Genomic DNA, 243793 nt, shown 5'->3' with positions numbered 1-243793 from the left:
ATGCAAATGTCTCTCTCCTAGAAACCGGCTGCCTCTTTTATGTCTCCCGAGCTGTGTGCACAGAACGCTCAGGGGTCAGACTCTTGAAGTCAGCCCTCACGCAGCTGCCACAAACCCCAGAGTTAAAGGTCTCAATCATACTGTGGTCATTTGGTGCAGATTTAAAACTCGCTGTTTGAACAGAGCCCCTTGCTCTTGACTCCCGTGGACTGCCTGCCACAGATTCCACAAACATCCACGAAGGGAGGAAATTATTTAAAAGCCTTTAACTGATACAGGATACGCAATAATAATATGGTGCAGAGACCTTTTTTAAACTTTTAAATGTTTCAACTGTTACACATTGTAGGTCAACAGGCTAACCTTGTTTAAGAGATAAGGGACTGAGGAAATAGGCAAAAGGCTGGTCCAGTGTCCCTGCCACAGCACGTGTGTAGCGGTCAGCAAAGGTCTCCCCCTGTCTTGCAACATCAGATCCTATGATGGTAAAGATAATGGATCAAACAATGCTAAGAAAAAAAAAAAACCACGATAGAAGCATATTAAATTAGTCTTCAGATATGAAATTAAAGGCCAGGTCTTCATGGAAAAAGACTGAAAGGTGTTTTGTTTTTGTCTGTTTGGCATCCCTGTGTAGCCCAGACAGGCCAAGAAGACCCAGCAAGAGTCCCTGTGTAGCCCAGACATGCTAAGAAGACCCAGCAAGTGTCCCAGCAGCGCCCTTTCTGGCCACCTTGCTCCTGTTTCTCTCCAATTTGCTTCTGTTGAGTGTTGAATCTAGGGATTTTTAGCTCTCCTTTATTGTCAAATGTCTGGAAACTATGAGAAAGCTTCTTTTTGCCTTTGAAAATGTCCCTGTCATGTATACCAAAGCTTGACAGATCCTCAGAGTCGTCCACCACCTTGGCTCAAGAGCTGACTGGTTTCTGTGGTCATCTCCACTTTCTTGTCCTGTCTGGAGAGCATTTCCTACTTGCTTAAAAAACAAAGGCCATGTCTTCCAAGCTGTTTCCTATGTTGTAACCTTGGGTCTGATCATCTCACTAAACTTAGTTTGCTTGGAACTGGAGAGATGGCTTAGTGGTCAAAAGTCTTCACTGGCCTTGGGGACCCAAGTTCGGTTCCCAGCACGTACTTAACTCTCACAGTCCTGTGTGATACCAGCTCTCAGTCTTTGTGGACTCTGCACACACACAGTCTCACACGGGCACACATACATTAAATGAATAAATGTTTGAAAATAAATTGACCGGGTTACCGTGGGGTCTCATGAGATAGAGGTGATGTTTGCTTTGAAGTAAGACACGGAGGCATATGGCTTTTTTGTGTTGTTACTGGGAGCCAGCAACTAACAATATGAACATCAAATGGAGAAACATCAAAATCAGTTCCAGATGTTCTGTTTTTATTTGAGGTTGGAGTCTGGATTTTCCTCATCACTGCTGAAAGCCTCTTTGACTATCAGTTCTGAGTAATTTTTAATTGGTACTTTACTGTGAGGCTCTGCGAGAGGATTGCCTTCGGAGTCATACCCAAACCATCTCGGAGGGTTGCCGGAGCTGTATTCCTGATGCTGGACCGCAGCGGCCATTCTGTGAGCTGCTGCCCTGCAAGAGCAGTGCTGAGTGTTAGTGCGCGCAGAAAAGGAATTCCTACGGTTTTCAAACTTGACCGAATTTGGAACTGGAAACACACTCTCACTAGTCACATTCAAGGCAGAGCTCCGCTTTTGGGAGAGAAAGTTGGGAATTGTGTAAAAAGATTGGGCACCCCAGGGGAAAGTATCTGTAGTTCAGTCAATTCAGGGCTGACCAGGCAGTGAGGATGTCCTTATCTGGGCCAAGAAGCAGGAACACGAAGTCACTTACAGCGCTTTTGAGTTCAGGCTCAGCCTGATGCAGCTCCGGTTTCTTTGATGGAGGAACAACCTGACCTCCCCTCCCTGTAAAGGCTGACAATGTCAGAAAGGACCTCGTCATCAGAGCTCACAGACCCCTGTGGATGCAGGGTGGATTCTAGGAAGGAAGGCCCATGAACTTGCTAAAAGTCCATGTAGTTTTGTCTCCAGGATATATCTTTCTTGGAAGGTTGTGACTCAAAGAGGTTCATAGCCAAAGAATTAAAACATATTGTTATACTTTCTTAGGAAGAAATAAGAAAACAAAGAACACACGTGTGCATGTGCACACACAGACACACACTTTTCATCTTTGATGAACAGAAATGTAAAAGTTCATAGTCAAATGCAGCAACACATTAAGAAGATCGCCTAGTATAATCAAGATGATTTCATTGCAGTGATGTAAAGATGTAACATGCAAACCAATAAACATAATACAGAGCATGAAGAGACTCAGAAGTCACAGACAGTTCAGTAGATGCAGAAATGGCCTTTGACAACATTAGATATCCATTTATGATAAAGACTCAAAAGCGAAAACTACTAAGGATAGAAGGAACTTACCTCAACATAACAAGACTACGACAACCTATAACAAGCATACTAATTGGGGGGAAGCATTTCCTCTAAAATCAAAAATGTGACAAGTGTTCACTCCCTTCACCCTTCTTCAATATCATGTTTATATTCTTAACCAAAGCAATAAGGCAAGAAAAGGAAATGAAAAGAATACAAGGGGAAAAGAGAATTCAAGTTATCTATAGACAATAAGATCGTGCACTAAAAGACACCAGTGACTTCTCAAAAGCTCTTTGATCTGATAAATAGTTTCAATAAAGTATCCAGTTACAAAAAAGTCAACATCCAAAGCCCAGTAGCTTTTTATATATACCAATAACATACTAAAAGAAATTAGGGATGATCTCATTCATGAGAACTGAAAAGAAACAAATGTACATGTGTGCAGGCGTGTGTGTGTGTGCACACACACACAGAGCCTAGGAATAAACTTCACTAGGTAAGTAGACAATGTCTACAATGAGAACTAAAATACTGAACAAAGCTGACAAGCCTGCTGGCACTGTCTTTGATGCAAGGACATGACATTCAGAGACAGCAATGGCCTTGACTTTTGGGGAGAGTTTGTTTAGGGAGCAAAGGACTTGAAAGTTGATCCAATTATCTGTCGCCTGTGGTTTCCAAAAGCACTGGTTTTAAAGAGTTGATAATGAGGCTAAGAACACACTGCTAAGTTTGGGGATGAATAAATAGTGGATTGTGCAATACAATTCTTCAGTAAGATAGAAGCTACTGTAAATTCAGTGCTCTTTAATGGGTTTGTTAAGTCTTAGAGTCTATGAAAGTTATGATGAGTGTATTGTACAATGTATTGGTTATCCATCTTGTGACAAGAGGTTCTGGAAAAATTATGATATTAAAAATAAAACTTAACAAATAGTAGGGGACTGAGAAAAATCATAAGCAGGAAGTTGCTGCTGACTCAGCACAAAGAAGACAAGTGGCCGGGTTGGTCACTGTTTGTGGCATGCAGTAAGCCAGGCATTTATCCACGGCCACAGAAAGTGCACAGGGGAGCATGCATTTCTGTGTGTGCTCAATTTGAGGGGGGGGAGGCTTCTAGTCCTCCTCACCCCAGCTCTTCCACCACTCCACCCACAGGCCACCTCAACTAAGTGGGTCCGTGGCCCAGATAGCAAGCAGCGAGGCTTCGGAAGGAGTCCCACTTCCCCTAGTCCCAAGATGGTCCAGTCTGGGGTGAAAGAGTCGCTTTACTCGGGGAGGGGAACCGAGTGGACTGCATTTCAGCAGCAGAGTTAGAACTAAGTGGCAAGGGGCAGAAGTAACTTTGGTCGCCTGCTTGACCAGCAGGAAGGTGCTGAAAGTAAAAATCTTCTGTGAAAGGAATATAAAAACGCAAGGTGAATTTTAGAAGGGCATCCCTGGTTCAACTCAGAATGTTAGTTCCAGTTGGTCAAAATGTACATGGTTGTATCTTACAAATGGTACCACCACACACCATGCTATCCCGGCATTTCAAGTGGTACTGCCACACGCCATGCTATCCCGGCATTTCAAGTGGTACCGCCACATACATGCTCTCCCGGCATTTCCAATGGTACCGCCACATACATGCTCTCCCGGCATTTCCAATGGTACCGCCACACGCCATGCTCTCCCGGGCATTTCTAAGCCCTGCTGTACCCATCTCTTACTTACACGGAGATGGACCTGCAGAATCGCATCTTGAGGATCCGGAGTTGTTTGCAGCCTATCCGAAGGTCCTGAAGGATCTGGTCTGTAAGTAGGATGCAGCCAGAGATGTCCAGGATATGCAGATAATGGCACTTTGCAGATAACGCCTCCAAGCCTCCATCAGTAATCTGCACACAGCCAGAGTAGGAGGAAGTTACTCAGCAACCCTGGCCCGCGGGAGAGCAGTATTTTAACTTAGGGTACTGTCATAAAATATGATAGATTAGGTGGCTCAGACGTGAAGCACTTACTTCTTATCATGCAGAGACCTGGGAGATCCAAGACTACGAACAATGGCTGCCCCTACGGTGTGTGGTGAGGTGCAGGGTTGCAGACGGCTGCCTCATACCATGCTCTAGTGGCATAGAGAACTCCAGCCAGCATCCCCTTCATGACCTCTTCTAAACCTATTTACTCCCCCCTCCAAGTCCCCACTGTGTGGCGTTATGTGGCCTGTTAAAGTTGGACACTGGTGGCCCGTGGTAGGGGAGGGGACAAACACTTGGCCATAGCAAACAAACCAAGACCTTGGCAGGCTGGCTTTCCCTGAGTTTATTCCATGATAAGCCAAGCCTGAGGTTTAACTATTTTTAAATAAGAGTAGAAGAGTGGATTGCCTCAAGCGACACCAAGGGTTTTGGTGATCTTGTTCTTTTTCACTTAAGCGTCCTCTGGTCTGGATGAGAAAGGCTGTCAGTTTTTCTTTAGTAGTGAACACTTGTGCAATGGGGCCGTCCATGCTTGAAATCCTCGGTGAAGCTTTACCAGTGTGGAAACATATGCTTAATAGCATTGTATTGCAGAACTACAAACATATATCCCCTGAAGTTCTTCTCCATACGGGATCGAGTTTCCATGAGAAAGGTCTGAACATCCCATAGTTCAGAACGCAAGAATGAGTGGCCGGTTCCGGAAAGGCGGCAGTGGGTGTGGGGCAAGACGGAGATGGACAGACGCCACAGACAGCGCAAGGCCCGCTCAGACAGATCTTGGCCATGTTCCGTGATCCTACAAGTCTGTCCAGCTGCTCTGCAGAGCTAATTCACCTCCGTTGCTAGTTTCCTTCACTGACTTGGGGTCCAGCTCTTGATTTATAGATGAACTGAAAGTTGCAGAGTAAATTAAATTACTCTCCCCGAAGGAATTCTTCCAACTGGATTTAATCTCCTACTTTATTTATGATCATTAAAATAAAACATACATGATAAGGCTTAGCTCATTGCTTCTTTAACATAAAGTTAAGAAAATGATGCAGAAAAACCCTTTGGTTTGAAATGTATACTTTTTAAATATGGGAAAATAGATGCTGTCATTGTCTAAGCATTCCCTGTTTCCACAACATACTTGGACCCAAGGCTCCGAATTGTAACTGGTTCTCACAAAATTCCGCAGACATCCCTGCCGTGCTGTCTGGGTCTCTGCTGATCCAGTGTTGCTGAAAAGAGCCTCCTTCAGCATTATAGGGCAATGAGGTGGTGGGACTTGGAGCGGGAGGGTTTGACAAGGCCCTGAAAAGGAGCCCTCATCCGTAGTTTGGAAGTTCCGTGTGCCCAAGAGGGAGGTGATGTCTGGGGGGTTATGACTCAAGGCCTGGAAACTGGGGGCAGAGAGGAGTTGGCTAACATTCCCAACTTTCCTGGGAATACAAGATCCTGACCTTGGCTCACTGGACAGATTGTTATTCCCAACATGGCTCCCTTGAGTCTCTGGAAAACTCTTTTGGTTTCTTTAAATTTATTTCCTATTTTGGAAGAAATATAAGCACAGTACCTTAAAAATTAGCAAAGGAGAAACAATCACGAATATGTCACCTTAAAACATAACTACTTTTGAACATTCAACAACATGTCTTAAGTTCTGGGAAATCTGAGAAAGGTATCAACACGCTAACAACACTATCATCTTCTGCTTGACCTCTTGTTTCCTGTGACGCGTTGCTGGCTAGAAGCAGCTCACGGAGCCTGTAGGAGGGCAACACCACGTCCAATCCAAGAACTCCTCAGGTGAGGACTCACGTACAGACAGCGCTGAGTGGACGCAGCAGGTGGCTGCAGCCACATGAACAACCCCGGCACAGTCACGTGTAGGAGAACCACCCAACAGACACCGGCCCAGATTGCTGGCCGCATTGGCTTGGGAGCAAATAAAATGGGAGAGGTCTGAGCTGCCGAGACGTCTCTGGGGTTGAGAGTGTGTATGCCCTTGCAGAGGACCTATGTTTGCTTCCCAGTTCCCATAACAGGCTGCTTACAACTGCCTGGAAGTCTAGCTCCAGTGGGAACGGCCTCTGGGCACTGCAGCCAGGTGCACACACCTCCACACTGACACACGTACACACACACATAATTAAAACTAAAATATTTTCTAAAGTTTAAAAAGATAGGCTTTGCCCAAGCCATCAATTTCAGGGGGTGATTGGTTGCATAGCAATAGATTATGTACATTATCCAATATCACATGTCAGGCATCCCATGCTGATATATGATTTTAAAAAAATCCATTGATCATTTTGCATAACCACTATTAAGCCTCTGTCTTATGACCATGTTGAAATCTCTAAACTGGAAGAATTTCCAAGATTCCATTTCCTAACAGTTTTGTAATTTTCTGAAACAGTGCCACCAGCTAGGGACCACGTGTGCAAACGCATAAGGGCTCCAGGGGTGGTCCCCACTTAAACCACAGCTTCTTAAGTGTATTCGTGAGCCTGGCAGTCTCCCAGTGGGTGCTGGATCCGTCCAGGTCGCTCCTCTTTCTTGGTCGTTAGCTCTAGAGAATGCCTAGACTGCAGGAGTGCAGCATCCTGAGCTGGGGACTGGTTGGACACCCTGGGCTCTGCTCCAGTCACCCTGGAAACAGGATGTCCCTCAGTGGCTCTTCTTAGCGATCATTTTCCCCTTCGGGATAAAACCCATGGGTGAGGCTAAGCTTCTTGGCTACAGTATGAGGGGAATAAATGTCTGGAGGCTTCCTCCGCTGTGGCAGTTGCTCTGAGTTTTGTGGGTGTCTGGCGGAGACGTCCTCCTCTATGGCGGCTGCTCTGGGCTTTGTGGGTGTCTGGTGGAGACTTCCCCCTCTATGGCGGCTGCTCTGGGCTTTGTGGGTGTCTGGTGGAGACTTCCCCTTCTATGGCGGCTGCTCTGGGCTTTGTGGGTGTCTGGTGGAGACGTCCTCCTCTATGGCAGCTGCTCTGGCTTTGTGGGTGTCGGGTGGAGACTTCCCCCTCTATGGCGGCTGCTCTGGGCTTTGTGGGTGTCTGGTGGAGACTTCCCCCTCTATGGTGGTGGTTCTGGGCTTTGTGGGTGTCGGGTGGAGACTTCCTCCTCTATGGTGGCTGTTCTGGCTTTGTGGGTGTCTGGTGGAGACTTCCCCCTCTATGGTGGTGGTTCTGGGCTTTGTGGAGAACTGACCCTGTTTGGCCTTCCATCTATCTGCAAATCATGCTTCATGGCACCTGCTGTATATGAGCATATTCTATCTCAGACAGGTCATAAACAGTCTACAGAGATTCTGCATTCTGATGCCTACACCCCCAACACAAATGTGCTTAACAGTTACCCCTTGTCTACTTGAGATTTTTTTCCCTCAGAGATGAATTGTATAAATATTTCATTATTGTCATTGATTTCTTTCTTTCCCCCTTATTCTTCCTTTGTAACTATTAGCAACTCCTACCTTCTACCAATGCCATGACCCTCAAAGGTGACAGCAGAATCACACTGCTAAGGCCTTTGCCCTGGTCTCATGGCAACCAACTCTCTTCCTGGTCTTGGGCCTTTTCTTTCCTTGGCATCTCAGTGCCATGGAGATGAGGGCCCAGCTCTGCTGACTGACCGGGAGGTGAGGGGGCTCCTGGGAAAAGCCAGCCTTCCCAGACACAGGTAGAGCAGATATTGAAATTCACCTGTGGGCAGCTGGAATGATGAGCCAGGCTCTCAACATTCTCTAAGGCCCCTCAAAGACAATGTGAGTAGAAGCAATTAGGCAACGTGAAGCAAGTAAGCGGCCAGATTGGCCCAAATCAATTTCCCTTCCGCTTTTGAATCAGACACACACTTGACTTAACTAGCACAGCCTGGGTGGGAAAGCCAAGCCCAGTTCTTACTGTTCTGAGGAAATCTACTCCGCCTCCCCTTCCCCTGCATGTTAAGTGTCTAGTCCAGAGACAGTCTAGTCTATTGATAAGTTCAAGGCTAGTCTGGCCGAAGTGTGAGACCCTGTCTCAAAAAAAAAAAAAAAAAAGAAGATGTTTCTCCTGTAAATTTTCTGACTTCAGTTTGCCCCTGCTTGCCACATCTTCTCCCCTCCTCTTCTTTGTCTGATGCATTAGTGTGGAGACTTAGGAGGTTGCAGATCTTCAGTCCACTCAAGCCGACAGAATGTGCAGCCCATCAAGAGTGCACAGCCCCCGAGAACCAGGCGATGCTGCTCAAATAGAAGCCAGCGGGTGTGCATAGCAGAACAACAGAATCAGCTTTCAACGGCTTGCAGTTCCCAGGCATTTTCAAGGTCTATATGCTCTCTCTTCAGCCTGTTTTACCACCTCCAGGTTCTCCCTGACAACGTGTCTGGATTTTTGCTCTTCTGTTTAGAGACTTCCTTGCTGGTCTGAGAATGCTCGACAGGCCATTTGTGATGAGCAGTGCAAGGCTATCCCCTGAGTGGAGGCTGTGTGTCCAGCATGGATCTCTCCTACAGACCGAGTGCGGAGGCTGGGTTAAGAGTTTTCCGTCTTTCACTGGGGGCTGGCAGAGTCTGGGAAGAAGAAGCGTCTAATCTGCATGAAGGGAAATTCTGGCAGCCACTTTCTGGATGCTGAGTGAGAAGGAAACTTGCCTATGTGTTTGCTGTCTGTGCTCAAGGGGCCTCGTTTCCCCTTTCATTCTTGTGCCCAAACTCACAGTTAAACGTGGCGTTTGGCGTTTCCCTGCAGAGAAACAGTCCACTGCTTTACTGTCTCTAGACAATGGCAATTTTGCTCTCCTGGAGACATTTGGCAGTATCTGGAGACATTCTTGGTTTTCAAGATGGAAACCCAAGGTCCAGATGCTAGGGGCCCAGTACCTAGAGGGCAGGGGTGTTAGCTATCCAGTGGTGACAGGACCACACCCCTCCTTGCAAAAACTGCCTCGTCTGGAACTTCCGGACTGTTGGGGTTCAGAAAGCTGGACGGAGAAAGTGGTGCCCATGTTTCTGGTTTGGTTGGGGAGGTGCACCCTGAGGTGTGGGGCAGAGGAGACCCGGGCCTCTGCTCCTCCAGAATGCTAACCAGGACTTGACTGTAGTCTCCTCCCAAGGCACTCCCTGAAGTCTACAGGACTTCTAAGCTTAAAACCCATCAGGTGTTCCCAGCTTTCTCTGCTGTGGCGTGGGGTTCAGAGCTGTCTTAGGTCACCTCAATTTGTTCAACTGTTTTCGAGTTCCCCCAATCTTGTTGCTTGTTTCCTTTCCTAATGTTCTTTTCCAGATGGGCCCTGCTGTTCAGCTGCAATTGTGATAGGGCTTCAAGAGAAATTGTATGTGTATATTTGATCTGCCGTGTTAACCCAGACTCGGGTTTCTATATTGTACTTTGAAAGTAATAGTCCATCTTTTAAAACAAACAAAACACAGGACTTCTGTGACCATTTCTGACCTCTTTGTACATGGAAAAAATCTGAAAAAAATAAGTAATTTTAAGTGCCAATCATCTGCATTTTCTGGTGGCTGGCAGTGGGTGGTTCATGCCCCTTAAGCATCTGTGCAGTCAGTATTTATAGTAAGCATTATTTCTTTTATAAATAGGTGCCAGAAAAGTGGTCAGATGCTCGAATTAGGCCTGAAGATGACTCCATGCCCTTCTGTTGGGATGCAGGGACATGTCTGTCTAACACCCCACTGAGGAAATGCCTAGAGACTTAACCCTTTACTTCACGAGCTGTTTGTCACGTGCGGCCCAAAGTCAGTGAAGTTATGTGTTAACACTTAGGTTTTTGTTGTTGTTGTTGTTCATGAGACAGGTGAATTATTTCTGTCTGGTAGAAACCCTAACCTGAGGTTCTGCCCTGTAGGATATTAACCAGTTTTAAATCTATCCTGAGACCTGTAATTCAACCTTCTTTCTTCAGTTCCTACCCAGTGTTTTCTAATGCTCTGTGCCCTGACTTTATTTCTCTCGTTAATGAATCTCCAGGACATAATTAAGTTTGCATGAGAATAATGTTTTGGATGTTCTTAAGTTCTACTTTGGCACAAATAAAACGCTCGAGCTATTTCCAGTTCGGCAACAGGAAGAAGCATCCAGTGGTCCCACCCGCCATGACAGAAACAAGAGAGTTCTAGGTCAGGTCCGGCCCGACTGCGGCCCTGCCTGGCTCCGCTCTCAGTGCTGCCCTCTGACCGCCTAAGCTCCGGCTGCTGCACGTACCTTTGGACATCCTGCGATGTTGAGAGACGTGATTCGCGTGCAGAAGATGGCGACGGATTTTATAATGTCGTCCGTCAGTTGGGCACAGTAGGAGACATCCAGGTGTTCCAGGTGCAGCGAGGTCTTACAGTATGACTGGAAGAGAGTCCCAAGGCTGCAGGGTTAGTTTTGTGTCCCCCTTTAAACTTTCCCCCCGTACTTTCCTTTAGTCTCTGTGGATCCAATACCGTGTGTGTGTGAAGCTAACTCACCTGCAGTGGTTTATTTAGTATTTATTTGGGATAATATATATCCCAAATATATAGATTTTTGCCGTGACAAAACAAATAACAAAATATTGCATCCAAACTCAGGTCAGCAAAAGATACATGTCAAATTATCAGTTTATCAATACTCAGATTCCTGCTAGCAAAATGCAGTTTTTCTGAAGTCACTCATGATGAAATGTGATTGGCGTCTCAGTAATTAATAGGGTTATACTTGTTCAGATGAGTGGAGAAAGGGGCAGAGGATGTGCGAGCAGATGGCAGATACGGCAGGGGTGACAGTGGGAAGAGCACATTACCTTTTCCCCATCGTGTATGACCTATGAAAACTTAACAAACACTTCAGTCTTTCTGGAGTCCCCATTTCTCTTCCAATTAGTGTGAGTAATACCTAGAGCGTAGCATTATTCTGAATTGCCAGCACGGCCATCTGTCACAGAGCGGCTCGCCGCTTCCCTACGGCAATACCGAGCCGACGGACGCAGCCTGGGCGGCCATCGGTGGTAAACAGATAATGAACGCATGGCACACAAAGGCACTGGGATTTGTTGGGCCACATTGAAAACTGACATCAGGAAATTTTCAGGGAAGCGGTTGTAGCTGGGAGGTATTGAATTGAGCAAGGTAACCGAGACTTAAAAAGACAAAACCCACATAGCTTAGATAAGACCCACATGGATCTTAGTGTATGATGTCCATCTGTGTTTAAACAAGTGGAGGTAACACGGAGCAGAAAGGAGGCCATGGGGTGGGGTAGGCGGGAAGAATGATACCAGGAGGGGGAGGGCACAGGGAAGAGAATCAGCAAAAACAGAATTTGCTTAAAAGTCCCTTACTGAAACCTAATACTGTCTGTGCTAATGTGCTAATTTAGAAAGACTCTGCAGGTATTATATAAGGACAAAATGAGGAGCTGGAGGAATGGCTCAACAGTTAGTGCAGAGGACCAGAGTGTAGTTCCCAGTTCCTAAGACCAAGGCCTGAAACAGTTCTGGGGATCCGATGCCCTCTTTTGTCCTCTATGGGCACACACGTGGACACACACACACACACACACACACACACATATGATGGAGGGAATAAAAATAAAATAATAAAGTCCTTAAAATGATATTCAAAGAACAAAATGATCCACAGAAATAAAGCTAAACATGTGATGGTAAAAATAGAATAAATCAAGACAAGTGGAGATCAGATGCCATGACTAATTCCAAGTGATACAAGAAAAGTCCCGCCCCACCACTGTAACCATGGCAACCCTCAGCCACTCCCCCTCCTCACCACTGTAACCATGGCAACCCTCAGCCACTCCCCGAGTTCTGCAGCACTGTGAAGAGGCTCAGAGGTTAGAGTTCTCTGTACTTAACCCTTCACCATTAATTTTACTCTGAGTATTGGGTTTGGGAATTCTACCAGGTTCCTAGATAACAGCTCTTATTTCCGTGAATCTGGATGCCCACTGGGCTATGTGCCAGCCTTGCCAGTCTTGCTTTCGGGACTGAGGAAGGACTCAAGTGTCAGGAAACTCATGGCTGTCGGACTGACACTAACATGAGTGCCTCTCTCTCTCTCTCTCTCTCTCTCTCTCTCTCTCTCTCTCTCGGCTTCTGCCATTTGTTTTTGTTTTAGAGCTAAGGATGAGACGAAGCTAGTGTACAGCTACAGGGAAGCAGGGATTTAGAGGAAATACAGTGAAGCAAGGCACCCAGCTCTGACGCTGTTTGAATCTTGGGGTGCGGGGGATAGGACCCATCCTAAAGGACGGTTACAGATTATATGTGTATATGTGTTTGTATATATGATACAGCTCCTATCAAATCAATTACTGTTAAAGTTCCACACTGTATAGAGTATGATCAGAGGTACTGTACAGAACTGCTAGTGTGTAGCACATGGTGAGCGCCTCAGAAAGTTTAGTGCTTGCATCAGCTACATATGCACTAAAGTTGGAAGCACCCAGACGAGAGTCACTTGGTCCACTGTCAAGGACGGCATGCATGTTGGAGAGAAAAAGTCAATGGATGATTGCTACAGTTGATGGTGATGTCACTGAGGGAAAAGGTCAACGGATGGTTACTATAGTTGATGGTGAGGTCATTGAGGGAAAAGGTCAACGGATGGTTACTACAGTTGATGGTGATGTCACTGAGGGAAAAGGTCAACAGATGATTGCTACAGTTGATGGTGATGTCACTGAGGGAAAAGGTCAACGGATGGTTACTACAGTTGACGATGATGTCATTGTGTTAGTTTGTTTTTATCGTCGTGATAAAACACTGACCATAAACAGCCTGAAGGATGAAAGGGTTATTTCATCTTACAGCTTCAGGTTGCACAGTCCATCCGTACAGCAACATTGACCACTCACTCACCCTCCACAGTTCCCTCAGCCAGGACCACCAGCTCAGGGGTGGCACAGCCCAGGGGTGGCACTGCCCGGGGTGGGATGAGCCTTCCCACTCCAAACTAATCAAGAAAACCCCACAGGCTTGGCCCATAGGCCAATCTAATGGAGACATTTCCTTAGTTGAGGTTCCCTCTCCTGAAATGACCCATGCCACTGAGAAGCGAAAGCCTAAGCAACACAGTCCAAGTGGATCTGAAAACTTCTCACCACAGAATAGTAAGCATACGAGAGAACGAAGGCTGATGAGCCTGAGGTGGCCACTCCGCAGTGTTAGCTGCTGGTAGCTTTTGTGTGACTCCACTGTTAATAAATGTGTACTTGCGGAGAGAAGGCCGTCTTGGCGATTATCCTTCCCTGACCGCAGCAGCCAATGGTGATGACTGGGCCCATGTAGAACTGGGATTTTCCACGGGGCTCAGCACTTTCTGGGCCTGACTCACCCTGGGTTGTGACTAACTTCACATGAAAATCTGTAATGCCTAGAACCAAGTGATCCAGGAATTGGAAGGGGCCACTGTTCGGGGATAGAAGGGTAGGGGTCGCAGTAGGTAAACAAGCTCGGGGAACACCCGGGTGGTCCAGAGGGAATCCACCTTTGACTGGAATCGGTGGCTTTGTCTCCCAGCTCACTTGCCATTGGGTATGCAGTGAGTCCCGTGGGGTCCTCTCTGGGACGGTGCTAGTTTCATGGGCTTTCACAAGCATCCCATTAGAACATAGAACATTCTCAGTAAGTATGGGATGTGGATTGGTCCACAAGTGTCTTCCAGAAAATTTAAGTCTGTCTTAATAACACGAGAATTTTGATATTGCAAGGTGGGGGGTAATATTGTTTTCTCTTAGAGACAAGTCATAGCGTCAACGGTGTTTGCTCTGTGAGGGACCAATGGGACTGGCTGACTTTAAAGGGAGACACAAGGCACCCAAGTACCAGTGTCTTCAGCCCCGAGTGCCAGTGCCTGAGGCGGAGCCCATTCCTACTGTGCGGTTAGGAAGACTCTACTAGACTCTGAAACTGAAATATTTGGAGGTTTTTAAATTCAGTAACTTAAAAAAGCCTCTGATACATTCCCAGTTGCACTGGAAAACCCGAGACAAAAGATTGGTGCAGGGTTTATGCTAAATTGGTGGTGAGTCTGCAAGCTCGGGTCCAGTAAGTCACCCCGACGTCCCACGTCTGCAGACGTGACTCAGTGCGGTCTCCTCCGGAGACAACTGCCATGTGCTCCGCTGGCTCCAAAGCTGCCCGGTCACTCACGTCAGTCAATCTTCTTCTCCCTTTACACTTCTTCCGAGTCAGTCCCTTAGAGTGAAGACGGAAAGAGGGTGGAATGCGACAAGTTTGACTGCCTTCCAGTTTACCAGCCGATCTTGCCGTGCGGAACACTTTTACGGAGAATGGCCACGTCATCCCGAGTCTCCTGCACTCCTAAACTGGACTCGTCATCCCGAGTCTCCGGCACGTTCCTAAACTGGGTACCTCGTCGGGATCAAATTTCACTCCAGATCCTGGTTTAATCCACCACAGCAGGTGCAGCTCTTGGTCCCAAACTCCTCCCTCCGTCGTCCATTCTCATGACACTGCCCCTTGATCATGAGTCTAATAGGCCCCATTAGTTGTCCTACAGGGTTGGAGTTTTTTGTTTTGTTTTGTTTTTCTCTCTGTTGCTAATTCTGGAAAAACCATTGTGCTCTCAAGATCTAACGTCTTTAATAAAGATGAACTGGACTGGCACAAAGCCAAAACACAATTTCCCCAATTAGAAGTGATACACTTGGGCCTCATACAGTCCTGACACGTGAGGCCCATTTCCTCAACGACAGCCTCCTTCCTACCAGACATCGGAGCACGTGGGGCCAGTCCTAGCTTTGGGCATGTGCTCTGTAGAGCCTGGAGCCCCATCCTGGTGAGAATGGTTTTGCTTCCCCCTCTGCTGGGAAGCCAGGCCTCCAAAGACATCTCTGCTCTTCAACAGGAAAAGAACAGTATGGGAAGAGAGGGGACAAAGCCAAGGCCTAAGGCAAGCATCTGCTAAGGAGCTTCCATATTTCACATTGTCTAAAACTTACATGGCAATCTGGGAAAGAAATGTTGGCTTCAGCCTGCTCAGCTGTGGTCTACAAAGCCCAATCATTCTTCCAGGCAGCAGGAATGACTCCAAACACTTTCTCCTCTCCCTTCACTTTTTGTTCTCCTTGGATCTCCTTGTATGAAGCTGTTTGTGTAGCTACCCTATTGTCTGCATTGTCTGTCGCTTTAGAAGCCATGTCCAGATATCCTTACGGCCCTGGTCTTTGGCCCATAGATGAAGGCCAGCTCACTGAGGAAGACTCCACAAAGAATGGAGACTCTTCTTAATGCAAGGGAGGAGAATGCGCTCCTGCAGATGGCAGGTGGCCAGGACTATTTCCTTCCTGCACACGCTAGGGACCTTTTGGCTGAGTTCAGCATCACTGGATAAATTACTCAACTCCCCGAGGTCTCGATGCTGTCCTCTGCAGCACGGGAAAATGTGGCACCTAAATCCCGGCACTTCATGATTTATTTGTTGGGAGCTTCAGTGGGTTAATATGCCCAAAGCGATCGCATAGTGCCTGGTCCACAACTGACATTTGGCCAACAGTATCTGGTACCATTATTGTCACCAGACTCTCTCTTGCCCTGCCAGATTTTTTAAATTGTGGAAAATTATAGTAAAATATTTTAATTAGATACTCTCAATAAATACATATTAATGTACTTTGTAAATTATGTAGATATATAATTGATTAAACATGTTCTAAGTATATATAAGCAAATACTATCAATAAAAATCTAAATAATAGTCTTAGATATTCTAATATTTCCTTCTGACCCCAAAATAGATTGCCTTGTTCATCTTCCGGGTAAATGTTTTCTCAACAGCACACCTCTGGATGTCAGTAAATCTGGATGGTCCCTGACATCACAGGTCCTGTTTTAAGTCTGGACTGAAAGAGGGGAATCTTTTCCGAAGTATACAGTGCGGTAGGTGCATGGAAGGAAGGCAGGAGGTGGAGAAGTGGGGGACAGGAAGATGAACAATAAGCAGCGACGGAGAACGCACCCTGGAAAAACAGAGAGAAGACCAGGAAAAGAACAACGCATCTTCTAGTGGGAAACTACGTTTTGGTAAGCAGAATTGGTTGGAAAAAATCCAGAATCGTTTTTGGCTTCAGATCTTATCTACAAACTAGAACTGGGCCAGGCAGGACAAAGGACAACAAGGACACCATTTCTCCAATGGAGTAGTCCAACAGACAAGAAGGGCGGGCGGGAGTGGGGTAGGGGGAGGAGGGAAGGATAATTACATTGTAATTCTCGGGCAGGAAGGGCTGCTGGTTTCTGTCCAGTCACCTTCGCTACTTTTTGTCCTTTTTCTTACATTGTCTCAAGAAAATAGCAACCCAGACCTATGGTCATCTAAGCCTCGTGCCTTTCAGTGTCTCTAAGAGACTAAGTCTCAGGACTGGCACTACTACTTGGCCTTCATCTTAGGACATAGTAGAACCAAAGATGTATGTGGTCCAGGCTGGCCTCAAACTCCAGATCCTCCTGCCTCTGCCTCCTTCAGCAAATCCTACCAGCCTGAGCCACCAGGCTCCATAGTTAAGTGCACTGCCTGCTCTTCCGTAGGTCCTGAGTTCAATTCCCAGCAACCACATGGTAGCTCACAACCATCTGTAATGAGATCTGGTGCCCTCTTGGGGAAGAGACCTGGTCAGTTGTCCTTATAAGCTTAGATCATGAGACCCAATATGGACAAGTTCAACAGAACCGCCATATACAGGCTGCCCATACCTGCTTCAGCATTGCCAGGGCATAAATTTCATCTTTCGGAACCAAGGATGAATCTAGTCAAGGAGGTTTCTAGCCTTGTAAAAAAGCTCCGACCTGGAACCTGTGGGCTTGTGTGACTCTAACACAACTTAGAGTTAACTTAAGTTAGGTTAACTTAACCTTAACTTTTCTCATCTGGAACAGTGAAATAAAAATATCTCTACCTATCTCACAGGCTTTGGGAAGTTAGCAAGAGCATGCTTCCTGTTGGCACAAACAACAGCCATCCCAAGAGCTGTTTTGTCTGTCATCGGCGTTGACTCGGGAGTCATGGACCAGCATGGACCAGTGCTGCCTGCCTGGGATCCCACCTGCTGTCAGGAGGGTTTCAGAAAGGAAATAAAGCAAGGAGAATCTACATGGGCTTCGCAGAAATAATAACCAGGGAACAGCAGCTCTCCAGAGCCATGCTGCGGGCATCCTGATCACGTCAGGCATGACACAGTGGACAAATCCTGCGTTTGTCACAGAGGGATCAAAACCGGCACAAATTCTACTCTCACGAGAGTGTGGGGTCCGACGACGCTTTCTTTCTTTGCCTTGTTACTTGGCCTGCAGGCAATCTGACAGGTTTTAACTTTAAGCAAGTTTCATCTTACGCGTGATAAACTAATATTCCGGGGGTAGCCTAGGGGCAGAAAAGGCCTCCTAAGGATTATCTTGCTTTTAACACGCTCTTCCCTGTGGACACTTGATCTGAGAATAACAGATGTTTGAGTCGGTTGGGAAGTGCAGCGAAACTTCAGCTCTCTACCAGTTCTCACGATGGGAGTGGTCAGGAAGCCGGCGCTGGGGTGGGGGTTACTGGGCTTCACCTGATGCTTTGCCAGGAAAACATGGTACCCAGCACTCCAGAATCTCTTGGAACCTTCTGAGCTAGGGGACTCTGAGAAGCTGTCGAATCCCACAGCCTTTGAAGTCTGGCAAGTTTCAAATCCTTTTGGACTGCTTAAAATTGGAAACAGATTAGCATCAAGGAGCAGCAGAGTGCCGAGCTCTTGCTTTCGCTCCCAGCCGTTGAAGAAACAATGATACCCGGATATCTGTGCCTCCCCCACCCCCACCCCCGTTGATTCCTCATCTCCTGACTCTCCTGGCATCTGCTGTTTAATTGTAAAGCTCAGGACACTGTTCTCAGCATGGATTATCAGTGCAGCAGGGATTTCTTCATTGTGGCTGTTGCTTTTTCAACGATCACCCCTTTAAATCGACCAAGAAATTACTTAGTTCCTCTTCTCAAACATTGAGTCCTCTGGGAGCTGCTTCGTAGAGCTTCTGGTCAATGCTCCCCGACACCAGGCTGGAGTGAAGACAGCAGCAGAGGCTTTTCTGGGCACCAGAGCCAGGCGCTGAACAAGCCCAAGCCTGCTGTTCGACGGCCCCAACCCCGGGACAGCTCGGAGTCGGCTGTACCACAGGCTATTGATTAAGGCCAGCTGACTAGGGTTCTTAATTGTTTCCCTTTCAACCCACGAGCACAGCTTTATCCCTGGAGACTAGGTGTAGTTATCAAAATCCCCTACTTTGGTAATTTTTGCATGACTTAATCCTGGAAACTGAATAGAAATCGGTGTTGATTTTTTTTAAAATAGTTGCTAAGGGGAGCTGACTCATCTAGCCCATCTTGGACATTGGAAGCCAGGATGTATCAAAGGCGACAGAAATCAATTTTGCTTTAGCGCCGGAGGGAGGAGCTATCAGTGAATAAAAATTCGTGATGAAAATCTTGCATAAACAATGTTTTGGGGCTAATTAAAAGTGGTGAGTCAAAGCAAAAGACTTTAGATGAGGAAAGAGTCACAGGAGGGCGTGATGCACCCCTGTTCTCAGAGTCCATGATAAATCTTCTGAAACTCCAGACAGACGTGTCTGCAGCAGGCTGGCCAGAGACAGTTGAACAAGGTGGACACTTGGACTATTGAAAAGTCAACACACACATGCACGTGCACACACACACACACACACACCCCAAAAACAAAAGGGAGGAGGGAGAAAATGGAGAGAGGATGAGAAAGAAATTTTTTCCTGAGTAGAACATCTGATCTTGTGCAACTGGAAATGAAATATTTCTGCATCTTGTGTTTCTTTAAAAAGGTGTCTTTAGATTGCAGAGAATAGAGAGCAATTCTGAAAGTTTAAACTTTTGAAAAAGAAAGACAAGCATTTCCCTGCGTGATTGTATAATTAACGCACGAGCACACACTTTCGCCTAGACTTAAACTTGGGCACCAGAGAGGAGTGGGGGAGACGCCTGGAGCCATAGGATTAAACGTAGATGGCAGAAAGTGGGGCTCTCCTGATTCCTGGCTTCAGGAAAAGCCGTGTCCCAAAAAGCCTGTTTTCGGGGATGGATATTTAGAGGCTGACATTACAGGGGTTAGTTATCGGCCAGATACGACTGCCTCCTCTCTAAAGGGTGGAATTCAGTATTAGAAATGTTAATATTTTAAACTTTTATTTGGGGCCTTCATTCATCCAGGAAACACCTATTTACTGTCTACGATTACCTACACCTGAAGGACTCCTGCTACTAGCTACTAGTTCGGAGAAAGTCTTTTCTCCCAGACGAGCCAGAGTCATGTCACAGAGTCTGGTTTCTCCTGTCCTTCCGGTCAAATTGAGCTATGTTTGGGCTCCCCCATTCACCTCACGATTCCAGACTTACTCCCGGCCCATGGATAAATGGATAAATGAGCAATTAGTGGGTGTTTAAGTAGATGGCTCACACTGTGTACAAACATCAAAATAGGGCGCTGTGTCTCAAATACACATAAAAATTGTTAACAGACGTGTCCGTGTGTGCATGCATATACATATGTGCGTGCGTGCGTGTGTGTGTGTGTGTGTGTGTGTGTGTGCTGATTTAGGACCAAGACTTGTCAAGAACAATATAAGATATTCATAATGCTAAAATGTCACGTGAATTCTGAGGCATCTTAATGGCACACTTATTTGTGATGATGCTTAACTGTTTCGCTTTTTAAATCTCTGATCTGTCACCTTTTCGATTTTTTTTTTTTGAAAACCTGACTGTATCATGCTAATGGATACGGCTTTGTGTAAATGTGTGATTAACCCACATTTAAACCACAATTTACACAAATCTTTTGGCTTCTTTTCATAGCAGATCATGTGCACCCCAGCATCTGTAATTCCTTTATCAGAGACTTATAATCTTGTCCCATATGAAGGTTTTCACTTTCTGGCCCTTCGTCTTGAAGCAGTACTGTGTCTTCTGAAAACTCTCTGCACTGGGCAGAGCTGGTGCGGGGGCCTAAACTTAGAACAGCTTTAAAGATCCCTAACAGTGTGACACTTTCCTCTTGTGTGACAACACTGTCCAGACACAATGAGATGAAGCAAAGCAAAGCTAAACGACATGGTGGGGACCGACCATGTTGCCAATCCGTCATTCAGAAGAGTAATTTCCCGTTTCTACCCTCCATTTTCATAAACGGAGCTTAAGCTGGTCCTGAGAAGGTATGAAACCTTGACCAGTTGTAACCTCTCAACCCTTGCTTCTTATCTGTAAAATCGGAAAATTGTTTTACATGTTGTTAAGCTTCCTACAGCTCCAAGCATCTGAAAGTCTATGCTATGATCTAAGCATGGGTTGACCTGGAGGCCCCCTGCAGCTCTCGGGTTTGCATATTCCTCCAGTACTGCTCAGTGCATCATTTCAGACTTCCGAAATCATCTTTGAATATGCCACACCCCAAACCTCCCTACTTCCTGTGGGCTTGTTGGCTATGGCTTGCATTACCCACATGCCTGTGGGATTAACTCTTTCATCCTTGTGAGAAAGTGTCCCTCCTTCCTTCCCTTGGTTGTTTTCCTCTCTTCGCGCTTAGTCCGATGTTTTCCTATACAGTGGAGGTTTTTAACTCCTGGCTTGCTTTTATGTGATGCTTCCAATGACTTAGTAGTTTCTACATGTTTATTTTTCATTTCTTTCTCATTCAATGCATGGCCAAAATGCAATTTTGAGTGGTTCTCTCTCTCTCTCTCTCTCTCTCTCTCTCTCTCTCTCTCTCTCTCACTGAGACGCTTAAGGTGCTAAAAATAATTCCATTGTGGCTTACATGTAGTGTGCACTTTACAGTTTCCTGCATGGTACTCGGGCCATGCCTATGGACCCTTTACCTTTCTCGAGAATTCCTCCAGTGTCAGCTGAGCACATGATAATTCATCTCGCTCACTCACTCATGCTGTGAATTCTGTTGAAGGACACTGACAACTGTTTGGAAAACTCCGAAGAGTTAGAAATCTGGTGTAGTCTCTAAACTCCCCCAATTTTCACGGTTAGATTATCTAATATTTTAGTTTTCTACTTTGTTAACTATTTTCTCTATGTGTGAAAGCTTTGGGCCACAGAGAAGTTTATCACTCTCCAGGTAGATGCCCCTATTGATCCTGCAAGCCTGGCACAAAGGGATGGAAAGAAATGAGGACACAAAGCTTCTCTGGTGCCTCGGACCCTAGAGACCTGTCCTGTCAGTATATGAGTAACCTTTGTGTTAGAGTGGCCAAAAACACCTGACAAAGGCGGTTTAAGGGACGAAGTGGGTGCTGACTCATGCCTTTAGAGAAAACTCGGTCCACAGGGACAGGGAAGTACGGCAGTGTTCACCGTGGCCACAGTGTGTGGCAGGAACTCCCTTCTTTATGTGGAGTGGACAGGCCAGACCCAGGGGCTGGTCTATCCTTGGAGAACTGAGGAAGTGGTCTACTCTGGAGCCAGGCTGCACCTCCTAAAGGCTTCGTGCCTTCCAAATAGCACTGTAAGCTAAAGACTGGGTGTTCAGACAGGAGCCTGGGAGCAGCATTTAGCTTTACGCCTGGCGTGGACTCTGTGGCTGAGTTCCCAGTCCCACGTGTATTGGGAGTTGGCTCCTGCCCGTCCTTTCTATTGTGACTTACAAAGTTTATTCAACTTGAGCTTCGTTTTCAATCTTAGCTCTGGCAGGAACCCTAATCATCTTACCCGAATTCCAAGGTCGGTGATGTTGGTACACTCAGACAGAGAAAGTTCCCTCAGTCTCCTGTGTCTGGAAAGTGTGCTCAAGCCCTGAAAATATAAAGGTAATTTCATTATTCAGTTTAGTATGGGATGTATCCACGAGATAGCTGTACAAGCTGATGACTTAAAAAAGAAATCCTTTATGAAACCCAAATAAAAGTACCTACCTTCCGGTCATACTTTATGTCTAACACAGCATGGGCTTATGTAGACAAGAAAATTATTAGTATTAATCACTATTAAACGATTAAATAAAAAATTCAGATATCTCTAATACTTAAAAAAAAAAGCTACAGAGTCTGGAGCTAGAGAACCCCTTAAGGTCGGAACCAACGTGACCTGCTCTGAGGGCCTGAAGACACTTGGTGCGGTTAATGAGTTAATCAGGTTCTTATTCATTCCTAGCCTAAGAAACTCAAAATCTTTACATCATCTCGAGTCTAGTTTCTGAAAGAGAAAGGGAAACAATCTTTGTAAAGATCTAGGAACCTAAGCAGTCACCAGTAGCCCACGTCTTTCAGGTTTAAAGACAAGAGAGCAGATTGCTCTCCTGGCCTCCCCTTGTGTAGACATGGTTGTGCTAGGTCACTTCTCAGCCGTTTCCCCAAGAGCTGACTCGACAGCTCCCTGTGTGCGTTGATGACATGATGTCTCCACGTGTACTGATGACGTGATGTCTCCACATACACTGATGACGTGATGTCTCCACATGTACTGATGACATGATGTCTCCACATGCACTGATCACGTGATTGCCTCCTATGTGATGGATGATGTGATGTCTCCACGTGACTGATGATGTGATGTCTCCATGTGCGCTGATGATGTGATGTCTTCACGTGACAGATGATGTGATGTCTCCACATGACAAATGACGTTATGTCTCCTATGTGCACTGATGATGTGATGTCTCCACGTAATTGATGACGTGATGTCTCCACGTGACTGATGACGTGATGTCTCCATGTGATGGATGACGTGATGTCTCCACCTGATGGATGACGTGATGTCTCCACATGCAATGACCACGTGGATGTCTCCTATGTGACTGATGACGTGATGTCTCCACATGCACTAATGACGTGATGTCTCCATGTGATGGATGACGTGATGTCTCCACGTGCACTGATCACATGGATGTCTCCTACGTGACTGATGACGTGATGTCTCCATGTGCACTGATGGCATGATGTCTCCACGTGACTGATGACATGATGTCTCCACGTGCACTGACCACATGGATGTCTCCTATGTGACTGATGACGTGATATCTCCATGTGCACTGATGGCATAATGTCTCCATGTGCACTGATGGCATGATGTCTCCACGTGACTGATGACGTGATGTCTCCATGTGCACTGATCACATGGACGTCTCCTACGTGACTGATGACGTGATGTCTCCTATGTGCACAGTGACTTGGTGAACTGGCTGACAAACAGTTGGTCATGTGTGCTTGTTTGTTGGTGCTAAGGATGAGCCCGGGGCCTTGGCATGCTGGGTAAGTACTCTCCTGAGACACAGCCTCAGCCTCTCTGTCTTGTTTTGCAGAGCTGCAGGCTGTGTGGGAATTCAAGGCTCCAGGTTCCCAGCAGGCACTTTGCTTCTCCATGACCCAGAGAACTGAAGAATCCAAGATGCTCAGGAATCCACACTGGGAAAGTGGCTTATACGTCAGTAGCAGGTTCACCGAGGGGTGTGGTCTAAGGACACAGGATTCTAAAGAAAGCGGGCACCAAGTCATCCGGACAAATCTGTACGTCACACAGAGTGACAGAGGTAAATAGAGCTTTCCTGGTGTGGGGAACACACTGTCACACCGAGACCAAAATGCAGGAAAAATGGGACTTGTGTTCTAAGAGACGTGTGAGGACCACTCAGGAGGGGTGACCGCCTCCAACTGGAAGGCAGAGGTGGTGGTTAGCAGAATTTTCAAAGATAAAGAGAACTGTGGGTTAACCCTAGAGATTGTGATTTTTTTGCCAAGCAGTAAACATAATGGAACAGCCTTTCAGGTGAGGAAATGGTATGAGCAGAGACTTCGTTTGCAAAGTGAGTTGCTTGGAAATATTTCAGTTTGGGGTCACTGGGACCAGGGGGAAGGAAGACAGAACACTGCCGGGGACAGATCCATGCACACATTTGAGAGCTGAAGATTGCTTGAACATCTCTCCAGGCTTTACATCTGGATTTGTTTAGCTAGTGTAGACCAACATTGGCAATGAATTGCTTACTGAGCGTTGGGATGGGGAGCCTGCTCTGGCCGAGTCATCCTGTCTCTGGCTTGGAACAGCACCAACGCAAATATCAAACATCTTCTTCCAAGTCTATATTGAAAACATACACAGCTCCAGAAAGGTTCAAAGAACATTAGAAGGAATACCTTTCTGCCCCTTACCTAGATTCTTCGGTTCTGCGTGTGCATATGTAGGCCACAGAACAGCTTCAGGTGCCGCCTGCCTTAGGTGCCATGCACTTTGGTGGTGGTGGTGGTTGTCACTGTATGCTGTTGGGGTAGGGGTAGCTCTTTGATTAGACCGTGGCCTGTGTGAGCCTCAGGGATTTGCCTAGCTCTACTTCCCAGAGCACACCACTGCACCTGGCTTTCCGTATGGAGTTCTGAGGCTTGCACCCAGGTCCTCACGGCTTGCAGACTGACGTCTCTCCCCAGCCCAGGGCACCTTCTGAAGCGCACGTGGCGATTCTCGCGTGTAATGTCTCGTACTCTGTGTTTGCCGGCTGACGCGTTGGCTTAGATTTTGAGCATCACCTGAGTGCTGCCACATCTCCCTGGGAGTCTGTGTGTCAGGCTGCTCCACCAGCAGGGGGCCACGGGGCCACTTGGTGAAAGACTAATAACTACTACACCACTTCATTAGAAACACGGTTTCCTTCATTCACCACGTCTGTGGTGTGGTTCTCTCAGGGTGTTAGAACACAGTTCGGCAATGACCACTGAGCTATGGTTTTAGTATTTCTTGGTGATCCTTGTCTAAACAAGTTATTAAATGCAGCTTTTTAAATTCTGTCCTTCGTTTTAGATTTCTTAGCTGAATTTTATTTAAAACTTTGTTTTCTTACTGAACTTTCCCTTTAATTCTGCTAAAAGTTTTGGAGGGGTGCTTTGAATAAGTTAAAGCTCTTAGGCCTGGGTCTTGTCCCAAGTCATGTGTGGTATTACTTAGTAACTGTTTTATATACTGGGGATTGAACACCGGGCCTCATGAATTCTGGGTAAGCTTACCACTGAGTTACGCACTCAGCCACCTATAAATACAAGTTTAGCAACTGGCCTAAATTTTTGTTAAGTGTATTTATGATGTAAAATCACTGTCTTTAATGGTGGAATGGTGTTTCTTGTTGGTAAAAGATAATATTGAGGGAAACTTTCATGTTCTGCTGATCTCTCAGAATGAGCAGCTGACTGTGATTTCTTAAACAATCTACCTCCTACATGTGAAAATTAAGCGGGGGAAAACAACCTCAACAGGTTAGCAGTATGGTGATGAGGTTTATCTTTTCATAACTCACATTCATGGCCTTTCTTCTGAGATACTTTTTGTAAAAAGACTGGAACATCGCCTAGGCACCATGGAATGTGAGCACTGAAGCAAATGTAACGTAGCTTATCTGGCAGCCACAGTGCTAGATGTGACTCACCCTTGTGAATGGTTCGCTTCATCTCAGCACTCACTTTGATTCTTAGATTTTATTTATTTACTCATTGTTTATCTTGAGACACGTTCTCGCTGTATAACCCAGGGAACCCTGTGGTCCACACCCTCCTGCTGCAGCCTCCTGAGTGCCGGGGTACCAAGTGCAGGACAGCATGCCTGTCTGAGTGGTACATGTGAATACAGGTGTACCGGAACAGTGAGCATGGAGAACTCGACGTCATAACCTGCCCCGGGTCTTCATGCCTTTGCAGCAGACGGTTTACCAGGGGGGCCGTCTTGGCAGCCCTGGTCTGTTGTTCCAGACTGTGCTGACTTGCTGGCACGCTGCAGATTTGTGGCTGGAATACACTTTCTTTTGGAATTGTTTGAACTGATAAGGATTTGTTCTTCCTGTTGCTACTCACAGTCTGTTAGCAACAGCGAGTCAAGCATCCTGGGGAATATGCAGCATCTCGGTTAGCGTCTTTATGAAGTCGCCGATAAGACTACAGTCCTCTCGAAAATGTATCTTAGGCTCCCAAACTAATTAGACCTTTGATGGTCTAATTAGCAATTCTGATTTTATAAAGAGATTTCCCTCAATTATCTTTGTTCTCTTTTCCTCACTTTATTGTTAGTGTGAATCCCTTGATCACATTCACTTTTAGTTTTCTTCTTCTTCTTCTTTTTAATTATTTCTTTCTGAGCCTGCCTTACACTGTAACTCAAACTTTCCTGGAACTCACTATGTAGCACAGGCTGGTCTCAGATTCATGGCAATTCTCCTGCCTCAGCCTCCTAAAGTACTGAAACTAAAGCTTGAGCCACTCCAGATAGCTCTGTGGTAACTTCTGACCACCATTCAGGCCCGAAGGCACCTAGCCTCTGCCCAGCGCATAGAGAGGTAGACTGTATCCGGGAGCCCAGACTCTGCCCAGCACATACGAAGGTAGACTGTATCCGGGAGCCCAGCATCCCTGGTAGCTGGGCGTGGGGCAGCTCCATGAGACCGCTGCCCCCAACAGGGCGGAAGGAGGGAGGGCAACGACAGACATTCACCCTTGCTTCTCTTTAGTTTCCGTGGGCACTTGGCTGGACACAGGAGACAGGCACAGTGACGTCTGTGAGAGAAGCCAAGGAGGTCATGGGATCTGCAGATTCACATCCTATCTTGGCTAGAGACAAGGAATGGAGGCCCATGTCCCTGTGGAGAACCACAGCTGGCTTCTTGTTCTTATTTTTGAAAATTCAAAGCCAATTCATTCGTCTTCCTTTTAATTCTCATCTTTTCCTATAGCCTGGATCCCAAGTGAATCCCGGGTTTCCTGGTTGAAGGCTGCGCGTCCTGGACCTGGAGCTTTATCCGTGTGTGTTCCGTGCACATGGGTGGTCTCCAGCAGGCGGGTCAGCGGATTAAGACATGCAGCTGTGAGTGCTCCCGCTCCAGCTCAGAGCAGAGCTGAGAGAAGGCGGAATTTAAAGAAGCCTTAAGTGTGTGGTGGGGAGACAGGAAATGGTGCCGGGTCTCTTCGTTCACCGGCTCTCGGGTACAAGCATCCTGAGCTTCCTGTGAACTGAGAGGGGATGCCCAGCCTCTACCCTCACAGAGCCCGGAATGCACAGGAAGCGGACTGAGCAAATAAGAATAATGGGCCAAGTGTTTTTTAACATAATTTCGTTTTTGAATCTTTGGGAATTTCACATCACGCACCCTAATTCCACTCAGCTCCCGGGCCTCCCGTATCTTCCCGGCACCCATGCAGTGCCTCCACCAAAGAAAATTTTTAAAAATTCAAATCAAAACAAAACAAAAATCCTGTCTGCTCCCCCATCTTTCCCACCTCTTCCTTCGTACTGGTGGCATTGGGGGTTACGGCGTGTCACGCAGGAGACCCTTTCATCCAATCCGGACTGACTTGTGGTGTTTATTGCAGTGATCACTGGTCTGGTTCAAGGCTTCCAGTTGCTCATACGCTCATCTCTGGGTCCTCACGGGAACTCCTGAGCTATCCTGCAGCTGACTTGAGTCGTAGAGATCCTGCAGGGATTGTTCCACAGGACCGGCCCCCTCATGAGCTCCAGCAGGTCACGGATGGCCTGGCTGTGGGCCTGGGTGGTAGCCGAGCTGGTCACTGTAGGTCACTGGGGCCGCCTGCCTCAGGTGAGAGGGCAGAGCTATCTCCCCTACACCCATGCCGTTAGGGTCAGCTCCCCCTCTACCACGGTGAGAGGCAGGGCCATCTCTCCTGAGCGTGGGGGCCAACAACTCTCCTACTGCGGTGTCCAGCAAGAGGCAGGGCCAGCACAAGGTGGGACCGGCTCAGCGTGGCCCTCTGATTTCATCTCTGCACAACAGGACAGCAGGGCCAGCAGCAGATTGCTTCATCATAGTTTTGTTGTTGCTTGCTTGTCTTTGTTTTCATTAAAAATAATCTTAAACTAGCCTTGTGACTTACAATTCAAATTAACATGGGAACTGAATTTAATTAGATTTGGATTTCTTGCAATTCCATTTGAAAATGACTGGTGTGCTTTCAAAACTTTTAAGAAGGTCTCTAAGTAGGCAACAAGTACAAGGGCGCTATACTGTAAAAAGGGGCGGCAATAATTACAGGACATTAGACATGAACAATGCTCAGCTAATATCCATGCAGAGAATTATGTCGCCACATGGTTTGTTTTCTGAAAGAAAGGATATATTGTCAGGCCTGGTGGTGTGGGCCTATAAGGCAGCTCTCAGGAGTCTGAAGCATGACCTTCAAATGTCAAGGCCTGTGTGGGCTGCAAGGCGAGCCCAAGGCCAGCCTGGGAGATTTTGTGAGACCCTATCTCAAAACAGAGGTGTGAAGAAGGGTGGGGTGTAACCTGATGGAGTCAGAACTTGCTCAAGCCTGAACCAAGCCCTCAGTTTACCCCCAGCATGGAAAAACAGCAAGCAGGGAAGGAAGGAAAGGAGAGAGGGAGGATGGGAGGAGAGAGGGGAAGAAGGAAGAAAACATAAAAACCGATTTGATGTTGTCTAGAAATGTCTAGACAGAGAAGTGATTTCCTGATCATTATGGACAGTATGACCAATGCCTAATATAGAAAACTTATCCCAGAATATTAGCAGGCAATCTAGCTCTTTCAAGATCCCCTAATTACCTACACAGGAACACGCAGAATGGAAGGAGGAGTATCCAGGCACATGTTTAAAGACCCTGCATCCCAGGCACACATGTACAGATCCCTCATCCCAGGCACACGTGTACAGACCCCGCAGCCCAGGCACACGTGTACAGACCTTGCATCCCAGGCACACGTGTACAGACCCCGCATCCCAGGCACACGTGTACAGACCCCGCATCCCAGGCACACGTGTACAGACCCCGCATCCCAGATACACGTGTATAGACCCTGCATCCCAGGCACACGTGTACAGACCCCGCATCCCAGGCACACGTGTACAGACCCCGCATCCCAGGCACACGTGTACAGATCCCTCATCCCAGGCACACGTGTACAGACCCCGCATCCCAGGCACACGTGTACAGACCCCGCATCCCAGATACACGTGTACAGACCCCGCATCCCAGGCACATGTGTACAGACCCCGCATCCCAGGCACATGTGTACAGACCCCGCATCCCAGGCACATGTGTACAGACCCCGCATCCCAGGCACATGTGTACAGACCCCGCATCCCAGACACATGTGTACAGACCCTGCATCCCAGGCACATGTGTACAGACCCCGCATCCCAGGCACACGTGTACACACCCTGCATCCCAGGCACACATGTACAGACCCCGCATCCCAGGCACATGGTGGACTGTGGCTGCTCCAAGAGCTACTTTGCCACTGTTCAACTCCATGCTTCTCAGCGCAGCTCTAAGCTTCCTTCGGCGTCTCTTTCAGAGTACACTGCAGCGAGACCAACTGCACGGAGTCCCTTGCACAAGCATGAATTTCTCTTTACCTGTGCCTGTCTGCCAGACTACACTAAAATAACCCACGCTTTCTCTTTCAACCGGAGCCGCCGAGAGCAGGTCTTATTCTTGTTAGAAACCACATTGCCAACCACCTGTCCTTCGTTCCGTGTGTGTATCAGGATCTACTGTTCCCGAGGGTCTGGGAAACAGCGACAGATTTCAGTCCTCAGAGATCTCTGTCTGGTGTGGGGACTCCAGCAGATTTCCTACCTACCTAGCACTCACTTCTGGGACTCATCATGAAAATTCTTTTAAATCTGTGCAAATTAAAGAGTCCTCATAAACCACTGTCTACGGATCTGTCGGGAACGCTGCTCTGACTCATTTTTCCTTAAGCAGCAAATGTGTCTGTGGCCAAAGCAGCCGGAACGATGGCTTGAGCCGCCCTAATTACGGAGCCTCTGGTCTTCAGCAAATTATAGCTCTTTTACTAGTAGAAAACCTCTTTATATACATGGAGATAAAGTCACATCCAAGTGATCTGAGTGAAATTCAGGACATAATTTGGTTAGATGTTTACGAAGTTATGGAAGATTAAAGATGTCTAGAGATACCTGGCCCTGCCTGCCCCCTACACAGCATCCCTCAATCCTCTTCTCAGAATCAAGCCATAGGTGCATGAACGGTTGTCCTGATGCCGCAGCAACCCAAATCTCAACGGCCTTGAACTGACTGTTTCACTGGCCCTTTCTCCTCGGCTTAGAAGTTAAGGCGGCCATAGGAGGCCTCTCTTCCCTTGTCTCCCACACCCTTTCAGCCTGACAACATGGCCCCACAGAATGTAAGAACGAGAGGAAGGGTCAGGGCCGCCTTGTTCATTCTGGTGTTCCCCACACCAGATACAGAAGTCCTAACAAATTCACGCCAACCGAGTAGTAGTGAAATTCTAACTGAATTTAATTTAACATAGGCGCATAGCTAGAAAACAGGCTGTGCCCTAGGCACAGCCGGCCACATTCCCTCTCCGATAAATATCTGTAACTTCCCGGAGTTGAAGTTCAGAGTGCTAAGTCTGCAGTCCTATTTGCACCTCATCAGCCCTGACAGCGTTCAGCTGCTCTGACTCACGGGGACCGGCTGAGGTCAGCTCTCACAGCTGCTGTACCCACTGTCCTTGTCAATCGCTTGCCCCCTAGATGAGAGTCTGACACAGAGGAAGGGAAGAAAAAACTTCAGAAGATTTTCAACTGTTTAGTGTTATTTTTAGTTTGGCGCGTGGATGTCCCTACAGCTCTCAAGTGCCAGGCTTTCTTCAGGGGAAAATAAAAATAAAGAGACCAGAGCTCAAGACCACTCTTAGGGTTCTCACTTGCTCTCAGTAAGCAAATTTTAAAATTTTCACATGTGGTCTCTGGAAATGAAAACTGAGTTCCCCTAAATGCTCAAAGCCCACTTAGCAGAGATTCCTGGGCATGTGGGCACGTGGTCGGCGCCGCGGCGGAAGCAAGTGGTCGCTGGCTGTTTCCTTATGTGCCTGGTCCTGCGACAACAGCAGGGTACTCTACTCATGTGCCAAGGAGAGACTTCATACAGAAGAACAAGGGGTGGAGTGGGGTGGGGGTCCTGGGACTTTTAAGGTTTAAAAGCCTGGGTTCTAAAAGATTTAGGGGATAACGTTTGTTAAATCCATGGACCCCCTTTTTCCCCATCCCTAGATTAGAGAACTATTCCAGGCCAAGAAGAAAAATGAGAAGAACTAAAATGAGAAGAAAGGAGAGGAAGAGAAGGAAGAAAGACGAATGGAGAGGAAGAGAGGGGAAGGGAGGGGAGGGGAGGGGAAGGGAAGGGAGGGGAAGGGAAGGGAGGGGAAGGGAGGCAGGAGCCAGAAGGGAGCAAAAGTCCGTGGTGCTGGGGGCTTTGAACTACAGTGGGGTCTATCCAGACCATCTCAGACTGGGTCGCTGCCCAGGAAGACAGGACCTCCAGACATGCCAGGGAACCTAACCATTCCACTTTCCTTGTAGAACTGGTAAAAGGAAAAAGACACCAGAGTTTTTCTGTGTTTGCTATTTTATCTGTTAGAATCCAAAGGAAACAAACAAACAACCATCAAGAGTGCTCTTTTGGAGGATCCACGCTCAGTTCCCAATGTGGCAGTGCACGAACAGCCCTGGGGATCCAAGGTGCTCCCGGCTTCCGTGGGCACCAGACATCCAACATGGTACAAGGACAGATATGCAGACAAAACATCCATAGACAAAAAATAAAACTTTGGAAAGCAAAATTTTAAAAACTCGAGAAACGTTGATATTAACAGAGAACAGAACGCATAGAAGGTACAGAAACTGAGAAGATACGAGGTGGACGTTGAAATCAGATACCAAGAACAGTAGAAGCCGTGGCTCACTGCCCTATGCTGGGACAGTAGGAGGAAGTAGTATTGTTGGAGCTCAGAGGTCAAGCTGATGCAGGGAGCTGAAGCCATAGCAGGGATGTCCCGAAGGAATTAGAGCATACAAGAAGTACAGCTGATGGCCATGCTATGGAGGAGGAGCAAACCCTGCCAACCGCTCCCAAGTGCCTCACCGTGAGCACCAAGCTCAACTGGTCTCTAGCTTACCTGAGGTCAGCCACTCTGCAGAAAATCAAGAGGCCAAGGCACGGGTCTGTGGGCAAGCAAATGCATGAGGGAAAGCAGAATATCCGTGGGGTTACCTGAGACCGTGACCCTGAGACAGCCGCGCAGGCTCACCAGACTCGAGTGGGACCCGGAGGAGCCCTGAGAAGTGACCTCGGAGCTGGGATAAAACAGACCTCGGAGCTGGGATAAAACAGACCTTGGAGCTCTACCTAGACCTGGAACTCAGCATCAGGTGGGCCTGGAGACATCAGATCCTGAATGCACGGAAGACCAAACACAGACTGCAATGAACTGACTACACAAAGCTGCTCCACACCCCCGCTTGCCTATGACACTCCAAAGAAAGCGGAGAGGAGATCATCTTACAGAATGCAGGCGGGATCTAGGTGTAGTGGTCTGCCCTGTCACCTGGGTATCCTGTCCCTTTAAGAGACAAGCCCCGCGCACACACACACACACACACACACACACACACACACACACACCCCTTCTGCTGGAGCAGGTCTTCCTCTGTTTGGATCTGCTTGGTTCTCTCTCTCTCTCTCTCTCTCTCTCTCTCTCTCTCTCTCTCTGTCTCTTCTTCTCCCTCCCTCCCTCCCTCCCTCCACCATCCCTCTTCTGAGGGGGTGGCTGCCTCTTCTCCCCCCACCTTCCTTCCATTACCCACTAAGTACACTCGATACTCAAACTCTCTCTACGTGGCCATGGCGTGTCTACCGTCTCTCACCCGCCTAGGACCCGCGGTTCCTGGTGGGACCAGCTGCCCCTTGTGGCCCACAGCTGCCCCTGGGGGATCCGCCGCCCCGCTCTTTTAAAACCATAATACTAGGCGCACCCACACCAGGGACGGGCACATCCTTCCTCCAAAGCGACTGACTGGAGGCTGCGGAAGGCTGTCTGGTGCAAGGAGAAGCAGATTGCATTAATGGTGCTGAAGATGTGTGTAGAACTCCTGGGCTTTCTTCCAAACACAGGGCTTCTCCGAGGTCTCAGACAGGCGACATTTGACTTTGGTGTTTAAACAGGGATTTAGCAAGTTGCTGTGGGTGGAGCCTTCCCTCTGTTGTCTTTCTCCCCTATGGTACGGAGTTCTTGCTCACCGTACACCGCTAAAGCCTGCCCATCTCTCAGCACCTTCCTCCAAGGGTGAGGACTTGATTCAGTGCTAGGAGGCAGGACGGACTTGGTCCTGGAAGAGCAGCGCCGACTGCCTCTGAGAAATCAAAGGCTTGTCAGGGACCTTCCTAGACCTCAGCTTCAACCCCAAAGCACACACACAGTTTACAGAGTGTGAGGTTCACAGGAAAAACATATTCTGCCGCCTAAAGTATACCATTGCTACACAGACCAAACATCAATGATAAAGCAAATTTCAGACTGTTACGTATTATTTTGGTCTGTCATGCCTTTCCTCAAAATACTGGATTTTGCTAATTTTTTTAAACAAAGAAACATGAAAGTTTACAACTTCATTTATCACTATTCTAGAGACAATATTCCTAAATTTTCCATTTGTCATCTAATAACTTAAGAAAGAAAAACATTGTTCTCTCCATTTTCTTGCAAACCAGAAAATTATATTACAAAAATAAGACTGTTTAAAATATGTGTGTATATATAAATAAATATATATATATTATATTTACCTCATTTGTGATGAGTGTTCCAGAAAGATCTATTGATATCAAGGATAGCATGTTTGTAAGAAATTCAATTGCCATGTCAGTCAAATGTTCACAGTTTCGTAAGCTCAAATAGTGCAAATTAAAGCAGCTGAAAGAAAATGCCGTGAAGGGTTAACCTGAGGTCCCAAACACATCAACGAAAAACCCTGGGAATACCAAATGGTGTGGAAGAAAGTATTGGCCTTTTCCTAACCTACATGTAGGTTCCAATGCAGAAAATAGTTTAGCTGTTTTGTTTTGTTGAGACAGGATCTCATTGTATGTGTTGTGTTGGCCTGGAACTCAAACTGTGTAGTTCCGGGCTGGCCTCGAACTCATGGCACGCCTCTTGCCTCAGCCTCTGAGGTGCTGGGATTTTAAGTGCGACCCACCACGTCTGACTAACATTCTGACAGGATAAAGTAAGAGGGAAGGAAGGTGGACTCATGCGAGGCTGTTTGGGATTGAGTTTCACACTGCGATTTCTAACAATGCGAGGAGGGGAAGATTGAATCAATCAATCAGATCAGCCCTCGGGAAGCCTGGAGTAAGGTTTACACCGGGGCGGGTTCCTTGGACAGCTCAGGGAAGTCACTCTCCCCACATGGTCATCTCTGCTCAGAGAGATGTCACTCAACCTAGGGACAATAAAGGAAGCAGCTCAGATGGGATTAGGGAGTTCAGGCTAAGGACTGCAATGCTTAAGGGCTACTCCAGAGTCCCTAATGTGCTGGAGAGGGCTTGGGCTCGGTGCTCCCATCACAGCTAAGACGCCAATGCAGGGTGTGGCTTTGTCCTACCGCTCTGACAGTCTCAGGATGGAGGTGTCGCCCAGGAGGGAGCAGTTAGTCAAGTTGAGCTCTCTGAGCCTCGCACTCGCGGGGCCATCAAGAAATTGCCTCAGGCCGGCGTCGCTAATCCTGTAGAAAAGGGAGAGAGGACCATCAGGAACAATCTCATACAGCAAGAAGGCTTGCGGTAACACCAGTTTTCACATCAAATATAGTCCGAAGAAGGAAATATCTGCATACTGGTACTTTGTCAAGTTAAAAAAAAAATGATTGCATAGCTCTTAATCTAATAGAAAATGGATAGATGATAGTAATAGGAGGGATATCCACGAAATAATTTTGTTTAATTAGATGGCGTGATCATTAATTGCACGGATGATCTCTTTCTTACAGTTTAAAATGAACAAAGGTTAAGAAATACCTGACAGGATCTGCAAAGAGCTACGGCCAGATTTTAGACCGGGGAAAAGTAAGACTCGAGATTCTGGATGGGTTTCTGCTGCACTCAAGGGCGCCTGGGCTGGACTGGAAACACACGAGGTGACAGATGGACCTCCAGACCACAGAAAATCTGCATCTGGAAGACGACCTCAATCTCAGCCTCCTGAACCCGACCTTGCCTGTCCTCATCAGAAGCATCTCCAGGGGCCAGCACCATCTCCTGAAGTCACTCCTGCATCAACTTCCGGAAGCTCTGGGTTCATCACCCTCTGTCTTCCAGTTGGGCTTTTATTTCTAATTCCATCTGAAGACCACCAGGTTCATTGTTAGAAAGTCTTTCAGCCAGAGGAACAGGACAGGGGATTGTACCAGGTCAAACCAAAGACGAGCATTCACACACAGCCAGCCTGCAGGGCAGCAGACAGGAGGAGCCCTGAGGGCAATCCAGGCTAGCTGCGCGCTTTCCCTTGGTGTCCGCCGTTTGGTCAGATGTGCCGAGAGCAGAGCAGAAAAGGCGAAAGGCCATTGCCTATTTGAGGTCTTTCCTGCTGCTGTGACAAAAGGCCCTGGGCCAAGCAGCTTCTGAGAAGGAAGGGTATTGACCTGCAGTTTCAGGTCACAGCCCCTCATTGGGGAAGGTCAAAGCTGGAACTCAGAGCAGATAGTCACCTCACATCCGGTCAAGAGCAGAGACAGTTGGAGGTGCCCAACGTACCCAAGCTGCCCGCTGGGCATCTTGCTCTCAGCTGCCTTTTCCCTCTTACACTACTCAAGGCCCGTCTTTGTCTCTGCTCTTATGATAAAACACTGACCAAAATCAATGTGGGGAGGAAAGGGTTTATCACATCTTAGAGCTTAGAGCCCATCACTAAAGGAAGTCAGGACAAGAACCTAAAGGCAAGGTGTTAACAGCAACCTTGGAGATCCTGGCTCCCCGGCTCATTCTCAGATATAGTTTTTAGACAGCCCAGGCCCACCTAATCAGAGACAGCATCTCCCATTGTGGGCTAGGCCCTCCTACACCTATAAGCAACCAAGATATAGTCATACCCACAGTCAACCTGATAGAAGCAATCGCTCAGTTGAAGTACCCTATTTCAGGTTGTGTTAAATTAACAAGCAAGATTAGCCATCACAGGACCCCAAACCAGGGCATAATGCTTCCCACATTCGGGGTGGGTCTACGCATGCCAATTAACAAGGACCCCCCCACCTCCCCATATACGCACATACACAGAATGCCCACAGGCCAACCTGACATAGACAATTCCTCACTGAAACTCCTTTCAGGTGATTGACCAGGTTGTGACAAAGCTGACATTCAAAACTATCATAACATCGTAGTCCAGCAAATGGACTATTTTAGTGAATCCCATAATGCACCTCACTAGCCACCTACCCGGGCTGTAGTACCAGCAGCTCGGAAGGCAATCCAGAGGCTTCTGGGGTGGGAAATGAGGCATGACAAAGCAGAGGTCCAAACACAATCAGCTGATGTATTAGCAAAACCAGACTGGAGTAATCAGTGAGTAATGTCTTCGTTAATGAGAAAATAAAATCTAGCACCCAACGTGGAAGACTGAGAAATGAATCTCCGGATAAGATTTGCAAAAGCAGGAAAGCAGCCCCATGGGCAAGGACCCGGCGGTGGAAGTCCACAGAGAAAGCACTGCAGCAGGGGCGGTTTAGGGACCCCAGACTTTCCTCAGGTGGGCTTTCCATGAACATACTGCGTGCACACATCTCCCTGCATGCAATCTACACAATCTATATAGCAACCCTGGACACCACCTGGGCCCCACCCACATTGCGTGACTTGTTCTCTTCCCTCTGCGAAACAGTATGAGTGGCCCTTCCCCTGACAACAGCCAAGCCTGGGACAGTTCCCATTCAAACAGATTTCCAGAATGAGAAATAGTTTAAGCCAGCTCAACTTATTTTGGGATCCTGTGCAATACGGCAAAATTGTTTTCCAATGAGCTTTCAGGGAAAATCCTCTGTTTACTATCTCGGGCCTGTGCCCAACTGGGCAGGCGTATGAGTAAGGTCAGATGCATTATGGGAAACGCCATGTGCAGTGGGGAAATGATTACATGATTAATTCATCAGTCAAGATAGAAAACCTACCGACACAGTAAGACTTGGACCCTGCCTTTTCTGCTCCCCTTACTAACACTGTCGAAAGAGCCTGGGTCAGCCTTGATAATCCACGTTGCTTGCACACCTCGTTGACACACTCTGCAGGCTTTTACCTTATGCACTTGGTCAAGTTCAGCACAGTCAACTGCTTCAAAACAGAAAGCGACTTGAGGCTGCTGTCCGTTAGCGCCTTGCAGTCCACCATGTAAATGTGATTGATACCTGGGTAGTTCTTGTCTATATATTTGAAGCACGCGTCAGTAATCCTTTTGTTTCCTGTTGAGAAAGAAGAAAATACAAGTACTACCTTTAAATGCCCAGGGGGAAGAAATTAAATCAGGTTAAGTCACATGTTGAGTATCACAGACCTTCAAATCGAATTTTTTTGAGGTTGCAGGCAGAAAGGGCTTTGAAGGCGCAGTCAGAGATGTGCGGTGAGCCAATGAAAACCACCGTGGAGATGCGGGGACACTTCTCAACCAAGACCTTCAGGAGAGGAAGAAACGGAGACAGGATGACTGATGTGGAGCACCAACAAGGAGGGGATACTGCATTCCCTCAAGACCTTCAGAGCAGACAGGCTGACTGGTACATTTTCCTAATTTTGAAGCAAATAGGGCCGTTTTCATATTTTATGAATATGTTCATTTTCAGTAATGTAGAGAAATGGAAATTAAATGTTACATGAGGAAAGGAAATGTTGGAAAAGCCAGTTGGCAATTGACAAGGGAGATCAGATTAAAGTCAAGCAGAGCTGAGCCTGGGTCATACTTGGGAGAATTACAATTGTGCTCTGGCTCTAACACCAAAAGTATTTAAGCATTCAGATGTTTTGTCTGTTGTTTGCTTATAGGCATTGATGCTTTGCCTGTATGTGTGTCTGCGTGAGGGTGTCAGGTGCTCTGGAACTGGAGTTACAGACAGCTGCGAGCTGCCGTGTGGGTGCTGGGGACTGAACTCAGGGCCTCTGGAAGAGTAATGAGTGCTCTTAACCACTGAGCCATCTCTCCAGCCCCTCAAATGCTTTTTAAGGTACGTGCATGCGTATGTGCGACTATTTAAGTGATTTCCTAGCTATGAATCAATTCGAGTAGAAGGCCAGTTCATGTTTCTCAGTAGCTCAGGCCAGCAGCGTGTGTGCGCGTACAAACGGAGGGAATGGCTCGTTCTTGCCACCTACTTTTACACAGTTGTCTGTCAGGGTTGGCATGTCGTTGATGGTCAGGTGCATGATGCCTGTGCAGCTGCTTGCGATGTTCCTGAAGCCTTGCACTGAGATCTGAATCGCAGAGGAGAAGACAATGGGGAGATTAATTAGAGAGGCCACTCGCGAGAGGCAAGGAGTTGATCGCCAGAGGGGGCCATGAAGTTTTCGCATGCTTTAAAACGAAAACCACATGCTGCTGAGAGATAGCTCGGGGAGAGCCCTTGCTGCCAGCCGGACAACCTGAGTTCCATACCCAGATCTCACATGCTAGAAGGCAGAACTGACCCAGCAGGTTAGAGTCTGACCTCTGCAAGCTCCATGTGGGTCACACACCAAAGCATATTCATACACACACACACACACACACACACACACACACACACACACACCCCAATAAGTAAACAGAGAAATGCAATTTTCAAATAAATAAAATAAAATTGAAAGCATAAAATAGGACTGACAAGCCAGGTGGTGATGGCGCACACCTTTAATCCCACTACTTGGGAGGCAGAGGCAGGCGGATCTCTGTGAGTTTGAGGCCAGCCTGGTCCACAGGAGCTAGCTTCCAGGACAGGTGCCAAAGCCTCAGAGAAACCCTGTCTCGAAAAATAAACATGAACCATTTAAATAACTATTCAGTGTTTTATACATCACCACCGGCATCTAATTTCAAAATATGACAAATGAGCAACCAGGCTCCTGCTGGCCACACACCCTGCCTCTTGGTCCCTGGCATCGCTAACCTGGTTTCTGACTCTTTGGACCAACTTGTGTGGAATATTTAATACAAATGCAACTACACAGTGTGAAACCTTTTGTATCTAGCCGTTTTGCTAAGCATTTTGTTTATCCTCTGAATTTGTCAGGTTTTCTGGAGGAACGGAACTATAGAACATATGTATATTACATGTGTCAGGTGTTCTGGAGGAACGGAACTATAGAACATATGTATATTACATGTGTCAGGTGTTCTGGAGAAACGGAACTATAGAACATATGTATATTACATGTGGATCTATTACAGGGATTGACAGGCTGGGGCCAGCTAGTCCAATGACGGCTGTCTACTAAGAGAAAGTCCAGGAATTCAGTAGCCACTCGATCCGCAAGGGTTCTTCAATATACGCTGGAATCCTGACAGGCTCTAATGCCAGTGAAGGGATGGACTTGCCAGGGAGAGCAGGCAGAGAGAGCGCAAGCTTCCTACTTCCACGTCCTTCATAGGTGTGCCCAGAGTCTTAGGTCTTAGCTAATTCCAGATATAATACGTAGATGGACTTGTATGCCCCACCAGCCAGTTCCTAAATAACCACACTGAGACTTATTATTAATTATAAACAGTTGGGTGACAGGGTTGTCTCCAGCCAGCTCTTAGAACTGAAACTAACCTGTTCCTATTCATCTATGCGCTGCCTCGGGGCTCGGTTACTTCACAGATGATCTTCCCATGTTGCTTCCTCCACATCTGGCTCGTGACTCCTCCGACTCCGCCCTCCTCCTCCCCAGCATTCTCTGCCTGGAAAATCCTGCCTAGCCATTGGCTGATCAGTTTAGTTTATTAACAACCAGACCAACCCATCTTCACAGTGTGCAGGAGGATTCTCCCACAGCAGTAGTGAAGCCGACAACTAGGAACAGCTGTCACACACACACACACACCCCCCGTCTGTGGTAGGCATCGGTATGTCATTGAGCTCCATGGCTTTGCTCCATCACGTATGTCCTGTCTTCTGGATACGCAACATTTCATTTACACGTTTGTTTGCTGATGTCTTGTTTCACCCCGCCCCACAGTGTGTTTGGTCGTGGTTGTTTCCACACATTTTACGTTCTCACCAGTACTCTATGTTCTACAGTTCTAGTTGGAAGGTTCCAGTTCTTCTACATCTTTGTCAACACTCACTTCCTGTCTCCCCACGTTTCCAAGTACGGGATGGAGAGATGGGTCAGTGGTTGAAATCTCTGCTGTGACAGGGGCCCGGGTTCCATTCTCAGCATCCCATGGGGGCTCACAGCCATCTATAACCCCAGATCCAGGGGATCCAAAGACCCATTCTGACCGCCAAAGACTCCAGGCCCACATGTGCTGCAAGGACTTACATGGGGGCAAAACTCTCATGCATAAAGACAAATGAAAATGAACACATTGTAGAGAAACCTGAGTAGGCCTGAAGGGACATACCTTTTTGGTTCCGATCGCACATCCTCAGAGATCTGCAGCACTTTGTACCATTTCCTTTACTAAGAAGTCATGTCTGTCTTCTCTGGGGACGTAAATATTTATGTCTTGCCTACTTTTAAAGTGGGCTGTCTTTTTCTGTTGTTTTTGAATTACAAAAAAAGTAAATATATTTTGGATCCTAGACTCTTAAAACATAAATGAAGTTTTTTTTTTTCCTCCCATGCTGTTGGTTGTCTTTATATTTAAAAAAGTAACATCCTTTCAGGCACAAAAGATTTTAATTTTGATGAAGTTCATCAAAACTACCTATTTTTTACCTTTATTATTCAGGTTTTGGTATCCTAAGAATTCATCATCAAATCCAAAATCAAGAAGATTTTCCTGAACATCCTTCTATGCTGTACTGTTTTAGTGCCCACATTCAGCTCACTGGTGCACACTGAGTTAACCTGGTATGAGGTAGCAGCCCTACATTCTGTGCAGACACAGCTCCTGCGGCACCGGGGGCTGAAAGGAGCATCCTTTTCTTCGGCAAATGTTCCTGGAACTCCTATCAACTCAGCTAACCAGGGTCCAGAGAAATGGCTCAGCAGGTAAGAGCCCTTGGGCTCTTCAGGGGGATGAGCTCAGTTCCCAGTAGCTATGCTGGGCTGCTCACAACCCCCCGTAACTCCAACTTCGGGGAATTTGCTGGCCCGCCCTCAACTTGTGGGTACCCGAACACACACAGCATGTTCTCATCCAGGCATGCATGTGCACACGCGAACCGACACACACACGCACATACACACATATACATGTACACACACGCGCACACACACGTAGACACACACATATACACATACACACACAGGAACACACACAGACATGCAGGTATGCATACACACACAGAAATTTAAAACAAAACAAACAAGAACTTGGCTAGCTGCTCCTTTTTCTTCTCACGTCTTTCCAGCTTCCTGGTGGTCTCAGCACCCAGTTCCTCTGCCTAAGCCACTGCTCCCTTCATGACAACCAGACTCTTCCACGGACCCCTCAGTCTCATAGAACAGTAGCAGCTCCTCAGCTTGTTCTTCTTGGAGCTTCTTCCCAACACACTTGTGGGCACCCCAGAGAAGCAAACAGCTCTTGAGGCAATACTGTGCTGTGGGAGCTCCTTTGGCCAATAGTCTGTAAGATACCAGCTCACTTGGGCATAGCCTCTTATACTATAAATGCAGTTGTAAAGTGTGCACTTGTGTTCTTGCTTCCAGCTCTTACTTCCGGCTGCTCGACTCTGTTCCTGTTCCCTGTTCGTGCAGAAGACTGTGATCTAGGACAGTGATCTGTGGGTCTTCCCTAAATAAACAACTCTTCATTATATGTAATTCTGAACTAGTGTGGGATTATTGTGTATCTTCCATCATCATCTGCGCCCAAACGTGCAGACCAGTACACACCTTTTGGGATTGGTCCGCCAGCTGTGTGGAGCACTGGGCACTGACTCTCCTGCCCGTGGCTCTAGCTGCCCCCCAGATGCAGCAGGCTGCTGCTCAATGCTCCCCAGCTCACGATCCACAGGCTGCCTCTCTGTGCATTACACGCTACATGCTGCTGCCTGTGATCCCTGCAGTACACACAACCTGCAACTTGCACCGATGGAAAACATTGGGTTTTCTCTTTATCCTGGGCTCCAACTCTCAGAATCATTTGATCGCCTTAATAACTGTTCTTAATTTGTTAAACAAAGCATATTGTTCAGTACCTAAGTAAGCAACCCTTGCTGTTCACTGCTGCCAGCATCTCTCGGCCACATGGCTGCAACTGCAACACCTGCTGGCCGATAGCAATTATTACATCTACACCAATTCGTTGTGATAGCCTTATGACAGGTAAGATCTGGAAGACTACAAAAAATTACTGATAACATCCAGGAGTTCAATAATTATTTTCCTTATACCACGGAAGGTATTCTGCAAGGCTTATGCAATTTTCCTTTTACATCCCTTTATTTGATTCTAAAAATTAACTTTGTTTTCAATCTTATCTCATTAAAAACTGGTTCAATACTACAGAGAGGGATAGCATCAATTTGACAAAATTATCTAAAAGAATTTGTGCTGTTGAATTTCACTATCAGAATCTGTTGAAAAGTTATGATATGTCCAAGGATGAGACATTATCTTTACTGGACAAGCTTCATACCTTGGAATCCTCAGTGAGGACATTAGAACAGAAAACTGGACAGGAGATTCAGACTTTACAAAATGCAATAGTAAAAAATTTGAAAAGATTGAGGAATTTATTGAAATTGATGAACAGGACAGAGGTACAAGACAGGATGTAGCCTCATCAGTACATGACAGACCCCAGGATTACTTACACAGAGTTTCAACTGCATATCCAGTAATTTCCTTGGAAAGACCATCTGGCACAAAATACCCTAAAGTAGTCAAAGAATAAGCATGGGAATCAATATGCATGAGGAATCTAAAAGAAATAAAACAAGCAATAGTTTCTTATGGGCTATATTTACCATTCGTCAGGGAAATGGTGAAAAATGTGGACTTCAAGCACTAAGGCTTCTCCACAAGATTGGCTTCAATTAATCTCAGCAGTTCAAGAAAATGAACCTCAGCTGCTTTGGAAGTGTTATTGGAGAGAGGCAAAAATTTTAGTACAACAGGGGAAAGCAGAAGGATTTCAGATTTCCCAAGATCAAATTATTGGCAAGGGTCATTACTCTAATCCTCAGGAACAGGCTCACTATGATGATTGCACCTTCTCCCTATGTAGCATAGCAGCTTTAAATGCTTGGGACAGGATTCAGCAACCAGGAAAGAGAATCGAGTCATATATTAGGGTTAAACAAGGCCAGAGAGAACCCTTTACTGATTTCTTCCAAAGATTAACTAAGGCAGGACAGTTAGGAGTGACAGACTCTGAAACTAGAAGTGTACTTATTGAATCTTTGGCTCTTTAAAATGCCAGATGAGAATGTAAGAAGATCCTTGGACTTTTAAAGGTCAGATCAGCACCCATAGATAAGTGGATATTGTATACAATAAATGTTGAAGCATTTGACTATAGTACTGAAGCGTGGGTAGGAGAAGTGATTTCCAATGGTATGAGGAGACACCAAAATGCCAAATGTTTTAATTGTGGAAAAATAGGACATCTAAGAAAAGACTGTAGGAAAAGACAAGGAATTCCTAGGAATAATGTCTCCTCTAGGAATGGCAAAAATAGGAGGACTCAGCTTTCTAGTATATGTAGGAGGTGTGGCAAAGGCCAACATTGGACAATGAATGTAGGTCAACAAGAAACAGACAAGGCAACCCAATACTACTGGGAAACTCCTTGGGGGGTCCTCTCACAGACCCCAATGTCAAACAAGGTCCAGTCATTCCCAGTCACTGTGGAGAACACGTCTCACCAGGAAAATTTAAAAATTCAGTGTCTACTGAAAAAAAATACACTGTTCTGGATGACGGAATAGACATGGAGGATGAGTCAAAAGCTCCAGTAAGAAATAGGAAACGTATATATTGGCAGACTTCTATAAATGATCAAAGACCAAAGCTAAGAGTGCGTATAAATGACATGGTAATTGAGGGATTACTAGACATAGGTGAGGATGTGACTATCATCACTCCAGAATCTTGGCATCCAGATTGGCCTCTTCAAGAGGCAGATGTTCAATTCTTAGGAATTGGAACCCTATCTCAAGTAAAACAAAGCATGAGGTGGGTTGAATGCATAGGGCCAGAAGGACAGAGAGGAAAGCTGAGGCCATATGTAGCTAATACTGAAGTGAATTTATGGGGTCATGACCAATTGCAGCAATGGAATACCCAGATTAACATTCCTGCAGTCCCAAAAACTCATGTTTCTGTGAAGGATATTGTAAGATATTATAAACAAAGGTCACCAGCCATTCAGGTTGTACAGGAAGACAAAGCAACTAGCAAGCCTTCAGAGGTACTAACAGCATTGCCTTTAAAGTGGTTAACTGAGAAACCCATATGGGTAAAACAATGGCCTTTAACAGAAGACAAATTGTAGGCTTTAGAATAGCTGGTACAGGAGCAACTAGATCCTCACCATATTGAAGAATCAACTAGCCCTTGGAATTCTCCTATATTTGTTGTTAAAACGAAATTTGGAAAATGGAGAATGGTGACAGATTTAAGAGCTGTCAACAAGGTTATTCAAGCTATGGGCCCTCTACAATCTGGAATTCCTCTGCTTTCTCTAATACCAAAAGGATGGCCTCTTATAGTTATTGATTTAAATGACTGTTTCTTCACTATGCCTTTACAGGAGAATTACAGAGAAAAATTTGCCTTCACAGTGCCTACTTATAATAATTCTCAGCCTACTAGGAGATACCAGTGGACTATCCTTCCACAGGGAATGCTCAATAGTCCCATTCTGTGCCATTACTTTGTGAAACAGTCATTGGAGATAATATGTAAGCAATTTCCTAAGTCTATAATTTACCCTTACAAGGACAATATTTTATTATCTGACTCAAATGAATATACCTTAGAAAGAGTGTTTGAAGAAGTAAAGAAAATTTTGCCTAAATGGGGATTACAAGTTGCTCCTGAAAAAAAAAAATACAAAGAGGAGATTCTGTCAATTACCTAGGTTACAAAATAGGTTTACAGAAAATTAGGACACCGAAAAGACAAACTAGAAGAGACTGATTGTGATCTCTTAATGACTTTCAAAGATTGTTAGGAGACATTTCCAGTCTACGAGCAGCTGTTGGGATAACGCCTGATCTGATAGTTTATTTAAACAAAACCTTAGATGGTGATAAGGACTTAAATACTCTAGGGACTTAACAACTGAAGTGGAAAAAGAATTGATGATTGTTGAAGAGAAATTATAGGAGCTACATATGGATAGGGTGAGTCCAAATCTTAATTGTATTCTAGTCATATTGCCTTCTAGAACTTCCCCTACAGGAATTTTAATGCAAAGAGAAGATATTATCTTAGAATGGACTTTTTATCACATAAACCAAGTAAAAAATTAAAAACTTATGTGGGAAAAGTCTCCGAATTAATTATAAAAGGAAAATTGAGACTTTGTCAACTAGCAGATATTGACCCAGCAGAGATTATAGTGCCTTTTACTGCTGACGAAATTTAAAAAATATGGGAAGACAATGAACCATGGCAAAGTACTTGTGCTAATTTTTAGGAGAAATTAATAGCAGTTATCCCAAAAGTGATAAACTTAACCTTATAGAGAACTACTTGGATTCTTCCTCAAATTATACATGATACACCAATAACTGGAGCCTGTACATTTTATACTGATGCAAATATATCAGGAAAGGCAGGCTATAAATCAGAAGAATTAAGTAAGGGGGAACAGAGTCCTTATAATTCTGTCCAAAAGGCAGAATTCTATGCTAGCCTCATGGTACTAAGCAATTTTAAAGAAGCTCTGAATATAGTTACTGATTTACAATGTGCAGGAAGAGTTGTTTTGCGTACTGAAAATGCTGAATTTATACCAAATGATACAGAATTGACTTCATTATTCCTTCAGGTGCAAGACATAATCAGGAATAGGCTTTGTCTCATATATATAACACACATCCAATCCCATATGGGTCTGCCAGGTCTTCTAGCACAAGGTAATGTAGATCAATTATTGATTGAAAGAGTACTGAAGGCCTCAGAATTTCATAAGAAACATCATGTCAATAGCAAAGGTTTAAAGAAAGAGTTTTCTATTACATGGCAACAAGCTAAGGAGATTATAAAGAGATGTCCTACTTGTTCTTTCTATAACCAAACACCACTACCTGAAAGGACTAACCCAAAGGGTACTCAAAGAAATGAGATCTGGCAGATGCATGTGTTCCACTTAACTGAATTTGGAAAATTAAAATATGTACACCACACCACAGACCCCTATTCAGGTTTTCAATGGGCAACTGCCTTGAGTTCAGAAAAGGCTGATTGAGTAATCATGCATTTATTAGAAGTTATGGCCATCATGGGTATTCCTACACAAATAAAACTGACAATATGGTGCAGCATATTTGTCTAAGAAAATGAAGCAGTTTTTAATTATTATAATATAAAGCATATTATAGGTATACCAAACAATCCTATAGGTCAGGCAATTATAGAAAGATCAAATCAAACTATAAAGGATATGCTATACAATAATATACAAAAAGCAATATTGAATTGGAAGCAATTCCAGCAGATAAAGTTCTCTCTCTCGACAAAGTTTGCCCTTATGGCTCGGGACACCATCTAGGGTTTGATTATTACTGGCATAAGGTTGGGGGTTAGGTGGAAATTATGTAGGCTCAGAGATTAAAAAACAAGAGAGGGAAAATTTAATGGGATAATAGGTAGAATAGTGTGAACTTACTCATACTAATAATAATAATAGTGAATAACAGAGTGAATACTTGTGAGCTATTATTTATGGACAATTTACACTGGTACAGTTTCTTTATATTGATACAAGTTCAAACTGTATTTGTTATTTCTGTTTACAATATTTGTACACCTATGCAAAGTTATTTTGTATAGTATTTGTATAATATCATATTGTATGCATGTTTCTACCTCTGTTCAAGACATTTTGTACATTGATACAATTTTAGGATATATTTGTCATATTGCATTATAGAGTTCTACCTCTGATCAAGATATTTATACATTATTGACATTTTGAGGTCATTGTCCTCCTTTACTGCACAGTTGTTTAAAGATTGTTTAATATTCTGATATGAAGCCTTAATCTTTAAGTTATACAGGTATTAAGTATTATCGGTCAATAGTCATTCATGTTTGTTATACTTTTAGTCAGACTAATTAGGTTCTTAAGATACATAGAGATTGTATTCTGCATAGATAGGTAACCTTCAACCACTTCAAAGATCTGTAGAACATGACATTTAAATAACTTAGGATTCTGTTGATGTGAGACACAATTGCTTCTGGCAGCACCGATCAATTCCCGAGAAAGTGTTGAACACCAAAGACACTCCATTTGGAGTTTATTTTCTTCTTGGCAAAACTGGTCTTTGGGCAAGGAACTGCCCATGCCTCAACTACTGACAAAGTGCATGGTGTCCAGACTGGACAAGCAGGATACAAGAAAACAAACTGCCAAACCTTGCCAAGACAGAGTAAGATGATTCTGAAAATGGTCTGTCAGTTACTCTAGGCCTTAGCCAAAGTTGGTTGCTTCAACATTGCAAATGAGACTTTAGGTGATTGCTCAGGTAGCCAGTTGTCTGTCATCTATTACACAGTGTGGAAGCTGCTTGATTCCTACCTACTTAAGTAATATCATCAATACTGCTTTGACAGGGATAAAGTCTCTGTTCAGCTGCTCAGCCAATCAGGGTAAAATGGAAATGAGTTTGTGTTTTATGTGTTGCCCTTGTCTTCAATGGCTCTGGAGACTTGGTCCCTTTGCTGGATCCTGGGACTCACCCAGACACTGGTGACTGGCCATCACCCCCATAACATCATTCCCATAGAAAATAGGGAACTCAACACACACACACACACACACACGCAACACACACACACACAGACACACACACACACAGACACACAGACACACACACACACATGCAACACACACACACATACACACACACACACACATACACACACACAGACACACACACATACACACACACACAGACACACACAGACACACACATGCACGCACACACAATTTTTAAATAAAAAATGCATCTTTAAAAATCAATTGGACATAAACATATGGACTTTGGGGTCCTTGGTTTTATTGGCAAATGTCTGTCTATTTCTATGCCAACACCACACTCTTTTACCCCTGAAGCTTTGTATCCTGAAGAACTCCTGTCTTTTATGAGGTCTCCTGACGACCAAAGCGTGGGCTGTATTCAACACAGATTATATAACAGTGAAGGACTGATACCAAAGTAAAATATCAGTAATTAAAATGGATTAACTAAAATGGTAACCCATTAACCCCCCCCCTCAAAATAAAAATAATATCTTACAGAAATAACCGATATGATGAAATAGCTCAAAAGGTTGGCGACATAAAGCTTTCCTATTGAGAATCTGGTCCACAGGGAGCAGGCTCAGTGCCTCCTGGGACCATGTTGGCAGTACAGATCCACCTAGAACCTGTAGCTGAACAAATTCCAACTCTTCTGGTCATTCCCAAGTGCCTTATTGTCAGAGAAAGGAGTAGAGTTAGCTCTTCCGAGAAACTAGGGTGATGTCTTTCTACCCAAATCTAGCTGTAAAAAGAAAGATTGATTTTAACAAATCAGATCATGCCTGGTGCACTGATGTGTAGTTGGTTGTTTTTACTCTTTACTCTTTGAAGGGGCCTGTCACGCGACTCCCAAATAAATACACACAGAGAGGCTTCTTACTTATGAACACCTGGCCTTAGCTTGACTTCTTTCTAGCCAGGTTTTCTTAGTTTAAAATTATCCCAACTACCTTTTTATTTCTTCTCTGTGGCTTGCTGTATAGCTGCCCCTGGAGTCCCCCCCCCCTTCACTCTTCCTTGATCTTTCCTCCCAGATTTCACCAACTATTTTTTCTCTCTGCTGGCAGACCACCTATCCCTTTCTCCTGCCTCACTATTGGCCGTTCAGCTCCTTATTAGACCAATCAGGTATTTTAGACAGGCAAACTAACACAGCTTCACAGAGTTAAACAAATGCAACATAAAGGAATGCAACACATCTTTGCATCATTGAACAAATGTTCCACCGCATGAACAAATGTAACACACCTTAAAATAATATTCTACAACAGTAGCCCATGCCTTTAATCCCAGCATCCAGGAGGCAGAGGCAGGCAGATCTCTGTGGGCTCAAGGCCAGCCTGGTGTAGTGACATACAGGAAGGCCAGGGCTGTGCATATAGGGATCCAGTCTTTCCAAAAAAGAAATTGGGTCATATCACTCCAAGGGCTGGATAGCCTGAAATCTATAAACCAAAGCCAGGATGCTGAAATCCAGGAGGAGAGGGTAGTGTAATACTGAATTAGAAATCAAGAGAGGTCTCTGTATTGTCGTCTTCAGGCAAAATTCCATTTGCTGGGGCACACTTCACAGTCTGAGGTTCACCCACACCAAGATAGCGCATGTGCGAAGCAATGCAGGCTGGATGCTGCCAGGGAGGGGTTCTGTCTGTTTCCTTTAAGCAGGGCAGAAAGAGGTGTGAATGCTGGCCCAGGCTCCGGTAGCAAGAAGCTTAGGAGATAGACAGAGAGGAAATGTCATAAAGCCAAAAGGAGGCATTTTGTATTCTTGCCATGGATTTCTGAGTGAGTTTTTCATGACTTCTTCCAGGGGGTGGGGGAAAATAGTCCAGGGGAGATAAACGAACTGTAAACACTCAGAGGTCACAGGCGGGAGGAAGGATTCTGGGCTCACAGTCAGCAAAGCTGGGCTCTCTGGCCCCGCCCCTTTCTCAAACAGCGGTGCCCATAGAAGAGCTTGGCTCACCCCGTGCCCAGCCACATCCCGTCAGATGGGGTCTTGTTGGTCTTCTGGATACAAGGGATCCCCATAGAAAACAGAGGACTTAAGAACCAGAGGGAGAGGGGCCCTGAAACTCCCCACAGCACACTCCTCACAGGGCAAATACAAAATAAGGCGTGGTGTGTCAGAGACGGGCTCCTTATCCACTCCTCGCAGGAGCTGACTCCAACACCGAGCGGTGCCGGCACGGACTGGGCAAGCCGGAGGAGTAAAGCGAAGGAAGGTTCTTCAGCAGTGGGCCCGTGAGCCTGGCCCAAGGCGGCTCTTCCCTATAACCCCGCAGGCGATTCTGTTGTTTTTGACAGTTCTGAATTCACTTTTTTAATCTCAACTTGCAGCACTGTTATCTGGCTTCTAAGCAGCAGATAAACAACCTTTTCCCTTGGAAACACATTCCTGACAAGATTTTCCAAACGGGGAAGGAAGTGATGGAGCAGAGTGCCCAGAGCCAGAAGCTTGGTGCTGTCGCCCCCAGGGCTAGTCTCTGGAGAAGGCGGTGGGGAGGAACCTCTGAGGAGGAGGAGGCTTTAGCTTTGCCCTGGCAGCAGGCACTTGGAGTCTCCACGAAGTTTATATTACGATATCCAAAAAGATGTTTGGCTAATATTTTATGGCTCAAATACTTCTGCCAGAATCTTTAAGGCAAAGCAATCATGGTTACTTTCTCTTCCCTAAAAGAATGGGGGTGTAAATCTGAAGCTGGGATTTTCTCTTTAAAATAAGGAGAAAGTAGAAATACCAAGTTCAAATCCGCGGCTTCCACACAGCTGATAACTTTTGTCGTCGAAGGAGTGGCGGCTCCCCTTTGCCTCCATGCCCCTTGGCCTTACCCAGGGTGCTCCAAGCTCCTGTCCCAGCAGACACGGTGGCTTCCCAGCTGCTAACGGAGTGGACCGGCTACATGCCAGTCTCACTTACACAGGTAGAGGGCTGTGAGTGGAGACAGAGTGGCCATTAGCCGTGTGAATGAGGCAGGGCACCATGGACTGGGTAGAGGTCAGGTGGATCACACTATGATAATCTCTCACTAAGCTTCCATTGTCTCTAGTTGTGTCTGCATCAGTCTGCTCAGCAACACGCAGACGATGTGCGTATGTGCAGGGCCAGACCCGCTGCGACAGACGTACCCAGCGTAAGCAGATGTGGTCCAAACCATGTTCCTGTAGCACGGGCAGCTGTTTCAGTGTTCCATCAGCACTGTGGCCAATACTAATAAGTAAAGCGATGGCTTCGGTCAGACCCTAAGATCCTTCACAGCCGCTAGTGACCCCAAGGAGCATGGCTTGGCTGGAAGAATTTATCGGAGAAGAAAAGAGGTTCCCCAGATATCAGGGAACCCACTCCCCTGCGTCCAGCTGCAGCCCGCAGCTCTCACCCTGTCTTCTACGGAACCTGACCACGTGTGTTTATTAATCCCTCTGAGAAACACGGACAGGGTCCTAGCCATCACCGGCTCCTACACAATACAGCACAAGCTTGATATAGAGTATGGCCCAATGAAAGATTTTTAATAGACCAAGTGATTGCTGAATAAATTGTTTACACAATGTAAATCATAATGGGGGAGTGTTAATATGGCCAGTTAAAGATTGCCATATTTATCAAAACATTTGGATAACCACACATTTTTTTAAAAAAATAGCTTTATTTTTCTAATGTGGGTGAAGAATGAGAACAAGCAGAGAGAAGCGTGCAGATGCCAGGAGAGCAGGCATGCTCGCCAATGCTGCACTGGCCGGGCGATGACTCAGAGCTCCGATCAGCCAGGAACAGGCTGGCCCATCTTGACCCTGGTCATTGTTGTTGAGCACAGTTTATTGTTCTTTCCCTCATCCAGTGGCCGAGTTGATCATAGCTATTACAATGGAGTTACAATGTGTTACAATGTGTTACAACGGAGCAGTCTTCCCTTAATGACCTACAGCAAAGCAATGCTCTAAGCTGGATAGTGGCTCTGGGCTAGAGCATAGCCTTGGGTTTCATTCTAACCCAGAGATCAAAAGAGAGTTTCTGAAGAGCTTGTGAACTCTGTGTGATGAGAGAGGAGAAATATCAGTTAAGTGTGGTTTCCAAAATGAGTGGAATTTGTTTCCATTTAATTTCAGCAATGGGAAGTGTGATGGACTCTCAGCTGACAGAGAATTGCCGCTAGATGTTTCATTTTCACTACATAATTTAATCTAAGGTCCTTTACACATTTTGCCTGCGAGAATCTTCTATGAATCACTAGGTGTCAGAGTGCAGGTTGCTTATTGTTCACTTCCTTCTCACTACGGCCGAGACAATTCTATGAAATAAATAATTACATGAGCACCATTTGAATGTTACAAGCCCGATTTAGAAGATAAATGAAAAGACTTTTTATAACCCACATTTTTTTCAATACAATTGAGCTGCAGTTCTGGAAGAATTAGATTGAATTATTTCTCCTAAGAGCTGAGCTATGACCAGCAATAGCTTACATTTTGACTGGTTTTTCTGACTGAGGATTCTTCTAGAAGCCAGTACTCCCTATCAAATGTCACTTAAGACCATATCAGTTTTTTAAATCCAAAAGGCAACTTAAAAATTATAACCCAAGCCTCACTTCAGATTTTACAAATGACAGAATAGTGTTTTCGAGTCTGATCTTCAGTATCACATGGACCAAGCGTCTTGTCTGTCTAGACATGTTCTGTGTGATCTTAGCATGAGTTTTAGTGTGGTGTGAAGCTGGCTTATACCACTTAAAAATCATGTAAATTTGATTGTTTTTATAAAATGATTGGTCAGACTTTCATTCTCAGGAATTCTACAAGCTGACTGTTAAACACAGACATTTAAAGAATTAAATCATGTAAATTTAAAGTATATTAAATACAAAGGTAGTATGTAGTCAAACTTGTCACTCCATGTCACTTTTGTCATACATTACCCTTATCTGTGCTTATGGGAATATTCATGTCTGTTGTCTTTCACAATGACATTATCATATCATGGGGGGGGCTAATAAATCCCTCTTCCCAGATCCCCAGATCCCTTCCCAGAACTCTCCCATTGCAACTGAAAAGAGGCCACTGTGAGAATATTTACACCACAGAATTCAGCAAACATGAACAAGCATCATGTTCCCCATCTGTGATGACTGGAAGGAGAAGGGTCCCATGGGTTCATATGTTTGAATACGTGGTCCTCAGCCAATGGAACTGCTTGGAAAGGGCTGGGCAATGTGACTTGGTATAGGTACCAAGGTCTTTTTCCCTTCTTCCTGGCAATTCGCAGGGCCATGTGACCTCCGGCTCCCTGGAGATTCTGCACTAGCACTGGCTTGAGGGGATAGCTTAGGAAGAATTTGGCTCTCTTTGTTATGGTGATTCCACCTGTAATCAAGGTTCTAGCAGTGGGCTCCACGCGCCTGGCCCCTCCCAGCTGATTCTGCCTGAGGCGCCAGAGCCTGTAATCTCCTTCTCCTGCTCCTGATGGGAGGAGGCTTTGCCCTTTTGATCCCCCTTGCCCACTGGTATAAATACCCGACTTGAGTTTAATAAAGTGGCCATTTACTCTTTGGTAAGTGAGCAAGGTCTCTTTTGTGTGTGTCTGTTCAAACCCTCAGGACAATCGTCCATTCTCATGGGCCCGAGTTCGGGGAAAGCGCGCACCTGGATCGGGTGTGGGTATCCACAGAAGAGGCGGGGCCCTACAACTTGGTCCTTAGCTGATGGAACTGCTTGGGAAGGACTGGGCAGTGTGACTTGGTCCTCAGCTGATGGAACTGCTTGGGAAGGACTGGGCAGTGCATCTAAATTAACTCGTGCATCTAAATTAACCCATATTTCTTATCTATGCTTTGACAAGCAGGCAACTGAATGTGGAGGTATTGTCCATGTGGCTCTGCCTTTAGAATCAGGAAGGATATTCAAGCAAAGGGGCTGTGAACTTGGTTAAGGAAAGCCTCTAATGCCAGGCATGTGGCACGGGAATCCCTGCACAGAATCCCTGAGCACTGTGTGGAGCTGAGAAAGGGAAGCCTGGGTTGCATTGGCGACCTCAAGGTGTTAGTGGTAACAAAGCTGTGGATATCTGCTGAGGAGAACTTCGGACGGGGTGTGGAACACAGAGAAAAGTAGGCAGCAAAGATGGGACAGCAGAGCCCTCTAGCCCTGTGACATCAGACATGGGTGTGTCATGCTGGGTTTTGGTCTTGCTTTGGTCCAGTATCTCCTCACCATACCTCCTTCCTCCATTTTGGGATGGTAATGTGTCTGTGCCATTGTGTGTTGGAAGTACACTTCACTTCCTTACTTTACAGGAGTTTCCAGCTAAGAGATGGCCCCGAGTCTCCAAAGAGACTTGGGCTCTGGGGTTTTAAACACTGTTGAGACTGAAAGACTATGGGGGCTTTCAAAGTTGGACTAAATACATTTTGTATTATGATATGGCAACAAGCCGCAGGGAGTAAAATGTGGAGATTTGAATGAGGATGGTCCCCATATGCTTATATGTTTGAATACTTGGTGCCCAATTAGTGGAATTATTTGGAAAGGATTAGGAGATGTGGCCATGTTGTGTTGGAGACAGTGTGTCACAGGGGTGGTGGGCTTTGAGGTTTCAAGACTCCTTGGCACCCCCTACCTCCTCCTTGCAGATCAAGATATGAGCTCTCAGCTTTCCCGGCCACCACGACTTCACTCTGCCATCATGGAGTCTAATCCCCTGAAACCGTAAGCCCAATTAAATGCTTTCTTTTATAAGTTGCCTTGGTCATGGTATTTTAACACAGCTATAGAAAAGTAACTAACACACCATCATTTATTATTCCAAGGAATATAAGATGGTAGACTCAATCAAATGGATTATAAACCCGAACTCTTAACCAATATCTTGTGAGACACAATCTGCTCATTTACTCCAGTTGAACTGCCCACAAAACTCATACCCTAATTAATTCTTACTGTGAAACTCAAACCTATCCCCCTATTCTAAGCTTTATTCCAAAATCAGTGTTGCTTTTCAAGTGATTCTTGTCATTTATAACCAGATATATCATAAGCATTCCTAACTCAGTCTTTCTGAAAACAGAGTCCATTATTGCCACCCCTCCCATCTTGCTCTTTTGCTGGTTACCTTGGTTACTCACCATCTTAGAAACATACAATTCCCAAGTTGGGAAGGGCCTCAGAGGTGATCTAACCCAGCCCAGCTAGGGATGAGGAAACAGAGGCAGAAACAAACACAAGATGAGTATGGCCAAGACCCCATGGTTGGCGGTGTGGTGAGGTCTCCAGGCCCCAGTGAGAACTGAGCCACCATCTCACTGCTTCCTGGAACACAGAATGGAGAAGACAGAGAGAAAAAGTAGGGAGATGACAGAGAGAAAACAGGCGAGAGAGAAAGAGATAGAGAAGGGGAGGGAAGGAGACAGAGACAAAGGGAAATCCATCCCCATTCCTGCTTTGCTTAGGTGACACCCATTGCACTTAGTCAGTGTACTGGCTGGCGTGTGTCAACTTGACGTGAGCTGGAGTCATCAGAGGAAGGAGCCGCACTTGAGGGAATGCCTCCTTGAGATCCATCTCTAAGTTTGTTTCCTCTATTAGTGATCAATGGGGGAGGACCCAGCCCATGGTGAGTGGTCCCATCCCTGGGCTGGTGGTCCTGGATTCTATCTGAGAAAGCCATGGGAAGCAAGTCAGTGAGCAGCTCCCCTCCATGGCCTCTGCATCAGCTCCTGTCTCCAGGATCCTGTCCTGTTTGAGTTCCTGTCCTGACTTCCTTCAGTGATGGACAGCAATGCTGAAGTGTAAGCCGAATAAACCCTTTTCTCTCCATCTTGGTTTCTGGCCATGGTGTGTTTGATTGCAACAGTGGAAACTATAACAAAGACGTAAACATCTGTCCCTGGGCGTGCCTAGGAGGCTTCTTCTCGCCTCTACCGCCAACCGCAGGAGCAAGGAGAACCTTCCATGATTTTTCTCTCTCTGAAAGACCGGAGTTGCGAAGAACTGAACTGGCCAGGGAGCCTTCCAGGTTGCCGTGTGTTTCTTTAGCTTTCACGGGCCTCACAGAGAGTTAACCGGGCAGAACTATTGGTAAGCCGTTACTGAGCCTCATTTGAACACTTCTGGGATGTTGTCTCTGTTTTGCTGATATGTGTCATATAACTGACATATGATTTTAGGAATGCTTTCATTTTAGTATTTCATCATTTCCAACGCCCTTCTCTGACTGCACTGTAAACATGTCAGACTTAGCCCTCACCAAGAGACCCTCTTCAAGAAGACTGAAGAGATCTTTAGGTTAGATCATTGATTCCTCAGATACCAATTTAAAAACTTACTTCATGTCATGAACTGTATCACATACTTAGAATATGGGCATGCATCTAAGTATGGTAAAACCCCTACCATCAGAGACCGCTGAGGAGATCAGGAGAACAAGCAGAACGTTGAATACAGAGAATGCACAAGGCTACTGAATACAAAGGCGTGCATAATGGAGACACAATAATAGAGGCATGTGTGGTGAGGCCTAGACAGTGTGGGGATGGGACGAAGGAGAGTTAGCCAGCCTCTCTATAGTCTGATAACAGTTCTGGAGGGTAAGTTAGGACTCATTGTGGGTGGAGGGCGGTACAAGCATGTTTGGGCGGATCCTGGAAGAGGAAGCCAGCACAACAGCTAAAGCTGGAAACAAAGAATGGGGAAGCCCAGGACACACATCCCAGCAAGCTCTCCTTTGACCAGTTTACTGATCCAGCTGATGCTACGGCTACGGCTACGGCTACGGCTACGGCTACGGCTACGGCTACGGATACGGATACGGATACGGATACGGATACAGATACTCTGTGTCAACTGGAATCCCAGTGCAAACTCCCCCATCCCCGCGTGACCCCTCGTCACACGTTTGGAGCAGCTGGGTTTCAGCGGAGCTTGGCAGCCCCAGCCCTCCTCCCCAGCATGCCTGTGATCGTTCTGTGCCTGGCTTCCTACCCAGTACCACAACCTCTGTGATGTACAGGTGGAGACGAGGAACCTGTAGGGGAAGTGGCCACTGCAGAACAATGTGGACAGGGAACACTTGCAGAAATACTGTTCAGATAAAGGAAAAGAAAAGCTAGGAATCCTGGCCTCCCAACCGCACTTTCCCAAGCCCAGAAGGACTCCTTTGTCCTCTGAAATTCTTAATCTACACATATTTTCCATTTTGAAATTTGGACAGAACTGAGACCATATCTGGGAGAGCGCTGAAATGGACCGGGAACATCTTTGAAGCGTGTTACCCAGTGCTTTAAAAGTCATTTTATTCACCTATTAGTCATTTATGGGGATATTTGAGAAAGACTTAGAGGAAGTTAACTATGTGGCTATCTGCAGAAACAGCATTCTAGGCAGGGAAAACAGCCAGTGCGAAACCCCGAGGGCCGGAGCTCATTTGTAAAGAGGAGCGAGGAGGCCAGTGTTGTTGGGGCATTGGCAAGACAGTCAGAAAAATGATGTCAGAGAGGCAACTGGAGGACACAGCGCCCGCGCAGGCCTTCAGAGCCTCCCGGGGCGGAGGAAGGACACGGGCTTGGGTTATAAAAGGTGACTCTGGACACTGTGTTGAGAACGGCCACGAAGAAGGCAGGGTGAAAGCAAGGAGACCAGCTCGGAGGAAACAACACTGAGATCCATGGAAGAAATAGGGCAGGCCTTTGCAAAACGGTGCAGGGAGCCGAAGGCCAGACAGATTCCATGTGGTTAGTGGACCGGACTTCACGCTATCACAGGGAACAGGGTCAAGGGTATCATCTCCGTCTGGCAAGACCACAGTTCTAGAGGCCGAGGTTTGAACCGACAGTCCCCAGGCTGAGTCCTAAATCCATCAAGGAGGATCCACTCCAGATCTTTCTCTGTCCTGCTGGGAGCTCCCCTCACCTTACCAGACTCTTCCTGTCTGTGTGTCCATACCCAATTTTTTATTTCTTATAAGGCTATCAGTCATGCTAGATCAGGGCCCACCCCATGACTTCATCCTAATTCTATGTGTACTGATATTATTCCCAGATAAGGCCTTGTAGGGTGTTTGGGGTTGGGACTTCAATATATGAATTTGCAGGTCACCTAATTCAGTCTGTAACAGATGACACCAACGTCCTCGGCCTGAACAACTAGACAGAGCTGCAATTGGCTGAGATAAAGGAGGCTAAGGTGCGGTGAGGTATTACTTCTAGAGCAGGAATATTTTCCCTAAGATATAAGAATTCAAGGCAGAAGCATTAGCTCATGCCTATAGTACTAACACTCGAAAGGCTGAGGCAGAAGAATTACCATGGGTTTAAGGACAACCTGAGCTACAGAGTAAGACTCTGTCTTAAAAACATAAGTAAGTAAGTAAGTAAGTAAATAAATAAATAAATAGAGCCAGGTGTGGTGGTGCACACCTTTAATCCCAGCACCCAGGAAGCAAAGACAGGCAGATCTCTGTGAGTTCGAGGCCAGCCTGGTGTACAAGAGCTAGTTCCAGTATAGGCTCCAAAGCTACAGAGAAAACCTGTCTTGACTCCCCCCCCCCAAAAAAAAATCTGTGAGTACAAAATGAGACAGGAAACTGGCTCTGAGACATATTTCATATATAGAATATACATAGAGCTTCACAGATACAAAACCATTAGCACTCCTATATACATTACATGCATGTGTGTACAGAGTATGTGTGTGGAATACTTGTATGTATATATGCTTGTGTAATATAAAATTAGGAAATGAGGTCACCAAGGCCACAGGTGAGGCCTGAGAAGAAACGGGGAGCCAGAACTAAACCCTGAGACACTGACTCATGTCCGACAGAACTGAACTCTGAGACTCTCAGAGACTGATGTCTGAGAGAACTGGACCCTGAGACACTGAGTGACTCATGTCCGAGAGAACTGGACCCTGAGACACTGAGTGACTCATGTCCGAGAGAACTGGACCCCGAGACTCTCAGAGACGGATGCCCGAGAGAACTGGACCCTGAGACTCTCAGAGACGGATGCCCGAGAGAACTGGACCCTGAGACTCTCAGAGACGGATGCCCAAGAGAACTGGACCCTGAGACTCTCAGAGACGGATGCCCGAGAGACCTGACTTAAGCTGCACAGAGGTGGCATAAGTCTTTAATCCCAGCACTCAGGAGACAGGAGGCAGGAAGATCTTTGAGTCTGAGGCCAGCCTGGTTTACAGAGTTGGTTCTAGGATAGTCAGGGCTACACAGAGAAATTCTGTCTCCAAAAAAAAAAAAAAAAGAAAAGAAAGAAAAGAAAGTGACTTAGGAAACAAACTCAACAGCATATTATCATTTCTGAGTATTAAAATAAACATGTGTGGGGCCGCGCTGTAAAATACACAAGCACACAGAGATTTAACGTTGGGAGGTGGCTTTGGGGGAGGATGGCAGTGGAGTAAAGACATGAGTCAGATGTGAGCGCCGTGCACGGCCAGATGAGGGGAGTCGCCAGGAGCTGGGGAATGGGGTTAAATCAGCTCTTGCTATCTGAGTTCCAAAATAAACAAAACAAAGAAAAATAGATCTATTATGAAATAAAAATAGAAATCCTAGCTTATGTTTCTTCCCATGGGTGTTTTTTTTTCTTCACTGCACAAAGCTACAGGGGAAACATTGAAACTTGTCTTCTTAGTTCCTTTTAAAGAGAGTAGCCACAAATAAAAACTCCTTAGCTATTTCTGACAGTTTGATGAATCCCCCAAAAGACAAGGACTCAGGAAACCTTCTTATCATGGGGACATGAAAGAGTGGACTATTTCCTGTCAAGTCCTAAGAATGAAGGACCACTTAAAAATTCCACTCCCCTCCACCCCCACAGACACTGAAGGATAGTGTTATTCTGGAAATAAATGATACGGGTGAGCACAGAGAGGAACTAGGAGACTCACAGCCTTAGAGTCGCTCTAGAAACCACATCTTTGGCTTTTCTAGGGGAAAAAAGGCACTGGGATTGGCTCTACCAATTCAGAACATTAACAATACCAACTAAAGCTATGTACACCCGATGAGCCAGCCTTTGACTCTTATTGCTGTATGAATGCATTCACACACACATGTACACACACGCATGCACACACATGCATACACGTGAACACACGCACGCACACACATACATACGTGAGCACATGCACACACGCACACACTCACACATACACACATGCACACATACACACACATGCACACACACACGCACACACACACGCATACACACGTGAGCATGCACACATACATGCACGCGTACACACACACACACACACACACACTTGCACACACCCACATACACGTGAGCACACACAGCTGTCAGAGAAGGTCCTCTGTCTAACCCAATCCAGGCCTCAGTGCCATGTGATGCTCTTGTTTTTCGCTTTTTACCCTTTGGGCTTTTGGGGGGGCCCAGCCCCCAGCTCCCAGATAAATCACACGAAGCCTTATACTTTCTTATAAATGCCTGGCCTTAGCTTGGCTAATTTCTTGCCAGCTTTTCTTAACTTAAATAAATGGCCCCAACTACCTTTAGCCTCTGGGCCTTCCCTTTCCTTACTGCTGTGTCTTACTTCACTCTTCCGCTGTGGCTGGCTGGGGGGCTGGGTTTCCGGGTGGCTGCCCCCCATGTCCTCCCCCCCCAGTTCCTCATTGCTCCTCCTCTTCCTCCGTTCTGTTTATCCTTTCTGCCTGCCAGCCCCACCTGTCCTTGTTCCAGCCTCGCCATTGACTGTTCAACTCTTTATTAGACCATCAGGTGCTTTAGGCAGGCAAAGAATCACAGCTTCACAGAGTTAAACAAAGGCAGCATAAACAAAAGTCACACAGCTTAAAATGATATCCCCCAACATCTCAGCACCAGCATGGTGCGAGAGAATTGTCTGTATTCTGTCAATCATGTATGTTAATAAAACGCTGATTGGCCAGGCAGGAAGTATAGATGGGTCAATCAGAGAGGAAGTAGAGGCAGGCAATGAGAATAGGAAAAGTCTAGGGAGGAGGAAGCTCCCTCTGCCACTCCTGCGCAGACCACTGAAGAGGCAGCATGTAACTTGCCCAGCTGAGAAAGGTACGGAGCCATGTGGTTAATGTAGATAAGGATAACGGGGTAACATAAGTTATAAGAGTTAACAAGAAGCCTGACCTAATGGGCCAATCAGTTTATATATAACCTTATGGAGTCCTGTGTGTGATTTCTCTTTGGGCTTGCCGGCTGTGGGGTACTGAGCGGGAACAGATACCCCAACAAGCCAGCCCTTCATGTTACACCAGCAAAGCAGGAAGTTGCTTCGGTTCAGCTTCTGCAGTCTAGGGACCACTGGTGGGCGTCACTCAGTACCTCCTCTTCTTGCTATCTGTGATCAAATGTCTAACGAGAAGCAACCGAGCAGACAAAAGGTTGGCTGGGCTGACAGTCTGAGGACATCCAGGCCATCCTGGTGGGCAGGCGGGGTGGCCGACCGCTCAGGGGCACCAGAGTCTGTGCTGGCTGCATGCTCACATCTGAACGGGCACAGAGGATATTAGCAACTGGGCTGTATCTCAAGGCCCACCCCACCTCGCCCTCGGAGACCCACTTCTTCCAGTGAGGTCCTATCTCCCAAAGGTTCCACAACCTTCCAAAACAGGGGCCACCAGCTGGGAACTAGGAATTCAAACACACGAGCCCATGGGGGACGTTTTCTATCCAAACAGCAGCAGCCACAGTCCGTTCAAGCAGATTTAGGTAGGGGTGGAAGATGAGCTTGTGCAGAGCCATGTTACGTTACAGCTTTTCCCTTCAGCCTTGGCAACCTTGTCGTTAAATTGAGATCTTTTTTATTTTACCAAAAGAAAACCCTGCAATCAGGCTCAAAAAAGAAAAAAAATGGTCACTGCTTTGATAACTGCACCTTAAAGAAGAGTCAGTGTCATTCAACAAATACTAGGGGCCGATGATGGCGCTGTATAGTATCTGTGAATGGGGAGTCACGGCAGAGGCTGGGTCCACAAAGGCTAACGGACTAGAACTTGAGTGATACGAGCAGCTCGGGATGCTGCAGAACCCAATTACAGGCTCTCTCGGGCTTTCTTTAGCCTCCTACAGAGCCATCCCTTACCCAGTTCTGTCAGACCTAACACCTTAACAAACAGATAATAACTTTACAGATGCATTAACCCAAGAAAACCCTCTTCTCCTTCATCAGCAGCCGAGACTGGCATCAGACAGCACCTGAGAGCTCTCCACGGCGCTGCAGATGCTAATTCATCCCCACCAGTGCATTGGAGAAGACTGTATTTCTGGGCCATAATCACTAACATTTGATAGCACAATAATATACAATATAAATCTGTGCATACAGTATATACTCTCTGTGCATTTTCTATTTGTATGTGGCTTATCACATTTTTATTATTCTATTTCTTCTTTAAGGACTTTATTTTAAAACTAAGACTGTCTATATTCTATTCTTCTCTCTCTCAAGCCCACGTACATGTTTTAATACACTGTGACCCATTTAGAGGCCTTTTTCATCAAAATCTGTCCTTACTACACATCTGTAACCTTTTCTTTCTAACTTAGATCACTGTGCTATGTAACTGGCTCCTCCCCCTCATTTTGCAAACAACTCAGAGCCATCTCTTAAAAGAGGCGTGTCTATTTGCTGCCTGTAAACAGGGGCCAACTGAGAAAATGCACCTACCAGGAAGCCATGTCTGACTCCGTTTTTGTGTGTCTAGAACCTTTTAAAAAGCTTTCTCAAGCTTTATGTGGCTGCCCATGCCCCCATAGTGAAGTAAGTGCAGTTTTCCCGTCCTGACCGCCTGGTTCCAAATAAGCATGCAGAGGCTTATATATGAATATAAACGGTCAGACAATAGCTCGGGTTTATTACTCAGTAGCTCTTACCTTTAAATTAACCCATTTTTATTAATCTGCATATTGTCATGTGACTAATGACTTTATCTGTCCTCTACCATCTTGTTTCCCCACTGTCTCTCTGACTGTATCCTTCTTCCCCCCAGCATTTTCAACTTGACTTTCCCACCTAGCTTCATTCTGCCTTGCTTTTCTATTAACCAATGAGAGTAATACATATTCACAGTGTGCAGAAGGATTACCTCACAGCAGATGTGGCCATAGGGAATTTCACAACAGGCAGGTGATGAGTAGTAATTAAATAAATGAAAACTAGAACAGAACACTAGGCGGTTGCTGAAGTTACCGCTAAATATCTAATACAGAAGAAAGCTGTATACCTTATAGGATATTAAATGAAAGGTGTGTACTCTATACCATCCATTTTAATTTAAAGAAATGGAGACATGTATACAGAGAATAACAGAAAGCTATGCCATGAGATACTGATAGAATTTGTTATTTGAGTGGTGAAGTTTCAAGTAGCTTAAAAATATTTTTTTCTTTATATATTTTCAAATTTTTATATATTCAATAAAAAAAAACCTTCCTTGAGTGAGCTGGCTCATCAGGTAAAGGTGCATAGTGTGCAAGCCTGGCAACCTGGGTTCAAATGCTGGGACCCACATGGTAGAAAGAGAAAAGTGACTTCACCAAGTTATCCTCTGACACACACACACACACACACACACACACACACACACACTGTGGCAAGTGTACACCCACCTCCTACATCTCATAACACATACACACAATTTTAATAATATTGAGAAGTCAAAAAATCTTAGAATTAAAACTGATAATTTCAATGGCCAGGCAAGCCTATACATTTTCCCGAGCCAATCGAAAAGAGCAGAGGGCTGCCCTTGACTTGGTGCTGGTTGTGCAGGGAGGCTTTTGAGAGAAGACGCTGAGCGGGGACAGAAGGGGACGGCATGGACAATCCTGTATCCACTGGAAGGGCAATCACATCGCCTCACGTACCCAGACTGCTTATCCAATCCACAGAGAGCGAGGAGCGTTCCTGAAATATACGGAACTGATTTCCCTCTGCACCATGGCTCTCCATTACATACTTATTTTCTCTGACATGCATGACTAAAATTCTTTCCCAGCACATTTCTGGGTGGCAGTCACCACATTTAAGCTTCATCCCTGGCATACTTTGCGTCAACCCTAAGTTTTTTCTTTCCTGGAAGAAAAGCGTGCTGTTCTGCCCTTGCTACGCCTGCCACGCAGCGGACACTTGGCAATCGCCAGTGAAAACTATCCAGGTGTCTTTTTGTTTGATTAGGATATCTCCTCTTGGTGTATATTCACATAAAACATCTTATGGAAACATTCTAAACATGAAAAAATATATATTCTAATTTCCAGGAATGGCCTGCTTAGTACTTTTATTAACTTGGCACAAGCTTATTTGAGAAAAGAGAACCACAATTGAGCAAATGCCTCCATAAGATGGGGCTGAAGACCAGCATGAGGGGCATTTTCTTAATTAGTGATTGATGGAGGAGGGCCCAGCCCATGGTGAGTGGTGTTATCCCTAGGCTGACGGTCCTGGTATAAGAAAGCAGGCTGATACATGAGAAGCAAGCCAGTAAGCAGTGCCCCTGCAGGGCCTCTGCATCAGCTCCTGACCCCAGTGATGGACTGCACTGTGCACCTGTAGGCTAAGGCAAATCCTGCTCTCCCCACACTGCTTTTGGTCATGGTGTCTTATCACAGCACTAGAAACCCTAAGCCAAAGACAGAACCTCTTTCTTTCTCCCTCCCTTCCTTCATTCCTTCATTTCTTTTTTTCTTTCTATTATAAATGCTTGGTCTATAACCGAGGCTTATTACTGGCTAGCTCTTACAACTAAAACTAACCCATTTTTATTAATCTCTGCATTGCCACATGGCTTGTGACTGAAGCTGCCCTCCAGCATATCTGGTGACCCACTGACTCTGCTCTCCCCCTTCCCAGGACTCTCAGTTTACTTCTTCCACCTACCCCTATTCTGTCAGCTATGGGCCGTCAGCTTATTCATTAACCAATCACAGCAACAAATCTTTGCAGTGTAAAAAGCGGTCATTCCACAGCATTTCTCCCTTTTTCTGTCTAAAAAGGAAGGCTTCAACTTTAACACAGTAAGATTACATACAACAAAGACAGTTACTACGCAGGAATTGCAGTTACAATATCCAGTCCATTTGTTTTGGCGAAATTAGAGATAATATTCTATTATCTATCTTTATCTTGGTGAGTCTAAAGTTTTACATCTAATTTGCCTTTTTAATCTAATTAATGAAAACTATGATTATAACTATCTAGTCTTCAACTCCATCAAAGACCCCAGAAGGGTGAAATTTTCCTAATGATAGGGACATAAGGCTACCTAGAGAGTCACCCAGAGTTCCCCTGTAACATTGGGGCATCCAACTCTGGCCTACAGGCCTAGCATCTCTGATAGACTTTCCTGTGAAACATGGAACTTTGAAGGACTGCCCTACCTTGTCTAGGCAAAGTTCAGTATGCCTTTATTGTGTCCAACTGGTCCAGTTTGGACAGCAGTTATCAGTAACTGAGGCAAAGGCAGTTTCTTTGGTTAGTTTTTGTCATAAAGAAAGCAAACTCCATATGGAGTTTCTTTGATGTCCGTCATCTTCTCTGAAGTAAATTGGTACTGCCAGGAACAGATGTGTCTCACTGTCATGAAAAGCCTTACATTATTAAAAATATTAAAAACCATATTCTGTAGGTCTTTGAAGTGTTTGAAGACCATCTATCTAAATTTATCTGGGCATGACCTTGAAAACATAGCCAATACGACTATAGGTGTAACTGTTGTAGATGATTATTAATCTGTGTTTATACATTACATTTTAAGTGAGCTGCATAAACACAATACCCCAAACAGGAGTAGAAATGTAGATACAGTAGGTTCTAACAAAAATAACCTTAAATTTGTATCAATATACAAATATAACTTAAATAAGAGTAGAAATATACATACATTACAACAAAAATAATATTAAATTTGTATCAATAAACCAAAATCCATACCAATGTGAAATATTAAAGATTAGTAGTTGCTTTTTAAGTTTAAAAGTAGATTCAATAATCTTCCCTTTTATCATATTATTTCTTTATCTCCTATTTTTCTTTTCGGAAAAAGATACTTGAATAATTTAATATCCTTGGTTCAGTTTTTTCTGACTATTACCAATAACAACTTGTAGCCAACCCCCTTCTTATGTGATAATAAATATCCATAGCCCATTTTTGGGGACGATGAGCACGGTTCTCTAAACCACTGCCTGTTGTTATCTTGGGGAAATGTGGAGCAGACTGGGACTCTTTGGCTAGCTTGTATACAACACGTAGTCTATATGTGCAATAATACAGATATGTCTGTATACAACATGTAGTCTATTCTTGTATTACTACAGATATGTCTGTTACCTTTAAAAGTTTGTCTTTTCAGAGCAAGGGGACTGGACACCAATAAAAACAGATGCCCAGATGATCCAGAACAGTTTCAAGACTGCTGAACCAGCCTCACAGGATACTCCAGCCAAGACCTAGCAGGACCTCTCTCTAATGGGGAAATTAAGACAGTGGATTCCCAGGTTCCTTATTTGAAACTCAGTGGAGGAGGCAGATAGGCCAACCTGCCCCTGAGAAGTGGGACAGCTTCTCAGAAGCACGAACAGGAAGCTTGCAGGGTCCTTTGCAAAGCTACATTGCTACTCCCCGATGCGATCCATACTTAGCGAGTGGCCCCTTTCTTACTGCAGGTGGTCCAATGGGATTCGGGTTGAAATGACTCAATTCCTAGTGGCCCTGACATCAAGAATTAAATCTCTTTTGGATTCACAAACAAACAGAAATGAAGAAAGGATGAACAGAAGAGACAAACACTTGTGGTTTGAGATTTACAAAATAATGATAATTTGGAAGAGAGTTTCAGTCCTGTGTATAGGTATATAAATATGTGCATTTGTGTTCATGTGTGCACATGTGTATGAGTGTGTACATGTATTAGTGTTCATGCCATGTATCTGTGTATGAGTGTGTACATTTGCATTCATATATGCATGTTCACATATGTGTGTGCAAGTGCACAAGTGTGTGGATGTGGAGGCAAGAGGTCAACCTTGAGTACAATTCTTCAACAACCATCTTTTTTTTTTTTTAACTTACTGGCCTGATGCTCCCCTTGTGTGTTGGTGAATTGGTGACTAGGTTAGCCAGGCAGGCTGCCCAGCAAGGGCTGAGACTGAAGATGAGAACATGCATGCATGAGTGTGTGTGCATGAACGTGTGTATGGTTATGTGTGTGCACAAGTGTGCATGTGTTATTGTATATTGTGGCTACAATAAACACCCACATGGAACCTAAAGAAATGAGGGGGTAAGGCCCACAGGTGGGTCTGAAGATCTGAACTGAGTGGCTAGAAAAGCACCAGAGGGGTTACAGTTAGGGGAGTTGGCCAATGGAATGTGTCGAGCACAAGAAGTGATCTCTGTATTTGCAAACACTTTTCCCTGAGAGAGCAGTGTCTGTGCTTCCTAACTGGTCCTTGTCTAAGTTAGGGTTCTACCCTCCTCAGAAGCCGAGAGATGAGACACTATCTTCTTTGATCCTTTGATGTGATTATGTCAAAGGGACAGCTCCCAGATCCTGGAGGAAGACAGTCCCAGGCTGTAAAACCTTCACAAAGATATGTTCAAAGCTTTCGTCTCAAAGGAGGAAGAGAAAGGATGTACAGTTCCAACAGCTCCAGGTCTTCTGAATGAGCGCTCGGGGGGGGGGGGGGGGGGGGGGGGGGGGGGGGGGGGGAGACACCAGAGGGCCAGGGTCAAGAAGCTATCTGAGGTGTAGCCAGACTGAGGAAGAAAAGGTGCCTCGATGTGCAGGCCCGTTTCCAGAAAGTTCTACACATTTCAACCTTAGCCGAGGCCTCGCTCCTTCCCTCTGCCACCTAGAACAGTAGGAAACTGCGCTCAGGCGACAATGCGTCTACGTGAGAATCCTGTCCACCCGCTGCCCCACAGCTCCCGCCTCTAGGTGCTCATCACCTGGCCTGTGCCATAGGCTTCTGTCAGATGCACTGGCCAATTTATCTGGCCACCCAGAACTGTGGGAAGTGGGCAGGCACAAAACCCACACCAGAAAGCCGCTGCGTGTGGGGTAAGTCTCATCTTAAACAAGACAAGCCAATCAATGGTAACTACAGTGAGCTGTGGCTAGACATTTCAGCTGGTTCTCACCAGGTTGTGTTACAAAGAACACAGTAAGACATCAATATCTAAACATGCACAGAGACATGGAAGGAAATCAGAAGTATAGCTTGAATCCATGGAAATTATGGATAGCAGGAGAAACTATGGATGAGGCGGTTAATGCTTCTGCTGGCCATGCCCAGTGGTCCGCAGCTTTACCTGGCTTCCTGCCCAACTTCCCTAATCCCAGTTCCTTTATCTTAAAGCATTTCCCATGCAGACCTTGGATCCTCACTATATTTGGTGCATGAACGCAATGCAGCTCTAACATCTGCAACCATTGTTGTCTTTCTCGCATTTCTTGCTTGTAGTATTTTACCCCTAGCCGAGCCCACGGGGACCTGACTTATCAGGAATCCTATGGTCCCCACCCCACTTGCTCTTAGCTCTGTGGAGCTCTGGCTCTTTCTGTGCTCGGAAGTGGGAAGTGGTCTATGTCATCATCCCACGGGCTCTGCCTATTTGCTGATGTGACGCGCCTGTGGACAGAAGCCAGGCGCCTATAGTAGCAACCCGGGAGAAAATGCAAGCAGCTGTGGTCATGTAATTTAAAACCTCAGCAGAGCGTGCTGGGCTCTGTGCACGGCGTTCGTTCGTGCAGCATGAGGGCTGGATGCAGCTGGCTCTCGGGAGGACGTCCTCGCCCGCGGCAAGACGGAGGAGCCTGAGAGACGGGGAGGCAAACCTGGGTGCAGCCGGAAAGGTCCAGATAGATGAGCTTGTGGCATCCGTTCCCCAAGTTCAGGTACTGTAAGCCTTTGTCCGTGAACTTCCGGCAGTAAGCCAGGCTGAGGTTCTGTAAGTTGTGGAAGTACCTGGAGTGTGGGGCAGAGAAGGGAGGAAGGAAAAGCGAAGACTTCAGCTTTTCTCCCATCTTTCCCGAGCCACTGTGACAAAGAGACCTAGAGCAGCGGCTCCTCCTGCCCCCTCCTCGCAAACCGTCAGCACCGTGACAGTCGCTGCCTCTGCCTAGGAAGTGAAGGAGAATTTAGGACTAGAGCAGACCGCGCAGAGTTGCATTTCAAAGGAAAAGAAAGAATATCTAGGTAGGTTTTTAAGAAAGTGAACGGGATAAGACTTTGTCTGGGGGTAGGAGGAGCCTTGCATGCACATTGTTTGAGAGTTAGTTTGTTGCTGAAACCCAAGTTAGAGTTTACCTTCTTGTTTTTCTCTCTTACTTCTGCCAAACTAATCTGCAAAACGTTGAGAAAGATAAACTTCTGATAAACATATGATGGAAATTAACTGTTCCATCGTGCTGAGGGTTTGGGATGGAAAGAAGGCCCCTAAAATGAGTCTGATAAGAAAATGATTTAAAAACCAGAGATTTCGACATGCACAATTTTGTGAGTAATGGTTTCCTTGTGATAATTAAAGACAATCAAGACCGCTACACATCCAGGGCTTAAGCGTGGGTTAAGAACGTGAGCGGCTAAGTGGGTAACACTTGAGAAGAACACAAACTACACAGGAGGCTGCCAATCTCACTGGAGTTGAAACAGAGGAAATATGTCATTGCCACCACGACCAAAATGAGAGCTTCCAGAAGGAAAGGAGAGAGTGAGGACGAGTCTGTTCTGCCATGTACGGACCAGTGTTTTGAGGGCATGCGGTGGACGGGCCTCTAAGCCCTCCAAAGCATGGCATTCTTTAACAACATGAGGACTCTCATTGCCTGCTCTCACAATTACCAATATGCTCTCAGTTCGGAATCTGCAGCTGCTTAGCGGCAATGAGGATGCTGGGTGTGGGGAGGAAATGCCCCCCGCCTCCTATAAAGCCGGCAGATCAAGTGTGTCTTCACATAAGTGGGAGATAAGACAGGAAGCACTGCCTGTAAGTTAGATTTAGTCCAAAACTTGAACACCAAGCCCATGATTCAACGCTTCTATTCCATGGTGAATTACTGATTGAGAACATACGTTCCCCTCTGGGAACGGCTGTGTGCATGAGATTCCACAGAAGAGCCAAGGAAGCCTTTGGACCACAGTGACAGTGGGCTGGACTTGGAAAGAGAGAGTTCTCTAGCATCCAAAGACACGCCCCCCTCCCCGTCCCACTGTGGACTGAGAAATGCTTTCTTTCTCTCCTCGAGCAGAGCTGGAGGTTTCAGTCCTAAGGACCCTCAGTTTTCTTGTCTGTCATGGGGACTTGATCCCATCTGCTGTTGCCGTTGAGAAGTGTGAAAAGCAAAAGAGTATTCAGATCAGATAGTGCTGTCAAGGGGGTTATTTCTGACCACTGCAAACAGCAGGAGCACAACAGACGTTGAGAATTTGGGCCTTGTTACTGCTACTACTACCTCCAAAAACAACAACATACTGCTCTTTTAATTGACTGTATGTATGTGTGCACTCATGCATGTCTGTGTGTGTTTATGAAAGCATGCATGCCTGTGTGTGCATGTCAGTATTTATGTGTATTTGCGTGCCTGTGTATGTCAGTATTTGTGAGTGTGTATGTGTGTGTGCATGCCTGTGTGTATGTCAGTATTTGTGTATGTGTGTGTACATGCCTGTGTGTATATATCAGTATTTGTGTGTGTGTGTGTGTGTGCATGCCTGTGTGTATGTCAGTATTTGTATGTGGGGGTGCATGTATATGTATATGTGTATGTACTCACTTACACACATGCCTGCACCCACACATACCAAAGGACAACCTCCACTGTTATTCCTAAGGTGATGTCCACCTTGTATTTTGAGACAGGGTCTCCTATTGCCAAGCATGCTAGCCTACTGGGCAGCACTCTCAGGGACTCTGTTGCTCTCCGACTCCTTAGTGCTGGGATCACAAACTCAAGGACTTTTTTATCTTGGCATAGTTTCTAGCGGATCAAACTCAGGTCTCAGGCTTGCAGAGCAAGCACTTTATCAACTAAGCCAGCATCCCAGGCCAACATCTTCACGTTTCTATGGAGATTGTACCATCACTTTTTCATTTAAGGGAGTGGACGCTCTGTAGCGAGTCTCTCTCGGTTCCCAAATCACGATACAGAGGCTTAGTAATTATGAAAGATTGGTTGAAAGCTTAGGCTTGTTTTTAGCTTTTTATTAAAACAATCCGAGCGACATATCTTCACAGTATACACCAAGATTATTTCACAACAATGCTCATCTAACAAGAGTTTGGAGGATGTCATGAGGCCTGGATCTTACCTGAACAAATATATATATTTATGACTTTAAGAAAGTATGCCTTAAATTCTTTCATATAACATATATGTATATCCATATATAGTACCTATCATTCTACCTCCTTAAACCCATATGATCAGTTAGTAAATTAAGTAAGAGACTTACTTGACTATTTTTACACAATTTTGGTAATCTATAAGGTCTATAGTTCCGTTTAGCATTAAAGAATTTACTCATGTGTGTGTGTGTGTGTGTGAGAGAGAGAGAGAGAGAGAGAGAGAGAGGGAGGGAGGGAGGGAGGGAGAGAGAGAGAGAGAGAGAGAGAGAGAGAGAGAGAGAGAGAGAGAGAGAGAACCCAAGTGGAGGTCAGAGGACAGCTTTGGGAGCTGGTTCTTTCTTCTTACCACATTGATCCCCGGCACTGAACTCAGGTGGCTTGGAGGGCAGTGTCTTCACTCCCTGAGCCATCTCTTGTGTTCCCTGGATTTCAGCTAAAGCGTAGTGAAAGCAGCGAGATTTTCACACCATCAAAACCAGAAGCAAGAGCTGGAGAGACAGTTCAGTGGCTATGAACACTGCTGTTCCTCCAGCCAACTGGAGGTCAGTTCCCAGCACCATGTCAGGTGACTCACAAGCGTCTGTAACTCCAGTTCAGTACATCAGTCACCGCTAGCCTCTGAGGGCACTGCATGCACACATTTACACCCATGTGTGCATGTGCACACACACACACAGACTAGACATACACAACCTCGGAGACACCTGACTGCCTTCCCTTTGAGGCAGGGGTCACTGGCTGAAAGTTAAGAGCCTCTGCTGAGGACAAGGAAGTTGTTGGACTAAATGGCTCCGTGGCTCCCAGGCTGAAGGTCTCTAGCCAGCTTCCCTTCAAAGTGACAGCTCAGGGACTTCTCCTGAGTGCAAAGGGCACCCTAGCGGCCCTGTGCCCTTCTTAGGGATCTCAGAGCTGCAAACAGACAGCTGTGAGAGTGTGGAGATGTGCTGGCTACAAGGAAAGTGTGGCGGATTGCTTCATCACTGATACTTCATTTGGAGTTGGGTAAAGAAATGTTTCTCTTTCGGAGAAAGGCCAGGCTCACACCCTCTCAGCATAGGGCCCTGATAATTCCATTTCTGATTTGAGAAGGACTATTTATGGTATGTTTACTCTTTTCCTAATTATTTGATAACTGTTATTTTATTGAGGGTATGGATTTCCTTTTTATTTTTCTGCTACTAGTGTAATCTTTATGAAAACACAAAAATAGTTTTTGTTCTTTCTTTTGACTTCATTTCCACTGAAGAACTGAAGGGTTTTATGTTCCATTTTCAACACCAGAGGGAGTCTGTTAGAAAGAGTAAAATACCATATATTCAAATGGAAATTTCTATCAATATATTTCTATCAAAACCACCAAGACAAGGCCTAGTCTAGGAAGAAGGGAATTTGCAGGTAGATTCTTTTGAGTTTGTGGCTCTTTGACTTCAAGAAGCAGAATTCTCTAGAATATCTAAATGGAAAACGTGGCCTCATAATGAGAGTGAGCTTGAGGTGTCCGGAGAGCACAGCGACTTGCCGAGGCCGCTCCTCGTTGAGGGACATTGGCAAGACTACATAACAGATAACCCTGGGATATAAGGAAAACCAAAGTCAAAAGGGACAATTAATCTAAATAAAAAGAACACACACCATTCACGGCAACACAGAAGGACCCACTAATGGAAAAAGTCCACACCATACACAATAATGTGGCCCTGCAGTGCCTGCTGTCTGGTAGACTGAGGCAGAAGAAGTTCAAAATCAGCCTGAGCAATCATAACAACACACACACGCCTTCTAAAATAATAATAATAATAATAATAATAATAATAATAATAATAATAGTAGTAGTAGTAGTAGTAGTAGTTTTGTTCCAGTTGTGTGTCCAGAAGGTTTTGTGCATTGTAGTTATCACCACGGGGTAAATAAGTGTGTGTGGCCACTGGGGATCAGGGAAAGGAGAACCCAGTGGTCTTCTGGGATTGCCACGCCTTAAAGAGGCCAAGAATTAGGCAGGAAAGAAAGGGCTTCCCCACTGCAAGGAAGACAAGCAGGAAGAAGGAGAAGGCCAGGGCTCAGGGCTTCGCTTGGACAACCCATACAGGTGTGATCAACTAGATGATGTCAGGGACAGTATGTGACATCAGGGACGGTAGATGATGATGTCAGGGACGGTAGATGATGACATCAGGGACGGTAGATGATGACGTCAGGGACGGTAGATGATGACGTCAGGGACAGTAGATGATGACATCAGGGATAGTAGATGATGTCAGGGGCAGTAGATGATGATGTCAGAAACAGTAGATGATGTCAGGGACAGTGGATGATGATGTCATGGAAGGAGATGACGATGTCAGGGGCAGCAGGGAAGAGTCTGGACCAGACGGGACTGTTGTAGGATGACTCTTCCTGCGACCTGAGTCTGAGCAGACTGGAGAAAGGGAGACCAGAGGCAGACCAGGCAAGATGTAGTGCAGGGGACTACACTCGGCAGAGGACTCCCGAGACCGTGGTGACAGAGACAGCTGGGAAGGATTCAGTTCAGGAAAGGGTGTGAGGCAAAGATGCTCCTGGAGTAAGGGCTGGGTCTGCGGGTCGGATCAACAAGGTGATTTCTGTGGGCAAAGCCTGATGACCCGAGCTCTCACCTGACGAGTCACTCGGTGGAAACTGAGTCCCTCAAGCTGCCCTAACCCTCCCCACACATGTGGCAACTCCCACCCCCAATGAAACCCACAAATGATAATGAGAAAGAGCTGTGGGCAGCCCTCAGTTTAACTCTAGAAAACTAAATCCCAAAGAAGGGAGAAAAAATACTCAAATAAATCTGGCAAATCAATGCTGCCATTGAGGGCAACCATCATTTTTTTTTTCTCTTTTTTTCTGGCAACTGATTTCTTTGGAAAGAACTGAGGAGGAGGGAGGGGCAGCAGCAGCCAGCACTTCTCTGGTTATTTACAGTGTAAAGAAGAACTTTGCACACCCCAGCATGTTCAGAACAATGGAAAACAGAAAAAACAGACAGTCATTACGAAATGTATTTTTAAAATAGATAAGTTACTGCATGTTTTTTTGTAAGACAAAAGTCATAAGCATCAGGTAAACGTCAGTCTGAACGCTCACTGAATGGAAAGAACTTAACTTTCTATCTTTCCCACTAAGTTATACACTCATCTGTAAACTAAATATTCCCAAACAGCTTTCAACTCACAGCCAAGCTAATCTACTAACTCACCCAGTGGGGAAGGAGCAGCTCAACATATTGCCAGCAAGAATGTTTAAAACTGAAAAGCAAAGGAGGGAGTCAGTTATGGGGCTTGCATTTGTAATTCCTGCATGTGGAAGACTGAGACAGGAGGATGACCACAGGTTCAAGTCAGCCTGAGCTACATAGTGAGTTCTGAGCCTCCATGGGCTTTATAGTAAGACGTGTCTAAAAACGAGAGGAAGGAGAGGGAGGAAAAGGAAGTAAACTAGGTAGTGGCTGGACAGTGGCTCACATCTTTAGTCCCAGCACCAGGGAGGCAGATGTAGGCGGATCTGAGCTCAAGACCAGTCCAGTCTACAGTGCTGGCTGCAGGACAGCCAGGGCTACACAAAGAAACCTTGTCTTGAAAAACCAAAAATGAAATAGACGCTAGCTACCTGCTACACATAAAACACAACCAACACCCAGCAGCACATAGGCTTAAGGGACAGGGTTCCTAAAGTTATTCCACAGAAAGCAGAAATACAGGGAAGCAAAGGGAAGGATGCCAGCAGCAGATTTTAAAAGATTCAACTCAGTATGGTAGTGTGAGCCTATAATCACAACACTCAGAAGGCTGAGGCAGGAGGATTGTAAGTTTGAGGACAGCCTAGGCCAAGCAGGGAAAGCTTGTGTCAAAGAATAACACAAATCACGAAGAAACATTAACCAGGAAGAATATTATTTTATGTGGAAAAATGCTATAATCCATGATAAAGCATGATACTTATCTTCATACGTAAAATAAACTGTGAGCTTGATTAATCAGTGACGTATCACTATTATATTATGACATGTCAAGAAGGTCTATGCATACACATACATTTACACACAGAAGCCTGTTCTCTTCAACAAATGCTTCACTTTAAACAGTCGTGGCTATGCTGAAAATAATTACAAACTAGTCCTTGAAGAAATCTGAATTCCAAAGAGCAGAAATAATCCAATCCATATTTCTTCTACAATTAAAGACAGAAGTTTAAAACTGAAGCATCAACCACTTTAAAGAATGAATTCTTCTCCAAGTATTGGGTCAAAAAGGAAAAAAATAAAATAAAACAAAAAGACTACTTGTTTGAAACTGGAAATAATATTTAACAAGTCTGATATACTTTTCACAAATTCTTATTTAGAAATAATTATCTAGCTCTGTTTGTGTCATTTCTAAAAGAAAAGTTTAAAAAGATACTTGCATCTCATGTTCCAACCCGAAAAGGACCATTTAGTATATAAAGTGTACGGAAAACAGAGTCCAAAGGCTGCTACTAATGATGGTGACGAAAAAGATATCTATGAATAACTTAAAACGTTTTCCTGACCAAAACAAAATTTTACTAAGAGATTCATGAACTTTGAAAAATGTAAAAACACTCTGTTCCTAAGAGGATGATTACATATAAGTCATTCTTTTATCTTTAATTATGAATATAGTGATAAATATCTAACTATTTCTCCAAAATCACATGTAAATGTGTATACTGTAAAAGTTTTATTTTAGTACTTTATAGCTACAAAGTTAGGTGCCATATGGTTTATAAATACGAATAAACCATACAATATAGCTATAGTCAATTCCATGTAGCCAGCTGGTTCTTACACAGTACTTACTAAACTTTTGCTAAATGTTTAGAGGTTGCCCACCAACTGAGCACTGTTGTTGAGATATGAGTATATTTCCACAAGTTACATTATATTCATTTTTCTCAAACATTACATCCATTACATAGAAGAGGCAGGCAAGCTGAGACGTGGTCAGAGTGCACACACCTGTCAATAGCACGAGTGTTTTTGTTGCCTCAATTTCTGTGCTAGTTACAATTTATGTGCTGACTGCAGGCAAGACAAACTTTTAAGTTTGATCTGCTTCATAAATTGCCTTTTCCATCAGTGTGAGTCTAAACAATTGTCAGAACAATAATTCCAGTCTTAGTTGTCGTGTTTGCCATTCTTCATGGCAAACACGTCAGCCCCTTCTAAGCTCCTGGGAATGAGTCGCGAAGCAGCAGCTGGGTGGGGTGCAGCAGCTATGAAAACCCCAGAGATGTGGGCAAAGCTGTGCGTAGAGATACTAAGAACGAGTGTAGTTTAAGTGCTTATTGCCTGTTGGAGGATAAGCTATTGCTGAGAGAATGTAAAACTGTGGCTAGTGGGCCACACACACACTTTATTGACCTCCAGTTTGACTGATTGCCTCTTTCATCACTAAAATCAATTCTAAATTGATTATATGCCTGAGTTTTTAAAAATATAGGAATAAGAAGCGAAAGATGGCTAAGAGCCTGTCTGAGCGAGGAGCCCCTGTAGGTCAGTGTCTGGAGGAGTTCCGAAAGGAAGGGCCTGGCTGAGCGAGGAGCCCCTGTAGGTCAGTGTCTGGAGGAGTTCCGAAAGGAAGGGTTTGTTAACTGACGAAAACGGAAGTGCTGTGCCAACGGCTGAGGCTTGCCCATTCGTGGAAGACAGAGGAAGAAGGAAAGAAAATTGTCACCAAGAATTTTTTTCTGTTGAAGCTTTCCAAATGCCTTACTGTTCGTTTTCAAAGGATTTCAAAAAGATATAGTTTCAAGAAAACATTCAGACTTTCACAACAGTTTGCGGAGCGCTCTTCCAACGTCACATTTGAACATCTCCCTAGCACCAGATACAGTACCTGGTTAGTCTTCCTACAGAAAACACGGAGAACAAGCGGATAAGAAAAATGTGTGTAAACTGAAGACCCTGCCAGAGATGCGCTGGCTGAGGAAGAGCAGCCGCCACACTCCATCAAAACTCAGCAGAGCAAGCTCGCTGAAGCCGCGGCCTCTCAAGGGGATGCAGGGTGCCTGGAACCGGGACTGGGGAGCAGGCAGGTTCCAGGTCTGTTACAGAGAGGTCTCAGACACTAGAAAGGAAGTTGGGGGTCAGGCTCCAGAGCCCAGGAAGGGAAGGAGAAAGTCAGGAAGGTCTATCTCAAGCTACTGGGTACGCTGCTACAAAAGTGACAAAGTCACTGGCTGAAACAGAAGGCCAGGGGCCAGCCGTGCCTGCTCAGGAAGGACGGCACCGACACAAGCTCGGGGACCGGAAAGCAGCTGTGCTTTCCCTTATCACACCACCATGGTTGGGTGCTGATGATGGGGAATTAGCTCGGAAGTCAATTAGAACAAGCCAAAGTCTAGGAGAGCTCAATATTTCAGTGTGACACAAATAATACACGCAGTGCCAGTCAGAGGACAGAGAAGCACGCGTTCAAGGCCAGCCTGAGTCACACGTGAGACCGCACTTCGGTCTAACAGCACAGCATTACCTGGGCAGGAGGCGCATGGTCCTGTTGGTGATCGCTGTGTTCGACAGATTGAGATACAGGACGCCAGGGCAGCCCTCGGAAATGTGTCTCATTGATTCATCCTGCAGAACGGAAGAAAAAAGAAAATTGTATCAAACTCTCAGAGGCTTCTCAGTGACTCCATTATCTTCCCGGCCCAGAAAAACATTCACGCACAACTTGGTCCTTCATATTCTTTGATACTACTTCAAATAGAAAGTAGAAACTAGTCATTTTGTTTGATTGAGGGAGTCACTGCTCCCTCCTTTCCTCTTTCTTTAGAAATAAACTTCATTACATCACATGGCATTTTATTAAAAGGTGAACTCTTGCAAACGCCAGTGTGTGACACAAATACCGCAGAGTGACTTCTGGCTGCCCAGATATAAAAGTGTGGTCGCCAACTGGCGTGTTTTAAAGTTATTCTGAAAGACTGGAATAGGGAACTCTCTCAACAGCTGGATTTCATTAAATGCAAGGCCATGTTGAGCCAAGGCATGTCATCTGTCTGTGTGACTAAATCACTATGGTTCTGATAATGATACATTTAAAAAGCTAAATAACTCTGAGATGAACTCAATATCGATATTTGAAAAGCAAAATGTGGTGTTTTGAAAGAAAATAACCCCCTATAGAGAGGAGCACTATTAGGAGGTGTGGCTTTATTGGGGTAGGTGTGGCCTTGTTGGAGGAAGTGTGTCACTGTAGAGATAGGCTTTGAAGTCTCCTATGCTCAAGCTACACCCATTAACACAGTTCACTTCCTGTTGGCTGAGGATCAAGAGGTAGAACTCTCAGCTCCTTCTCCAGCACCATGTCTGTCTGCTGACGCCATGCCCCACCATGATGACAATGGACTACACCTCTGAAACTCTAAGCCAACCCAATCAATGTTTCCCTTTATAAGAGTTGCTGTGGTCATGGTGTCTCTTCACAGCAAAAGACACTCTGACTGAACTATAAACTACAGACAACATACAAGGGGTATTGAAGGTATTGAAGGGATTGGAGTTGGAGAGAGAGAAGAGAAGCTGAAGTGAGTGAGGCCTATGGCTGGCATGAGACTGAGAGCAATGGTGTCAAACAATGGTCTTGAACTGAAGCTGAAAGAGACCAGGTGAGTGTCAAGTGTTGATGGCAATGAGCTACCTTGCATATAAAAAAATAAAGAAAATACAGTAACTGTCGATATAATGGTGCATGCCTATAATCCCAGCACTGGGAAGGCAGACGCAGGAGTCATTTAACCTCAAGTTCAATGACAACCTGGACTACATGATGAGTTTTGGCCCAGCTTGAGCTACAGACTGAGACCCTGTAAAAACAAAATGGAAGAGAGAAGAAGGGAACAGAAACAGAGTTAACAATAGGTTTTTATCTATTCAGTGAATCTCCCTAGAATACCACCAGGTATCAGCTAGGTTTAAATACCCGTATGTGGAGCACATAAAGGACACTCCGTCCAGAAAGGAACAGCCCCTGCTGTCTGGAGGAGGTGAATTATCACCAGCTCCCAAATGTGGTTTCGAGAATCCAGACGGGCAGGACAGCTGAGACACCACTCAGGGTAGCAATAATTGACCTTCAGTGACGTCAGGGTCAGTCTGACACTCTGTTCTTCACTGTTTCCAGAATGTATGTATATTTATCCTAACAAAACCCCGGGGCACGGTAGCCGGTGGTTGGTCACCCAGTGAGTGACTCCCTCGGCAGCCAGTCCTATCTTAAACAGGACACGGGGTCTTCACTGGTAATCTTCCTGTCAGTGTCTCATGTGGGCAAGCGGGGCCTTTGGAAAGCACTGTGCTCTCAGGATTGCATTCCCGCTTTTGGTGATTCTTCCGGTCATTTGAGCACCAACTGTAGGATTCTGAGGGGTGTAGACAAATGCAATAGATACAGTACAAGCTTCCCTCAGAAAGCAAAGACGGCCATCACCACGTACAGCGCCATACTTTAGCAGGTGCAAAGCTTGTCTCTGAAAATGTTCGGTGTGCCAGTCAGGGCTCACAGACTGACCACTGTTAAAGCACTTTGCTGGGGATGGAAGGGAAGAGGGAAGGGAGGTGACAAGGCCGGTGACAGAGCTGGCTCAGCCACCCTTAAGGAGGCCACAGGAGAGTGGGGACAAGAAGAGGATAGTGGGTGCTTTGTGTGCAGTGGGCCAGCAACCCCTTCTCTGCCTTCACCCCAACAAGTTCAGACCACTCCCATCCTCAGCCCTTAAGAGAAGGCAAAGCTCAATACTGAAGAGTTTGAACATAAAACACAACACCATTTGAGCATGCTCAATGGCTCACAAATTTGTCTATGACACATAGGACTCAAATTCTTCAGTGTGATATATTTTTCAAGACAAGATTACATATTGCCAAACTCTCTGAATGAGTGTTACCCCCATCTTTAAATGTAAACCTGTCTTGCAGCCTATTTCTCGGAGTGGGAAACAACAGTAAAATGGGGCTGGATAAAATTACTAGCCCTTTATAGATCCCAAACTTGGACAGGACTTTGATGTTCACAGACTCGATGCAGATGGCTTTGTGTTGGCATTCCTAGCAGAAGGCCAAACTTAAGGAATGCAATTTTGTATTCCTATGCAGAACTAATACTCCCCAAGGCAAGAACTGAAAATTAACTCACATTGAAATTCCTTCTAACACCTAATGGGATAGCTTTAAAAATCCATAGATTTTTAAAAATATCCATAGAAAGAATAAATCCATTTCACAACAACCGCTTTTTAATGCTTGTCATACATCTGAAGAATATACTAGCAGAGACTTGCGTCTCTCCTGATGAAGAAGCCCTTTGCACTTGGCTAGGAGAGAAAAAGCCCAATCAGAGAAACTTTTTTTCTCTTATTGGTTCTACGTCCCAAGTCTGTCTGTTCCTTGCTTTCTTGGGGACGCTCCTGAACATAAATTAGCAGTTTGTTGGTTTGAGGCATGAGCCACTGAGAAGAGGGTTGACTGACCAAGCCGAGAGTGGTCTCCTGGTGGGTGGGAACCGGACCACTAAGTCAGAGGCTCCAGCTTTGCGTGAGGAGAGGAGCTGAAGTGTTCCAAGGCTCTCAGCGCTTTCGTGTTTATATTTCATTTACTCATAAAATGTCTTCCACCTTTGGGGAAAGTGAATGCTCTGCTCTGAAACTGGGAAAACATGAGAAGGGGATTTTCAAAGTGTTCCCTGTTCTAAAAAGGAGCTAGTGTGAACATGAACATAAGAGTAGAAAGTGTAAACGTTGAGGGGCTCAGACCACGGTGCTAATTTGGAGAGGCGTAAATGCATCCTGTCAGAGAGAAGTGAAATTGCAAGGTGCTAAGGAGTCGGGACAAACAGGAGGTGATTTCACGGATGGGACTTCTCTGGAGGATGAGGAAAACGTTCTAAAATAATTGGGGCCATGGTTCCAGAATTTTGCACATCTACCATGGATTATTGAAGTGTTCACTTTGAGTGAATGGTAACATCAATTTGTTTTCATTTCTACAACGCCATTTTTTTAAAAAGACACTTTTTCTAAAGTGTATGGAAAACCCAGCAGAGATGAAGCATGTTTCAGAGGAGGAACGAAAGCAGCCAGGCTACAGCTGTGGGGAGGGGTAAGCCATCATTCAGTCCGACAGAAAAATCGGTCTAAGGGCTCATGAAACGGCACTGTAGGGACTTCAAGTGACCTAATGTCAAAACATGGCGTTTAAGGAGGAGTAACCATGACGATGAGGCGTGTTGCTGTGCGCAGTGCTGGAGGGATGCCGAGGAGCCAGTTTTAGGCATCTTGCCACCTTTGCCAAGGGCCTTGGCCTCTGGCTGGTACCGGTGTGAGCTGAGGGTCACTGCACAGTCAGACTGTCCTTCTGCCCTCTGTGTCCCCAGAACCTTGTTCCCTTGCTTGGGTAGACTGTCTCCATTGGCTCCTAAGTACCTGTGTGCCTTGCCTTGCCCCTCTTCCTCATACCCCCTCAGATAGTTTTTCTGGAAACAATAGTCTATAACTCGAGTTGACTTTCTTGTGTCCAGTTCGATTCACAGCGCCCTACAACTACATCTGTGCCCCGACAACTCACTGGGATGGCTTCAGTAGAAAGCAGTGGCCCTGATTCTCGAGTCTGGACCGCCATGCTCAGCGCATTCATTACCTGCCTAGTTGGGCCACTCCTTCCCAGATGTCTTCCACCCCACGGACATTCACATCTGAACCCATCGTCTTCTCTTCCTTCTTTAAACTTCCAGCCTGCTCCTTGGGGTCCGTGAGACACAACCCTATGCCCTCCCCGTTCATTCTCTCTCACTCGATTGACCTTCATTCTTAAAGTGTCAATTACGGCACATAGGCCTAGCAACACGGGACGGGATGTCAGGTTCTATGTGCACGGCTCACTATGCATCACCCTACAGTGGCATTAGATATTAAATGTTGTGTTTTTTAAGCTAAGTCTGGCCCCTGGGTATTTCGCATCACCAGCCTTTACCCCCAGTCTGCTGCTAGTTTTGAAACAGGCTCTCAACAAGCTGCCCAGACTCACCCTGAAGTACTCACACAGTTCAGGCAGTCTTTGAACTTGCAAACATTCGGCCCAGCCTCCTGAGTAGCCAAGGTTACACCCTTGTCCCACTAGACCAGTAGGCCTGTCAAGGCTTAGAGGAAGTGACCGAGATACTGAACCTTTCCGAACTACAGACCCTGCTCGAGGGTGAGGGCAAGGGCAAGGCAAGAAACAAAATCAGGTGGGTGGCACACGCCTTTAACATACGAGGTGACGGAGGCAAAGGCTGGTGGATCTCTCTGAGCTCGAGGACAGCCTGGTCTACATGGTGAGACTCTGGCTCAAAAGAGCAAAGAGACGGTAGTGCATGCGCAAAACCACTGGAACTCACTGTGCACACAGCGGAGGAACAGGAGGAGGCTGCAAAGGGAGCTGCAAAGGGAGCTGCAAAGGGAGCTGCAAAGGGAGCCTGCAAAGGGAGCTGCAAAGGGAGCCTGCAAAGGGAGCCTGCAAAGGGAGCTGCAAAGGGTCTCCAAGGAGAACTAATGCTAACATGGTTTGATTTTTTTTTCCCCAGGAGTGTATTCATGGTGGAAGATGTAGTGGGTTGGTCAGACATGCCTGTAGAAAGGGCATTGTGTGCTTACAGTACAGGAAACAGATTGGGGGTAGAGAGAAAGACAAGGGGTCGGGGCTAGGAAGGAGGAATCTGGGTTATGTGCTCATTTCTGTCTTCTTTGGTATGGTTACTAATAGCCATAAAACCAGCAGAGTAAGCCTATAAACCTTGCTGGGACCCAGCATTTTCTGTCTGTGCATAAAATATAAACACAGTTCATTCTTATGTAACCACAAGAGAGTTTCCATTCGCCAGAGGCCCCAATATTGAGCACATACCCACAAGATCAATGACAGCATTGTGCAGAGGGGGTAAATGTTTTCACCAATGTTTAATACAGCTTACTTTTTCCACACTCAGCACAAATGCACACGAAGGATGTGCTCTGCCCACTGGCTCTCCGGTGTGAGAAGTTCGAACCTACACCAACAACGGTAGAGAAACTGTCTTACTCACTGTGAGAGACTGGCAGTCTGAGACGTTCAGCTCCTGCAGGTTTTTACAGTGGCCTAAATAAAACAAGCAGATGTCACTAAACAGCACCCTGCAAGCATGTGGTCTTTCACCATACATTCAATGCAGCATTTTCCTTAGAAGGTACATAGGAACCTGGGCAAGGAATGTGGTCTCAGGGTGTGGGCTTCTCTGCTCGGGCAAATGCTTCTTTAAAAACTCATATATGCGTGCTTATTATCTGCTTATTTGTGAGGTACAGGAAGAAGATAGAAATAAAAAACCCACGATTTTGATTATAAAAAATACTATGTACTTGGGGCTTTTAGCTTAAAAGTATTTGAGGAAAATAAATGTGATTATTTTGTTAGTTTGGGTTTTGATTTTTTTGACTTTTTGGTGCACGGTTTTTCATTTTTGTGAATGTGTGCTTCTGTGTGGTATACGGATGTATGTATCCATGCATGTGACTGTGTGCTTCTGTGTGGTATATGGATGTATGTATCCATGCACATGAATGTGTGCTTCTATGTTGTATACAGACGTGTGTATCAATTGACATACTGACTAAGTCGTCTCCCCAGACCCATCTTTAAGCTTCAGTTTTAAAACATTTTATTATATCTATTTTTATATGTATACAGAAATTGACAGGACTACAGCATGAGCACCTGCATCTCTGCCACCCGGATTATAATCTGCATTTTATACTGGCTTTATTGCATGCTCACCCATCTCTCAACTGGTCCTGTATTCTGCATTGTTTTTTGATGCATTTCAAGGCGTGTTGCAAAGACCAGCACGCTTCCTCCCCGTAATGCATAATGATTGAAATAAACTATTTGTTGTGACTTTTAAAGTTATACTGACATAGAAATTACACTAAATTACAGAAGAGTGGAGGGTAAGGAAAGTCATTACAGCGCTTAATAGCGCTTGTAATGCAGACATCGCATGGCTCAGGGAAGACAAAACAGACACTTGGACAGCTAGACAGCCCTTAGGGGAGACACATGAATGATGCTCATGAGTACTGCTTGACCCAAGCGGTGGGAAGGCATTCTAGGTGGGTGGGGCCCCATGAACAGGGGAAACTGCAGGTAAGGATGGCCCTGGTGCGCAACCTAGAATGACTGACATACCGATGATGCACAACTGGCCTCATAACCATGCCTGCCACTAATAACAGACACGTTACTCATTATAAATCGACTCTAGGTAGTTCTGTCTTTGCTAATAGCAGACTCTGTCCTGAGTGACAGATACAAGCAAGAAATATTCCCAGAATAATTTTACAAAAGGCCGAGCAGTTCTTGAAGCACAGGTCTGGGCTAGGATGTAGCTCAGCTGGAGAAGAGCTAGCCTAGCACATTCAATACATCACCTTAAGTAAGCAGGGTGGCGCAAGCCCCAGCACCCTGGAGGGGAGAGGAGGACCAAAGGTTTAGGCTCATCCTGGGCTACAGAGTGACCCTGTCTCAAAAGAAAAAAACAATGCAGATCTTAGGAATCACCAGTAGAGGCCCAGGAACAACATTAGTTTGTGTGTGGTAAATCTTTAGGATAGAATAGCTATGATATTTTAAAAAAATTGTCATGGAAACACAGTTGCAGCAGAGTGGACAAAATGGCCCTTGGGGAATCTGATTTCTAGTTAAGGAAACTGGACAGAACAGTGTACAAAACAAAATGTTTGCTTAAACAGAGGCTGATGAACATGGAGAAAAATAAAACAGGAAAGACAGAAGGAAATACTTGGGATGGGAGTAACACAGAAGCCTTCACGTCACCTTCTCAGATGGCGACATTTGAGACCAGACCTATATGAGTGCCAAACGAATGTTTATTAGCCAAGCTAGGCAAGCGCAGGGGGAGGCAGGTTCTACAACACTGTTCGTCCACTAAAACGAGAAGGCTCAGACAAAATGAAATAAAGCTGCTGTTTCTGTCACACATTGCTCAAGATGACACTTAACTGCTTGTCTTCCTTCCTTCCTTCCTTCCTTCCTTCCTTCCTTCCTTCCTTCCTTCCTTCCTTCCTTCCCTCCTCCCATCCTTCTCCTCCTTTTGTCCCACCTAGGAACGCTGCACAGCCCAGCAGAAACTTACTATTCCTGACCTGAGCTTGTCAAAGAAACCCAACCTTGGATTTCAAAGGAAGACTCTCTCGTCCACCTGCCTGGTGCCCAGGGCCGGCTAGCCGTCAGAATGCGCACGCGCACAGTGGCCCTCGTGATTCTTCTCTGCTTCTCCAGAGCCGCTGAGCCCCGCAGGACCAGCCCTGGCACTTTGAGAAGTCAGGCCAATCCCGGCCGCAGCGACAGCCGGGCAGGTGGCGGCAGGAGAGGCAGCCCTGTCAAACGCTACGCCCCAGGCCTTCCCTGTGATGTATACACGTATCTCCATGAGAAATACCTAGACTGCCAAGAAAGGAAGTTAGTTTACGTGTTACCCGACTGGCCTCAAGACTTGCTGCACATGCTGTTAGCGAGAAACAAAATCCGTGTGTTGAAGAACAACGTGTTCTCTAAGTTTAAGAGGCTGAAGAGCCTGGACTTGCAGCAGAACGAGATCTCCAAAATTGAGAGCGACGCATTCTTTGGCTTGAATAAGCTCACCACCCTCTTGCTGCAGCACAACCAGCTCAAGGTGCTGACAGAGGAGGTGTTCATTTACACCCCTCTCCTGAGCTACCTGCGTCTCTATGACAACCCCTGGCGCTGCACCTGCGAGCTAGAAACGCTCGTTGCCATGCTGCAGGTCCCACGGAACCGGAATCTGGGCAACTACGCCAAGTGCGAAAGCCCACCAGCACTGAAGAATAAAAAGCTGCTGCAGCTGAAGCCTGAAGAGTTGTGCATCGAACAGGAAAGTGAGCAGCTGGACCCCAGGCCCCAGGTATCAGGGAGACCCCCAGTCACCAGGCCCGAAGCCGACTCCACCCTGTGCCACCATTACGTGTTTCCCATACAAACCCTGGACTGCCGGCGGAAAGGTGCGTGCGTGCGTGGGTGCGTGCGTGGGCCTCTCCCTCTCTGGTTTCTGCAGGCTGTTAGAAAAAGTATCTACTCCCGCCCCCTCCCTACATCCCATGGTGCCTAGAGCAGTCAGGCAGCACTCCCCAACAACAATCAACTCTGTGGAGTCCTAGTCAAGGCAGCTGGTAACCAGGGGAGGGGGGACTGAGGGGGAGGGAGGGAGGCGGGGGGGGGGGGACGGGACAGGGACGGGACGGGGACGGGACGGGGATGGGACGGGGACGGGACGGGGACCTATGCAGCGAAGTTGGGTGCCTGGCACAGCCTGGGCTCTGTGAGACACGGCTTCAAAACACACACCCCTAAAAAAATTCACACACCCAACGAAACAAAGACTAAACAAAGGAAAACAAATTCAAGGCCATTCTCAGTTACCTGGCAGGCTGGAGACCTGCGTGGATTTCATGAGACCCTGTCTCAAAATCAATCCAACTCCCAGCACCTATACCAGGTGCTCACAAGTACCCATAACCCTGATTCCAGGGGAGTTCAATGCCTCTGGCACCCATGGGTACCCACCCACGTGTGTCATACACACACAGTAAAAAATAAGTAAATAAATTTTTATGTAACAAGAAAACAACAAGATTGGCCATGAGAACTGATTGTTCTGTTCAGGGAACGCTATGGCAATGAGGAATCCCTCTCATCTTGAATCTAATCTATCTTCTTAGTTTCAAGTGCAGAAGTCTTCTACACAGGTTGACGTACACCAATTAAGTAAAATAGCACCGCACAGACCGGGGGTGGGGTGAGGTGGGGTGGGGTGAGGTGGGGTGGAGTGGGAGGGTGGAGTGGGGTGGGAGGGTGGGAGCACTAAGGTGGAGGCCCACAGAGTGGCTACAGAGGCTTCTGTACTCCAGCCACTTCGTCCCAAGGTTTTCATGAACCCTGACAGAAGCAGGCATCTGACTTCTTCCCAGGCTATCCAGACTGAACAGAAGTAAGCCATTTACAGTCCTTAATCTCGGCTGTATGATACCACTCCCCCCACCAATGAACAAAGTTCTTATTTGGTCTTTTTTCCCACAAAACATCTCTCTTTTTCTCTTGGCAAGCATCAGCTATAAAACATATTTTATTGCTTTCCTTTTCCCACTTATTGTTGCCTAAATATAATCTTCCAAAAATACCCCACAAATTAATCTTCCTTGCTCCAAAACTGCTGTGAACCGATATAAAGTTTCATTACACATAAATTCAGCTCATATAACACTGAGTCAGAACATGAAAGGACAACCCACGCCCCTCTAATAGTTAGTGATTCTGTAAAATTCAGAGCCCATATTTTCATTGTCAAGTGTTTAATTTTTATGTAGCAGTAATTCTATGTGTTTGTGAGAGACAATGTGATATTTTAATTCATGACTATGATGGTTAGCATCCAATCAGAATGTTACCATGCATTATCGTAGATATGGATCGCTTGTGCGATCAATATTCTTGAGAACATCAATATTCTCTGCTAGCTATGTGAGATATACTTACGCTACGGTCTAGCACAGCACGGCAGTTCCTCCTACCCTTCTTTGCCCTGTATCTGTTGACCCAACACCAGGCAGAGCCTCTAATTCTAGTCTATAAAACAGAACTAATTATGTCTTTTCATAATTAAATACAAAGCCTTTCACGGTGATTTACATAAATCTAGCAATTCCACTCATCATCTAATTTTCATTTTTGTTTTATTATAAATTCACTCCTATTTTAAGTCACATTCCTATAGGATAAGTCTATTAAACTCCTTTTTAAAAGCCCAGCAATGGGCAATGGGCGAGAATATCTGAGTTGCCTGTCTTTGCTCCTTAAAGCAGTAACCTAAGCAACTTAACAGAAACACACAGCCGTTGGAAATCATGGCTAGAACCCAAATATGACAATCTTAAATCTCTTCTAATTTCATTGCTTTGTTCGATAAACAGATAACAAATCTCAAATACTAAAGTAACAAATGCTCAGTAATGTTCATTTCTAGGCTCCTGCTGGAGTGTATCCGTGCCCTTGATGACTGTACTATACGTGTTACACAAAATACAGACTCTCAAGAGACTTAAAGCATGCCACCGAGTGGGGAGCTAGCGGTGACATTGGGGAACGAGAGTCACTCTCCCACTGCCTGTGGTTAAAGACATGGTCACTCAGTCCTCACGGCCCTAAAGCAGTGTGGCCATAACGGACATGACCAATGTCACGTTGTAAATGACAAAGCTGGGTACGAAGAAGCTATCCTCAGGTCATGTGGGCAGTAGGAATTCACCGTTCCAGCCACAACCACCCTGCAGTGCCATCTCTTCCTTCAAGACGGGACGCATTCACTAGACCAAGAATTGGCTCATGCCTCCCAATGTTAAAGCCTCCTCCTGAGCTATACAAGAAAACCACATGGTGAATGAAAGCAGGGAACCTGGGTGCAGCTCCTTCCTGGGAGGAAATTCAGCCTGCCCAACAGCACAGCAGTGGTGCCGATAATCCGTGCGGGGTACTAACTCGAGCCAGTTCAACCACATAGACCTCAAAGATCCCTATTTTTGCCTTAAACATCTGACAGGGGAAAAAAATAGTTTTATTCACTGAGTGACAGGCACTTTGCCAACAAGATTCAGCCCTCCAAAGGGAATGTGCGTGGGATTAGTTGGAAGGCACATTGTGCCATATTGGTTTGACTGGATTTGCCAAGAACACCAACTGCGAGCTCTAAAACTACTCTTAGCTCTGCATTTACCAAAACAATTGCCAATTTTACTTTGAGGGCTGGGAAGGTTATATAGGTAAATTGCCTCCAGGACCTTCTGATGCTGGGGCCACACTATTGTCCCCCGATTTCAATAATAATTAAGAAATTTAATTCCTAATAAACAAACCCATGTATGTCTCTTTAACAACTACCAAGCCTTCAAATTAGTTCTGAGGTTGCTGACAACCAAAAGCCTACTAAATGGGTAAATGGTGTGGAGGAAATTTCACAATTTCCTCTTCATGGTAAGACTCGGTTGAAAGAGCTTGTAAGAGCTGACTGTAGATATAAGATCTAGTGAGGTGCTTTACCAAGGACGTGGCCCCAGCTGCACTCAGAGGAGAGCAGGAGAATCAGCTGCTCAAAGCCTTCCCGGTTCAAGTCACATTGCAAGTTCAAAGCCAGACCCTATCTTAAACCTCCTCTCCCGACTCCAAAATATTTCGATCAGTGGTAAATGTGAAACATGGGTGCCATGTGGTGCCAGATCTAGAAATGAAGATATTAGTGAAGTTTGCTTTGGCAGGAGGAAGTGTGTGTCTGTCTGTTCTCCATCGAAAGCACACACTTTGCATCAAATTTGTAAATCTCATTCACGTTCAAGGCAAAAGGAGTTGCTTTTCCTCGTCGCCACTGCCGAGGAGATTTCCCTGTTAGTTTCTAGGTCGTGGCACTTCCTGCTGCTTGGGATGCTATGTTTGTCCAGGAGTTTGCTGACAATTCCAAAGTTGATCCTATAATTCATGCTCTTTTTCTAATACCCACAAACCCACTGCTTACTCTGGGCTTCAAGGTATTTTTATGGCCATCTTTTCTCCCCGCTGATCTGTGGCTAACCCACTTTCAGCTTGTTTTAGGGGTTCTTCTGTCCTGTATCCTCAAGTCTGATCCGGAGGCAAGCTCTGGTCAATAGGCTTTCTAGAACCGAGGAAGTCCTGGCTCTGGTGACAAGGACCCAGCATGGCCCAGAGGACACTGTTACCTCTTCCTCCCCGGTATGTGTGTGTGTTACAGGAGGCGATTCTAGGCAGATGGACAGTATACCTGAGATGGAAGGCTACGGGGCAATAGTGACACGGGTTGAAATCTGACCATGACTATGGATGAATGATCTAACTTCTTTGTTCACCAATTTTCACACCTTCTCATTTAATTTTATTAACAGTACCTAGATCAGGAACACAGATAATAAGAGTCCAACAAAAAGGGGAAAGAAATTCCAGGAAGTTAGACTCAATGGGGTGCATTGTGGACTCTAGGAATGAGCGTCCAATACCATCCCAGACGGAAACATAGCTCAGTCAGAAAGCGCTTGGCACACAAGTGAGGTCCTGAGTTCAATCCTCAGCAGCCATGAAAACATTGGGTATGGTTGTACGCGCCTAGAATCCTAGCTCCAGGAAAGCAGAAACGGCAGACCCCAGGGGCTCACTGTCCCGCAGCCCAGGCTAAGCAGAGACCCCAGGTCCTAGTGAGAGACCCTGTCTCCAAACAGAAACTGTGGATACCTCCTAAGGAAGAACAGCTGAGCGTGACTTCTGACTTTCACAGGCACCTACAAAAAATGAACATACACAATACATATGCACAAAAAGCCATGTAATCTGGGCCATTAAGAGGAAAGCCAAAACTAGGTTCAAGTCACCATGACTGTAAATATACCTGGGGCTATGAAATCGTAGATCCCAGCCAGAGTAGTTAGGTTTAATTACTATTTCACTGGAACTCTTCACAATTCAACTATTCTGTACCCCAAAGGGCAGTGTGGGTAAGTGAACACCGCCTCTCATAAATGTGTTTTACAGTTTCTGGTTCTAAGAATTTCTGCTTTCTCAAAAAGCCCTTGGGCCACCCTCCTCTGTAGACATCAGTCAGTCTGGCCGGTTGCTTCTGGGTTTCCTCCATGAGAACCAGTCGCGTTCCCTGCATAGGTTACAGCTGCCCTGATTAAAACTAACCCAGGCCTCTTCAGTCTTGCTAAAGGCCAAGAGAAAGGGCAAGGCTCCCTGATAATATAACATAGGCGTGATTAACCATTTTTGACAAGCATGAAGGCGAGGTGAGCTCTGGTCTCCTATTGCTCCTCCTGATGGCTGCTGGCTCTTTATGAGCTTCTTTTCTGTTACTGCTGGAACAGGAGGCTTTGGGGGTGCTGGAGGGAGCTCCATCACAAGGACTTGGGAGTTACGTGGGCGAGAAGGGAGTCAGGTTGGCAAAGCAAGCACAAATTTCATCTCCTAAGGAAAGCAGAAGTAAGATACAGTGTCTCCCTTCTCTGTATTAGTTTTTCTTCTTTAGATTTCAGTTTACATGTGCTCAGCCAGGAACTGAAAATATTAAGCAGAAAATTCTAGAAATAAACCACTTGTAAGGCGTTAGTGATTTATTAACACAAACTTGTAATTGTTCTATTCTCCTGTGTGACAGTGTGGCTGGTCCCTCCTTGTTCCCACTTCACAAAGGAAACGTGGCCACAAGCACGTGCGCGTGGGGTTTGGTGGCACAGTCTGAGGCATCCCCTGGGAGCCTTGGGATGTCTCCCCTGAGCGATAGGGGCTGTGGCCATGGTTGGAAAGATCAGGAAGGTCAAGAGTGTGGTGTTTAGGAGAGTGGAGCTGAGATCACTTGCTGGCAGAAGACAGCTGAAATGACGGAGAGCGTGAGGCTCTGACAGAAGTGGAGACAGTGAGGGCTCCTTAGGAGAGAAAGAACAAGGAGGGGACCACAGCCTCACTGAAGGCTCCCCCAGCCCCTGACCCAAAGCAAGGAGAGCCGCTTATGTAGCTTACACCTCCAGATGGTAGTCCACTACGAAGGGAAGCCAACCTGCAGGGAGCCGCTGAAGCAGAGACCATGAAGGAACGCAGCTCACTGGCTTGCTTCCCCTGGCTTGCTCAGTTGGCTTTTTCAGCCACCCAGGACTGCCTGTCCAGAAGAGGCACCACCCACAGTTTGTTGGGCCCCTTCCACATCAATCATTAATCAAGAAAATGTTTCACAGACATGCAGATAGACCAATCTTATGGAAGCAATTACTCATCTAAGGCCCCCCTCCCAGCTGACTCTAGTGGGTATAGAGGTGGCAATAACTGGCCAGGACACTCTCTTTTCACTTCTACTTGGTCTTACTCTGTAGCTCTTTGCTATGTCCTTCACAGGCCTCAAATCTGCAGGAATCTTCCTGCCCCCACCTCCCACATGCACTACCAGGCCCAGCCTTCCCAGTGTTTCCTGACGGGCATTCTGGGCCACCAAGATGGAGTCCCTTTGCTCCCCAAATGTCTCAGCATTCTTAGCTGTGACCTGTGAGGACTTCCTCTTCTTCCTTTTCTACCTGCACAGCCAGGGAGTTTCTGGGACCCCTCCCTCCAGGGGGACACATCGCCTTCTGGTGTCTCCCCTACCTATGCCTGCCAAGCTGGGGTTCAGCTTCAGAAGTTTAATACAAAATAGAAGTCAGAAAACTAAGCTACGCACTCTTCACCTTTCCAGAGTTGAAGAAGGTTCCGAGCAGCATCCCCCCAGACATCGTCAAACTTGACATGTCATACAACAAAATCAGCCAGCTGCGGCCCAAGGAGTTTGAAGACGTTCACGAACTAAAGAAGTTAAACCTGAGCAGCAATGGCATTGAATTCATAGATCCTGGTAAGTCCTACTGCGTGGCCACCTTCAAGTGGCCAGCAGCTGAGCTCTGAGTTTTCTTCTGCGGCAACAGCTATAGTAAACACCATTTAGGGTAAGCAAACAAACAAACAAAACTGAGTTCAGAAAATACAAGTTTTAATTAACCATGATACTTCAAATGGGACTTGTTTGGCACGCAGAAGGATGTGCCAAAATATTGCTTTACAAAGCGTGTACTACAATCAGTCATCCCTGGGTGTCTAGGGTCACTGTTCGAAGACCCTTCGTAGACACCAAATCCCCTTTGTAAAATGACATGCACACTCCCCAACTATACTTTAACTAATCACTCTTATTACTACTACTTAGAACAGCAAAAGTGCTAGATAAGCTATATCGTGTAAGGAATAATCTCAAATTCTAATGAGTACGCGGCATATTCAGAACAGAGAGAATTTTTCAGCTGTTTCTAATCTGTGGCTGGTTGAATCTGCAAACATAGAATCTGACAGATGCATGGCACTGACTACATAGTACTAACATTTACTCCATCAATCCCGATAACAAAAGCATTGTAGAACAGATCTGCACACACAGTGAGGGTGGAAGGATTCTCACAATGCAGCCCAGACTGACCTTAACTTCTTGTTCTCCTGCCCTGGCCCCTCAGGTGCTCCTACTACAGGTGCACACTATCACACCTGGCTCCTCAGGTGTTCCTACACAGGTGTACACTTCCTACACAGGTGCACGCTATCACACCTGGCTCCTCAGGTGTTCCTACACTGGTGTACACTTCCTACACAGGTGCACACTATCACACCTGGCTCCTCAGGTGCTCCTATTACAGGTGCACACTATCACACCTGGCTCCTCAGGTGTTCCTACACAGGTGTACACTTCCTACACAGGTGCACACTATCACACCTGGCTCCTCAGGTGCTCCTATTACAGGTGCACACTTCCTACATAAGTGCACACTATCACACCTGGCTCCTCAGGTGTTCCTACACAGGTGTACACTTCCTACACAGGTGCACGCTATCACACCTGGCTCCTCAGGTGTTCCTACACAGGTGTACACTTCCTACACAGGTGCACACTATTACACCTGTCTCCTCAGGTGCTCCAATTACAGGTGCACACTATCACACCTGGCTCCTCAGGTGCTCCTATTACAGGTGCACACTTCCTACATAGGTGCACACTATCACACCTGTCTCCTCAGGTGTTCCTACACAGGTGTACACTTCCTACAGAGGTGCACACTATCACACCTGGCTCCTCATTGCTCCTACACAAGTGCACACTATCACACCAGGTTCCTCAGGTGCTCCTATTACAGGTGCACACTATCACACCTGGCTCCTCTGGTGCTTCTACAGAAATGCACACTATCACACCTGGCTCCTCAGGTGCTCCTACAGAGGTGCACACTATCACACCTGACTCCTCAGGTGCTCCTATGATTGCTGAGGTACTGGCTGGGTTTAACACACCTGTGACTTTGCAGTGTGCCTGCCATCTGAAAAGCCCAGCTATAAGATGATCTTTAAAAACAATATTTATTATAATAATGCAGCAAAATGCAAGAAACATTTGAATACAATTGTTTCTTCTATATAAAAAATGAACTAGACCAATTACTTTTGTGTCTGTGTGTACTTGTTCATGTGTGGGTATGCTGTGTGCACTTGTTCATGTGTGGGTATGCATGTGTGCACTTGTTCATGTGTGGGTATGCATGTGCATTTATTCATGCATGGATATGCATGTGTGTACATGTTCGTGTGTGGGTATGCATGTGTGTACAGAGTTCGATAGCATCTGTTTCAGTCACTGAATCTTGAGCTCACCAATCAGCTAAACTCTCTGGCCTGGGAGCCCCAGGGATCCTTTGGTCCCCACCCCCCCAGCACTGGAATTCTAGGCCCACAATCCCCTGTCCAGTCTTTGACAGGGGTTCTGAGGACCCAGCTCAGGTCCTCACGCCTGGCGAGGTATCCGCTCAGCCCCTCCACTAGCTTCTCTCAGTAATAACAAAGGCACTAGCAGGACACCCAATTCTAACACGATCGAAGTGAAAACCGAAGACATCCTGGGGCCAAGAAGGCATATTTCAGAATTAATATATTGCCTAAATATCACAAAATTATAACTTAAATTTTTAAAGGAACAACAATTTGTTACACTTGCCTGCACACATACTGCACTCTGAATTGCAATATTAAGAGCAATTTTCTCTTCACAGCAAATAAAAAGACATTCCTTTCTTACAGTCATGTTCACATCAGTCACTGGTGTCCAGTCTCTGTAAAGCCAGGCCACAGGTTGAAGGACCCAGGGGTGGAGACCATCTTGTGCCCTATGAGAACCGTAGATCCATAGAACAAGTCCACTGTGCCAAGGGTTCCTGAGCAAGAGTCTAATTCCTGTCCGACACTGTGATCAAAGCGCTAGTAGACAGTTGTCGGGGTGTAGCTTAGTGGTGAGCACTTGCTTAACGAGTTCAAGACCCCAGGTTCCATTCCCAGCAACACACAGACACAAATGCACGCATGAACACAATGAATGCAGATAACTCTTAGAGCTTTTGTTAAACTAAAACACCAGTTATTAGACAGCCGCGGTTAAATGTGTGAAGGCAGTGAGCAGCTGTGGCCAAACAATGGTGCCATCACAACAGAACCATGGCCATGAAGACCACTCCTTCCCTCCCTCCCTCCTTCCCATCCTCAGTTTGTTTGTTCAACACAAGGGACGCATTTTCATTAACACTTATGTATTGAACCGAGTGCCAAGGACTTTGGTTGGTAAGTCCTTTAGAACAAAAGAAAATAGACCTTAGAACTTGAATAAGACCAAATGAAATTCACCAGCTTTAAAGTAAAAGACCGGCTGCGTTCAGGACCCTTGGGAGGAAGCGCTGCCCAATGGCTTCCTTGAGAATCTCGGCTTCCGGTGAGCACATGTGTAGAAACATGGGGACACCAGACTGTAGAAGAGGGGACAGTCTAGTCGGACGCAGGGCGGAGTGGGAAAAAGGAAAGAAGCCTCCTTACCAGGGGTATCACTTCCTTCAAGAAGCAAAACCTGCTCTCCCAGGGGCCCTAGATATGTACATGTTAATACTAACTGTAGAACTTTTGAAATAGAACATAGGAATATTTGTCTGCAAATGCTTTGAATCTGGAGCTCTGACTTGTTCCAAGAGAAGGGAGTTTGTGACAGCCTGATGGTAGAATTTTAGCAGATGATCCTCAAAACGCACAGGACTGATCTGTCTCCTCGTCCACTCCTCAACCCCAGCTTTGCGCAAAGTAAGAAAGTAGCCTGTTTGGGGCTGTGTCCGAGACAAGATGATATGAAAAGAGTTAACAGCATTGGCACGAAGCACATTTCTAATTCAGAACAAGGATTCTATATTCTAGGACGGCATGTTGAGGGAGTGCTGTGAAAATGTCCAGGACAGAAACAAGGTCTTTGATGTCAGCAATGACCTGTTGGTTCTGAAACATACGCTCTGTCTTTATGTGCTCATGTCTTTGTTCTTGCAAGTTGTGTTATTTTGTTCTGTGTTATTTTCTTCTCATTACTCAGCATCCAGCTAATCAAATACATATGAATTCTGATAGTTCCCACCACTTGCCAAACTCAACCAGATGTTTTAAAAACGTTGGTAGAAATTATTTGGCTTGGTGCTGCACAAGAACAGGCACTTGCTGCCAGTGCGCTAAACGGGGGAAGATTGTTTTCCAGGCATTCTTTGAGCTCATCCATCACCCAGGAAGCCGTCCTGTGTTCCTGTGTTTTCCTGCACTAAGGCCTTAAATTTGATACACTTTCCTTGTTTATGCACCTTGTTTATGCCACATCTTCTCAGTAAGTACAAAAAAAGTACACCAGAAAAATGCATTTTTACTGGGGCATTCAGAGCACTGGGCAGAAGTCACATGGTGGTAACACCTCCTGCAAGCCTTCCCCATGCCCCAGAGAAACGAGTTTTAAAGACTATCTTAAAAGTGACGTTTTCAAATACAATATCATACATCGATCTATGCGATCCAGGAAAAGCTTTGTTTGAATAACGGTGTATTTTATATTATTGCATTTCTTCACATGTTCAATAGAGAGACACACTAAGGAAAAACCTCCCAGGGCAGAAATCCTCTGCACAGAAGTAGTAAGGAAGAAGGCCCTTTCCTAGCTGAGTACATATTACACCAGCATGTGATACAAATCCCAAGCACACAGATTGCAAAGTCAGGAAGACATTGTTTTTAATCACATAACTTTACCTGGTAGTGGGGTGACCATCTGCTGTAGCTCAGCATCTTTACACAAGCAATGCACACTGGCTTCTCCATGACAAAGTCGTGTACAGCTAGAAGCAAGGCCCCAGCGAAGTTAGTTCCCTGTTCTCACACTAGCATTGAGATGAAGGGTGCTTCCTCCCTTGAGAGGGTCTGTCCAGGTTTCAGGAGTTCCAGACAGTTCAAAGGGAGGAGAAAACACTTAGAATTGCACGGGTCCTGGAGAGAAAGCCGTGGCAGGGAAGACTGAGCCTCTTATCAAATCCGCGTTTGCCCTTACGGTACGTAAGGCACGTATGGCAAGTACTGCACGTCGTGTGCGGCTGTGCAGGTCCCTTGCTCACTGGCTACAATTCTCTGCTTCTAGCTGCCTTTTTAGGGCTCACACATCTGGAAGAGCTTGACTTATCAAACAACAGCCTACAGAACTTCGACTATGGAGTGCTGGAAGATCTGTATTTTCTGAAACTCCTGTGGCTCAGAGACAACCCTTGGAGATGTGACTACAGTATCCACTACCTGTACTACTGGCTTAAGCACCACTATAACGTCCATTATAGCGGTCTGGAGTGCAAGACGCCCGAAGAGTACAAAGGCTGGTCTGTGGGGAAATACGTTCAGAGCTACTACGAAGAATGCCCCAAAGACAAGCTGCCAGCGTACCCTGAAGCCTTTGACCAGGACACAGAAGATGACGAATGGGAAAAACTCCACCGAGAGCACACAGTCAAGAAGCACCGAGTGAGAATCACCATCGTGGGATAGTGGCACCGTGCTGGGCCGGCGTCAGAAACCATGTTTACATTTTCATCGATCGTGACTGCTTAGACAGGTTACCTAGGTACAGAGGCTCCCTCTGACTACTTCCTAACTGTTACTATGTTGTATGATTTTAGTAATCTGGGGAAATCTGCATCCTGCTTATCCACCCTCCTGTGGACAGACTCTAATCACAGGATCCCACAGTGGCCCAGGACAGGTAGTGCAGGCCTACAAGCCCAACACTCAAGCTGAGGCAGGAGGATCATGATGCCAACCTGGGCTACATAGCCCTAAACAGTCTCAAAAGAACCAAACTATCCCTCACTGGTGATATGAGGGGCTTGGGCTTAATATGTCATTAGAATTTCATAGTGTCTTGCATATGTTTTTAATGGCTTTTTGAAATAAAAGTTAAAAATGTTTCATTTTTACATGTCTTCCTGTAACTCTTTATACAATCTGAAAAATGATCAAAATGAACAGTAACAATGAATTCTCTCCCCCCCCCCCTTCTGTCAACCTCTGCTGGGTTTGTTGTTTATTTGTTTGTTTTGGGTTTTTTCTTTTGTTTTTCAAGACAGGATTTCTCTGTATTGCTTTGCAGCCTATCCCAGAACTAGTTCTTATAGAGCAGGCTGGCCTCAAACTCACAGAGTTCCTCCTGCCTCTTCCTCCCGAGTGCTGGGATTAAAGGCATGCGCCACCACCACCCAGCTGACTTCTGCTGTTATTAATGCTTAAGGCAATTTAAACTTTAAGTAGATTTGCATTTTGGATTCCTGAATGCTCTAAAGTAAGGGTCTGGCAAACCCAATTCTCAAGCCCGACTCATTGACTAAAAGTAGAAAACATTGCCACAATAAGCAAGTAGAGAATATGAGACTTATGGTGTGAGAAGCCGGTCAGAGCAGCTCTGAGCAGCCTGGGTAGAAGGTGTGAACCTGAGGACCTGTAACCACCAGCGATGCGGAAACAGGGAAGGGGAGCCCAGCACTTCCTCCCAAGGTAATAAGACAAGGACCATAAAATTAGGATTCAGGGTCAGAGTCTGGAAAGAAAAAGACACAAAACAAGACATAGTACCAGAGACAACTGCAGAGAGGACGGGCACTCAAGGTAACCCCTGCGATCTGGGGTTTGGTCAGATCACCTGGAAAGCAGCTGTGCACAGAGGAAATAAATCTGACCTCGTCAGCTCGTGTACCAATAACCAGCAAGGCTCCGCACAGCAGGCAAACTGCAAAAAGGAGCGTGTATGGTCTTGCGTGAAGTGCCGTGTCCTGGGGTTCCTCCTCACACACAACATATTTTCATTTCTCTATCAAGACACCGGGTACATAGTTTAGGAACTGGTCACCCTATTTCTTGCACAACTGCCCTGAAAGGTGATCTGTTATACATAGTACCGAGTACTGTCTAAAGTGTCTCTGGATTCTGAGCGCTGTGCTAAAGGCTTCTCGTATTCTACTTGTAACTCACAGGATCCCCCTGGGACCATAATGTTACTGATCTTACAAAGAGGAGAAACCCACGGCTCAGGGAGTCGGAGAGCCTGGACAAAGCCATACAGCTGGGAGGGGGCAGAGCCATGAAAACCTTTGCTACTGCACAGGGAAACATAGTCCTTGCCATTGGCTACCTGCATCAGAATTTCCAGAGCCAGCTCCTGCCCTGCCTTGCCTCCCGCGGCCCCCACCCCCACCCCCGCCCCAGGAACACCAATGAGAGTAGCTGGCCAGAGAGACATTTGAATCTACGCTAATATGCACAGGAAATCAAGACAGACATGGAAAAGCAGAGGAAGTGCCAGCAGTGCTGGCTTGGGGTGTCTGTGTGGACTGTGAGGATCCAGACACCGTACTGAATTTACCTGTGGTTTGGATATGGAAAATTCAAACCCCATTTTACACACTGGGGGTCATTAAAGATGGTTTGCTTTACAGTGCCATCCAAGAGATACAGTGGATTTATTCATCATTTTCCACACGCCTCCAGAGAGAGTAGGAAGGATGAGGGCGGAACGCAGTCAAGACCTGGTGTTAGAGAAGCCAGGTGTTACCTCAGTCGAGGGCAGAGGATTAGCTCTAGTCACAGAGGATCAAGTACGAGTCACAAAAGGGTCCAAACTGTTCCCTGCCTCAAGTTTTTGGAGGCTAGTTGGGGATTTTATTGGTTGACTTTTATACCCAACATCCCCTGGGATGTACTTGGAAATAGGCTCTGGAACACATTATAATTAAGGAATTAGTCTTGACTGTCCCAGAGCTAAGAGAGTTAGAAGGCTGGTCTTGCTCAGAGCCTTAACTGAAGTCGTGTTTCTGAAAGCATAAGGGTTGTTCATTCCAAGTCAGAGCTTCAAGGAAGCACAGTCAGTCCCTCCACACCACCTGCTTACTTGACAGTGACTCTGCAGACTGACACTGGACATCCCTTTATGTTCAGCAGACAGCACAGTTCAGGGTTTGTGTGTGTGTGTGTGTGTGTGTGTGTGTGTGTGTGTGTGTATGTGTACACACTAGTAAAAATATGATAATAATTCTGAGGTATACATATTTGAGAAAGTATGCTTATCACTTGAGCATTTGGATAAAATTATGTTTTAAAATTTTTTCTTCTAGACTGAAGGTTCTCTGAGCATTTTAAGTAAAATTTGCTTTGAGTTGAAGTCCCCAGGCCTAAGCCTGTCACCGCTGGTCTGATGCCCAGTTACTTGGGAAAGACGGTTAACACTATGTAGTTCCTTTATTTCATTCACCGACACTTCCATCTGGGATACTCTTCTGCTCTGACATATGATATAGCTCAATAGCGAGTCTGCTTGCCTGGACTCCATACAAGCGCTCCACTGTCTGCCTTTCAAATGTCTTAAGATCCCACCCCACAGTTCATGGGCCTCCGGCTTTCCTTTCTGCGAGACACTGCTGGGCCAGATAGCCAAGAGGCTCAAAAGTTCTGCCAATATTTATCTTTCATCTTAAAATCAGAAAACCAAACCTCTGGCCAGAAATATGTGTAATTCTATACACACCAGTACAAGACGAGAACGGAGAATGGAAACACTTTGTCTTTACTGCACTCAAGGTTACAAGAATAAAAACTGGCTTTACTAAATCAGATTGGTGACAAATTAAAAATATCTCAGCAGTTGAGACAGGTTGCTTCCTTAAAAACAATATCAAGATTCGGTCAGATTTACCTACTTAACTATTGCTATGATGAAGATATTTGGGCCAAGAATCACTATATTTTAAAAGTAAACAGAAAAACTAAAACTCTTAAATTAAGAAAATATGTTTGAACTATTTTGATCCCAAAACAAGCATCGGTTTCATATATCTGGCCATCATATATGTCATTATTTGATATACTGAACACATAGTCAATACACCCATTGCATAGGAGAGAATTTTGGCCAATGAATTTTCATTCTTTGAAGATCTCTGGACTGTACGCAATCATAATAATGTAGCTCACTTACACTGCTCAGTGAGCCTGTCCGAAACACCAGGTAGCCTTCACAAGGAAGTAAGGTTCAAAAATCAGGAGAGAATTATAGCTATGTCTATGTTTTAAAAGAAGACATATAAATAATAAGAAAGGACAGTCGTACCCTGAGATAGAGTGTCACATGACATACTGGAACATGAACCATTATCTGAAACATACAAAGTGCTCCTAAAAGTCAACAGTGAGGAAATGGGCCCCACACATTGACGGAGCTAGTGTGGTGAGTACCTGCCTGCGATCCCAGCACTCAAGAGGCAGAGGCAAGACCACCAGCCAAGGCCAGCCAGGGCCGTGATGCTGCTGATGGCAGCAGAGCCATGGATGAGAGTGTGAGCACACGGAAGGAGCCTAAGACACCACGGAAACGCGAGAACAGCAGTGGGAGCCATCGCACACCTGCGAGAAGACCCACAGGCCAGGGCAGTGTTGGCACAAGTGTGAACAGCAGGGACTCTTCTTCACTGTCAGGAATGCAAAGCCGCGCTGGCATCCTGGAAAACTGCTTAGTGGATTCTCACTGCATTAAATAGACTCTCACTATATAATTACCAATTATCCTTCTTAACACCTAACCAAAAGAGTTGAAAACTTTTAGTTTAGCTCAGTATTTCTCAAAGGCCAGTTATAAATGTCTGGTTTCCAGCCTGCGGCACCACCAGGGGTCGGCAGAACCTCCAGACTAAAACCCAGACACCATGAGGGAAAATAAGCATGCTCTTTTTAGTCTCCTTGTGAGTTTTGTCTTGGCAGCAGAAAACTAACATGACTGACGTCTACACCAACAGGTGAGCACTTCATGCATGTGTCTACAGCTGTAACATGGCATGAAGCTTGAAGACATTGTGCTAAATGAGCTAGTCACCAAACTGCAACTAATCTGTTATCCCTCTCACGCTGAGTACTGACTCAGCACGTCCACATAGAACAAAGCACAATGGTGGTCAGAGAAGCTCTGGAAGGGAGGAAGTGGGGAGTCGGGGATTAACGGGTAATGAGATCCAGCTTGCTGTGACAGAACCGTCCTAGAGACAGATGGCCATGGCGGCACAATGTGAGGACACTGAATCCCACAGAACTGACACATATGGGGGTTAAAATGGTGATTTATACGCTGTGGGAAACTTTAAAAAGAGCAAAAAAAAAAAAAGAGCCACAAAGTTGGATGCTTGACACAATTGACAAAATCAACAACATATAAACTAGTCTGACCAAGAAAAAACAAACAACAAACTAAGATTACTAAAAATTAGACCTGAAACAGAACTTATTAGAGCCAACTTTACAGAAATAAAAAGGATTATAAGATAATACTAACAGCTGTACCCCAGCTACAGGAAGTGCTATCAACAGTTATACCCAGCTACAGGAAGTGCTATCAACAGTTATACCCAGCTACAGGAAGTGCTATCAACAGTTATTCCCCAGCTACAGGAAGTGCTATCAACAGTTATACCCCAGCTACAGGAAGTGCTATCAACAGTTATTCCCCAGCTACAGGAAGTGCTATCAACAGCTGTACCCCAGCTACAGGAAGTGCTATCAACAGCTGTATCTCAGCTACAGGAAGTGCTATCAACAGTTATTCCCCAGCTACAGGAAGTGCTATCAACAGTTATTCCCTAGCTACAGGAAGTGCTATCAACAGTTATACCCCAGCTACAGGAAGTCTATCAACAGTTATTCCAGCTACAGGAAGTGCTATCAACAGTTATACCCTAGCTACAGGAAGTGCTATCAACAGTTATACCCCAGCTACAGGAAGTGCTATCAATAGTTATACCCCAGCTACAGGAAGTGCTATCAACAGTTATTCCCCAGCTACAGGAAGTGCTATCAACAGCTGTACCCCAGCTACAGGAAGTGCTATCAACAGTTATACCACAGCTACAGGAAGTGCTATCAACAGTTATTCCCCAGCTACAGGAAGTGCTAGCAACAGTTATACCCCAGCTACAGGAAGTGCTATCAACAGTTATTCCCCAGCTACAGGAAGTGCTATCAACAGTTATACCCCAGCTACAGGAAGTGCTATCAACAGTTATACCCCAGCTACAGGAAGTGCTATCAACAGTTATACCCCAGCTACAGGAAGTGCTATCAACAGTTATATCCCAGCTACAGGAAGTGCTATCAACAGTTATTCCCTAGCTACAGGAAGTGCTATCAACAGTTATACCCCAGCTACAGAAAGTCTATCAACAGTTATTCCAGCTACAGGAAGTGCTATCAACAGTTATACCCCAGCTACAGGAAGTGTTATCAACAGTTATACCCCAGCTACAGGAAGTCTATCAACAGTTATACCCCAGCTACAGGAAGTGCTATCAACAGTTATTCCCCAGCTACAGGAAGTGCTATCAACAGCTGTACCTCAGCTACAGGAAGTGCTATCAACAGCTGTACCTCAGCTACAGGAAGTGCTATCAACAGTTATTCCCCAGCTACAGGAAGTGCTATCAACAGTTATACCCCAGCTACAGGAAGTGCTATCAACAGCTGTACCTCAGCTACAGGAAGTGCTATCAACAGCTGTACCTCAGCTACAGGAAGTGCTATCAACAGTTATTCCCCAGCTACAGGAAGTGCTAGCAACAGTTATACCCCAGCTACAGGAAGTGCTATCAACAGTTATACCCCAGCTACAGGAAGTGCTATCAACAGCTATACCCCAGCTACAGGAAGTGCTATCAACAGCTGTACCCCAGCTACAGGAAGTGCTATCAACAGTTATTCCCCAGCTACAGGAAGTGCTATCAACAGCTGTACCCCAGCTACAGGAAGTGCTATCAACAGCTGTATCTCAGCTACAGGAAGTGCTATCAACAGTTATTCCCCAGCTACAGGAAGTGCTATCAACAGTTATTCCCCAGCTACAGGAAGTGCTATCAACAGTTATATCCCAGCTACAGGAAGTGCTATCAACAGTTATACCCCAGCTACAGGAAGTGCTATCAACAGTTATTCCCCAGCTACAGGAAATGCTATCAACAGCTGTATCTCAGCTACAGGAAGTGCTATCAACAGTTATTCCCCAGCTACAGGAAGTGCTATCAACAGTTATACCCCAGCTACAGGAAATGCTATCAACAGTTATATCCCAGCTACAGAATGTTGACAAATTTTCAGGCATTCAAACTATCAAAACTGACTCAAGAAATAAAATCTAACTAAACAAATAAAATCTGTAGTAAACAAAGACTAAATTGAAATAAATTCAATTTCCCATTGAAATAAACAATGGGCGCCTCTGACAAAGACGAGCCCAGAGCAGATGGCTTCATTGGCAGATTCTACCCAATATTTAAAGGATTAGTCACATAGGGTAGGAGGGACAGCTGCAGCCCCAAACCAACCAGTCCCTGAGCACCCTGACTCTGAATGCAGAGTCAGTACACACCTTGAATCTGAGACCTGGGCCAGGGAAAGGAAATCTTTATCCCTGAACTCTGGACTAACCACATGTGCCCTGACTCTGAAACCAGTGTCAAAGAAACACACTTTGTCCCTAGAATCAGAGTCAGTGAAAGAAATATGCCCTAGTCCTACGATTAGTCAAAAGCTAAAAAGGACCAGTGAAAGAAACACAGTTTGGTCGTTAAATCAGAGCCACCTCTGCTCCTGACCAACTGAACTGACCAATCCCTAAGCAGGGAAAAACTACCCAATCCCTTTTCTCCCTGGGGAAACTCTGCCGCTAAGGAGCCCCATATAAGCCTCTCTGCCCTTTCAGTTAGAAGCTGCCATTAATCCCTCCCTCTGGCACTCTCCTGGATTCCTCCTTCCCAAATAAATCTCTTTCTCAAGAGTCTTGGGTGACGACCTTCATTCGCCGGCATAGAGAAGAACCTGACTGGGATGTTCCTTATGGGACTGAGCTGAAAAACCTTGCTGAGACACTCCTAGGGAGCCTGAGCAAGGCGGAGCAGATCCGAAGAACCTTGCTAGGATGCTCCTAGGGGCTGAGCAAAGCCGGGCCAAAAAAAAAAAAAAAAAAAAATAGTAACAACTTCTCACTATTGGAAGAGTTTGCTACATTTCTGCAGGGGCTTCCCATTTAGCAGAGCGTTTGCAAAGAAGAAACATCTTTGGCCAGAGAAGAAGCGGATAGCTCTGCTAGGATGTTCTCTTAAGGGAACAGAGAAGAGCTAGGCTGTAAGGGCTCTCCAGGAAAGCAGGATCACTGTGGGGAGACCATTCACCCCAGCTTCAGGTTGTCTGGCTTCCCGCTGAGTCAGGATATCTCTGCAACACTACAACTGTTACACATTCCCCTACAAGTAACACTAACCCTTCTCATATTCTTTAAGTAGAGAGAGAGAGAGATCTGAGAGAGAGAGAGAGACAGAGAGAGAGAGAATTGCCCTGAACTCATTCTTTAATGCCAGTACATCCAACAAGGACACCAAATAGATATCACAAGAAAGAAAACAAAAGACTAATATTCCTTTTTTTAAAAAAACATGCACAGTGCTGAGGAGTTCAGTCCAGAGAGAACCTTCATCTGGCGATGGATGGAGGTAGAGACAGAGACACACATTGGCGCACTGGACTTAACTCCCTAGATCCAAATGAGAAGCAGAAGGAGGGAAAACGTGAGCAAGAAAGGCAGGACCAGAGGGAATCTTCATCCGACGATGGATGGCGATAGAGACGGAGACCCACATTGGAGCACTGGACTGAGCCCCCAAGGTCCAAATGAGGAGCAGAAGGAAGGGGAACATGAAAAAGGAAATCAGGACCGTGAGGGGTGCATTCACCCACTGATACAAGGGGACTGATCTAATGAGAGCTCACCAAGGCAAGCTGGACTGGGACTGAACGAGCATGTGATCAAACCGGATTCTCTGAATGTGGCTGATATGGGGGCTGACTGAGAAGCCATTTACAATGGCACTGGGTCTTGTCTCCATGTACTGGCTTTTTGGGATCCTAGTCTGTTTGGAGGCTCACCTTGCTAGACCTGGAGGGAGGGGGGAGGAACTTGAACTTCCCACAGGGCAGGAAACCCTGACTGCTCTTTGGACTGGAGAGGGAGGAGGAGAGGGAGTGGGAGGAATGGGAGGGTATGGGGAGGAGGGGAGGAAGTGGAAATTTTTATAAATAAACAAATAAATAAAAAAATTAATCTGGCATAAGCAAAAAAAAAACCATGCAAACACCCTTAAGAAAATGCTAGACAATAAAATACAACGGTATATTCAAAGGACAGGACATGATTGGTCATAGAGAAGCAGCTGTGGGGGGGGGGGGACTGAGCACAGATGCAGACTAACTAGGAGGTGGAAAGGGACCATCGGGCACGAGACGATGGGGTAAATATGATCAAAATACATAATGTGCTTGCATGTTTTCTTTCTTGTGATAGCTATTTGGTCTCTCTCTCCTATGTGTAATTAGCATGTGCTAATAAAAACAATAATAATTAAAATCTATAGCAGCGACATCCCCACTAATATGTTTATTAAATGCCTTGATTTATGACTTTCTTTGGCTCGAAGACTATAAAAAGTTCAGGTGACAATTCCAGGAAACGTTATTCGGGGCAGCTCGGACCTGTGCTCCTGGGTCACAGTCGTTCTGATTTGATGAAAAATAAGCCAGTTTTTATTCCTTCGGCATGTAAAAGAACGGAAATGCAGAGAAGGTTCAATACACAAACACCACTTGGTGTGATCTATGCCAATATTAACAGAGCGGGAGGTGGGAAGCCAGTGAAGAAGGTAACACATTTGATAAAGACCCAGCACACTTACAAGAAAGGAAACTGTAGTGTAGGATATCAGAGAACTCCCTCAATGTGATCCAGAACACTGGGGGCGGGCACACCACCAGATAATGTCTGTAGTGTAGGATATCAGAGAACTCCCTCAATCTGATCCAGAACACTGGGGGCGGGCACACCACCAGATAATGTCTTACTTGTTATGAAAGTCTGAAACTTTCCTCTGAGACCAGGAACAAAGCAAGACTGTGAGCCTCTAGAGCTCCGTTCTCACAATTCCTCAGAAACTCTGTCCAGTGTCCACTACTGCTGCATCAAAACCATAAGTCAAACTGGAACTTTAAATATGACTGTCTGAGTTCGTTTTCTTTATTCAAAAATTACAGATTCAGTAAACAGTATATTTTTGATGTGTATTTCTTTATTGGGGGAGGGGATTTCTCTGTGCAGCTCTGGCTGTCCTAGAACTATCTCAGTAAGACCAGGCTGGCCTTGAACTCACAGAGATCCACCTGTCTCTGCCTCTGGGATTAAAGGCGTGTGCCACCAACAACAGCTCGATGTGTATGTATGTATGTGCCAGAGACAACAAAGCATAGCCCCCTCCAACTTGTGGTTCCTGGGATGCAGGAATCAGCTCCCTCCAGGCAACCCAGTGGCAGCTAAATGAGCGTGTTGTGTTACTTGAAGACCAAGGAGGAAACACCTACATGCCCCAAGGACCGCTTCTATGGCATCTGCATATGCATTTGACAGTGTTACAGATGATTCTGATTATAGCAATTCTAGTTCACTTGTTCTGCATGTTCTTTTTCTCCTTCCACACCAGTGGCTTCTGAAAATATGGATGTGCTGTCTGATAATATGAGTCTTCCTGATCTGACAGAGTGGGCAGGCATTCAAGGTGTAAAACAGGTTTTGGAAAAAAAAAAAACTGACTGATGAAAGAATTGGGGAAATTTGGGGGAAATGCAGAAATTATTCTTTGCCTGATTACAAAACTTGGCAAAAGAATTATACTGAAACAGAAAGGAACTTGGCTATGATGAATAGTTTCTGAGGAACCTAGGGCTTTAAGGGCCGACTGCCTATGCCTTATAAATCAAAATTGGAATCATGAGGAACCACCATGGGGAAGGTACGACAATGGAGTAAAACCCACTGAACCATGCTTCTGTAAACTGCAAGTAGTCTGCCTCTGAGATAAAAGCCTCAGAAGTTGTTTTATGATTAACTCAGCTAAGAATTAAGAATGCAGAGGTTGGCATGGGGCTTAGGAACTGGGAAAATATCATGATGAATGATGTTCTGAGTTCAAAGACTCTTTGTACTTCCTGTGAACTGCTTTGCCCATGTAATAATTAACCCGTGACAAGAAAAGAAAAAGAATCATTTTCCTTGTGTAAAATTTTACAATAAAAGACTGAGGTTTGAAGCTCAGTAGAAGAAGAGGAACCTGCCCTGCAGCTGATAGCCTGTCAGCTTGCATCAGAATCCTGAGTTTGTGTACTCATTTTGCCTTCCAGACATCCCAGATTCGAGACCCACTTCTCTGCTGAGACTGGTCCCCGACATGTATGTATAGAGATATATGTGGAGGGATATAAAGAAACAGAAACAGAGTCAAAGAGAGTAAGGTTTATAGTTATTTTATCTACCTTTAAGTCTACAAAAGTCAGCCACTATGAAAATCAATATGGCGGTTTCTCAGAAAACTGAAAATCAATTTACCTCAAAACCCAACAATACCAATCTTGGGCATATATCCAAAAACTGCCTAACATACCACAAGAATACTTGCTCAGTTATGTTCATAGCAGCATCATTTGTAATATCCAGAACCTGGAAACAACCTAGATGTCTCACAACTGAAGAATGGATAAGGAAAATGTGGTACATTTACACAATGGAGTTTTACTCAGCTGTAAAATCAATGACATTATGAAATTTGCAGGCAAATGGATGGAACTAGAAAAAAAATCATCCTGAGTGAGGCCACCCAGGCCCAGAAAGACAAACACGGCATGTACTCACTTATTAGGGGACATTAGCTGTGAAGTAAAGGATAACCATGCTACCATCCACAGACACAGCGAGGGTAGGTAGCAAGGAGGGCCCATGGGGAAAATACATGGATCTCCCTGGGCAGGAAAAACAGAAGAGATCTCCAGGGTGGACTGGCAAGGGTGGGCGTGGGAACTCGGGGGACAGGGCTAGGGTGTGAAGGGGGCAAGCACTGAAGGAGATGGCCGAAAAGGGGGGCCGTTCAGGATACAAGGGAAACTCTCACGAATCTACAAAGATGACCCCAGCTAAGCAATAGTGACTACGTAGCCTGAACTGGCCATCTCCTGTGATCAGATTGGTGACTTCCCCAATTGTCAATCCAGTAACTGATAGAAACAGATGCAGAGACCCACAGGCAAACATTGAGCCAAGCTCAGGGAATCCTGCTGAAGAGAGGGAGAAGGGATTGTAGGAGTCAAAGGGGTCAAGGGCACTGCAAGAAAACCCACAGAAACAACTAACCTGGCTCATAGGAACTCACGGAGTGTGAACCAACTGCATGGGACCGACGTAAGCCCTCTACACATGTATGACAGCTGTGCAGCTTGGTCTACTGCAGGACTCCCAACCGTGGGAGCAGAGGCTGTCTATAAAGCTCTGGCCAGCTCTTGGGAACCTGTTCCTCATCCTGGATTGCCTTAGCCATGATACAGCGGGGTGCTTGGTCTTATGGCCACGTGATACACCATGCTGTGCTGATACCCATGAGAGGCCGCCCCCTTTGGAGCAGAAACAGAAGAGGAGTGGACTGGGGGGAGGGGAGGGAACGGGAGGACAGGAGGGAGGGGAAACTGTGGTTCAGATGTAAAATGAATAAATCAATTTTTAAAAACACTACAAAAAGCAATCAGTTCAAATGGTGAAACAAAGAGAAGTTAAATCTCTCTCTCTCTCTCTCTCTCTCTCTCTCTCTCTCTCTCTCTCTCTCTCTCCCCAGCTAAATTCCAAAACAATGAACTTTTTCAAAACATGTGTAATATGAGCCAGGCTTGGTGGTGTATGCTTTTAATCCCAGCAATCAGGAGTCAGAGGCACATGGATCTCTCTGAACTTGAAGCCAGTCTGGTGTTTATAATAAGCTCCAGGATTACCAGGGTTACATAGAGAGACCCTATCTCAAAAAACAAGAAACAAAATCTATAATATACCTAGAATATAAATCAGAAAGGATCTTAGTACATCAGAAATTAGTGGTTCCTTAAGAATCAGAGACTTGATGGGTAGTAGTGCACACACCTTTAATCCCAGCACTCAGGGGCAGAGGCAGGCGGATCTCTATGAGCTCAAGACCAGCCTGGTCTACAGAGTGAATTCCAAAACATCCAGGGCTACATAGAGAAACCCTGTCTCAGAAAACTAAATTAAAAATTAAAAAACAACCAGAGACTAATGTGACCAGATTGAATGAGTTGCAGATATGTAGGAATGGCTTGTGTGGAAATGAGAATAACATTATATTTTTACATGGGCATAGCCATGAAATTTAAGAGTGTGAGAACATTGACAGTTTTCTCATTAAAAGTATAAAAAAAGGGAGCTAGGTATCAGGCCAGACATCTGCATATCTGTGTCCTTTTCAACACCTCAAAGGAGGGCCTAGGCAACAGAATTAAAATGAGGAGAAGGAGACAAGACTAGGAATGAACACACAGTAATCGCATGTGTGACAATGTGGTATGCGTGACTGTCTGCCTGGGCACCGGAGAGAACGGGATGAAAAACTATGCAAACAGGAAGAGTTTAACGTCTTCCAGTCACACGGTGCAATCATTCACAAGGCGATAATTTTCTTCAGTACCAGTAGCAACTAAATGAGTCACTTTTCCACAGTGTCTTTATTTATAATATAATACAAAGACATACTCCTCATGCATTTCCTTCTTGTTTCACCAAACTTGTTCCAGTGCCCTGTTGTGTATTTGGAGTGTTCTATTCCCACGCATGTCTTTATGTTACTCTATGTATATGTCCTTAAGATTGCGGTTGTCTCAAAATAAGAATTAAGGTGTATGTATATTATTTTTCCAATTAGAATTCTTCATAAAACTTAAGCTCTATACAGGGTATAAGTGTGTGTGTGTGTGTGTGTGTGTGTGTGTGTGTGTGTGTGTGCCACTCTGTAACTTGATTTTTCTTCTTACTACTGTCATATTTTCCAAAGTAAGATGTTAAATGTGTGTATGGATTTTTTCCCATTGTCTGGAATCAGTTGGCTAAATACTTTTAATATCCATTGTTCCCTCTGGGAATACATATGGTGAGTAAAAAAGAGAATCTCAGAGAACACATGGGTCAAAGACAAACAGCAAAGCGGAAGCACAAAGTGGCCTTGGGGAACTGGAAACACCCTTAACACCCTAGACAAGAAAGCAAGAAAGTAAATTATGGCACATCTACTACACAAGGATTATTTTACAGTCAGTGAAAAGAATTTAGTAAATCTATGTACAATGACACAGAAAAATTTCCAAGATGAAGGAAAATGCAAACAGCATGATCTTCTTTATGCTGCAAGATAAACCTGTCCTTAAAACCTTCGGGGCTAACAGTGAGGAAATGGGAGCCAGAGGAATGCAAAGTCAACTTGGTTTTTAAATCTTCCCCATGTCAATGTCATCCTAGAAGAATTGACAGAGTGGGAGCCTTTCCATGAGTGAGCAAGTGGCTAGAGGAGGTGAGAAGGGGTGCTGCCAATGCCTAGTGTCAGACATTGTTAAATGAGAATATATTCTTATAGCATTAGCAGAGAGATTGGTGATGCATGCGTGGATTCCAGACAATAAGACGACAGACAAAGGACCATTTCCCAGAGCACGCAATCCAGCCACACTGAAGTGCCCCCTGAGCATTTCTCTCACTTTGACTGGATACATCGGAGCAAGGCGGGCACTGGCCTGAGACACTTACTGATGGCCTTTAGGGTTTTTGTTCGGAAGAGACACCCTCGAAAATTCAGGCGCAGCACAGTTAGACGCCACTTTTGCAAAGTAGTCACCACACATTTATCGGCAATGTTTTTCGATGTGGAAAAATCAATCTAGAAAGGATAAATAAAAAGCGTTAAGAAATAAGATCTGTTTCATACAAGACTTTTAAAGCACCAAACCCTAGAAGCCGTTCATGCCGTCGTTCCCAAACAGCCAAAGAGACTAAAGGTTGGAGCTCTCCAATACACAGATCTCACAGATAAAGACTATACTTGCAAACAGACTTCCAAAAGGGTTGGGTTTGGCCATGAAAAATAAAGCACACTCAGAGGACACTTTTGAACACGTGTTTTCAAGCTGGGGGATTGAGCACTCTGTCACTGGACCACATACTCCCTATACATACAGCATCAGCGCCTTTGTGAGTTAAGACACACAGAGCCGAAAACAGTGAGATTTCATACATCAAGAAGCTGGGAGAGCTCAGAAAATTTGTAACAGCAAGTATTCTTTAATTTCATATACTTCTGTGATTATCCGGCAATGCAGTATGTGCCCTGACCCATGAGAACCTGCAATCACATGTGTATATAAAAGAATGAGGAGCAGAATTTCAATAGCAAAGGGTGATGACCTAATGTCTTCAGTGAGACCGGCAGAATAATCGGAGAAACTGCATATGGCAGACACCGGACAGGGCGAAAGAACATGCTACAGCAAACTAGCGCCTAAACCATCACAGCCCAACTGTGCTACCCTCTAACTCAGTTCAGAGACAAAATTCCTTACCTAGGAATTTCGGGATAAACTGTTTTCATGAATATTACTTGATACCATTCTTTTGATGAGAGTTGTTTCTCAGAACTCGGGATTCCATTTTAAAACCTGGAGAGCAGGGATCCTGTGCCACCAATTAGGGGCAGGGCAGTTGGCAGGTGACCCGTTTCCCCATTAATGTTTACTAATAAGGTGCACACTGCGGTCAACCACAATTTTGAGTTCTAACCCAGGCACTTGCTAGTATGGGCTATGATTGAACTAACTCGTTTTTCTCCCCTGGAAAATGAGGAAAATGGCAGTGCCTGACTAGGGAGGTGACAGGGATAGCGTCTGGAATAGCACTGAGAGAACAGGCTGGGCTTAAACTGCAGCTGTCTGTTACTAGTTCAAACACGGTGACCAATCGTCACAAAATGTGAAGCAAAAACGCCTTCTCAAACTGCGCGAGGCGCGTAAACAAGCCTGCTTGATATTGTCAGTGCGCCTGCGCACGCAAAACGCCCGCACGCACAGCCCCGCATTTTCTAACGTGAACTTCAGGCTAACGTCTTCACACTGCCGTTGTCCTAATGCTATCTCTGCGTGCTTTACAAGGTGGAAATGACCACTTCTCGTCCCAGAGAGACTCCAAGGAGTCTCGCGGACACAATAAAAATGGAGCATGTGCTGTCCCTTGGTGACTTCTGTCTCTTGGATGGCACTGTAATCTCAACAGCCTCGAGCTTCAGGGGCCGCCAACTTCCCTACTTGCTGAAGTTAGTTCACAGCTGGCTTCATCACGGTCCCTCACGGATAATGACTGGGGGACGGATGACACCATGCACTCAGACTCAACAGCGGCCAGGCGGCCAGGCACTAGGTACGAAATCTGTTAAACTCTCTTACAGAAGCTCAGAGGAGCGAGCAAGGTGCCAGCAGCTATAGACAAGAGTCAACTCCGTGCCCATGCACCCCCCCCCCCCCGCCAGGCCACCATTCAGTCCCAAAGGGACCGCCCCGTTCTCCTGTGTGTGATACTGGCCAGGAGCTAAGACGTTAGCTATGCCTGATTGAGTTTTAGTTTAAGAAAGTGTTCCTAAAACCTGAGTCTGCAGAGGCTTGTGAAGGTAGTTGATGTTACTCTGAGTTCCCCACGCTACAAACTGAGTGAGTGGGTGGAGCCTAAGAGTTGGTATTCCCCGCCCCCCACCAGCTCTCCTGTGGGGCTGATGCTCTTGGTTTCAGGGCCACACTGGGAGACCAGATGGTTTAAAAACAAAAAACAAAAAACAAAAAACAAAAACAAAAACCCAACAGTTTCTTGTTTATGTGATAGCTGTTCTGGAAAACTAAAAGAGAAAAGTGAATACAAAAGCTCTGGAGGATTAAAAAAAAAAAAAAAAAAAAGCAGAGACACTATTAAAGCCTGACCCTGCAGAAGCCTGGCAGGAATCAGGAAAGGCCAGCACTTTTGCCCAGAGAGCGTTGGATACAGGTGTAGAAAACGCGCGCCCAAGGCAGGAAAGAACAAAGCCAGAGTCAAGCCTGTTCTCGGGTTCTACCTCCTCTTTTTTCTGCTTTCCCGTCAGTGTTCAAGCATGGCACAATTGTGAGGAGATCCGTTTATCAGTCAGTCCTAACTAGCCAGAGTCCATATAAATGCCTGTTCCCATCAGTTCTGCATGCCTAAGGAAACGCCTTCTCTGTTTTGGAACTAGCCTTACAGTTATGAGCTATGAGGTGCCCCCTGCCCCAGCGATGGAGAGATGGTTTAGCAGTTAAGAGTACTTGCTGATGGTCCAGAGGAGCCGGGTTCATTCCCAGGACCCACACAGTGGCTCACAACCTTCTGTAACTCCAACCGCAAAGGATATAATGACTTCTTCCTGCAGGCTCCAGGCACGCATGTGGTGCATAGGCACACGTGCAGGCAAAATACCCAGACACATAAAATAGTTATAAAACTAATAACGAAGAAAAAAATTTCTTTTTTTTTCCCAGACCGGGGATGGATGGGGTGTTAAGATAGGGTTTCACTATGAAGCTCTGGCTGTCCTGGAACTCAAAGAGATTTGCCAACCTGCCTCCTGAGTGCTGCCATCAAAGATGTGCACCGTCATGCCTAGCTCATTGGCGGGAATAAGAACAGAGACAATGAAACAAGGATGAACTGCACCTTATCCAACAAAATGGAGCTTTGCTTCAGTCTGAAAATAATATCCAACGTACATGTCCTGCCACTGAAATTTTAAAGCACGGATAATGTTATTGTCTATTTTTACCTCTTCCTCCAGGTTTGTGCTGACAAAAGCCACAACAAACCAAAAAAAACACAAACAATAAGCATTTCCTGCTGGTGGTCACAGAGGAGGGGGGAGCATGAATAACGCAGCATTTCTACAGGGCTTTCCATGAGCCCATTCCCGGCTGCCTTCCAGGAGAACCACGCCTTCCCGCACATCTACTTACGGCGTTCCACAGGAAGCCCCTCTGTGTCATTGCCATCCAGGAGCGGTTCACTTGGCCACACGTGATCGTGTCTCTAAAGCTGAGGTACAAGAAAATCTAAACATAAAGAAAAGAAACACATCATTTTGAATGATCTATGAATTTGGGTGTAAATCTTCCATTGTGTGTGTTAGTAATGATCTATGAATTTTGGTGTAGATCTTCCATTGTGTGTGCTGTCCATATACAAGGCATTTAAGGGCTGGAGTTGTATCCCCAGGGAGGAATTTTATCTGAAGTCCGAGAATTCATCAGTTGCTGCCTCCTATCACGTGATGTGATGCCATCCCTTTCTAAAGATGCGCTGTGTGTCACATGCTTTTTGTTCTCTGTTCTTTCTTTTTTTCTTTTAGTTTGTTTGTTTGGAGACAGTATCTCACTGTACAGCTCTGCTTAACCAGGAATTTGTTATGTAAACTAGGCTAGCCTCGAAGTCACACACACACACACACACACACACACACACGCACACCTCAAATTTTAAACACTAGATGATAATAGCCTAAGAGTGGAGAGAGGAACTAATACTCAATCACTCTAAATTCAGTCTCTGCTCAGGAAGGAAGTATACCCATTCATTCACATCAGGTCTTAGCAAAGGGTGCACATGGTGCACTCACCTTGGTTTAAACAACACAAGGAAGGGCTGCCTTTGAGTAAGATGCCGTGAAAACTCAGGAAGCATTCCAGAGTCTTCAAACGGCATTCTAAATGTTTGTATTTATTCTCATAGATAAATGCTACTCTTGGCCTTAGCCAGAGAATCTCCTCTTTCTAGTGAACATTGGTAAATGTGAGGTTCATAGCACCGAGAATAAGTGACGGCTGATGGCTGACCCCTAATCAATACTGTCATGTCCTCAGAGAACACTGCGGAAGAGGAGGCGGGAAGAGCGTGAGAGCTGGGAGAGCCGGAGGACAGGAAGGGCCGTGGAATAGCTCCGTCTGGGCACAGTCCACAGCAGCGGCAGACGCCTGTGAAGAGCGTAAGAGCCGGAGGACGGGAAGGCCCGTGGAATAGGCGTCTCAGGCAGGCTGACGTCATCCCGAGAACAGAGGACCATCAAATAAATAGGTCAACAGACCATGTCTGTGAACCAGAAGTCACAATAATAACGTAAAAGGAACTACATCAAAACACTATATAAACACTAAATACGTGCAATCTTAGAGACCTGGACAAGACAACCTCACCAAGTACCCAAGGAACAGACGTTACGAACAGTAACAATACCAAGATGCCAATTCTATCTGAAGTCTACAGATTCAATGAATTCTGTCAAATTTCCAAAGGCTCCTTTTACAGAAATGGAAGCCAGTTCTCAAATTCACATGAAATTGCAACAAGTCTCAAACAGCCAAAACAACTTTTAACTGACTTCAAACTGAAAACAAAGCTGCGACAATCAAATATGAATAACATACAGATCAATGAGTTGGGATGGGGAGTTCAGAAATGCATTTACATAAACGCTAGTTTATATTCAACAGGAAGTCAAACCGTTCAGCGGAGAAAGAATGGTTTCTCAATAGACAGTGCTGAGACAACTGGGCTCCCAGATATAAAGAATGGATACAGGACACTTCTATGCCTTGCTCCATATTAAAAAAAAAAAAAATCTTTACCCAAAATGAGCCAATGACCTAAATATAGGAACTAAAACTAAAAACTCCCTAGGAAAAAACATAAAGGTAAATCTTATGATATCAAAAGCACAAACAATACAGGAAAAGATAACTCAGATTTCATCAAAATGTAAAACTTCCACACATTAAAGAACCCTGCAAAGGGGTGAACGGTCACCTTCTGTATTGTCCCTGTGTCACTGTGTTACGGATGTAGACTTGTACACGTCTACATACATGTGTGAGAGTGTTCGTGCCCAGGAAGCCACAAGCTGGCACTAGGATGTCTTTCTCAACTGCTTCCCTACATTTATTTACTTCCTTCCCTAGTTATTTACCACAGCCTTTCAACGACCTTGGAGACCGACAGTTCGGCTACACTGGCCAGTCAGTGAGTCCCCAGGATCTGCCTTCACGCCTGTGCCCCAAGTACTTTAGACACTGAGATTCCTCCGCAGCCTCATTACCATATGATTTTCATTAGTAAACTTACCCATATTTTAGGATTAAGTCATCCTCAATGGTAAATTCTAATAGGATATTAATTACGGCAACAACAACACACCCATATCTAGACGGATCTTACCACCATGCAGACGGTCAAGTCTGTGTGACTGATTTGGACTGTCACCTACAACCTATGCTGAGGCTGTTGTTTACATAGTAAAGAAGCTATTCCAATAGAATTGCTGAATGCCTTTCCCAGTATGTGTGCCTTTGACACTTTTCCTGGTGTGTAAAGAGTTACTTGCTTATTCATTAGCTCATTTAACACTTATAGGTGCCCATTTCACAATGTCATACCTCATTACCTCCATATGAAGTTGCCCAGAGATGTTTGAAAAGGGGGGGTGCTCCATATTTCCATGTGGAATAAGCATTTCAGACCTACACTTTACCACAAACCTACTTTCTCCTAAGGAATGGGGCCATCATTACATAATATATAAGGAATTTTCAGATGTTCATAGGCAAGAACCCTTGGAAACACTAAAAATTAATTCCACATGCAACACTGACTGTTGCCAAGTTAGCTCCCGGGAAGTGGGATGGGGGTGAGGCACTAGACTTTCCAACTCACTCCACAGATAAGCACCACTTGGGTTATTATTTTGTGTAAACCCAAAACGTGACCAGGCAAGGCACAGAGACAAAGAGGCATTTCCAGAAAACTGTACACCCCTGAATTCAGTCTCAAAGCTCACTCTGTGCCTGCGGAGTGGGGGGAGGGTGGCGGCTCTCAGGAGAGACAAGAGCTTGGGGTAAAAAAGGGGAATGGACGGCCCCCCTCGAGGGAAAATTCCTGAGCCTCTAGTGGGGGGCGATCAGCCACAACAACAAAGAACCATGTGTACAGGGAAGCCGGCGCCCCAGGAGACCGAAGGGGACTGGGTGCTGCTGTATGCACCAAGGGGAGGCTACAGAGGCAGCCGCGAGAGTCATCTGAAGGTCTGAGACCCTTTGAGCCTGCATCTTCTCCTCCCCGCCCAGACTTGCGTGGAGAAGAGTGAGGCTCCCAGAAGACAACTTCAGAATGGGCAGTTTGTAGGATGCGGGCGGCATTGGAGATACCGGAAGTCGCCAAACAACTGACCTCAAGTGACACAACCAGGGTCAGAGGTCAGCTTTCTGTAGAGAGCGCCCTCTGAGTCGGGAGCGCTGAGTACTCCTGAGGCAGGGAAGAATGGGTGGTGCTCCTGAGGACTAATTCTCTTCTCCCACACTCTGGGACCAGCTTGGTGAGGTGGGTAACAGCTCGCATGGTGTACACCGAACCAACAAGAAGAGCTGTGGGAAAGCTGAGCCGGGGGGGGGGGGGGGGGGGGGGGGGGGGGGGGGGGCGGATGCGCTGACACTGTAGAAGGACGTCAGGACAAATGTCCTCCCTGGCAGTGCCAGAACCCCTCCCTAACGTGAGCAGCGTAGCACGTGAGAAGTACTGCTAGTATTGCTAGTGAACCCAACGTGAGCAGCGTAGCACGTGAGAAGTACTGCTAGTACTGCTAGTGAACCCAACGTGAGCAGCATAGCACGTGAGAAGTACTGCTAGTATTGCTAGTGAACACAATGTGAGCAGCGAACCACGTGAGAAGTACTGCTAGTACTGCTAGTGAACCCAACGTGAGCAGCGTAGCACGTGAGAAGTACTGCTAGTATTGCTAGTGAATACAATGAGAGACAAACAAATCCCACCTCAGCTGGCATTGTAGATGGTAAAACACACAGCGTAAATCTTCAAAATCAGACATAATTAATCCATCTCGGATTAAAGGACTTCTGTTGGGCACCAGCAAATGACAATAGCAATGTCTCCTTGGTGTAGTGCTGTCTGCCACAGTTTCCTTTCCCTTGCTGTCGTACCACGACCGAAGAAAATAGCCTTTGGGGGAGTTTACGTGACTTACTCATCCTGTCACAGACTATTGCTGAGGGAAGCCAAGGCAGAACCGAGACAGAGACCACGGGGGACACTGCTAACTGACCTGTACCCCCTAGTTTGCTCAGTTTCATTCCCCAGGGAGTATTTAAAGGTATGAAAGAACACGAGAGATCTCCGCAGTGTACCACACTAGAGCTGGGTATTGCCAGAACATCGATATACAAAGCATTGCTTCCCACCAAGAAACTTACTTGACAGCAAAAAGAAATGTCTCGGTGGCCCTGTGTTCACAGGAATCTGAACCACCGGATACAACCGGCTTGATACAATAGTAGAATGGGATTGTAGAGACCCTGTTTCAATGTCAGGACAGGCAACAACACCGAATGTAAGGTTCTCCAATAGACTACATGTGGTCAGTGAGGTGTTAGAAAGGAAATGGCCCCCAAAGGAAGTGGCACTCTCAGGAGATGTGGCTTTATTCGAGAAAATGTGTCACTGTGGAGGCAGGCTTTTAGGTCTCCTGTATGCTCAAGCCATGCACAGAGAGTCAGTTCACTTCCTGTTGCCTTTGGATCAAGATGTGGGGCTCTCAGCTCTAGTGCCATGTCTGCCTGCACGCTGCCTTACTTCCCGCTATGAGAGTAACAGGCTAAACCTCTGACCTGTAAGCCAGTCACCCAATTAAATGTCTTCTTTATAAGAATTCCCATGGTCATGGTGTCTCTTCACAGCAATAGAAACCCTAAGACAGCCAGGGACAAGAATAATAATGACACACTCACCCTAAGACAGCCGGGGACAGGAATGACAGTGACACACTCGCCCTAAGACAGCCAGGGACAGGAACAATAGTGACACACTCACCCTAAGACACTAGGGACAGGAACGACAGTGACACACTCACCCTATGACACTGGGGACAGGAGTGACAGTGACACACTCATCCTATGACACCAGAGACAGGAATGATAGTGACACACTCACCCTAAGACACCGGGGACAGGAATGACAGTGACACACTCACCCTCAGACAGCCAGGGATAGGAACAGTAGTGACAAATTCACCCTAAGACACCAGGGACAGGAATGATACTGACACACTCACCCTCAGACAGTCAGGGACAGGAACGACAGTGACACACTCACCCTAAGACACCAGTGACAGGAACGACAGTGACACACTCACCCTAAGACACCAGGGACAGGAACAATACTGACACACTCACCCTAAGACACCAGGGACAGGAACGACACTGACACACTCACCCTAAGACACCAGGGACAGGAACGATACTGACACACTCACCCTAAGACACCAGGGACAGGAACGATACTGACACACTCACCCTAAGACACCAGGGGCAGGAACGACAGTGACACACTCACCCTAAGACACCAGGGACAGGAACGATACTGACACACTCACCCTAAGACACCGGGGACAGGAATGACAGTGACACACTCACCCTCAGACAGTTAGGGACAGGAACAACAGTGACACACTCACCCTAAGACACCGGGGACAGGAATGATAGTGACACACTCACCCTAAGACACCAGGGACAGGAACAATAGTGACACACTCACCCTAAGACACCAGGGACAGGAACGATACTGACACACTCACCCTCAGACAGTCAGGGATAGGAACAGTAGTGACACACTCACCCTAAGACACCAGGGGCAGGAACGATACTGACACACTCACCCTAAGACACCAGGGACAGGAACAATACTGACACACTCACCCTAAGACACCAGGGACAGGAACGATACTGACACACTCACCCTAAGACACCAGGGACAGGAACGATACTGACACACTCACCCTAAGATAGTCAGGGACAGGAATGACAGTGACACACTTACCCTAAGACAACAGGGACAGGAACGACAGTGACACACTCACCCTAAGACACCAGGGACAGGAACGACACTGACACACTCACTCTAAGACACCAGGGACAGGAACGATACTGACACACTCACCCTAACACACCAGGGACAGGAACGATACTGACACACTCACCCTAAGACACCAGGGACAGAAACGATAGTGACACATTTACCCTAAGACACCAGGGACAGGAACTATACTGACACACTCACCCTCAGACAGTCAGGGACAGGAACGACAGTGACACACTCACCCTAAGACACCAGTGACAGGAACGACAGTGACACACTCACCCTAAGACACCAGGGACAGGAACAATACTGACACACTCACCCTAAGACACCAGGGACAGGAACGACACTGACACACTCACCCTAAGACACCAGGGACAGGAACGATACTGACACACTCACCCTAAGACACCAGGGACAGGAACGATACTGACACACTCACCCTAAGACACCAGGGGCAGGAACGACAGTGACACACTCACCCTAAGACACCAGGGACAGGAACGATACTGACACACTCACCCTAAGACACCGGGTACAGGAATGACAGTGACACACTCACCCTCAGACAGTTAGGGACAGGAACAACAGTGACACACTCACCCTAAGACACCGGGGACAGGAATGATAGTGACACACTCACCCTAAGACACCAGGGACAGGAACGATAGTGACACACTCACCCTAAGACACCAGGGACAGGAACGATACTGACACACTCACCCTCAGACAGTCAGGGATAGGAACAGTAGTGACACACTCACCCTAAGACACCAGGGGCAGGAACGATACTGACACACTCACCCTAAGACACCAGGGACAGGAACAATACTGACACACTCACCCTAAGACACCAGGGACAGGAACGATACTGACACACTCACCCTAAGATAGTCAGGGACAGGAATGACAGTGACACACTTACCCTAAGACAACAGGGACAGGAACGACAGTGACACACTCACCCTAAGACAGCCAGGGACAGAAACGACAGTGACACACTCACCCTAAGACAGCCAGGGACAGGAACGACAGTGACACATTTACCCTAAGACACCAGGGGCAGGAACGACAGTGACACATTCACCCTATGACACCAGGGACAGGAACGATAGTGACACACTCACCCTAAGACACCAGGGACAGGAACTATACTGACGCACTCACCCTAAGATACCAGGAACAGGAACAATACTGACACACTCACCCTAAGATAGTCAGGGACAGGAATGACAGTGACACACTCACCCTAAGACAGCCAGGGACAGAAACGACAGTGACACACTTACCCTAAGACACCAGGGGCAGGAACGACAGTGACACACTCACCCTAAGACACCAGTGACAGGAACGATAGTGACACACTCACCCTAAGACACCAGGGACAGGAACGATACTGACACACTCACCCTAAGACACCAGGGACAGGAACGACACTGACACACTCACCCTAACACACCAGGGACAGGAACGATACTGACACACTCACCCTAACACACCAGGGACAGGAACGATACTGACACACTCACCCTAAGACACCAGGGACAGAAACGATAGTGACACACTCACCCTTAGACAGCCAGGGACAGGAACGACAGTGACACACTTACCCTAAGACACCAGGGGCAGGAACGACAGTGACACACTCACCCTATGACACCAGGGACAGGAATGATAGTGACACACTCACCCTAAGACACCGGGGACAGGAACGATACTGACACACTCACCCTCAGACAGTCAGGGATAGAAACAGTAGTGACACACTCACCCTAAGACACCAGGGGCAGGAACGATAGTGACACACTCACCCTAAGAAACCAGGGACAGAAACGACAGTGACACACTTACCCTAAGACACCAGGGGCAGGAACGATACTGACACTCACCCTAAGACACCAGGGACAGGAACTATACTGACGCACTCACCCTAAGATACCAGGAACAGGAACAATACTGACACACTCACCCTAAGACAGTCAGGGACAGGAATGACAGTGACACACTCACCCTAAGACACCAGGGACAGGAACGATAGTGACACACTCACCCTAAGACACCAGGGACAGGAACTATACTGACGCACTCACCCTAAGATACCAGGAACAGGAACAATACTAACACACTCACCCTAAGACAGTCAGGGACAGGAATGACAGTGACACACTCACCCTAAGACACCGGGGACAGGAACGACAGTGACACACTCACCCTAAGACAGCCAGGAACAGGAACAATAGTGACACACTCACCCTAAGACAGCCAGGGACAGGAACGACAGTGACACATTTACCCTAAGACACCAGGGGCAGGAACGACAGTGACACACTCACCCTATGACACCAGGGACAGGAACGATAGTGACACACTCACCCTAAGACACCAGGGACAGGAACTATACTGACGCACTCACCCTAAGATACCAGGAACAGGAACAATACTGACACACTCACCCTAAGATAGTCAGGGACAGGAATGACAGTGACACACTCACCCTAAGACAGCCAGGGACAGAAACGACAGTGACACACTTACCCTAGGACACCAGGGGCAGGAACGACAGTGACACACTCACCCTAAGACACCAGTGACAGGAACGATAGTGACACACTCACCCTAAGACACCAGGGACAGGAACGATACTGACACACTCACCCTAAGACACCAGGGACAGGAACGACACTGACACACTCACTCTAAGACACCAGGGACAGGAACGATACTGACACACTCACCCTAACACACCAGGGACAGGAACGATACTGACACACTCACCCTAAGACACCAGGGACAGAAACGATAGTGACACACTCACCCTTAGACAGCCAGGGACAGGAACGACAGTGACACACTCACCCTAAGACACCAGGGGCAGGAACGACAGTGACACACTCACCCTATGACACCAGGGACAGGAATGATAGTGACACACTCACCCTAAGACACCAGGGACAGGAATGACAGTGACACACTCACCCTAAGACACCGGGGACAGGAACGATACTGACACACTCACCCTCAGACAGTCAGGGATAGAAACAGTAGTGACACACTCACCCTAAGACACCAGGGGCAGGAACGATAGTGACACACTCACCCTAAGAAACCAGGAACAGAAACGACAGTGACACACTCACCCTAAGACACCAGGGGCAGGAACGATACTGACACACTCACCCTAAGACACCAGGGACAGGAACTATACTGACGCACTCACCCTAAGATACCAGGAACAGGAACAATACTGACACACTCACCCTAAGACAGTCAGGGACAGGAATGACAGTGACACACTCACCCTAAGACACCAGGGACAGGAACGATAGTGACACACTTACCCTAAGACACCGGGGACAGGAACGATAGTGACACACTCACCTTAAGACACCAGGGACAGGAACGATAGTGACACACTCACCCTAAGACACCAGGGATAGGAATGATAATGACACACTCACCCTAAGACAGTCAGGAACAGGAATGACAGTGACACACTCACCCTAAGACACCGGGGACAGGAACGACAGTGACACACTCACCCTAAGACAGCCAGGAACAGGAACAATAGTGACACACTCACCCTAAGACACCAGGGACAGGATTGATAGTGACACACTCACCCTAAGACAACATGGACAGGAATGATAGTGACACACTCACCCTAAGACACCAGGGACAGTAACAATAGTGACACACTCACTACTTCCCCTAAACCCACCAGCAAACACTCTGCTTCCTATTCCCACGGTCTGATGCAGCTGACTTGAGGAACAGTTCTAAAATTATTACCTGCAGGTCTCAGCCCAAAACCGGAAACACTTCCACAAAGGGACAAAACAATGACTTTACTGAGCCAACTACCACTCCGCCCTGGGCTACTCTGGTCTCCTCACATCTCTCAATCAGCAGGCAGAGCCGGGTTACTGGTCTGTGGTGGCTATCAAAGGGAAAGCAGCCTGCCTTCTCATGATGGGTGTTAGGAAGAGTATGTCAGGAATATAAGACACCCTGTGCCGTCTCAGGAATATAAGACACCCTGTGTCATCTCAGGAATATAAGACACCCTGTGTCGTCTCAGGAATATAAGACACCCTGTGGCATCTCCACTGATACCATGCCCTGCAAGGGTAACACAATGAGAAACTACAAGGACCCAATCTAAGCACCCCAAATGACCCGGGCCCTGCAGGAAGGACAAAGGTTTGGTTGCTGCACCAGACTAGAAAGCAAAACCACCTGAGGTGCTTACTGAAGACAGAGTGAAGTCAGTGGCGGGGAGATGTGGGGTACCAGCTCTAACTTCATGGTCTGCTACTCCCCCTTGATATGTCTGTCAGCCAGACCATCATGGAGACAAACACCTGAGAAATGCCACTTCTAGGGGACAAGACTAAACTGCTCATGATTTTAGTCTGTGACCAGCTTACTCTGTTGATGTGGTTTGGGACGCGGCACCAGACTAGGAAGAACAATCAGCACAGTGTGGGACAAGGGTCTCACCAAGGTGCCCGGAAGGCAGAGACAGGGAGTCCAGGACAGGATGTAGCCTACTTATGAAACTGTCTATCTTTCCTAATAATGATACCAAATTACAAACCTACCAGCGAATTAACACACAGAGTATGTCAGCCCTCAAGATGCAGTCATGAATGGATCAATGGCTGGTCAGGTTTTTGATCAAGTCTTGTCTCTTTGGCAGGAGACAGAGGAATACACCACATCTAAACCTTAACATTATGAGTATACATTAAATTATCTACATCTATATAATCTGTGTATACCTCCAATATTTTTCTTTCTCTCTTTCGTATATGTAATATCAGATATACTTTATTACTACTTATTAGTATTTTTAATTTTACATATAAAAAAGAAAGGCAAACATATCCAATATTTTATCTACTGTTCTGGGAGATAAAAGAGGGTCTTTTAAAAAAGTCCTTGACATAAAGCAAAGAAAAATTAGCCTACAATTCACAATCGTAGAGAACCTAGACAACAATGAGAACCTTAAAAGAGACATATATGGATCCAATCTACATGGGAAGTAGAAAAAGACAAGATCTCCTTAGTAAATTTGGAGCATGGGGATCATGGGAGAGGGCAAAAAGGGAGTGGGAAGGAAGGGAGGGAAGTGAAGAAAAATGTATAGCTCAATAAAAAACAATTAAAAACAAAAAAAAACAAAAAATGCTTGTAATTTTGAAAATGGTAATAGTATTTATTAAATAGAATTAATGTATATTAATTAATATTGATTACTGTCCTTGATCTTGGACCTGTGAGAACTAAGTTTCTGTTGTCCGTCAGCTCTCCGGTGTCTGAACCTGTAGATCTAGAGCGGCCCAAGCGGACTAAGCTTAGGCAACCGCCTTCTAGGCACTGCATTTCTCTGAGAACAAACTTACATTAGGGAGAGGGAAAAGAGACTGGAAAGTGAGGCGTGAATCCATTCACCAGTTCTTCTCTTTGACACCACCAACATGAGAAGAAGTGCGCGTTAGTTACTGCCACAGCTGGAGCCACTGCAGCTGCAGTGAACACCATGACCAAGCATCTTGGGAAGGAAAGGATTTGCTGAGTTCACACTTCCACATCATCAAAGGGAGTCAGGACAGGAACTCAAGCAGGGCAGCATCCCGGAGGCAGGAGCTGATGCAGGGAACAGGGAGAGACACTGCTCACTGACTTGCTCAGGTGCTTTCTTTCTTTTTTTTTTTTTTTTTTTTTTTTTTTTGGCAGGCAAGGCAGTTTCTTTATTAACCAATGAAAGTAACACATAGACAGAAGACCCACCTACATCATAATGGCGCCTGTGTTACCATTTACTCTGGGAAGAAAGTTATTAAAACCTTGAAGACTAGAATCTTGAAGTGTTACTGTGGTCAAAAAGCATTGCAAAGAGTCATTCTACAAAGCAAAGCCATTCTAACATTAAAAGGGATGGTGCAGAGAACATTGCTGTGTTGAAATTTCCAGCAGAAAATTTTATTCAACAAATACAATTTGTTAGCCGGAGAGTTCACTGATTCCTTGTGATGGCCATTCTTCGTTGTCAGCTTGACTCTATCTGGAGGTAACTACAGTCCAGAAACGGGGTGTACACTTGTGATCTGGATCTTGATGTAAGATGACATGTCTTCAATTCGGATTTTGAGGTTGCAAAACACACACCTTTAATCTGGGCCACACCTTCTGCTGGAAGTCTCTTTAGGAGACTTTATGAGTACAGTGTGGGTGGGATCTGAGATACCCTACCGCTAGGAGATGGTCGTTCTACTTTAAGAGTTCAGCAGAATCTACAGGAAACAGCGGGTGATAAGTGAGGCACAGAGAGGTGTCACTGTTAACACAGTCTGTGGAGCAGGCCCGTAGATCCTAAGGAAAGGCTCTGTGAAAATATCCAGGCATGGTCATGTGTACCAAAGGACGCACACAAAGAAACTGAAAGTGCTGAACAACTGGAAGCAAAGATCAAGCTGAATGAATGGTGGGGCTACCATCTTAGGTTCATGTGCTTTCTTGTGGAATGTAAAAGATGAACAGCTAAATAACATAGCTTCCCAAGGGCTGACAGCTATTAATTAGCATTTCTTTTATGCACAAGGACTAGAATCTGTACTAATAAGAGGCCCCAGGACTGTCTAGATTTCTCAATGAATTTACATGCAGTTGACTACTGGCCAATGAAGGTATATACAAAAGGGGCTTTCTTATAGAAGCCAGGACCAGCAGCCCAGAGGCGGCCCCAACCACAATGGGCTAGGCCCTCCCCGCATCAATCACGGACCAATCACGGCGGGGCAGTTTCCCAGTGAGACTCCTTCCTCTCCCGTGACTCTCACTGGGGTGAGCTTGATACGAAATTAGCCAGCACGGCTACATTCTTTCCTTTTCTTTTTGAAACAGGGTCTCGCCATGTAGCCCTGACTGGCATAGAGAACTGCTTGCATTCTTAGAATACTGCTTGTGCATCAGAAATAGAATGTTGAAAAGTAACCATTATAGACTACCCTAGTTTGGGCAGGCCTGTGAGGGCTAAGAATAGTTCGGCGCTCTATCGGGATTTAACACTTTAAGATTAAGATTAAATAGAATGAACAATTACTCTATAGGGGCAGATTGTTTAAGTAGTAAGCATTTTATCCTTGGAAGTTTTATTTCTTTGAGGTGTTCTTAAAATCCCCTCAAGAGTCTGGAAGTGAAGGTGCTGTATTATTTTTTGATGTGAGATATTGTTAGAAATACTTTAAACATCAAACAGAAAACTTTTGACCTCATATTGGTCAGAGTTCATTTTAATTTTGAATAAAAAGAAGAGTTTTGTTAATCCACTAAGGTTTACTTTTTTGAGTAAAATTTTCTTTCCAATCAACGAGTGTTTGTAGAACTTGGACACTGTTCTATAAAGTAAATGAACCTTTTGGGACAGTGTATGCTGGTAGGGTGCCCTAAAGAGGCGTAGGCAGGGGAATCACAATTTCTAACCACTGTGGGCTACACCTTTGGAGGCAGCGAGGTGCTCGGCAGGTGAAGGCCCCGGGCTGCCAAGCCTGACCACCTGGATCCGAGCCCAGGCCACAGATGTTGGGAGGAGAAAACCAGCTCCTGCATGTTCTCCTCTGGCCTCCACACGCCGAGGTACACGTCCTACACCACATGAAATACATGGAGTTTATTTTTTTTAAGAAAGAAAACAAAAGGACAGGTCACTACACTTCGTCTGTCCTTTCTGAGGGTTCCTGGACCCCACCCCAGCCAGAAAAGCAGCTCCTGGACCTAGGTTTCTCTGCCCGCAGTACCAGGAAATCAATGTCAGTTGTTCGGCATGCTAGGAGGTCAGGCTACGGTGTCTGTCAGAGCTGCCTGAGGAGGCTGGGGTGCTGCGGAACCTGCGATGCGTACTTTAATCCCTCTGCTGTTCAGTTTTCTGATCTCATAAATGTAGATGAAGTTGATGTCAATGATCCTGTTTTCAGGTAACCTAACCATGTAAAATACTGTGTTCAGTTACTGTATCCACTGGTGGATAGACAGTCAGGGGTTGAACTGACCCACGTAGCATGACTCCTACGACATTTAAAAATATATCTAATCTGCCTCACAGTGGCCTAAAGTACAAGTGATACTTAAATACATTCAATATTTTTTTTAACCCTTTTGAGATGAACACAGAGTTTCCAAAAAGATCTTTGGGGAGTTTTCTAAGTGTGGTTCATGGTGTTTGCTCTGATGACCTGGGTGGCCCTTCAGTATGTCAGAGCTAGCAGGTTAGGCTGCACTCATCGTGGGCTGCTAGGGTAGGGTGGTCCACAGCAGGGTTGACAGACTACAGCCTGTGGGCAAATCAAACCACAACCATCTCAAATGGCGACTTCACCAGTAAATTGCTATGACTCAAGGTTTGCCTCTTCCACATAACACGGGTCTAATACTAAACACATTAAATTCTGAGAACTAACAAGGCTTGCACCTGCCAAGCCTGTCTGAACAATGGCTAGACTGGGAGCGACATTCAGTGAACATGGTTCCCCCACCCTCACCTGAGCACCTGACACAATACACAGCCATGGGCGGGGTTAATAGGAGACATGACAGCATTTGATGAGTTGGACATCTATTGAAATATTTGTTTTTGTTTGCCTTTTGCCACTATACAAATGCCAGAAAAAGTGGAAACAGAGTAACATATCTGTGCTAATATTCGAGTCCATTGGTGGCGTTTATATGCGGGACAAAAGCAGAGGTTGACAGAGACTGGAAAGTTCAAACCAGCCCTACAGAAATAGCTGCCTTTGGAGAGAGGGGTCAGATCCATCAGTACAGACGTGAGGGTTCCTGAGATGCGGGGCAGGAATGCAGATCCCTAGACTACATTACCATGGAGGTAAGCACTCGAGGAGATGATGACCTCTGATGGAGCTGATTGCCAAACTGGACCCAGAAATGGGAGTTCCCTGCTTTCCAGGAACTGGGAATTTGGGTGGTGAGCACAGCCATGATGGCGGTGTGGACCGAAGCCAAGCCGTGCCTGGATGTGTGGTCATGGGTGTACTCTGGACTCTTGTGCCACTAGGAAGTAAGGCCCAAGGGGCATTAAGATCGAATTTGATGATCAACAGTGGATATATTGGGTGCCAGATGAGTAAGAACATGAAGCAGATGGCCCTGACATTATAAATACAGCCTTCATTTTCATCTTAATGACAGGAAGCATAATTCATAATCTTTATGAGGTACAAAGGGTGTCTCTGGGCATCATTTCTTTCATTTATGGGGAAGACTACACGAGATAACATGTAAATGACCACCTCAGTTCTTAGGGTGATATAGATAGATTTTAAGTACTTTTAAGTAGTAATACTTAACACAATATAAACACAGCCTTCACAATATGGCAGATTTTGAAATAATGGAAACATTACTTTCTATCTCTATGTCAATATGAATCTTGAGTGGATATTATTTACTATTCATTAATTGGACGTAAACAATAAAGAGGAGGGCCCACAGATAGTCATGGGTAAAGCTGCTTCCTGCACAAGCTTGGCAGCCTGGTGTGACTTCTGAAACACATGTAAATGTGGAAAGAAAGAACCCGCTATAAAGTTACACTCTGACCTCCACATCTGTGCCGTGACCTGTGAATTCCCCAGCCGCCCCTCAACATACATCATGAACACATTCAAAATATAAAGTAATAAAAGGGAGAAAAACCACTTGTGTGTAAACATCTGTGTAAATAGGAAGTCTAGAGTGACTGTCATGATTTGAGTGGTAAGTGGTCAATCTAGCTAGGAGCACGGAGGAACAGCAACACTGTGAGGGGGGAGCAAGAGATGCTTTCAAGGTGTACACAATAGGTGTAGAGTCCGTGCACCATGATGGAGTTACTGCCTGATTAGAAATGGCCTAGGTGTCAAAAAAAAAAAAAGGTGATTAGAGGTATGCAGATTTGAGACTCTACAGTGAAGCAGCAAGCATCAAGGTCTCTCAAGGACTGACGACTTAGTGAGAAGGATGGAGACACACAGGGCAGCGCTTAAAAGCACCTTCAGAGAGGCAACGGGGACATATTAGCCCTGAAGTGGCTAAGAGACAGAACTCGGGAGGAAGTATTGTCACTGACAGTGAGGTATAAGAGAGTTAGTGGGGAAGAAAGGGCCATTATGTCAAGTCCCAGAAAGGGCACTAGAGTTACGGAATGTTCGTGAGGTCAACCGGGAGCCTGGTTCCCACAGTCTGAGCTGAGGTAAAGCTGGCCTGTGTGAATGTCTGCTCGGAATGAGACTGGTACTTAGACGCGACATGTAGACGCGACATGAATCACGTCACACCTGGAATGTTTTGTTCTAGCTCTGGGCAATACGGAGTGTGAGGCACTGCTTGGAAGAGAAATGAAGGCTAGCGATGGAATTGGAAAATAGATGAGAAAAATCAAACAGGTCAGCAACACTGTAGGAAAGAAGAAAACCAAAGCAAAGAGGACGAGGGCTGACATGTAGCACGGTGTGCATTCATCTAGCCAGAGCAGCCCAAGAACACAGTGGGCACTTCACGGGAATCAGAGCCCAGGGCCTTACGAGTCTCAGCACAGCATACTCTCTATTCAGAACTTCATTTTGGAAGCAGCATGATAATTCAGTCCTGCACAATAAAGCAAACACAACTGATACTACTCAAGCGGTCTAGGCATCTCCCACTGAGAGAGTGTGCTTCCCATGCAAGAGGATTAGCTTGAACCTTGGTACTCAAGAGACACCTAAGGATGCTGCTTCCCCCATTGATTCCGACTCTGTGCTGATATGGTTACATGTTGTCATATGTAGTTTCCTCTCTCAGTAGGACCAGGACAAGGGGAGAGTCCAGTTGTGAGTGCATACATGATCCAGGTAAGCTATTACCTAGAGAGCATTTCCCTTGCCATTCAGAAGGTTTGGTCAGCTCAGAATGGGGATAAACGTGGCTCAATCAATATTATGAGGAACCAACACATTTTCTAAATTCTTAAAAGATGGCGGCTGAGAGGGTGTCAGAGGGGAGAAGAGGAAGGAGACCAGACACTACTGCAGAGCAACTGAAGGAACTGAGAACTAGTAAGTAAAAGAAACTGGAAAAGGAGAGAGTGACCACGCTTAAATTCCGTGGATGCAGCAGAAAGAACCAGGGGCAAAACATACTGGGGGAGCATTTGCTTTGCTTTGATATAAGAACAACTCTCTAATTATCTAATCCTCCTCAGACTGGAACAGAATGTTCAGTCGGCAGACTCCCCGGCACAGAGAACACCAGAGGAAAGCTGTATAAACGTTACTTTTGATGGAGACACTACATTCCTTAGCCTCCTTCCTCCGTCTGGAAACAGTCCGGCAACCGTGTGCATCTCTCTCTCCGCCCCCAACTCCTCCCAAAAGGAACATTCCTAGTTAGAAAGTGTGAGGGACAGAACCAGGACACCGGCCCAGGTCCTGCTAAGGCTGCTCTAATCTGAGTGCAGGATAAACACGTCTGGTTTGCTCTGAGCGACTCAACGGTACCGTGACTAAGGGCTGAAATGTTTCTGCTGTGTGGATGTAGGACTAAACTCCCAGCCTGGGCCACTGGGCCTGCACCCCCACCTGCTATCAACTGGATCTTCCCATCTTCCAGCTTTCTACTTCACACTTGGTTCCAAACTCAGATGAAGAGGGCTCTATATTGTTCTCTAAAACTTAAAGAGCATGGATAAAGATACTGTCCTGGCAGAGAGATTGCACATCTCAAGTTGTTCTTTATGTAGAATTCTGCGGCCTTAAAATTCTCAGCTGTTTCTGGAACTTTCTAACTAAATTCCTCATTGTCATCTAAAATTCAACGATTCTATAATTATGTTCCTCTACTCCCCAAACCAGCTTACTTATCAAATATTGCATCAGAGGTATCACAGCCATCACATACTTAAAATTCCAAATGCTAGGAGCTGAAAATCAGTCTCACCGTTCAGTGTTGAAAAAGTCTCACTGTGGCTACTATGACCCAGTGAGGACACAGAGAAATGAGCCAAGGTAAACATCTAGGGGCACAGTCAGACGGACAGACAGTCAGACAGACAGCTCATGGGAGGTGGGACTGGGAGCGAGAAATATCATGAAGACAGAGATGCAATTTCCAGAGAATAGAACTAGAAACTTTCATGGCAAAACAAATAAACAACAACATTTCAGGAAAGGGCATAATCAAAGATGAAAGGAAAGTAGTGAGCATCTAAGCACTATGCATTCATAGTTACAGCTCTGCCTCAAAGCCCAGCAGCACAGACGTGGGTGGGGCGGACATATGCCAAGAATTACCTCTGGGACTCTGGGCACACCAACTGAGGGAGAGAAGATCAAGGAAGAGCCTGTCTGGAAGAAATCACGTCCGAGTTGTGTCTGAGCAGGACTAGGCCTGGCAAGGAAGGAGCAGATGGGGGTCCTACATGGAGAAGTCACATTGGGCAAGGCTAGAGTCATAGAATGTATCCTGTACTTGGATAACAAAGTAACACAGTAGAACAAAAGCCAAGGGTTCCAGCAGGGAAGGAAGGAGAATGGAGCTTAGGGACATAAGGGGTGGAAACAGGACAAGCCTCCTCTGACAAGGAGAGCAGGAGATGCTTGTTTACTGCTCTGTTTCTCTTAGAGGGTGCATTGTGAAGCTCACAGGACAACTTGCAGGGAACAGTCCTCCCCTGGCACCGTGTGGGTCCTCTGAGGTCTAACTCAGGCAACCAGGCTGGGAGGCAAGGGCCTTTGTCCACTGAACCATCATTGTGTTGGTCCCGGAAGACTCTCTCAACCAGGGTAGGGGTGGCAACAAACGTGGCATCTGAAGAACCCTGGAGGGCAAATGAAGAAGGGAGATGCAGGAAGACCAATGAAAGAGTCTCAATAACACCAGTGAGTGAGAGAGGATGAAGAGAAAAAAAGAAAGTGAGATGAAAAAGACGATGCAACAAGGAACCCAGGGAAGAAACCAAAGACTGTTAACCAAATACTTCCTGAAGCAGCGGAGCAGACAACGGCGCCGTGTCTACAAACAGGATGCGCTAGAGAGAGCACTGAACGGGATACAGGAGAAAGGAAATGACGCATTTAATTTTATGAACCACGCGGTGGCTAGTGCCACTGGAACACCCAGGGAGATCTCTTCAGAGCAGTCTTTGAGGGAGCCTACGGGAGGTGGTGTCATGAAGTCTGACAACACACAAGCCTGAGAAATGCCTTTTTTGGAAAGGAGTCAGCTGAACACATATATAAATCCGAAGGAAATTTTCAAAGAAAGAAATTGAAGCTAGTGGAGGAAGGAAGGAAGGCGTGGGAAGTGGTGTTGGCAACGCAGCTGCAGTGCAAACCAGAGGATTATGTTCTGGACATAACGAAAACATGGACGTGGGGGTTCATCGATAAATCGCTTCGGTATGGATCACAAGGCAGCTAAGACAGAGGGTGAAGTGCTGACGTGAACTCGTTTCCGTCACGTTTAAATGTAACACTGTACGGTCTGGAAAGAAAGGCGTGTAGCAAGGCTTTGGGAAGCGAGTCGTGCCTGTAAGATCAGTAGAGAAGCTGGTCCCTTCCTGACGCTTCCTTCCTGGGCAGGCCACGCTCCGCTGGTCCTAAGGCTTCCCCTGTCAAGGCCCCGACTGCCTTACTCGCTCTTCTACTTCCCATGCCATCTGACCCGGGATTCTCTTCGCTTCCCACTCAAGTCCTCCCTTTTTGTTCCCACTCCATTGCCCTCGTGTTGGTTCTTAAAGAAATACCCTGCCTGCAGGCTTCATCCACTTCCTCTCTCCATGGCAGGGGACACGGTCTAGACAGACTGCCAGAATCATGAGTTCCAGGTTTGGCAAGAGACCCTGTGTCAATAAACAGGGATCAAGGAAGAGCCCAATGTCAATTTCAACAAGTTGCAGCATTCAAGAAAGCAAACCCTTTACCTTATACTGGTAGCCCAGTAAAGCTAACCCTGTTGGCGGGGGTGGGGGCTGAGTCGGCTTCGAAGATGGAGAATGGGAGAGGTAGCCCCACTACTATCTGTCATGCGGAGGCAGGGGCAGGGGAGCAATGTCCCTCTTACTCCTCATCCCTCAGTGCCCACGAGATGAGGGAGCTGACTCTTCCCCTCTCCAGCTGCAGCACTCAGGAGAGAGACTTCTACACCTCACTGGGCAACACAATAGAGCTGCCCCTGATGGTGCCGGTGCGGGAGAGCCGACCCTGAGAGCGTGAAAGCAGAACTGGCCCCACCCCTTGGTCATTGCTACAAGAATAAATAAAAGAAAGTCTAATTTTTTTAAAAAAAAATATGACACAGGAATTTAAAGAACTTATGATTTGATGGGAGAAACAGACAAGAAACAAGGATATTTAAAAGAATTAGAAACTGTTCATAATAATAACTGTTAGGTCTCAAACCTTGAACAAAGGCTAAGGTGCTTATAAACACATCATAGCTGGCGCTGGCCACCAGGTTCTCCCAGTATCCCTCAGCCCCTACTTGTTAAGGGGTCTTCCTGGTTGGCATACACCACTTTCTACCCCAAACTTCTCCAAACCAGGGCTGGCTGCCCTTTCTCCAGCTGTTCTTCCCTATATAACCTAGTCATTTGGGGTACACTGGTCCTTTTGGCTATTTTGCCTGTCTCTTGGTCGGTGGCTCCTTTCTTGCTCTCCCAGGCCCATATCCTTCCATGGCCCAGCTCAGTCTGATCATGTCCACGCGGGACTCTGTCTGTCTCTGGCTGTGCTCCCCTCACATGTACGATAAACCTTCCTCTCAACCCCTGTCCTCTTGTTCCTTGTTTGCAGACAGTAACTATCCCCAGGAACACCACGCCTCCACAGCACGGGGAGTTTCAGTGGTTGTGGTCAGTGGAGCCTTTTTGACGGAGCCCTGTAAGTCAGCACATGGAGAAAGCCCCAGGTAAGCTATCCGGGCGGTGGAGTAACACTCGGGACAAGGATGAGCACACGCATGAAGCCTCCGCGATTTTCCTTCTGAATTTCCACCAACATTTTTTTCTCGTGTGTTTTGTGTTTCTATCTCGGATTTATAGGCACATACAGACACCGTGTGGTCCACCCTCATTTTATAGAAGAAATTTTCAGTCTTCGGACTGAGGAGTCGGCGAGCTAAGAGAACCAGCAGAGCTGTGTCTGGAATCCAGGCTTGCAGACTTTCCACCTCACGCCTTCAGTTCAGCACTTCGTTCAACATGTTACAACAGCTAGCAACTGAGAGCTCACTATACGCCGGGCATTGCTCCAGCATTTCGGAAACACTAGCTGGTCTTTACAGGAGCAAACGCAGAGGGTTTCATCCTGCACATCCACCACGAGACACGCTGGGACGAGAAAGATAAACAGCCCGGGATGCCACAGCCAGCTGCACCATCAACCACCCAACTACAGCACATATCCATTTCCACCCAGCCGCCTTCTCTGTGGTGTAGTTTTCAGCTCTCCTGTGAGCATCACTGTTGCAAGCCTGGTTCCTGAGGAAACGAGCAGAGCTGAACTCACGAAAGCTGTAGATTAAAATCAAGTATTAAAAACTCTTAACTTGCTAGCATCCCTGAGGCTGAGGCAATGGGAACGCACTCTGGGGTAAGGCAACTCCTCCCAAAATAAACTCCTCCCAAAAGCAGTTCTGAAGTGCTTTGTGTCACCAGCGTTTCCATCCACACCACAGATCAAGAAAACGAACACATCGTCCCTTGATAGTGCAGCAGTCTGGAATAGCTGCTCCGGTCTGAAGCTCGTTCGGGACAGCGCCACACAACGTTCAATCAAGTTCTGCTCGGTTCATTAAGGTCAGACTGACCCATAGGGTTATCAAAACATGGATTTGAGAAGTCATTGAACATCCTCTTTGATTTTACAATTCCAAGTAACTGAGCCCTGCAGGCCTGGACATCTGGTTCTCCCCCAGTCAGGCCAAGCTTTAATAGCTATTCGGGTTTTAGGGTTTGTTCCCCAAGTGAGATGAGTCAGCGGTGCGATAAAATCTGAACGTGATTTCATAGCTGTTTTTGCAAGTCCACGTGCTTTGTATCTTTTGCAAACAAAAAGCCACAGCTACTTACATCGTAAGGCAAGGTTTCCACTGTTAGCTAATCAAACAACTGCATTACTTGGATACATTATTCAGACTTTAAGTTCCTTGTTCCTCAGCTTAAGGCTTTCTGCTGTGTTGTGTACCCAATGCTTGTACTATCATCAAAAATGGTCTTTGCCAACCCTCCCGTCAGCTCTGAGTTTGGCTGGCAGTACGTGAACACAACCAGCTGTTAGGGAAGCAGCATTCCTTAGTGAGCAAACAATGATACTGAAAAAATGATCGCTAAATGGTAGCCTGACTTGTTTTGAGTTGTTGGAACCAGACCTAGAAACTCCATAGTTTCAAAAGTTCACACCAGTGTGAAGAACAGGTGAGTGGCCTGATTCCAGCTGAGCTGCAACATTTCCTGCCCTGTTCCCCAGGACCGTCCTTCCCCAGTCACCAGCATCCCTGCTGGGTGCTGCCCCTACCTGCGGGGGAAGTCCATGGCTCTGATACAAGCCACCCCAGTCTGAGAGGGTGAGTGACCCACTGCCAGCCTGACTGTTCCACTTCCTGGATCCTGTTCCTCCAAGACCCACTGCACTTCCCAAGCCCTCCCACCTCACCTTCCTCCCTGAGGGCGGCCTTTCCGGCCAACTCTGGCAGACTTCAGGGGCCCAGGTACAGTCCACACCAGTCTGAAACACAGCACTGCCTCGGGACCACTGGGGGGCCCAGATTTCCAACTCCAGTGGAATGCGCACTGCTCAGTGCAGACCGCACCAGTCTGAGGAGGGACTTCTGCAGTTCACACACAGACCACACCAGTCTGAGGAGGGACTTCCGCAGCTCACACACAGACCACACCAGTCTGAGGAGGGACTTCTGCAGTTCACACACAGACCACACCAGTCTGAGGAGGGACTTCCGCAGCTCACATACAGACCACACCAGTCTGAGGAGGGACTTCTGCAGCTCACGTACAGACCACGTCAGTCTGAAGAGGGACTTCCGCAGCTCACACACAGACCACACCAGTCTGAGGAGGGACTTCTGCAGCTCACGTACAGACCATGTCAGTCTGAAGAGGGACTTCTGCAGTTCACACACAGACCACGCCAGTCTGAGGAGGGACTTCCACAGCTCACATACAGACCATGTCAGTCTGAGGAGGGACTTCTGCAGTTCACACACAGACCACGCCAGTCTGAGGAGGGACTTCCGCAGCTCACACACAGACCACACCAGTCTGAGGAGGGACTTCCGCAGCTCACATACAGACCATGTCAGTCTGAGGAGGGACTTCTGCAGCTCACATACAGACCACGTCAGTCTGAGGAGGGACTTCCGCAGTTCACACACAGACCACGCCAGTCTGAGGAGGGACTTCCGCAGCTCACATACAGACCACACCAGCTGGAACCACAGGGGCAGACCACAGCAGTCAGAAAAACTCCCCACACCTGTCAGCAGAAGAGAGCCCCACACCAGCTGCAGGAAAGGCCATGCTAACCACCAGAAGGCCAGCTCCAAACTTGGACAGAGACTCCCTGCTAGAGAAGAGGTCATTAGAAATCCATACCACAACGAATACCAAAAAGGAAACAGAAACCAAGGAACAAAACACCCATCAAACAAAGACAAACCCAGAAGTCAGCACCTAGATCTACACCAAACCGATGCCTAAGCTCCAGGGAAAGACAATCGACAGCCACGGCAGTATGTCAGCACCAGGGCCCAGCTATCCCACGGCAGCAAGCCCTGAATATTCCAAGGCAGCTGGAGCACAAGAAAATGACTTAAAAAAAACTTTATGAGGCGATAAATGAAAAAATAAAATTCCTTACAAACTGAGGAAAAGACAAAAAAAAATTAAATGAAATCAATAAACCCCTAAAGGAATGCCAAGAAAGCTAAAACAAACAAATAGATAAAGGAAACTGCTCAAGACCTGAAAATGGAAATAAAGGCAATGAAGAAAACATACAAATGGAAATGGAAAATCTGGGTAAGCAAACGGGAACCACAGACGCAAATATCACCAACAGAATGCAAGAGATGGAAGAGAGAAGTTCAGGCATTGAAGACACAATAGAGGAAATAGATTAATCAGTCAAAGAAACTGTTAAATCCAATTAATTCCTAACACAAAACATCCAGGAAATCTAAGACATTATGTAAAGACCAAACGTAAGAATAATAGGGATAGAAGGAAGAAAAGAAGCCCAGCTCAAAAACCCAAATAATATTTTAACAAAATCATGGAAGAAAATTTCCCCAACCTAGAAAGGACATGCCTATAAAGGTACAAGAAGCTTACAGAACACCAAACAGACTGAAGCAGAAAAGAAATCCCCTCCCTACAGAAATCAAAACACTAAGCATACAGAACAAAAAATAATATTAGAAGCAGCAAGGGAAAAAGACAGAGTGACATATAAAGGCAGACCTATTAGAATCACACCCGACTTCTCAACAGAGACCCTAAATTCCAGAAGGGCCTGGACTGATGCCTTGTAGACTCTAAGAGACCTTAGATGCCAGCACAGACTACTATACCCAGCAAAACTCTCAAAGATGGAGAAAACAAGATATTTCATGACAACGTCAAATTTAAACAATATCTATCCACAAATCCAGTCCTTTAGAAAGTACTAGAAAGAAAACTCCAAAAAGTTAACTATACCCACAAAAACACAGGCAATAGATAATCTCAGACCAGCAAAACCTTAAGAAAGAAAACACACACACACACACACACACACACAGAGAGAGAGAGAGAGAGAGAGAGAGAGAGACTATTACCACCAACAAAACTAACAGGACTCAACAGTCATTAATATCCCTCAATATCAATTTTATTTACCAGTAAAAAGACATAGGCTAACAGAATGGATATGAAAACAGGATCCACACCTCAACATCAAAGACATTACTTCAGGGAAAAGGTTGGGAAGAGATCTTCCAATCAAATGGACCTACGAAGCAAGCTGGTGTAATTAACCCAACATCCAGCAAAACAGACTTCTAATCAAAATTAGTCAAAAGAGATGGAGAAGGATATTTCATACTCATCAAAGGAAATATCCACCAAGATGATGTCTCAATTCTTTACATCTATGCCCCAAACATACAGGTACCCACATTTGTAAAAGAAACACTACTAAAGCTTAAGTCATACATTAATAGTGGGAGACATTAACACCCCATTCTCACCAATAGACAGGTCCGCCAGACAGAAAATCAACAGAGAAACAAGGGAACTAGTAGATGTTTTGACTCAAATGGTTTTAAGAGACATCTACAGAACATTTCAGAAAAATAAATGTACCTTCTTCTCAGCACCTATGGAACCTTCTCTAAATTGACCTTATATTCAGCCACAAAGCAAGTCTCATCAGATACAAAAAAATATTGAAATAACCCCTCGTTATCAGACCACCATGGATTAAAGCTGTATTTCAACAACAGAAAGCTTACAAATTTTCTACCGAGTTACTGTTGGGTCAAGAAAGCAGTAAAGAACTTAAAGACTTCCTAGAATTCAGTGAAAATGAACGCACAAAGCACCCAAATTCATAGAACACAATGAAAACGGTGCTAAGAGGAAAGCTCATAGCACTAAGTGCCTTCGTGAGGAATTTGGAGAGATCTCATACCAGCGACTTAATAGCGCCCCTGAAGCTCTAGAACAAAAAGAAGCAGACCTAAGAGGAGAAGATGGCAGGAAATAATCAAACTGGGGGCGGAAATCAATAAAATAGAAACAAAGAAAACAATACAAAGAATCAATGAAACAGTTGGTTCTTCGAGAAAAATCAACAAAATAAAGAAACCCTTATCCAAACTAACTGAAAGACAGAGAGAGAGCATCCAAATTAACAAAATCAGGAACGAAAAGGGGACATAACAACAAACTCCAAAAAATCCAGAGAATCATTAGGCCATACTTCAAAAACCTGTACTCCACATAATCGGAAAATCTAAAAGAAATGGGCAAATTTCTTAATAGATACCACTTATCAGAGTAAAATCAAGACCAGATAAGCAATTTAAATAGGCCTACAACCAATAAGTAAATAGAAACAGTCATTAAAATTCTCCCCCCCCAAAAAAAAGTCCAGGGCCAGATAGTTTTAATGCAGAATTCTACCAGACTTTCAAAAGAGAACTAATATCAGTACTCCTTAAATTATTACACACAATAAAAACAGAAGGAACATTGCCAAATTCTTTCTATGAGGCCACAATCACTCTGATTCCCACAAAAAGACTCAACAAAGAAAGAGAATTACAGACCAATTTCTCTCAAGATCATTGATGCAAAAATACTCAATAAAATTACTGGCAAACTGAATGCAAGAACACATCAAAAAGATCATCCACCAAGAAGACCAAGTAGGCTTCATCCCAGAGATGCAAGGATGGTTTAACATACATAAATCTGTCAATGTAATCCATCATATAAACAAACTGAAAGAAAAAACACATTATCATCTCATTAGATGCTGAAAAAGCCTTTGATGAAAATTCAACACCCCTTCATGATAAAAAATCTTGGAGAGATCAGGAATACAAGGGAATACAGGAATACAACCTACACATAATAAAGGTAACATACAGCAAGCCAGTAGAGGGATCACTTGTGGAGCCCAAGGCCGTTGAAGGCCCAGGAGAGCACAGCTGCCTAAATTAACCCTGTGCTACAGAAAGGATGAAAAGAAAAGGGCACAAGACAGCCATGGCTGTGCACTCAAACGAAAACCCAGCACGCATTGACTCACGAGGAAACGTAAAACAAGCCAAATTTGAGAGATGCCCTATTATAAGACTTGCCTAATTTTCATTTCAAGGGCCCAAAGATTAAAGGCTGTGGAACTGATCTGGGCTGAAGGAAATCAAGAAGATGTAACAACCAAGTACAACATATAATCTGGAGTGGTCTCTCTTTTGCTAGAACGTTACTGAGAAACCAAGGAAAGACGGCCTTGGTGGCTGACTGTAAGAGAAAAGCCTGCTTCAGTTCTTCAGAAAGAACAACTCGCTGTCGCATCTGGGACTTTTCTATAAGTCCTGGATGATTATCATACATAAAAATGTGCTCAAGAGTGGTGATGTTTAAAGCAAACATAATTTTAGAATTGTGGAGCAATGACTATGTAGAAACAAACTTATTTCAACAGTACTAACACCACAAAAGCCCGCTGTCGTGGGTTCTTACAGCATATGCACAGGAGCATGAAATTATTTGAAGGTCCTCTATGTTGTCTTAAAACGTATAGCATAAGCCTCGATAAAGAAGGAAGTATTCGCAAGGACAAAAGAGGTCACAGAAAAAGACAGCTATGTATGTGTTGGCAGTACGATATTACTCAAACCCCTGACAGTGGCATAAAGAGAAATTATTAGGATGAGCGATAGATTTTAAGCTTTATTTCTTGACATCAAAATACTCCAGAGGCAAAAGAGACAACCTTAAGTGTGGTGGAGGGAAATACTCAAATACGTCCTAGATAAAGGGCTAATGTTGCCAAACTATATAAGGAACTATAACAAACAAGTGTGAATTACAGTAGAAAGGCGGACGTGAACAGGTAATTTATAAAGGAGGGAGTTGCAGGCATCACATGCTCGCTCAACTGTCAAGTTCTCCACAGACCGCAAGGCCTGCCCACGTTCACCAGAGTCCCACCCACCTGCATTATTGCTCGCTCGGGCAGCACGGCAATGTCAAATTCCACTGGCACATCCAAGACGGCCGTGTCGGAAGCGCTTTGCTCGGGGCTAACCGGCTTCTCCTCAACTGCTATGGACTTCGAAAGCTTGTACTTCCATTTCCTCAGCTGAAGTTCGTGCTTTAGAATCTGCAATGAAAATAACTTAAAAATTCCACGGGCTTGTCCTCAGGGTCAAAGGCAAGGATGCCTAGAAAGCACACACTTGGGATAACATTAGCACCAGGGACAGGCTGTTGGCTGCTGATTGTCATATGACCTAAGCGATGGTTTTCCTAGGACCGCCTCAGCGTTTACAAATTGTTTCCATTAGTTGTCGTAAATACAGGCACAGGAAACCCCGAGAGACCTGGTGTCGTCTCTAAAGATGAGAGAACTGTGGGTCACAAGGTGGCGTGTCCAGCAGCAGAATCACCGGTGCTTAGGCACACGGAAGGAAAGTGTTAGCGAGGAGATAGCCAGGACAGGAGCCGAGGAAAGGTTTCAGAAACCTGTCTGATTTCTGGTTACAGCAAGCCCACTTGAACGTGATACATTTCCTGAAAGCCGTAACGAGAATGCACTTCTACAGGTCAATCAACGAGCAACACAATTTTAGTGTGAGGTCTTTACCTCATACGCTCAGGAGAGCCAGCACGCCAGGAACCACTGCCTTGGTTCCCAGCACACACCCTCGCTCAGTGATTGCGGAGTGGCTGTTGGCCAAGAAATTGTATAGGGGGAACGAATTCCTAAACACTCACCTAACTACAATATACACAGGATAGAATATTGCTAATACCCACTCTCTATACCAACCAGGGCATGCTAAACATCACGAGGCTCAAGAGAGCCCCAACTTTCCTCAGGTTGGTTGTCGCTGACTATGGCACCGTTAGAACATCCGTGACCGGCACAGGGCAGCGGTCATAACACTACCTTAGTACACACAGTAGTTGCAAGCATGGCATGGGCAGCTGCAGTGTGGTTCCCAAAGCAAATACAGCCACCCGGCCATGCTGAAGTGGTTTCCACAACAGGAAGAGGACAGAGGGTAGCATGCAGAACAAGCCAACTCAATGTCCGTCAGCTGTACACGGCTAGAAAGCAGGACCTCTGCTTCACGCATGGCAGACTCCAGTGTTTCTCAGGCTTCACACACTCCTCCTACACACACGACACCGACTCCTCCCACAGTCTGATAGGCTGTGGGTGAGCCCGACTGCCGAGCCTGCCCTCGGAGGGCAAAGACTTAATTCCAACTTCTTTTTCTCTTTCCTATTTAACTCAACTTTGTATTTGAAAGAGATTAAAAGCATTGCCAACTAAATAATGCGACTGCACAAATCTCAAGCTTATCTCTGTGTCTGATTCAAGTACTCTGAATGTTCTAGAACAACCAGGGCAATAAAATACTCAATAATGCAAGCAGAAGGGAGTTTTAAGTTTTCAGGTGTTTCCTTGGGTCCTTTATTTTAATTGCTTAAATTATGAATGAGTGTCCTAACTACAAATAATTCTCCAAGTTTAGCCATGAGTAATTAAAATAAATATACTATTGAAACTGTGGCATATTAAATGTTGGAAAAAAGCAACTTAATCTTACTTAGAAAAGGGAAAAATTTACTGAGTCCTTATCTTCTTCATTTTATTCATATCAGAGACTCTTGCAGTTTAGACATCTCAACATTAATTAAAGAATTCCTAGTGTCTTCACCATTATCTTTAAGCAAAATATTAAAATGACATTTCCTTCTTTTAAAAAAAAGTGTCTGATATCATACCAATTCATCTTCTCTTGATTTACTCCTCTGTCTGGCTCTCTCCTTCCATCTTGCTAGAAGAAGTTTTTGCCTTTGGTTATAAAACATCACTTGCAACCGGAGCAGTGAAACTGCAGGAAACGCACTTGGTTATTTCAAGGAGCGACAGCTGTCTCTGAAGACAGAATGAACTGATGCTTCTGACAGCTTGGACTTCATTTCAATCACACAAAATTAACTACTGTTGTAGCATTAGATGGCGCTCAAGAGACTTTAAAACCTGTAAATATCCCCTTTGCCCTTAGAAATTGGATATAATATGTATATTGACTTTTTAAAAAACAAATTTATCTTTTACAAAACTTGGACGTCTAAGCCTTTCATAAGAAACATAACCACCACATAGTATTCGGATAGTCAGAATTATGTGTTCTAGAATTAAATGGATTGTCTGATACACGTCAGAGGCCCATAGCTCAAGCACAGGAGCCAGGAAGAGCAAGCAGGCGGGGAGCAGGCAGCTTTCTCAGCTGCACCCACGTTGCATGCTCTCTAGGTTTAACGATTGGTTTGCTGATTGGCGATATGACTGAACACCAAAACCAGGTGCTGTGGTGTGGACACTTACCTACAAGTCTTTCCCTAGTGGTCTTCACATAGGAGAACCAGTGAGTGAAAAACAATTTCAGACATCGAAAATTGTAATGTTCCATTGCTCTGCTCATTTTTTCCGCCATGATGGCTTCCTGGTTTGCACGAGGTATTGCGACTTCCTTCCAACCGCTGCAGGCAAAAAATGCAGAAATACATTCTTCTCAAGATCATACTCTGAGACTAGGGTAGTAGAGTCAAAAATAAAATAAGTGGAATAAGAAATGAGATGCCTTTTATTCCCTCAAAATCACAGCACACACACACACACACACACACACACACACGCACAACTGTAAACTGGGGGTATGTCTTGAAGAAGTTCTGCTAATTAAGATGTTATAATAAAATAAAAACATCTTGGGATAACATCATTCTCATAACTTCAATTTGCACGGAGAATAACCTTAACGATGATTTAAAAAAAAAAGAAAAAGAAAAAAAAAGAAATTTAAATTCCCAAACATACACAAATGCAAGGATTTTAGGCAAGCTGTGTTTCAGAGAAGCAGTATTTGAACTAAGTACAAGCTCACCAAATATAGGAGAAGCCCAGAAGGCAGAGTTAGCCTTCCTCTCTGTGAATAACAGAAGGGATAAAAGACAAACAATACGGAAAAAAACACATCCTTACCCAAAATGGCTCTTCACTAAATGTCCAGTGTAAAATGTGCATGCTTTTACCATCAACTCTGGAGTCACCTAAAATAGATAAATAATTGAACTGCACATTAGAAATAAATAGAACAAAGCTGGGCACGGTGGCGCACGCCTGTAATCCCAGCACTCCAGCGGAAGAGGCAGGAGAATCTCAAGGGTAGTTGGTGCCCAGAGCTCCAGGGCTCCCTAGCGAGACCCTGGAAAGAAAGCAAAGAAGGTGGAAGAGAGCCCCTACAGGACTGCCGAGGGACTGGGAAACAGCCGCCGAGGAGGAGAGGGAGGAATTAATATCACTTACATAGTTAGAAACTGAATTTTTTCTTTTTAATTATTTTTATTGAGCTATACATTTTCCTCCACTCCCCTCCCCTCCTCCCCTCTTTCCTTCTACCCTCTCCTGTGACCCCCCACACTCCCATTTACTCAGGAGGTCTTGTCTTTTTCACCTTCCTATGTAGATCCATGTATGTCTCTCTTAGGCTCAAATTGTATGTGTCTATTGTCATTGTTTACTGAAGTCGTATCTTTTCTGTATATTTTATAGATTCTTTGAAGCTCCATACATACATACAACGCATTCTGAGCAGGTTCAGCCTCTATTCCTTACACTAACCTCTCCCAGGCTCACCCCGTAACACACAACTCCGTGTGCACCACCTTACACACTACTGAATCCAGCTTGCGCTGCTCGCATATGCATGGCCGTGGGGCCAACAAGTGGAGCATGGCCAACCTACCCAGTGCGGTTCTTTGTTTTGGTTGTTAACTCTTTGGGGTTCTTTGTTTTGGTTGTTAACTCTTTGGGGGCCCACCACCTAGCTCCCACATAAATATGTGCAGAGTTAGTCTTACCTACAAATGCCCAGCCTCAGCGTGGTTTGTTTCTAGCCAACCTAACTTCAATTATCCCATTTCTCTTTGACTATGTTTTGCCTCTGGGCTTTTTACCTTTCTTTTTCTATATATATCTTTCTTTTCTTCTTACTCTGCGGCTGGTTGGGTGGCTGTGTGGCTGGGTGCCTGTGGGGCTGGGTGGCTGATTCTCCTGGTAGTGCATGCCTGCAATCCCAACACTCAGAAGGTGGAGACAGAAGGATCAGAAGCTCAAGATCATTCACATACAACTACATAGCAGGTTTAAAGTCAGCCTGAGCTATCTGATAGCTTGACTCAAAAGGAAAAGAAAAAGCAATTGCAGTCTGTTGGTCACTATTGAGACTGATTGTCTCCTGTCAATGCTGTAAAATAATATTGTCTCCTCTAAACAACATGCAAGAACGCTTCACCAAGAAGGACTAAGAAAACCACAAAAAAATGAAAGTATAAACCGTGGAATCTGCTGAAGGAGAAACAAACTTATCCCACACAGCTATTCACAATCAGCATGGGGACCGCTGAAGACTTTTTGACCTGATTGACCTTCTCTATGCCCTTGGAGGAGCAGACTCGATGGTAGCACCTTTACTCGTGGATGTGAGCACTGTTAAGGACCAGGAATGTTTCTTTCTTGTCTGCATGTGTATGTGAGGTGTGGTGAATGCTCACTCCTGTGCACAGGACGGCTACAAATACAGTGACAACAAAGTTCAAGTGGCTTTAAACTTCGTAATTTTGAACTTAAAAAAAAAATCGCAAAGGTTTTACATAATGCCAAATTTTGAAATAATTCAGTGCTACCAATAAAAATGGTATCGAACGGCTCTTCTTTCCGGAGCTGAGGAAGTTGAACTGAAAGCATTGTCTGAATCCTTGCTACTCAATGGTTTCACGCTGGCAGGAAAAGGACCTCTGCATTGAAAGCACAAGTTTGACTTGCTAGAGTGGATGCCTTCAGCAAGGCGAAGAGCCCAGGGGATGAACGGCCACTTTAGACTTAAGGAGTTGTCGATGTAGACACATGAAAGGCCACCTCAGCCAGACACCAGGCTCTCAGAAAGGAAGCCAAGCCTCTGAGGCTCCGGACACAGCAGCAGCAGCAAACCGCACCCAAGTCTCTGAAACAGCGCAAACAGATGTCTGCACAATAGTGCCGTGGCAGGGTGTGAAGTTCAGGCTAAAGCTCCGCCATGAGCCATTCCTCTCCATCTCCTGCAAACGGGTACCTTGATAGCAGCTCAAAGGGTTTGTGCGTGAAGGAATTGTAATTATTCAGCCACAGTTAAGGCTGCACTTCCTGGTTCTAAAGGCAGGCACGTGCGGACAGGCCCTCGGGCACAAAGGGCCCAGCAAGACCCACACGCGTGCATGTGTGGTTACATCCATGTATGTCTCAGCTAAACCCTTGCGCGCATGCCTGAGTCGCCCGTCATCTGCATCATCAGTGTGACGTAGTCATGCCAACCCCCTGTGCGCATGTGCTAGGCAGCTTTTAAAAGCTAGACGCACCCCCCCCCCTCTTTCTTTCTCTCTCTCTCTCTCTCAACACTGTTTTCCAGGCCTGTACGCACCCCCCTCTAATAAACTCCTAAGCGTGTCTCCTTCTCACTCGCACCGGGTAATTTCAGGAATGCTCACTGTCACCTGCTTTCCAATGCTCTATTTTATAGACACATCCAAATAAATAAAATTTTAGAAAAATAATTTTTCATAAACTTGTAGATACTTACTAGCAACTTTATTAAGCAAAGTCACTGAAACAGTTTAGATTAATAACAAATATTACTTTTGAGGAAGAGTCTTGTTATATAAATCAGGTTGACATGGAATACCTGCCTCTGAATCATGAATGTTGATAAAGGCATTATTTACATCTCAGATGCCATAAATAACAGGAAATAGGACACACAAGTACTATAGAATTGCTACCATTCTTCCATGTCACGCTTAAATTTACAGAAACATTAATCCAACTCAAATCATTATTCCCATAATTTGTTCCAGATAATAGGAATATTTAAATTGATGCTTTCTCAGCGGCTAGTAATTATCCAGTCTCTCTCCTTTTAAAAATTTATTTATGTATCTATTCTTATATTTATTTATTTATTTGGGTCAGGGTTTCTCTGCGTAACCCTGGCTGTCCTGTAACTCACTCTGTGGACCAGACTGGTCTCGACTCGCAGAGATTTGCCTGCATCTGCTTCCCGAGTGCTGGGACTAAAGGTGTGTGTGATTATAGCTGCCTCCCTCCAGTCTCAGAAGAAAAGAAGTCCGTTGACAGACACCAAGGGCCAGGATTAGTTACCAAGCCTTCTTGTCTGCAGCACAGGGCTCCCTCTCCCAGACCAGCAGTGCCAAGCGCAAGGGTCCTAGGTTCACTCTACTTTCCCTAGATGAACTTCATCTGCATCTGTGAGACTACTTAAAGCCCACGGTTTTCATCTTGATTTTAGGTTTTAGACGGCGCTCCTAGTGACAGCACCATTGAAAAGGCTGTGTATGGCATACACAAAATTATCAAATATAAACTTTAAAGATTTAATTTTTAAAGCTGTATATATGAATATATATACATATATATCTTGAACATATTTAAGGAGGAAATATATAGAACATTATAGATAGATTTGCGCTGTGTATGTGCAGTGTGTGTACAATGTATATTCAGTGTATTGCAGTATTTGCAGTGTGTGCATGCAGTGTTTTGTGTAGTGTGTGCAGGGTGTGTGTGTGTGCAGTGTGTGTATGTGTAGTGTGTTGTGTGGTATGTGTGATGTGTGTGTGTGCAGTGTGTATGCTGTGTGTGTGTGTATGAGAGAGAGAGAGAGAAAAGTCACAGAGGAGAGGAAAACAATATAATTTCTCATGTTTTAAAGAACAGACTAAAAAAAACACTAAAATTGGTTACCTAAAAGAAGGGATATATTAGTATTAATTCTATATTTTGTAATGTCACATGTAACTGGAAAAGCATAATTATATCAAAGAGAAATATAGGTGACATCAACATTGAGCAACAATTAGGTAATAAAATTTAGGTAATAAAAAAGTATTACTTTTATTGAAACTACCTGAGAGAATATATTTACTCAAGGAAGTAAAAGGATTGTATGATGTCTCTAAGCTGAATTAAGTATTCTTTAAAAGAAAACACTTGTTTTTCTATGTTAAGTATTGGCCTGAATGTACACCATGTGAGAGCTTGGTGCACACAGAAGTCAGCATAGGGTATTAGGTCCCCTGAAAGTAGGATTCCAGGTTGTTGTGACTTGCCACGGTGGTACAGGAAACTCAACCTTTGTCCTATATAAAAGCAGCTGTCCTGGAACTCACTATGTAGACCAGGCTGGCCTCAAACTCGGAGACCCACCTGCCTCTGCCTCCCATGCACATGCTGGGCTGCACACTCCGTGTTCTTAGTGACAGTGCCTCTCTGGTGCTGGCACCCTGAAACTGTTGTGTGCAGTGTAGAACACAAATGGTCTATAATCACGCTTTTGCCTACAGGACATTTAATCATTCAAGTTGTCAGTTGTGAGCAGTAATTTCTGATCACTAGTAATTAACTTATGTTAAAACCCAAAGAACTTCTAGTGATTTATAATGCATTAATTAAAAGTCAGTCAACCAGACCATCTGGGCCTCCCAAGTTGATAAATGCACAGAACTAGAGAGATGGTCCAGCAGTTAGCAGCACGGTGTGATTTTGCAGAGGACCCGGGTTTGATTTCCAGCACCTACACAGCATTTCACAACCATCAGTAACTCCACTTCCAGGGGACTCCGTGCCCTCTTCTGGCCTCTTTGGAAACTGCACACACAAGATAACCAGATATGAATGTAGGCAAAACACCTATACATATAGAATCAATTTTAAGGTTTTATATTTTTAAAAAAATAAGTGGGGTTAAAAAATGGTGCTGTCATAAATGGATATCAACCTGCAGAAGAATAAAAATAGACCCATATCTATCACCATGCACAAAACTCAAGTCCAAATGGATCAGAGATCTCAACATAAAGCCAACCACACTGGACCTCATAGAAGAGAAAGTGGGAAGTGTACTTGAATGCACTGGCACAAGAAACCACTTCCAAAATAGAACCCCAGCAGCACAGACACTGAGAGAAACAATTAATAAATGGGACCTCCTGAAACTGAGAAGCTTCTATAAAGCAAAGGACATGGTCAACAAGACAAAACGACAGCCTACAGAATGGGGAAAGATCTTCACTAACCACACATCAGACAGAGGTCTGATCTCCAAAATATACAAAGAAATCAAGAAATTGGACACCAAAAGATCACATAATCCAATTTTTAAAAAAAAATGGAGTACAGACCTAAACAGAGAACTCTCAACAGAGGAATCTAAAATGGCTGAAAGACACTTAAGGAAATGTTCAACATCCTTAGTCATCAGAGAAATGCAAATCAAAACAACTCTGAGATTCCATCTCACACCTGTAAGAATGGCCAAGATTAAAAACACTGATGGCAACTTATGCTGGAGAGGTTGTTGGGAAAAGGGAACACTCTTGCATTGCTGGTGGGAATGCAAGCTGGTACAACCCCTTTGGATGTCAGTATGGCGATTTCTCAGAAAATTAGAAAATAACCTTCCTCAAGACCCAGTAATACCACTTTTGGGTATATATTCAAAGAATGCTCAATCGTACCACTAGGACATGTGCTCAACTATGTTCATAGCAGCGTTGTTTGTCATAGCCAGAACCTAGAAACAACCTAAATGCCCCTTGATCGAAGAATGGATTTAAAAAAAAAAAAAGTGGTACACATACAGAAAAAAAATAACAACAGCTTGAATTTTGCAGGAAAATAGGTGAAGTTAGAAAACATTATTTTGAGTGAAGTAACCCAGACACAGAAAGACAATTATCAGATGTTCTCACTCATAGGTGGTTTTTAAACATAAAGCAAAGAAAGCCAGACTACAAACCACAAACTTCGACAACAATGCAGACACTAAGAGAAACTTACATTGATCTAATCTACATGGGAAGTAGAAAGTATAAAAAGACAAGATCTCCAGAGTAAATTGGGAGCATGGGGACCTTGAGGGAGGATTGAAGGGGGGAGGGGAGAGGCAGGGAGGGGAGCAGAGAAAAATGTAGAGCTCAATAAATATAATGGGAAAAAATAAGTAGGGAAAGAACCTTAATGACATCAAATTTCTACAATAAATATAGAAAACCTAGCAACAAAAATGATTAGAACAAAGGATGAGACTGGAGCTTATAAGACACTTTATGATTCCCTTAATAGAAACAAGACAAGAGAACTGTTGTCAATTACAGAAGAATTAGATACATGTAGCCAAGTACAATACGAGGACTCTGAATTCTGACTTGAACAGAACATGAAATAAGAAGACATTTTTGAGACAATTAGGGAAGCTCAGAAATAGAATAATTATGTCTGACTATAATTAACACTAGGAGGTATTCAACAATTGTTGCAATTATGTAAAACAATGGCACTATTTTTGTCTTGTGTTCCTTTTTTACAATTATTTTAAGTGACGCATACACGTAAAAAGCATACATATTAATGAGACTCTGTAATGTCTTGCTCAGTACATACTGGGTGATGTTTCGGTCCAGTTAAATGTATCTCCTCGAACATCTACCACTTCTTTACAGTTATAACTTCCAAAAGCCTTTCTTCTAGCTTTGTAAAATTCTTTTATTACATGTTTATTTATTTATTTATGCTGTGTGTACGTGTGCCACAGTTCATTTGTGGAGGTCAAAGGGCAGCCTGTAGGACACAGAAAGTTCTCTCCCAGGGACTGAACTGAGGCCAGCAGGTGAGGTCTCCCCCCCCCCCCCGCCCCGCCTCCACCACCCCCCCGCCCGCCGCTCCCCCTCCCCCCCTCCCCCCCCCCCCCCCCCCGCCTCATCCCGTGCTGAGTCGCCCTGCCAACACTTCCTCCAGCTGGGATGTCTCCCTCACAGCTGACTGCAGCTGGGTCATTCACCATTCTTCCTCCACTGCTTCCTTCATCAGCCAGCCCCACTCTCCCAGGCCCTGATAACATTGAGATCAACGTTTTTTTTAGATTCTACTAATGAGATCACAAGCCGCTGATCTCTCTGGGCCTGACTTGTTTCCCTTAATGTTCTCTCTGTTCATGGTTCTGGAAATGAGAGAATTCCAGTTTTTCATGGTTACATAGTATTCTGCCATGTGTATACGTATTTTCTTTATTCATTCACCAGCAGGTAGAAATGTTACTATGCCTTGGCTACAGTGACCAGTACTGGATGGACTGTGGGATTACAGACATCTCTGGCTTTTCTTGGAGACAGTCCCACAATCTTGCCTAGGCTGAGTTCAAACTCATGATCCTCCTGCCTCAGTCACTCAAGCATTACAATTACAGGCTTCCACAACCACACCCAGCCCTCCAGACGGCTCTTCAATACACTGACTTCATTTCTTTTAATGTACACAAAAAAGCAGGACAATATGGCAGTTCCCTTCTCTGGGCATCCCCGTCAAAGCCTACGCCGCTCTTCCTGGAGCAGGGTCACCCTGGCTGTGCTCTGATGTGTTCCTAAGAGGATGCTGAACACGTTTCACAGGCCCACGTCCGGGGTACTACGGTGCCTCCTGCGTTATTCTTCTTTTTGCACAGAGCACCTTTGACACACAAATACATTTGTGTGTGCACATATGTATTGTAGAATTGTCTTTTCTGATTTTGTACAAAGAAAGGGGGGGTGGTCACTGACATCTTCATGGGGATTGCAGTGACTCTCTCCCACCATCTTGGACAATATATTGAACAATTCTGACTTTAAGACTTTGTCGCTTTTTTAAAAGTCCTTCATCTCTGTTTCTGTCACATTACTGAAACACTTGTACTTCTCTTTAAGTCCACTAAGATGGTAAAAGCAGTTGTCTCCAATTCTCTGAGAGTCCTTGTGGGCATCTCGTGAGTTTCCGGCACCTCCTTTAGGCGAGCCCACTGTTTCCTAAGAGTTCTTGATGTTTGTTGGTGTGAGACATTGTGGAGGGGTAGGCACTTAATCCCCCCCTCCCTGGTCTGGTTTTGTTCACTTGCCGTACCTGGACTTCTGAGCAGCCGCCTGTCTTCTACTTATCAGTAGTCATCTCATGATTTCAGCACCGGACAGTGCCCAGGTTCAACTGTTCCGAAGGTCGACAGCTAGCACTACTTGGTGCTTTGAAAGTAAACGGCCCCCAAAGGGAGTAGGAGGTGTGGCCTTGCTGGAGGAAGTGTGTCACTGGGGGATGGGCTTTGAGGCACTTTTCTCAAGCTTTCCCTCAGTGTGACAGTCAGTGACTTCTTATTGTCTCTGAGTCAAGACATAGGACTCTCGGCTCCAACAGCACATCTGCCAGCACAGCTTGCATGCTCCCCATGATGACAATAATGGACTGAATCATGGTGCCTCTTCACAGCAATAGAAACTCTAAGACAGCTACTGTCCAGTCTCAGAACACTGTCTGAATACACGTTGATGTGTTGTTCAAAAAGATCTAGGAGAGTACCTCCAGGGTACCCAGTCTGTCCCCACAAGCCTGTCCTGGGGCCGAGGTAGCTCGGTCGCCACAGGTAACATATCCTGTTCAGCTCTGGGCAAAGAGACTGTAGACAGCCTAGCCTGAGACTCCTGTGTTGCGCCTGTGGCCACTAAGCTGACACCACAAGTCTCCTCATGATGGAGGAGGGCCTTCTGTTTATGTGTCACTTTCATTGGTTAATAAAGAGACTGCCTTGGCCTTTTTGATAGGCCAGCCCTTAGGTGGGTGGAGTAGACAGAACAGAATTGTGGGAGAAAGAAAGCAGAGGCAGACAGACGCCATGGCTCTCCTCTCCGAGATGCAGGTGGGTTAGATTCTTCCCGGTAAGCCACGACCTCGTGGTGATATACACATTATTAGAAATGGGTTAGATCAATATGTAAGTTAGCCAATAAGAGGCTACAGATAATGGACCAGGCAGTGTTTAAATGAATACAATTTGTGTGTTGTTATTTTGGGTGTAAAGCTAGCTGTGCGGGAGCCGGGCGGGAGCCGGGCGGGAGCCGGGCCGGAGCCGGACGGGATGAAAAGCGGGCCTGCTCACCTCTCCACTACATCCTCAGGATTCCTAGCACTGTGATGAGACACTGTGACCAAAAGCAAGCTGGGAAGGAAAGGATTGTTTGGCTGACACTTCCACATCTTAGTCCATCATGGAAGGAAGTCAGGACAGGAACTCAGAGGAGGCAGAACCTGGAGGCAGGAGCTGAGGCAGAGGCCATAGAGGGGTGCTGCTCACTGGCTTGCTTGCTCCTTGTGACGGTCTGAATAAGCATGGACCGCATGGGTGCATATATTTGAATGTAGGAGTAGAACTATTGGAAAAGGATTAGAACACCTCCTTGCTAGTCAAGACAGAAAATTATAAGAATGGAAATTGCTTTAAAATAAAGCTAATATTACTATACGATGATTTGAAATGTCAAATACACTGAGGATTGATGCTTCATTCTTCAACGTTGTTTTTAATGTTTTTCCCTGAGCCTGGGCTGAGCTCGCTAATTAAGCAACCCAGAGCACCTGGAGACTCGCGTTTTCATATCTAACTTAAGCACCTACTTTGAATATGGCTCTGATTGCGATTTCCAATGTCCACCTTTACTGAGAGCCCCAAGCTTTACTTGGGCTTACGCAGGCCACATCCCTAACATGGGCCAGTGTCATACACAATCTTGACCATATCTAATTTTTGTTTACATTTCCCTCTCAGAGTGCTTTTTGCCAACACACACACACACACACACACACACTGCTCTAAAAATCCCCATCTCCTGTATTACCCATTGTTCTCTTTAGAGGACCAAAGCCAGCTGCCGGAGCGGGCTCCCCCTTTCAGAGACAGCCAGGTCTGGTTTTCAAGTTCAATCTCTTTAGCATTCTGGTCTTAACTTTACAAGCATGATTCCCTGTATTCATCCGCTAGGGGCCGCCAGCCTCCAGTGGAGGCTGGACCACAAAGGAAGGAAAGGGACCACCTTGCTGTAAAGAGTTCCCCAAGGCTTTCACTTTGTTTCTGAGAGGATCTCACCACGTAGCCCCATTTGCCCTTCAGTCTCTCCCATCCGCCTGCCTCAGCTTCCTGAATGCTGGGGTTACAGGGTATGCTAGTAAATCCAGCTTCCTCGGCTCTACTTCTGTCCCTGAGGAAGAGCGGGGGAACGGCAGTCAGAACCGTGGACATGTTAGGCTCTGTGTGCTATTCCCTCACTTTCCTACGCAGTCTCAACTCAAAGCAGATTCTGATCTCACACTCGCCAGTAAAATCTACCGTCTGTTTGGGTACTTCAGTCAGAGCTTAAGATGGGTTTCAAAGTGTTTGACTAATTACCATCTGGTCATCCAGTCCAAAAAGTTGTTCCAAGTATGTTTCAGACAGTCTCCGAAGTTTTGGTTTCAGCGACGGATCGATGCACATGTCCCTTTAATAAAATTACAAAGCCAGGTCAAGATGAATTTCATTTTGAAGTACTCCTATAACTGAGTCACTGACATGTCATGCATGCATGTGCGTGGGGGTGGGGAGGCTACCACCCCTGATGAGGCAGGTCAGAAGCACTAGAATTCACTGAGCCCCCGAGAATGGCGTCTCCCCTCTCTCCATCCTCAGCTTGAAACGCTCAGTCTTGGGAGTACGAGGGGAGCTGACCACGTTCTCACACTGAGAAAATCGGGAGTATATTGTTCACAATAACCCTTGGGGACCAAAGAGCCTACGGACGGATTCTTTAACAAGCCCCAGATCGGCAAGACTTTGTCATGATGCTATACAAAGTCCTTGGCCTTCGGAATACTTCCTTACATACATCAAAACAACACTTACCAAAGAAGGTTTTCCAGACCATTTTTAATGATAATTTTGATCATTTGCTCTAAATATCTCAGTGGGTCGTCAGGACACGTCACAAGTAACCCACATAACAGCGCCTGTTGAGAAGAGAATAAAGTCATGGAGTCAGGGCTTCCGCTTTCCCTCCGGTGGCTCTTGTGTTTACGCGACAGCAGTCCAACCACAGTTCCGTTCACCTGCGTCTGCCTAAAACTCCTATGGGCGACAGGAGGGAAACTGCTGCCCAGTATTTCATGCGATATAAGAAATTTCTAAATATCTTTGTTCAGATTCAAGATAGTTACAATGCTTAAATCCATGGTTTCTACCCCTTTTAAGAATAAGGGGCCAGTCGGTGGCGCAGGCCTCTAATCTCAGCACTCAGGAGGCAGAGGCAGGTGGATCTCTATGAGTTCAAGACCAGCCTGGCCCTCCCACAAAAGAATGAAGAACCTTCTTTTTTTAAATTTTTTATTGATTCTTTGGGAGTTTCGCATCACGCACCCCAATCCCACTCATTTCTCAGTCCTTCCCTGTCCACCCTCCTCCCTTGTAGCCTCCCCTCAAAAGACACATTTTTAAAAGATAGAAATGAAAATTAAAAAGAAAAATCACTTCACTCCTCCATCTTGCCCGCTTCTCTGTCAAATATCTGCTCACTGTAGCAGCACTGGGAGCAGCTGCAGTGTGTCACACCGTAGACCCTTCGTCCACTCAGCCTTCCTTGTCAATGTCCACTGCCATGAGTCACTGGGCTGGTGAGGAACCAAGCCAAACCGGAAGGTGACTGATAAAATCCATGGTCAGAATCTCCTGTGGAGACAAATGCAGTCTTCACCCCTCATCAAGGGAACTTCTCTTTGCAACCGACAGAGACCACTTCAGAAAACCACAGCCGACCACAATACAGAGTTGGAGAGCCCAGCCCCAATGACACATCTGCAACACCCAAGGCTCCGGGAACACTGCAGAAGAGGGGTAGGGAGACCGTGGGAGCCAGAGGAGCAGAGAGCTTGCCGTGAGACTGTGGCTCCTAGAAACACTAGAAGCTACACCTATAAAACCTCACCGACATGACTGCCCAAATATGAGCTGAACAAAGATGGCACACACCAACAGTCATGCCAAACCGTGTGAGGGAAAGCCCACAAGGATGACACACACCAAGGACATGCCAAACCGTGTGAGGGAAAGCCCACAAGGATGACACACACCAAGGACATGCCAAACTGTGTGAGGGAAAGCCCACAAGGATGACACACACCAAGGACATGCCTAACTGTGTGAGGGAAAGCCCACAAGGATGACACACACCAAGGACATGCCAAACTGTGTGAGGGAAAGCCCACAAGGATGACACACACCAAGGACATGCCAAACCATGGGAGGGAAAGCCCACAAGGCCTCAACCCTACACGAAGATCTACTGGCAACTGAGCAATGCTGGGAGCAGGAAGATGATCCTCCCAGGGAAGAGGACACCAAGCGGTTTTCTAGTGCCGAACGACCAGCCCTGAAAACATACACACAAGTTCAGTTATACAGACTGAACAGGTTGTATTTAGGAACAAATACACATACACCACAGATACATATATGTATGTATGCAATAAGAGTGAAAGAGGCAGCCGTGAAGGAGAAGGAGAGTGGGGAGCGGTGTTGGCAGGGTTTGGGAGGAGAAAAAGGAAGGGAGAAAAGTTGTAATATATTATAATCTCAAAACAGAAAAAAAGAAAAAATTTAAAATCTACTATGGGGCTGTGGCGGGGTTCAATGGCAGAGCCGTTTGCTAGAGCATACTGAGGCCATGCATTCACAACAGGAGAGAGATCTGTTGTAAATTGAAAAAGATTAAAATGCATTTATATTTTACCATCCATGATACTTATAGAGAATATATATACATATATGTGGGAATATATGGGTATTATGGGAAAATATATACATTTTATATTATATTTATATATTTTATATTATATTTAAATTATACTATATTTATATGTTTATATAAATATATGTGACTATATGAGTATTATGGGAAATGTGTACACCGGTAGGAAACAAATCACTTAATAGGTAATTAAGTTATTAATTTTTGTTATTAATAGATAATGCACTTTAAAGTATATCTGTAGAACGCGGAACGCTGCTGCAGTGTGATTTTCCCCTGGGCTATCCCTGTGAGAAAAACTTACCATTAAAAATAACATCTATTAAAAATAACAACGCACAGGATTCCTGAACACTTCTGCCCTTCGCCACATAGCCAACAGCAGTCAGTTGAAAACTCACTGGTAAGTTGGGAGCGAAGCCCCCAGTCCCCAGGCCTGAGGCTGTATTGGTCTGGACTCCAAATCCCAGAATGCCAGGTCCTGACCCCTCCCTGGGAGGGTCAGGACCACTCCCATAGGGTATTTAAGTGAGTTCCTAAAAGAGGCTCTCATGGTCTCTTTTCCTTCCTCCTGGTGGTTGTGTTCCAGGCCTCACAGTTCCCCCTCAGAGTCACCCGAGAGCGCAGGAATCCCACTAAACCTGGATATTTCTTAATTTGGCTTGCTTTGATTTGGATTGATTGGGAATTTGCGTCGGCAGAGAGCTCGCATTAGGAAAAATTCCTAACACCTTGTTCTTCCTGATTCCCTGAGTCCCTTTAGGGTTTACTGAGTATGTCTCAGCGGAAGTGAGACTTTTTTTTTCCTTTTCCCCCGATTCAGAACTCACTCTTGTTGGCTTTCTCCTGCTCCTTCATTTCAGAAACAAAATCTCCTAGACCCTAGAGTTACACAGAGCGAGTTCCCACCACCGCGGGCCAAGCGCCAACAAGCATAGATCTAGGGACTTGGCTGCTCTCCCAGTGTCCCTCCAACAAGCAGACAAAGAAAAAAAGAAATACAGGAAATCGGTCCTGACTGAACTCTGTATAATGGAACCCTCCCTTCGCAACTCCTCGACTCCCTCGCACTGTGCAGCCGGCTAGGACCCCACCGGCAGGATAAAGGAAAATGCCTCAGTTTAGACACAGGCCCCTCCCCGCTCCTCCTGTTGGAAAGATAATAAATTCAAGAGACTGTGAGAACAGAGCAGGGTTTAAACACACAATTCGACAGAAAAGGGCACCAACATAGACAAAAGGCCAAACCGCCACCCAGTAGCAGCTTCTAAACTCCTCGACTGTCCGCTGTTCCTATGGGCAGGAGCAAGCACCCTTCACATACTGCTGGGACAGAGGAGGACGTCAGACTAAACTGAGTTCTTCAAAGAAACACTACAGGGCTCTTGTAGCGAGATGCCTCAGCAGGACTCAACGCAGGACTCACTCAGGTCTGCTTGCCAGCAACTTGCACGGCGGCTTAGAGTTATTGGCATCTCCTGTTCCAGGGGAGCTACCCACTCGTTCAGTCTTGGTGCGCACCAGACACGTACCTCCAGTTAGTTCCTGGGGAGCTAGCCCACTCTTATAACCGTGGTGGGCACCCAGCATGCAGAAAGTGCATACACATTCAGGCGAAACACCCCACACAGAAAAACAAATCTTTTTTTTTTTTTTTTTAAGAAAATGGACCATAACCTAAGAAACAAGCGGGTGTAGCTATCCTAATATCTAACAAAATAGACTTCAAGCTAAAATCAGTCAAAAGAGACAAAGAACATCTCCTATTAGTCACAGGAAAAATCCATCAAGAGGAAATTTCAATACTGAACATCTATGCCCCAAATACAAGGGCACCCTCATAAGTCAAAGAAACACTTCTAAAGCTTAAATCATATATTAAACCCCACACACTAATAGTGAGAGACTTCAATACTCCCCTCTTACCACTGGACAGGTCAATCAGATAAAAAATGAACAGAGAAATAGGAGAACTAACAGATGTAATGACTCAAATGGACTTAGCAGACATCTAGAGAATAGTCTATCCAAACAGAAAAGAATATACCTTCTTCTCAGCACCTCATGGAACCTTCTCAAAAATTGACCACATACTCAGTAACAAAAAGAATCTCAACAAATACAAAAAAAAATTGGAATAACCCAATGTACCTTATCAGATCACCATGCTTTAAAACTAGAAGTCAACAGCAATACCAATTCCAGAAAACCCACAAACACATGGAAATTCAACAATGCTCACCTGAATCATCAATGGGTCAAGGAAGAATAAAGGATGAAATCAAAGACTTCCTAAAATTCAATGAAAATGACCACACAACATATCCAAATTTATGAGACACAATGAAAGCAGTGTTAAGAGGCAAGTTTATAGCACTAAAGGCCTACATAAAGAAGCTAAAAAAAAAAATCCCACACTAGTGAATTAACAAAACATTTGAAAACTTTAAAACAAAAAGAAGCAAACTCACCTATGAGAACTAGACGGCAGGAAATAATCAAATTGAGAGCTGAAATCAACAAAATAGAAACAAAGAAAACAATACAAAGAATCAATGAGACAAAGAGCTGGTTCTTCAAGAAAATCAACAAAATAGACAAATCTTTATCCAAACTAACCAAAAGGCAGAGAGAATATCCAAATTAACAAAATCAGAAATGAAAAGGGGGACATAACAACAGACATGGAGGAAATACAGAGAATCATCAGGTCATATTTTGAAAACCTGTACTCCACAAAATTGGAAAACTTAAAGGAAATGGACAACTTTCTGGATAAATATCACTTACTAAAATTAAATCAAGACCAGATAAGCAAATTAAACAGACCCATAACTGCTGAAGAAATAGAAACAGTCATCAAAAGTCTCCCAATCAAAAAAAAAGTCCAGGACCAGATAGTTTCAGCTCAGAATTTTACAAGACTTTCAAAGAGGAATTAATACCAATACTCCTCAGATTATTCCACACAATCGAAACAGTGGAAACATTGCCAAACTCTTTTTATGAGGCTACAATTACCCTGATACCCAAACCACAGAAAGACGATACTAAGAAAGAGAATTACAGACCAATCTCACTCATGAACATTGATGCAAAAATACTAAATAAAATACTGGCAAATCGAATCCAAGAACACATCAGAACCATCCACCATGATCAAGTCGACTTCATCCCAGAGATACAGGGATGGTTCAACATATGAAAATCTGTCAACGTAATCCACTGAAAAATAAAAACCACATGATCATCTCATTAGATGCCGAAAGAGCATTTGACAAAATACAACATCCAATCATGATAAAGGTCTTGGAGAGAGCAGGGATACAAGGAACATACCTAAACATAATAAAGGCAATATACAGCAAGTCAACAGCCAACATCAAACTAAATGGAGAGAAACTCCCAGCGATTCCACTGAAATCAGGAACAAGACAAGGTTGTCCACTCTCTCCATACCTACTCAATATAGTTCTTGAGGTCCTCGCTAGAGCAATAAGACACCAAAGGGAGCTTAAGGGGATACAAATTGGAAAAGTGGTCAAACTCTCACTGTTTGCTGATGATACGATAGTTTACATAAGCGACCCCAAAAATTCTACCAAGGAACTTCTACAACTCATAAACACTTTCAGTAAGAAAAAAATTGAAAAAGATAACAGAAAGTGGAAAGACCTCTCATGCTCTTGGGTAGGCAGAATTAATATAGTAAATAAAAATGGCAATCTTACCGAAAGCAATCTACAGATTCAATGCAATGCCCAGAAAAATTCTTCAAAGACCTTGAAAGAACGGTACTCAACTTCATTTGGAATAGCAAAAAACCCAGGATAGCCAAAACAATCCTGGGCAATAAAAGAACTTCTGGAAGCATCACAATCCCTGACTTCAAACTCTACTACAGAGCTACAGCCTGGTACTGGCAAAAGAACAGACAGGAGGACCAATGGAACTGAATAGAAGACTCAGATATCAATCCACACATCTTTGAACACCTGGTTTTTGACAAAGAAGCAAAAAATATCAAATGGAAAAAAGAAAGCATATTTAATAAATGGTGCTGGCATAACTGGATATCAACATGTTGAAAAATGAAAATAGACCCATATCTATTGCCATGTACAAAACTCAAGTCCAAATGGATCAGAGTCCTCAACATAAAGCCAGTCACATTGAACCTTATAGAAGAGAAAGTGGGAAGTACACTTGAATGCATTGGCACAGGGAACTACTTCCTAAATAGAACCCCAGCAGCACAGACACTGAGAGAAACAATTAATAAATGGGACCTCCTGAAACTGAGAAGCTTCTATAAAGCAAAGGACATGGTCAACAAGACAAAACGATAGCCTACAGAATGGGAAAAGATCTTCACTAACCACACATCAGACAGAGGTCTGATCTCCAAAATATACAAAGAACTCAAGAAATTGGATACCAAAAGATCACATAATCCAATTTTTTTAAAAAAAATGGAGTACAGACCTAAACAGAGAACTCTCAACAGAGGAATCTAAAATGGCTGAAAGATACTTAAGGAAATGTTCAATATCCTTAGTCATCAGAGAAATGCAAATCAAAACAACTCTGAGATTCCATCTTGTACCTGTAAGAATGGCCAAGATCAAAACACAGATGACAACTTATGCTGGAGCGGTTGTGGGGAAAAGGGAACGCTCTTGCATTGCTGGTGGGAATGCAAGCTGGTACAACCCCGCTGGATGTCAGTGTGGTGATTTCTCAGAAAATTAGGAAACAACTTTTCTCACGACCCAGTTTTTTGGGTATATATTCAAAGAATGCTCAATCATGCCACAAGGACATGTGTTCAACTATGTTCATAGTAGCTTTGCTTGTCATAGCCAGAACCTGGAAACAACCTAAATGCCCCTCAATCGAAGAATGGATAAGGAACATTTACACAATGGAGTACTACACAGCAGAAAAAAATAACGACAGCTTGAACTTTGCAGGAAAATGGATGGAGCTAGAAAACATTATTTTGAGTGAGGTAACCCAGACACAGAAAGACCATTATCAGATGTTCTCACTCATAGGTGGTTTTTAAGCATAAAGCAAAGAAAGCCAGCCTACAAACCACAATCCCAGAGAACGTAGACAACAATGTGGACACTAAGAGAGACTTACATAGATATAACCTACATGGGAAATAGAAAGTAGAAAAAGACAAGATCTCCTGAGTAAATTGGTAGCATGGGGACCTTGGGGGAGGATTGAAGGAGGGAGGGGAGAGGCAGGGAGGGGAGCAGAGAAAAATGTAGAGCTCAATAAATATCAATTTAAAAAAAGAAAAGAAAACAGACCATAACAACCTCTCAAGCCCCCCTGACTCAGACCCTCCCTGACCTCTCTCAGGAGAAGCTTGGGTACTTGCAGACTAAACACCCAAGGCACCGTTGGTTCCCACCACAGCTGCAAGCTAGATTTTAAAAGGTGGCTATTACCCAAAAAGCATCAAGGGACGGGGGCTGGATTCCTCCACTGCATCTGCTTCCTGAACAGCTCTGATGGGAGACCCATCTGTCCCTGGCGCTTTGATGTGCGGGTCTACAGAGCCCAGGGGTTCTGCTTCCCTCTACAATCCCTCCCCTCCTTCATAGTCTGTGTCTAGAGGACATTTGCATCAGAAGTATTTGGATGGCAACCTACTTCCTCTGCTACCTAGGGCTCTGGTTTTTAGCAAGCTCCTTGAGAAATTCCCAGGCACAGAAGTCTGGGAGTTAGTTGGGTTTAATTCTGTGGGAATTAAGAAAGTTAGGGATCAGGTTAAGAAATATCAGGCGTCGCATGTTGCTTTATATTTCTGTGTTCTCCAGATCAAAAAACTGCTTTTCTAAAAACAGAAACCTAGTCAAATTGAGAGATGAAGCTCCTGAAATGGCAGTGCAGGCATATGGAGCTAACAGAGTGGGAAAGCTTACATTTTACAGAGAATTATGACTCTTCATTTGCTCCTAATGGACAAGACAACACAGCAAGGAGTTTGAAAATTCGTGGGTGGATGGCACACAGCAACATGCCAATGAGGCAGCATGAACAGTGACTAAATAAGTATTTCTCTCTGTTTGCTTGTTTTAAAGAACTAGGGATGGAAGCCAGGGCCTTAGAGCCGCTAAGCAAGAGCCGCAGAGCCGGCTTCACAGTAGACGTCAGTGGAAAGGTCCGGAAGACAGCTCAGCGGACAAGCGCTACTCACTGTCCAGGAATGGGGTTTCCTCTGTTCCTGTTTCCTGAAGTGGGATAATGAGGCATGCACGTCTTAGGACCCACGTGAGTCTTAAATGTGCGAGACTCAGGAAAGCACAGTGTGATGACGAGGAAAGACTGTGACAGATTGTATGCCAAGCTAAACGGAAGAAGCTAGAGTGGGAAAACGTGTTTAGGGAGAAAAAATTGCAAGGAAAGAGAGGGTCCTTGAGCAATAGTTTAGATGTACGGTAGTTAGCTGCCAGTATAGTTCTGGGTTGAGAGGGTCAGGGTAGGGACAGGGACAGACTAACTTGTGAGAACCAATCAAGGTTATCACGTCAGATACCCAGAACGCACGGTGACTATGTTAACAGCCTCATTGTAGTATAAAAGCAACTGCTCGAAGAGCATAGCAATGAAAGCAAACCTCGGATGCTTGTGTGACCCGTGAGTCAGAAATGTCCAAGTGGCCAGAAGAGAGTGGAGCGTGTATGGGTGGGGAAGCCAGAAAAGCCAAGCCCAGTAGGGCAGACCGAGTCACCAATAGCCAGGGATGGATGCAGAAAGCATCAGACAGGCTCACCCTGTGAAGACAAAGGAATTCTCCTCCAGACTCAATCGATCACTGTCTCTTTTCTTTTCTGCTGCAATAACGGAATATCACAGACTGGGCGAGTTACAAAGTTTCTTGTAGTCTGCAGGGTGGAAAGCCCGGGAGCATAGTGCCAGCCCTTAGTGAGGACCTCCGTGCTGAGTCACACACAGCATGCCCAGGCCAGAGGGGACTGGAGAAGCTGGACTCGCTTGGGTACCAACCTATCCTGTGGTGACCCACTCCTTCTGGTGAGATCACCATCAGTCCACCTGTGAGGCTGATGCTCCCTGACCACAGCTGCTCCGACAAGTCCCGCCACCTCTCCACAGTGCCGCACTGGGAGCCGACATTCTAACACGTCAGCCCTGTGGGGACACATTCAAACCAGAGTCATTGTGCTCCTTGTCCACGCCCTGTGCTCACCCAAAGGTATGCACATGGGTAACTCCCTACAGAACTGGCTATCCGGAGAGCTCATATCTATCTGGAAACGTTTTGTTCATCTATAAATGCAGAAATACAACTTTTAAACAGACAATAGAACAAACCGTATAGATGTTCTATACACCCTTTGAAAAGAAACGGAGGTTGCTTTCAAAACAAAAAGTGCCGCTTGAGAATCAGAGTCCCAGAAAGTCCTTTACTTCGCAATAAAAAAAAAAAAATCTGAACACTGTCCAAAGCTTTTCCTGCCCCTTCTCCAAGCCTCGGGAAACAAAGCAAAGTGCCACCCTCCCCCTGGAGACTTGGGCACTGTGGTGCTGCTTCAGGGTAGGTCTCACTCTCTAGTCCAATAGTGAGCCTTTGAAAATGAATCAGCCACGACCTGTCAGCATTTACACAGACACCACAACCTTCTGACTTTAGAAGCTTTATCAACGCAAGTGTCCCAAGTGCTCTGTCTGTGCAGGAGGAGCCTTGGGGAGAAGGGAACACCCCTGGGAACCAGCAGGAGGGGTCCTATCTGAGCCAGAATCTGCCTGTGTTGTTATCCAGCTGGTTTGAAACTGATAGCATTGAGTGACCCTGCTGCCTCGGTCTCCCGAGGAACCAGGACTACAGGAATATCGCACGCTCAGTTTCGACCGGGCAGCTTTCCAGAGGACTGCACGGGCATAAGAGACCACGACAACCATTTGAACCAAAGGAGGGATCATCACCTGTGGCTACCCCTAGGTAAAGAGCCACCGCAGAAGGAAAGCATTGGCAGCTTTTGTATCTTTAGTGTGGACTCATCTTAGAACAACCTCTGTGAACTGGCTGGCTGGACTAGGAACTCAGTAAAGATTTGCTCCCCACAGCCGAGAAGCTATAAACGCTTCACCCAAAGGTCCAGCAAACTAAGTCAGTGAAGCAGTCCCTGCTCTCCCAAATCAGTAAGCTGTCCCTCGCCACATACAAATTCCTGATTCCTGTATTCTTGGTAAATGTTTACTCCTTGTTCCAAGGCAGGGGTTTGGTAGGCTCCCCAGGCTGGTCTCCTGGGCTCAAGGCGCTTGAAAGAAAGTACAAACCACTGTGCCTCTCCTTCGCACCCCGTAAGACAAACACCCAATAACAGGATCCATGTGGCTTCTAAATAAATGTGTTTTTAAAATATAAACTGACAACTGAATCTTGAAAGAAATGTAGACCATAAAAACTTTATCAAAAAAAAAAAAAAACAAGCAAGAAAAATTCAAGAGGCTTCAGTCGTGATTTGTAACTAAAGCTCGCCCTCTGCTGGTCAGAGCCAGCTTTGCAGGCGCCTATCATTTTCCTAGATGCTAAACTGAAACTCAACCTCACCATTTGAAATGTAGTTTCTTACTTTGATACAATTGCTATGTTTATTTGTTTAATAATTTTGTAGACAGTGTATCCATAACACACGTCTCATCTTTGGTCTCTCTGGAGCTGGCCTGTTTGCCAGGAGGTAGCATACCCACCTCTCTATCAGACATATGTCTAATTTTTTAATGTACTCAAATCCTTCCAAGAGGGCATCATTGCGTGGACTCCTATTTCAATAATTTCCTTAAAAATATAAATGCCTTCCAGGAGTACTTCCAAAGGACACAGTGAGATGCGACACAGTGTGCAGGGTCTGTATTCTGAGAGAAAAGATGGCTGTCGTGAACCGGAAGAATCACATGGATTCATTGTTTCCTAGACTTTCTTGTAGGTGCATCCCCTAAGCTGTGCCATTACATATTTTTTTTTAATTTGGAGTTACTAAAATATACAGCTCCAGGACCATAAAATAATTTATACAGAGTAAGCATTTTACTGCCCAAATTTCTAAGTATCTGTCTATTTACTCCATTTATCTAAAATACACAGCAAACACGTAAAATAGCTAGCTCTGGATTGAGGAGACAGCCGAGAGGATAAAGCGCCAGGACCCTTGTAAAGTCAGGCGAAGAGCACACATAGGCCAGTGGCCCTGGGATGCGGGGGTGAAGACAGAAGAATCCCTCAAACTCAAGGGCCAACAAACCTGGCATCGAAGAACAAAGAAACCCTCTTTCAGACTAGATAGAAGGCAAGGACTGACCCTAAGCTTTCCACTCATGTACCCCAACATGTGCCACCCCACATACACACGAACAAACACAGCCAAAACATTTAAAATACTCAGCTCCAAGGTCTTTTTAAAGAGATATTACTATATCTTACGTTAATCTCTTTTGTGTAGACAACATACTTAGATGGCAAGAATACACCATTAATTTCTACTGATGGGAAAGACTAGCTTGCTGCAGGCATGGTCGCCTGCACTGAGAGAGAGAGAGAGAGAGAGAGAGAGAGAGAGAGAGAGAGAGGAGAGAGAGGGAGGGAGGGAGGAAGGGAGGAAGGGAGGAAGGGGGAGAGAGAGAGAGAGAGAGAGAGAGAGAGAGAGAGAGATTTCTTCCTGAAACAATTATATTACTTTTTATTCTCATGCTTTTAACATTTATTTACTCATTGGCTGACTGATTCATTTACTTACTATGTGTGTGCATGCTTTCAGGAGAGCAATTGAGGAAGGTACCTGAAGTTGAACTCTGGCCTCCACATGAGTGCATGCATCCTAGTGCAAATTCAGGTAAGACATCAGAGGGTAGTGAAATCCCACAGGAGAAAGAACCTTTTTTCATGAACTGCCACTAAGCACGCTTTTCCAGCTCCAGGTAGAATGAGGACTGGAGTGTGTCCAGGCCCAGGATGCTCCACCAGTAGGAAAAAGGGAAGTCAGACAGTTTTGGGTGGTTGTGTGGAGCCGAAAGAATAAGAGGCACCCACATGTGGCCATTTGTTCAATAACAAGTATGTCTGGGTGTAGGGTGTTCGTGAAGGAGCCAGCACAACCACCTCTAGGAGGATTTTTATAGAAAGAGGGAGGAACCTGAAGTCTAGCATCAAGCCAGCTTCATCTGCCCAGAATGACTGACCTCTTCAGACTATAGAGAAGAATATAAAGAATGGATTGTGTTGAATATCTACTCCTTTTTACTTGCTATCCAATAGAACAAATCACTCAATATGTCCAGAGTTGAGAAATTACGATAATCAATGGAAGAAAAGAAACAGACACAGACCCAAAAGTGGCTCAGATATTGAAGGAACCAGTGTTTCCTTCCATCTTCATTTTAGACAGGGTCTCTTGCTAAATTTCCTGTGCTTGCCTTGAACTCAGATCCTCCTGTCCTAGCTTCCTGAGTTCCGGGATTAGAGACTTGTTCCTGTAGCAGCCAGCCATGATAAGCTAAATATGAACAGACCACCCAAAGGAGTTCTTTACTTCCAACCATTATCACCTGCCAGAGTAGGACTCAGTCGTCGACGAGTTTAATGGAGGCCTCAGTCTCAGTAGTTTACCCTGGAGCAATACCTGGTTGCAGGAAGAACCACAAACTAAGATTACCTGAGCACCACCCAGAACAGACCATCCAAATAAAATGCCTAATGTGTCAATCGCTGTGGATAGGATCACCTGCCAGCACACTCACCAGGACACCCCTAGACAAATGTCAGCCAATCAGGGGTCCTGAACCTCAGAAACCCCTCACCCCCACCTTTACTACTATAAAAACCCAACTCTAACTGAGCCAGGGGCTCCTCGATTATTCCACACATTGAAGGACCAGGAAGAGTAGAGCCAAAAATCTAAGTTAGCCGGTTCAGTGACTCTGTTCCAGGAACTAGCTGACCATAAAGTTAGATTATAATCTTTAGAATAGTTTTGAGAAATGAGGAGTAACCCCCTTGTGATTATCACTGGTAGTTTTGGAATTTTCTAATGATGCCCTCCCTACCCCCTTTGGGTTGTGGTTTCTTCCCCTACTCCCAGCTACTCGGGGTCCAACTCCTCTACCCCTGTTTGGGATATGAGTCTCAGCCCCAGTGCGCTGGTTCCTGTCAATAAAACTCGTGTGATTGCAGCGAGGACAGTCTCTCGTGAGTTCTTGGGGGGGGGCGTCATGTTATCCCGAGACTTGAGTGAGAGTCTCCCCACTCCGGGCGTCTTTCAGTATAAAATAAAGGCTCTTTGCTTTTACATATGGGACTCGGTCTCCTTGTTGGTTTTTGAGAGACTTCGTGGATCTGGGCATAACAGTTCCATCATTTTTCCAAATAGTTATTTTATAAAATAATCATCAACATGTTAAAGAAAACAGGAACTGATATCAAAATAAATGAAAAGATATTTTCATAATTTTAAAAAGTAGAATGCTGGGAGAGGGTTGATGGGTAGGGGAGAGGCAGGGAGGGGAGCAGAGAAAAATGTAGAGTTCAATAAAAATAAATAAAAAATGCAATGCATTGAAAGGAATCAATGGATGTTACAGGACTGAAAAAAAATATATTATCCACAATTAAGAGTTAATGTATTCGACAGATAAAATGGGACACAATATAAAACAAAATTAATAGTTAGCAATCCATTAAATTAATCTGAGAAAGAGCCAAAACTGCACCCAGACAAAAAACAGTTAACAGGACAAAGTTAAAACAGAAGACAAAGGTAAAATTTCATTATATTCTTGATTGGATTCCTATAAGAAAAGAGGAGAGAATTGGTAGAAATAATAATATATTTAAGTGATTGATTATAAAAACTAATAAAAACTAAACATCAGTCAGCAGATTCAATAAACCAAGCAAGTTTTTGTTTTGTTTTATTTGGGTTTTGGGTTTGGTTTTTATTTTCTTTTTGGAGTCTTACCATTACTATGCCTGGGCTCAAGCAACCCTTAGCCCCAGTCTCCCCACCCAGCACGAGTACATTTTTGGTTTTGGTTTTCCTTTAGTTAGAACGTACACAAGTTTGTAGAGAAATGATATTGTAGGTGGACAACCAAGTTTGACTCAGAACACACAGGCGATGTTCAGAAGGGGTCAGATATACATGGGTGTCTTTAGTAAAGGATTATGGGTTCCACATATTTACAGGTGGCTTTTAGAGGAGCACACGTCCTAGAAAACTGAATCAGAGAGAGAGAGAGAGAGAGAGAGAGAGAGAGAGAGAGAGAGAGAGAGCTGGCAGAATGGACTCCACCTCGATGGTCTCTGAGGGAAAGGGAATGGGTAAGGCCCAAGACTCCTACTGCACCTGCTTGATGCATGAGCAGAGGTGAAAGCTTCTCAGGATAAACTCTGGGGCCCGCTCCTATTTAACATGTTAACAAACACTTCAAAATTACCACCCGAAAGGAAGGACTGTGCCCAACTGCTCTTTCCTCCCTTAGAGACTCGGCCCTCCCCTAGAAGGTTATCTGCTGGAAACTCCACTGCATCACCCACAACAAACGCCAACTATTTATTTACAGACGAAATAGAAGCTGCCAGACTTTCTCAGCTCCCTGCACGCAGGAGAATAAAACCTGGTATTCAGAACCACACTGTACTCCGGAGGCTGAGCAGAATGGGGGACCTGTGGTGACTGGGGTGCTAGAGAAGGAAGCCCTGCTTCTGCAGCTCTGATCCGCTCTCACCGCCAGAAGGGACCTATCGGACCACACAGGGATTATATGTTTTTCCCAACGGTATCCAGATAAAGACGGGAAGGAAACTGGACTCATTTAGGACTAGATGATGTTCTTCCAAACAGCACAGTGGAAAATGCCAAGGTCAGAGATTAGGCTGTGCTTGCTTAAGGCCAAAAGGACACATAGCCTTGAACTCCTGGTCTCCCTTCTCCCAGAGCCAAATAAAACCACTCATAAATCAACCACACAAGTGAGAAAAAAAAGTTACTTAGTTACTGAGAGAAAAAGAAACTTCGATTTTTAATCTAACCTTGTTACAAACGACACTCTTTGGGTAATGTTAGATAAGAGATGTGTGTGGCGGATTACCAATACTTAAGGATGGAACTTTGAAAGCCACAAGGTAAAACAAAAAGTATACCTAAAACCCCACTGTGAAGACTCTTAAACTGAGTGCCTCTCCCTTCCAAAGCCACAACTGTCCGATCGGGTGTGTTTACTCTCTATTGCAACACCGCTGTCTTCGCTTTTAATAAATCCAGTTTTGCTTCATACAGATGCACCCTGAAACTCATTTCTTTGCAGAAACCGGGACCCCAGGTTCTGCTGGGTGGTGAGCTCTAAAAAGCTGTGTCAATGGCGGCGATTCTTCTCCCTCCTGCTGGAAGCGGGGCTAGGCAACCCTTACCCACAGAGCCCTGACGTCTTGTTCTAGGTTCGCTGCCCACGTGTTGCTTAAGACGCTCTTCCTAAGCTCTCTTTCTTTTTCTCTCTGTGCGTCTGACACGCCTTCCCTTGCTCCGAGATTCCCCAACCAGGGCCCTGTGTTCTCTCTCTCTGGAAAATATCTTTTTTCTCGCCTTTCTTCTCATTTCCACCCCTGCGTCAGCCATCTTCACCCTCTGGTCTTTTCTAACCTTTCCCTCCCTCTCGGGTTACCCAAACCCCGCTCCTTCCTGGGGGGGCAGCCCTAGGAATCTCCTCGCCTCTCCCGGGCATCTCCCCGTGTCCTGTGTGTGTGTGTGAGACTCCGTGGCTCCAGTACCTCACAGATCTGAGGAATGTATTTGTCCCTGAAGTAATTCCTCAGTTTGGGGGCGGCACTGCGTAGTGAAGACATGGCCAGAGGCAGGGCTGAGACACTGCGCTCGGCTGAGCCGGTCGCGTCGGGGCGTTGCTCGGCAACCACGCGGGGGGGGCGGGGAGCCGAACAGTCCCCGCCAATCAGGAGACGGGAAGAAAAAAAGAGAGCCTGAGGGGAGGGGGCGGGGCAGAGCGCTAGGGGGCAGGGCGAGTATGGGGCGTGGCGGTCACAGCTGGGCGGAGCAGAGAGTGAGGGGCGGGGCGAGGCTGGGAGGGGCGGGGCTAGAAGACAGCCTGGGGCGGGGCGGTCTGGGTACGAGCAGGAGCTGCCGCTGCGGCCGCGGAGGGGGCGTGGCAGAGTGCGAAGGGGCGGGGCGAGGAGAGGAGGGGCAGGGCTAGAGACGAGCCTCGCCCGTAGCGGTCTGGGTGCGGGAAGGAGCTGCAGCTGCAGCTGCGGCCGCGGCTCAGTGCATCCCGCCCACCCCGTGCAAGGCACCGCGGCGCCGGGTGGGTGGGCTTCCGAGTTTAGCAGAGCGACTTCCGGGAGGCGGAGCCTCAGCCCAGTTTCCTCTCTCCGGACCCGAGGCGGTCTAGGCAGCCCGGCTCCACGCATCTCGGCGGCTGCAGCAGCATGGGCGGCGCACGGGACGCGGGCTGGGTGGCGGCGGGGCTGGTCCTGGGCGCTGGCGCCTGCTACTGCATCTACTGGCTGACTCGGGGCCCGCGGCCAAGACGCCGCCGCCTGCGCCCCTCGCGATCCGCAGGTGAGGCGATGGGCGGGCCACAGGTTCGGGGCTGCAGGGCCACTCCGAGCTGGGTGGGCCGGGGGTGCCCCGGGCGCTCACGGGTCCTTGTGTCGCGTGGGAGGACGTGGGGCAGAAAGGCTGGAGGTTGCCTTGGGTGGGTCCAGAGCCGTTTCCCTGCCCCCACTTCATTGTTTAAAATAAGGGCTGAAAACATTGCCCCAAGTTTTCTGTTGTTTCCTCGGCCTTCACCGGAGAGAACTAAGGTTTCCCCAAGCCGTGTAGGTTGCTTAAAGCCGTGTCGATTGTTTAAAATTTGTACCGGGCCTTTGTGTTACCAAAGAGATGTCCCTGGCTGCGAGTGTGTTACTGCGGGGCTTCAGGCCTAGCCTGAAACTTAACGTGTAACCCCCGTGAAAAGGGGATCCCTGTGGTGCGATTCTGCTGGCACCTGCCCTGGGGAGAAACCTTGAAACCATCCACAGCATCCTGCAACTCGGACTTGTAGGTTTAATCCTGTGGTGATTGGGACATTGAGAGGTCCTACAATTTGCTACGCATTCCAAAGGGGTCTTTTAGGTCCGGAAAACAATTTGAAATAAAATCTGCCGACCAAAAAAACCTGCTTTCCTCAGAGGTAGAGAAATGTATATTTTAAATTTTATTTATTTATTACGTATACTATATTCTGTCAGCGTGTATGCCTGCAGGCCAGAAAAGGGCACCAGACCTCATTACAGATGGTTGTGAGCCACCATGTGGTTGCTGGGAATTGAACTCAGGACCTTTGGAAGAGCAGGCAATGCTCTTATTCCCAGAGCCATCTCTCCAGCCCCGAAATGTATTTTTTTTAATTAGGTAACTATTAAAACATTTTACCGGCACCATTACATGTAATCTGCTAATACCATTCATTCTAAAGGCAAAATTCTCACCTCTGTGTGGGCATATGCAAATTAAGTTGCCCTTAAAATTGGAGGACTAGACTACCGTTTTCTACACCGAGAGTTCAATTAATGGGAAATAATTGCCTTTCCCTACAGGAAATGCTATAAGGGGTGTGCAGCCCCTTTCCCCCTTGGCACAGAGTTTGAACAGGTTGTGAAGATGAGCATTTGCCCTTATAAAGCCTGGATTGTTTTCTCTTTCTCTATCAAATATTTCTATACAATAATGTTTTTTTATTGTTGTTTTTGGAGACAGGGTTTCTGTATAACCCCAACTGTCCTGGAACTCACTCTGTAGACCAAGTTGGCCTTGAACTCACAGAGATCTCCCTGCCCCTGCCTCCTGAGAGCTGGGATCAAAAGCATTCGTTCATCTGGCTCATTTTTTGTTTTTTGTTTGTTTTAAGGCAGAAGGTCTGATTTATCCCTGCCCTGAAACTCACTATGTACAGAAAGTTGAATTTGTGATCCTGAAAGTTGAATTATCTTACTCCACCTCCCTCATTGCCAGGCTTGATAGCATACACCACTATACTTTATCAATAGATTCCTCACAGACCCTTCCCAAAGTTCTAACCTTTTCTTTAACTTTGGAGAAATGTGTGATTCCTCTTAAGAGGTTGGCCAGTCCCAGAGGACGGTACTGAGGTAGAAGGACCAAGAATCAGTGCAGGTCTAGACTACATAGTGAAAACCTGTCCCCGCAAAAAAGTATAATTTCTGGACTAAAATTCTTTGAGGCCTTTGGAGAAGATGGAAACAGCATCAAATCATTCAGCTTGACATAAGAACTTGACAGAGAGAGTACAGATCTCAATCATGAATGAAGGGGATATTTCGGGGATTGAGAAAATGATTTATCAAGGCCAGGTGACATATAAGGAGAATTCATAGGAGTATGTATTATTTATTGCATATATATGCAATAATATATATTATACATATATTGTATATATACATTATATATTGTATATAATATATATTATATATATATTGTGTGTGTATATATATATATATATATATATATATATATATATATATAAGCTGCACAGTAGACAGGTGGTGTTGGTGCACGCCTTTAATCCCAGCACTCCAGAATCAGGCGGATCTCTGCGAGTTCAAGGCCAGCCTGGTCTACAGAGTGAATTCCAGGATAGGCTACAAAACTACAAAGAAACCTTATCTCAAAACAAAAACTACACAGTAATGTATAAGAGTCATTAAAATAATATTCCTGATAACTTACAACATTAGGAATACTCATCAAAAAATAAAGGCAAAGAATCTTTAATTAAAGATATTTAATATTAAAATGTTAGTTGCATTTTTACTAAGTCCAAGAATAAGAGACAATGCTATCATAACTATTAGCATTGTCCTGGAGTGTCAGGCATCTTGATAGAAAAAAAAAAGTCATGAAATTCAGTAATACAAAGGAAGCAAAATTATAGAAAAAGAAATTCTATTTGTAAATGACTTATTTTGAGTCAGAAAAGTGCCAGAGAATTAATTGGACACTAGAATGGAAAAAAAAATGGTAAAATGGAACACAACAGAAATACACACAGTAACTTCTTATACCTAAGCACTATGTGCAGGTTTTCAATATACGTTTAATTGAAAAGATTTCATTCATTAAAAGCTTCTAAAACTAGGAATGTATCTAGTAGAAAGCCTGTATGAAGATAAACCACACAATGCCACACTGGAAACACGATTGTGCTTTTTCCATGGGTTGCCTGCCTGATAAGATTCTTAAGGATAATCAGTCTCACCCTTTTGTACCTAGTACAAACCTAGCCCATCGCTAACCAATGCTCTTTAGGCAAATGTCCTGTCAGATCGATGCCCGATGTTTAAAGTAGGTGACAAAATGCTATCAGCATCGAGGGCACATTATTTACATGCAGTGGCTTTCTAATAGACACATGAGTACTGGTTAGCACTTGATGGCTATGAACCTTTGTTTCCTACATAAATTAGAATAATAATAATATCTTTTTCCTAGGGATACCTGAGAATCAAATGATACAAAACGTGTAAAGTGCTTTAAGCGAGCCGTCCGCAGAACCTCCGACATTTGGGTGCCTGCTCAGAAAAGGCTGAACTCTTCCTTTTCTCCTTCTTCATTCTTTCTGTCTCTGACCAAAACCCTAAGCAGGCTTTCCCCCATGCTGCATTGAGTCCTCGGTGGTTCCCTTCCTCTTCCACTTGGCGGAGCCTCCATTGCCGCAGCGGCCTGTGCTCTTGAAGCCATGACCCCTCTCTGCCCTCTCTCCATCTCCCTCCTACCAGCAGACACCAGGATTTGCAGCTTGCTTGCCCTGTTGCTTTCTCTAAAACATGAAAATTGTCCTCAAGCTTTAAAAACCAAAACAAGTAATTGTGAGAGCATCAGAGTTGGTGTTTGAACGTTTCAAACTTTACAAACAAAGCAGAACACTTCACTGATGACTGTTAATGACCTTCAAGTGGCTTTCTTCTTATGCAGAGGATTTAACCAATGGTTCCTATGATGAGGTCCTAAATGCTGAACAACTTGAGAAACTTCTATACCTGCTGGAGTCCACCGATGACCCTATAATTGTTGAAAAAGCCTTGGTCACCCTGGGTAATAATGCAGCCTTCTCAACTAATCAAGTAAGTCTCCTCTTTCCCACAGCAGTAGTTGCAGTTCACTGACATTCACAACATTATCGGCATTTTTGGCTTCATAAAAATCACAGCCAAATAATGAAATTACAAGAAGTAATTTCTGAGAAGCTGGATACCAGCATCGCCGTAAGAGCTGGGTAATAGCATCGTAATAGTTCCTAGTCAACAAAAAGCAGAGTTTGCATAAAATAGTAAAAGCACCTTACATTTAAGTATGTGTTTTCATTGGATAGCTGACCTCGCTAGAGTGGTCTGATGTAGGTGACCCTCAGCCAGCCGTAACCACCAAGGTGGTGTAAATGGCTAAGACTATAGAGTTTAATGTGAATGCCTTTCTCCCTTCCTCCTCAGAGAACAAGTAAAAACAATTTGGGGTTTTTTTCAACAGTGCTTTTGTTAACATTGTCATCAGTCCAGATTTATTTTGAGCTAAAAAAAAGAATTTTAAATGTTCTGCCATTAAAAAGGGATATACATTTGAGGAAATATATAGGCATTTAAGGTGATTATGCAACATCTACATGTGTCAGTATACAAACTGCTCCATACATATATGTATATTATGTGTGTGTCAGTTAGAATAAAGGGAGATAGATAAATAAAAACCAGGCATGGTGCCACACACTTGTAATTGTAGCACTGGGGAAACAGTGACAAGGAGTCCATGGAGCTCGCCGGTTTTCTCCGGGTCACAGAAAGCCACACCAACGATATTCACAGCAAACAGGGGCATCCCACATCACTGGCCCCAACCGATCCCAAAAGACCCAGATAATAAACATTGTTTCTCAACCAATATCCATAGTTACTTTTGACTTCTGTATTTATTGCTTTCAGCAAGGGATACACATGCATTATCCTGGGTCAGGGGCAAGAATGTATATAACTTAAGATTGTAGTTGTGTGCTAGTTTAGGTTGTAAAACTAACAACCTAAAAACCATTCTATGGGAAATCCAAGGCAAGTTTGGTAGTTACATTATTCTCTGAAAGGCAGGTAAAAGGAACAGTTTGAGTACACAGTAAGCTAGCAGACTGAAGTGACTTCAAGGTTTATTATTAACTTTGGCTATGAGGGCCAGCAAAAATTCCAATCTTGGAATATAAGAGATATTTCAGAATATTGCATCTCCATACTTGTTGAGTCCCAGCTAATGAAAGAACTGTCTCAAAAAAAAAAAAAAAAAAGGTGAATCACATTTTGAGCAATGGCCTCTGCACATGGGCACACTCACATAAAGACAATTTCTGAACAGGAAGATTTGTATATGAATATACAAATAACGTTTCTCTAAAGTGACTCATTTTAGTTGCATTTCTGTGTGCATGCAAAAGGGCAAAAGGTTGCCTATTGAAGTTATGATCCACTTTTTCCCTCTCTCTTAGGCCATTATTCGTGAGCTGGGCGGTATCCCGATCGTTGGAAACAAAATCAACTCTCTGAACCACAGTATTAAGGAGAAAGCATTAAATGCACTAAATAACCTGAGTGTGAATGTTGAGAATCAAGTCAAGATAAAGGTAACTTGCCCGAAATAAAATGCATCATGTCCTCTACACAAAAGAGGAAGTAATTAGCGTGCACACCTTTAATCCCAGCACTGGGAGGCAGAGGCAGGCTGATCTCTATGAGTTCAAGGCCAGCCTGGTCTACAAGAGCTAGTTCCAGGACAGGCTTCAAAGCTACAGAAAAACCCTGTCTGGGAAAACTTTTAAAAAAAAAAAAAGTGAGGATTAAAACTCAGGGTAGGTGTGCTTTATAACTTTACAGCCAACAACTCCCTCTAAAGAGAGACCCTAAAGCAGAGATATGCGCTAGGCTTTGTGGTCAGGTTCCATTTTACCTCAGCAATGCAGGAAGAACACAGAATCCAGGAACACAGACCGGCAGACTCGGTAAACTCATAAACCAGTGGCTGCAACTCGGTAGTTTTAAACTGATTGGTACAGAGGAAGACAATGGGTGGCAGTTTGGGTGTAAGAAAGTCCTTCCAAAGTCAGACCCACAGAAAGTGGGTAAAAGAGATGAGCAGCCAATGCGAGTGACTCACTCATCGGCTCAGACCCCCCAGTGCGCCTGTGGGGACATTGTCACAGTGTGAGTCACCAGCTCAGACCTCCAGTGCGCCTGTGGGGACATTGTCACAGTGTGAGTCACCAGCTCAGACCCCCAGTGCGCCTGGAGGACACTGTCACAGTGTGAGTCACTCGTCAGCTCAGACCTCCAGTGCGCCTGTGGGGACACTGTCACAGTGTGAGTCGTCAGCTCAGACCCCCAGTGCGCCTGGAGGACACTGTCACAGTGTGAGTCACCAGCTCAGACCTCCGGTGCACCTGTGAGGACACTGTCACAGTGTGAGTCACTCCTCAGCTCAGACCCCCAGTGCGCCTGTGGGGACACTGTCACAGTGTGAGTCACTCCTCAGCTCAGACCTCCAGTGCGCCTGTGGGGACACTGTCACAGTGTGAGTCGTCAGCTCAGACCCCCAGTGCGCCTGGAGGACACTGTCACAGTGTGAGTCACTCCTCAGCTCAGACCCCCAGTGCGCCTGGAGGACACAGTCACAGCGAGTCACTCGTCAGCTCATATCTCCGGTGCGCCTGTCCGTCCAGCCTACCCTCATCGTCAGCTGGAGAAGCTGATACTTTTCTTAAAGGATGGAGAAAGTTGGCTTACACGTGTAATGTAGACCTTGAAAATGTGACCTCTGCTTGCTTCCTTGTTACACTGCCACATCACAAACGTTCATAAAGGTGTGTTGGGTGGTTAGTTGATCGGACATTTTCTTATAATTTTGATGGCATTCAGATTTAGTGATGATTTTTCCAGTCTGGAAATTGAATTGATATTGAATACTGCCATTGCCATTTTTGCAGTAGAGGTGAGAAACTCACATACCTGCATCTCCTGAAATAAGAACAGTTCCGCTGAAGTTAATTTTGCTCTGATTGCTTTTAATTCTCAGCACAGTGCCAGGTCATTAACAAAGACAGCTTAGCCAAATGGTCACCAGAGTCAGAGAACCTGACATAAATGTCTCCTGTTCTGAAGATCCAGTTCCTAAGCGCTGCTCTACCCCGCAGAAAAGCAGCACTCAGGACAAGTCTGGAGAGCCCGAGGTGCTCAGTCTCTCTCTCCTGCCTTCAGGTGTATGTCCAGCGAGTCTGCGAGGATGTCTTTGCGGATCCCCTGAACTCTGCCGTGCAGCTGGCCGGCCTGAGGCTGCTCACGAACATGACTGTCACCAACGACTACCAGCACCTGCTCAGCAGCTACATCACCGGCCTGCTCCACTTGCTGCTTACCGGGAACGGAAGCACCAAGGTAGGGAGCCGCTGCGCCAAGCTCAGGAGACTGCATTTCCTGTCCACATGCGGTGGCGCATACTTCTAATCCCAACACTTGGGGGTGCAGAGGCAGGCCGAGCTCTGGGAGTGCTACCTAGTCTACATAATGAGTTCCAGAGGGTAGGGGGAGAAAGATTGGGACCCCAGACTCTGTATTTCATCCCTGTGAGGTTCCCCTAAAAAGACAGTGCTGCCTTTAATCTCAGCACTCGAGAACGAGGCAGGTGATCTGTGTGAATCGTGGCCGACCTGATCTGTATGGCAGATTCTAACTGGTAGGGCCACATAAAGAAACCCCGTATCCAAAAGAAGTGTAGTCCACTCAGCGTTTATGAAAAATCCTCATAGACACCCAAGAAAGCCTTTTGTCTGCTTGCCCAGAACCGCAGATTGTGTGAAGCTCTTGTGCTGTGTCTTGGGCGATCGTTTGATTTTCTGAGAAGCAGGAAAGTCATGTTGTTCTGGGACCCATGGCGTCCTTAACTAGAAACAGGAACCGAGTAAAGGACTCTGAGAAATAGTGACGTAAGCTGCAGCTCTTACTTCATGTTGACAGCTCTCAAAGTTAGCATACGAAGTAATGGGTTTTATTGTCTGGTTTTTATGTATGGTCTTGGTGACTCCTTGTCTTAGTTAGGGTTTCTGTTGCTATGAAGAGACTCCATGACCACTGCAACTCTTATAAAAAAGGAAACACTCATTGGTATGACTCTCTTACAGTTCAGAGGTTCAGTCTATTATCATGTTGGGGAGCAGGCGGACATGGTGCTGGCTACATCTTGATCAGAAAGCAGCAGGAAGTGGACTCAGATACTGGGCCATATCCTTAGCCTAGAAAACTCCCGAAGCCCACCCCCTTAATGACACACTTCCTCCAACAAGGCCACACCTCCTAATAGTGCTACCCCCTGTGAGATTATGGGGCCAGTTACATTCAAACTACCACGTTCCAATCCCTGAACCCCATAAGCTTTTAATATCGTAGTGCAAAATGCATTTTGAAAATGCAACTTCAAAAGTCTTCGTTATCTCAACAATGTTTAAAAGTACAGAGTTGAAAGTCTCTTCTGGGATTCGTGAAGTCTCTTACCTGTAATTCCTTATAAAATCAAAATCAAAAAACATCACACACTTCCAACATATAATGGCACAGGAGATATATATATATATACCATCCTAAACACAGAGAAGGGAGCAGGGTGAGGAAAGTCAAAGTCAGACCAAAAACCAGCTGGGAAACTCCATGTCTGAGGTTAAAATGTTCTTCAGCTCTCCTAACTCTGCTCAGCTGCGTTGACTGCAGCACCCTTCTCTCTGGGGCTGCTTCCACTCCCTGGTTCCAGGACTATGGCATCTCCAGCATCTTGGGATCTCCAAGACTTCAACCTTACAGTTTCACACAGTTTCTTGGCCTCCGTTCAGGGACACCCCTGACACTTGCCTGGCCTCTGTGGCTTTCCTTAGTTTCAGGGGCAAATAACATAGCTCCTTCTGTTAAACCCCCCAGAACCATGTGGCCAGAGCTACCAAGTTCTGCTGCTCCCTGGGGCTGAACATGGTCCCTGTGTTCTGTTACATCCTCACCAGCTTTCTGTCCTTCACCACCTAAGCTTGGCTGTTGTTCCGCAGACCAGGCTGGCCTCAGACTCAGAGATCCGCCAGCCTCTGCCTCCTCAGTGCTGGGACTGAAGGTGTGCACCACCAGACCTGGGAGTTCTAGGCTTCTTCAGTTCCTTTTCACAGCTGAAAACTTAACTGGATGGGATCCTCCCCTGAGGTCACCACTCCCTTTATCCCATTTCTTAATCTGTTTATCTCCTTGAACACAGGACTTAGCTCCATCCCTCTTCCTGATGCCCCTTTTCTCAGTCCATAGGATTCGTGTTTTCATTTTCACAGCTTGTTCCTCTTCATTACAAATCTGAATAACCACACAACAGGGTCTGTGCTAGGCTGTTTTGAGAGCTCCTCTACCTATGGAATTAATTCAAAATTCTGCACTTTAGCCTCAGGCGAACTGTTCAGACTAGCCACAATCTTCACCAAAATATCACAGGACCGATCTCTAGGCCATATGTAAACTCCTGAGGTGGCCCCCACAGTTCATGGGATCTGTCACCCCCAGCACCCCCGGCTTCCATGCTGCGACTAGAATGGTCCATTAAGCGGTGCATAAAGCATCCTACTCCTCTCCAAACCCAGATAAGTATCTGGCGTCATTTTGGGGTTATCAGGGTATAATTACAGAAGAGCCGCACTGTAGTCCAGGGTTTCTGGTGTTATGTGTGGGTGGTCCCAGACATGCACAGGCGTGCAGAATTAAACACAAGAGTAGGCCCTCTTTTTGGCAGTGCTGCTGCCGCTCCAGACTGCCTCCAGCCCAGGAAGGCGCCTTCCCTCTGTGCTATCATGTGACTGCTACGTGAAAATGCTCTCCCTTGACTGTCTCTGTGGCCTCTTTACCTGGAACCCAGGAGGAACTCTTAGTTCGGAGCCAAGCTCTGGACCTGTGTATTGTACATCTGTCTCAGATCTGTGAGAGATGACTCACATCGGGTTGTTGTTGTTTTTGTTTGGTTGGTTGTTTTTTGGGGGTTTTGTTTGTTTTGTTTTTTGTATTTTTCTATTGCATTGCCAAGAACTTTTCTAGGATAGAAAATTAAAGTTTTGATGGGAACCTGGTCATCATTATGGCTTTGTTTCTCTATAAAAGCTGAGTACGGTGTGAAGTTCTAGCTGGAAAATGCGTCTTTGCGTAGCCACCTGTTTGTATGTGTCGTGGATGTTTCCCCGGTAGGTATCCAGCAGAGGGACTTTTACAGATCTGTTTAGTTTGTAGAGGTATTCTCACTGAGCTCTGTGATCTGTGGTTGCACCCTGACTCACGGCAAAGACAATACTGTACAATACTGTCTGTACTGACCAGAGAACCCACAACCTAAATGTCCTGAGTCGCCACAAGGTGGTGTAGGGGCAAGGAAGGAAAAGAGCAGAACTTGAAACTGTCGTCCATGCATGTTTGACCTGCAGAGGGCAGCACGGTCTCTCAGGCTCACGGTGATCAGTTGCACACTTCTGTTCCTGTTCCCCTGCTGCGCTGCACCGACTTACAGCCGCGCGCTGTGTTCCTCAGACCTGTTCCTGGTGCCGCTGGTAGCCCACAGGGAGTGCGCTACAGGGGCAGAGGTCACTCTTGCTTCTCAGCAGCGATCCCCACTTTGGGGCAGGATGGGCCAGGGGCATAGACTTCTGTTTTTACCTGTTCTCTTCTGCACTGTTTGACATTTGATCATGATTTTGTATTAATTTTACAAATTTTTAATTTGGGGGGGGGGTGGGAAGGTTTGTTTTCAGAGACAGGGTTTCTCTGTGTAGCCCTGGCCGTTCTGGAACCTGCTCTGTGGAGCCGGCTGGCCTCTAGTTCACACAGATCCACCTGCCTCTGCTGCCGACGCTGGGACTAAAAACGTGCACCTCCATACCCACATGGTAAAACTGAGGTTAGGCAAAGTTTATCGCCTTCTCCTTAATAAACACATCCACATGTGATCACAGGAATTGTAGGCGAACAGCGCACGTGGAAACTTCCTTTTTCTTTGTTTCCCTGTATTTGTTCTCAGGCTAAGAGAGACCTTAGCGTAGTGCTTGCCCAGCGCAGGAGACCCAGGTTGGACCCCACCACCCTCTCCCCGGATTCCCAAAGTCAATGTGTGTTGCCTGTCTAACAAGATAGAAAAAGCACATCTAGGTTCCTTCTTGGATCTGGTGAAAGTAGATTTGTTCTTAGTGCCCTCTTCTTCCTCCTCCCTTTAATTTCAGTGGTCTTGTAGAAAGTGTGGATTAGTGTTTTTCAAAGAGGCATTCTGAGACTGGAGAGATGGCTCAGCACATAGGAGCATATGTTGCTCTTGCAGAGGTCTCAGTATCAAGCACACATATAACCATTGCTAACTCCAGAGGCTCCGATGCCCCCTTCTGGCCTCTGCAGGTACTGCACACACATGGTACATATACATAGTCAACCATCTATACACATAAAATAAGTCTAAGGATTTTTAAAACATTCTATTTAATTTCTGACTTCAAAAATAAGTAATAAAAATGCTAGCATTTTAATTATCATTTAGACCACTTTCATATTACTTCCTAATTAAATGATCATGAAACATCTTTCACATTTTAAAAAGACAACCTCCAAGAGTTCTGGGTTCAAGTGGGGACACTGTCTCAATGTCTGAGGTAAAGGACAATCACAGACACCACTGACCTCTGCCTCTGGCCTTCTCATGCACACATATGTGAACATGTGTGCGCACAAGCACAGTCTCGGGAAGAAAGGAGGTGACTGAACACATACCAGACATACGGTATTGGGGAACATTTGCTGAGCTCTCGCTGCTCTCAGAGTGGTGTCAAGGGTCAGAGGAGCCGAGTGGAGACTTCACAGAGAGAGTTGCAGCCAGGCTTGGGGGTGCAGACGGGAGTTAGAAGACAGCACCCTAGGAAGAGGGTTGTGCTTGCTGATCCAGTAAACCCAGCCCTCTCGCCGGCAGGTCCAGGTGTTGAAGCTGCTTTTGAATTTGTCTGAGAACCCAGCTATGACAGAAGGACTACTGAGTGCCCAAGTGAGTAGATCACCTGCCCGGTTTGTGCGCGCGCGCAAACACACACACACACACACACAAACAGATTGGACAGATGGAGCTAGGAAGGTCTGCCCAGAAACACTCGCAGAAATTATCTCTGAAGAATAGAACTGTGGGGTTGGCCTACTATTCCTTGTGTATATTAATTTGTGTTTACTGAAACAAGCATATTTTACTTTAAAAACTATCTTTAAATTCCTCTGCATCAACTTTTCCATTGCTGCTCCTGTTGCAGTACTCAGTATCCTTGCATCTGTAAATATGGTTTGTTTTCCGCACATGTGCCTCAGCGTTTGCTGAGACAACAGTGTCGAGCCACCCGCATGCGCTCGATGCTGGGCAGAGTGCCCAGACCAGCGAGTACACAGCGCTCGTCCTCATGAACTCAAACCCGTAACCAACGAGCAGTCTCGGAGAGAACTGGCCCCAGTGGCCTCAGTGGCGCAGAGTGGTCTGAAATTCCCCGCCCACAAAAGCAGGGCCGTCCACTCAGCCCTGGTCCCGGACTGTGGGGCGGTGGTGATACTGGTTGCACTGATGAGTTCTTACAGAAACTGCATGGATCCTACAATGGTTGGTCTTTCAAATGGGATCTCTCTGGGGTTCCAAAGAAATCTTACCTTTTATCTAACAAACACAACCTCATTTTGGGGCTAGAAAACCTGCACGGGTGTGAGTGAGTTAGCAGCTGGGGTTGCCTGCCCCAGATCAGACTTCTAAATGGAAACCAGTCGACACTATTTTAAAATACAAGATGACACTCGGTGTTTCCTCTTTCAGGTGGACGCTTCCTTTCTTTCCCTGTATGATGGCCAAATAACAAGTGAGATTCTTCTCCGGGCTCTCACGCTGTTCCAGAACCTAAATAACTGCCTCAGGGTGGAAGGCTGCTTGGCTGCTCAGCCGCCCTTCGCCAAAGGCTCCTTGTTTTCCCTGCTGTACGGAGAAGACTGTGCCCAGAAGATGAGAGCGCTAGCTTACCACCACGATGCGGATGTGAAAGAGAAGGCTTTAGCGATAATGCCGAAATTCTGACTGGCTGCTCCTGCTGTTTCTTCTCTCCCTCTCTCTCTCTCTCTCTCCCCCTCCCTCCCTCCCTCCCTCCCTCTGTCTCTCTGTGTGTTTGTTTGGTTTTTCAAGACAGGGTTTCTCTGTGTAACAGTCCTGGCTGTCCTAGAACTCACTTTGTAGACCAGGCAGGCCTCGAACTCACAGAGATCCGCCTGCCTCTGCCTCCCTGAGTGCTGGGATATTAAAGGTGTGTATCACCACTGCCCAGTATTCCTACTTTTTCTATGAGTAATGCAGTCTTAAGTCAGCACACAAGGACTTATTTTCTACCTTTCTTTAAAAGGATTGTTTTCAGCTGATGGAGTTAAACAATAGAAGTCGCCTTTTGTTTATAACATAGTTCAGGGTGAACAGTTGTGATCCAACATGACTTTCAAAATTTGAATTTTTTTTTTTTTTTTGAGACAGGCTTTCTTTGTGTAGCCATGACTCTCTTGGAACTCATAGACCAGGCTGGCCTTGAATTCACAGAGATCTCCTGCCTCTGCTTCCTGAGAGCTGGGACTAAAGGCGTGCACCATACCACCTGGCAGAATTTTGGATTTTGGAATAGTTGAGGTTTGGGGCAGTGTGGGGATTAGGCAGGATCAACAGGCAATGTCTCGGGAACAGCCAGAGGATGGGAGTCACTTCTGGGGCAGAGGTTTAGTTGGCTTCATGGATTAATTTGCTCTTCAGGTTTATTTTCAATAATTTTACTGGTATCAAGTGAATATGAGATTGAACTAGAGATACTTACTGGGATATTTGATGGCTCCCTCACTTCGAATCAGTGGCCTTTCTCTGCACAGTCCTGACTCCTGGAAGTGATTGGCAGTTGCTCACGAGCCAGCCTGAGCTGCTGAGTGGAGACCAGATCTGCCACAGCAGCAGGCTCTGTGCCTCAGTGATCCCCAAGCTCAGCTCAGCTCCACCCGCCTCTCCCCCCCATACCACTGGCAGGCCTTTGCTCATCATCAGAGTCTCCCCCCCCCCCCCTTTCGGGTCAGTCAAACTGTATTTCCTTCTCCAGGGAACATGTTCTTAGCACTCACCCCAGTGTAAGGATGTGTCAAATGCTGGAGAGCAAGCCAGGTTTCCACCCACAGGCAGCTGGCTGAACCAAGTAGCCGCTCGTTACAAGACTGGCCTGGGTGAGTCTGACGGGAGTCATATAGAAATACACCCTGAAATGATGTTTTTAAAAGCTGTTGTAAAACAATGTATTGTGGTCCTGTGTATTTTTTAACAATGAGAAATAAATTTGTACATAGACAGAACATTTCTAGAATGATACGTAAAGCTTGTGAGCCTGGACTAGGAGGTGGGCACATTGGATTTTTTGTGTGTACCCATTGCTACTGTTTGAATTTTTTACTGAGCCTAAATTATGTAATTTTTTAATAAAAAGAAAAAATACAAGGATGTAAAAAATTTCTTTCCCCTCATTGATATTATTTTACTAATTTTCATTCACATTTTACTTGACTAAAATTATAATTTTTCTAAATTTTTTTCAAATTTATTTGTGTTTGGCCTGCAGGCATTGGAACTGAAGCAGATGGTTGTAAGCTACCTATGGGTGCTGGGAACTGAACCCAAGTGCTTTTAGCCACCGAGCCATTTCTCTGAGCCCTACAAACATTGTCAGCTGTCTGCTCAGATATTTATAGCCCAGGAGGTGTAAGTCTGATGTCTTTGAGTTCAGCCAGGTTCTACCGTATGTGGGTCCATTGTGCCCTTGTGCTTGGCACTGAGTGTGCAAGCCAAAGCTCCACTGTGTGTGCGTGTGTGTGTGTGTGTGTGTGTGTGTGTGTGTGAGAGAGAGAGAGAGAGCGCGCTTTAGGGGTGCTTCAGAACACATCTGTAAAGACTAGGGTGTTTCAAGAGGCACATATTCTCAAACTGAAAGCTGTATTCTCAGGATTGATAGACATCAGCTTGGAAGACTCTTTAGAACAGGAAAATGTTGACTAAGACTAGGAGCCTACAGTGTGCTGGAGTGAGGAGCACTAAGCCATGATCCAAAGGGCACGTTTCTTTATAACGGCTTGAAAATCTGCCGTTTACTGAAAATGGACGTCGGAAGGTTGTGCAGGAGCTTTCGCCGTGCTGGGTCTGGGAGCTCCTCGCCACCCTTCTGTCCTCTCTCAGTCTGACGCGCCATACTTGCCGGCAGCTGCCTGGTTCTGAAGTGTCGGGGTAGAGCAGGGTTCCACAGGTACCCAGGAAGAGCATACAGTGAGTCATGCCAGTAGCTTCCTCTTCTGTGGTTCATAACGTATGAGTGAAGGACCCACCTTCAGAGGCCACTCTCAGTGAGGATATTCCTCAAGGACCATAAACTGATGTTGAAGAGAGATTAGAGAGAGTATTCACAGTGTATATTAGACTGGAGAGATAGTATTCACAGTGTATATTAGACTGGAGAGGTAGATAGTATTCACAGTGTATATTAGACTGGAGAGATAGATACAATTCACAGTGTATATTAGACTGGAGAGATAGTATTCACAGTGTATATTAGACTGGAGAGATAGATACAATTCACAGTGTATATTAGACTGGCAAAGGAGAATGGATTTTCAAAATTTATTTTCACTTTACACATACATCCTTTGAAATGCAGATTAGAAAAATAAGATGAAGGTAGGGTGGTTGTGCTAAGAGGTTTTGGATGTGCTTCACAATGCATGGAACTCAGGTGTAAGCAGAGGAAGCCTGGAAAAGGGGGCAGGTGCAGTTCAGGGGATAGAACGCAGCCTCAGACAGACTGCACACGGACAACGATATCAAGGCCATTCGTGGGGAAAGACTTGAGCTTTGTGAGTAAGAATTTTCATTATGACTAGGTGACTGCAAGGGGGCCAGTGGACACTCGAGGCTGGGGACCACGGCCTGCTGTCCAGGTGGACCAATGTCCCCCGAGGCTGGGGACCGCGGCCTGCTGTCCGATTCATATCCAGTTGGAGTGGGGAGATTGCTACTGAGCTGATTCTAAATAGAATCTTGTGCTTTGGTGCCTCAAAGTCATATTATATACACACAGAATTACAGTACACATTTCCCCTGGACTGATAAAATGATAAAGACATTTCATATAAAAATACTAAACTCTGATGATCGTTCATATTGGCTACTACCCGCGAAAGTCAGTCTCCAGTTTGGTGGTTGCAGTGAGATCAAAGCATTACCGAAAACATTGCTATGGCTCTCTACTGTGCCTGTCTGTATCAGACGGTTTTCTCCTTAGATTTCTAAAGTGCTATTTTTATAAAAAAGCTATTATTCTCCCTCTGGAGGTAGGTTAGTTAACATTGTCCTCTTGCCATACATGGTGAGGGTGGGTCTGAATACAAAGTCACTTGTTTCAGGGTGATGAATTTCCAACGAGAGGCCAAGGTGTAGCATGCATATACCCATGCAGATACATCCAAGTATTGAGTACTCCCTATATAATATTTTATGTATATAGAAAACCTGCTGTGTTTTGTGCCAAGAAAGTTGATTTCACTGGTCTGAGTCAGAAGCAGAACTCATCCTCACTAACACATGGGCAGCCCGCTTCCAGACCGTTCACAACAAACATACTGGCCAAAGACTCCTGTCAGCGGACACTCAGAAGCTTAAACGTCTACTGTTATTTCACAGTGGCTTAAAAAAGGTAAATTGTGCTTATAGGTCATTTAATATAAAAATATACAATACACCCAAGTCTTGTAAAACATACTTATATAAATCATTGTTATATTTGGGGTTAGAGCTCAGAGAACAAGAAAAAGTGTGTGTGTGTGTGTGTACAGAAAATGAAAATGAAAAAAATAAAATTTAATTCCAAGTGCATGATGCATTCACATTTAGGATGTGTGAAATACTTTGCTGTAGTTCCAGTGTGCTTAGCAGAGTGTCTGACTTTGAAACTTAAACGTCCCTACATCTCAAACCTACACTGTTTGGGGTGCAGCTGTGTAGGTGCTGCCTTCTTGGACGTTAAAGATGCTCAGGGATGTGAGCACCCAATACAAGGAGCTTCTTTCCGCTGTGGTCAAAATGATCGTTTCGCCCAAACGCCTACATTCTTATGCTTAACAAAGTAAATTAATTGGCACGTGCCAAAGTAAAACACTTGGCACGAAGCTAATGTTTCCTCCTGAGACAGGGTCTTCCTGGCAGCTCTGGCTGGCCTTGAACTTGTGACCTATCCGCCTCTCTACGCCTATCTGGCCAGAAGCCCCTCCAGTGAAATCTGAAGCACTTCCTCAGCACATGGAAGTCAAGGCTATCATTTTATCATATGAATATCTAAGAAAGAGGTGTGTGTCTGAGCAATCTGGGTAGGTAGGTAAGCGCCACTCTTTTTGAGAAAGCCCTGAATAACAGAAAAAGAAAGGAAACTTTAATATCATTTTTCACAACCTTAGAAATTCTACTACCACGAAAATGTAGTGTTTTGATTAAAAAAAAATAGTATATTGCAATGTTTGTGTCATTGGTATTTTTTTAAGTCTACATTGAACAGTCCCTAAATGACCCTCCCTGGACTCTCACAGTTTATGTGAGTCTTAGCGATTGGCAAGTTAGGATGCAAAACAAAACACACACTTGCGGAAGTCGTTTCCACGTGAAAAATGGCGTAATATTTGCGAGTTCTTAGTCTTCTCGTTTGCTTTCCCGGAAAGTCCCGTTTTCACGTCTCTTCGAAAGCTTTATCATCGGTATTCAAGTATCTGGACTCTCCGTGCTTCAGGACAAAGAAGTCTTCACCTTTAAGTCCGTATCGCTCTAAAGCTTCCCTCAGTTTCACTGGAGGCTCTAAGTAGTGCTGGAGGGACAGGGAGGAGAATGAAGACTTACAATACGAATCCTTGAGAGCTATTCCAGATAAGCATTCGAACGACAAATGAATTTAAAACACCAGAAGTTGCCTCCATAGTTCCTTTAAATGAACCATTAGCGAATATGTCTTCTTCCACAATGTAAGTCACTAATTACAAAGTCACTAAAACTGAGATAATTGTCAGTATACATCCCACTGTCCCTGTATGCACTGTGGTGTCTCCTTATATCACACATCCGATCCGGATCTTACATAATACAATTGCAGTTTGGCTGGAGTCAATACCAAGAAATGAACTAGAAGACTGCATGACAGTGCATGTAAGCATGTGGGACTCTATCTGTGTTTGGATGGACAAACATGGCTGAAGAAAGCTGTTATCCCAAAGCTCCCTTTGCCAGAGGATGAGAGGGTACCGAAAACAGAAAATGCAGTGCAGTCCAACTCCCGATTGCCTCAGTGCTCACTTAACACCCTAAGAACATCCTCAGTGCTCCCTTAGCACTGTAAGACCAGCTCATCCCTGGTGCTCCCTTAGCACCCTAAGACCAGCTCATTCTTGATGCTCCCTTAGCACCCTAAGACCAGCTCATTCTTGGTGCTCCCTTAGCACCCTAAGACCAGCTCATTCTTGGTGCTCCCTTAGCACCCTAAGACCAGCTCATTCTTGGTGCTCCCTTAGCACCGTAAGAACAGCACGAAGCACGCTCCAGAATGTTTTTGCACACGTGAATATGCTCTTAAACGTTCAAACTGGATGGGCACGATGGCTTCGTGGGCAAAGATACTTTGACCCAGACGTAAGGTCCGGAGTCAGATCCCTAGACCTGCACGGGTAATTTACACAGAATAAAACTGACCCTCTGACCTCTACATTCTCGCTGTGGTGCACATGCTCCACACACACACAATGTACATTATAAAAGTGCAGAATGTAGAATAAAATGGTTTATAAAGAAATCAGAGCATGAAGGTAAACATGAAGGTAAATCTGGAGGGCTGTGAGAGACGGCTCAGTTAAGAGCATGACTGCTCTTTAGGTCCCAGTTCAATCCCTAGCACCCCATGGCCGTTCCCAACTGTCTAACTCCAGTCTTAGCGAACCGGATGCCCTCTTCTGGACGCCTTGGGCACCAGGCACACATGTGGTGGTGTACAGACATACATGCAGGAAAAACTCATGCACATGAAAACAAATTAAAACACACACACACACACACAGAAAACTAGAGAATCAGTGTGATGTGGGTGAAACAACCAAATTGGTGAGTGTGTAATTACAACACCAGAGGTATGCACACAGGAATAAATAAATAATATTTCATATGGGGAATTTCATACATGCATACAATTTATTTAACAGATTCACTCCGTATCCCCCCAACCTTCTCCCAGACCCAGCTCCCATCCCCTCTCCAGCCCCATTTCAACTTTTTATTTTATTTATTTCCCTTTTAATCTAAATCTCTGCTATAAAATAGCTTTTTTAAAAAAATTCATTCAAGGGTCTTTTGGTGTTTTTTTTTGTTGTTGTTGTTGTTTTTCCCTAATTAGAAAGACTGGAACATTTGGAAGTGAAAAAAAAGAAGTTTTCTGAACTAATAGTCCCTGGGGAGTGTGTCTCTCCCCTTCTATGAGAACTGTCTTCTGTAGGATCCACAGGATTGCAGACTAGCAGACAACAGTCTTTATCCTTCTAATGCAGACACAGACAAAGGAATAAGGTCTCTGAGGAGTTACTGTGTTCTGGGAAGAGAAGAGTGCTGGGAATGAGGTTTACTTTAAATACAATCATCTCAGAGGCCGTTCCGAGACAGTGCCCTCTAAATATGCACCCAAAGGGCTGGCTTACTTGGGGTGCTGTAGGAGAACATCAGAGCTGAGGCTTTCACCCCAAACATGAGGCTCCCAAGCCACTTGGGATGTGTGGTGATTTGATTCGAGCTGTGAAGGTCTTCTGTAGTGCCCAGGACTGAAGGCTGAGCTATCTGTGGGGGCGGGAGGGAGGAGCTTCTAGCTCAGGAGGAGACAGCTGACCTGTAAATGTGACTGGAGGACAGGACTCGGGCTACGGAGGTGAAAGGGGCAGGACACGAACTAGGGTAACTAGGGGCACATGAGAAAGGGAAGAGCTCTTTCACTAATACCCAGTTTGTCTCCCCCTATGGTTTTGTTGAAACTCTAGACACAACTAACAATTGCACAGTAAGGGCTGCCTGCTCAGCAATTACACCCTTTCCTCAGCAGCATCCCAGACGGAATAAAACAGCTGAGGCTAAAGACAAAGCAAACTTTAAAACTTTACAGCCTTCCTGTATCACCCAGCCGTCACCGAGCCGTCTGTACAGCCCCAAACACGTCTTCATTAACTGCACTTGAAATCTAGGCCATCACGGAGTTGTCTGAAATTCTGACTTAACCTGAAAAAGTTCTTTTCTGTGGCGCACAATCCCAGCTACACGTAAATGGAGGTCTCTAGAAGAAACTAGATTGCATGCCGGATGCTAGGCTGCATCTCCTTATTGCAGGACTGTGAGGCAGGACTGCTGCCTGCATCAGTGCCCACGAGGACAGAGATGAAGAGCCAGCAATAGTGAGAACAGGTGACCAGTGAGATATAAAAGCCAGGAAACACTTCCTGGGGCTGTGATGTACACACGGACATTTCCTCCATATAGTTCTGGCCACATTCAGAGGACCATTGACAGTATTCAACTAACTGCTAAATGACTTCGGTTTTTTTTTCCTTTTTTTTCCCAAAGTTTATTAAATTATAAAAGTTTCCATTTCCACCCCTCCTCCCAACACCCTCCCACTCCCCCCACTCCCCCTACTCCTCCCTCTCCATCCCTAAGAGCAGTCAGGGCTTCCTGCCCTGTGGGAAGTTCAAGTTCCTCCCCCCTCCCTCCAGGACCAGGAAGGTGAGTATCCAAACAGACTGGATCTCAAAAATCCAGTATATGCAGAGGAAACAAGTCCCAGTGTCATTGTCAATGACTTTTCAGAAAGAATGACTTCGGTTTTAACGAAGCCTTATTTATGCTCTCGGAGATAACCTCTTATTAATGGATGGCAGATAAGAGGAATCTATTGTTTGTCTAATATATATTATTATACATATATATATTAAATATCATATACCTATAACACACATAGCACAAAAATAGATGTAATTTATTTTTAAAAATATTTCAAAATAATAAAATCTTTCCACATTGAAAAATAGCTCCTTGCTGGGCAGTGGTAGTGCACGCCTTTAATCTCAGCACTCGGGAGGCACCGGCAGGCAGATCTCTGTGAGTTTGAGGCCAGCTTGGTCTACAAGAGCTAGTTCCAAGATAGGCTCTAAAGCTACAGAGAAACCCTGTTTTGAAAAACCAAAAGAGAGAGAGAGAGAGAGAGAGAGAGAGAGAGAGAGAGAGAGAGAGAGAAATAGCTCCTTTTGTTAAGTTCTTGTCACCCATGTTTTCCAGTTTTGATCAACAGTATAGATTACAGTCGCCCTACACTGATAACGATCTCTAACTATAGGGTCAAGCATGATGCCATTAAGGACTTGGTACAGTTTTTATACTGTTGAGGCTGGAAGGAGACTTTCTGTCTTTAATCTACCTATAATGTACAGCATCTGAGCTTTTTCATGGGTTAACTCTTGGCTATTCTAACCACCTAGAGACCAGCCTTACAGTTAGGTAAGAAACACTTCTGGGTGACTTAGATTTGATACCTCAGGATCCAAGCACAGAGGAGAAAAAGACACTCACAGTCATGGAATCAGGCACCTACGGAAACGCAAGTGAGTAAGTTGGAGAAAACAAGCAAGGGGAGGAAAAAGAGCCCCTGAATTCGGGGTCCATCAAATGCCAGGGGCCAGCCCTGGACAACTGCATCCCAAAACAGTCAACAGCTTAACAATCCGCTTCCAGCAGAATCTAGTAATGACACAACCCAGGTCAGCTAACACACGCTAGCTTATGTAGCTACAGAGTGCTACACCAACATTAATACACACATACACACACATCGAGGTTTATGTTGGAGATAAATCCACTAAACCTCTTAGGGTTCAGAAAGATTTGCTATTAACAGGCAAAAACTGGCTAATTGGGCCTGAGAGTAAACAAAATGAATTAACTCACATGAATCTTTTTTAATCACGTCCCTTTATTCTTCCTATGCTCTCTGTTCTGCACTGTTCCTCTTCTGGTGTTCCACAGACATTTAACAACTCCAAGCATCTCACGGAATCACAGAATCACAGAAACAGGTAAACAAGTGCCTGCTTCTCAGAGGGGCATGGCTGTGAAGCTCCCAGCAGATACCGGGAGGATGTGCTGTGGGGTAAGGCTCTTGTACCCTGTAAAGATTTGTCACTTGCATTTGTTTAATAAAACACTGATTGACCAGTAGCCAGGCAGGAAGTATAGTTGGGGCAACCAGACTAGGAGAATTCTGGGAAGAGGAAAGGCTCAGTCTGCAGTCACTATCCAGATACAGAGGAAGCAAGATGAGAACACTGTACTGAGAAAAGGTATCAAGCCATGTGGCTAAACACGAATAAAAATTACAGGTTAATTTAACTCACAAGAACTAGTTAATAATAAACCTGAGCTAACAGGCCAAACAGTTTATAATTAATATAAGCCTCTGTGTGTTTCTTTGGAACTGAATGGCTGTGGGACCAGGTGGGACAGAAACTTCCGTCTATAGGATTAATTAAGAATCAATACAAAATTCTAATTGACCACATTTCATAAGGGTAACAGTTATGCCAGAAGTTTGTGACTAATAATTGTAGAAAACACAACGGTGCTACTGCACTTTCTGAACACTTTTGCTTCCTTCCTTGGTGACTGGGAACACAGCCGTGGTAACCATAGCAACCTGCGGGCTTGGGAGGAAGGCAAAGTGCTTGATTTTCATCAATGTCTAGTTGGCTGAATTGAAAGGTATCTCCTTGGAGACTTTGCTTCCAACTCCAGCAGGGTGTCTGCCAGCGCCCAGGTGAGAAGGAGTTGGGTTAGCTACTCAGGCCTTTCTCCTGTATCTCTAGGGGTAAAGGCATAGACAGTTAATTTCCTGAGCTATGATCATATGTTAATTGAAACCAAGGTAATGATGGGTATATACAGAATATTAGTAGCCTGTTAGGGCAGAGCAAAGGTCAGTAGATTACACCTACCTGAGTCTGCTGCTAGAGAATTCAGAGCCACCCAGACCTGTTTGTCAGTGAGAGCAGACATACTCTCTGCTCAGTGCCTCCTGCCTAGGGCTCCTTTCTTGTCAATGAACCCTGTCAATAAGGATAATTGTGGTGGACTAGATTTATGTAGATCTATCTGACTATGAGAACAAAGGTTTGGCTGAGTGAATGCTTTCACACCGGGGCTTCATGGTGTGGGACAAGCTATCCGGTTGCTCATACAGGAAAAGTCAGGCTACCTCAGCAAATGATTTATACACTGCTGGGATACTACAGGAGGGAGAAGTGCCATGATTTCAGGAGAGTTCTACAGAATCGACAGTGACTCTCCAAAAGACAGGTGTTCCCGAAGCTCTGTAAGAGGGTTCTCCATATGCAGTGTATATATACACGTCCCGTGGATCTGTCTATTGGTCCGTCAGCTGCACTTCTGCTGTACAGTCTGTGGCTCCAGCACATACATACAGGACTTCAGGGTGCCGCCAAGTTACAGACCTCTGATCCTGCTTATATCACAGTGAGCAGCTATTTCCAGTGCTTATACGAAACACCAAATATTTAGAAACTATGGGCTAAGTACATCAAAAATCCCATTGACTTCCATGCTTTTGTGTCAGTTGAGAAAACTGGTAACTATAAAACAGTCGAAGGAAAGATGAAAGAAATAAAGATAAAGGTACGGCATAAGCAAACCTCCCTTTGGTGTTTTGTTTTGTTTGAGATGCTCAAGTGGCCACTTATGGGGACCAGACTGCTCAGGGAGCAAGCGAGCATAATTCTCAGAGGGGTCAGTGATGCAGTGGTCTGAACAGGAACGATCCCCACAGACTCACATGTTTAAATACAGGGTCTATTAGGGGTGTGGCCTGTTGGAGTAGGTGTGGTTTTGTTGGAGGAAGTGTGTCACTGTGGGGGTGGGCTTTGAGGTCTCATATGCTTAAGCTACACCCAGTGTGGCACATAGTCTCTTTTTGCTGCCTGTGGATCAAAAGATGTAGGACTCTCAGCTCCTTCTCCAGCACCATGTTTCCCGCCATGACAACAATGGACTACACCTCTGAAACTAAGTCAGACCCAACTAAAGGTTTTCCTTTAGAAAAGTTTCTGCGGTCATGGCGTCTCTTCACAGCAAAAGAAAACCCAACTAAACCAAGCGAAATGATTCACTCTTGGTTTTTTGAGACAGGGTTTTTCTACATGGGTTTAACTATTCTGAAAACCGCTGTGTAGACCAGGCTGGCCTCGAACTCACAAAGATCCACCTCCTTTGTCTCCCAGATGCTGGGATTAAGGTGTGTTCACACTGCCTGGCTGTGAAATGGTCTCAGGAAAGAGCACTTCTGTCTGCCCACTTGCTCAAGCTGACCCATCATTCCCTCCCTTACAAAGGTTTAGTAACACACTGCTACCCCATCACTACAAAAGGCATACAGGGAGCATCCACACACGCAAACAGGTAGAGCCATCAAACAGCGGTATGCAAATGCAACGGTTTGCCCCTCCCCACGTTCACATGTACATGGAAACCTCCTAGAGCTGTAGGTTTTCATGCATGACTCCACTCCACCTCCAGCAGCATGGCTAAAGACCTGCTGCATTACTCAGGGTGATCGCATCTTAATTAGGGGATAGGGAAATGAGCATCGCATGTATTAGGTAATTTTGGAACAAACTGTATCTTAGGAAGCAAAGCAGAATAAGAGGGTTAAAAACAGCAAGGAAACACCAGGTCTCCTGAGGCCCTGGGAGACAGAAGTAGTCACTGAGAGCCAAACAGGGGAAATTAACTTCTAACCCCTTTCTTGGCATTGCTTGGGCTCGAACCCAGGAGTGAAGAGACGATTTCCGTAGACTTCCTGATTCTAGAACCCATGCCAGCAGAGCCTGGGGATCAGTTCCCTGAGGAAGAGTCAGCTCTTCCTATATAGTCTAAATAAGCCAATTACTCTCGTGGAGATAACAAACACAGGGGGAAGTGAACTGAACGGGTAAGATAGTTCTAGAAAGCCCCACATTCTGGCTCTCTTCTCCCATGACTCTCCACCACCCACTCTCCTGCTGAACAAACTCCTCCTCTCCCATGTTTGCTGCCCCCAGACTATGCTCTGCCCTTCCTTCCTCTGGAAACAAATACCTTTCTTCTTGCCTGTGGCCAAGTTAACAATTCCCCCTTTCATGAAACGATTCCTAATTCCTCCCTGTTTTGAGACCAGTTGATCTTTATAAAAGATGTCCACCCTCCAGTATACAACGTCCGCATCTTCTAGCTCCTAGCAGAACATAAGCCATCCAGAGCATGGGGGCATGATGGTTCCTTCTCTATACCACACACGGATGTTGGAGGCACATGCCTCATTAACTATGAAAGTTAGCCCCCAAGCAGCAGGCCATGGGGTTTATTCCTACTGCTCTCAAGTGTTATTTCACTATTAAGTATGCTTTGTCCTTCCAGCTTACGTGGTGGTCGTGATATCTGATTGGAATTCGAGTCCACGGCATGCTGTCTGAAATCCCACCAACAGTCACACACGCAGTCACAGCTGAGTTGTCTGTTTAAATCACACTTACCTCATTAGCTAAGGCAAAAGTTCCCCAGTGAATTCCCACCGATCTCTTCGTCTGAACATCGATGTGAATCCTTACAGCGTCTTCTGGGTCAACATGTTGATACTTCATAAACCACCTGATGAAAAACAGCAATTTGTTAATTCAGCTTGGAAAACAGTCCAGAGTCGAATGACCGTCTCATCTGATCAGCTTTTAACAGTCTGCACATCGGGAGAGGTGACTATGCTGTTAAGAGCTCGCACAACCCCGGCCGAGAACCTGAGTTCCGTTCCCAGTGCCCGTGCCCACATCAGGCAGCTCACAATTCAGCTCACAAATCAGCAACCCCAGCTCCAGGACATCCAATGTCTTTGGCCTCCTCGGACACTTAATACTCACACACACAGAGGCACACATATATACATAGTTAATAAAATTTAAACCGAAAAACTCTTCACAGGACTACATTTGAAAACAGCAGCTCGCTGTGCCTATTTTTACACGCCCCCCCCCCCAGTCCTTCACTTGACTTGATGTCAGTAAGCCTCGGAATCTCACCCAATCAGCAGCAGATGCAGCAGCAAGCAGCAGGGTTGCTTTCAGCCACTTTTCAGCCATCAAACGCAATGGAGCTCACCCAGGAAACTTACAGTGAAAAGTTACTCCATTATCCTGATGTAACTGCTCTAGGTTGGGACACCGGCATTAGGCTTTGGCAGCCAGAACTGAGAACCACAGGGAAGGAACACGAGCAGTGATAATTGAACCACTCTGTCTGGAGGCGGGCCAAGACTGTGAGAGAACAAGCAAGGCCAGAGAGATGGCCCTGCCCACTTCCGGAAGACCTGAGTTCAGCTCCCAGCACCCTCATCAAGAGGCTCAAAACGGCTTATAACTCCAGCTCCCAGGGAGCTAACACCCTCTTCTGACCTCTGTAGGTACCAAAACACAGACACACAAATACCAATAAATATCAAAAGTAAAATCTTATACTGGGCATGGTGGTGCACACCTTTAATCCCAGCACTTGGGAGGGAGAGGTAGGCAGATCTCTGAGTTAGAGGCCAGCCTGGTCTAAAAAGGGAGTTCCAGGACAGCCAGGGAAATGTTGCCTCAAAAAAAAAAAGTAAATAACTCTTAAAATATATATGCAAATAAACAAGATTCTAGACAGAAGCAAAACCTATCCACAGTCAGTAAAATTATTTCCCTTCAGTCCACTTTTCTCTGGAGGCAAAAAAGCAAAAATCTTGTGTGTATAAATGGCTAAACAAGAGAGTCTCAAGCTTTATTTCATATTTGATTTTTGACTGATGCTGTATTTTAAAAACATGACTTATCACTTTAAAAAGCAGATACTCTGCAATTTTCGTAATGAATCAAAGAAATGAAATAATGGGCAAAGAATTGGAGCCCAAACTCCAGTTACCATAGAACAAGGATCCCCCACAGACACAGACTGACCCAACGCAAGCGAGCAAAACGAAAGCAGCCGGGTACGGTGGCGTACATCTATAACCCTGCCACTCCACGGGGACACTAAATCAAGACTGGACTATACTATCATCATGTTGTCTCAAAAACCAACAGTGTACAGAGTAAAGCGTACAAACCTTAAAGATAAAGGGCAGAAAGCCCCATGCCAGCCAAGGTATTTTATTTAAAACATCGTAAAACTGAACTGAGGTGTTGGCTGGGCAAAAAGACTCATAAGTGAGGACAGGTAACCAAGTCCTGGAAGACTGACTGACACCTTGGAGCCTGCCCAGGCTTCAGAAGCAGAGTCCGAGTCCGGACTCAAGTGGTGGTTGCAATGTCCTTGGAAGGTTTCCTCAAATCCCTGCATCCCCTTTCTGTGTCTGTGAAGTGTAAACTCTGATCCACCCCATAAAGGAACTGTGATGGTTAAACAAGGCAGTGACGAAAACATTAACTGCAGCACCTATTCACAGACTCCTCCCAGAAAATAATTAACAAAAACGTCATCCTAAGGAAAGAATAAATTATTTTTTATACAAAGGACACACGTTTTACTACTTCCCAAGCCATTAGTTTAGCCGAGGAGAAACATTTTCTTCGTTTTCTCTACATCCTGGTCTGCCACCACCAACCAGTACTATAGAGCCCAAGAGGAGCTCCATATAGGTGCTCTGGCCCTCCCAGAGCTTGCCCCAAGAGTCCATCCACCTACAACAGCGCAAGGATGATTTTACTGTCAGCAGCTGCTGGGTCCTCTGGGAACCCCAAAACAAAGCCACTCAGCAGACGACAGAAGCCTCATTCTGCCTGGGTCCTGACACTCAGGAGTCAAGACAGAACGGAAACGGTCCTGGTGTGTCTACTGCCTATTAAACAATCCTATCTCTCGTCTAACTTCCGTTTACCTGAAATTTATTTATTTATATATTTGTTTATTTGCTCTAGCTATTAAAATGAAAACGTCGGTGCTAAAGCCAACAGACCCGCTTGTCCTAGCTTGGACAGGGCTCCGGATTCAGACCCCAGCACCGCACGCGGGAAAAGTAATTCCAGCTGCAGTGTCTGAGGATGAGACACCCTGAACAGCCAAACAGACAGACAGACAGACAGACAGACAGACAGACAGACAGACAAATAATAAGGATAAGAAAAATGGTTTCCTGAACTTAACGGGTAACAAATGAATTTGTCAGGGATGAGATATGGCTCAGTGATGCCTGAGACCCTGGATTCAATCCCTAGTTACAAGAAAAGAAAACGGATGGATAAAATGATAGATATCGGGTGAAAACAAAAGACTGGATTTATCCAATCCCTTACCATGTGTACAAACTGCTACCCAAGTGAGTCTCAAGCACTGCTGAGGCTATAGATATACTGTCTGTGTTAGAGATACAATGTATCTGTATTAGAGCCACAATGTATCTGTATTAGAGCTACAATGTATCTGTGTTAGAGACACAATGTGGCTGTATTAGTGCTACAATGTATCTGTGTTAGAGACACAATGTGTCTGTTAGAGATGCGATGACTCTGTGTTAGAGCTACAATGTATCTGTATTAGAGACAGTTCTTCCTAGGGAGCCTGAATGACACACATGCAGTGAAAGGAAAGCAAAACCTGGTATGTGTGGTGTGTTCGTGTATGCGCACATGTGTATGAGGACACCTGCAGCCCAGAGGTCAACATCAGGTATTTCCCTCTCCGCCTTTTTAGGAAAAAAAATGATCACATTTATTCATTCTTTGCGTGTGACACACATGTGGGCAAAGAGAACTTACAGGTGCAGATTCTGTCCTTCAAATCTGCAGGTCCTAGGGACCAAACTCGGGTCTTCAGGCTTTACCCTGAGTACCTGGTGCTTCTAGCTGCTAACCCATTTTGCCAGGCCCCCCACCTTGTTTTAAAGTCTTTGGTTACACTGTCTGGTCAGTAAACACCCAGGATTCTCTGCCTGCCCCCCCAGTTCTAGAATTCCAGGAATGTGCTGTCAGGCAGGGTTTTTTACTGTGGGTTCTGAGGATCCAGACCTGCACCCCCACCCTAATTGCTTGTATAAGCACTCATTTGATTACCCAGGAAGCCAACTTCCCAGCCCACATTGTTACAATCCGTTTGCTTCACATGTACATCACTAAAATCATACCTGTCCTAAGAGACAGTATTCGGGTCCTCTGGGTCTTCAGTAGTGACAGTGTGGTCCTTCACTGCTCTCAAAGTCAGTGCTAAACACATGGTCGGGAGAGGGGGAACGGCATGACAGGACCAGATTCTGTGCGCTGACTGGCAGCGTCACAGAGCTATGGGCCAACGTGTTTCCTCGCTCTGCTAACCACAGAAGACCTACAGGACAGGGACTGGAATTCCCAGTCACAGGTAAAAGCCGGTCACCCACGAGTGTGAAGAAGACAAACAGGAGATGGCTCCGGGCACTGACTAGTGAGCCAGAAGGTGTGTGGGCTCCGGCAAGGTGCAGAAATTCTTTTTTTTCCCCTCCAGGCTAGCTTCGATTCCCCCAGAGATTAAAAGGGGGGGGGAGTTCATATAAAATTGAATATGAATCTAACTTCAACTTCCATCGATGTATACCAAGCCCACCACTAAAATCACAAATTACACAGTATCAGGACTCATAGCCCGTAACATCCGTGTGTACAAACCTTGGCTCATACGCCCCGATGGGAATAGCTGCCAGGTCGAAGGGCCCAAACCTCTTCCCGATCTCTTCGAAAGCAGGGCAGTAGCCAGTGTCCCCAGCAAAGAAGAACCGGCTCCAGGACCCCAGCACAGACCAGCTGCCCCACAGGACCCTGTTGTTATCCAGGAGGGTCCTTTTGCACCAGTGCTGGGAGGGCGTGAAGACAAAGGTGACGTTGTCATGGCCGGGGACGCAGTTCTCCTCCCACCAGTCCAGCTCGATCACGTTCTCACAGCCGCATTTCTGCATCCAGTCGAGGAGACCCTGAGGCACAAACCACCTCAGGTCACTGCCGAACCGCTCATTCAGGGCCAGGACAGAGCCGTAGTCCAGGTGGTCGTAGTGGTTGTGACTGATAAGGACGGCATCTATTGGGGGGAGCTCACTTATGGTACATGGCGGGCGGCGGAATCGCTTCGGGCCCATGTACTGCGAGGGAGAGGCGCGGGAGCTGAACATGGGATCCGTGAGGAAAATGAGCTCCTCCATCTCCACCATCAGTGTGGCGTGGCCCAGCCACGTGACTCGTAAGCCAGCCTCCGTCACCCCAGCTTTTTCAGGGTCATGGATAAAATACGGCTTAAGCACTGGGAGCTCCTTGTCAAGTTCCTGTATAGATAAAAAGGGAAAAGGAGGCATTTAGGGGGTGGAAGGATGCTATGTCATCCCAGAAAACACTGTGACCTACATTCCACTGGGGAACTATTTGGGGATATCTGAAGTCATCCACAGCATCTGCCATGGTTGCTCCTCTCTTCAACATGTGCACTTGCTCCTTTCTAGATGTGAGTTAAGAACCACCGTTTTGTAATCTGCTTCGTCCCGAATGCAAGAAGCAAAAGGAAGATGCAATTTTAAACCCTCGGAACTGCTAAGTTTGCATTTTGAAGGCTGTCTTCGGAAGCGCCAGCAGCAGAATGGCCTAGATGCGATCACGCTGCGGCTGTCAGCTCACTGAGCCGGTGACCTATCTGCTGCCGGAAAACAGCCTCAGATGCAGGCCAGTCCCGGAGAACTCACAACGGAAGCTGACGGCAACTGACATTAACCCTCGGATCTTACAGAGCTTACTTCCTGAGCACACAAAAGGCAAAGCAAAACACTGTGCTGATTCCTGGGAGGGATATCACATTCATAAGTGGTTCCCCTCAGTTCTCACCTTTACGAGGCAGGCTGACAACGGTGAAAAGAAAACTACGAAGACCGAGAGGGTCTGAAAGAGAAGGCCTGGCCACGGGGGGAAGGCAGAGACAGCAGCCATGTCTTGTAAGCCCTCCGAGCTTAAGCTCTCCGTCTGGGAGATGGGTATAACGGTACCACATCAACACGGCTGGCTCGCAGTACACACCCTCTGTATATTCCAAAAGACAGTGTGTCCCAACCCCAGCGACCAAGCATACACCAGGTTTGTCCATCTCTTGTATTTCTGCACAGCCGGTAACCTGACGTAAGATCCTGAGCAGCAGCTAGACACATCAGAGCACTCATGACTGCTCAGCTGTCTCCGTGCCCGCTCCTTCCACACACAAGAGACCTAACAGTCCTCAACAGTATACCAAGATGGCCATGGTAGGTAGCATTTATAATCCCAGACTTGGGAAGCCGAGGAGGAAAGACCAAGAGTTCAAGGCTAGCCTGGGTCAATACAGTAAGACCTGTCTATAAATAATCCAACAAAATCCGTGTACCCGTGGGTAAGATTTAACTCCTTCCCTGCTGGAAGTCTTCACTGCCCTTGATTCCCTGACAAGCCCCATCTCATCCCCTTGCCCAACAGTAAGCTGCCCAAGGCATGGCCAGTCCTCCCAGCCATGCTTCATGCTATTTACCCCCACACACTGTCTATCCCATACTCAGGGAAATACTTCCCGTTCCTGGACCGAGCTTCAGAACTCTGCATGATTCTGATCCATTTCTCAGTCCTGTGACACCGTTGTTAAATTGTACATCCTCCAAGGGAGCATCCCTGATTCTCTCTGCAAGTGGAATCCCCCTCCAACCCGCAACCCGTGGACGTGCATGCTTCTATGAATGCAAGCTTCCTGTAGGTCTTCTGGTCTGAATGTAGACTCAATCTCTTGTCTTTTATAGCTTGGGATCATTCTTAGTGCCTGGTTCACTGACTACAACACAGGACATGATCAATAAATATTTTTGGATAAATTAATGAACAAATGAATGTTAGATTTTTTTTCAATTAATTCTCAAATTTTACAATTAGGATCAGAAAAAAATTTATATTTACCAAGAAATACAAAGGAAGAAAATTAAAAAGATAAAATGGAGGCAAGAGAGAAAGAGAAGTAGGTGCTGCTTGGCTCAGCAGCTAAGGGCTGTCTTTCAGAGGACCTGGGTTCTGTTCCCAGCATCCACATGAGGCTGCTCACAGTCACACACAACACCAAGGGATCCATACTTCCTTCTAGTCCCTCAGGCACTTGCAAGCATATGTGATGCAGGAGGGTCATCTGTCTATGTGTTACTCTCATTGGTTAATAAAGAAACTGCTTGGCCTGATAGGTCAGAACATAGGTGGGTGAAATAGACAGAACAGAATGCTGGGAAGAAGGCAATGAGGCAGACGCCACAGAACCAGCTGCCAGGTCAGACATGCTGAATCTTTCCTGGTGGTGAGATACAGATTATTAGAAATGGGTTGAATCAATATGTGAAAGTTAGCCAATAAGAGGCTGGAGGTAATGGGCCAGGCAGTGTTTAAAAGAATACAGTTTCCGTGTAATTATTTCGGGTAGAGCTAGCCGGGCGGGCGGCGGGAAGCAGCCCGCCATTCCTTTTACATAAGAGCTAGCTAGAAATATGCATAAGCTATTGGCCAAGCAGTATCGTAATTAGTATAGTTTCTAAGTGATTATCTCAGGTCTGGGCAGCCCAGAAATCAACGAGCAGCCTCAACCAACAGAATGGCGCCCAACGTGGCAGTGCCAATCTATTCCTCAATCAATTGAGCACTGAAGACACCCCACTTGAAGACTGTTTTCTTCTTGGCAAAACTGGCCTTTGGGCAAAGAACTACCCATGCCTCAACCAATGACAAAAATGCACGGTATCCGGACAGGACAAGCAGGATACAAGAAAAAAGACTGTCAAACCTTGCCAAGAGAGGGTAAGATGGATCTGGAAATTTTTCTTTCTCTGAAAATGGTCTGTCAGTTACTTTAGGCCTTAGCCAAAGTTGGTTCCTCCAACATTTGTAAATGAGACTTTGGGTGATTGCCCAGGTAGACAGTTGTCTCTGCCATTTATTGCATATTTTGGAAGCTGCTTGATTGCACTTCCTGTTTACTCAATTAATATTATTTCTCTTCTCAAGTCTTTGATGAGAACTATCATCATAGTTAGTCATAGATAGTCATAGTTACTTTCCTCTCATGACTTGGCCAAGCCATTTCTAATACAAGACTTAGATTCCTTAGGATAAGATAATTATTGAAACATTTATCACATGTTTCATGCTTGATACTGTTTAGCTGGTTGTAATTCTAATTTTTATACCTCATATTTGTTCTTATTGTATATACTTTTGTATTAGGCTTAGAACTCTCTTATTTAGACAAAAGGGGGAGGTGCTGTGGGAACTCCTTCAGTCAATAGTCTTTAGGATACCAGCCCACTTGGGCGTGGTCTCTTATAATATAAATACAGCCATAAAGCTTGTGCATGCTCTCTCTCTCTCTCTCTCTCTCTCTCCCGACGGCTGGATTTGGTTCCTGCTCCCCGTTCATGCAGAGGACTTTGATCTGTGAGTTAACCCCTAAATAAGCAACCCTTTATTATATTCAATTCTGAGCTAGTGTTGGATTACTTTATAGCCTACATCTTCATCTGGTGTCCAGCATGGGGCTGACTGCATCCATGTAAAACCTGAGAAAGCTTGGAAAGAAACTCTAGACATAAAAACATGGCTTCTTGGTAGCTGGCAATTTTTTTTCAGATGGGCTCTGTTTGCTGATGGTGAGCAGGAGCGCGGCAGCTCAAAACCACGTGGCTTCTTTAAGAAACTGCGGCTTCCTGGCTCATGCCAGTTGCAGGAACAGCTCTGGCTCTTTCGAGAGGCCAAACACTTAAATGGGGTTTGTGAGCAGCATGTTACCAGTTACTTAATGACGACACAGACCCGCTGCAACCTTGGAGATGGGGTGGCATGCATGGCTCTCAGAGGCAGCAAACATACCTCTGACGTGTTGAACTGGGCAGAGCCAACAGGCAATGCTGTGAAAGTTGGCCCTAGCCACGCCCACTTAGCATTTAAAATAAAAGTGCTCCTAGTCAAAAGATAATTACAGATACACATGCTATAAAGTCAAAGCCAGATGAAACAGACCTCTAAATGGGTCATGGTGTTGGATAAATGTATGTAGGCTTGGAGGAGAGAAGAAAGTTATAAAAAGAAATAATTGGCTTTTAAATGAATAAATAAATAAATATAACAAAGTCTTTAAAGAGACAGAGAACAGACAGTCATAGATTAAAGGAGTAAAGAAAAATAAGCCATGTAGAGATGAAACATACACAGAGAGTCTGGATTATATATACTATTGTGTGTTCTTTGAATTTTTTGATTGTGAATGAGCTAAGTACAGAGAGACATTTCTTGTATGGGCTGCTAAGCTAAACCAACATATATGTTTTAAAGGTATCTTGACTTCAAAATTTAGGTCAAAGGATATGTTGCTTTGAAAAACAGGTTCTGCTTTTGTTGCCACAGAGGATGAGAACCTGTGGATTCCCTGCCAGACTAATGTGGTTTTATGGAACAAGACACCCTCCCCGAAAAGTCTCTATGAATTCCCCAAAAGAAAATACTTTGCCCAATAAAAATCAGGAAGCAGTTTGAAGAAAACTATGCCCAAATTCCCAAAATGATTATTTATAAATGTTTGTTTCCATTAAAAGGGGGTTGAATATAAATGGTTAAATGGTCACAATCAATCTCTCTCTTTAAAAAAAGAGGGGAAGGAGCCGGGCGGTGGTGGCGCACGCCTTTAATCCCAGCACTCGAGAGGCAGAGGTGGGCGGATCTTTGTGAGTTCGAGGCCAGCCTGGTCTACAAGAGCTAGCTCCAGGACAGGCACCAAAGCTACAGAGAAACCCTGTCTCGAAAAAACAAAAAAAACAAAAAACAAAAAACAAAAAAAAACAAAAAAAAAAAGAGGGGAAGGGATATGCTATAGAGAATACTTCGCATTGGTATGGATCTTGGTTTATTGATATAAATTTAAGGTCAATTTTTGTTATATGTATATTTCTGCTCTTGATTAAGGTATTATGTTTGTGCGGTTCATTTAAAATGCAATGTATAATTAAGAAATATAGGTTAGTAGATAATCATCTATAATAGTCAAGTTCGTAGTTATGTTTGGTTTTCTAGATATACAGAGACATATTTCAGTTAGATGGGTATTCTTCACACCTTTAAATATGGCATTTAAAATGTTTTAAGAACTTAAGACTTTTCATGATATGAGACACATCTGCTCCTGGCAGCACCAATTACTTCAAGAGGAAGATGGGCACTGAAGAGGCTCCTTATGGAGTTTGCTAGCCATTTGGGCAAGAAACTGCTCTTGCCTGGATTGCTTAACTGGATATGCAGGACCCACAGAGAAATGACTGCTGAACTTGCCTAAAGGTGAGATGATCCTTTGGGTTCCTGCTTCATGAAAGAGTCTGCCAGACATTCTAAAGGACACAGAAGAAAGTGACTGACAAACTGCCAATATAGGTGGAAGTGTCTTTGAGGTTCCTGCTTCATGGAAAAGTCTGCCAGAATCTATGGGCCTGTCAGCTGAAGATGGATGCTCCAATGTTACAGAAGAATTTTGTATGACTGTCTAGGCAGCAAGATGTCTCTGTCAATTCTAGAGTTTTAGAAGTTGCTTATACTGTACTTCCTGTTAATTTAGATAATATTATATCCTTCTGGGGGTCTTTCATGGAGTTAAAGAATAGATAGTTATAGCTTTCCTTAGTTATGATAAAAGATAAAATAGATATAAATATTGCAACTGTAATTCTTGTTTGATAACTGTTTTGTTGTATAGTCTTGCTATGTTAAAGTTAAAGTCTTTCTTTTTATTTAGACAGAAAAGGGGAGGTAACGTGGGATTCCCTTCTATATGTTTTACTACCATTGGTTAATAAAAGAAGCTGCTTCAGCCTATAGCAGGGCAGAATATAGTTGGGCAGGAAGAGGTATAGAGAGAGAGTAGGCAGAGTCAGGGAGACAGAAACTGGAACCTTGTCAGTAGGCCACAACCTCAAGGTGATGCACAGATGAATAGAAATGTGTTGATTTAAGATGTAAGAGCCAGCTAGAAATATGCATAAGATAATAGGCTGAGAAGTGTTGTAATTAATATGTTTCTAAGTGATTATTTCAGGTCTGGGTGGCCAGGAAACAAATGAGCAGCCTCAGCCAACAAAACCCTGTCTTGAAACAAAAAAAAAGGAAGGAAGGAAGGAAGGAAGGAAGGAAGGAAGGAAGGAAGGAAGGAAGGAAGAAAAAGAAAAAAGAAAGAAAGAAAGAAAGAAAGAGAAAACAAGCAAACAGGCTTGGGGAGATGACTGCATTGGCGAAGTGAGCATCCTAAGATCAGATTCCACCATCCACACAAAAGTCGGTCGGGCACAGCACGTCTATAACCCAGCACTGTATGGGAGAAAGGAGGATTTCTGAAGCTCACTGCCCGGTCAGCCTACCCAAATCATGCTCAAGGACAGGTAAAAACTAAGGGGAGACTGACTAAGGTCGATACCCAATGTCAGCTTCTGCTCTCCACACATGCACATATGCAGACACGGGGGTGGGGGGGTGGGGGGGAGACGACACGTCCACATGACACACACCAGAAAAGGAATGAGTGATTTACAAACTTTTTCTCCCAATCACCAGAGTCTGAAAAGGCATGCAGAAGAGGAGGGAAGTGATTCTTCATTTCTTGAAGAAAATAAGGTTTGTTTGCTTGTTTTGCTAGATCAAGATTGTCTTGGGGGGCCGGAGAGATGGCTCAGTGGTTAAGAGCATTGCCTGCTCTTTCAAAGGTCCTGATTTCAATTCCCAGCAACCACATGGTGGCTCACAACCATCTGTAATGGGGTCTGGTGCCCTCTTCTGGCATGCAGGCATATGCACAGACAGAATATTGTATACATAATGAATAAATAAATATAAAAAAAAGATTGTCTTGACTAATTTTCCTTCATGGAAACTGCAAAAGGGAAATTCATAAGACCCATAATTAAAAAGCATATTAGTGTTTTGCTTTTTTTTTTTCAAAACAGGGTTTCTCAGTAGCTTTGGAGCCTGTCCTGGAACTCACAGAGACCTTCCTGTCTCTGCCTCCCTAGTGCTGGGATTAAAGGAGCATGCCACCACCACCTGGGTTGCTTTTCTTGAGAAAAGGGAAAATTCCCAATGTTTGCTATGCCGGGTCAAAGCACACTGTCTTTCTTACTGGCGTGACAAACCACTATGACCAAGACAACTTTAGAAGAGAGAGCTGATTGGGCTCACGGGGCCCAGCGGGTGAGTGCACGGCCATCATGCTGGAGATGGCGGCAGATAGGCAGGGGTGGTGTTGACATTGGGGCGGTAGCTGAGAGCTCACATCTGTATCAGCAAGAACAAGACAGAGGGAGCTGGAGAAATAACTGGGAATGGCGGAGCTCCCACAGTGACACACACGCCTTCCTGAAAAAGGCCATACCTCCTAATCTTTCCCAAACACTAACTGGGGACCAAGCACTCGAATACACGAGCCTATGGGAGCCATTCTCATCCAAGCCAGCACATACACTATGTGACTGAATACTGTGACAGGAATTTTCGTTGTTGTCGTAGCGGTAAACAGATCAAAGCAGAGAGGGGTCACTAAACTTGCGGCTCATACAACAGACAGGTTCCTAAACTCCTGGAGTCCCTTTTTTGTTTTTAACCCAGCCATGCTGTGGCAGCCTCCTCCATCCAATGAAACTCAAGGAGTGTCTGTCTCCCTCCCTCCTTAAAATGCTGTGAAATTGTTTTTCTCCCTTCGTTGGTGGCTGTAACACAATAACAACCAGACAAAGTCACAAAGGCAACAACGGCACAAAGCAATAGCAGCCTCTGAACCATGTGTGGCCTGTGAGCTGACACACTGCCAGAAAAAGACTAATACCAGGAATGGTCCAGTTAGAAAACTTTCTCACCGGGCAACTGTTCCTTGCTGCTTATGACCCACTTCATTTAGACCTACTAATTAATGTATACATTAACCATATGTTTCTGCTACAGCACTTTCATATGTATAGGTAAACAAATACAGTATACTAATAATGATATACATAGCATAGGGCATAATTATTCTGTGTAAATATTTTCTTTTCAAAGCAATGACTTAAGGCTGTAATCGTCACTGGACTCCTGTGTTTAACAAAACAATTCCCAGAAATCTTTCTAAATTTGAGTTGACCTCCAGTCTGGGTTTTGTTTCAGGATCTGGGGAACTGTAACCCCGCCACACTGGGGTAAGCTCAAGCTTCACCACTGTTTAAACATGTAACCCTGAAATAAGAGAAACTGGCATAGATCTGATCTAAATTCGGTCTTTCACTAAAGAAAAGGAGGAAACACAACAGGAAAGACATTATAAATGAAAATGCAAACTAGAGTGGGGGGAAGGCCAGGGGTACACTCGGGAGGCAGAGGCAGGTGGATCTCTGTGAGTTCGAGGCCAGTGTGGTCTACAGTATGAGTTCCAGAGCAGTCAGAGCTACACAGAGAAACCCTATCTTTAAAAGAGAGAGAGAGAGAGAGAGAGAGAGAGAGAGAGAGAAAGGAAGGAAGGAGGGAAGGAGGGAAGGAGGGAAAGAGGGAAGGAAGGACAAACTGGAAGTGAGCAAAGGTGTCTTTCTTTCAGATTATACTGAATTCATTTTTACTGGCATTTTCAGCAGTAAGAGGACTGTAGGAGGAAGGCCACTTGTTGCTTCCCAGTCGCTTAGTCCCGAAATAATTACACAGAAACTGTATTAATTAAATCACCACTTGGCCCATTAGCTGTAACTTTTAATTGGCTAACTCTTACCTATTAATTTAACCCATCTCCATTAATCTGTGCATCGCCACGTGGCTGTGGCTTCCCAGCTAAGGTTCCAGCATCTGTCTCTGAAGGGGTTACGTAGCTTCTCTCTGACTCCGCCTTCTCTCTCCCAGCATTCAGCTTAGTTTTCCCCGCCTGGCTCTGTTCCTCTATAGCTCTGCTATAGGCCCAAAGGAGCTCCTTTGTTTATCGATGGTAATCACAGCATACCGAGGGGGATCCCACATCAGAGACCCCTTTGTTAATCAATGGTAATCACAGCATACCAAGGGGAATCCCACATCACCTCCCCTTTGATATCTTTCCTATCGCCTGCTTTTGAAAAGAAAAGCTGCACTGAAGAAAGCAGCCACGCCTCTACCACCCTCACTTCCCTGCCCTGCTCACTGGTGCTCTCATGGTTTGATTTGTTTTCCTTAAGACAGGGTTTCTCTGTGTAGCCGTAGCTGTCCTGGAACTCACTGTGCAGACCAGGCTGTCCTGGAACTCACAGAGATCCGTCTGCCTCTGCCTCTGGAGATGGGATTAATGGTGTACCCCGCTATCACCAACCAGCATACTTACATTTTAATACTCCACACGAGTGACTAATTGTTGATTTTGTTTATTAATCCTTTGGCACATAATAGAGTGTGTCCAGCACATAGCACGTGCTCAGTAAATACAAGCTAAATAAATAAGTGAGTGAATGGACAGACTTGGGTTCCTAAGATCCAGGACGATACAGCCAACGACAAGGTGCTTATTTACATGTATGTATTCCTCTACAGATTTTATTAGTTTTTCAGAAGGGACAACTATTCCCTTAAAAACCACTGACCTGGCTGGGCAGTAGTGGGGCACGCCTTTAATCCCAGCACTTGGCAGAGGCAGGCAGATCTCTGTGTGTTTGAAGTCAGCCTGTTCTACCAAATGAGTTCTAGGACTGGTTTAATAGCTACTGGGAAACCCTGTTTCAAAAAACAAAACAGTTTAATGGGCTCTAAGTTTAATCTTGAGCACAGCAAATATATGCATATATGTGTATATAAATGCATATATATACACACACATTATAGATACACTATATAGAGATTACTATGAATATTTCTAGTTTTAAAATGAGAAAAGTTTATTCCCCACCCCCCTATTTATTTATTTATTTATTTATTATGTATACAACATTCTGCCTCCATGTATGCCCACACGCCAGAAGAGGGCGCCAGATCTCATTACAGGTGGTTGTGAGCCACCATGTGGTGGCTGGAAATTGAATTCACGACCTCTGGAAGAGCAGCCAGTGCTCTTGACCTCTCAGCCACCTCTCCAGCCCCACCCCCACCCCCTTTTTTTGAGACTGGGTCTTACTGTGTAGCCCCAGATATCCCAGGACTCACTATGTAGATCAAGTTGGCCTTGAACTCACAGAGATCCAGTACCACTGCCACCTCAGTACTGGGATTAAAGGTGTACACTACCACACCTGGCATGATGTAAGACGTTCAATCCTATACCCTTTAATGGAAGGCGGGCAACGTTTACCAAGTAAATCTGTCACCAAATCTACCTCTACCAGCACAGGCCTTACCTCTTCCCACGTAGACCGAAGCCTGCAGGAACGACCCAGTCTTTCCATATCATCCCTCTGCTCACAAAGTCAGAACCCTGCCACCAGCTCCCCAAAAGCCAGCCAGGAAGAGAAGATGCCACCATAAGGGAGCCATCACCTCTCATCCAACCCTGCCCCAGCACGTCTTGCTCTTCCGAAGTGAAGCTGCTGCAGTTGGCGCTAATAAACTATGGTCAGCCTTTGCAGCTCTGCAAAGGACAGCAAAGGAGCTCTTCACAGCAGCAGTGGCAGAGTCCAACAGTAAAGATGCGCTGTAGGTCACGTCTTGCTTTCTAGACTCCACATCCCAATTCCTTACCAGCTGTTACTCTCTGGAGCACACCACGCACTGCTCCCCTTCATGGTGTGGTCACGTGACCGTCTGACCTAGAAAACCACTGCAGAATGGCTTTCTAGGAAGGTCCAGCACACACGCTCCTGACGGCCCCTTCCAGTCAGAATGGACCACGTCTATCTACTCCTCTGTTTCTACAGCACTTCACCCCAGCCTCTGGCTACGGACAGGAAGGGACTATTGACACACGTCCTGTACTGCTAAACCAGGAACTTGAGGACAGGGGTCATAGGATTCATTTTTCTCTTCTAACTTACATTACGTTTCACTGTATAAAAAACAGCACAAATAGATAAATAGAGGACCATGCCTCACAGAAAAACATAAGTTTTATGTGTGTGTCTGTGTGTGTGTGTGTGTATGTGTGTGTGTGTGTGTGTGTGTGTGTGTGTGTATTTAACAGATACACAAAGCATTCAGAAACAGATCCATCTGCCTACCTCTTTGGAGCCCGGGACACTGCTGTGGTCTTTCTCCATTATCAGCCACCGAAGGACGTCTGGAAAAGAGATGTTTTTCCACGTTGGCCACGGATTAACGAATCTCCCATCTTTTCCTTTCTTCGACTTAGTGACATCTTCTTCTAGTCTATAGTCCAGTTTGAAGCTTTTCCTGGAAATCTGAGAAGACACACTTCCTCCTGAATTCCGTACTGAATTTTGGCGCTTCCTTACTGTTTCTTTGGGATATTGGTAGCTTGTTGTTGGAGACTGGCTGTTTTCATTTTCTTCCATGTCCTTTGGTGAGAAGCTTTAAAAAGGAAAATAAAAAAAGAAAAGAAAAGAAAAGGGAGATTACCAAGTTTGACAAAAAGTCATTGTGGTAGTTTAATCGTAACTAGACCCCACAAGCACATAAGGAGCGGCATTCTTAGGAGGTGTGGCTTTGTTGGAACAGGTGTGGCTCTACTGGAAAAAGTGTGGCACTGTGGGAGCAGGCTTTGCGGTCCCATATATGCTCAAGTCACACCCAGTGTCTCGGACCACTTCCTGTCACAAGTCAAGATGTAGGACTCTCGGTTCCTTCTCCAGCACCATGTCTGCCTGCATGTCACCATCTCGCACCATGACAATAATGGACTGAACCTTTGAAAAATGAAGCCATCCCAAATGTGTTTTTCCTTTATAAGAATTGCTGCGGTCATGGTGTCTCTTCACAGCAACAGAAACCCCATTAAAGTCAGTCACTAAAGCATATTAGTATCATTCTCAGCCAATAATATTTGCCCAACCTTATAAGAATATTATTTGTATTCATTCCAATGTGCTTGCTGAAAATACAATTTTAAAATCCAATATTACTTGATGAAAAGAAAGACGTTTGCCTTGGGGAACAACACACCAGCCAAGCCTTTCAAAAGTCCCTTCCCTGTTGTCACTTAAAACAATGCTATTTCCCTAGCTAGCTAGACAGAACGCTGTCTGTTTCAACGCCATTCTGCAGAGTGAACAGAAGCACTATTATGACGGATACAAAGCACACCCCCTAAACAGGCTCGTGTGTTAGAGGCTTGTTTTCAGAGGTGAAGCTTCCGAGAAAAGACTAGATCACGGGGGCTCTCCCTTCATCAACGAAGTGATCATCTCATTGACCATCTGGAGGTGTAGGAATTATGAAAGCTGGTACATGCTTGGATGGAGGGATGCTCGCTGGAAGAGAGACACACTCCTACTTCTCCCTAACCTCCCTGCTCCAACATGCCCGTCTGCCATGGCGTCAGCCTCCCACAGGCCCAGAAACATGGAACCCTTTACCATGTCCTGAAACCCCTGTGACCCATGACGACTTATTCTTTTAAAGTGCTCCTCTCAGACACACGTCACAGAAAACCCAAAGCTAAACTACCACGAGCATCTTTCCATAGCCTTATTTTCAGAATTATAAATGGTCTTACAATAGTCAGACCTGATTAGTTTAATGATGCCTCAGTAATTCAAGTGACTTACATATAACCCTACTAAGTTATGAGCTTAGTTATTCCCGTACTGACGATAACGTGTAACTCCACCCCCAGAGAGTAGGAGTCCCCCTACCGAGGAAGGAGAGAGCACATTAATTAACCCAGTAACAACACAAGTTCTCAGTAACTGAGACAAGATACTGCCAAGACACTGCAGCATCCTAGCTGTGAATAAATTTCCCACCTTTTCTTCATCTTGGTTTTTCCCATCTATATATAAACTGGCTCCTAGGGTTTCCGAGAAGATGAAAACATCTAAATCAATGAAAGCACTTGGAGACCTAGGCACACCCCCCTCAGACAACCTTAGCTGCTACCCTGAACTTGTTTCTACGGCTACCACCACCCATCCTCAAGATACTGAAATCCTTGATTGTGGATCACGCAGGACCAAAATATTTGGAAACGGAAAATAACACATTAAAAGTATGATGTTACCCGCTAGGAAGAACTTCATTGCCCTCCTATCGGTTGTACTGGCAGACACTTCCTTTCTAATTGGTTTAGAATCAACTCACGCACAACTACACACTTGTAACCCTTAAAACAAACAACAGTAACAGTGAGCACAAATCACAGAAAGCCAAATGTTATTCTCATGGCTACAGGAGTGATCAGATAGAAAAAGAAAGAGAAAAAAAAAATAAAAAAAAATTTTAAAAAAAGAAAATTAAAAAAAAAGAAAAAGAAAGAGAAAGAGAAAGAGAGAAAAAGACAGTGAACTCCAGGAGGAGCGGCCCCAGTTTTGTTCCTCTACTGTGAGGGCGAGCAGTCGGCCTGCAGAACAGTCTCTGATGGAAGAAAGCACAGGGCAGCTAGTGAAAGCCCGAGCACACACTGTAGCCCGAGCACACACTGTTGCCCGGACGCCTGGGGGGGGGGGGGGGGGGGGCGCCTGGCCTGAGAGGGGCTCGCAGGCTTTCTAGCTCAGGCAAACAACCTTCCTAATGCTCCATTTTCTCACCGATAAGATCATCGCCGACACTGTGGAGGTTCAGGGGATGACATGATGTAACGTACATCAAGTGCTTGGTACACACAGATGCTAATTCTTTTTCCTCTAGGCTGGTTAACTTACCAAACATCGAGATTCCTTATGTTCTAACGCTTAGTGTCCTGGGGGAAGGGCCTCTGTTCTCACAGACTCACTTTTTATGTCTTCAGAGTTAAGCCTAGACCGAAGCCTTTACAAAGGCAATGACCTTCCATTAAAGTTCAGCCCACTTAGCAGATGAGGCCGTGAGTGTAGATAAGTGTACGTTATTATGCAGACAGACAATACGTCTCATAGAAGAGCTTACCTCATGCAACCTTCTGTGATAATGAATAGCTCCTATGATATATACATGCACTCGTTACATATATACTTAACATGTCTCTGTATTTATACACCTTTTAATATAGACACGGATTGTAACTGTACTTACTAATTAAATTTTGGCATGTCTGTAAAATACAGTGAAAAGGGAAAAAAGAAAACCAAGTATTTTGCTTCAAAGACCAGAAAACTACACCAAAGTAAGGTTTGGGGGGAACAATATTTAGCAGTTCCCTGGAGGCAGGAGGAGGCCACCCTTCACCTGAACAACCACATCAGGAAGACTGTCTATACTGTGGGCAACCACAGACACTGAAGATGCTTTAAAAGGGTCTTTTAGAAGCCAGGCGGTGGTGGTGCACACCTTTAATCCCAACACTCAGGAGGCAGAGCCAGACAGATCTTTGTGAGTTCAAAACCAGCCTGCTCTACATAAGAAGTTCCAAGACAACCAGAGCTACATGAGAGACCCTTCTTGAAGGAAGGAAGGAAGGACGGAAGGAAGGAAGGAAGGAAGGGAGGGAGGGAGGGAGGGAGGGAGGGAGGGAGGGAGGGAGGGAGGGAGGGGAGGGAAGGGAGGGAGGGAGGGAGGGGAGGGAAGGGGAGGGGGAGGGGGAGGGGGAGGGGAGGGGGAGGGGGAGGGGAGGGGAGGGGAGGGGAGGGGAGGGGAGGGGAGGGGAGGGGAGGGAAGGGAAGGGAAGGGAAGGGAAGGGAAGGGAAGGGAAGGGAAGGGAAGGGAAGGGAAGGGAAAAAAGAAGCCACTAACAGCCAAGCACCGACTTTAATTTCAGTTAAGGCTGTCAGGAAGCCTAATCTCCAGTGGGCTTTTTGTTTTTATTTGTTTGTTTTTCCAAGACAGGGTTTCTCTGCTGCTTTTGAGTCTGTCCTGGAACTAGCTCTTGTAGACCAGGCTGGCCTCGAATTCAGAGATCTGCCTGCCTCAGCCTCACGAGTGCTGGGATTAAAGGTGTGTATCACCACCGCCTGGCCAAACTCCAGTTTTTAATGGATGTACTCAAAAGTAGACAGCTCAATCAATAGAAGATGAGACAACCCCCAAGAAGAAAAATCATTAAAATAAGTCCTAGAGTCAAGCCAATAAAGAAGTGGAAATCAGGAAGATGTGACGGCATTTGGATGGCTGGAAGTTCTGGAAGCTTGGGGATGGCGCTGTAAAGTGGACGGAGTCAGACCTGGCAGAAGCCCAGTCAAAGCGACGTCTGAGCTGCTGGGTTTGAAACACTGGCATCGCAGGGAAGCAAGACTTCAAGTAGACAAGTCCAAATGGCGGTGGACAATGGCGGGATCCAGGCTGCTCTAACGCTGCTCAGAGTGGCGGTGAGAGCAGAGGGGTCCGGAAGGTAAGACGGGAGAGAGAGAGACACGGAGTGATGCTTGTTCCCTAGACAACAGTTTCCCCAGAATCGGCTCATTTTCCTGCCTCTGATCCTCAGGCTTTCCCCCAATCAATCTATAGAATGGGTCTGCACACCAAACGATCATCCCACATTACACCTCCTGTGACTCCTACACAAACACACACGTGCAGTCTTACGGGGTAGTCTTTATAGGCAAATCTCATGCAAACAAAACCAAAGAGAAAGGCCCCCAGGGCTTCACCTGCATAAGTCAGCAGGACGGTTCAGAAAGGCTTAGGGTTCTGGCTGCTTGTGTCCCGCCTGCTCCAACCCCAGCCCTTGGCCTGTGTGCCTCGGATGTGGTCGTTCCTGCCTCGGGGCCACCAAGTGTCCCCACAGGGACGTCACGTGTGACTTTTTGCATCTGTGGGATGGGAAGGGGACTGCCTGTGACGTCACCACACGCAGGCAGGTCTGCACCCGAGAGTGAGAGGGTGGACAGGACTAAACCACAACCGTCTGGAATGATGCTTTTGGAGGCCACGTCCCGAGAGGCCATCCAGTCAGTGTGGAAATGACAACCTGCGTCCAGCGCCACGGAGACACACAAAGCCAGCTTGGGAGCTGAGTCATGTGGGGAGGGCCTCTCATCACTCTGTGTCACTCGGCTCGTCTCTATAGCAACAGTCGCGCAAAGGGCGTCATTACACACTGGCTGGAAGGACGAGACAGCTAGACATGAGCGGTATGTGTTGAAAAGCTCTGTATTTGAGCTTTACAAAAAGATGGCAGCTTCATGCAGGAAACACCAAGTACACCGAATATTAACTGCCTATCCAATCCCAGGACTCAGCCCCCACATCTCTGACCAAAGGGAGGTCTGAACTCTGACATTTGATGAAGAGAAGTTGGCCACGTACAAATATTGTACTTCAATAGCTGCACAGATGGGTAAAACGCCTTCTGAAACCAAAAATTCTCCACTTCAGAAATGCCTCGTACATTTGACATTTAAGACATGCCAACTCACAAGAATTGAATGTACTGCATTATCTCATCTGAAATGTTTGAAAAAAAAATCACAACAGTACAACGTATGTTTGGGACTTCAACACTCGCATAAATTATGAAGCAGCAGATTGCAATTCCTACAACAGACATTTAACAAACACCGGGTGACTACTACACAACAATCATGTTGATGTCACATCTGGAAAATATCAGAACTATATTTTCATATCACGCACTGAATAAAGTCATACTTACAGTTTATGTTTGTTCACCCTGACTTTATTTGAAGAGAAGAAACCTTTTACTACAATGCTAGATAGCACAGGATAGAAAATAGCAACATCCCATTCTCTGAGATATCTACAAAGAACTTCAGGAGAGTCAAGCAAACTCTCCCCATCCTTGGATTCAGGAGGACGCCGGGAGAGACCCCAACGGGTACGGGGAAAGTTGCTGTGCAGCAAATATGCCCACGCCTCGGCTACGCCGTATAAAATGGAGAAATGTTCTGTGTGCTGTGTGCGGGGCTCTCACTGCGCCACGTGACCAACCAGAAAGCACGGCATTATCTGTCAATCACATTTTTAACTTGTTCTTTCAGCTTAATCGGTTTTGCTCAGAAGCTACAGGAAAACCAAGCAACTAGCTTATACGGCATGGAGGAACACGCCAGAATCAGCACACACGCACAGTATACACTTAAATACATGTGCATATAACATGCACCTAAACATCTGCCAAACACTGTGTTAACAAAGGAGACATGAACCCAGGCTCCTTGTTTAAATGCAATGGCCTCTTTGCAGAACTGAAATGAACAAATGACACCATTGGTTAGCATGTTGAAGAACCAGACAAACATGGGTTATTACCTGTATTAGGATTTGTATTGAGTAAAAGAGTGAAAAAATATGCCATTTTCGCCTAATCGAGATGCTTCCCAGATGAAAGACAGTCTCAAAATATATGACAAATGTGTTGAGATTCTTCTGTTTCTTCCTTAATAATTCTCTATAACCAACTACGAAAACATTTGCTTTCTTACACCTTATGGAAATCATATTTCCATATTTGCTTATATTTAAAAATAATTAAAATTTGTATCATAAAATTCTAATCTTGTTATAGACAAAAAATACTTGGACAAATAATTGACATAAAAAATTAAACAAAAGTATGTAAGATTCAATAGTAAATTCTGAGAGGAATAAATGCAAAGTATAAGTCAACTCTTTGGAATATAATTTCTTAAAATATTTATTTATTATGTATACAATATTCTGTCTGTGTGTATGTCTGCAGGTCAGAAGAGGGCACCAGACCTCATTACAGATGGTTGTGAGCCACCATGTCGTTGCCAGGAATTGAACTCAGGACCTTTGGAAGAGCAGGCAATGCTCTTAACCACTGAGCCATCTCTCCAGCTCCCCCGGAATATATATTTGAGAACACGTTTTCTTTGCAAAAGGAGTCAAGGACCGTGGGTGCTCTGACAACAGGTGTCCCAAAAGTGGGTGTCCTGACTGCACACTACCAAAGACTTTAGATATTCTTAGCTATAAGGCTAATTCAGTACATTGACCCAAAAGTCACTTCACAGCTTATTAAAAGATTTTATGTCACTAGAATATATGAACATTCTAGCTGACTCTACATATTTTTCCTTTTGTGTAAGTAAGAAAGTACGGATCTGATAACAACCAGAAGCAACCAAACAAGATAAACAACAGCTTAAAAACAAAGCCCCTGGGAGTAAGAGCACCTGCTGCTCTCACAGAGGGCCCAGGTGTGGTTCTCAGCCACTATGACCACCCTTAACTCCAGGTCCAGGGGCTCCCACACCCTCTTCGAGCAGGAGACACGTACATGGTGCACATACATGCATGCAGGCCAAACACTCAAGTGCATCAAATACATAAAACTAAAATAAATAAACAGACAAACAAATAAACCAAAACAAACACAAACAACTTAGCCGGGCGGTGGTGGCGCACACCTTTAATCGCAGAACTTGGGAGGCAGAGGCAGGTGGATCTCTGGGAGTTCCAGGTCAACCTGCACTATAGCACAGAGAAACCCTGTCTTAAAAAAAAAACAAACAAACAAAAATCACTTATAAAACACCATTTAACACAACTGGACAATCCAGGATAATTATATTACAGTAAATTTGAAAATGGACATGTTAGTTTCTCGAAATGACATAATTACCTTTTCTTTAATACTTTTAAATAATACTAGCCACAAAATGTAGGCTTTGTTCCTGGGAGTGATAACACCTAGATGCAATACAGCATTACACAGCGGGAGAGGCTGGTGGATGAAGGAAGGGGCCAAGCTGATGTTGCTTGGTGGAACAGGAAACCGAGCTCAAAATATGCTAATGATCTTTTTTTTAAAAATATTTTTATGGTTTATTTAACTTTTTATTTTATGTGTATTGGTGTGAAGGTGTCAGATCCCCTGCAACTGGATCTTCAGACAGTTGTGAGCTGCCATGTGGGTGCTGGGACTTGAACCCGGGTCCTCTGGAAGAGCAGTCAGTGCTCTTAACCACTGAGCCATATCTTAAAGGTCCCTTCTTCGCCTTTGCTTTTCCTTAAACCAATGCCTTAACCAAAGCATGGCTCCAAAATGTGTGTTCTTTCCTCCGCTGACTCTGTCACGGCTACAATAAAAGAAACCCTTCTGTGCAAACGCGGCCCACGAGAAGAAACGGAGCACGGGTGTCTGCGCGGCTCCCGAGGGATCAAAGGACAGCAGTGCACAGCTCGGCTTGACTTGGCTTTAGTCCTCCAACTTGATTGCGTCAAACCCTGTAGCCTTTGAAAAGTCAGCTAAGTTGGCTGAGGCTCGCTTTCACTGGCCTATAAAATGAGAGGATTGGGCCACAGCGCTGAAGTCCCTTCCGCCTCTGCGACTGTGACGGCCTTTAGCTACGCCAAGACTCAGCTCTGGCTACCAACACCTGTCTCCTCTCGCTGGGGCCCGCCCTAGCCAGCCCGCCCCACTTCACCAAGCCTGGGAGGAAGCTCTCTGTGCAGCAGCTTTCCTGGGCTTACTGGAAAGAGCTTGGCAGAGGACTGTTACCTGAGAGCAGGCACTGGGCGTGGGAGGTCACGGGGTAAACACAGGCCCACGGTCTGTCAGGGAACAAGAAGACCTTGTGGAGGAGGCTGTATGGCAAACCTGACGCTAGATATAACCAGAGTGGCCGTGCTAAAGCCCTGTCGTGTCGTGTTTAACAAACACTGTTTGAATGACCACTTAAGATCTAGTTTTCCAAGTCCTACGGGAAGGGGGAAGAAGGTGGGGGAAGCTTCCACTCTAGCCCCAAACAGCCATACAGATGCTGGCTTGCTGCCTGTCGTATTTATAGACGGTCAGCTTTGGAAGATAAACATTTCAGAATAAAGCACTTCCAACACCAGTGACCCAGGTTCACAGAGCAGTGAGGAACCCTACACAGCAAGTAGGTCACACAGATGGTCATGTGACACACGGGGTCCATGATGCTGAAAGGACTCATAGCCTCCTGAATGTTGCCAAAAGGAGACTTGGTGTGTGTGTGTGTGTGTGTGTGTGTGTGTGTGTGTGTGTGTGTGTGTTGGACATGGAGGGGGATATAAAACATGGGAATTACTAAAGGTTCCTGGAGCCCAGAGCAGACTTTCTGAAGTGGCTGAATGGCAGACTTACTCTGCTCAAGATGCATCCTTTAAAAGAGAGGGGTAGAGAAAAGGCGAGGACAACAACCAGGAAAGATTTTTACAAGGAGCCCAGGCCCAAGGCACTGCCGAGGTCAGGTGCAGACCAAGCACCTGAGGGTGGCCCCCGGGCAGTTTCAGGCCGACCAATCAACCACGAGGTTCAAACAGGCAGAGACCCATAAGCTTAACTCGGACATGCTGCTAATGAACAGGGGAAGAAGCATGTAGTAAGTTATACAAGCATGTTTTAAAACAACATAATTACTAAGAATTGGCTATCAGCCAGGCGGTGGTAGCACACACCTTTAATCCCAGCACTCAGGAGGCAGAGGCGGGTGGATCTCTGTGAGTTTGAGACCAGCCTGGTTTACAGAGTTCCAGGATAGCCAGAGCTATTACACAGAGAAATTCTGTATCGAAAAACCAAAAGAATACATACATACATACATACATGCATACATGTTTACGTACATATATACTTACATGCTTACATACATATATACTTACACACATACATGTTTACATGCACGCATACATACATGCATGCATGCATGCTTATATACATACTTATATATTTACATGCATGCATTCCAAACTTGGCCACTTGCATATTCCTTTCTATGCTTTAGCTTCATAATTCTTAGTCCAGTCTCTAGCACACAGTAAATCTTCAGTAACTACAAACCACTGTTTTATTACACTCTAACACTGATATATGTGAACTAAAGACAATGGCATAAATAACAAGAAACGGAATCACTAGAATGCACCTTCGCTTTTAGATCTGAATAACAGATATCCTAGTGTTCTGGGAATTCACACACATCTTAAAAATAAGAAGGCTACTGTACCCAAGACTCCTACCAGCTCCAGAGCTCCTTCTGGATTCATGTGGAGGCTCTCATAAGCCTTGAAAGTCCCTTGGTTTTGAAAATAATAATTTTCTCTACCATCCCCTTCATCCCTTTTTACTGTTCCCTGGAAGCAAAGACTGCAAACTTCAGACACTAACAGCAACCCAGCACTTTCCCCAGCACAGAAGTCAGGCCAGGTCAGCTCTAGATACATCATGCCCTACAGTATTTCAGTGTCTAGCCTCCTCATTCAAAGATTGCTTATCCCAGAACATCCCACATCCTCTCATTGGTCAAAACAAGTTGTTAAGAAAGGATCTTAGGCAGCTGGAGAGGTGGCTCAGAGGTTAAGAGCACTGACTGCTCTTACAGAGGTCCTGGATTCAATTCCCAGCAACTACATGGTGGCTCACAACCATCTGTAATGTGTTCTGGTGCCCCCTTGTGGCCTGCAGGCAGAACACTGTACACATAATAAATAAATCTTAAAAAAACAAAAACAAAAACCAAGGACCACAATCAGCATGTGACTGATAGTTTTCTTAGACTAGGTCCTGTCCAGCTTGGAACAAAGTTTTACACCTCTGGTTATCAACACCGACTGTATATCAGAATTAACTGCGGAGATGTTTGTTTTTGGAGACAGGGTTTCTCCGTGTTGTCCTGGAACTTGCTCTGTAGACCAGGCTGCTCTGTAAACCAGGCTGGCCTCGAACTCAGAGATCCATCCACTTCTTCCTTCCAAGTGCTAAGATTAAAGGTGTGCATCACCACCACTGAAGATTTTTAAACTGTGCCTGAGGCTACCCAGTGAAGACTCTGAAGGGGGGACCCGTGGTTGGTTCTGATGAACGTGAAGGGTGGAATCACGATTGTACTTAGGGGTTCAGGCACTTAGGAAGGCCCCGCGGGTCTCTCTGGAGGGCTAGAATTCAGGCTAGCTTTGCGGGTGCCTAACATGAGTGTCCCCTTCCACAGTCACACACCCTGCCCTACGTAAATGCCACATAATACTTGTACTAGAGTAGAAAGGCCACCTTGCCACCTATGAAGTTTGATAAGTTACAGACTCAGATTCAGTTCACTTGAGTCTCTAATTTGGCTCTGCTCCCAGGGAACCAAGCCAGGGGGGGAAAATACGATCATTAATAATTCACATTGCTTGTTACACCACCTAGCAGCAATACACAAGGGCTAAGTGTTCAGCAAATACTTGTGGAATGAACAGGTGAAGAACAGGGCTTGAGCTTCTGATTTTCCATGGAGGATAGAAGGAGAATGGAGCTTGCTTTTTTTTTTTTTTTTTTTTTTGCACCTGCTGCAAATCAAATAAAGAGGGAAACAAAAGTAAAGGACAGAGAGACTTAAGTCAACAGAAGGCACTCCCACTAACTCTTAACTGTGAAAAAGTCATGGGGAACAGCTGGGAGGTTAGAGTCTACCATAAAATCCAGTCTCCCCTGCTCTGCTTAGGGTATAATACCAGCTGAAAGCTGCATCTTCAGCCTTCCAGCAAGGGACGGCCGTGCTGGTCATATTCCGACCGGTCCAGCAGTCTGCTGAAGAGAAAGGAAATCACTCCCCAGATACTCGGGCATCTTACTACGAAGGCATCGGGAGCCCACCTCAAGGAATGGTGCTAGACACACTGTCCAAACAGACCAGCTTTCCGCTTCTTCCATGTGGAGGAGAAACATATTCAAACAAATGCCCCATTACAACTGCCATAACTGGGAAGTTTAAAGGGCTTACAAGGTAACAGCTAAGACGGGACTTGCATAAAGTCAAGACGTTAGTAGGAGTTGACTCTCAGGATCCGATCCATGCGGGTCGAACCCCAAAGTCCGTGCTTTCTGCTAATTAAGCTAAATCTCGTGGAACCAACAGTTCACATATCACCAGTATTGACACAGAGACGAGGTTCACCATTTTTTCTTTCAACAATGCGATTGTTTTTTCAAAGTAAGAAGCTCTTAATTGAGACTCTTTAAGCACTAGTTCCTTGAAAGAAAATTACTCGGGGGCTGGAGAGATGGCTCAGTGGTTAAGAATACTGGCTGCCCTTCCAGAGGACCCAGGTTCAAATCCCAGCACCCATATGGCAGCTCACACCTGTCTGTAACTCAGTTCCAGGGAATCTGACACCCTCACAACAAAGCACATACAATGAAATTAAAGAAATTTTTAAGAAAAGAAAAGAAAAAAATTACTCTTTTAATTTTAGACGCTTTTCAAATTGCACTACTTTAAGTACTTAATTGTTCTGAATTGAAATTATACAAAGACCCATCAACAGATGATCAATGATTAATTAACAAATTAGTAATAACATTCCGTGTTTCAGTCATATGAAAAGAAAATGTACACGGTGCCCTGAAGATACTTTACCTGCTTTGAAAAGATGTCGTAAGCTCAGCCCACACTTTAACCTTCCACAGAGAGACATCTCCAGGCAGGGAGCCTGTATTTAGTTTGGGAAACATTCTATTATTCACATTGAAAGCCCTGATTCTGCAAAGCCCTGGTCCTTCCAATGCTGATGCCTCCTCCTCAACAACGCAAATGCATACAAAGTTTACCAAGGATGGCCGCTTACACTATGTGAAGGTAAAACTGTGTCTTAAAAGCATGAGCTGAAAATATCTGAACAGCCATGCAAAAAGAAATTACAATGCTGCTCATAAATAACCACGCTGCTGAGAACATCAAAATTTATTAGGTGAAATTCTTCCCTGGAAGGATACTCAACGTACGTGCATCAGCATTAATCCCATTTTTAAAAAAACAGGCTACAAACAGCACACATATACATACAACAGATAAAATGTTTACATAGAAAACCAAGCCAAGCTGAAGGAATCAATATTCCCTCAACAATAGTAAAGGAACTGGTAACAGCCCAGTTTTGAGACGTCAGGGTAAGCTCAGCTTGTAGGAGAGAAGTAGATGGACAAGTTAAAGAAGCTGAACCAAGGCCATACTCCCCAGGGTTTCTTCCCATTTGACTTTCTATCCAACAATAAAGGCCATCATATGTGTGACCTTTTTACAGGCAGAGCAAGTCACACTATAGAGTCATATGGTGTTCCCAGAGTGTGGGTCTGTCGCAGAGTCTAGACTGTCTATTAAACATGCTTGCCCCTTAATTATCCTCAGATAAGCAAGATCAGACGTCACCTAAAAATCCTTGGAGCAGCGCTCACAGAAGAGGGTCAGTACAGCGGAGAGGAAAAACATGTTCTACATGGTGTTCGGGACTCTGTGTAGTTAAAAGGAAAAACAGAATTTAAAGCCGGATACTTCGATCTTTTATTAGTTACGTTAACTACAGTGGAAGAAGGAAATGTAACTTTCCATGAGCTCTCCAGGCAAGCTAAAGACACACACTTAAAAAGGGAACAAACATCTTTGTAGGTTAGGCAAAGGGACTTCAAACACAGAAAGTTCACTTCCAAAACAAATCACTGTGGTTATCTAGTAGTTGCAGGGCAAGGGTCTGCTGAGTAAAACTGACAAGAATCAGCATAAGGACTGTTAAGAACAACCAGAAAGCCAAGTGTCTCTTTACCTTCACAACTTTATTCGTATAACTGAGGAGGACTACAAAAATCAAATAGAATCTGTCAGACGTTTACTGTTTGTATATCAGTGCTCCTTAATATGGGAAGGTTCCAACTCCATAATCACAAAAACCTGCCCTGATAAAGCGGAAAGAAGTGTCCAGCATGCCAAGCCGAATTCATCCTTCCTTCTCCCCTTTCTACTTCTCATACAGTCTTACTAGTATCCCAAGTGGGCCTGGAACTTTCTGTGTAGCCAAGCCTAGCTGCCTACTCACAAGCCCTCGGCCTGGCTCTGCACCCTAAATGCTGGGATTTCAAGCATGCACTCCCACACCCAGCAGTAAGAATTGTTTTCCAATCACACTTCTGAATTATGCTGATCCATCTAAATGTAGTCCTACGCCTCCATAGCCAATGATAATGACTGTTCCTAACTTTTTATCCAGTTGAGGGTGCCGTCTACACTGTGTTGGTAACTTATACTGACCTATCTTGGCTTGGCTGTTTCACTTGTCTAACCTGAACCTGAGCTGTTGGCCTAAAGCACCTTGAAAAATTGATTAAGTTATAATAATTATTTAAGGTTAGTTGGCGATAGACTGTGTACGTCTACTGTATATATATACTTGGGGGCCATCCAAGAACATATATCATCTGTTGTAATCATCAATTAATAAAATAAACACATAAGCAATAGTTACTAAATTCAAAAAACATGTCAAGCAAAGCACTAAGTTATAGACATATAGGAATTAGAAGGAACGATTACTTGAACCTTAACAGTGGAAATCACTGGAATTGATTTTTAGGCCAAGTCTATAATTGCCTTTATAGGTTTTCAGGATGAAAATGATCTTTAACAAAAGAGCACAATTCATCTCCCTAGTAATACTTCAATTAAAACGCATTTTACTTGTAGGTACTTCGATCGAAACACCCCGCTACACAGGGCACTCCATGCAGCCACATTCTTACTCCCACAGAGTGAAAAAGAATGGGAAAACTCACTATAGTCAGGCACCACGGAGAGGAAAAAAGCACAAAGAGAAAACAAATTTAGAGTCAAATATGAATTCCAAATACAAACTAAATTTCCATAAAAATTCCTCTGGCTAATATATCTAAAGGGACATAAGACATCTTTCAAACAAACAGATAGGGATGATGAGCCAACTGAAGTATAACCAAAGTCTTATCAAAAAAAACAACCCAGACCTTATGACAGACTGCTTATGGTAAAATCCCTTTCAAACAGTCATACTGGGCAAATTTTAAAACTCAGTTTTGGAATGTAGAAACTGCCCAATCCGATTTGGAACTGTAAACGGCACTGTAAAGGCATGAGACAAACACTAAGGACTTTTTGTCTCTTGGACACTTGCTATAAATTCATGAAGCCAGCAAGTCTGCAAAAATGTTAACAAAACCAAACCTGTGAAAAGTATGGCTATATTTCCAGTTGATGTAAACCCATTTTAAAGCCTCAATTCCTCTTAGATTCTGATTTTGAACACACATACTTGCCCTAAAATTCTTTAACAAAGCTAATATTTTCTCACAACAAAAATCAAAAGTGTTTTAAAATACAGACTGCTCTAAGATTCAGATAATCATTCTCTTAAGATTATGTAACTTCTTTCTAAGCCATATCGTAACCACTAACTCCTACCCAATGTGACAAAACAGAAATGGAACTGTTACACCTCCATCTGTTAATAAAGATGAAAATTATTTCTTAATTTACAGAGCAGTGTGTCGCAAGAGTGACTTTCTGACTTCATGCTAAGCCAAAAGTACCAAAGCAAGTCATGGTGTCACAATTTATAAAGCACCCTACAGTAAGGGCAAAGCAAGAAGTTCCCGGCTCTTTAGAGACTCTTGACTGTTCTCTTTCCCTTAATGTTTTCTGGGTCCGACTGAGTGTCACACATCATTCAGGTTCAACTGGAGACAGTGAAAACATATTCACACCACCAGGGTCACACCGCGCTTCTTGGGGAAAGGGAGACCATCTGAACCGCCTTCAGTAATCGAAGAAGCAAGCACCAAACAGGGAAAAAAAAAATCGACTCTCGCCACCCTTCCCCATCCTGCCTCCTGCATTTGCTCATTCTGTGGTTAAATAAGTTACATTTGCTCTATGGGAAAGAAAAAAAAAGGCAAGAATGCTTTGGGAATGGATTTAGTAAGGTGACTTCTACAGATGGAGCCGAAATAAGTTGCTCTGCTAAATCATGGACCCCGTTCATTTACATGTAACCAAACGAAGAGACACCCACTTGAATTCGTACCGTGAAGCCGCAACCTGGAAATCTGCAGGAACGGCGGGATCTGAAATCCCAAATACAGCTACTCTCCCCTGGACGACTAAAACCACGGAGGCTCTTCACCCCGGCGGCTCCAGGGATGCAGGCGCCGCAACTCCTGAGGTGCGGTAATTCAAAAGAAGCCTGCCACTCACAAGTGCAGCATCCCCAGGAGGAGGCAGGACTTCGGGAGTGGAAACCTACCGCAACCCGCTTTTCTCCGACGAGATGTCCAGACAGCCCGGGAAAGGCTGCTCCACACCGACACCGCGACGAAGGTGCGAACCCGCCGAGGAGAACCGCGGCCCCGGAAACCACCTCCCGGGAAGATAACTGCAGGGAGGCTTCCCGGCGGCGCGCAGTGCAGAGGGCGGGGCCTCCACGGGGGCGGGGTTAGAGGCGGGGCGGAGTGGAAAGAAGGTTGGAGGGGCGGAGCCAGAGAGCAAGGGGCGGGACGGAGTTAGAGGGCGGGACAGAGTGGTGGAGCGAAGGCTGGAGGGGCGGAGCCAGCGTGCAAGGGGCGGGTTACAGGGGGAAAGAAGTGAGGTCGCCTTAGTTGGAGCGAGGCTGGAAGGGCGGAGCCAGCTCGCGAGAGACGGGGCGGAGTCAGAGGGGGAAATGGAGTGAAGCGGAGGCTGGGGGCGGAGCCAGATCTCGAGGGGCGGAGTTAGAGGGGGAAAGGCGTGAAGCCGAGGCTGGAGGGCGGAGCCAGCTCGCGAGGGGCGGAACGGGGTTAGAGGGGAAACGGAGTGGAGAGGAGCCTGGGGGCGGGGCGGGGGCGGGGCCAGCTCGGGAGGGGCGGGGCGAAGTACGGGCTCACCTTGCGCCGAGGGCGGTTGGGTATGTCCGGCGTGGCGTCTCTCGGACTGAGGTCGCTAATCCCGGGGGCTTGAGCGCCCCGTAACCGCGGGCGATGCCGAGGCGCCCTCCGCCCGCGCTCCTCCGCCCTCGGCCCCGCCGGTCCTGCTCCGCCGAGGGCGCTAAGAGCTGCACGCAGCGCCTGAGCGCGCACCGCCTCGCCATCTTCGGTGCTGGCCGCGGTCTCCGACCGCCGCAGCCAAGTCACACCCCGCGCGACCCGCTGCCCCGCGGGCGGAGGCGCCGGGGCCTCCAGGGCATCTTGATAAAGTGAGCACAGCCTTAGAACACGTAGGCAGGGCCCTGGGACCACAGCCAGATGGACTCCGAGCCCTGCACCGGAGGTCACGTGAACGCATTCCTGGACCCCAGAGACGGTTGCTATAACCAGAGGGATCCGGCTGACCAAAGGGCACAGCATGGACTTTGACTTAAAGGGCCTGGTTACAGAGTCACAAGTTTCTGAAGTAACTACTGAGTGCTGACGGTGCCTACCTTCTGTGCTCGGTTACGTCTAAAATTATGTCAGCCCTCTGGTAAATGCAGCGCTTTACTAAATATATGGCTTCTGAAATCTTAGAGTAAGCCCCAAACGTTATAAAATTGTGATTCTGCATTTCTTAACTAATTGAAATTATTTCAAGAAGTAACTTACAAAGGTATATAGAATTCAGTAATGAGTGGATGAGTGAAAAACAAAACACAAAACAAGCAACAACAAACTCTGAAAGCTTTTCTGGGATATGGGCATATACCAGAACCAGGTAGGCTATCTGAGACTCTATTGGCAAAAATGAAAAAGAAACACCAGGCACTGGTACAGTTATGATAGGAAAATGCAAGCCAAACTATAATGCCTTTAGAAAGTGAATATATAACCATCTAATACTACAAAACATCATGCTGTTCTATACTTTTTCCCCCCGCTGGGTAGCTTACAGTTGTAACTGATTAGGATTTTTGTTTTGTTTATTTTAAGTTTAATATAGGCTTAACAGCTCCTTGGTACCTGGGTGGGGCTAAATAACACTTGGCCTGCATCAGCAAAATTAAAAAAAAAAAAAAAGCGACAGTACCACAAACCCAAAGGAAGAATTGAAACCACTGCTCCAGGGCCTTTGCTAAGGGACTTTAAACATGCCATTTCTTGCCCTTATGCTATCAGTACTTATGAAAACATTTTGTACAGACAAAAGTGGGTGCTCATTCTTATGCTATTTGAGGAAGTTTCACACATATCAAACTACGTCGTTTAACCGACTCTCGTAAGAAGAAAGATTCTGGTTTCCTATCCACAATAGCATTTCCAAACCTAAGAAAACAACAGCTCCCTCCTGTTATTAGGACTCAGACCATACTCCAAGTTTCATGATCGGACCCGAAAGTCTTGTAGCTCTGCAGGGTGGTTGATTGTTCAGGCATTTGCTTGCTGGCTTGTTTTTCTGAGCTTACCAATATACTACCCAGCCGTACATCTTACATTTACTTGCTTCAGTAAAATCCAACTAGAATATTTACTTGATACGTTCAATATATATTTCCATCCAAATAGGGCAGATGAGGTTTTAAGTGGTTTTTTTTTTTTCTTTAAGTGTTTATTTGAAGGTCTTGGAATTGCAATTCAAGGAGCACAGATGGTGGTGAATATACAATGTGTCCCCTTTGGAAAGGGTTTGAAGGTCCTTTGAAAGGTTAAAAAGAGAAAATGTAAGGGAATTACAGGGGTTTGTCAAGCATTGTTTGAAGGAACAATTTACATCCATGCCTCATTAGTCCAGCACAGACCAGCACAGACCATTCCAGTACTCCTGACAAGGGTTTAGTCCATACAATCCTACCATGATTTTTCTTAAAAAAAAAAAAAAAAAAAAAAAAAAAAAAAAAGTCTCTTTTGGCACGTCATCAAGGTCATGGAGTGGTCACCTCAGCACAAAGTGGGAGTCTCTGGGTCATAAAATGGAGCAACCCTTTCAAGGAGGATGGAAAGACAAGGTCTCAGGATGCTTTCCTGAGGAGCTGGTGTTTGAGATAAGCAAGTTCGTTGTGCATACCAGGAAAGTCTAGTACTCTTAGCACACAGTATTCAGCGAGGTTTGTTTTTCCGCCCCCTCGAATACTACAGAAGCTTTAGAACTGTGTGAGAATCGGGTGTTTTCCCCAGACAAATGAAAAGAAACAAATCAGTGTAACAAATTCTGTCCTGCAAGGCAAAAACTCTGGCTTGCTTTCCTCCTCTCAGAACAAAATGAACATTGCACCCTAAGCATTTCGCTCATGGTTTAATTTTAGACTCTAACCAGCTGACCCGAGGGAGCTTTGTTTGTCTTTCCCACTTATGCCACGCTTACCCTTAGGAAGCGGAACACAGAGAACACAACGGCAACTGTTTGTTGCCTAAGTTGTTGATTTGTAAATGGCAGTGCCACCAAGAAGAGTAATTAATACAAGTCCCTAAAAGTAGCTATTGGCCATTGTAACTTTTTTTTCTGGAGGCCCACACTAGAGAACTATTCTAGAAGACTTTAATTTAGTCTGTATTTATGAAACAATCCTCTCAAAGATTGTCTAATGATTAAAAAATATAAGTAAGGGGGAAAAAAGAAATCTCAAAGTTGGGTGGGAAGGGATAGAAAAGTGGAGAGAGTGGTTATGGAAAGAGTTGGGGAATGGGGGCAGTGAATATATTCAAAGTATATTGGATGAAATTCTTAAAGAATTAATAAAAAATATTGTTTAAAACACGTGAAACACGTGCATACTGCCAAGGGACAACAGGAAGGTACTTGGACAGCTCAATTCTGTTCACTGCTTGTCCATTAACTGTCTCTGATGTGAGAAGAGATCCCTTCTGCCTCTCCTGCATGCTTAGTTCCATCCTCCACTGTTACATATGGCGTCCAGACGTGGATAACTGAATCCACAGAAAGCTTGAGAAAGCTTGGGAAAGAATAAAGCATGTTTTCTTGGTAGCAGCAATTTCTCGGGTCTGCTCTGCTTGCTAGAAGCAAGCAAATGCTCTTAGATGCTTCCTGACTCAGCTTTAGCTGCAAAACCCTGCAGCTCTTTTAAGAAGTCCTGCCACGAAACACTTAAACTGTGTTGATGAAAAGCTGAATGCATGCTTTTGGGTTTTCAGTCGTAGCAGGAAAAAAGCTGCGCTGTTTTAAAATGCTGGTTTTCTGGGCTGTCCTGCCAGGGCAAATCTCTGACTCTTTCAGGCAGGCAGTCCGACTGAGTGTGGTCTGTGAGCAGAATGCTGCAGCTTGCTTGCTAGCAAGGACCTTGAAACGCCATAGAGTTGCAGCGGTGAACACAGCTCTGGCTGGTATCTCAGCCATGAGCCTGGAAAGCTAAGGAATGGGCTGGGTCTAACTGTCAAAGCCATGGCTTTAGTCCTACCCATTAAAGACTCATGTGGTCAGAAAAACAGAGATATACAGTAAAGAGAGATTCAAATACAGTGTGTTAAAAATATATGCAGGCTAAAAGTTAAAGTTCTTAAAGTAAAAAAGGAAGAAAGAAAGTAGTTGGTGTGGTGGTAAACACCTTTAATCCCAACACTTGGGAGGTGGAGGTATATTGACCTCTGTGACTTCAGGGTGTGGTAGTACACACCTTTAATCCCAATGCCTGGGAGGCAGAGACAGATCTCTATGAGTTCAAGGTGTTGTAGCACATGCCTTTAATCCCAGCACTGGGGAGGCAGAGACAGTGGAACTCTGTGAGTTCAAGGACAGCCTGGTCTACAGAGTTATTCCAGGACAAAGATATACAGAGATCCTGTCTCAAAAAGTAAAAGTATAAATAGAAGAAATAGAGGTTAAAATAAAGAGGGAAAATATACAAAGAATCTTGATACTGTATGCTATTATGCTCTCTTTGAATTGTTTGAATGCTGAGGATGGAGCAACAGCTGCTAAAAGACTTTTGTTTATAAATGCTGCTGAACTAACCCAAGATAGGTATTTTGAAAATACCTTGACTTCAAAACTGAAGTCAAAAGGTATGTTACTTTGGAGAAGAGATTGTGCTTTTGTTTCCACAGAAAATGAGAGACTGTGGATTCATTTTGAGTTAAGAAAAATCCAGTTTGACAAAGGTCGACCACCCGAGAACTCCCCAGTAGGAACAGATGGCCCGGATGTCTGAGTTCTACATCCAGAACTGATTCAAGACTGCTGCCTGAGATGATCAGGACTCACAGGATACTCCAGTCAGGACTTGATTATAACTCTAAATTTTCTTTAGGTCCCCATAAGATCATCAGCGTCCCCAACCAGCAGGAAGTAGCCTGAAATACTACGCCCACATTCCCAACAAATGGATTATGGGTATTTTCCTTTGTTTAAAAAAAAAAGAGGGAAATGGTGCTGGAGAATTATCTGTATTCTGTCAATCATGTATTTTAATAAAACGCTGATTGGCCAGGCAGGAAGTATAGGCGGGTCAACCAGACAGAAAGTAGAGGCGGGGCAATGAGAATAGAATAAGGCTACGGAGGAAGAAGGTCCCTCCGCCACTCCTGTGCAGACCACCGAAGAGGCAGCCTGTAAGCTGTCACGCTGAAAAAGGTACCAAGCCATTATGGCTAACATAGATAATGATAATGGATTAATATAAGTTACAAGGACTAATAAGAAGCCTGACCTAATGGGCCAATCAGCTTTATAACTTATAGAGATCTCTGTGTGATTGATTTTCTTTGGGGTATGCCGGTTGTGGGGTACCGGGCGGGACAGAAACCCCAACAAGCCGGCCCTCATGTTACACTCCACTGTAATGAGAATGTCTGGTGCCTGAAGGCAGGGTGCTGAAAACAGCAGAGTTGTACTGTTTTAGACTATGAGTCAGCAACTTTTGGCAAGCTCATAGGATGAGTATTGGTTGCTTTTTTGTGATTATTTATTATGTGTAAAGTGTTCTGCCTTCGTGTGTACCTGCAGGCACTGAAACACGTTATACATGATTGTGAGCCAGTTGCTGGGAATTGAACTCAGGACCTCTGGAAGAGCAGTCAGTGCTCTTAACCTCTGGGCCATCTCTCCAGTTCCCTGTTCCAAGGTGGTGTTTGTTTGTTTGTTTGTTTGTTTAGAACAGTTCCAGCACCCATAGAATGCTTTTTCTATCTATTGTGAAAAAGGCACATGGAGACTGGACTATAGTTTTCTTCCCTGAAAGATTAGACTAGACCGAACCTTTCAGGTGTCTCTGGTTCTCCATAAACAGAGCCACTAAGGAGCGTTTCTTGACCTGACTCTTCTCATCTGCCTGTGTGCCAGACACACAGTAGTACGTATCTTCCCATACTTCCAATTCAGAGTCAAGGATATTCTGTGTAGTAGACAGAATAATCCCCATCACCACCAATAACCCAAATACTTACTTCCTGACTCCTAGAACCTGTGAATATTACATTATATAGGAATTTTGGTTTGGTTTGGTTTTTTGAGACAGGTTTGTGTGTGTTTTGTGTGTGTGTTTTGTGTGTGTGTGTGTGTTGTGTGTGTGTGTGTGTGTGTGTGTAACAATCCTGAGTGTCCTGGAACTCGTTTTGTAGGCCAGGCTGGCCTCAAACTCAGAGATCTGCCTGACTCTGCCTCTCAAGTGCTGGGGTGTGCACCATCACACCCAGTTAGAAAGAACTCTTTAAGGCAGTGACTGAAGACTGTACCTTAGTTGAGCAGCAAAGAGAGAAGAAGGTAAGTAGGGGCAAGGGGAGAGAAGAACAGCACAGAGACTTGACCAATGCAGCCATAGCCGAGGAGGCAGCCACTGCCGAGGAGGCAGCCACAGCCGAGGGAGGCGCTAGCAGCTGCTACAAAGAACCAGTCCTGACAATTGGACAAGAGCGCTGAGAAACTCGTCTTCAGAGTTTGGCCCCCAGAACTGTTGTGTTGCTGTATGTCACACCAAGTTCATGGTAATCTGCTGGAGCAGCGTTCAGAACCCAGTATATTCTCCTTTAAGAAATTTTTAAGTCTAACAATGGATGTATTTGAAAACACTATCAAATGTAGTGTAGCTGGGGATGTAGCTCAATGGTCCAGTACCTGCTTAGCATGTGCAAGGCCCACACCACCACAGCACACACAGGTCCAGCATACACATAAATCTATAACATATACATCGAGTTAACATAAAGAGTAGACACAGGGCTGTAGATCTTAAGTCTATGCAGTGATTTGGGTATTGAGCTCAATTAGTGGATGTTAGGAACCATAGCTGGATTAGTGGCCACAGAGAAAAGAGCAGAAGAATAAGATTAAGGGGCTGGAGATTAAGGGCTCAGTGCTTAAGAGCATTGCCTTAAGCCACAGAGAAAAGAGCAGAAGAATAAGATTAAGGGGCTGAGATTAAGGGCTCAGTGCTTAAGAGCATTGCCTGCTCTTCCAGAGGTCCTGAGTTCAATTCCCGGCCACCACACAGTGGCTCACAACCACCTGTAATGAGGTCTGGTGCCCTCTTCTGGCCTGCAGACATACACACAGACAGAATATTGTATACATAATAAATAAATAAATATTAAAAAAAGAAGAGTACAATTGAAGATTACCTTTATTCCTGTCCTGAACAAGTTAGCTGCCCTAAGTCTCAGTTTCTTTCTCTTATAAAAGAATGACATTAATTCGCATGCCCTTGTAGACAGATTTTTCTGTCCCACCCAGCCCTGAAATCATTTAGTCCCAAATAAACAAACAGAGGCTTATATTAATTATAAACTGTCTGACCTATTGTTCAGGCTTATTACTAACTACCTCTTACAACTTAAATTAACTCATATTTCTTATCTATGTTTAACCAGTGGCTTGGTACCTTTTCTCAGTAAGGCATTCTTATCTTGTTTTCTCTGCTTCTAGATGATGACTGTGTCTCTGTCTTTCCTCTTCCCGGAATTTTCCTAGTCCTGTTGCCTCACTTATACCTCTTGCCTGGCTACTGATCAATCAGCGTCTTATTAAACCAATATGAGTGACAAATCTTTACAGTGTACAAGAGCATTATCTCACAGTGTTTCCCCCTTTTTTCTCTTCAAAGCAAGACCCAGAATCTATCAAATCTCCTTCATTTAGCTTTTTTTTTTCTGATCATTATCCACAATAACTTGTAACCAGCACACTAAACAAAGACAAAATACACATAATCCATTCTTTGGGGAATGTGGGCATGGTTTTCTAGGCTATTTCCTGGTGATCGCAGGATGCTGATAATCTATGGGCACCCAAAGAAAATTTAGGATTATGATTAAGTCTTGACTGGAAAATTTTGTGAGGCTTGGTCATCTCAGCCAGAAGTCTCGAATCTGTGCTAGATGTAGAACTCAGAGGAAACCATAACAGAGGTGCTCTAAAATGTTGGACCATCTGGACCATCCACTCCTATCAGAGATTTTTCAGGGGGTTTTCCTTGATCAGACCTTATTTTTCTTAATCAAGAGTGAATTCACAGCCTCTCATTTCCCATGGAAACAAAAGCAAAACCTCTTCTGCAAAGTAACACGCCCTCTAAAATTTCAGAGAGTTCTAAAATACAAATCTTTTGTAAAAATGTATTGCCTGGAATTTTATTCCCGCATTCCATTGCAATTCCAGCCCCTCTTTAGCTTCCCTGCACACCATGAATCCTGTCTGTCAACCACACACACATCTTGGCTTGTACAGATGTTGTCAACCACACACAACATCTCAGCTTGTACAGATGCTGTCAACCACACACACATCTCAGCTTGTACAGATGCTGTCAACCACACACAACATCTCAGCTTGTCTCAGCTTGTACAGATGTCAACCACATACACATCTCAGCTTGGACAGATGTTGTCAACTACACACACATCTCAGCTTGGACAGATGTTGTCAACCACACACACATCTCAGCTTGGACAGATGTTGTCAACCACACACACATCTCAGCTTGTACAGATGTCAGCCACACACAACATCTCAGCTTGGACAGATGTCAACCACACACACGTCTCAGCTTGTACAGATGTTGTCAACCACACACACATCTTGGCTTGTACAGATGTTGTCAACCACACACACAACTCAGCTTGGACAGATGTTGTCAACCACACACACATCTCAGCTTGGACAGATGCTGTCAACCACACACACATTTCAGCTTGTACAGATGTTGTCAACCACATACACATTTCAGCTTGTACAGATGTTGTCAACCACACACACACCTCGTCTTGGACAGATGTTGTCAACCACATACACATCTCAGCTTGTACAGATGTTGTCAACCACACACACACCTCGGCTTGGACAGATGTTGTCAACCACACACACATCTCAGCTTGTACAGATGTCAACCACACACACATCTCAGCTTGTACAGATATCAACCACACACACACCTCGGCTTGTACAGATGTCAACCACACACACATCTCAGCTTGGACAGATGTCAACCACACACACATCTCAGCTTGTGCAGATGTTGCTTTTATTTGGAACTTCCTTCCCAGGCTTTACATACTCAACACTCAAGAATCGCTGCTTTCCAGAGACTTCCACTTTCCCAGAGTAGGATGCCATCTCTACCACAGTCTGTTCACAGACCTTTTAAGGCAGCGATCAAATGACAGGGTGACTATTTCTGTTTCTCTGACCACAATGTGAGATGCTCATATGCAAATATTCTGATCCATATTTATCCCTCTAGCACCTACTTCTGTACTTGGAACAGACAATTATGTATGTGGACTGAAAAAATAGATGAATAATTATTCTCTGAATTTGGAAGAGCCCACTTGGGAGTGAGAAGGGTGAAAAACACCGAGGAAGGAGGGGGTCAGGAATTTATGGCTCAACAAGACACCCAGAGCCCTGGAGAAAAAAAAGGAAGCTGATTTATGTGGTGACTTAATTCAAAGCTGTCCTCAGATACTCATTGTATATGCAATGTAGCGTTTCTCTTGACCTTGCTTCAAAGTCAGTGTTGAAGTGGAGTTAACAGCGTGAGCGACCTTTCGAAGCAATCTGCGGATTAGAAGCTCTTCACCGAAACGGATGGCGAGCATTCACAGATGACTTGTCGACCCTTCCCCCATGTACAGCTCTCGTCAGAGTATCACCTCTAGAATGTTAGAGTAGCTAGTTAGCAATAGTGGCCTTGAAGATCTCTCCGGAAACAACTCATAAAACTGCATATGCTGAGTTTTCCCTCGTAGGCATTAAAAATACCCTCCAAACCCTTTGAGAAGCTCAGACCTATCTTCCTTTTTCTTGAGACGTGAAGAACCCTATGCTGAAAACCTCCATGTAGTAGAAAACCATTGGAATCACACTTCTTGTATTTACTGTCTTGTTTGAGACAGAGTCTTGTCTGGCCTAGAATGTGCCATGTAGACCAGGTTGGCCTCTAACTCAGAGATCCACCTGCCTCTGCCCCCCAAGTGCTAGGGTTAAAGTCATGAATCCTCATGACCACTTTTCACAACATTTAAGCTGATATTAATGACAACGCCTTTGGCTATGCATCACTTCTTGTGGTATATAATTAGCTTTGGATGTTCTTTCAATACTTTATACTATCTCCCTGTATTGGTTTAGAATTTTACATTTGAATCTAGCTTATTTATAAAAAAACCAATTTTATATTTATAAATAAGATTATTTTGTATCAGCACTCACTAGGTATTTTCCAGAAACACTAGCTAAATTCAGGACTCCAAATTCGAAAATTAAACATACTTTTCATTGCATACAACTGCCTCTTCCTTGGAATTTCACTGAAAGTAGGCCCCTTCACTAATAATCATAAATAACAGAGTAGGTGACATTACAGAGATCTGAATAAAATAAAACACATCAGTGATTAACTAATGACTGGACTGACATTAATTAATGCTTAATTAATTAATTAAATTAATTAATTAATGCTTGACATTAATTTTCAATAAATTCTACCAAATCCTTGAGTGTTTGTTGTTGTTTATCTGAACACACTTGCACATTTTAAAGGTATTTCACTAATATAGCTTATTTTAAGGTTCTGCTTACTGAGTGTTTTTCTGGTACTGTGTTAAGTAGTGTACAATTCTCATCTAATCCTCAACAACTTCGGGCACTGGGCTTTATTGGACTTTTCCTAGTGAAGGGTGCTGGGTTTAGAAAGGTGAACTGATGTTCCTGAGGGCAGCAGGCTATCAGATGTGGCATGGAGAAGTCCTATGATTAGACTACCTATGTTTTCCATTACAGAGATTAACTGTAGCTTCCGAGGGAAAAATGAAGTGAACAATATCTCCGAAGTGAAACCATCTACAATTTCCACCAAAAAGGTGATACGGTGCTGTGAAGTAATCCTGTTGTACAATGTGAAGATTCATCGCTCACACTGGTTTAAGAAAAGCTGACAGGCCAGTTGTTGCTGGGGCCTACCATCTTCCTTGGGGGAAGGGGTGAAAAGGTGTGATGTCAACAAACACAGCCATCAGGAGGTAGACGGAGGTAGAAGGCCTACAGCAGGCATTATATAAATAATGGGGAAAAACTTACAATGTAACATGAGGGCCGGCTTGTTGGGGTTTCTGTCCCACCCAGTACCACACAGCCGACAAGTCCCAGAGAATCAATCACACAGAGATCTCTATAAGTTATAAAGCTGATTGGCCCATTAGGTCAGGCTACTTATTAGCTCTTATAACTTATGTTACCCCATTATCCTTATCTACGTTTGCCACACCACGGCTCAGTACCTTTCTCAGCGTGGGAGCTCACATGTTGCCTCTTCGGTGGTCTGGGCAAGAATGGCCGAGGGAGCTTCCTCCTCTCTAGCCTTCTCCTATTCTCATTGCCCTGCCTCTACTTCCTGTCTGGTTTCCCCGCCTATACTTCCTGCCTGACCAATCAGCATTTTATTAAAATACATGATTGACAGAATACAAACAATTCTCCTGCACCATTACATAATGCCCTCCCAGAACCCAGGCGTTCTGATCCACTGACTGTTGTCATCTCATGCTCTTCTCTCTGTGGCTAGGCACGATCAGAACCTCTGACAGCGCCTGTTGCTAGGCACTCAGGAAACACCACTTGGTAGTTCCTTAAGGGCTAGGCACAGACAGGACCTTTGACAGCTCCAGGCAGACTCCAGGTTGGTTCCTTTTGGTCCAGTAGCCTACCGGTAGCTAGGCAGGAAGTACAGGTGGGGCGGCCAGACCCAAAGGAGGCTGGGAAGAAGAAGGGTGGAGTCAGAGGAGATACCAGGCAGAGGCTGAGAGGAAGCAGAACGTGTAGAAAATGAGGAAACAAGCCACGAGCCATGTAGCAAAGCATAGGTAAGAAATATGGATACATTTAAATGTAAGAGATAGTAACAAGACTGAGCGATTGACCGAGAATTTATAATTAATAATAAGCCTCTGAGTGGCTATTTGGGAATGGTGTCAGAACAGAAAACTCTACCCACAATATAGACCAAATTATGTCCCCCATACTCAAATGCAGTTATAAATGCCTTATAGTGATTTGAATGAGAATGGCCCTCGTGGGATCATACGTTTGGATAATTCGCATCAAGTTGGTAGAGATGTCTGGGAAAGATTAGAAGGTGTGGCCTTGTTGGTGGAGGTGTGTCACTGGGAGAAGGCTTTGAGGTTTCAAAAGCCCACTCTCTGCCTCATGCTTGTGGACCAGGATGATAACCCCCAGATACTACTTTGTTGCTATGCCTGTTGCCAAGCCCTTACTGTGATGATCAAGAACTAGCATTCTGGAACTGTAAGTCCCCCAAACTCCTTCTTCTATAGGTTGCCTTGGTTATGGTATTTTGAAACTGAAAAGTAACTAGACTAACCCTAATTCCCAATATGACATTATTTGGATATAAGATCTTCAGGAAGTTGGGTGGTGGTGGTGCACACCTTTAATCCCAGCACTCAGGAGGTAGAGGCAGGGGCAGGTGGATCTCTGTGAGTTCAAGGCCAGTCTGGTCTACAAAGTGAGCTCCAGGACAGCCAGGAATACACAGAGAAACCCTGTCTCAGAAAAAAAAATGGTCTTCAGGAGGTAACTAAAGTAAATGAGGGAAAATGACTGTGGAGACAAAATCCTCTATGACTTCGGCCTAATTAAATAAAGAGCATTCTCCCACTTCCCATGCTGGCCCGTGTGAGCCGAGAATACAGCTCACACCAGAAACCAACTGTGAAAATACCATGATCTCCAGAACTTTAAGAGAATTGACTTCTGTAGTGAAGTCATGAAAATGTGGTGTTTTGCTATGGTCAGCTGGAGCAAACCAGTACAAAAGGCATTGACTGCCCTCAGGTAATAGACATTGTGTAACTGATAACACCACAAGCTACCTGTGCCTAAGAGCTGCTTCAGTCTTTGGGTCTGGTGATTGACCCTCAGGCAATGTTTGAAGTTAAAACATGGCTAGACCCATGTCTTAGTTACTTTTATATTATTGTGATAAGACATTATGGCTGATAATGTACATATGTCAAGGAGATTAGAAAAATTTATGATGAAATGCTTATAGTAATTCAGATTAGCTTATGACTCTCAACCATTCTTGTGCTATCATTCATAGACGTGAAATGTAAATTGAGTTTTATTTGTTCCTTATTTTCTTTCATAAGTGCATGGTATCCCACGGCTGGGTTTTCAATGGAAGAGTAAAGACTTATGAGAGGTTTTCTGAGGCAAGCA

At 45.2% G+C, this 243793-nt stretch overlaps 4 protein-coding genes and 1 long non-coding RNA gene across 7 annotated transcripts; 3 read left to right on the top strand and 2 right to left on the bottom strand.

Moving 5' to 3' along the window:
• Positions 1-1384: 1384 nt before the first annotated feature.
• Fbxl13 (F-box and leucine rich repeat protein 13) lies at positions 1385-173065 on the bottom strand. The gene is made up of 21 exons (XM_048433517.3): positions 172953-173065; positions 157255-157358; positions 156763-156853; positions 146454-146521; positions 145797-145951; positions 145190-145299; positions 143388-143555; positions 115671-115766; positions 112423-112552; positions 83749-83801; positions 78166-78266; positions 69141-69270; positions 38557-38655; positions 37745-37862; positions 37490-37652; positions 34806-34925; positions 33988-34114; positions 22097-22180; positions 10581-10715; positions 4139-4302; positions 1385-1607 (listed from the first exon to the last, which is right to left on the bottom strand). The coding sequence occupies exons 1-21, from the start codon at positions 173025-173027 to the stop codon at positions 1406-1408; spliced, it is 2493 nt and encodes an 830-aa protein (XP_048289474.3). The 5' UTR covers positions 173028-173065; the 3' UTR covers positions 1385-1405.
• Lrrc17 (leucine rich repeat containing 17) lies at positions 69060-98650 on the top strand. The gene is made up of 4 exons (XM_048433519.3): positions 69060-69200; positions 85826-86740; positions 93010-93165; positions 97825-98650. Exons 2-4 carry the CDS (start codon positions 85954-85956, stop codon positions 98220-98222), a joined length of 1341 nt encoding a protein of 446 aa, XP_048289476.3. The 5' UTR covers positions 69060-69200; positions 85826-85953; the 3' UTR covers positions 98223-98650.
• On the top strand, positions 113735-117517 carry LOC125399902 (uncharacterized). The gene is made up of 3 exons (XR_015736883.1): positions 113735-114081; positions 115496-115754; positions 116574-117517. It is a non-coding gene; the product is annotated as an uncharacterized LOC125399902 (long non-coding RNA).
• Positions 173066-173432: 367 nt separating the features above from the next.
• Positions 173433-187812, top strand: Armc10 (armadillo repeat containing 10). Its single transcript, XM_048433516.3, has 6 exons — positions 173433-173754; positions 177172-177320; positions 178721-178855; positions 180483-180659; positions 185236-185307; positions 186109-187812. Exons 1-6 carry the CDS (start codon positions 173622-173624, stop codon positions 186361-186363), a joined length of 921 nt encoding a protein of 306 aa, XP_048289473.1. The 5' UTR covers positions 173433-173621; the 3' UTR covers positions 186364-187812.
• Positions 187813-188956: 1144 nt separating this feature from the next.
• Napepld (N-acyl phosphatidylethanolamine phospholipase D) lies at positions 188957-231305 on the bottom strand. 3 transcript variants are annotated; one of them, XM_087902388.1, is made up of 5 exons: positions 231088-231305; positions 214628-214937; positions 203106-203752; positions 198987-199101; positions 188957-191200 (listed from the first exon to the last, which is right to left on the bottom strand). In XM_087902388.1, exons 1-5 carry the CDS (start codon positions 231288-231290, stop codon positions 191066-191068), a joined length of 1410 nt encoding a protein of 469 aa, XP_087758514.1. In that variant the 5' UTR covers positions 231291-231305; the 3' UTR covers positions 188957-191065. The 3 variants fall into 3 exon arrangements, with proteins under 3 accessions (XP_087758514.1, XP_087758516.1, XP_087758515.1); XM_087902390.1 differs by lacking the exon at positions 231088-231305 and adding an exon at positions 230472-230631; XM_087902389.1 differs by lacking the exon at positions 231088-231305 and adding an exon at positions 230253-230444.
• Positions 231306-243793: the final 12488 nt, after the last annotated feature.

Source organism: Myodes glareolus, chromosome 27 (genome assembly GCF_982192425.1).
Source record: "Myodes glareolus chromosome 27, mMyoGla1.1, whole genome shotgun sequence".
NCBI lineage: Eukaryota > Metazoa > Chordata > Mammalia > Rodentia > Cricetidae > Myodes > Myodes glareolus.
The sequence above is the reverse complement of the archived record's forward strand: the minus strand, read 5'-3'. Positions and strand labels throughout refer to the sequence as shown.

What these genes read in the sequence shown, in the direction of transcription:
- Fbxl13 (XM_048433517.3), bottom strand. Translation starts at nt 173,027, where the DNA reads ATGTCTTCACTACGCAGTGCCGCCCCCAAACTGAGGAATTACTTCAGG. An exon ending in CACTAGGGAAAGACTTGTAG is followed by an intron (nt 145,300 to 145,796) that starts GTAAGTGTCCAC and finishes CGTTTCCTGCAG; the next exon opens with TTTCACTGCTCCGGTTGCAA. An exon ending in ATCCTGAGACTGTCAGAGCG is followed by an intron (nt 34,115 to 34,805) that starts GTAGGACAAAGC and finishes ATTTTCTTTCAG; the next exon opens with CTGCTTTAATTTGCACTATT.
- Armc10 (XM_048433516.3), top strand. Translation starts at nt 173,622, where the DNA reads ATGGGCGGCGCACGGGACGCGGGCTGGGTGGCGGCGGGGCTGGTCCTG. An exon ending in GCGCCCCTCGCGATCCGCAG is followed by an intron (nt 173,755 to 177,171) that starts GTGAGGCGATGG and finishes CTTCTTATGCAG; the next exon opens with AGGATTTAACCAATGGTTCC. An exon ending in CCGGGAACGGAAGCACCAAG is followed by an intron (nt 180,660 to 185,235) that starts GTAGGGAGCCGC and finishes TCTCGCCGGCAG; the next exon opens with GTCCAGGTGTTGAAGCTGCT.
- Napepld (XM_087902388.1), bottom strand. Translation starts at nt 231,290, where the DNA reads ATGGCGAGGCGGTGCGCGCTCAGGCGCTGCGTGCAGCTCTTAGCGCCC. An exon ending in CCAACCGCCCTCGGCGCAAG is followed by an intron (nt 214,938 to 231,087) that starts GTGAGCCCGTAC and finishes TCCTTTTTAAAG; the next exon opens with CTTCTCACCAAAGGACATGG. An exon ending in GTGTCCCGGGCTCCAAAGAG is followed by an intron (nt 203,753 to 214,627) that starts GTAGGCAGATGG and finishes TTATCTATACAG; the next exon opens with GAACTTGACAAGGAGCTCCC.
- Lrrc17 (XM_048433519.3), top strand. Translation starts at nt 85,954, where the DNA reads ATGCGCACGCGCACAGTGGCCCTCGTGATTCTTCTCTGCTTCTCCAGA. An exon ending in CCTGGACTGCCGGCGGAAAG is followed by an intron (nt 86,741 to 93,009) that starts GTGCGTGCGTGC and finishes TCACCTTTCCAG; the next exon opens with AGTTGAAGAAGGTTCCGAGC. An exon ending in CATTGAATTCATAGATCCTG is followed by an intron (nt 93,166 to 97,824) that starts GTAAGTCCTACT and finishes CTCTGCTTCTAG; the next exon opens with CTGCCTTTTTAGGGCTCACA.